Source organism: Mesoplodon densirostris, chromosome 13, assembly GCF_025265405.1.
Source record: "Mesoplodon densirostris isolate mMesDen1 chromosome 13, mMesDen1 primary haplotype, whole genome shotgun sequence".
Classification (NCBI taxonomy): Eukaryota; Metazoa; Chordata; class Mammalia; order Artiodactyla; family Ziphiidae; genus Mesoplodon; species Mesoplodon densirostris.
Window position 1 is genome coordinate 23,236,074 of NC_082673.1, and position 265,106 is coordinate 23,501,179.

Sequence of the window (265,106 nt, forward strand, 5' to 3'; positions counted from 1 at the left end):
ATAGTCACACACAATATTACTCAGCTTAATCACTAGCTTTTTCCCATATTTGGCTCTAAATGGCTTTTGACTCTTTAACAAAAAATTAAATCCTCTCTCAAAGGATAAAATGCCTTCTACTAATGATATTCAAAAGGATACCCTGCCAACTTTGCAAGCACTTCTGAAAGGAAATTGCTTTGAGCAATAGCAACAGAGTTGAAATGAGTATTTTGTCTACCATGGTAACTTGAATTGAAGGATATAACAATCATTAAGATATGTATGCTCTGTTATATTTGCTAAAGAATCTGTCACTTTATTTTTTTCTACTTTTTAAAAATTTTATTGAAGTATAGTTGATTTACAATGTTGTGTTAATTTCTTCTGTACAGCAAAGTGACTCAGTTATACATATATATATTCTTTTTCATATTCTTTTCCATTATGGTTTGTCACAGAATATTGAATAGAGTTCCTTGTGCTATACAGTAGGACCTTGTTGTTTACGTCACTTTATTTTACATTCTCACCTCTTCTATCTAAATATGATGCATGTGCATTTGGAACTTGCCTCACACTTTTTTTTTCTCCAAAAGCTCAAGCTCTTCAAAGAGCTCCATGACCTGACTCTTAAATCAAAGCTTCAGAGCCTTCTGTTTCCTTAATCTGCAGCTGGATTGCTTTGATACTGTGGTCAAAAGGATCAGCTTTCAATGGGGCTCAGTTCACCAGCAAGCTCCAGGGCAGCCCTCTCTCCCCTGCCCTCAGAAGGAACAAGTGAAGGTGGGGGTCATGATGAAAACACTGAATGATATGGAGGAGAGAGCAAGTTCAGGGAAACTAGGCTTTTGTGTCGTGAGGGAAAATAACCTGAAGTTGGGGAACTTAAGCTGTTATATGCACTTAGATTGGTGGAAACTTAACATTTGTCAAGCACTTTCCAAGGAGCTTTCAATTACATTGTCTTGTAAAGTTATTCCACCAGGAAAGAGGAGGTTGGAAATAGGAATCATGGGCACTGTCATTATTGCATCAATGTCTGACTTTACCTAGCACCCTTGTCTGAAAACACCCCATTGGAAAAATTTCAAAAATGAAACCAACAAAAATCTCATTTATTTTCCTAAAAGGCCGGGTCCTATTTCTCACTGGCTGAGCTCCTTGAGGATAGCATCTGTGCCTTCATCACCTTTCCAATTCAGCACAGTGTTGGGCACTTAGTGGCACTCTATAAATGTGAACGAATGAACGATACCCCTTCACCAGGATTTCAGTTCCTCTCATTCCCAAGTCCACTGTCCTCCATTGTGGTCCCCATGTCAGTCCCATTACACTTGATTTTCTCTCATTCTGTAATCTTCATGTGGAAGCCCAAATTTATAGTAAAATTTTGCCCCTGGCCAGAAGAGCTGTTAGCTTTATCACAGATCTGAATTTGAATTTGTAAGGTGGGTTGGGGCTATGAAACGTAAATGGGTGCTATATAAGCCTGGGTCTGAATCAGTTGGAAAGGGACTTGGACTTGGAATGATGCTCTGTTCTCCTTTTGTTGACCATCTCTCAGGTAAAGAATGGTATCACAGCCAAAGGAACCCAACCATTACAGTTGCCCTAATTTTGGAAGTCAAATGGCTTTACAGTAGCCCTTTAGACTTCAGATGGTTCATAAAATTAGGTTAATGCAAAAGAATTCTTCTGGTTAAGAAAAAGAAATCCTTGTGCATGATGACATTTCTTTTCATGGAAAAGAGACAAATGGACCAAAGCATACGTTAAAAGACCCACCTTTGTCTCTCACTGTCTTGGAGCTCCAGGGCTGGTGTGAGATTGAGAAAACTCATTCCACTGTCACCCCAAAACATGCCATATACAGAATGATTGTATGTGGACAGAGACCAAGAAAGATACCCCACCCCCCAACCCCACAGTGAAAGAAGTGTGAATTCTTTATCCTTAGGAAAATACTTTCCCAGCGAGCCCTTGCTCTTCCAGCAGACCACCGTGTAGGCTGGTAGGGTGGAGGTACTCCCTTTGTGGACACCAAAGCCCTAAGAAACTTCTTAACTGTGCCTGAACTTGGCAACCATGCCTATTGAGAATGAGCTCTCTTGTTTTGAGGACTGAGGAATGCAATATGTACAATGTAGCTTTTTTGCCTCAGGAGCTAGTTTATTCCTCATTAATGCCAAGAGAAAGGGTTTATAAGGGCCCTTGACATGTAAATGTCTAATTAGGAACTTTTCAAAGCTGACATCATCTAAAATGCTCAATTTTTTTTAAAGTGAAGAAAAAGGAACAAGAGTTTATCATTATACTGCTAAAGAAGTCCTCCAATAAAATGAGCTCCTTATTTGTATATTCCATTCAAGCTAGGCTAAGCTGCTGCTCTCATCCATTAAGTCAAATGTTCACGTTCTCATTTAGAACAGCTCGGGGGGCATGTGGTATTTATTCACACTCTCCTCATCTTAGCTTGGGTTTCCCTGAAGGAAGAGCTTGACACCAGGGCTTGTGTGCAGATAGGTCATTTGGGAGGTGATCCTAGGAAGGAGGAGAGATCAGGGAAAGTAAGGCAACAAAGGAGGGGAACACACAACTGTGGGAAACAGGGCTTGATTCTTCTCAGGGGCCACCCGAGAAACCCACTTAATGCCTTCCAGAATCGTCCTCTTGAAAGATAGGAAGCAGGTCCATCAGTTCTCATCTCTTTGGTCAAAGATCATCATCAAGAGTGTTAACCTCCTGATCTATGTGTACGCTTGGGTCAAACCAACAGTCATCAGTATCTGTGGTGCCCCAGGGTAGAAAGCAAAAATATGTGATATAACACCTATTGCTGCATAATAGATAAGCCCCAAAGTTAGTGGCTTTAAACCACAAACAATTATTATTTCATAGTTTCTGTGAGTCAGGAATATAGGAGCAGCTGGGTAATTATAGCTCAGTGTCACTCAAGATGTTGACCCAGGCTTTTGTCATCATAAGGCTTAATGAGGGCTGGGGGATCTGCTTCCAAGAAGGCTCACTCTCACAGCTGATGGCAGAAGATCTCAGTTCTTCACTGGCTGTTGGTAGTAGGCTTTACTGACTCATCACGTGGGTCTCTCCAGAGGGCTGCTTGAGTGTCCTTACAGCATGGCAGCTAGCTTCTCCCAGAACGAGAGTTCCAAGAGAGAGAATAAGGCAGAAGCTATTATGTCTTCTATGACCTAGCCAATAGTATCTATGTTATTGGCCACACAGACCAATTCTGATACAATGTGGGGAAGAACTATACAAGACTGAGATACCAGAAGGTGGAGATAATCAAGGGCCAACATATAGGCTGGCCACCACATGTGGTTATGTGCTTAAGGGGCACTGTCAGCACAAAATGTACCAAAACCTACATAGACTTGTTAGCCCAACCCTGGCTGAAATAACACATGAGACCATGAGGATATAAGTCGTGGTGTCCCAGACACCTATTGGAGCCTTCCATCACTCAGACCCAATCATTTCCTTGGTTCCTCAAGTTCAATCCAGGAGAATGTTCAGTTAAACAAAGATCTCAGAATATACTGATGGGCAAAGCTAATCTAGAGTTCTAAAATACAAAAGCAACAGATGATCTGAAAATAGCATGCATCTTGGATTGATTAAACCACTCAGAAAGTTTATTTCTTGGTTTTCTTTCACTCCCAAACTACAGCAGACAGGCTGCAGAAGCCAACACATGTCTGTCTGCCTCTAACAGGGGAGTAGGGCAGATCTGATGCTCTGGTTTTAGGGAACTGGACAAAATACAACCCTAAAGGGAAACAAATTTGTGTTAAACACAAAGGTTAATCGAATGATTCGTTGGAAAAGATTCATTTTGGTTGAAGTCTAGTTAATACTGCAAAAGACTCCTTCAGACTGTCGGGGGTCATAGAGAAGATGATGAACACATGCCCCAAAGTCATAATTTATTGAAGTACATGTGACAAATTTTGCATGAGTGTAGAAAAAAGGATTTCTACCTACAGAGTAGGCTAAAAAAACTGTAGGTTGTAAAGGCAACTAGTTGCCCATCCAACATCCATATTCCCTTTTTTCCTTAATTATAGAACCCAATTTTGATGCCCAAATTAAAAATACTTCCAGTCTTCTCTGGCAACTTGGAGAAGCCACATGACACTAAAAAAATTTTATGTGATGTCTACTGATGAGCACCATCCAAAGTTTTGCTTTCCTGATGTACACGTCACTCCTGTCCCTGCCTGGAAAGTTGAGATAGTGACTGCAGCTGGAGCATAAGCAGCTACCTTGTAGTCATGAGGAAAAGGCCAAGAATCACAGAGACCTTGAGCTACCAAACAGCCAGCCACTAAGAACAAGAAACCTCTCTGTAGCTTTAGCCACTGTTGTTGCCTTTTCTCTTACATAGGGTTGAACTAATGAATACAGCTCACATGAATATTTTTAGATTACCCATAACCAAGTGGTAATTTTACTGCATTAACTGTTAAAATTTTGTGTTTTTTTAATCTTCAAAGAAGCAGTTTCAAGGTTGTCAGGTTTGTAAATCCATCATTGTTGATTTTCTCCTGAAAAAATACTCACCCCATAATGATCCTGACAGTTCCGACCATTGATGTCTCTGTCTCTGCATCTGGCCGAGCTCTCACATGCCCTTGGGTCTTCATATATGTGCTTGCACGCAGTTTCCCCCATCCTTGCTGAGGCTTTTCCTGACTCCTCCAATCTAAACCAAGTCACCCAGCTATGTTCCCTTGCAAACAGAACTTTTTCTTTCTGGAACTTACCAAATTTCTGCTTACATATTTATTTTTGAGAGTATGTGTACAATATCTGTTTCCCCACTGAAGTTAAGCTCCAGGAGGCCAGGACTGTATTGGCTTTGTTCATCCTTGTGCCCCGGTCTCCACAGTAGTACCAAGTGGAATGTGATGGCCACACTGTCTTTCAAGGAAGCCCTGGAAAGTCCAAGTGTCGTGCTGTTGGTCCGAGGATGTAGAAGACTTAGGCACTGTCAGAGATGGTCCCCATACTGGATCCTGCTCATTGAGATGTTTAAGCTTTTCTACTTGTTTCTCATTGTTGAGTATTTCTCACTGAAAGCCTCTGGGGAGTAGGAATGCTCCCAGGAATGGGGACCTCCACCACGCAGTCCAGGAGGGCTTCCATGAAGTCCAGCCAACTGATCAAGTTTCCATAGTGACAGGCCAGGTTCTAATCCCCCTTTGCCTCCCTTTTGGGGAAATACTACTAATTGTCCAAAGTTCGAGACGAGGACCTCTTAATTCTTTCGTGTGTGTGTGTGTGTGTGTGTGTGTGTGTGTGTGTGTGTTTTAAAGAGCTGCATTTTTAAGAGGTAAATACAGACCAGAAAATATCTGTTTATACTCTGGTGGCAGAGCAGGCATCTGGAGAGCATTTAACTATGGTGATACTTAGTTCCCAAGTAACAATTCTGTTTGTTACAACAAGACACATAGTTATTTGGCTTTTCAGAAAGGCGCCATTCTCCTTCTGGGTTCTCTACAAAATGGAAGGCAAGATATCAAGATAAGCTATTTTGAGGATATTAAAACATGTGCAAACCAAAGTGAAAAGACCATGAAAAGCTGGAAAGGAATCCAACAAGTCATAAGAAAATTTGAAAATATACTACCTGCTTGGAGAATATATAAGTGTTTGCTGCTTCTTCTGTTTGTTTCTTTTAAGAACCTACTACCATGGAAATGCCCATAGGTGAGTCCTGCCTACCCGGAAGGCTAGTTAAGCCAGAAAGTCTGAGGCTTGAATGACAGGGAGGCAGGAAGTGGAATAAGAGAGGTGAGGAGATAGAGGTTGGCTGGACACTGAATTTCCAGGCAGAGGCTACACACTGTGGGGCTGAGGGGACTTGCCCTCCAAGTCCATCCATGTTGCTACAAATGGCAAAATTTCATTCATGCAGTATATATATACTGCATCGTCTTTATCCATTCATCTGTTGATGGACACTTAGCCTGCTTCCATATCTTGGCTATTGTACGTAGCTGCTATGAACACTGAGGTGCATGTATCTTTTTGAATTATTTTATTTTGTTTTTCTGGTTTTTCTTGGATATATACACCAGAGTGGAATTGCTGGGTCATATGGTAGTTCTATTTTTAGTTTTTTGAGAAACCTCCTTACTGTTTTTCACAGTAGCTGCACCAATTTACATTCTCACCAACAGCATTCGAGGGTTCCCTTTTCTCCACATCCTTGCCAACATTAGTTATTTGTGTTCTTTTTGATGATGGCCATTCTGACAGGTGTGAGGTGATATCTCATTGTGGTTTTGATTTGCATTTCCCTGATGATTAGCAATGTTGAGCATCTTTTCATGTGTCTGTTGGCCACCTCTATTTCCTCTTTGGAAAAATGTCTATGCAGGTCTTCTGCCCATTTCTTAATTGGCTTGTGAGTATCCAACATATATATAAACAGCTCATACAACTCAACATCAAAACGAATTTTTGTAAAGCCTGATGGGCCAGAATATCCATCCGGAAGTTACGTACTTACAGTTAAAGTCACTTTCAAGTCCACAAAAACAAGGTGCCCTCTCTTTATCTATTCCCTGGGAGATCAGACTCATAGACCTGAACTTGAGGTCAGAAAAATGAGTAGCTTCCAGCATACAGCTTATATTAGTGCCAAAAAACTGTACACAATCGCTTAAAAAATGTTTTTTTATTGTCATTGCTGTTTTGTTTTATTTTAACTACAACTTGGAATGGACACAGAAAAAGAGCAGTTCAACTTATCTGTTCTGAAGTCCTAATAGATAAAGAAACAAATAAATCCCTAGAACTTGCCTGTGAGAGTATATGTAAGAAGACTGTCTGATGTCAGAAGTTTGAGTCTAGCCAGGCCTCTTTCATAGCTCCCACTGCTTGCACTTTCATTTTTCGGTAAATAATAGAAATATTTCACCTGTTACGTCATAGCTTAATCTGTGGGACTTGGGCTAGAAGAAACACAGATGGAACAGATGGAAGTTATACTGTGTAGACCATGCAATTATTCACTCTGTTTGAGTGACATTGTTTTGTGTATAGACACAGAGAAAAGTTTAACAAGCCATTGTTTACTATGAGAATGGGGGCAGAGGAGTGGTTCTCAAATCAAAGAGCAGAGATTATCTCTTTGTGAGGACAAACTTGATTAAGAGGCATCCTTGTCCACTTCTTGTGGTATCGAACAGGGAGCCAAATGCTTAGCTTCAATGGAACCATCTTTCCAGCATCCTTGAGGAAAAAGCTGCCTGTCAACTCTTGGGTAAACAGCATCTATGAGTGATGGAGGGAAAAGTACTCAGAGGCAGGAAAGCAGTGGACATTGAAGGTCTACCAGACCTGCATGCAATTCATGAACGCACCAGAATGCTCCAAGGGAGAATGGAATTCTGGGCCTTCTCCTTTTCTGTCTCCTCAAACTTCCCACAACCTTTAGACTCAAGAAAATCTTCCCTGGTTGCAATGAATATAGTGAATACTCTAATGTTTGTGCCAATGCAGAAGTAAAAAAGCCCAGTTAACATGAAATAATGAGACATCCTTGGGGCTTCCCTGGTGGCGCAGTGGTTGAGAGCCCGCCTGCCAATGCAGGGGACACGAGTTCATGCCCTGGTCCGGGAGGATCCCACATGCCGCTGAGCAACTAAGCCCGTGAGCCAAGGCCGCTGAGCCTGCGCGTCCGGAGCCTGTGCTCCGCAATGGAAGAGGCCACAACAGTGAGATGCCCGCGTACCACACACACACACACACACACACACACACACACACACACACACACTAATAATAATAATAATGAGACATCCTTTCAAGTCACACACACAGTCACCTTCTCTGTCCTTGCCCTGCAGGCCAGCAAAATGCTAAACATGGAGGCATGGGCCCAGCAACCAGATTTTTGCTAGAAAATTACCAGGAGATATGAACCAGACTCATATGGACACCCGAAATCTGTTCATATAGCATCATCTTTCAGAGCTTCTGTTCAAAGCCTATAAAACAAAGTGGTAGCTCAGAAAGCAGGGGGTGGCAGTGGAGGTGAAGAGTAGAGGTGGGGAAGAGCAAAATGGACGGGAATCCAGGAGATTATGTGTACCAGTCTTATTGCTAAAACTGTCTGCTTCCCACCTTGGGGGGCAGAGTTTGCAGAACATCTAAACTTTCTCTGTTGATAGAGGATTTTGTACAGTGATGGCCACTGAATCCACTAAATTACATTAAACAGATATAGATGAATATTTTCTCTGTGCCTGACACTGTGTTGGGCACAGAAGACATGACAATGAGTGAAACCTAATCCCTATCTTGGACATATTAACAGTTTATTAAGAAAGTGTAAATAACTCCCTAAGAGATAAATCTACAAAGTACTAATAGGCTTCAATGTAGAAATAATTAATCCAACCATTCTTCCATCTACTTCTTTACTCAGATACTTCAGGCCTGGGAAATTGTACCAGGACACTCAAAATTGATTTGAAACCTAGTCAGTTATTTTCTTATTTGTCTTCTCTTTTTTTCTAAAATCTTTCATTTCAATGATAGACTGATAACAGTTTTTAGCATCTAAAACAGAGCTGTGGTTCTGGAAAAAATGGATTGAAAGGCTTCAGACAGAAAATAGATATCACAAAATGTATACACATTTCTACAATTCTACAAAATTGCTCTCAACCCTCTTCCAGGCTACTGTAAAACAAGCATCTAAGTTAGAAACAGAAAAGCACACTGACACCAATAAAAGTGACAGCTGACAGCAGAGAAAGGAGGGGGCAAAAATGTTTAAAACAATAGAAGAACTGATGGATTGTCATTGAGAGTCATTTAGTGTATAATCAGAATCTCCCAAAGTTAGATTGAGAGCAGCGTGGGAATTCCTAGAAGAAGCAGGTAAATTGAAAGTAAAGAGTATCAGCTGATAACCAGGGAGGTGATAGGTAACAAGATAAAAAACTTCAGTGAGTGCAATGATTCTGGGCCACTCAGTAGGAACTGGCAACTCTACCCACCTTAATAATCCCTGGGAAATCACATCATTATGAAATTGTTTTCCATAATGGTGGCCCTGAGTCATAAAGGGAAACTTTAAATCCTGTTCAGTATTCTCTATTTTAAAAAGCAGGAAATGTTTTTGGGGGCAGGCGACTGAGTAATCCATTTTAGAGTTTCGTAGGCAAGATTTTGTTGTGTAGACATTTACATTTTCCCTAGCAACTGACATCTCTCTGATTAAGCAAGAGTTTACCATATTTTTGATAAATAAAATTTTTAAAGAATTTTTTTCTAATAAATGTCAACCATGTGAACATACCATTAGAAATGGTTAGTCAGAAAAATAGTAGATTATGTTTTCCATATATCTCTAAATTTTTTTTTTTTTTTTTGCGGTACGCAGGCCTCTCACTGTGTGGCCTCTCCCACTGCGGAGCACAGGCTCCGGACGCACAGGCTCAGCGGCCATGGCTCACGGGCCCAGCCGCTCCGCGGCATGTGGGATCTTCCCAGACTGGGGCATGAACCCATGCCACCAGGGAAGCCCTCTAAAATTATTTTTAAGTACTAAACTTGGCTTATACTGGGGAAAGCATTTTGTGTTGAATGTGTATTGATGGAGAGATGATAGGGAGAAAATTGACAGCAGTAGAAACAGCATAAAGAATATGTGGTGGGGCTCCCCTGGTGGCGCAGTGATTGAGAGTCCGCCTGCCGATGCAGGGGACACGGGTTCGTGCCCTGGTCCGGGAAGATCCCACATGCCGCGGAGCAGCTGGGCCCGTGAGCCATGGCCGCTAAGCCTGCGCGTCCAGAGCCTGTGCTCCACAACGGGAGAGGCCACAACAGTGAGAGGCCCGTGTACCGCAAAAAAAAAAAAAAAGGAATATGTGGTGTCTTGGCACCTTTGCTAATGCTAGTATGAACTCACTGGGTTTCCGAGTTCAAACTCGTACTGCTCACCACATGACAGGCTGATAAATTGAGAGGTGAGTTATTGGGGCAAGGAATAGTGACTTTATTTGGAAAGCCAGCAGACCAAGACAATGGTGGACTAGCGTCCCAAAGAACCATCTTGCCTGGGGCTTGGATGTTAGTTTCTTTTATAGAATGAAGAGGCGGAGGTGAGGAGGTAAAACAAAAAGAGGTGATAAGTTTTTGCAACTATTTCCTCTTTCTGGCCAGACTCTGAAGAGGATGTGTTAATTTCTTCTTTCCCTGCAGCCATTCACAGGTGGGCCTGATCAGGATGTTTCCTCTGAGCTAAACAAAGTTTTTTAGCTTAACACTCAGGCATGGGAGGCAGGGTTCCCAGAGATGGGCCACTGTGTATACTTTAAGCCATAGGCAACATTCCTAGAGTGATTAACTTGCAGTAAAATCAATTGGATACAAAGGTTAAAGTAAAAGAAATGGATCCAATACGGAGTCTTCCCTATTACAACTGCATAGAGATTTTGTGGTGGAAAGTGGAGGCAGGTCACCACCAATGAAGCCATGAGGTTTGGAGAACATTAGGTAATGACCATGCCTCCCTATATCTTTCTGCAACATATGTGAAGATTACAGTGTTTTATCCCAATATGCAAATCCTGTCTAGGCTCCAGGGAAGAGGCATACTTCTGTGGACAGTCCCTGTCTTTCATCGGGAGGAAGATGGCTATGGAATGGGAAATAAACCTGACAAGCAGGCCCTGACACAGGGGAGAGTGGACACCTAAATTTCTTTGGGCCTTGCTTCCCTGGGCCTTGACTTGGAGCTCTCTAGATATGCTTGAGGTGCTGTGTGAAGGAACAATCTGATGAAAGCAGAAGCTGGTCTCTGTCTTGGAACAGGGCATTAGGAACATAAGCCAAAACATACCCTAGGGTCCTATAAGGATGAGCAAGTCTTGTCTAATGAGCTCAAGTTCTTTGTTATAGTTGAGTTCAGAGTCTGTTTCCCTGAATAACCATGGAAACTTTGTAGAGTCTTCCCTAAACATTACAGACTCAAGTGGTCATCAATCCACACTGTAAACAGCCATGACAGATTACTTCCTAAGCTTAGAGAATTATTTAGAAGATAGACACTGCAAAGTTAATTCACTTCACATGAGTAAGACTTTAAATTGTGGTTTACCAGAGGATCCCACTTTATAATCACTTTCCTTCTTGCTCTTTGTGGAAGAGTGTCTTTTCTAGTTCTTGCTCCACACCTGTCAAGGAACATTTAAATTAGAAGATGTGGAGGCTGATTATAGTATCCACTTGGTAGATTTTCCAGGACTTTTTCTGGTCCATTAGTCGTTTCCAGTTCTGTTAACACCTGCACCAAAGGATGAGTGGGAAGGGAGAGGTGTTAACAAAGATAGAAATGGCTAATGGCCCAGAATATTAAAAAAAAAAAAATTACAGGCATGGGATTACCTTAAATTGTAATCTATTTTGTGGTTCTATTTTGGAAATTTACTAGTGCATTGGTCATCACTAAATATATCTAAAAGATAGTTATGCAGCAACATAACTCAGACTACCATTATTTCCCACCAACAGGCTTGCAGCACTTACCCACAATCCTTGTCTCAGCTGGCTGCCTGAGTGGAATTCCCACTGCTTTGGTATGGTTTTGGGAGTTAGGACATCATTTTTATCTACTGGCTTCTGTGGTATTTACTGCATCTAAAAATGAAGGATTCTGCATTTAAATGTTGCCTGGAAAAAAAACACAATATCTTGCTTTCTTTTATTCATTTGAAGTAATTATTGCTATCACAGTCTCATGTGCATTTTTCCCAAACCATAATGATTTGAGACTTATAGAGTATGGTAAAAAAAAAAAAAAAGTTGGATTGTTTTTTCAAGCAGGCAATTTTGTGAAGCAAATGGTAGTAATCTGAGCCACTTTTTGGTTTCTAAAGATTTCATCTGTCCACAGGATGATTTCAGGGTCCCATATAATTTTTTACCTGGAGGCTAAGATCCTATGTTCAAAATCCTGTTTTCCATTTCCCACACATAGAACACAGGTGTGAGAACATAAAATCACACACTTTCATTCATAGAGTTTCCTACATCCTTTGGCTTAGAGCATCTCTGAGTTCTTTGTAATTAGTTTAAAAGAAACATGGGGGGAAGTTACAGTCTTTTCAAATAAACTACAAGTTTCCCTTAGGAATTTATACTAAAATGTGTATTTATTTTTAAAACCAAATGATATGAATATAAGAAATGCAATACTGGGTCAGCCCAATGGTCTAACCAGCCTGTGGTTTCAAAGTCTCTTAGTATTCCATTAATGTTGGCCTCAGAAGTTTTGGGATTCATTTCAAACTCCCTGGTTTCCTTTATTACTCAAATTTGGGTTTACCATTCATAGATTCGTCTAAATGTTTCCTGAACTTACTTATATCTTTAGCTTACATCAATTATAGAAATGAGTTCCCCAGTAGCAAGGGTTCTACATCCTATCCATCATGAGACTATAGCAAGGGTTCTACTACAGGGGAGTGAAGAATTGGGGTGAATAATCCAATCTATCATGGTTGTCCTCTTGGTTACAACTATTCACATCCTACTCACATGAAAAACTTATTCACTCCTATCCGATGACTGCCCCCTCCCCTAAGCCATATCCAATTACAGTATCTGCAAAAAATCCAGGATCTTGTGATCTCTATGAAGTCCAGACCCTGCTACTCTTGACCCAGAGACCTATAAACTAAATAGAAAATTATCTGCCTTCCACATACCTAAGGCAAGCAGCTTCTAAAATGACTCCAATGGTCCCCACCTCTTGGCATTCATGGCCTTGAGTTATCCTCTTCCCTTGAGTAACTTGCTTCTAACCAATAGAATATGGCAACTTTAAGGGGATGTCACTTTTGTGATTAGATCACATAAGATAGTGACTTCCATCTTGCCAGTAGATGGATCTCTTTTTATCTTAATGACTTTGTTGAAGCAAGGTGCCATGTGGAGGAAGCTCTGAGGGTGACCTCCATTCAAAAGCCACCAAAGAGTTAAGGCCTTCCATATAAGAGCCCTCAGAAAACTGAATCCTGCCAACCATGTAAGTGAGCTTGGTAGAGGACCCTTCCCCAGTCAAACCTTCAGATGAGACCCCATCCCTGGCTGACAACTTGAATGAAGGCCTGTGACAGACACAGAATCAGAGGACCCAGTTAAGTTGTGCCTGGGGTCCTGACCCCACAGAAACTGTGACATAATAAATGTGTGCTGTTTTAAACTGCTAAATTTGGGAGTAATTTTTTACTTAGCAATATATAATTACTATAACACCTAAGGTGTAATGGTGGAACATGATGACTGCAATAAATACTCCAATTTGAAAAGGTAAAGAATAGAGGGCACACAGCAATCACTGGACCACAATTTTTTTTTTTTTTTTTTTTAGTACACGGGCCTCTCACTGTTGTTGGCCTCTCCCATTGCAGAGCACATGCTCCGGACGCGCAGGCTCAGCAGCCATGGCTCACGGGCCCAGCCGCTCCGCGGCATGTGGGATCTTCCCGGACCAGGGCACGAACCTGTGTCCCCTGCATCGGCAGGCAGACTCCCAACCACTGCGCCACCAGGGAAGCCCTGGACCACAGCAATTTTTAAATCCTACTAGGTAAATGTTATGGGAAACCCATTTTAAGGTAAGGGGTATTCCACAATTAGACCCCTATTCTGCCTCACAGGGTTGGCTCTCAGGTCCATCTTTCTCCACTGTTCCTGGCTTCTCAAGAGGTTCTTTCTGTTCTGTCATACTCCTTGCCATCTTGTGAAGAGAACATAAGAACATAAGAACATATCAGCTAAGCTATTTTTAAAGACCCCTTCCTGGCTGTAGGAGTTGGGGTTCATGAAATCTTTTTATATCTTGAACAGTTTCAGTCTCTTTTAGTCTAGACTGGAAGCACTTCTGTCAAAAGGTATCTCCCCAAAACTTTTTGAGCTTTCTACTTATTTGATTCCAATAAACTTCATATGCAAAAGGCACACCCACAATTTTTTTTTTTTTCTGAGGTAAGCCTTTATCTCTCTAAACTTAATTACTTCACTTTGGGCACATTCCGGCTTCTGTAACACTTTGCCCTTATGATTTCTGTGAGTTCTTCTGTCTATCTGAAAGAATCTGCTAGACATATTTTAGTCCTTTCAAAAGTCCTTTCAAAATGTTTTAGCTACATTCTAGATTTGGTCTTTACCCTGAGGTCATGTCAACACTGTGGATTTCACTTTTGCTTGAGCAATGTTTTAAGGCCTACACCCTTGGTTTGATAAATTTTTTCCTGAATTCAACTATTTCTTGTAGTACCTTATTAAATGCAGCTTATGCTTGCAATATTCTGCCTCAAAATTTTTTTGCCAAATGTCTCTGTTAATTAGGTATGTTTTCTATCTTCTAAGTTACCTCAAGTGACAGTTTTACCAAATGTCTTGCTACTACTTAACACAGGCTGCTATTTTTCTAGTCCCCCATAACAATTTTCCTGCTGCCTACCACCCAATCCCAGGACCAATGCCACTTCTAGGTACTAATTTCTGTATCAGTTAGCTATTGCTGCTTAACAAACAGCCACAAAAATGTCAGTGGTTTACAACAAGCTTTCACTTCACTCACTGGTCTACAAGTCTGGGATGGCTCTGTTTCAGGCTGTGGGTCCATTAGGCTTGGCTATGCTCTGAAGGTCTATGCCACAGAGAAAGGCCAAACACTAAAGCATGTTTCAGCCTCTGTTCACTGTCACTAAGATCCCACTGGCCAAAGCAAGTCATATGCCCAAGTCCAAAGTCAAGGGGTAGGATAGTATAATTCATCGTCATAAGACCACGCTGAGAGTATGCATTTACAGTATTACTACACTGAAGGGAAGAATTGAAATCACTAATTCAATCTTTCACACTAAGTAAAATTTTATTTGAATAAGGGTTTCTGTGCCCATAAATGTTTTAAATTCCTGGCCTAGATGATTTCTAAAGTCTTTCCTAGTTGTTTGAAACACTATGGAAATAGAAAGAACATTTGCATGGAAAAGGGAAAATCAGCAAATTACAGAAAGAGGCCAGTTCTTTTTGGCAAAGCACTGGGGGTGGTTATGGGTTTCATCAAACACCTGAAAGGAGTGCAAGAAAAGAGTTTGTGAAGATGCTGTACAATGAACCAGCTTATCTTGAATCACCCCATTACTTATTATGGGATAGCATATTTTTCTTGCATGCCGTAAGTTGTTTAGGTCACAGACCCATTCAATTGTAAGTTCAAAAATATATTCTAGCACAACGTTCACAGCAGCATTATTCACAGCAGCCAAAACCTGGAAACAACTCAATGTCCATTGATAGATGAATGGATAAACAAATGTGGTATATACATACAATGAATATTATTCAGCTTTAGAAAGGAATGAAATTCTGATACATGCTGCAACACGGATGAACTTTGAAAACATTTATGCTAAGTGGGATAAACCAGACATGAAAGGATTAATATTGTATGATTTTACTTATTGTACAATACTACCTAGAGTAGTCAAATTTATAGACAGAAAAGTACAATAGAATGATGGTTATGGGGGATGGGGGCAGAGAGAAACAGGGAGTTATTGCTTAATGGATAGAGAGTTTCAGTTTGAGATGATGAAAAAGTTCTGGTGATCAACAGTGGTCATGGTTGCACAACAATGAGCATGTATCAATACTTAAAGCCATTGGATTGCACACTTAAAAATGGTTAAAATGATAATCGTACATTAGGTATATTTTACCACAATTAAAAAAAAGGATTTGCTTCATCAAAAAATATATATACTTTTAAATTTTATATATTTTATATTTTTATAATTTATAATTTAATATATTTTTATATATTCCATTGTATATATGGGCCACATTTTATTTATCCATTCATCTGTCGACAGACACTTAGGTTGCTTCCATGTCCTGGCTATTGTAAATTGTGATGCAATGAGCATTCTGGTATACGACTATTTTTGAATTATGGTTTTCTCAGGTTATATGCCCAGTAGTAGGATTGCTGGGTCATATGGTAATTCTATTTTTCATTTTTTAAGGAACCTCCATACTGTTCTCCATAGTGGCTGTATCAGTTTACATTCCCAACAGTGCATGAGGGTTCCCTTTTCTCCACACCCTCTCCAGCATTTATTGTTTGTAGATTTTTTGATCATGGCCATTCTGACTGGTGTGAGGTGATATCTCATTGCAGTTTTGATTTGCATTTCTCTAATGATTAGTGACGTTGAGCATCCTTTCATGTGTTTGTTGGCAATTTGTATATCTCCTTTGGAGAAATGTCTATTTAGATCTTCTGCCCATTTTTGGATTGGGTTGTTTGTTTTTTTGATATTGAGCTGCATGAGCTGCTTGTATATTTGGGAGATTAATCCTTTGTCAGTTGCTTTGTTTGCAAATATTTTCTCCCATTCTGAGGGCTGTCTTTTTGTCTTGTTTATAGTTTCCTTTGCTGTGCAAAAGCTCTTAAGTTTCATTAGGTCCCATTTGTTTATTTTTGTTTTTATTTCCATCTCTCTAGGAGGTGGGTCAAAAAGGATCTTGCCATAATTTATGTCATAGAGTGTTCTGCCTATGTTTTCCTCTAAGAGTTTGATAGTGTCCGGCCTTACATTTAGGTTTTTAATCCATTTTGAGTTTATTTTTGTGTATGGTGTTAGGGAGTGTTCTAATTTCATTCTTTTATATGTAGCTGTCCAGTTTTCCCAGCACCACTTATTGAAGAGGTTGCCTTTTCTCCATTGTATATTCTTGCCTCCTTTATCGAAGATAAGGTGACCATGGGTTTATCTCTGGGCTTTCTATCCTGTTCCATTGATCTATATTTCTGTTTTTGTGCCAGTACCATACTGTCTTGATTACTGTAGCTTTGTAATATAGTCTGAAGTCCGGGAGCCTGATTCCTCCAGCTCTGTTTTCCTTTCTCAAGATTGCTTTGGCTATTCGGGGTCTTTTGTGTTTCAGTACAAATTGTGAAATTTTTTGTTCTAGTTCTGTGAAAAATGCCAGTGGTAGTTTGATAGGGATTGCATTGAATCTGTAGATTGCTTTGGGTAGTATAGTCATTTTCACAATGTTGAGTCTTCTAATCCAAGAACATGGTATATCTCTCCATCTGTTTGTATCATCTTTAATTTCTTTCATCAGTGTCTTATAGTTTTCTGCATACAGGTCTTTTGTCTCCTTAGGTAGGTGTATTCCTAGGTATTTTATTCTTTTTGTTGCAATGGTAAATGGTAGTGTTTCCTTAATTTCTCTTTCATATTTTTCATTAGTGTATAGGAATACAAGAGATTTCTGTGCATTATTTTTGTATCCTGCTACTTTACCAAATTCATTGATTAGCTCTAGCAGTTTTCTGGTAGCATCTTTAGTATTCTCTATGTATAGTATCATGTCATCTGCAAACAGTGACAGTTTTACTTCTTTTCTGGTTTGGATTCTATTTTTCTTCTCTGATTGCTGTGGCTAAAACTTCCAAAACTATGTTGAATAACAGTGGTGAGAGTGGGCAGCCTTGTCTTGTTCATGACCTTAGTGGAAATGGTTTCAGTTTGTCACCATTGAGAACAATACTGGCTGTGGGTTTGTCATATATGGCCTTTATTATGTTGAGGTAAGTTCCCTCTATGCCTACTTTCTGGAGGGTGTATATTCTAAAGCTAAATATGAATAATTAGGGTAATCTACACCACCGTACCTCTCTACATATGGAAAACTAAAGAGTTGGCCACATTAATTAAATCTTAGGCCAAATAAAAATGAAAATGGGAAGGGCTGAGAGACTTATGACACATCTATATTTCAAATAAAATTATACACCTACAAAGATACGATAAACCTGTCATGACTGATAATTCACTTATTTCAAGTTTATATTCTTGCTCAGAAAACCAAAAGACAAATCAGAACTGTAGTTTTTATACATTGGCTCTTGGATGTTTGGAAACTGTGGTAGGCATAAAAACACACTATTCAGGTCTCCCTCAAAAAGTAAATAAATAGGGCTTCCCTGGTGGCGCAGTGGTTAAGAGTCCGCCTGCCGATGCAGGGGACACGGGTTCATGCCCCGGTCTGGGAGGATCCCACATGCCGCGGAGCGGCTGGGCCCGTGAGCCATGGCCGCTGAGCCTGTGCGTCCGGAGACTGTGCTCCGCAACAGGAGAGGCCAACAACAGTGAGAGGCCCGTGTACTGCAAAAAAAAAAAAAAAAAAAAAGTAAATAAATAAAGGGGGTGGGAGGAACCTTTGGGAGGTGATGGATGTGTCTATGTCTTGATGGTGTGATGGTTTCATGGCTGTAGACTTCTCAAACTCCTTGAATTGTATATATTAAATATGTACAGCTTTTTACATGTCAGTCATACCTCAATGAAGTGGTTTAAAAAAGAGTGAGAGTCTGATTTGTGGAGTGTGCGTCGTAGACAGCCTCTAGCTGCTGTACCTCCAGGATCAACCAAGAGTGTTCATGCTGAGGTGAAACACTGAGAATCTCCGATGATGGAGCTTGGTGGGAGTACCAGAGATGGGCCATTCCTACTTAATACAGGACTCATCTAATGGGTCATGTTTGTTCTGGGGCGCTTGACCTACATAATTTGCGAAGTATGATAATGTGTTTATGATTTGCAAGTTTTTATATTACATCAGGACCTCTCCCATGAATTCCAGATCCACATATCCAACTGACTGCAGAACATCTCCACTTAAATCGTTAATAGGCATCTCAAATTTAACGAGTCCAAAACTGAGCCCTCATAGTCCCCCTCAAACCTGCTCTTCCCTTTCCAATTAAAGGCAATTCAATTCTTCTAGTTGCACAGGCCAAAAACCTTGGAGTCATCCCTCACTGCTCTCTTTATCACACACTCCATATCCAATGTTAGGAAATACCAATGGTCTCTACCTTCAAAATACACCCAGATTGCAATCACTTCTCACCATCTCCACTGCTACTCCACTGGTCCAAGCTACCAGCATCTCTCACCTGGATTTGCTGCAAAGTCTCCTAACATTTTGCTGCTGCTGCCCTTGTTCATCTTGTCTACCCAGCTAGTACGGGATCCAGTGAAATTGTCAGATTGTACCCTTCCTCTGCTGAGAATCCTGCAAAGACCCTCCACCCCAATCAGAGTAAATAAACGCCAAAGTTCATACCAGGACCAACAAGACCTCCCTCACTTCTTCAGGTTCATCTCCTATTCCTCTTATGCTGTTACGATGGCTTCCTCCCAAGCCCCTTAAATGGGACAAGCACAATCTGGCCCTTTGTAGTAGGTGTTCCCTCTGTTAGAATACTCTTTCCTAGGGACTCATGGGACTAGCTCCTTCAATCCTTCAGTTATTATTCAAGTAAATTCCTGGTAACTATATACAGGGATGGATGTTAACTAGACTTACTGTGGTGATCATTTTGCAATATATATAAATATTGAATCATTCTGTTGTATAGCTGAAACTAATATACCATTATATGTCAATTATATTTCAATTTAAAAAAAAGCTCTTTAAAGAGCTTTTTCTAAATACTGTATCAGTGGAAAAATAAAATCTTTTACATCAAAAAAAAAAAGTGAATTCTTCTGAGGATTTCCATTGACAGCACAACCTAAATTTCAGTCTATCACTCTGATACCTCATAACCCCATTCCTTGCTTTATTTTTTTAATTGAGATATAATTGAAATACATTAGTTTCAGGTGTACAGAATGATTTGATATTTGTGTATATTGGGAAATGATCACCACAGTAAATCTAGTTAATATCCATCCCTATACATAGTTTAAAATTTTCTTCCTTGTAATGAGAACTTTTAAGATCTACTCTCTTAGCAACTTTCAAATATACAATACAGTATTATTAACTATAGTCACCATGCTGTACATTACATCCCCATGGCTTATTTATCTTATGGCTGGAAGTTTGTACTTTTTAACCCCTCTCACGCATTTTGCCCCCTCTCCCCACCACCAACCCCTGCCCTGGAACTACCAATCTCTTCTCTGAATCCATGAGCTCTTTTTCTTAGATTCCACATATAAGTGAGATCTTAGGGTATTTATCTTTCTCTGACTTATTTCACATTGCACAATGCCTTCAAGGTCAATCCATGTTGTCAAAAATGGCAAGATTTTCTAGATAGCCAGTGGGAAGCAGCTGCATAGCACAGGGAGATCAGCTTGGTGCTTTGTGACCACCTGGAATGGTGGGATAGGGAGGGTGGGAGGGAGGGAGACACAAGAGGGAGGAGGTATGAGAACATATGTATAACTGATTCACTTTGTTATAAGCAGAAACTAAGACACCATTGTAAAGCAATTATACGCCAATAAAGATGTAAAAAAATGGCAAGATTTCCTTATTTTTTAATGGCTGAATAATATTCCATTGTGTGTGTGTGTGTGTGTGTGTGTGTGTGTGTGTGTATCACAGTTTCCTTAGCCATTAATCCATTGATGGACACTTAGGTTGCTTCCATACCTTGGCTATTGTAAATAATGCTGCAATGAACATGGGGGTGTATATATTTTTGAGTTAATGTTTTCATTTTCTTTGGAAATACCCATAAGTGGAATTGCTGGATCATGTGGTAATTCTAATTGTTTGAGGAACCCCATACTGTTTGCTGTAGTGGCTGCATCAACTGACATTCCTACAAACAGTGCACAAGGGTTCCCTTTTAAAACTCCACAACCTTGCCAACACTTGCTATTTCTTGCCTTTTCATGACAGCCATTCCAACAGGTGTGAGGTGGTATCTCATGGTTTTGACACGTTTCCCTGACTTTGAGCACCTTTTCATGTACCTCTTGGCCATCTGTATGTCCTCTTCGGAAAAATGTCTATTCAGATCCTCTGTCCTTCCTGCTCTATTTCTGTCCTCAGCACACATCCCTGTCTAACATACTATATATCAATATTTTACTTGTTATCAATTTCCCCCAGCCAAAGGTAAGCTCTACTAGGCAAGCAATTTTGTCTAACTTGTTTACTGCTGTTTCTTTAGTACTTAGAACAATGCCCTGTACAAAGAGTGCACTCAAAACATATTTATTGAATGACAGAATTTCTCAGTACAGTTTACACTATTCCAATCAAAGGAAAGAATGGGTATAAAAACAGGGGGAGGAGATACACCTAAAGAAAATTCTGACAAATAAGAGCTATAATTATAGCTTGCATTTACTATGTCTTCTCCGATCATTTATTCATAATTGTCTAATGGCATTCGTGATGAATACCTGGGTTCAACAAAAAAGGAGTGAATACGCTAAGCAAAGTTCTTTTATTTTTCACGACGTTCTTCTTTTGATTTTGAGTCTTTACTCTCCTGGAGTCCTAACAGAATTGCTTCAGCCTCTAGGATAGTTGTATCTGTTGTCGCTCCCAAGAACCTAGATGTAAGTTCAAGATCTAATAGCCGCAGCCGTACTCTGGTTCCTTTCTGGTATTTCCTAAATAGTAAGAAAAAAAATTCCATTAATTCTGAATATCACTAAATGAACAACTCCTTTAAAGTAAAACCCAAATTCTAATTTTAATTTGTGTTGGCTCAAGATAACAAAATTAACACTAGTATATGAGAAATAGTTGTTTTTGACAGAAAAGTAATTTAGTTGTATCAGAATTTTCATCTTAAAGCTGCCTTTAAAGATTTTATAACCTATATAAAAATGTATTCCAAACTGAAATTCAAACAAGTTGGTTCTTGAAACTGACATTTATTTTAATGTCAGTTATTTTTAAAGTCAAAAAGTATCAAGGGGAAAAATGTTTTCAGAAACATTTTGTCTTCTAAAATTAAAATCTTCTTTTAAAGTAAAAGAAATTTTACAAAAACAAAATGGAAAACAGTCTAAGTGCAAAGTACTTAGTATTGGGGATTGATTGAACTGTAACTAAAGTATAATGCTGGCCATAACATGCATGATGGCTCAATTTGGTCAAAAAAATTTTTCAAGTATTTCATAATACCAAATGAAAACTGATACTCATTTGTCTTTCTTCCTTGATCAATTATTTTAAGAGTTTAACATCAACATTACGAAAAGGTACGGGAAAGTGAAAATATGGCTACTGAATGAAAACCACAAATCTTTAAAAATCTAAAAATATATACCTCAAGTACTCTAAGTTAGTCTTAAAATTAAAACAATTTTATATAAACAGAAAATGAAGAAACAGAGTTCTCCAAAAAAGTCACTGGAAAATGATTTTAGTAGACCATATAATGAACAATGTTTGATTAGGTATTCTGGAGGAATTTATTAGTGGTCCATCAAGTAAACATTTAGGCTATTTGGCTTTTTTTTTTAAAGTTATTTTTCTTTCTGGTTACAGAAGGAAATGTCCTTTTGTAAAATCTGGAAAATCATGATGTCAGTCACATTTCCTAGTCCTTCTATATGTATGTTTATATATATGTACATGGGTGTGTGTATCTGACGGCATAGATCTTACTTTCTGTCTCTGTTTAGAAAAATTAAAGAGATATCCTAGAATATTAAGGCATAGCTTTATATTCTTTGAAAAGAGCAGTTATAGAACACATTCCATAGGAATTAACCACTGGGAAAACATGCTAAGTTCACAGACAAGGTAAAGCTGAACACTATTTTCTGCAATACTTGGAGCTGTAACCTGTGTTCTAATGGATTCTTTCATTTGTCCTTACAGCACTACTCCAGTGATTCATTTAATCAGCTTTGATTCACGTCGACCCCCTTCCCATCCCCCACCACCCCCACACCCCACACAACATCCAATTAGTTATCAAGTTTAGTTCATTTTTTAACACAGATATTTCTTGAGCTTGGCCCTTCAGGTCTCATCATGCTTAGCTAAAGCTTGAGGTAGGACCTGGTCTTCCCAGAGCCCACCTTCCTAGTCCACCTCTCACAATGGTTCCACATCTGCTCTGCTTACGTGGAAATGGCCAATGTCCATTCCCACACACTTCTACTGCTCTGCACCTTTGCTTCTGTTGTAGCACTGCTTGGACTTTCCTTCTAAATAAATCCTATTGATTCCTAAGTATCCAGGTCGAATGCATCAAATGCAGCTCCTGAGAGCCTCCACATTCCCCTTATCAGAATGCAGATTCTGTCATTCGAATTCCCAAGGAAGACAGAGGTTTTGCAGTCACAGACTTGGATGCAAATCTGAGCCCTGCTACTTACAAGTTGGGTAACCTTGGGTAACTTGCTTTCTCTGAACCACAATTCCCTCATCTATATAACAGACTTCGACTACTTGGCAGGTTTGCTGGGATGGTTAAATGGGATAATATTATATATTGAAAACGCATAGCCCAGTAAGTGCAAATGTCAGAGCCCTTCACTCACCTGTATTGGTTAACTGTGTAAATCTCTGATTTCTCATTAGGTCGAATACTCCCCAAGATCTGGCAGTGTATTTATCTCTGTATCCTTCCAGTGCCAATGCAGCAGGTACTCAAATGTTTGCCAATAAATTAACAAGATGCTTGCTGGCAAAAGCCACCACACTACCGACTACCTAGGTTTTCCATTCTCTTGGCTTTAGCAGCTGTGTGGCCTGGCTCATTTACTTAACCTCTCTGAAGTTTGCCTGGCAAAGTGCCTGGTGCACAGTAGTTAATAAAGTTAGTTCTCTTCTCCTTCCATTATTCATATCTGGCCTATAAACAACCATGATGAAGCGGAACAGTGACTTTTTATGAAAAAGGTTGAACATTCACAAACACTTGGGACACAATTTCTGGGCACGGTCTCACTGAAGGGGAAGCTCTCAGTGTAGATCGTTCTGTGTCATAAAATGCTAGCAATCTCCTGTTAAAAAATAAAATCAGAAATACCATGAGTGCACAGTATGCTTGGTAGTTTATGGAAAGGAACACTTTTTTTAGGTGTAGTAGCCTTTAATAATATGAAAGTTTTGTCTTCATCTCTAAAAATTATGCAAATTTTAGAAGTTATCCAGTGAGTTGGTAAAGGAGATGAAAAATGAACTGCAGGACTTTACATGTGCTAAATGAATGAAGAATCACCCACATGTATATACCTCGCACTAAACAAAAAAACCGCTAGAAGATTCTCTGACTTCTGCTACCTTGAAGTAGCTGTTTCTACTTTTGTGGTACTTAATTTTCACTGTGCATTATTTCTATGTGTTATCTTCCCTAGCAGACTACAGGTTCGTTATGGGCAGGGCTTTAATCACATCTGCCTCTCTTACAATACTGAGATGTATACATTTCATTTAATGTAGCCTTTTGAACAGTGGTTTTTCACTTTCCAGTACATCAGAAGCACCTGGGGTGCTTATTAAAAATGCAAATGAGGGAAGCAACCCCAGAGAGTGAGCTGGCAAATCTAGGGTGGGACTTGGGAATTTCCCTTTTTAACAAGCTCCCCAGGTGATTTGGATGCAGTCTTCTCTGATCAGCATTTGAGAAAAATCTGGCCTAGAATTACCTTTATTGTATACAAGACACAGCATCCTACACACATACAAAGGGCCAGTAAAATGAGGACCTCTGACAGGACTTTGTGGCCACCATTAACAGCCTTTGAGGGTAACAGATGTTTCCTATAAGTGATGAAAAAGCCAACAGACTTTAGGGTGAGTAATTTAAACAGATCAAAAAAAAAAAAAAAAAGGTCAGGGAATGACAATATATAATGGAGAAAGGCACCTAAGAACAGTCCCTTGAACAAAGCCTACTGACAGCTGGGGTGGGGCTGCCTCCCTCAGACACAGACTGTCCTTTCTGGGAGACCCGGGACATGGAAAGGTTAGCATAGTCCTCACCCAACAGGAATAGCAGCCATACAATTAATGTGGAGCTTATCCGCGCTTTAACTTTGAAACACTTTATTAAAGGGAAGTAAAGAAATAACTAATGTATTTCTGAGAACTCCATTTCTGCCAATGAAATTTGAGGTGAACCTTCAGTATTGTAGTCTTTGACAATCACTTAATACCACTTAGTCTTCCCATTTGGGTTTCCATTGTTCCACATAACAAGATTTAAAATGAAAATGCCAGTAAACTCTTTCCCCAGCTTGTTTATGCAGTTCTTAAATGGCCTATTTATTCAAAGGTTTGGGCCTAAGTATAAATATCCAGAAGAGGCAATGTGGTGGTCAAGACTCTAGACTCTGGAGCCAGATGGCCAGATGTGTGCCCAGCTCTATCCATAAATATGCAACTCTGAGCTGTTACTTCATCTCTCTGTTTCAGCTTCCTCATTTGTAAAATGGAAATAATTATGCCTTCTAGGTTCCTATGAGCGTGAAATGAGTTAACACCTGCCAAGCCCTTATAAATACTCAATAAATGTTAGCTACCATCATCAATCACCACCACCACCACCACCATCACCATCAAAACAAACACAGTGACACCTGATGCTCCAGCCTTGGCGTGATGGGGAGTACAAGGGCGGTCCCAGATATAATTCCAAGTAATTAAACCAATGAAGGATTTCTGTAGAAGGTATGTTTTGGGGGTGGGTTTTCTTTCAATAATTTTCTTTGATTCAAATCTTACTTATTTTAATGGTATAAGCATTCCTCTCCTAAAATGTATTATATAATGTATATAACATGCAATATATATAAATACATTATAAATGTCCTACAAAAAAGAAAACAATTTCTCTTGAAATGAATGGTGAATTTCCTTTGAAGATGTGAGGCAAAATAGCACTGAACAAAAGCAAGTAAAGTTCAGAGAACTGCACATTTAACAGTCCACACTTCCCAGCATTAACTACAATATAACTGAAAACAAGAAAGTAGACTATATTGTCAGTCACAGTGACTTATCTATTCTAGTATTCTTTTTGACAGTGGTTCAAGGAATACTGAGGATTGAGGGGCGGGTAGGGCTGTCTAATTTTACCTAGCTCCTATCACTCTTCCTTAATTCTTGATGGAGTTAAGCCATCAATGAATCTATTTTTAGCACATACTATTTCTTGGAAGGGGAAGATGATCATCTCAATAGGTTCATTATTTTTTCTTCCAAGAAGCATTTTTTAGCTTCCTTTAAAATTTAACATTTCATGCTGGAGAGGGTGTGGAGAAAAGGGAACCCTCTTGCACTGTTGGTGGGAATGTAAGTTGATACAGCCACTATGGAGAACAGTATGGAGGTTCCTTAAAAAACGAAAAATAGAATTACCATATGATCCAGCAATCCCACTACTGGGCATATACCCTGAGAAAACCATAGTTCAAAAAGAATCATGTATCACAATATTCATTGCAGCACTATTTACAATAGCCAGGACATGGAAGCAATCTAAATGCCCATGGACAGACAAATGGATAAAGAAGATGTGGTACATATATACAATGGAATATTACTCAGCCATAAAAAGGAATGAAATTGGGTCATTTGTAGAGACATGGATACATCTAGAGACTGTCATACAGAGTGAAGTAAGTCAGAAAGAGAAAAACAAATATTGTATATTAACACATGTATGTGGAACCTAGAAAAATGGCACAGATGAACCAGTCTGCAGGGCAGAAGTTGAGACACAGATGTAGAGAACTAATGTATGGACACCAAGGGGGGAAAGCCGTGGGGGGGTGGGGGTGGGGGGGTGGTGTGATGAATTGGGCGATTGGGATTGACATGTATACACTGATGTGTATAAAAATGATGACTAATAAGAACCTGCTGTATAAAAAAATAAATAAAATTCAAAAATTAAGAAAAAAAATTTTACCATTTCAATAGTAGACTTAACTTCTAACCTAATCAACCATCCCCTTTCTTTATATACCAGACACTATCTCCTCTATGTCTTCTTTCTATAATGAGGTTTTATTATTTTTAAATTTTAATTAGTTTTTCCTCATTCCTTTGATTACATCAATGGACTCTTCCTTCTCAAAATGCACAAATACCCATAATTTTGCTACAATTTTAAGAGGTTCACAGATTACCTGAAGGTCATCTACGGACCTATAAGATTAAAAAGTTTTGTGCTAGATTTTAAGTCTGTTTATATTTCTTGAGGTAAAAGAAATGGGTTCTCATTCCATCTACACAACAACATGGCCTTGTGATAATTATGTGTGTTGTTTAATTCCCAAAGTGTTTCTTAATGAAACCTAGGACTTCAATGAACAAGCTCACTGGGCCACTGCTCACAGCCACACAGTTGGTAAGTGGTAGACCCAACCTCTATCTACCACGGCCTCATTTTCTAATGGATATAAGACAAAAGTCCATGGCATATGTAAAGAAGGAATTTTTCTTTCATTACCCTGGTCACTTCCTTAAGTTTAAAACTATTAGGAATGAATAAGGACAGATGTTAAAAAGAGAATTAGGTCCACAGAAGCATAATATTTTCACTTTAAAAAATATGGAAAAGGGGGGTAAGGGGGGGGAAGGATAAATTAGGAATTTGGGATTAGCAGATGCAAACTACAGTATGTAAAATAAATAAACAAGGTCCTGCTGTATAGCACAGGGAACTATATTCAATGCCTTGTAATAAACTATAATGGAAAAGAATATGAAAAAGAATATATATACATGTATAACTGGATCACTTTGCTGTATACCAGAAACTAATACAACACTGTAAATTAACTATACTTCAATTAAAAAAAATAAATCAAATAAACATGGAATGAAAAGATAAATCAATAAAATGTATCCAACAAAGGAACAGGCTTGAGACGACTCTTAAGAAGCTGAATGGGTCCCACCATCCTGAATATTTATACCATAAATGTTTGTTTATAGCAAATAATTATACCAAAATGTGTTGGAAATGTTCAGAAGTACTGTATGGCAATGATCAGGTTGACATTTAGTAGGGGTGGATGGGATGGAGACATTCTGTAACACACAGAACTCTTCCATACAACAGAGTTGTCCTGCATCTGTCCTAGACATTGATGTGGGTGAAAAACCTGCTTATAATTATCTAAGCCTAAAACTCTGTCTGCTAAATACAAAGAGTTGGTTTTTTAAAAATAAGAGTTTAAGTATACACTAAATTTCCAAGAATGTGATTACTGTGTAAATTAATGGAAGACTGACTTTGTCCACAATGTTAGCAAGAGTTGCTCACTATTTCAGAAAATCACACTGCCATAACAACACCACCATTTCATTTTTGTGTCTTGCTACATGGGTTAAATGTGCCTTCCTTACAGCTTAAACTTTGGCTTATTGTCTGCATTGGGAGGAGATCCATCCCCTCCACACCTGCTATCTAAAAATATATGATTTATCTTCTCACCTTTCAATGAAATGCATTGATAAAAACTTAACTAAAATGTCAATAATACCAAAACACCGTTGCCCAACATAACTTTCTGTAATGACAGAAACATTCCATATAAGGTGGTCATTGAGCACTTGAAATATGACTAATGTGAGTGAGGAACCAAATTTTTAAATTTTATTTAATTTGAATCAAATTTAAATAGCCATTTAGTGCAGTTATAGACAATTTCAAATTGACAATAAAAATAGTAAGCATATTTGTCCTACCATATATAACACTGGAAGGCTAGTTTTACAAGAAAAATAGAACTCTGAAATAATTTGTTATAATAAATAGCTATTACTAATTAGATTCCAGCAATAATAAACCATCAGATCCATGTTTGCCATTCCTAACTCCTCAATTGTTTCTTTCCTTTCTGTTATTTTTTGTATTTTTCCTCAAATCTGTGTGACACTGTACTAGACACATAGCAACTGAACTGTCTTTTAGATATTTATAGGTTAAAACGAAATTCTCTGTAAAGATAGCTTCTTCCATGTTACAGGTAGAAAATTAAGATACATGGAAGTCACTTGCCAACACCACAAAGCTGTATAAGAGGATTCACAGATTTTTTTCCTCCTCCTCCTTTTCTTTAGTTCTCAGTAACCTCTGACTTCTTAGCAGAACTGTAAACTTAATCCCTTTAGCAGTGATAAGAAGTTACCACTTCATATGGTCTCATGTCTTCTTCCCTTTGAAATAAAATGTAAACCATGCTGCTGCCACCCAACTCATTGTTTTAACTGTTCCCCACTAGGAAAATGGTTACTTTCAGTGGTAACATAATGAATTATCAGAAAAAAGTCTCCATGGCTTAATGCAAGGTTGTCTATTTTTATACCTTTTTTAATTAGAAAAAAACACTTTGGATATTAGTTTTTCAGAAATGCCGTATTTCATATTATAAAACATTGAATACTGTTGTCTTGAAAGCAAATAGGATGTCTCCAGTGAGCATGTTCAAAATGAAAATAGCCTGTGTTTTCACTGCTTGGTGTGTTTCTTTAACTTCAAGTGCTTGCCTCCGACTGATCTTTGTGAACTCCAGCCTAAATGGATTCAATGCCAGCCTTCACCATCACTGCTCTCTTCCACTGTGCATTTTCGCAGACCATATGCTGCAGTAAATGAGCCTGCATGTCTGAGCTGTTTAGGAAAAGGGCAATTAAATCTGGTTTTGCATTTCTGTATTAAGGACATGGTTTAAAGACTTTCCTTTGGAGAGGTTTTTGACATTCTTTCCACAGACATTCTTTAACATCTGTCAGTGTACGCTGGTGACGGTTCTCGTAGACTTAAAATAGAGACAGTCTCTCTGACTAGTTCTTTGATATACATATATTAAATAATACAAAGCCGACAAATACAAGGCTTGGATTGAACCTCAGTATCCAAAGAGAATCTTGTAAGGAATTCTGACTTTGCTAGTCAATTTAGCTGTCTTGCTGTAATCATAGCTCTCAGAGGTTTTAAAAATAGTTCTCTTGAAATCATTAACCATCTATGTTTTCATCCCAGTAAGTTAAAATAGTTTAGAACTTTTTCTGATTTTCTTACAATTCGTTAAAGTTTTAAGACTTTAGAAGTAAAACTTTGTTTTCTGAAGAGAGAAAGCTAAAATGTTTCTAATGGTTCAATTACCACCTATTTGTCTTTTCTAATTCATACAAATGTTCACAGTAATGCTGATCTCTGTGTGAAGCCCGTACTTTGTCCGTGTGTGTGTGTGTGCGTGTGTGTGTGAGGGAGAGCATTTGCATGTGAGCATGAGGGAATATATGTACTTTGTTATTCTTTAAATGAACTGTCTGGGCATCAATTTCCTCAGTTTTGAAAAGCACAATGTTAGAAGAGACTTAAGGTCTTTTGCAGTTCTATGATTTTGTTCTACTTTCATACAATTTTAAGTGTTTGAAAACAGATATAGTATAGAGAGCTATTAAGTGCAAAATTGATTAAATATACATACAAAATGCAAAATTTTAAGACTTTTTATTAGATATATAAAATATTATTATAGTCTAAAATATTCAATTAACAAATGAACTTTTTTTTTTTTTTTTTTTTTTTTTGCGGTTTGTGGGCCTCTCACTGTTGTGGCCTCTCCCGTTGTGGAGCACAGTCTCCGGGCGCGCAGGCTCAACGGCCATGGCTCACAGGCCCAGCTGCTCCGCGGCATGTGGGACCTTCCCAGACCGGGGCATGAGCTCGTGTCCCCTGCATCGGCAGGCGGACTCTCAACCACTGTGCTACCAGGGAAGCCCCAAATGAACTTTTATATGCAGACTCTGTGGTGTATTTCAGACTTGTCTCCCTTTTTCAAAGTACCATCACTGTGTTTCCTTGACAGTGTTTCTAGTCTATTGCTTCTTTCTGTTCAATCTGTAAGATGCCTGTCAAGACTGACTCACCACATACTATCTATACTGTCTTATCAAGCACAGCATCCATGGTTAACAAAATAGAGGTAGAGAGTGCTCATAAAGTTCTGTAGTTCTCCAATAATTCAACTCATTAAAATTTAAAATGTTCATAATACTAGGGCTTCCCTGGTGGCGCAGTGGTTGAGAGTCCGCCTGCCAATGCAGGGGACACGGGTTCGTGCCCCGGTCCGGGAAGATCCCACATGCTGCGGAGCGGCTGGTCCCGTGAGCCATGGCCGCTGAGCCTGCACGTCCGGAGCCTGTGCTCCGCAACGGGAGAGGCCACAACAGTGAGAGGCCCGCGTACCGCAAAAAAAAGAAAAAAAAAAAAAGGTTCTTAATACTAAAATGCATTTCCTCAAATTGCTATCATCATGGATAAGAATTTTAATCTTTTTCTGCAACTCTACTATAAATGTATGATTTTGTTTTTCCCTTAAACCAAATTCTTCTTAACCTTGCCCTGCCAGTTAAGTATTTTGTGCCACAAACAGAAGTTTTGTCTCTTGTTCAAACATTGATTTGTTTTATGAAATGTGAAAATGGAACATTTTTAAATGTCCAATAAATAATTTCACTTTTTAATAATGTGGAATATATATATAATGTAATATATTACATATAGCATCAATAATGATAGTTATAACTTTTTCCTAGAGTTAACAAAATAAGATGTGTTAAGTAATTAGGGAAAGGAAAACCCTATAACCTAATAACTATATCAAGTCCATATTTATTTTTAAAAAAAAACAGGGCTTCCCTGGTGGCACAGTGGTTGAGAACCTGCCTGTTAATGCAGGGGACACGGGTTCGAGCCCTGGTCTGGGAGGATCCCACGTGCCGTGGAGCAACTAGGCCCATGAGCCACAACTACTGAGCCTGAGCGTCTGGAGCCTGTGCTCCGCAACAAGAGAGGCCGCGATAGTGAGAGGCTGTCACTGTGATGAGGAGTGGCCTCTGCTTGCCACAACTAGAGAAAGCCCTCGCCCAGAAACAAAGACCCAATAGAACAAAAATAAATAAATTAATAAACTCCTACCCCCAACATCTTCTTTAAAAAAAACAAAAACAAACAAAAAACCCCAAAATGTTTGCTGCTGGTCAGAATATACATATATAATAAAAAAGAATATACACATATTTATATTTAGAGGGGCCAAAAACTCCAAAGGAAACATAAGGAATAAATGCTTTCAGGCACCTGAGATACGCTGATGACTAACATTAGATCAAAGTTGGAGCCAGAATTACAGCATCTAAGCAAAGGATACATTTTATGGTATACACGTTTTGTTTTATGAGAAAAGAAAATATACACATTTATTGCCAGAGATAAGTTTTGTCAGTGTACAACAGAGGAAGGAATATGGGCTTTAAATAGTTACAGAGGGGTGGAGTCAAGATGGCAGACTAGGAGGATGCAGAATTCGCGTCTCTGCACAACTAGAGCACCTACCAGGCACCAGTGGGGGACCATGGACGCCTAAGGGGACGGGAGGAACCCCTAGCAACTGGGTACGATGTGGGGTGTGGGGGGGGGAGTGGTGGGGAGGAGAAGTGGAGGCTGGATGGGATTGGAGCCCTGAGGGGCGGCTGGGGGAGGGGAAAGGATCCCACGCCCAAAGGGGGAAATTGGGGGACCACTGGGAGGGCAGAGGATCAAAAGGGAGCGTGGCCAGGCTTCTCCCACCCACTTGGGACCCCAGGAGCCTGCTGAGATCCCAGGCCTGACCCTCTGCCCACCGAGGCCCCCTCCAGCCGTGCGGGTCCTGAGGGAGTGGGAGGGAGGGAAGGGGGAGCAAAAGCAAAGGCCGGACCTCCAGGACCGGCACCCCTGAAGGGTGGTTGGAGGAAGGGAGTTCCTACACCCAGCAAGACCCACCCACGGTTAGGGGCCCAGCAGGAACAGGGGAGACCATGGGGGAGACAGTAGGCAGGGGGCAGGGAGGAACAGAAGGGAACACGGCCAGCGCTTTCCCTGTCCACTTAGGCACCGGGGAGCCTGTTGGGCTCCCGGGCCTAACCCCCTGCCCTTGGAGCCTCCCTCCTGCCGTGCAGAGCCCAAGCCCCACCCCTACACCCCAACCCAAGGCCCTACTTCTACACTCGGAGACACCCTCTGAGACACCCTCCAACCGCTCTGGGCCTAAACCCCACCCACACACCCTCACCCAGGGCCTTAGCTCCAAACTCCACACTATGGAGAACTCCACACTATGGAGGCCCCCCTTTGGACGTGCTGCCTCTCCCCTTCCGCACAGGTCCGAAGCAGAGGCCCCGCCCCACGCTCAAACATCAACCCCACCCCCACCTAGGCCCCACCCCACCCTAAACCCCGCCCCTGCCTAAGAGCCAACCCGACCTAAACTCTGACCCCCAGAGCCAAGGCCTTTTTTTTTTTCCTGTTGTGGTTTTGTTTACCTTGTTGCAGTTGTTTCAATTATATTTTTATTTTTCCTAATATCTTTTTTATCTTTCTAATTTTATTTTATTTTTTATTCTTTGTTATTGTACTGCTCCTTTTTTCTTTTTTTTTTGCCACACCACACAGCATGCAGGATCTTGGTTCCCAGGCCAGAGGTTGGGACCGCCGAACTCCTGTGGTGGGACACCAAGTCCAAACCACTGGACTAACAGAGAACCTCAGACCCCAGGGGATATTCATCAGAATGAGGCCCCCCGGAGGTCCTCATCTCACCACCATGACCCGACTCTATCCAACTGCCTGCAAACTCCACTGCTGGATGCCTCAGGCCAAACAACCACTAAGACAGGAATACAGCCCCACCCATCAAAAAAAAAAAAAAAAAAAGACAAAATATATGTTACAGACGAAGAGCAAGGTAAAAACCTACAAGACCAAATAAATGAAGACGAAATAGGCAACCTACATGAAACAGAATTCAGAGTAATGATAATAAAGATGATCCAAAATCTTGGAAACAGAATGGAGAAAATACAAGAAACGTTTAACAAGGATCTAGAAGAACTAAAGAGCAAACAAACAGTGATGAACAACATAGTAACTGAAATTAAAAATACTCAAGAAGGAATCAATAGCAGAATAACTGAGGCAGAAGAATGGATAAGTGAGCTGTAAGATAAAATGGTGGAAGTAACTGCCGGGTAGCAAAATAAAGAAAAAACAATGAAAAGAATTGAGGACAGTCTCAGAGACCTCTGGGACAACATTAAACGCATCAATATTTGAATTATAGGGGACCCAGAAGAAGAAGAGAAAAAGAAAGGGTCTGAGAAAATATTTGAAGATATCACAGTCGAAAAATTCCCTAACATGGGAAAGGAAAGAGTCGATCAAGTCCAGGAAGTGCAGAGAGTCCCTTACAGGATAAACCCAAAGAGAAACATGCCGAGGCACATATTAATTAAGCTATCAAAAATTAAATACAAAGAAAAAATATTAAAAGCAGCAAGGGAAAAGCAACAAATTGCCTACAAGGGAACCTCCATAAGGTTAACAGCTGATCTTTCAGCAGAAACTCTGCAAGCCAGAAGGGAGCAGCAGGACATATTTAAAGTGATGAAAGGGAAAAACCTACACCCAATATTCTCTATCCGGCAAGGATTTCACTCATATTCGATGGAGAAATCAAAAGCTTTACAGGCAGCAAAAGCTAAGAGAATTCAGCACCACCAAACCAGCTTTACAACAAATGCTAAAGGAACTTCTCTAAGTGGGAAACACAAGAGAAGGAAAAGACCTACAAAAACCAAACCAAATCAATTAAGAAAATGGTAATAGGAACATACATGTCAATAATTACCTTGAATGTAAATGGATTAAATGTTCCAACCAAAAGACACAGACTGGCTGAATGGATAAAAAAACAAGACCCTTATATACGCTGTCTACAAGAAACTCACTTCAGCCTAGGGACACATACAGACTGAAAGTGAGGGGATGGAAAAAGATACTCCATGCAAATGGAAACCAAAAGAAAGCTGAAGTAGCAATTCTCATTTCAGATAAAATAGACTTTAAAATAAAGACTATTACAAGAGATAAGGAAGGACACCGCATAATGATCAAGGGATCAATCCAAGAAGAAGACATAACAATTATAAATGTTTATGCACCCAACATAGAAGCACCTCAATATATAAGGCAAATGCTAACAGCCACAAAAGGAGAAATCGACAGTAACACAATAATAGTGGGGGACTTGAACATCCCACTTACACCAATAGACAGATCATCCAGTTAGAAAATAAATAAGGAAACACAAGCTTTAAATGACACAATAGACCAGATAGACTTAATTGATATTTTTAGGACATTCCACCCAAAAGCTGAAGACAACACTTCCTTCTCAAGTGCACATGGAACATTCTCCAGAATAGATGACATCTTGGGTCACAAATCAAGGCTTGGAAAATTTAAGAAAACTGAAATTGTATCAAGCATCTTTTCCAACAACAATGCCATGAGATTAGAAATCAATTACAGGAATAAAACAGTAAAAAACACAAATAAATGGAGGCTAAACAGTGCATTGCTAAATAACCAAGAGATCACTGAAGAAATCAAAGAAGAAATTAAAAAATACCTAGAAACAAATGACAATGAAAACCAGACAATCCAAAATCTATGGGATGCAGCAAAAGCAGTTCTAAAAGGGAAGTTCATAGAAATTCAAGCTTACCTCAAGAAACAAGAAAAATTTCAAATAAACAATCTAAACTTACACCTAAAGCAACTAGAAAAAGAAGAACAAAGAAAACCCAAAGTTAGTACAAGGAAAGAAATCATAAAGATCAGAGCAGAGATAAATGAAATAGAAACGAAGAAAATGAGCAAAGATCAATAAAACTAAAAGTTGGTTCTTTGAGAAGATAAACAAAATTGATAAACCTTTAGCCAGACTCGTCAATAAAAAAAGGAAGAGAACTCAAATCAGTAAAATCAGAAATGAAAAAGGAGAGATTACAACTGACACTGCAGAAATACAAAAGATCATAAGGGACTACTACAAGCAACTATATGCCAATAAAATAGACAACCTGGAAGAAATGGACGAATTCTTGGAAAAGTACAACCTTCCAAGATTGAACCAGGAAGAATTAGAAAATATAAACAAATCAATCACAGGTAATGAAATTGAAACTGTAATTTAAAATCTTCCAACAAACAAAAGTCCAGGACCAGATGCTTTCACAGGCGAATTCTTTCAAACGTTTAGAGAAGAGTTAACACCTATCCTTCTGAAACTCTTCCAAAAAATTGTGGAGGGAGGAACACTCCCAAATTCATTCTACGAGGCCACCATCACCTTGATACCAAAAGACAAAGATATCACAAAAAAGAAAATTATAGACCAATATCACTGATGAACAGAGATGCAAAAACCCTCAACAAAATATTAGCAAACAGAATCCAACAACACATTAAAAGGATCATACACCATGATCAAGTGGGATTTATCCCAGGGATGCAAGTATTCTTCAATAAATGCAAAACAATGTGATACACCATATTAGCAAATTAAAGAATAAAAACCATATGATCATCTCAATAGATGCAGAAAAAGCTTCTGACAAAATTCAACACCCATTTATGATAAAAACTCTCCAGAAAGTGGGCATAGAGGGAACCTACCTCAACATAATGAAAGCCATATACGACAAACCCACAACCAACATCATTCTCAATGGTAAAAAACTGAAAGCATTTCCTCTAAGATCAGGAAAAAGACAAGGATGTCCACTCTCGCCACTATTATTCAACATAGTATTGGAAGTCCTAGCCACAGCAATTAGAGAAGAAAAAGAAAAGGAATACAAATTGGAAAAGAAGAAGTAAAACTGTCACCTTTTGCCAGTGACATGATACTGTAAATAGAAAATCTTAAAAGATGACACCAGAAAACTACTAGAACTAATCAATGAACTTAGTAAGGTTGCAGGATACAAAATTAATGCACAGAAATCTCTTGCATTCCTATATACTAACAACGAAAGATCAGAAAGAGAAATTAAGGAAACAATCCCATTTACCATCTCAATAAAAAGAATGAAATACCTAGGAATAAACCTACCTAAGGAGGCAAAAGACCTGTATTCAGAAAAGTATAAAACACTGATGAAAGAAATCAAAGATAACATAAACAGAAGGAGAGATATACCATGTTCCTGGATTGGAAGAATCAACATTGTGAAAATGACTATGCTACCCAAAGCAATCTACAGATTCAATGCAATCCCTATCAAATTACCAATGGCATTTTTCACAGAACTAGAAGAAGAAATGTTACAATTTGTATGGAAACACAAAAGGCCCCAAATAGTCAAAGTAATCTTAAGAAAGAAAAAGAGAGCTGGAGGAATCAGGCTCCCGGACTTCAGACTATACTACCAAGCTACAGTAATCAAGACAGTACGGTACTGGCACAAAAACAGAAATATAGATCAATGGTACAGGACAGAAAGCCCAGAGATAAACCCACACAAATATGGTTACCTTATCTTTGACAAAGGAGGCAAGAATATACAATGGAGAAAAGGCAGCCTCTTCAATAAGTGGTGCTGGGAAAACTTGACAGCTACATGTAAAAGAATGAAATTAGAACACTCCCTAACACCATACACAAAAGTAAACTCAAAATGGATTAAAAACCTAAATGTGACGCTGGACACTATAAAACTCTTAAGAGGAAAACATAGGCAGAACACTCTTTGACATAAATCACAGCAAGATCCTTTTTGACCCACCTCCTCGAGTAAGGGAAATAAAAACAAAAATAAGCAAATGGGACCTAATGAAACTTAAGAGCTTTTGCACAGCAAAGGAAACCATAAATAAGATGAAAGGACAACCCTCAGAATGGGAGAAAATATTTGCAAACAAAGCAACTGACAGAGGATTAATCTCCAGAATATACAAGCAGCTCATGCAGCTCAATATCAAAAAAACAAAACAACCCAATCCCAAAATGGGCAGAAGACCTAAATAGACGTTTCTCCAAAGAAGATATACAGACTGCCAACAAACACATGAAAGGATGCTCAACGTCACTAATCATTAGAGAAATGCAAATCAAAACTACAATGAGCTATCACCTCACACTGGTCAGAATGGCCATCATCAAAAAATCTACAAACAATAAATGCTGGAGAGAGTGTTGAGAAAAGGGAACCCTCTTGCACTGTTGGTGGGAATGTAAACTGATACAGCCACTATGGAGAACAGTATGGAGGTTCCTTAAAAAACGAAAAATAGAACTACCATATGACCCAGCAATCCCACTACTGGGCATATACCCTGAGAAAACCATACTTTAAAAAGAGTCATGTACCACAATGTTCATTGCAGCACTATTTACAATAGCCAGGACATGAAAGCAACCTAAGTGTCCATCAACATATGAATGGATGAAGGAGATGTGGCACATATATACAATGGAATATTACTCAGCCAAAAAAGGAATGAAATTATTTGTAGTGAAGTAGATGGACCTAGAGTCTGTCGTACAGAGTCAAGTAAGTCAGAAAGAGAAAAACAAATACTGTATGCTAACGCATATATATGGAATCTTAAAAAGTGGTACTGATGAACCTAGTGGCAGGGGAGGAATAAAGATGCAGATTTAGAGAATGGACTTGAAGGCACGTGGGGGAAGGGGAAGCTGGGATGAAGTGAGAGAGTAGCACTGACATATGTACACTGCCGCATGTAAAATCGATGGCTAGTGGAAGCAGCTGCATAGCACAGGGAGATCACCTCGATGCTCTGTGATGACCTAGAGGGATGGGATAGGTAGGGTGGGAGGGAGGCTCAAGAGGGAGGGGATATGGGGATATGTGTATACATATAGCTGATTCTCTTTGTTGTACAGAGGAAACTAACGCAGCATTGTGGAGCATTTATACTCCAATAAAGATGTGAATTAAAAAAAAGTTATAGAAAGGTCTAGATTTGACTGTGACTGAGTACAAGAAACTTACCTTGTATGAACTGTTCATTTATCTGTAAAGCGATACATAACACCTGGCAAGGTTGCTTTGATGCTAACACATTATAAGGTATGGAAAGTGCCTGTCACATATATACGAACTCAATAAATAGTAGCTATTATGAAACTCACTATGTTGATACTTATATAAAGTATAATAGATAACTGAAAGGATAGTAACTTCAAATGTAATTTTATTAAAGATAACTAGAATACTGTTCAAATGGATAAGTCTGACAGCAACCTTCAATATATATAAAAGAAAGAAAAGGAAAACGAAACTCATTGAAGGCATTCTTTAAGTCTGAATTTGGGGCTGAGAGAGGAAGGTAATAAAATCCAGGGGTTACTTTATAAGGACAGACTTGGTGAGTCTGCAGGGAGTCAGAGCTGAGAGGCAAAACACAATCAATTGACTATGGAAACTTTTTACAGTGTTTTCTTTTTTAAAAAATACTGATGCCTGGGGTCCAACCCAGACCTACTCCCTCAAAATCAACAGGGTAGAGCTGGAGATTCATGCATATTTGGGGAAAAACTCCTCAAATGGGTCTTGTTCAAAATGTATTGTTTAAAGTGTTCATAAGTTACATTCTCTGAGTCTCTGTCTCAATCAAACTCCAAATGAATAGTTCACGGCAGTTTGGGGGCCAAGGTGAATCTTGCTCAATTCAAGCTTTAATTTCCCTAACACGTGCATGCAATACAGACGTTATATAGAAGGTCAAAGTTAGAACTGCACATTTTAAATATCAAATATGAGACGAGCAAAGTTGTTTTTCTATTATGAAAACTGAAGAGATTAATATGTATTTCCATCTATACAAAGGGCTGGATCATTTTAGGTTGGCCATATAAGGATTATTGCAGTTAAGGATATATTTTCATGACCAAAAGATTTTCAAAATCACTTCCATGGCACTTGAAAACCTAACACTTGCTGGCTTATACAACAACTGTCAAATTTAGCTGGAAAATTATCTTATGGCAGATGTCATCTCCTGATCCCATCCCTAAAATGTCCTTAATAATGTCCTTCAATGGCAGAAACTGTGTCTCCAGATTCCTTACTCCTGTAGTTTTGCCTACATTAAGAGAACAGAGGACTTCTAAATTCACTGTTACCAACCCATTTTCAGTTTCCTTTTTTCTTTTAATCTTGTTTCTGTCTCTCTGAATTAGTTACTTATTAAATAGGTATTACTGAATTTTCAACAAACACCTGCTCAACTGGGGTAAGGGGGTACCAACAAGAAAGAGAGAAACTATCCTGCTTCCTCCCAACCCATGGAGGCAAAAATGGAGTGAAAACCCATTTTCCATCAATTCCCTCGGTGGGAGGTGGGACTACTTTAGCAGGTCAGTCCTGATTTCTGTGCCCTTTCAATAAGACATGAGACTTTACCAGATGTCTTTTGGAAAGCCAAATACTTAAGAGATTGTTATCTCAGTAGCCTCTGTGGGCTGGCAAGAGTCAGAGAGAGAAAAACCTTTCATAAAAGAATCAAATACATGCCTGCAGATTTCATGTAATCCAGAGTGTTTCAAACAGCCTCCTCTGTAGGACGAGACTCAGTGTCTGGGGTTGGCGGGGCGGGGGGGGGTCGGCGGGGGTCGGCGGTTAGGAAGGGGGTAGTGGAAGCAGGAAATGGAGCACAAAGACTCCTATCACATGCTGACAAGGCTGAAGTCAGGTTGGTTTTAAGAACGACCCTTAGGGCTTGGAATAGAGCTTGCGACTTGGCCCTTCACAGTCCTGGGCTGATATTTGCCCTCTGCACCCCCAAATCTGGGTATATGCATGAAACACTCTGGTTCATGCCCTTTTAAAACTGAGGGCAATGAAGCCTAGAGAAGTTCTGTGAAATTAAAAATAAAACAGAAAACTGACTATATACGTTCAGAGAAGCAAGTCGTTTAAATGCATTTCACGTGATAAGGTGCTTTTATTTTTTTAAATTTATTTTTATTTTTATTTTTGCAGTATGTGGGCCTCTCACTGTTGTGGCCTCTCCCGTTGCGGAGCACAGGCTCCAGACGCGCAGGCTCAGCGGCCATGGCTCACGGACCCAGCCGCTCTGCGGCATGTGGGATCTTCCCGGACCGGGGCACGAACCCGTGTCCCCTGCATCGGCAGGCAGACTCTCAACCACTGCGCCACCAGGGAAGCCCGATAAGGTGCTTTTAGATCGCTGAAAGCTCAATAAGAATCACCAATGCGATTTTGTTCCCCCCAAAGTTACTGTAATTTAGGCTGAATTAGTACAAGTATATATTCCACATTTCCCACATAATAATCCCAATCTCCTTGCACTTTTCTGACCACTCTAGGGAATTGTCACCTGTTTGGAAAGAAGACAGTGAAAGAATCTTGTATTATGCGAATGAAAAATTAAGGGAAGGAGAGCAGTTAACAGGTTGAAAAAAAAGTTGAAAAAGGACCTTATACCTGTCAGAAGAATTTGAAGGGCAAGGATTAGATAATATTATTAAAGAGGTCACAATATTTATTTTGTGCATCTACTTTGTATGCCTCCAAAAAGCAGAAATAAGAAAAAAGGGTTAGAAGTTACAGAATGGCAGATTTAGCAGATTTCAGCTTAATATGAGGAAGAACTTCTAACAGAGTTGGCTGGAAGAGGGACTGGGTGTTTTGTGCATTAATGGAGGAAATCACAGGGAATTTTCGAGAGGACTGTGGCAGTGATGGAGTTGGAATTCAGTAAGGGCTGAATCAGATGACTTCTAAGATTCTTTCCATTTCTAAAATTTTATGATTCTATGACTCAGAATACTCATTAGGTCTTCCACCATTCAGGAAGCATGAAAGCTGGAAAGCAAGTTAAAAAAAAGAGCAGCCAAATGGTCAGATGGTAGGTCAGATATGCAGTAAAAAATTTAAAATCCAGGGCTTCCCTGGTGGCGCAGTGGTTGAGAGTCCGCCTGCCGATGGAGGCGACACGGGTTCGGGCCCCGGTCCGGGAAGATCCCACATGCCACGGAGCAGCTGGGCCCGTGAGCCATGGCCGCTGAGCCTGCGCGTCCGGAGCCTGTGCTCCGCAACAGGAGAGGCCACAACAGTGAGAGGCCCGCGTTCCGATCCCTTTTTAGTTTACCATTCAGCACTTAACTCTCAGACCATGTTGGTGCCTTGACTTATTTCTGGATAGCAATATCCTCTAGGCACGATTAACTTATTCATCTAGCTCAAATCTGAAGCTAAAGATGATGCCTGACACGACTGCTGGCTAGATGACAAACTAAATTTTGTTTCAGATAGAATACACAGTTAATTGACCAGGAAAAACAGATGTTTTACCCCTTCTATTTGTCACTTCCCTAGGTAGGCCATTTCTAAATCACCCTCTGCTTGGATACAAATGAGAAAAGTGACAGAGGTCAAATAGAGCTACCTTTTTCTGTTACTTAACGGTGTTCTCTTTAATAAATCTATGTTAGTGTGATACTTTTGAACTTGCACTCTGTAGCACTGCACTACACTAGAAATAAGAGGCACCTGATAAACATTTGTGGAAGACTAGAGTGAATATACATTCTCATGTGCTACGCAAAACTTCTGCAACTGGAGTTGTACACTGGGAGTCTACATTTGACCACAGTGCATTCCACCACTAGTCATATGTGCACCTTAACTGGGCTCCAATCTCAAGGCCACACTGATTTACTTCAAATCCTGAGCAGCAGCCTACATGTTGACAGAGTGTTACAGAATGCTGCAAGTGCTCCCCGATCGCTGGGTCATTCCTATCAGCACAGGAGTGTGACTGCACAGTGACCAGGGGGCTTCTGCTCAGCCAGTTGGTGATTTTTTTTTGCTTCTGATTTGAGAAAAGAAATTGTTTTGGAGCAGATTGGTATCTCTAGGGTGACTTTATTCTAAATGCTAATAGAGTAAAATATTGTTAAGAGTCAAATATCTTTGGAATAAAATTCTGCAAAAAAAAGAAATATTACACACTCTGGGGTCTCCGAATCAAAATCAAAGCATCTCTTTGTGATTAAAAATTGTAAATAAGAGCTTTTTTTTTTGCTTTTATTTTTATTTAGTAGGAGGTTGTGGCTATTTCCTTGGGATTAGATAATGATACTATTTCAAGGGTTTTACTACTCAGAAACAAGATTCAAAAAATACTAAAATTCCAAAAGAACTGTATTAGGATAGCATTTTGACCAATATTAGCAACTCTGAATAAATTCTTATGCTCTTAAAGTAAAGCAAAACAGGGAAGAATAGTGATTAAATTTTTTCCCTTCACTACTAAAAAGGGATTAAGAAACTCAACTTTGATGAGCATTCATTTCCCCTCTCAAATTCTATTTTATAGAGGTTATCTGTATACAGCTTTCTTTGCCCATGTAAATGGACTTCCTAAATCAGTGCCTACAAAATGTGGGAAAAAAGCTCAAGATCCTAGAGCTTTTAATCTTGCCAGAAAAGGGTGAGTGAATAGCACAATTCTGTTCAAAAAGCATATATCATGTCATATTAATAGCTAAAGAAAGCCATGGTTTATTGTTCAGTGATAGCTAGGACCATGGATAACAAACTGACAGTGTTTAAGAACAATTCTGTTCCCCAATTTACTTGTTTTATGTGAACAACTCTATGACCATTATGTAATCTTGAGCAAGGTTACCTTTATTGTAAAATGGGAATCACCATAGTACCTACCTCCTAGGATTGCTGAGAAGATTGTACAAGAGGATGTATATACAGGACTTAGGAAATGCTCAGTGAAAGTCTAGTCAGGACAGGCCTTGATTTATTAACAAAGAAATTATTCAGGCATATAACGAATTCTGTCACAATCAATGTAGGTCTGGCTGTAAGGCTTACTGGGGCTGGCAAACTGACTTGGCAGGCGGTTGAGTCCTGTTGGGGATGGACAGAAGTTGACAGAAAAGTTTTCAAAGATCTCCTGGTCAAAGAGATTGGGTTTAACTTTCGATGGCTGTCGAGTGCTAATCTACTGGATAAGCAGCTAGACTCTTGACCAAATGTGTTTCTAGACCTAGAGGGCCTTTCTGTTGAGAGTAGGACTCCCGTGACGAAGGATACAGGAACAGAATATGAGCCCTGAGAAAGGTGGGCCCAGCATGAGTGCTTGCCCTGGGTCTGGGGTTCCAACCTGTCAGTTTGTTCGTTGCTTCATTGCTTCATTCATTCATTTATTCAACAAATATTTCTTAAAGGCCCATCTGTGGCAGGCACTGTTCTAGGTGCTGGAGTAACCAATGTACAAGAAAGACAGTGTTCCAGCACTCATAGAGCTTATACTGTGGTAGGGAGGAAAAGACAATAAACAATCAGGTAGGAGGAAATGCTGTGCAGAAAATTTAAATAAGGTGGTATGACAGACAGGGGTGACATTTGACTGGGTGGTGAAGAGAGGCATCTCTGAAGAAGTGGCATTTAAGTGGAGCTCTGAATGACAAAAAAGGAGCCAGCTGTGTAAAGATGGGGGCAGGGCATTTCAGGCAGAGGCACAGCTAGTTCAAAGGCTCAAAGGAACAAGTTGGCATGTTTAAAGAAGCAGGAGAAGGCCAGCGTGGCTGGAGAGCACTGGGTGGCAGGGACACTGGGAGGAGTGAGAGGGCAGAGAGGAAGGAAGGAGGCAGGCCACCCATAGTGCCTCAGACCCCAACAGAAAAGGTTTGGGGTTTATCTTGGAGGAATGCATGGTCAAATTTCTGTTTTGAAGATCACTCTGGCTACTCTCTGGAAAACGAACTGTAGGAAGTGAGGATGGAAAGACTCCGGGTGGGGAGGACTGAAGGGCTAATTAGGAAACTTATCCATGGGCAAAGGTGTTGCAGTGAGATATAGCTGTGCTGGCACACCAAATTCCAGGATCAAAGCAGCTGGATCTAATCCTACCGATAATACTGTGTGTCTTGGTTATAATTCATCCAGGATCACATTAGAGCTGGGCTGAACCTTTTAATATATTGCTTGTATTCTTCTTGTTTTAACAAACAATTTATGCACGTGTAGAACCACCTACTTCCTGTTATAATTGGCAGAGCCTGGCTGTTAACGTCCTCTGGGGTGGCAAACTGCCTTGGAAATAGAGTTGGATCTTTATAAAGACAGACAGCAGTTGACAAAGTTTTCAAAGATGCATGGTGCAATCTGGGGAGGCAAGACTTTAAATTTCCTAAAGCAATGTCTGCTCCTACATTTGTTCGTTTATATAAGTGTATTAGTGTGCTTGGGCTGCTATAACAAAACTGGGTGTCTTAAACATCAGAAATTCATTTTCTCATAGTTCTGGAGGCTAGGGATCTGCAGTCCAAGATGAAGGTTCTGGCTGATTTGGCTTCTGGAAGAGATTCTCTCCCAGCTTGCAGACTGCTGCCCTCTCACTATGTCCTCACACGGCCCCTCCTCAGTGCACACACAGCAAGAGAGTACTCTCATGTCTCTTCTTCCTTTTATAAGGACACCAATCCCAGTGGATTAGGTCCCCACCCTTATGACCTCACTTAACCTTTATTACCTCCTTATATCCCATATAGTCATAATAGGGGTTAGGGCTTCAACATATGAACTTTGAGTGGACACAATTCAGTCCATAACAATGTATTATTATGAATTCCTACTTGTGTGAGTACAAGCAAATGTTAAATTTATTTGAAACACATATTTATTGCCACTATATAACAATGAGATATCCAGGATATGAAGAATAAATCTGTGATCTCAAGGAGTTTAGAGTCTAGCAGGGGAGATAATTACAGTAAAATGTGGAATACTATACTAGAGGTAGTATATGTAAACACAAAGAATTCTATTAGGGAAAAAAATGTCAGGAAACCATAAGGAGAAGAGCTGACAGTTATGTTAAATTTTATAGAATGAGTGGGAATTCACCAGTGAGGTAGACAAGAAAATCCAGAACTACCTCAAAACCCAACCTCTATGAAATAGGTATTCCTTGGACTCCCCCAGCCTGAAGACATGTATCCTTTTACTGAGTTTCAAGAATAACTATTGTTTGCACAGTTCTTTTGGCCGTTAAAGTAGTGCTCTGAGATACCGTTTCTACTATTCTCTTGAACTATTTAAGTCTTCTGTTATCAGTAAGTTTTAATGAGTGCATGCCTATGTTTCTTGAAGGTAAGGAACATAGCTGATGAATCCTTCAATAGTAGTTAATGAAGGTTCTTTGATTTGAGGAGACTAAAGGATGTATAAGAGAGAACTTAGATGTGAGAATTAGGAGGGTTATAATCAGGTTCTAACACCTCATTAACAAAGAGAATACTCCAGGTTAATTTCTCTGGGTCTCACTTTTTTCTTTCGAAAGAGAGAGTTGACTATGTATATACGGTTCTGACAAGCTCTATGAACATACTAGTTCAATCTCCATGAACCTCCATGAACATACTAGTTCAATCTCTCATTCAACAACCCTGTCTAATCAGGGGTTTCTTAAAGGTACCAGTCTTTACTACTTTAAAAAAGATCTCCTTTCCCTTCTTGTTCAGATTTTATACAAGCAATTAAAAGGCCATAAAAATTCATCCAATATTATATTTAACATAAAAGGGGGGAAGGAAGGAACAACAAAAAATTCAATTATCAATCCTTCAAGTTTAAATGTTAACCTTAAAATACAGTTAACATCTAGGGTAATTGTTCTACTTCAAGTAAACTATAAGGAAAATCAGGACAGGTAATAGTGGCAGGCAAATTAAATACTCACCTTTGCTTTCTAGTGATTAGATTTAAACATATGGTTTAACCATTTCACAATACAGTATTTATATTTAAACAAAAACACACTCTAGCTATACACAAAGAGATTGCTAAAATGTAAAACATGTAAATCATGCATCTTCTGTTTTATAACAAAATCTCATCCCAAATGAACGAGTGGGTGGAGAAGAAACAACTCAATTAAAAAGATATTTTCTATAACAATTCTGAAATAGACTAGTTTATTAGTAATTATCAAAAAAAGAAATAGTTACATTTGAAAAGTTGGTTACAGTCCTAACTTTACAGTCACAAACTCTCTTGTCAGATCAAACAAGTGCTTGCAAAAGTAATTCTGATGCCCAAGTATGGGACAGGCTCCATGACCACAAAACTATGCCAGCTCTACCTTTTAAATAGAGTTTGCCGAGATGAGTGTGTTATTAGCCAGGCTTGGCTGAAACAATCCACTGCCCACAAAGCTACTTTAATGTACTGTCTCTATTGAAAATCACAGAGGTCCAACAATACATTACGATACTTTCCCATCACTGCAGCAATTCCCACCACAGGCAACACTTTGTCTCCAACAAAGAAGCCTCACATTCTACGTCTGCACAAACCCCGATCCTGACTAGTACTGTGTGGCTGCCAAGAGGAACATCTGTGTGCTCGACAGTACACAAAACTGGCTCTTTTCTTTTTTCTTTCTCTTACTTTCTGTTTTCTTCTTCTTTTTCATTTCCTAGACAATAAACTATGTGATTGCTGGTAAGGAAATGGTCTTTCATTCCCGTCCTCTTCCCTTTTATTTGTTTGTTTGTTTAAAGTGACAAACAACTACATCTGCCATCTACTATTATTACTTTAAATCCAAATCCTGAAAACACATTAAATCCAAATCCTGATTCCCTATGAGCTTAGACTTGTGATCATCTGAAGAGTATTGACTTTAAAGATGAAGATCCTTAAAGGTACATTAACAAAAAGAAGTTACCCAATTCCGAGAATATTCTAGAACTTTACTTTGAAAAATCCAAATAAAAACTAAAAAATGGTAATATACTCATGAGAATAAAAAACTTGTAAACTATATGTTCCCTGTAGAAAGTTTACAACAAAAGCTATTACTTCCATAAGAATATTACATTTTGGTGTTTCATGCCAAAGAAAGACTTTTCTATTGTTTACCTTCACCTCAAATCAATAGTTGGGCTTAAAGAGGTAAAAGAAATTAAGGTGCACCAAGAGACAAATGCATAAAGAATATGACTAGGAATTGACCAGAGGAAAATTACATATTATAGACCCACAATTTCTATCTGCTCCCTAAACAAAAGGAAAAAAAAAGGCTAAATTTCATTAGTGACCAAATAGATGCAAATTAAACTTAGATACTTTTGCTATCAGTATGGTTAATATTTGAAAACAGACTACACATGTTTGCAAAGGAATGGAATAGCTGGCATTTTAAATTAGTACTACCTTTCTAGAGAGCAATTTGGCAGTATGAGTGTTTATACAAATTGGCCCAGCAATTTCACTTTTTGGATTTTATCCAAAACAAGTGAGAAGAGATGGGCATCCAGATGTTTACTGTAGCTTTATTTAAAATAGAAACAATTTAGGAACAGATAAATATCCAATTATAGAGGCTCTGTTAAATAAATTATGATATAACTCTTCAAGGAGTACTATACAACCAAGAAAAATGAAGTTTAAGAGAATATATAATAAAAAATTTCACTACATAGTTAAGTGAATATAGCAGGTTATAAAATATGATATATAATGGCAATCCACCTTTTAAAAATGTACGCCTGCTTAGGAAAAATAAAAAATGTTAACAAGGGCTTCCCTGGTGGCGCAGTGGCTGAGAGTCCGCCTGCTGATGCAGGGGACGTGGGTTCGTGCCCCGGTCTGGGAAGATCCCACATGCTGCGGAGCAGCTAGGCCCATGAGCCATGGCCGCTGAGCCTGCATGTCCAGTGCCTGTGCTCTGCAACGGGAGAGGCCCACGTACCGCAAAAAAAAAAAAAAAAAAAAAAAAAAAAAAAAAAAAAAAACCCACAAAAAATGTTAACAATAGTATTCTCTCATGGTGGTGTAATAATAAATTTCTCTATTTTATAATAAACATGCCCTTAGTTTTAAACCAGAAAAAAGTCCCTGAATTATTTCTTCTTAGAACTGATGGAAAAATTTATTATCATTAAATAAATAAAGGGTAATTCATTTCTTCTCAAAGATACATTAACATTTTCCCAGGTTTTCAAAAACTGTTCCATTGAAAATCATGTAAAATTTCACATGAAAGCTGTAGCAAGAGACAAACAGGAAGAGGGAATCACTACAATAATTTAAGATTGAGAATGGAAAAATCTCTTAGATTTATCACTTTAAGTAGTAGTTGGCAATCACCCAATTGTAGCTCAAAAAGTTTAATGAAGATAGTTAGAGCTGACACTGATTTCATAGCCTGAAAGACCAGTCCATGTGAAATGTATCTCTAACTTTTAGTAGATTAAAACAATGAAACAACATAAACAAGAAACAACTGTAATTTTATGTGTGTGTGTGTGTACTTTATTGGTAGAAATGGAATAAATGGAAAATAATGAAGTTTTCTATTCTTTAAGTCAAAGATAATACAGAGAGCATTTTTTACCTGTCTTACCTTATACTACAAAACTGGATTAATAAGGAAATCACTTTCCAGTTTTATTCTAAAAGGATGAAAGGTATTCTCTATTACTTTCCATTTAATCTGTTTACTCTCCTCTGACATCTTGCACAGGAGCCAGGAAGCTACAAAGAGAAGACCTATGAATTCTGAAAGCAGACAAAGTGTGGGCTTTATCCTGTGAGTTATATCATTCTTTTTCTGCGATACAGTCTATAAATCAGTTTTAAATTACATAGCTTGTTTGTGATTCTGCTACAGTAACCTATGTACTTCTTTTGAAAAAAATAAAATTATCTGCTTAAAATGGCCACCAAAAAAAAAAGTGTTTGCAAAGCAGCTGTTAAATATAAATGAGAAGGAGCTGTACTCTGTTAATTGACACCAGTTTACTACATGGTATTTAAAAACCATCACTGGAAAAGAAATAAAAAGTGTCCTGCTTTGTGATCTGGATTTCCCCTTACTGTACATAAGCAGGGTTTTCATGTGATATTTTTAAAGTGTTATTATTCTAGAAGCTAACTGATCCATCTGTTCTTTATGTTCACTAGTATATGACCAAATATGTTCATAAATAAAATTAAAGGCAGAACAGTTAACTAGATATGTGAAGACCTGTCAACAAATAATACAACTTTTAAAGGATATACCGATTCCTTCTGGTTTAATTACTGAATAAACATACTGCAGGGGAATGCTTGTCTATCAAGTGAAATGTGAATGCCGTATCACCAAGATGCAGGTGGAGCGTGTGCCACAGAAACAAAGGCCTGTGCTGAACACTGGACTTTATTTTAAATGGAATTTAACTAAGTCTTGCTATTTGCCACGCATTGTACTTCTTGTACTTTACATGTTATTTCATTTATTCTCACACAAACAACTTTAGAGGTAGGTGTTACTATCATCATTTTCCAGGTGAAAAAACTTTCCCAAAGTCACAGAGCTAGTAAACAGTAGAGCTAGGATTCAGACCCTGATCTCTCTGACTCCAGTCTGTGCTCTTTTTACCACGTTATAGGGTCAAGAGAAGTAGATTGATCGAATGCTGAAATTATGGGACACCTTATGGTTGAAGTTTCAGCAGTGACACTACCAGATCAAAGATACCTTACTTGTTGCCAGTGTCTCCCCTCTCCTCAAGACACTGGCAAAGTCTATTTGCTAACACAAGTTAGACCCAAAACAACTGTTTGACATAACAGAATTTATAGATAACTGGACAATTTTTTTTTTTTGCAAATTTGTCAAAAAGCCACAGTAGACTGTCAGGTCATAACCTGATTTCTAGGGAAGCTGAACTAAAAGTTCAGTGATATAAATAGGTTTTCTGTTCAAGGAACTTTGATTTGATCACATAAATAAATGAAAAAGAAACAAAATTAATCTTTATATACATTCACAAATATTAAGTAAGTGAAACCAAACATTTAACATAAAGTCTATGAATGGAGGATTCTCTGCCTGTGGGAAGGGGGAGAGAGGTGGCAGGATGTCTGTGGTGACTACTGCTTCTGTGTACTGTTTCTATAGTCAGGCACCAGCAATCACAGTTTCAGAGATGCTTACTGAAAGATCAGGGCAGAGTTTCTCTACAAATTCCTTAAGACTGGATTCAGCTACCTGGTTTCACGAATGATTTTCATCCTTCCCTTCAAAATGATTTTGCTCACACTGAAAAAAACATCTTTTGTGGTCACACCACATTCTTACACATTTCAAAGCGGGTCAATACTCCTTTGACAAAGTCATTGCTTGCTGAGAGGCATATTGATTCCTAAAGACTCATCATGATGCAGTCATGCAATCAAACATCTTCCATGTCATCAATCAGCCCATTGTTATTTTTTAAATACTTTGCCTGCATGGTGATTTTAAAGCAAAAAGTATAGCTAGTCAGAGTTGCCTATAATACACGTAGTTCCTTGCCTTTTTTAGGTCACTGAGACTATAACTGCATTTTAAATTTTATTGTACAAGCAATGTTGTAATAAGAAATAAAACAAAAAACACAAATAAAAACAAACAAAAAGCCCAGCCTGGTCTCAGTCGTCATTAAGATGACTTGGTACTTGTCTCAATTTCCCACATGGTTTTAGAAGTAAACCACTTCTAATCTCCTCTTGGCTGAGAAACAAAAAAATCTTATTAAGAAATATAGGTTAATGAGGGTTGGTGAAGCTCTTTAAGGGGGTTGGAAGTATACAAACATTCATTTTGAGTTAGCGCTTGAAGTAGTTGGGGGGCGTGTTGAAGGCTGATTTCTGGGCCTCATCCCCAGATACTCTGATTCTTTACATTTGGGGTGAATTTAAGGGATTACATATTGGGCAGAAACGTATTAAGAAGAGACCAGGTTTTTACAGAGGTTTTGTGGCCACTGTTTTTAGAATTCCACATTATTTTCAGGTTCTCTGCTCTGTTCTGAAGAGCTGTCATTATAGGAGTCTTATTCTAGATGAATGATTTTTAAAGTTTCTCTTATAAATTTTGCTCTTGCCAGCAGTCTTGCAGGATGGGGTATATACTATAAATTTGGAAAGAACAACAGGCAAGTGATTAAGAAGCCCTGCCTTTATGTCACAGCAAAAGAAACTATACAGCAGAATCTTTCTTTTTTCACAGTCTCCAAAGGTGGTGTATAGCTTTCCCACAGTATCAGGTTGCTGGTCTAGGTACACACACAACCTAGGTGATAATTCACTCAGATTTAAACTACTTTTTTCAAAGCCAACTTTCCCAAACAATGCATCATCTACATTTTAAATGGTAGGTGAAATTCTACCACCACTCTCAAAAAAAGGGACAAGGAGGTGTATTGTACTGGACAAAAGAAATGGAGAAAAGTACTGACAGTACAAGCAATCTATAGTACCCTTGGGGTAGAAAGAATTGTTGAAAGTTTTCTCACACATGAAGAAAGCAATGAAGCATATAACATTGATTATATTTCATTATTATTTGGACCTAGGTATTGAAATACCTGAAAAGCAGCTATCATTTGTAAATATGTATAATCCCTTTCCCCCCACTAATAGAGAAATCACTGATATAGTCTTATGCTTAAATATAAAATAAAAATGTTAAATCAGATTAGTAGGACATTAGAAAAATGTGTCTTTAGAAGAGGTAAGACATAATCTTTGGCTGTTACTTTATAAATTTAATCATTTGGCAAAATATATGAAAATCCTCAAATATTCCAGCCCCTCCTCAATTCCAGATGTGGTACTATAACATCTTGATCCATTGCTCCCTCTGTTCTTCCAGATCACCAACTGAAGAAAGATGCTCCAAATAGCACAAAGATGTAACTATTATTCTCCACATCCTCTATTATTCTCTGTATATAAAATACTGAGTTTGTACAATCTTTTTTTTTAATTGAAGTATAGTTAATTTACAATGTTGTGTTAGTTTCAGGTGTACAGCAAAGTGATTCAGTTATATATATATATTCAGTTATATATATACTGTTATGCATATATTCAGTTTATATTTTTTTTATTTTTTTTTCTTTTTGCGGTATGTGGGCCTCTCACTGTTGTGGCCTCTCCCGTTGCGGAGCACAGGCTCCGGATGCGCAGGCCCAGCGGCCATGGCTCACGGGCCCAGCCGCTCCGCGGCATATGGGATCCTCCCAGACCGGGGCACGAACCCGTATCCCCTGCATCGGCAGGCGGACTCTTAACCACTGCGCCACCAGGGAGGCCCTATTCAGTTTATATACACACACACACACGTTCTTTTTCAGATTATTGTCCATTATAGGTTCTTACAATATACTGAATTTAGTTCCCTGTGCTACACAGGTGGTCAATCTTAAAGCCAGAGACTTTCAACACTCAGTTCCCCACACTAAACCATTATTGATTAAGAAAGCTATCTGCAGAACAAAACAAACTAAATATAGTATAAAATTTATATTCTTGAAGCTCTCTGAGAAGTCATCCAGTCAAACCTCCTGCTCTTAGCCCTCCTAAATCAACAGGAGCTTGAAATACAGCTCTTCCAAGATTTTAGGCTCAAATTTTTCTTTAAGTCAAACTAGCTAGCATGAACTAATGAGCTGGAAATGAATTTGGAAAGTTTGGTTTTAAATGTTGAAAAGTTAAGTTCACTGTTACTTGCAAAAGAAAGAGAAAACTGTCAACAATTTATTCAGATCTAAAGAGTAGATAGATTTGTATATCTTCCATTGCACCATCCATCCTAAGAATTTATAACGAGTATTGTACAGTAGGGAGAAAGGGATTAAGATGAAAAGTGTTTTTCATATTCATGCTCATGTTAATTACTTTGACCATTGCTATGGAAGAAGGAAAAGCGTAGTCTGTTTATTTAACTTAGTTTAATGTGGTCAGATGGCAAGGAAATATGTTGAAGTTAGTAAGTAAGCTACATCGGCTAAAGCTCCTGGAGGTCTGAGACTCAACTTAGACCCCCTAGTGCACACAGAGTTTCTTACTGAGGGGACAAGATGTCTGAGAATAGTGAACTTAAAATTTCGGGGTAAAAATGAGAACATTTCTGATTTGCTTGAGGATGTTCAGGGACTGTATTTTAATCCTGTAGGGAAGTGGGTAGAGAGACGGTGACAGAGACTGCACTGGCTCTCCCTGGCCAGGCCAGGCTGCACGTCAGGAAGCAACACATTTGGAAGATGGGTAAAAATAAAGTCACAATTTCAAGAGAGCCACAAATTGTCACCAGCAGGAACTACGCTTTGCAGCTATCTCAGGATGGCTCGGGTTCAAGAACTGACTCTGCTCAAAGTGAAGGCATGACATCTCTGGGATTTTGAAGATGAGTCTCAAAATCCCGGAATTATCCCCAAATTTCTGGCTAAATAACCAATTCCAGGCAATACTTGTATCCATCTGGTTCTGTGACACTAGTTTCTTTCATGAAATTTCTGTGAACAAAGCTGAGAGGACCAGTACCAGAAGCCTGGAAGTCAGAGTCGTTACGGGTCAATGTGAATTTATCCAAGAGTTCTCAAGAATCCCAGCGTGTTCACTGACTTCATCAAAATGCATCTCTGGGCAACACTAGGCCACTATTTGTACACTTTAATCACCTGAAGTTAATTAGACTGGTCTTGAGATTGCTTTAAAAATACTAAAAAAATTAATAAATATTTTAAAAGTTTCTAACAAGTTATCAATAACTATGGCTAATGTAAGATAAAATCTCATGTGCTGTCTACAGATAAAAGGAATTTTGAATATGTGGCCTACTTTTGAATAAAACAAACAGTTGTATGTTCCTGTCCTAAATAACTCAGGAAGGGGAGATTCGGGGGGGGAAATAAAAGGCTAGCAGGAAACTCAATGAAAACTACTTCAATATCCTTCCATTAATTATCTATATTTTTAGGAGGAATCAATAGCCCTACTCCATTTGAATTGGCCAAGATCTAAGATTAAAAGACCCACCCCCCCACCCAGCCCCCGCCAATTGTCTTTTTCATACTTCTGTTAAATTTTGTTGTTAATTCCAAGTGCTATTTCCCCAGCTGTGAAGTCAGGCTAGCAGCTGCCTTAGCAAACCATGCCAACCAACGCTACACCAATACATAAAGACAGCTGCCTTGCCTGTCCTTACAGATGAAAGAAGAGTGCTAAAGGCCTAGAAAAATCTCTAGTACTGGCAATGGCTGTGTAGGCAGCTGCCTGCCTGTCATACTGCTGTAGAGTGTGCTGTGCGACAATAGCTACAAGAGAACAAGGAAAGGATGAATACAACTAATTTCTACCAATAACGCATTCTGTTTCCAAATTGTTTTCTTTATGAGATATTACATTGTTTTTGATATTTAAAATTTTAGATTCTTCAGCATTCTATGCACAGAGGCAAATCCTCACTATTACATAAACAGTACTGATTTCTACTTTCATTTCAATAAATTAAGCAATAAAGAGTCTTAAAGATTTGTGTCCAAAAATTTAAGAGTTACAAACAACAACTGATTTTTCTAACATTAACACTGTTATAAAGCTTCAAAATAATCTGAGAATCATCCCAGGGTACAACTGAATTTGAGACTGACAATAATTTGATGGGAACTAACATTTGTAAGAGTGTTTCTGTTTCATTAAAATGGCCCTCTTTGAATACATTTAATATGGATTAAAAGTCTAGATAGAGTTTATAAGCAGAACTGATATTTATATTTCTTTTTTAGAAAACATTTTTACTTTAATAAAAATATTGTACACCATACTTTATCATGATATCTGCAATTTACTTTGAAATATTTAAAATATACTTACATATATTTCAGGGGATGGTCAAATTGTAGTCATAATAAAAATCCATATTCTAAAGGTGGCCCCTGTAAGTGCCTCTATTATCTGTATTTCAGCGGACAACTGACCTTTTGCTAATCACCATACTGAATGTCAGAAAAGGTTTCATTGGTGAATATAGTGGCCCATAACTAGCATGATGAATATTAAAAATGGGCTCCCATTTGTGAAATAAAAAGCATTCAAGAAATATAGGCTGGCTAAAGAGTATTTTAACAACTTGTTCCATCCTTTAACGAAAAAAGCCTAGGAACCAACTGGGCATGGATGCTTTCCTTGCTGGACGATGCCCTCCTTTAAATCAAACACTCCTCTATCAGCCTGAAACGTGGAGGATTCTGTTTGCCTGTTGCTGGTATGAAGGAGACACAATTCCCCTTTAAGTGACCCCTTTACTGCAAGGTGTTGGGCAGAGCCCCTCTGAGTACTGAGAACGGGGATTTCCTCCTGTTCCAAGTACTGCCCTGTGCCTGCTTGTTAATACTTAGTTAACAAATCTCTGTATGTGTGTCTTTATGTGTAGCAGAATTGGGTCTGAGATTTGCTTTCATTATAACTTGATAATGATGTTAAAGGAAGTAGCTAGTCCTTACCTGCTTCAAATTTCTTTGGAGGTTACCATTATCTACAGAAGGAACCCAAGAATAGGGCATGACCACACTTGCTTAGGTCAGTGTGGAACAGTAGTAAGATATGTATACTTAAGATTAATCCTATTTAAAGCTACAATCTTGTCAAATACAAAATTTCAAATCAACTAACTATTACTATCAACAAGGGGTGTTTTTTAATAATATAGTTAGATTGATTGGCATAGGAACATATGACTTTATACAAAACATATAATAAGTTTCGACAAAGCCAGTATGTAATTTTGGAAAGTCCTAGCATCCTGCTCACATGGAAAGCCACTCAGAGATCTGTTATTGTATTAAAGAAAAATATATATACATAACTGTACAGAGAGAACTACTAAAGGGATGTTGGAAAGAAGCCTACCCAAAAGGCAGTGTGTTTATAAATATAAATTTGCTCTCCTAAATCCCTCAGCAAGAGAACTGAGAAGAATAAATTGTCCTAAAACAAACCTAAGTATACACAGGGAACTTAGTATATAATAGAGAAAACATTTTAATCTTGTAAGAAAGAGGAAGGGCCATTCAATAAAATGTATTGGGAAAATTGGTTTACATCTGGAAAAAAAATTACGTATATCTCCATATCAAACCATACACAAAAATAAACTGTATAATAGATACAGGGTTTCCTTTTAGGGTGATGAAAATGTTCTGGAAATAAACAGTGATGATGGTTGCATAACATTGTGAACATACTAAATGCCATCCAATTGTATACTTTTAAATGATTAAAATGGTAAATTTTATGTTAATGTATACTATCACAATAAAAACAATAAGTTACCAATATATTACAGAAACTAAGTCTGAAAAATCAAGCTTTGAATACATTGTACAGAAATAGTGGAAATATCTTTTTGACCTCAGGGTAGAAAAGGCTTTTCCTGATAAGACACACAGAATACAACTATTACAGCTGGATAACAAATTATCCTAAAACAGTGGCTTCGAATAACCACAATCATTTATTCTGCTCAAGAATCTGAAATTTCGGCAGGACTCAGCAGGGATAGCACACCTCTGTTCCACACCATGTCTGCTGGGGTGACTGGGCTGGGACAGTTCCAAGATGGCTCACTCACAGAGATGGCAAGTTAGAACTGACTGCTGGTTGTTGTCCACATGTAACTTTGTACGGGGCTTGGGCTTCCTCACAGGATGGTGGTTGTATTTCAAAAACATCCCACAAGACAGGAATTGCAAGTTATAAGTTTCTTAAGGCCTGGGCCCCAAAACTGGCACAATGTCACCTCTGCTAGTCTATTGTTCAAGGAATCATATAGCCCAGATTCAAGGGGGGGGGGATACAGACCCTCCTTGATGGGAAGAATGTGCAAAGAATTTGTAGGCTGTGTTTTAAGACTGCAAGAGCCATTCCTGAAGGAAAAGATGGGCAGAGTTGACTATACCAAAATTTAAAACGCTTGCATGACAAAAGTCACTGTGAAAAAGGTACAACATAAGACATTTTGAAGAGAGGTAATTTGTAACATATAAAAGAAAGAATATCTAGAATATATAAAAATAACAAATAGAAAAATGGATGAAGAATATGAACAGTCAACCCATAGGAGAGGAAACCTGATTGGCCAATGTATAAAGAAGATGTTCAACGTCACTTTATAGTGATGAGGAAAAAGCAAATAAAAATATATCATCTATTAGACAGTCAAAATAAAATAAAGTTTTTTTAAAAAACCCCAAAGTTTGATGAATATGAGGGAAAATGGGAACCACCATAAACTTTAAATTTAAAATGGAATAATAATATTAGAAAGCAACTTGGCAGTATTTTAATAAAACAGAAAATGTATATACAGTCTTCAATCCAATGATTAAGCTTTCAGATAATATAAGGAAACAAATGCATTTGTCTCTGGAAATGTAGATAAGAAAGCTAATGCTCATAATATTTATAATATTAAAAACTAGAAACCACCTAAAGTTTCAATAGGGAAAAGTATAAACAATAATTGAGGTATATCTATAGAGTACAATCTATATAGCAGATAAAGTGAATGAACTAGATCTCAATGTAGATTCTTGGACAGATATCAAAAATACAGTGTTGAGTCAAAATGTTACAAGATGATATAAAATAAAACATTTTTTAAATAAAATAACATGTTTAAATTAAACACACACACAAAAAGCAATATCATATATTCTTTATGGCTACGTACCCATAGAGTAAAAATATTACAAAGTATATATTATATGTTATATATTCAAGATGATAGTTACCCCTGGAGAGAAAGGTAAATGGTATGGGGGAGTTAAACAAAGTAAATATACCAGAGAAAACGGGCTATTCACCACAGATTTCTGAACCCTCTTCATGCTGTTGCTGGGAGGCCAAGGATTATATTCCCAGCACCTTTACATCGAGGTGGGGTCATGTGACATTTTCTCACCAATGGAAGGAATATGAGCAGAAATGAGGCTGGTCACACAAAGACCAAGGAACTTAATCAGTGGGAATACCTTCCACAGTTTCTCTTTCCTTTTCCATCAGCTTGATCCACATGAGCACTGTGACCTTGGAACATGTGCTGCAGATGGTGGAGCCATAAAATGAAAGGAGTCTGGGTCTTTACATCGCCAGCCATTACCCAGGAACAGTGACATGGCAGTGTTATATGAGTGAGAAATAGTGGTAAGCCATTAGAATTCTGGGGTTTGTTTGGGTTTGTCTCAGTTGGCTTCACCCATCTATACAAGAGGGGGGTTTCAATTTTTTTTAATCTGTTGATTTGTCTCCTTGATTAAAAAGAAATCTGAAGTAAAACAATAACAAGAAGAACCACCACCACCAAAACCAGTGTTTTGTTAATTCTAGGTGGTGGACATTCAGGTAGCTGTTTTATTTCCCATAGTTTTTCAGTTAAAAAGAGGTTTTATTAAGATATACTTAACAAAGTTAACCATTCCTTTACTATTTTACAAGAATGCTGTATTTTTACAGCAGTTTACATTTCCACTGTGGCACGTTCCTAAAAGTTACATTCTCCTCTACTGTGGCTATCCAACTTTTCTCCAGATTTAAATATTGCTTTCATGTCAAGGAGTCAACTCAATGGACATGTGCAGCTCCAGAGCTTTCCTCCCTTACTTCTATGTTACCTGAATAAATATAGTACCCCATTAACTGTCAATATAATGAATGACTTCAACATTTTCAAAATTATATCGAAAGAAACTATACAGTCTAAAAAGGTGGGAGAGAATAAAAGAAAAAGCAAGTCCATATAAGTAATCCTGTGCAAATCAGAAGAAAAATAGCTAACATTTACTGGGCACTTAATATGTGCCCAGTACGATATTCTTAATAAGTCAATATTCTTAATATTAACTTATTAAGTCCTTCAAACAACACTACAAGGCACATACTGTAAAGCCACATTTTACAACGAGAGTGAAAGAGGTTAGTGAGAAATCTTCCTAAAACTACTGAATCTAATTTTTGTTAGGGACCAATCCAAAAAGGTCTAACACAATTTCAAGACCAAATTTTTCTTATCCAAGGTTCTTAAAATAGAAATCTGAAAAGCCTTTTGACCCCAATGCTCCATTTTAAATACCAATTCCACTGCTTACTATTTTCTAAATATTTCATGAGCCCATTCTTTCCCTTACATCCCCAATACCACTGTCCAAAGTTAAATCATTAAGTCAAAGTTAAACCACACCTTGACTATGGCAATAATCTGTTACCTCTCTTCTGGGCTCATCTCACCCTTTCCTCCACCTGAAAAAAAACTTAGGAAATATTATAACAATAGTCATGTTTTGATATATATACTACACTGTGGCATTCTTGGATTACTCTCTTAATATGTGTTTGCTTGAAGTGAGGAAGAAATAGATATTGGAACATAAGCTCTTTCCTACCAATGAAAATACAAACAATCCTCCTAGCCAAAAGAGTCTTACTTTTTTTGACAGAAATCCAATTTAATATTTACTCCAAGGTTCAAAATCTTATAGGAAGAGAACCAATTTGCCAAAATTATAGCTAGCTTTTAAAAATATCATTCACTACATATTAAAATACACCTTCTCTGTTCGAGATATCCTACTTGGGAAACAAATCCCTAGAATGCAACACACCATTATATTTCCAATGACCACTTGCAAATGACAGGATTCATTTTCTTCTTTCTTTGTTCTTACATAATTTCTAAATTTTCCAGTTACTTTTACAGTAAATAAAAAAAATGTATCAGCAAGTCACTAATCATAGATCTACAAAATGATTACTTTCCAATTAAAATTAGAAGCTTTTCTTAAAAGGCATCATTTCAATTTAAAATTTCAGAATGCTCTCTAAGTATTAAAAAATCAGCTTAATAGACAAAAAAGAAAACCTGCAGCTTGGTACTCTTGCACTTTAATAACAAGGAGTGCCAACGTAGCCAATGTATTTAGAAAACAAAAAGAAACAGAAAAACATAAAAATTGGAAGGAGGTGACACATTTTCATTGTTCACAGTGATGGTTATGCTGTGGAAAACCTAAAATAATCAAAGTAATAAGTATTACAAACTATAAACTTAGTAAAGTGACTAGATACAAAATTAACACACAAAAATCAAGCAGTCATCATAGATATAAACAAAAATTAGTATGAAGACATAGTAGATGAAAAGATATCACTAGCAACAACAACAAAAAGATAAAATATCTAGGAATAAATATAAAACATGTACAATATCTCCATGCAAACCAACCAACAAACCCTTTCAAACCTTGATCTATATGTCTCTTCTTATGTCAGTACCATACTGTGTTCATTACTGTAACTTTATAGTAAGTACTGAAATCAGATAAGAAGCAATCAAGATTGTTTTGGCTATTTTAGTTCTTCTGCCTTTTCAAATAAATTTAAAAGTCAACTCATCAATTTCTTCATAAAAGTCTGCTAGGACTTTGATTGAGATTGCATTGAATCGATAGATTAATTTGCAATACTGATGCCTCCATTTATGTAGGTCTTCTTGAATTTCCCGTTGTGATATTTTGTGTTTTGGTGTGGAGGTTTTGCATATCCATCTTTCATTAAATTTATTCCTAGACATTTTTATGCTATTGTAAATAAAGTTTTTAAAATTTCATTTTCTAATTGTTTATTTCTTAGTATACAGAAATACATTGGCTTTTGTATACTGATCTTATATCCTGTAACTTTGCTAAGTTTACTTTTAGTGCTACTAGGTTTTTGCTGATTCCTTTGGGTTTTCCACATATATGACTGTGATTTTTGCAAATAAAGACAGTTTCACTTCTTTCTTTCCAAATTGTATGTCTTAATTACTACTCTGGCTAGGACCTGCAGTATAATGTCGAATAGAAGGGGTGAAAGTGGGGACTTCCCTGGTGGTCCAGTGGTAAAAAAATCTGCCTTCCAGTGCAGGGGACACGGGTTCAATCCCTGGTTGGGGAACTAAGATCCCACATACCGAGGGGTAACTAAGCCCACGCCACAACTACTGAGCCTGCGTGCCTCAACTAGAGAGCCCACGCGCTCTGGAGCCGGCGTGCCATAACTAGAGAGAAGCTCATGCGCTGCAACGAAGAGCCCGCTAGGCAAAATGAAAGATCCCGCATGCCACAAGGAAGAGCCCACATGCCTCAACAAAGACCCGATGGCAGCCAAAAATAAAAATAAATAGATAAATTACATAAATATTAAAAAAATAAAATTACTTAAAAAAAAGTGGTGAAAAGGGGACATCCATGGACGTCTGTGTCTTATTTCTGATCTTAGAAAATATTGAACCTTTCACCATTAAGTTTGATCTTAGTTGTAGGTTTTTCACAGATGCCTGTATTAGGTTGAAGAAGTTCCCTGCTATTCCTAGTTTGCTGAATGTTAATTAATGAATGTGTGTTGAATTTTGTCAAATGCTCTGTGTCTGATAATATTATTCTATTAATATTATAAATTACACTGAGTGAACTTACATTCCCAGAAAATACTCCACTTGAGTCAGGACGTATTACTCCTTTAAAAAAATTACTTTTGGATGGCTAGCCTTTCGTTAAGGATTTTTACATCCCAGTTCATGAGATATTGTCTGTAGTTCTCTTTTCTTGTGACACTTTGGTCTAGTTTTGGTAGCTGGTATTTATTTTGTTACCCTGAGTTGGTAGAGAGTGGGAAATCAAGTAGCATGGATGTGTCTAACAATTATTAGTGGAGTAAAGATAACTGCATCAGTGATACAGCATAAAGTAGTGGTTTGCCTGAACTTCGGAAGCAGACACAGAGCTCTAAAGTTTAACACTGTGAGGGACTGGTGCTGTCACCATGCTTATATTTCAATAAATACTATCTTGAATTGTACCTTCCCAGGTATCTCTTATGACCGAATATTATATGGCATAATTAATATGTATATTATAGTTCTTGGCATAATATACCTACTTGAAGGTTGGTTCATAGTAATTGTTGCTCCCCTCACATGACAGAAAATCATTTTTTGTGACTTTGTTGATGGGAAAATGATTTGCCAATAAACACCAAGTCTCCGGGATGCGAGGGAGGCTGGCTTAACAGAATCACCAGCTAAAAATAAAATACTGGATGTGACCATTGACTAGTCTTTCCGTATTTCATCTTTTAGATCTCACTCCTTCACCCCAAGGGTACAACTAAAAAGGTTTTCATATTTCATACAATACTCATATTACCAATAGGACATTTGCTTATCTAATATTTTGGTGTTGATCTTTATTTTTAGGTAGTTTGGATGAAACAGTAACAAAGCCGCTGGTCTTCAGTGGACCCTCTAGCAGCCTTTCTCAACTGGGGTTCAGCCAGAGACAGAAGCCCTACAGACAATGGTTTGAATGACTATTTTATCAATTCTCCCAGGGATCATAAGAAGTTAATTCTTTTTTATTGGAGTATAACTGCTTTACAATGTTGTGTTAGTTTCTGCTGTATAACAAAGTGAATCAGCTATATGTATAGAAGTTAATTCTTTATATACAATGTGCCTCGGGACTTCAGGGCATAATTCCTCTGTGCATCCTGGCACACAGGCAGCAATCTCCTGGGGTTGCCCTCCATGGTGAATTAGGGTTGTGGGACCATGGGAAGGGAAGATTAATTTCCTTGTCCCTGGCTTGGGCATCACATTATCACTTTGCAGTGAATCCTGCAAATTTTGCAGCCAGCCTAGCAGATCCTGACAAGTCTGAATCAGTCATGGTGGTCTCTCCCCCTGTCAATGATTGCTTTGTATCTTGGCATGTGATGAAATTCCAACCAATAACATACAGACGAATATCTGCAGGGGAACTTCTGGGAAAGTTTTCTTACTCTTAAAAGAGACACAAGGGGACTTCCCCGGTGGCGGAGTGGTTAAGACTCCGCCTGCCAATGCAGGGGACATGGGTTCGAGCCCTGGTCCGGGAGGATCCCACATGCCGCGGAGCAACTAAGCCCTGTGCACCACAACTACTGAGCCTGCACTCTAGAGCCCGCGAGCCACAACTACTGAGCCCGTGAGTCATAACTACTGAAGCCCGCGCGCCTAGAGCCCGTGCTCTGCAACAAGAGAAGCCGCCTCAATGAGAAGCCGAGTAGCCCCCTCCCAAAGCCCGTACACCGCAAAGAAGAGTAGCCCCTGCTCGCCGCAACTAGAGAAAGCCCACACGCAGCAACAAAGACCCAACGCAGCCAATAAATAAACAAAAATTTAAAAAAAAAGGAGACACAAGAAAGAAATACCCCCTTTTCTGCATCTTTAAGTTGTCAATTCTGGATGTGATACCTGGCATTGTCACCACTATTTTGCAACCATAAAGGGATCAACCTGAGTACAAACCTATATGGAGAGGAGGGCTAGTCTAGACTAGAGAATTACAAAGAGGAGGACCCAGGGCACTTATCACAACTAAATTACAACTGTCCTACCTCTGAATTCCTTGTTATTTTAGTTAATAAATTTCCTTAGTGTTTAAGACAGTTAAAGTGGGTCTTTCTGTTAATTGCAGCTGAAGAATTCTAAGTGCTGAAAACGTCTTGGTACATAAGATATTGCACTTTTGGTAGTAATACAGATCTCACAGAACCTACTTTATCAACTTTGGAAAATAAATGCTTATTCCCCTAAGTGAATTTTATGTATTACATTGTCCATATTTTAAATCAAACCATTCAAAAACACCCCCTTTCAAAACTTGCTGGAATATTCTCAGTGGTTTCTAGATCATAGCTAGATAGAAACAATTTTATTCATATAGATTGAGGGGTATCATCATGATGGACTTAACATGGTATATTAGAAAGAAACTAACTTTCTAGTAAGCCTATTTTCTTTCTCTTCCTACCCTGGCCTTCCAAAATTAAGCTCATCATCAATGAGCTGTGTACCAAATAAATAGAGAATAGGAACAAACATATTTCCACTGGAAACAGAAATGTCACTGTATTCTATCTGGCAAGAGAATGACATTAGCTTTTGTGCAGAGGTAGAAATGTTCTTCCTATGAAGCATTCTGGTGCCAAGATCCAAATGGTCTGGAATTTCATCTCCACATAACCATCAGAGAAAGAGCAACAGCAGATGCATCCCTGTCCTCACTAGCTCAGTTCTTCCTACATCCTTGTATCTGGGTCCTCCACATAGGGAAGGGTCCCACACCCTCAACAGAGTTCCTTATTTCCCATGAGCAGTTTCTCTGCTACAGGGAACCAGCTGTTCAATACGATGGATGATTGGGTGTCTCTTGAGAGCTGCCTAGGTCTGCAAAGCAAATGATCTATTCCTGGATAATAATAAAGAGAAGACTGGATAGTAACATTCACAATTGGATACATTTGATAAATTTGTGTTAGGTAAAGCATCCAAGAGCTTTAGGGACAAAAATTTCATCGGATTTGTCGGAAAATGATAACCGATTACAAAAAAAAAAAAAAACACCCAGTTAAAACACATGATTACAGCTTTCTCAGAGATAACTTTTGGTAGTGAGAAAATTAATTAAACATTCCTTGGAAGCCATGGAGCTGAAGTCAGTGCACTGACTAACGGAGCAGCTGTCAGTGCAGAGTGGGTTCCTGTCTTAATCCTGTTCTGACCTCAGACTTGAGCCTGAGAACCTGTCAGAAAGGTGCTCTCACAGTGGAAGACATCAAGCAGCAGCTGCTTGCACTCAGCAGGCTGCAGCCGTTTTCTCTTGCTTTAAAAAAATACAGTGCCACTCTGCTTGCGTATTTCATGACACAAGCAGTATGCATAATTCTCCTGCTGCTGCAGAGGACAGTGAGGTTTCAATTCCATTAGTACACTGCTGTCCAGTGACAAAAATGCATACACTACTGTCACACACAGGAATATGGTCATCTCAACAGGCTAGCAAAAGAAGCCGGACAAAAAAACCACCTACTCTATGATTCCACTTAAGTAAAGGTAAAAAGCAGCCAAATTAATCTCTGGCATTGGATATCAGGATGGGGATGACCTGTGTAAAGGAGAGAGGAGGTAGTGACTGGGTGCGGGCACATGTGAGGCACCGGAGGTACCAGTAGTTTCCTATTTCTTTTTTTCTTTTTTTGGCCACGCCATGCTGGCACGCAGAACCTTAGTTCCCAGACCAGGGATCGAACCCGGGCTCCCTGCAGTGAAAGCACAGAGTCCTAACCACTGGACCGCCAGGGAAGTCCCTAGTAGTTTCCTATTTCTTAAACCGGGTGATGGTTACATGTGTGTTCACTTCGGGATAACGGGGCTGTATACATAGGATCAGTACACTTTTCTTTATGAATGGTATTCTTCAATTAAAGGATTGAAAAAAGAAAAAAAAAAGATTAACTGCCAAACAAGACAAAACTCATAACCAGTCTGACCAAGCAACTTACCAACCCCAAACTAGCTAGCAGTTCTCACCCAGGGTTCCCCACATCGCTTCCTCAGACACAGGCATGGCACATGACACTAGATGTGGCTGGGACCTCAGCTGGGGCTGTCACCCAGAACACCACCTACCTTTGGCCTCTCCATGCGGTCTGGGATCCCTCACAGCACAGCAGCTAAATTCCAAAAGAGAAAGCGAGGTAGAATCGTCTTATGACCTAGTCTCAGAAATCATGTCACTTCCTCAGTCACTTCCACTGCATTCCATTTGTGAAAAGTGAGTACTGTAAGGCAAGCCTATATTCAAAAGGAAGGGAATTAGACTCCACCTCTAGATTGGAGGAGCATCAGAGAATTTGTGGATATGTTTAAAAATCAGCACAGTCTGATGCTGCCCACAAATTACTTACTTTCCCCTCACAAACAAAATACACACATTCCCTCCTCCCAAGATCTCCACAAAGTCTCATTTAGTAAGGTGGCATCAGGCTAAGGCTCAAAGTCCAAGATCTCATGATCTAAATCAAGTCCAGGTGCAAATGAGACACCTTTAGTGTGGTTCCATGGGAACAGATCCTTTATTGCCATTCCTCTTGATATAAAGCCCTATAAACTAAAAAAACAAAGTACACACCTCTATACATAAATACCCAACATACACTGGTGGGACAGGCATAAGATAACTGCTCTAGACCCTCTGTCCTAAAAAGGGGGGAAAAGGAGGCACATAGCAGGTTCTGGCCCATAACAACTCCGAAAGCCAGTCAATCTTGCCAGTTGCTTGATTAAGGCTTAGTCCCACTATCTGGGAATGACTCTCTAGGGCTCTTCTCTGCCCTCTGGGTTCTTGGTTCCATCCTCTGAACTATGTTTCCTTTTTCATAAAAGGTAGCCTGCATTTGCAGTGGAATAGTAGTTTTCAAAGCCTGCTTCCTCCCCTTAGAAATCCAGGAGTCCAAACACCTCTTCATTTTAGACAGTCTTTGTCCCTTTTAGTCACAGCAAACAGCGTCTCCTCCAATACAGTTCTCTTAAAAATTTTGTGAGTTTTCTGAGTAATACTGGATTCACTCCATTAGACCAAAGCGAAGTCACACCCACAAATCTTGTTGAGATAAGCCCTTCTCTAACTTTAAAACTGTTACCAATAATGTTCTTAAGAATATTAGAAGGTCTATTTAATGAGAGAAGATCAGTGAGGCACACCCTTTAGATTTTAAGAGGACCTTTTGTCTATTTGAAAGGGTGTATAAGATACCTCCTTATTAAATCATTCTGAGGTCTGGGTAAAGGGTTTTACAGTGACATCTTTGACTTCATCTTTAGACCATGTTTCCCTGACAGCACCCTTGGATTTCACCTTTGCCCATAAGCCATTTCTTAATTTTAGAATCATCTACTATCTGGAGAGGCAAAGAACAAGAAAATAAATTTATTTTTGAACCCAGCAAGTCCTGGCTGATTTTAGAGTTAGCATCTTGTATTTTAGCTTATCTCTCCTCTCTTCTCCTTTTATTATAAAGGGTAGAAGAAGCCAGGGGGCACCTTTAACCTCTGCCTGGAAAGCTCCTTATCTAGGTCACCTGGTTCATTAGGTACATTTTCAATTTTCCATATTATTGTGATTATGTTGCCAAATTTCCTCCACTTTACAACAAAGATACCCTTTCCCCCAACTTCCAGTAACATCTAATCCCTCACTGACAGTCTCCTTGATGCCCCTTAGGCTCCTGCTAACATGTCAAGGTTCATACAGCTTCCATCCACTGCCTGGTCCCAAAGCCAAAGTCACATTCTTAGGTTATTTTTATATCAGTATTCTACTTTCAGGTACTAGAATCTATGCCAGTCATCTTTTTCTATGTAAGATACCACTCCAAAACTTAGTGGCTTAAAACAAAAACAGTCATATACTTTATAAATCTATGCTTCTAATCAAATTTTGAAACAAAGGTTTTCGTCGAAACATTTGTTCTATGGGTAAAGTTGACTTTCTATGTGTAAAGATGACAATTTTTCAGTACTTCTTAGTTATTACTGGACAGTATTAGAAATGTTTCTGAAAATTAAGAATAGCTAACATTTACTGAGGGTTACTAAACCTTTCAGCCTCTGATTTTCCAAAGGCAAGTGATACAGGACCAAACCTGTTGGAATGGGACTCAGAAGAGTTCTAGGTGTCAGTCCTAGTTTGAACAAAGTTCTCTGGCCCTTGGTCTAGAAAATGAAAGGCTGAACTGAATACTGCGTTTCTGCACTTAAATTGAGTGATTATAAATTAACAAATGTATAACAAATGAACAGTTCTTAAGAACTGTTCTTTTGAGAATTTAGCAAAACCTATCAGGCCCTTGGTACTAGGACCCTTGCCTGCCTTCCTGGCGCAGCTGGCCTCATGTGGCAGCTCCCACCACATGAACTCTGACCTCAGATGAGACCTGGGCCACTTGCAGTTCTTGAATTGTCTGGGCTTGTTTTGTTTTCCCTTTGTCCCCTGGGCCTTGGCATGAGCCATTCATTCGCTCTGCCTAGAAGCCTTCATCTCTCTGGCCCATTGTCTTTTTCCTCCAATTAGACCAAACTCCTATTCTCAAAGAAACTTCCCAAGTGCTTTGAGGTAGACACAGCATTCCCAAAACCCACTCTAGGATGTCGAGTATGATGACACTGTCACACGTTAGGTATGCTTTTGCTTTTGTCTGTCCACCCTCCTAATGGTGAGACTCTGGAGGGTAAAAACTATGCTCTGGTCATCTCTGTGTTTTTAACATGTAGGACCGTACCTGGAATATAGTAGAAAGTCAACAAATATTTGCTGAATGAATGCATTTTAACTCTGCTGATAATGATGTGGTCCAAGAACACAAAAAGTCTTTTAAATGGTCAACTTTCAGGACTGTACAGATTAACTGCTATATTGTCAGTATTATTACAAGCTAGGCTAATGGTTTAGTTCACATACAACTTACATTTACTATGCCAAATGGGGTACTTTGGGAGAGGTTAACTATAAGCACAGGATATTAATAATTTTTTAATCTACAATATTTCCCATTATTACAGCTTTTTAAAACAGCTTTTGAGCTATAATTTACATATCATAAAATTTACCCATTTAAAGTATACAATTCAGTGGTTTTTAGTGTATTCAAAGAGTATATTCAGATTTTTAGTATATTCACGGGTCATATTCATTTAGTGCCACTACGGTCACACCTAATTTTAGAACATTTTTATCACCCCAAAGAGAAACACTGCACTCATTAGCAGAAACTCCCCATTTCCCCCTCTCCTGGCCCCTCGCAATGACAAATCTACCTTCTGTCTCTGTGGACTTGCCTATTCTGGACGTTTCATATAAAGAGAATGACACAATATGTGGTCTTTTGCGACTGGCTTCTTTCACTTAGCATAATGTTTTTAGGGTTCATCCATGCTGCATTACAATGTCTTTATCTTTTGCAATATTTTCAAAACAAGAGCTACAAGAAAAACTTGTTATCATCACTTTTGCAAATCTCCCCCAGATAGCATAATATGAAAAGAGATCCGTGAGTGAAGGAGAAAATGTTGAGATTCAGAGGAACTCAAAGGCTATTTAAAAAATGATTTTTATTGCTAACTAATTTTGATTGGTACACCAACAAGTTGTTAAAGACATTTACAAAAAAAAAAGGGGGGGGGGAGTTCAGAGACTATGCTGATGGGTGTGTATCAACAGAAACTGACGTAGAGAGTGGCAGCTGCCCCGCTGCTCCACTCTGTCCACACAGCTAAAACACTCACAAACGTTGACGTGTGCTCAAAACTACAGACACTGGATTCTGCTGGTACAAAAAGTCAGGGTGAATTTTTCTTAGGTCTTGTAAGAAATGTTTCAAATTTAACCCCCAAGTATACCCAAACTAGTTTTGATCTGCTCAACTCACTTGAATCAAGCAAATTCCACAACTGCAGTTAATAAGGGCTCACTCTAAGCCTTTGTCCAACACTGCCTTAAAGACAGATATGGGGTTACAATCTAGTTTGGAGAGTTAAATAAATAATACAAGCCCATCTATGAACGAGTACCAAAATAAATGTGTGGTATAGACAATGGCAGTAGCCCTTTAACAGCTGGAGCTACACAACAGATTTTAAAATGAAATTCTTTCCTGTTTTCACATGTGAGCTTATAAAATATTAGAGTGTACAGGATTATGTTAACTGCAGCAAAGATTATTGAACTAATGACATTCTATTGTTAATCTGACTTTAATTGTAAAACCAAATCAGCTCCAAAATACTGTTATTAATACACAAAGGCTATAGAACATGAAAAAAAAATAGAATTGTTACTCCCAGGGATGTATTCTACCTATTTTAATTTTAATTTTTTTTAAATTTTATAATTTTTAATTTTTTAGCATGTATCAATACTTTATTTTTATTGCTGAAAAACCTATTTTTAATAATTATAGGAAAATTGGCTTTTCTAAATAAAAAAACAATGCAGCTTTCTCTAAGATATACAAGATTTTGTTATATTTTTGTTATAGTTAGTTTTTTAAAGTTGGGTTTCATCCTGAAAGATGAAACGGTACAATTCTAAATAAATGGGCCAGAAGGAGGTGTCTAATGCAAAGTGGTTTCCCCTAACTGAAATAATTCTGCCCAGAAAACTTTTTTGGCAGAAAGAAATTCAAGCACATTTACAATATGGGTTTTTGGTATAAAGGAAAGATTAGAAGCTTTAGTCCTAAAAGAGTTATGAATCATTCAAATAGCAAATCAATTTATTTTAGCTAAAAAGAGAAGTAGAAAGTATTTAATTACAATCCTCGGTAAAGTGTAGATTTGTACACTTCACAAAACTACGGTATGTTTTTAAAAATAATACACATTGACAATGATATTTTATTTCAAAGGTTCATAATCTTATGATCAATATTAATTTTATCAATAACAACTACAATAAAACTCTAGTACTTTCTTTTCTTGAAAAAACACTGAGGCTAAATAAACATTGACTGATTGAAGCTTCTCAACATTGCCAAATCTCCCCATGGATCATTCCCAAACCTCAAGTCCTGACAACATCCTGTTTTACAGGGAAGACTGCTTTCCACACAGTGCAGCCTCAGAGAGGTGACAGGGCTTTCCTCAGGGGGTTTAAACTAGCCCCTCCTTGCACGGTGCAAAGCACAGTGCAGTGAACCACTACAGTCTGCTGGATCACAGGTACTCTTGCCTCCTTTTTAAAGAGACAAATACAAAAGGAAAGCTGGATGGGAAAATGCCTGGCTGCTTTTGTCCCTTGTCTGGACAGCCTCTCACTTTCCCACAACAGGTAGGCACAAGCACAGACTGCTGCTGAATGCTCCAGACCTTGCCAAGATGCTGAAACCCACTGGTTTCTGCGGTTGTCCCATTTTCTACTGATCCTGGCTCTTTGCCAGAGCTTAATTAAGCCAGTGAAAATGCCTGATGGTTAACCCTCTCTGTACTGCACCCACCTACAATTATTTGCGAAGCACTTTGATATGCTTTCACTCTTCCCAAAGATAAAGATAAGTGCCAGACTGTAGGCAGTGCACAGCAGGGTGCGTGGGTGGGTGCGTGCAGGTAACCACGGTACAGTAATTGCTACCAGTACTTACCGTAAAGAAGAAACTCAATATCTAAGGCTAGGGTTCAGGAAGCCACTCCAAATATAAGTGGAGTTTGGTTTTATTTGTTAGGGTTTGCAGTAAAGTGCAGAAGACTTCTACAGTTTAATCATGTTTAACCTCAGGGAAATAATTTTCCATCAAGAGAAAGAAACAAGTATTCGGATCACAATGTCTGTTGTGAATCCTTTTTACCATATGAACAAAACATTATAGAGCTTTTGAAATTCCCAGAGCCACTGCTGTTCATTAAAAAAAGAAAGCACCCTTTTAAGACTTAGGTGCTTTATCTTTTACCAAATGAAAAAGATCAAACATAAAACCTTATTTGTAAGCAAAGCAATAGTGTCTCTGGGTCTCTTGCTAAGATCAACAGCAATGAGGATGAATGAGGGGAAGCAGTGACAATGGTCAAAATGGGTGAAAGGAAGCTCTCTGTTGAGGCCAGCCTTCCCTGATTGCCATCTTTAGACCCAAGCCCATAACTCTGTTTAACTACTATATCCTGAATAAAAGGTTAATTCTGCTCTAATGAGAAGCAAGTGAAGTCGCATGATGAGAGGAAGACTGAGCATCCTAAATGAGCCCCTACCCACTGATATCAGAGAAGATCTGTATTTGAAGATAATTTAAGAATATCTGAGTTGGATTCAGGAGAAATGCAGGAAATTGACTGGTCAGGCTAATTATTTTCTCTTTTTGACAACAGGGTATCCCACTACACACAACAGATAATTAAGTAATCTTCTCTCACTCTATATTCTGTAGCAAATAGACATCTACAGATGTTCAGCTTCCACCTTCCTGATAACAATGAGGTAATTTTAAAGCGACCGAAGTGACAGGGGTCACTTTTCGGCTATCCAGTACCAAATTCATATTCCCATTTTATCCCAATAGTTTTCCCAATCCTTCTTGTGCTTCAGTTACTTGTACTTATAATTCCCATTACTCTGTAGGAAAATAACAGCAAAAGTTGACTGCTTTCCCTAATACCTATCATGGATACACAGGAATATTCCTATTTGGTGAAGACAGAAAATTTCACACCTATACAACACCACAATACGGTCAAACAAAAGAGTGGCTTAATTAATTGCTGGCCAAGAGCCATGTTCTTTCCAAATCAAGGCTTCTACAAGATGGCATATGGTTTGTTATTTCTTACAAATATGAAAAGCCTTTTGAAGTGATTACACTTGGTATCTGTCAAAATAATTCTATATATGAAACAGTACTAAAATTTTTTAAATTATTACTTGTAAAAAAAATTTCATTGTAAGAATTTGAAAATAGTTTTCAGTTCTGAGAGTTAACATAGTGACCAGCATGCATTTTAGTAAATATTTTAATTTCACATAGTGTTGTTCCATGTAGAATATGCCAACTTTACTTAGGAACATTAACAGGAAATATAATTTTTAAAGTAAAAAGATTACTTCATTTTTGCCCACGTTTTCAAATGCAGAATATATTTAGTATTTGATATTTTATTGTATCATTTATTCTATTAAACTCAATCACAAGGCCATTTTTTTTTCAAACTTGTGTTTGTATTGAGGATGGTTAAAAAAAAAAAAAAAAAAAAGAAGGCATTTAATCTGAGTTCCCTGACTGTAAGAGTTTTCTATTATTCATCATTATATCTCCAGTACCAGGATACAGAGGTCGTGATGAATTTCTATCCTCTGAATAACCACCACAATCTCAAACATCGCACCGCACCCAGCCCTAACACACTCGGAGCCGTGCACAGCAAGGAGGCATGGGTTGAGCCCAGTCCACAGGACTCTGGCTCAAAAGGCAGCATAATCCAAGCGCTTAGGCATCCTGTGTGCTTCCCCCTCAAGGTCCCAACACGATTTGTAACTACCCACTTAGAGACGTACTGCAGCAAAACATTTAGGAGACAGGAAATGTCAAAGCATCGGAAAAACCTCAAAGTTACAAGGTCTTAAAACTGTTTTACTCTGTCTCCTGCCTCAGTTCCGTCCTGACAGACTTCATAATGCTACTAGTAATAGCGTGAATCAGAAAAACTAAGACAGCAGATTTTTATTTTTAAATTGTGACCCAATACCTACCACAGAGTCAATCACCTACTAGGCTTTTTAAAATACTGTAAAATAATGAATTATGGAGGTGAATGAAATACAGGTATAGAGTGCTCTTGTGGTAAATGGATTTTCATGGTTGGTGGGAACATGTTTCTAAACATTTTTTCTTCTACTAATATAAACGTATTTTGTCTCCAAAGGACACTGAGGATGTGATGTACCAGGACTGATTTATTCATAACTTTGGCTCCTTTGAATACTGAAAGAAACTAGAAAAGACAGCAGTTATTAACATAATTAATAGTTATAAAGCCTCAATTCACTCCAATGTACTTGTATTTAGAATTGTACCGACTGGGGAGTGTGGACCTCTTGCAAATACTGTCCTATACCGGGGTATCAGGACAATGAAACACAATGGATAAAACCAGCAGGCAAGCAATCAAGACAAAGTTATCAGAGGTAGACCTTCCAAAGTGACTTAGTATGATGGGATTATATGGGATGGAAACATAAAAATTATCTTTACCTTACACACCTGAAAAACTAAAAGTGAATGGAGATTACTCATTCTGGAGTCATGGGAATGCACTGTGTCATCAAAGGAAAACATATGCAAACAGCTGTGGCAGAGGCTATTTTAAAGCACCCACCTTGCGGCTCTTTTAGTCCTCCTAATCCATTATCTATTTTCAGTTAAAAATCATTAATGTCCAGCATATAGGAACCTAGACACAGACAAAAAACATATTTTTTTCCTATGGGGGTGGTAACCAGATGTCAATAGCTGCAGCTGTGACTATATAATTACCTGTTTGCATTAACGGAGACCACAGTTTAGATTTAATAGGTCAGATGACAATGCAGCAAAATGCATTTAGCCTATGATTACCCCTTTTCAAACATTCTCTCACTCGCAACTTCGACCCTGGGAACATAGCAGGCACAGACTTAGGTCAATAAGAAACACTGGCCAGCACAATAGGCCTTGCCTCAAACAGCGCTGTTGACAGACACCAGCACAAAGGAAATGAATAGAGTCCCCCTCAGTTCTCACACAGAGCGAAGAATGACTCAGTGTACTGCTGCTTTGGTGCTCTGTTTGTACAGTGTATACAGCTTTTGTCCTCAGCCACTGTTCACAGCTCAATGGGGGCTAAAGAGCTGAGGAAGTGAAGGCGGAAGAATGCTCCACACTCTTCCCTGTGGCCAGCAGTTGTCTCCAGAGGCACAGAACAGGTCAAGAGAGAACTGGAAAGTCACCTGCTAAAACTCCTCCTACCCCAGCTTACCCAAATAAAGTGATTTTTGCGTTAAAATACAAAGAAAGCATTAGTTAGAGTGCCTAGAAAAGAGCAGAAAAATCACCATTGGTTTGATATTAATATACTAATTGATTGAATTACTGGTCTTTTTGGAGTTTTGCTTTCTGTCACATTTCTCATAGTTCTTTTTCAAAAGCTTATGTTAGGCGCAAAGAGAAACTGGGACTGGCTCACAGTACGGAACTAAAGTAATGCAGGCCAGGACTCACTAGAGACCACAGGAATGAGGCCAAAGAGCAGGTAAGGAGGCAAGTTCCAGGTAGGGATCCAAGGCATCAGCAAGACTGGCAGTGAGCATTTCTTTGCTTGTATATTAACAGCATACTGTCCCAAGTATATACACATCTATCTTTATGCCTACTTCCCAAGGTAATGGGATTATAACAATAAAGAACCCAACCCAGGGATAAAACAGAATTCTAAGACAATTCACTGGAGACTATGAATAGACAGTACCATAGGCTTAAGATTGGTTTGCTTGATAACTGGCCAAGAAACGTAGCTAAAGTAAGCGACAAGTGCCAAAGATGAATGAAATGTCATTGCCCTGAGCCAAAAGCATCCTGGCAGAAATGCATCTGTGTTTATGTACATGTTTTGGGACAGGACTGTGTTCAAATTCTGGTTCTGCCAATTACTAGCTGTGTGACTTTGTATAATCCCTCCAAATCTAAATTTCTGCACCTGTAAAGTGGGATGTCCCTCCATTTCTCTATCCAAAAAATAATTATTGATATATTAATAGTACCTACACTTCATTGGTTGCTGTGAAGATAAACTACATGTAAAGCACCTAGAACAGGACCTGGTACTATGTAAAAACTCAATAAATACTGCCTATACTAAGCACTAGCCCCTACTGCTATTAGAACCACTACTATAATTCTCTAACTAGTACTAACATCACAAACTCCATTACCACTTCTACAGAGAGAGAACTGCTTTTTCAGGACTCTACGGAAAATTCTTACCAGATGATTGAGATCGCTAATCCTTGAGTCCAGGAGGATATTTCACATACCCAGAGGCTGTCTGTAGTGGTCTCTAGTAAATAAATTCAAGCTTCATGGATGGTATACATGTGACATAGGCTATATATAAGATACACAAGCTTATTAATATTAAAACTTTAAAAAAGGTATATGATTTGAATTTTTCCCAAAATCTACATCAATGTACAGCCTAATAATTATTCCCAAAGCAATTATACTCCAATAAAGATGTTAAAAAAAAAGATAAAGATACCAAAAAAAATTATTCCTAAGAGGGAAAACAATAGCAATTTTAATTAAGTGTTTGATATTCTAGGGTCCAGATACTCTTCTAAGTGACTTATCTAAGGTACTATTATTTTTACAGTGAAGAAATTAAAGGACAGAGCATTAAGTAACTTGCTTAAGATTACACTGTTAAATAAGTAAACCCAGGCAATATGACTTCCCATCTAGTGCTCATAAACACTACACTGTACCGTTTCACTAATATTCCTATGAAAGCAACTGTAGCAACTGGCTAAGTAGTACTATCCTTATTCTTACAGTTAGCAAAGGAAAGAAGTCCTTTCAATAGAAGATTCTGGTACAGAATCAAACCATATACCCACAGTAGCCTCATAAATGATAATATACTATTAATTAAAATATGTTTACGGTATATCCTTTTTAAAGAACAGGCAGTTGCTGACTATTTCTAGTCTAGTAGGAGTCAAAAAGTAAAATGCTTTGTTTAATTGCTTTCATCACCACACAACCATAATTAGTTTCATGCTTATGAATTTAATCTTACATGTCAATTATATCTGCAATGATTCTGAGAATGCAAAGAAGTTAATTAATGAAAAATAACTGCCTTGAGGATAGATGCTTTAAGCATATAAATGATCACAAAAATAAAAAAATGTCCCCCATTTCAATAACTTCCAGAATGCCTCCCCACATTTAAATCTCTCATGGTATTGGTCAATGGAACATCAATACCAAGCAAGAACCATGTCAGAAGTTTAAGGAAAATTTTGCGCTTATTTAAAAATTCATTCCATATGTCTCTGATTTAATTTATTCTTCAAAATCTAAACTTGTATAAACATAGACAAATATTCATGAATGACCTTGATTACAATTAAATTAAAAATAAAGGTAACAGACTTCCATATCCAGCGGTATGTTAGGATAAGTAAACTGACCAAAGCTCCTGCTAAAAAGAAATAAACACAGTGGTTAAAATACCAAAAAATGTTTTCTTTAATTGTATCACTGAGTCAGCAATTTAGAACTGGTTATAGAAAGGCAGAAAAAGAAAAGAGAGCTGGAACTCAAAGACTAAACAGAGCACTGAAGCTGGGTTTTGCAAAACTTGAGCTTCTTTTAACATTTCTACAGACACAAAGGGTCACAACATAATGGGAAAAAAGAAGAAAATTACCTAGAAGATAGGAAAATTCTAAATTTGTATGAAAGAGGTAAAACAGTCTCAAGTTATATACAGTAAAAAGTTAAAGAATTACCAGCAGAAAAGACAAATCCACCATTAAAACTGTTTTGAAAATGGAACATTTACAAAAATTGACCAAATACTGGGCTAAAAAGGAAGTTCTAACAAATTTCAAAAATTTTGTATTTTTCCTCTGGTCACAATACAATTATGCTAGAAATTGATAATAAAACATTCTTACTTGTTTGGAAATTTAAAATACACTTTTATACAACTCATGCCTCAAAGAAGAAATAATGGAACTTAGAAAATAACATGAAAATATATAAATTAGCCAAGTTGTTCAACTGTACTATATAACAACATAATATATACTAATAAAGCACTTTCATTCTTGTAAACTAATTTATTTAACAGCCTGCAGTTTGTCTGGCTTTAGTTTTTTATAATTCATAAGAAGAATACTTGATTAGCACAGTATAATCATGTATGCTAACTATAAAAATGTGACCAATATTTTTTCATTAAAATAAATTATGTTCTTGGTCGAAACAATAAGTACACCCCAATGTTCACTGCAGCACTGTTTACAATAGCCAAGACACTACAGTAGCCAAGACATGGAAGCAACCTAAATGTCCATTGACAGAGGAATGGATAAAGAAGATCTGGTACATATATACAATGGAATATTAGCCGTTAAAAAGAATGAAATAATGCCATTTGCAGCAACATTGATGGACCTACAGATTGTCATACTGAGTGAAGTAAGTCAGACAGAGAAAGAGAAATATCAGATGATATCCCTTATATGCAGAAATATCAGATGATATCCCTTATATGCAGAATCTAAAAAGAAATGATACAAATGAACTTATTTACAAAACAGAAGCGGACTCCCAGACTTGAGAGGAAGAGCTTATGGTTACGGGGTGTGGGGGGAAGGATGGGAGAAGGGAGAGTCAGGGAGTTTGGGATCGACATGTAAACACTGCTATATTTAAAATGGATAACCAACAAGGACTACTGTATAGCACAGGGAACTCTGCTCAATGTTATGTGGCAGCCTGGATGGGAGGGGAGTTTGGGGGAGAATGGGTACATGTATATGTATGGCTGAGTCCCTCTGCTGTGCACCTGAAACTATCACAACTTGTTAATCAGCTATACTCCAATATAAACTAAAAAGTTTAAAAAAAAAAAGTCTGGAAACAATCCAGATGCCCATCAACAGGGCACTGATTAATAAACCATGGTACACTTCCCCACCAAAATAAAATAAAATAATCTATTATGTTAAATAAATACAATTATTTATTATTAATAAATTATTAAAATAAATTATTTATTTATAATTATTTATTTATTATAATTATTTATTTATTATGCTCTATCTTACTTTATATTTATTAGGAAGCTTCCTTGACTAGGCTATCCCAAGGTATTACCTGTTTGAGTTAGTTTGGCATCTTAAAATTTTCCATCTTGAAGATATACATTTATGATTCTTTGAGTCCAATGTAAATGTCCTTAAAAAAAAAACTTTTGACAAATTGCATACATGCACTTAAAGCACCCTTGATTCCTGAACGCTATAGAAAGAATGTTTATGTACCCCCAAAATTCATGTTAAATCCTAATGCACAAGGTGATGGTATTTGGAGATGGGGCCTTTGGGAGGTGATTAGGTCACAAGGATAGATAGAGCCCTCATGAATGGGGTTAGTGACCTTCTAAAAGAGACCCCAGGGACTTCCCTGGTGGCGCAGTGGTTAAGAATCCACCTGCCAATGCAGGTGACATGGGTTCGAGCCCTGGTCCTGGAAGATCCCACATGCTGCGGAGGAACTAAGCCCGTGCCCCACAACTACTGAGCCTGTTCTCTAGAGCCCGCGAGCCACAACTACTGAAGCCCGCATGCCTAGAGATTACGGTCTGCCACGAGAAGCCACCACAATGAGAAGCCGGCGCACCGCAACGAAGAGTAGCCCCCGCTCGCCCCCGCGCTCGCTGCAACTAGAGAAAGCCCACCCACGGCAACAAAGACCCAATGCAACCAAAAAAAATAATTAAATAAAAAAATAAAAAATAAGAGACCCCAAAGAGCTCCCCTGAACCTTCTGCCATGTGAGAACAAAACGTGAAGACGGCTGCTATGAACCAGGAAGCGGATCCTCATCAAACACCAAATCTGCTAGTGCCTAGATTATGTGACTTCCCGGTCTCCAGGGCTGTGAGAAATAAAGTTTTGCTGTTCAAGGCACCTCATGTGTGGTATTTTTGTTATAGCATCCAGAAGAGACTAAGATACTGAATAAAGTCCAATTTACTCTATATTCAAAAACTGGCTATAAAACTTGGCAAGAATCAAAGAATCATTTGAAAAAAGTTAGGAAAAGAACATTAAAAACCAGAACCCTGAATTATAAGTGTTTAGAGATATACTGGATATGTACTTGGATTTAAAAACCTGTGTTGGAACTCACACCACTGTGTTTCCCACTTTAAATGGCTAATTCTGGTAATGTTCAACCCAAATGCATATGCTGAACTGAAAACATGAAGGCCTGATCTGTATTTTGAATCACTGAATACAAGGATGTTGTCTGAAAGCCAAATACTTTCAAAAATGGTGGCCTAGTGTGCCTGATAGCACATCCTGGTAGCATATCTTTTAAAAACCAAGAAAGAGAACAAGAACAAGAACCATTTGATGTGTAGATACTGACTCTTAGCTCCCCCAAACAGAAATTAACTTAAACTAGCTTCAGAAGAAAGAGAAAAAATGAATTCATTATAAGGATATAGGGGTGCCTTCAGAAACCCTGGAGCAGACTTCAAGAAGGGCTGGTCGAGAAACTTTGAGAAGCCATGAGAGACTCAGGCAGTGAACCCTCTCATGATTCTCCCTGTCTTCACTCCACATGTCTGCATAATTCTCTCTTCCTTTGAACCAGCTTTCTGTGTTCTCCAGTCTGCATGGCATAAAATACGGCTACTCTTAGCCCTTGAATTTACAAGTTAAAGCCCCAGATATGTGAAGAGACTAATTACCTTTCCCTTGTTCACAATTCCAAAATCCAGGGGTTAGAACTTGGTTTGATTCCAGCTTGGTATAGGTGCCTACTCTGGTCTAATCAGTTGGAAAAGGCCACACTGCTTCAACATGGCTGCCCACAGACCACTGCTTGGGTGGTCAGGGGTGGCTAAAGGTGCTGTTGTGTTGGTAACTGTAAAAGGCACTCAGCATAAGCAAGAAACAAGCGCTGTGCATGAGCAACATGCTTTCTGATGGAATTTCGTATCGCTCTGTGCCCGGCAGGCAGGTGTCAAGTTGGATAATCAAGGTTGAAGACACTGCCTGAGGACTTGGGTAGGGGGATGGGATACTAATTGGGCTCAGACAAAGAGGTGGAGGGCAGATTTCCTCGAGTAACAGGAGTGTACATCAGAGAGAAGTGTGGCCAGCACTGCCCCAAGAAGCTGACAGGTCATGTTTGAACCTGACCCTCCAGTTTCTCTGCATTGGGCTAGGGGAGAGAGACTTCTGACAGAACTGCTGAGCTCCTTCTCCCTGGAGCCTTTACTAAGTATCTTGAGTTTTTGTTACCTATACTAAACAGTCTGTCTGGCCTCAACTCACATAATTTGATATATACTATTTATATTATGTTGACTGCACAGATATCTAAATAAGTAAAAGTTAGTATAGCAAAATGATCTCGCTCATCTCTCAGGTAAAGCATAACTGTCCACCCATTTGCTCAGCCTATATAAATCCTAGCATAATCCTCTATCTCTTCTCTGTCTCCTTCCTGCTTATTTATCAATTCTTACTCTGAAATATCTTTTTATTCAGTCCCCTCAATTCCATCAACAATACCATAGTTTTAATTCAAAATCTTTATTTATCTATCTATCTATCTATTTATTTATTTATGGCTGCGTTGGGTGTTCGTTGCTGCTTGTGGGCTTCTTCTCTAATTGCGGCGAGCGGGGGCTCCTCTTCGTTGCGGTGCACGGGCTTCTCATTGCAGCAGCTTCTCTTGTTGCGGAGCACAGACTCTATGCACGTAGGCTTCAGTGGTCGCAGCTCACGGGCTCAGTGGTTGTGGCTTGCGGGCTCTAGAGCACAGGCTCAGTAGTTGTAGTGCACAGGCTTAGTTGCTCCGCAGCATGTGGGATCTTCCCGGACCAGAGCTCGAACCCATGTTCCCTGAATTGGCAGGCGGATTCTTAACCACAGTGCCACCAGGGAAGACCCTTAATTCAAGATCTTACTATCTCTTTTCTGAATTTTTAGAATAGCCTCCTAATTGACCCTTCTGCCTCCAAATGTCCAATATATTTTGTACTAGCTTCAATAATTTCCATTTAAAGCAAAATCTTGTCCTTGTCACACCCCTGCTTATAAACCGCTAATAGTTCTTCACAGCAGCAGAGGTCCCACGCATGTCTGTACAGCAGAACCACTTAGATCCCTACCCCTCATCCTAACCTTTCTAAATCAGAATCTCCTAGAATGGGGCTTAGGAATTTGTCTTTTTAACAAACTCCCCTCTTGATTCTCAAGTAACCAGCCCAAACTCAATCTCTGGGTTTGTGTTATGGAAAGTCCAAGACTCTCTGAACAGAATACAAGTCAATCCACAACCTGAGTTCAATCTCTTTCTAGTCTCATCCCCTGCAACTTTCCCTTCCCAGCCTTATTCACAACACACAACCCTTTCATATTACTAGGCATCCATACATTCTGCCTTCTTCTCTTCTCTACTTAAGGACCTTCTACTCATTCTTTAGGAATCAATTCAAATATGATCTCCTTCATGAAGCCTTCCTTGACTGCCTCTGGCATTTATCCATTCTTAATTACAGAGTTTGAGGCAGTCTAGAGGTGGTTAAGAGTATAGGTTCTGCAGTCAGACTCCAAATGTTTGAATCCAGGTTCTGCACATTACTAATGAGTGAGTGACTCAGGGCCTTGGACAAGTTACTCAACCTCTCTGTGCTCAGTTGCCAACACTATAAAATAGGAATAATAATACTGTAAGGTTAATGAGTTAATACATGTAAAGCATTTGCCTGGATCATAGCAAATGGTCATTAAACATTAGCTTCCTGTTTAGAAATTATTCGTATCACTTAGACTATGAACCAGACTTTTATATTAAGTCAATCAATTTAAGAGCTCTCTTTCTTAGTTGTGGTACAAAAAAACAAAAAAAAGAGTGTAATTTATATATAAACTTCAATGTGACTTCATTTACTTCTCAAAAGGTGACTGAGGATGATGCACTAAACCTATTTAAGGGAAAAAAAGGCATTTATATGGGAAGGATTGTCTTTTGAAGTCATTCACCAGGGAAGCAGAAAAAACTTAGAAATCTTAGATACCTATTTGAATTTCAAAAAAGAAAGCAAATATTAAGCCTAGGTTTGGGCCATTATTTTTTAATATATAGAAAGATAACTTAAAAATCTGGACTAAAATCTCACACAGCAAAATTTCCATTATTTATAAAACTAAAAATTTAGCCAAAAATATATTTCAAGAAATCCTATAGGTCTTCAAAACAACTAGAAACAGTACAAAAACTTTTTATGAATCCTGCCTTTTCTCTAATTACTAAAGTCATGTCTGAAATGGAAAAGACAGAGTGAGGGAAAACTTGGCCATCTCCAACAAAAGAAAAATTATGGTTATGCAAGGTGAGAAGTAAATAGGAAAACTAAATTTGTGTTCAGATGCATCCTCTGTAATGTTACTAGATGCATTCTCATTTTGGCTTATTTTGCTTCTGAACTATCAGCTATTAAGAAAGGGTAGAAACAAGATACAGTGATCTGGAAACAGGAGTCAGCTCTTCTTCCACAGAACACATTTCTCCTTGGACCTCTTCATTCATTCAATAAATATTTACCCAGCACCTACTATTATACATGTTTGGACACAGCAGTAAACCAAAGAGCCAGGCATGTGTGATGCCATTCCTATGGCGCTTATCATAGGAAGAGCCTCTACATTTCAACAAATCCAGCGCACCTTATACACCGCCGTGAAGAACATACGGCTCCACCTCCAAATTATCACCATTAGTGACCCCAGAAGATAAAATCTACCTTGCTCCCAGACTTCCAGATCATGGATTTTTAACCTAGGTTCATGGGTCCCTAAAGGTTAATGAATGTGTTGGGGGAATCTGTGAACCCTGTACAATCACATGCAAAATGTGTGTATGTATACATGTGTGTGAACTTTCCTAGACACACAATGTGATTTCACTATATCCTCAAGCAGGCCTATGACCCCCAAAGTATAAACCATCACTGTTCTAGGCACAGGAAAATTCCTACAGTTCTGTCCTACTGAAAAGACTGCTGCCATATACCAACACAGAGAGCAATTGGCAAATTCTCACCTGACATTTGATAGCACAATATTCAACAATTTTATTGACAAGTTACATTTTACTCATCTAAACTCCATCCTCTAATGTTCTGAGTACCAGCAATCTAGTCAGTCTGTTAGACAAAGACTTCTTCCAAAATAACTGTTTACAGAACTTGGGCTCCAGCAACTCTTGCAATATAATTCTTGTGTATAACTGAACCGCAGAAAAATAACTCCTTAATTTGTGGTTAGAATAACCGCTGCAGAACAACCTACGGTGGGTGGCATGAAACTATCACAATTATAAAGTAACCAAGCAAATAATATACTATGTCTATAACAGATAAAATGTTATAAATCCAAAACATACACTGCTATAAATAAAGTCTCTGGTTATTTGCTGAGATTCTCTGACTAACATGGCAGTGACAAGGGCTACTCTTAGCTTGTTTTATAAAGGAGCAACTAAAGCTATTTGACAGTAGACTCTGTGGCACCACATGTATTGTTTGGGCTAAGAAATGAGGTGAACTGCACTGTACAGTAACTTTGGGAAAATGCTGCCTTTAATATAAACAAACAATGGACTTTCCTTTAGAAGCCATGATAAGGGAGAGGAGGGCAGCGGGATTAGTCCTACAAAATCAGCATGCCTGCAATTTGGGAAACCATGAATAAAAGCAGTCAGTGTGTCTAAATGCCTATTTGTTGACAGCTGTAATCAGATCATTTCCCCCCAAATTAAAATCATAGATTTTAGAGTTGGTAAGGCTGTAAAAAGATCTACAAGATGATGGGACTGAAGACCAAAGACCATGCATGACTTGCTCAAGTTCACAAACCAAAACAGAAAGAAACTGAGTGTCCTGACTCCCTTACTCTGCCATTTCTTTTTCAGGAAAGACTATTGTTCTGTGATTGCATTTGCTCGGGATTCCAAATAACTTGATTTGGGGAGAGAGGAGGAGCCTCACCTAGCTTTTTGGCGGGTGACATAAGGCTTTTGGGTCCTTTCCCTGGCAGGGAGAGTTGGCCAAGTGAGTAATACACTATTTTTATAAAAAAAGCATGGCCAGCATGAAAATCTAACTTTAGGTACAATGTGACTCCTTTTAAAAATTGCCCGTTAGGGTAAATCAAAGGGGAACAGGAGGTTAGAAATGCAAATTCTAACGTGTAGCCCCAGAACCACACCTTGAAAACCAGTAGGGCAATGGAATGTTCTGTTGGCCACGTGCCCACTGAAATTTATAAGGAATTCCAGAAGACACTGAGTACGGGCAATTGTCATAAGACAGTATGGTCTTTTGACCTGGGCTCCCAGAGGCCCTTTCAGAGTACTTATGAGGTGAACACTTGTCATAACGCCTCTAAGATATTACTTGGCCTTTTCCACCATTCTCAAGTAAACACTGGATTTTCTAACTACATAACTGAGTGAAAAGAAAGCAGAAGCCTATGAAAATGTAGATTTTTATTATTAAAGAGATCCATGTCAGTTTCTAATGTAATCATGAATTATAATGAAAATGACTATTAAAAAAGTAAAATATAATTCACATACCATATAATTCACCTATTTAAAGTAAGCACTTCAGTGGCTTTAAGTATACTGTACTCACTAAAAAGAGTTGTGCATCCATTATCACAATCAATTCTTAAACATCGTCATCACTCCAAAAAGAAACTCTACAACCCCTAACCATCAACTCCTTAAGCCCCTCCCCTCATCCTCCCATCCCTAGGCAATGACTAATCTACTTTCTACCTCTAAATATATTTGCCTATTCTGGACATTTCATGTACATGTAATTATACAATATGTAGTCTTTTGTGACTGGCTTATTTCACTCAGCATAATGTTTTCAAAGTTCAGGCAAGTTGTATCTTCATTACTTTTTATGGCTGAATAATATTCATACACACACACACACACACACACACACACACATACATACACACATTTTGCTTATCATTTCATCAGTTGGTGGGCATTTGGGTTCTTCCCACCTTTTGGCTATTATGAATAACACTGTTTTGAACATCTGTTTATAAGTTTCTGAGTAGACATATGTTTTCATTTATTCTGGTTATATACCTGGGAGTGGAACTGCTGGGTCATGTGGTTACTCTTTAAGTATTTAAGGAACAACCAAACTATTTTCCAAAGTGGCTACAGCATTTTATATTCCCATCCATCAGAAAGTTCTTGCTTTTAAAAATGATAATAATTAAACAGATCGTGAATACAAACTCCTTATTTTCTGCTAATAGGTAACGGAAGAAAACAACCCAAGTATTGATAAATATGTTTTTTAAAAACCACATACTATTAGCACACGAAATTCAAATGCAGAGTTCACAACACAGAAAGAGAGCTTTAAGATGCTATTTTTAAAAAGGGTTACCATGCAGTAAATATTCCCTGTATCATTTAAACCAAATGAAAATATTATACTTGGGCTATAGATACACGTCCAACACTCTAAAATAGTGGGAAATCTTAAACATGAGTTAAAAAGGACAAATTAAATTTTCTCAAAAACCAAATTAGAATTTATCTAATCAAGTGATAGCTCAAACTTTCAGTAATTAGAAGGAAGGAAAACTATCTTTAAGATGGAAAACTGATGGATATTCACAGGGCAAGGTAAAGATAATATGCTGATTTGGAAAAGAAAATGAAAGCTAGCTTCTACAACCATATAGTAAAGAGGATAAAGAGTTATTGTCCAATGGGTTTGTGGTAAACAATTTGGGAACAACAACTTTATAAACTATGCAGTAAACTGTATATTCTGGATAGGGAGGGGCTTTGCTTCTACATATTGCGTGTGCTTCCTATATAGGAAGGCAAGGCAAGCTAGTATCTATGATTACTAAGTGTGAAGCAGAGCTTAAAAGAAAATTTGGCCAAGCATGACTAACTCCCTTGGGTGCTTCTGCCAAGGAAAAAGTCTACAACATTGGGAATAGCAGCAGGTAGACAAGTGGCCAGGGGAAAGTCTAATTAGGAACAGAAGAGAGAGTGAAGATCCTCAGAAGATCCAGGTGCACAGAAATCTGAGCTTTTATCCCATTCCAGCACCAGCCACTTTGTCTTTTCTTGTCAGCAGTGGTTACAATCTTCCATAATTGCCTTTAACCTCACCATTACAATCTCTGGACAACGATGGCTGACAAAGTAAGAAACATGGTTTACATCACAACCCAGCACCCCTGGAGTTATTTTTCTGCGGTTCAGTTATACACAAGAATTATATTGAAGAGATTACCTTCTACACACACATTAACACAAAACTGAAATAAGTTTCCTAAAAGCTATAATTAGTCTTGCTATATGCAGTGCATTCTAATATCTCCTATTCTATTTTACTAAAGAAAAAAAATGCTGAGAATGACACAATACATTGCGGTTTAGAGTCTACCAAGAACATAGCTCAAAATCTAAGTTAATAATATAAACAGTCAAGACTAAGTTTGCATATGGGCAGGCAATGACAACTATGTCATTGTTGTCACCTGGACAACAGTGATTTCAAGGAAGTAAGAGAGGTTAAAATTCAAATAAATGTGTCTTAAGAACAACAAAAGAAGGTAATATGAGCTCAATGCATATTAGTAATCATTACTATGGGGTGGGGGGGAGTAGGAGTCCTGACTTACTCCAAAATAAATTTTAAACAGTTTTAAAAAAAGACTGAAATATTGTGTTTTCCTGGTGGCACAGTGGTTGAGAGTCCGCCTGCCGATGCAGGGGACACGGGTTCGTGCCCCGCTCCGGGAGGATCCCACATGCCGCGGAGCGGCTGGGCCCGTGAGCCATGGCCGCTGAGCCTGTGCTCTGCAAAGGGATTGGACACAACAGTGAGAGGCCCACGTACCGCAAAAAAAGAAAGAAAAAAGACTGAAATATAAAACTATAAAATACTAGAAGGAAACATATGCCAATATTTCCATGGAGGGCATGGTTTTTCCATGTATGACAACCAAACTAGAAACTATAAAAGAAAAAATACGCAAAATCAATTATATAATAATAGAAAAATGTTGTATGGCAAATGTAACCAATAATATACTGGTAGTAAATAGTTTTAACAGCATGACAAAGGGTATAAATTAATAAAAACATGATAAATCCAAAGACTAATGAGCAATTGGAACAGGCCAATGAAACTGGAATACAACATTCATTTCAGGACTAAATAAATGGCAAGATGTTCACCACTGCTAGTCATCAGAAATGCAAATTAAAACAATGACAGTATTTTTGTCTATTAGACTGGCAAACATGAAAAATAAAATGATAACAACTAGTGTTAGGGACAAATAGTTTCTTTGTGGCAAATGGGAAATATGTATAAATTTTTAAGGAATATACATCCTTTCCAGTCTTCCCATTCCAAAGAATTTATTTCAAGGAAATAATCCAATAATCATATCAAGATTTATGCACAGAATTGTCTCTGAAGTGTTTATAAAAATAGTGAAAACTGGAAACAACATCAACAACATCAAATAAATTACAGTAATGGAATGCTATATATTCCATATATAATGACATATTTAGACACCTAACTATTTGGAGGGAAAACCCAGTTATAAAATAGTACTCAAAAATATGATTTCTTGTTAAGAAATTTTTTTTACATTATGTTTTCACTAGATGATCTTTATTTCTGTTAAGTTATGTGAATTTATTGTATTTTGCAATAAGATTTAATTACTTTTGTAATAAAATGATATTTTTTAAATAAAAAGATGAACAACCTTAATTATACCAAGAGCTCATATACATAGCTCAGGAAGACACTATATTCCCAAAAGATAAGTAAGCTAGGCAAAGAAAGTAACAATTTACAAAAAAGGAAATACTATTAATAAAAAACCTATGAAATGTTCAATCTGTTTGTATAAGCGTGAAAAATATCAATAACCTTTAAGCCTACTTATTCCACTTAATCTTTCTTCAGGAAATAGTCCTAAAAGTCTTACCCTCAAATATGTTCATGGCTGTGCCACTTATAAGAGTTAAAACAGTAGAAACAACCTAAATGTCTAATAAACAGGATTGCTTAAAGAAATTGTGTTATATTTAGTGATATATAAAGCATCCTTCATAATGAAAAAGGCTATGCTACAAAATTGAGAAACTCGTGATTCAAAATTATATATAGAGATTAAAACCATATACAACCAAAACGAAAACCTGTGTCTAGATGAAAAGACTGAAAGGAAATTCACCAAAATGACTGGTGGATCTATGAAGGTTTTCTTTTTGTTTTTCTTTCTTTTGTTTTTAGAGTTTTAGCAGTACTATTTTTTTATTGAGTTATAATTGACATATAACGTTATATTAGTTTCAGATGAACAACATTATGATTCGATATTTGTATATACTGCGAAATGATCACCACAAGAAGTCTAGTGAACATCCATCACCATACATAGTTACAAAATTGGACCTATGAAGTTTTAAAATTTTCCTATTTAGGGAATTTCCCATAGCTTTTTTATGAGACTGCATTACTTTTACAAGTTGAAACAAAAAGAAAAAAATAATAACAGAAATTCCAACATAAGTATAACTTTAGTAATTTGGCTTGATCACTGAAGAATATTAGCTTTGACATTGTGGTGATCAATATATATCAATAGAATAAATAAATGAATTAAAGTTTTAATCTAAAATGAAGAAACCAACAGAATTAATTGGATTTGGTTTGGTCAGTAGAATATTTTTTATAATAAACAAAAGAGTATATAGAAAAGTGGGAAAGAATACTTGCATAAATTGAAATGTATGCATTTTCAGTAACCCATACATTTTTTTTTTTTTTGCTGTACGCGTGCCTCTCACTGCTGTGGCCTCTCCCGTTGCGGAGCACAGGCTCCGGACACACAGGCTCCGCGGCCATGGCTCGCGGGCCCAGCCGCTCCGCGGCATGTGGGATCTTCCGGGATAGGGGCACGAACCCGTGTCCCCTGCATCGGCAGGCGGACTCTCAACCACTGCGCCACCAGGGAAGCCCACCCATACATTTTTAATGTAAAAGAACACAGTATTTGATGATATTTACGATTATAGATGTATAAATACTTTTTTCTACTTTCCTTTTTTAATAATAAAAAATGCAACTCGAAATATTTTGCTTAATTATCCAATTCAAAAAAATGAACCTGAAAAGAGAGAAATGTACACAGAAATGTAGACGGACCACATCACAATGTCATTAGTTAAAAAGACATACTTTGCAATTCAGACTAGAAAGGTCAATACGGGAACAGTTCACTTGTTTATTAGTCAGTGATGGTTTACCATTGACAATGTGGGTGAATTTAGCTTACATGAGGTAAATATTACTTGATAACATCTCTGGTAAAGTGATTTGGTAAAACAGAAATCAAAAGGTATGGCTTAAGTTAAACTATGGCTTATACTTAATAATGTTTCTTGATTATTTTACAAAAGCTTATTGCAACAAAAAGTTGTTCAAATGTAAAAAGTGATACCTAGAGGTATGTTTTATTTGATAAACATGTCATTTAAATATTTTAAAAGAAACAGAACGATCTGTCCTAAGTGAACAGACTGCTGAGGATTCTATCCTCTCAATGCATGGAGCAACAGGTTGGGCTCCAATCCAAACCCTACCGTGTACTAGTTCATTGACTGCAGAAGTTTCCTAACTTCTCTAGGCTTAGTCTGCTTGCCTACAAAATGTGGATAATGTTGCTAGCTCAAAATGTTACTGTATCTTATCCTTTTTTTTCTCTACAAAATTCAATGTAACTTATCTCAAATATTAAAAAGACAAAATAAGAGTAACTTATGGTTATATATTTGAGGGCTGAATAGAGAATTTGGATTATGACCTTCATTTCACCCACTCCTCATCCCACCCTCATCTCTGAAAAAACAAAACAAAAAAATAAATATGCAGTTTCCAAGAATTGTGACATAACTTTATTCCAGAAAATGAAATCAGTGGATAACCACCCCTTAGGAAATGAGCATAGAACAAACTCATTTACCATGAGTTAAAAACATAATAATTAGAACGGAAAGAGGCAAAACCTCACTACCTTAATGATGTATTATGTTTTTTTACTATAGAAAGTTGAAAAATGTTATCAGAAATTCCCTGAAATAAACATATCTTGGTAATCATTTCTAATAGAAAAAGCATTCAGTCACTAATTTTTGGTTTATATTTTTATTTGAAGATAGGGAGGGACACATAGCCTATACCTTCAAAATTCAGCCAGCCTAAAAAGGTAAATAAATTTTTATTCTGAAAAATACAAAATTTCAAGAAGAAAAACTGTGCCTGCATACAGAAGTTGGGAAATGGTTATTCAAAGTGTTTGTGGCGGGGTCTTGATTCTTTGAGAGGTAGAGTTGGAGAAATAGGTTTTGGAGCAAGATACACCTGGGTTAGAATCTCAGCTCTGCCACTGAAGAGTTATTGGATCTTAGGCAAAGCAGCAGGGCCCTCTGGCTAGGTTAATGAGAGGGGAATTACTCCTCCCCTGCAGCCTCCACAATGAAAAGATTAAACGCAGGTTTTCAGAGCTTTCTCTGCAGTTAGGGAGGAGCCATCTTATACAGGTCCGATCAAGGAAAGGTAGGCTGAAGTCTGGAAGAGATTTCTAAAAAAGCTTTTGTTTTACTGATAAAAGGGACAGAAAAGCTGACTGTACCCTCCCCCACTCTCTTCCTCTCTTGAACACAGACATGTAGCCCAGGAGAATCAGCAGCCTTATTGTACCTGTGACGCAAGGAGAAGGCAGCCCTAATGTTGTCAGGCTGCTGAAGCAACCCTGGAAGCTCCAGCAGCCAGGATTCTTATGCAAGAAAAATAAGTCTCTATATGTTTAATCCACAAGTCTTCAAGTTTTCTGCTAAGTGTAACTGACACAAGTCTAAGTGATTTGGAAAGTCACTTAATTCTCTGGGGCTCGCTTTTCTTCCTCTGTAAAGTAGATAGTAAGTAGATAGTAAGATATGTAAGTAAGGTATCGTTATCTGTTTGACACGTAGAAAAGGTAATGTCAGGTGTTCATGATGATGATGATGATGATGATGATGATGACCTTATTTCTCACACAAGCCATTTGCAGTAATCATTTCATTCATCTATTTTGAAGGCAACAAAATTGAGGCTCCATGAAGTTAAGCAACTTGCCCAAGCTCACACAATTAATAAGTAGTACAGCCAGGATTCAAATTCAGGAATTATTATTTCAGGGCCAATGAGCTTAAACCACTATGATGCTTAGAAAAGTGACTCGACATAATAAGAGCTAAAGCTAATAATCGTTGGCTATAATGATTATGATAATGTTAGACAACTATGAAGACAAGAACAAGTACATCCTAATTTTCATTCTGGAAAGTAATAAATTTTCATTAATTCAACATTAATTTTATTTTTCTTCTTAAAATTAGGATGATCTCACTTCTTTACTGAAACAGGAATACTCAATACTCTTCACTGAAGGCAATTTTGTTCCTTTATAACACCAAAGGGCAACTAATAACAGTATACGTCAACCAATAATTGGAATACCTACTGTTAGCTAATTGCTTTTGTGACTCCTGTCTAACAAAATTAAGCAATGGGGCTTCCCTGGTGGCGCAGTGGTAGAGAGTCCGCCTGCCGATGCAGGGGACACGGGTTTGTGCCCAGGTCCAGGATGATCCCACATGCTGCGGAGCGGCTAAGCCCGTGAGCCATGGCCGCTGAGCCTGCCTGTCCGGAGCCTGTGCTCCGCAACGGGAGAGGCCACAACAGTGAGAGGCCCGCGTACCGCAAAAAAAAAAAAAAAGTAAGCAATGAATATTTATGGTGAACTTATAATCTGCAAGGCACTATGCTAGATATTTTAAAATTATTTTTGCCAAAGAAATAGCATATGTTTATTTACTTAAAGTCACTTAAGACCGCTTTAGAGAGAGAATATCCTAACAGTGCTAAAAATTAGGAAGTGGCTGCTGCTGTTAGCAATCATCAACATCATCAGCACCATTACTAACATACACAGATTTTATATCACAAGCTCGCATATACTAAGCATTAGGTACCACGTTTGGAATGTTTTCCTTCAAATGGCAGAATGTTTCGTTTCCTTCAGTGAAATAAATGAAACAACTTTAAAAAATTCATGCTGAAGGTGCAGTATTTGAAAAACAAGCAAAATTCAAAATTAAAGTTTCTAAATAAATTACATTCAGCAAACAGGCTAAAATATTGGTAACTGCAATTAGGAAAAGATATTTAGTTCCTGGAAAAGACTGAGATCTAAAGAGTTGATGTGTAGTCGTTAACTTTCAAAAATAGTTTGGCATATATCTTTCTAGTAAATAGAAAATTAATGTAAAGGCTAAAACTAAATGGATGGTGAATAAAGTAGAAGTTTTGAGGTTAGGTTAACTCAAAAGTGTTAAGTCTCAAATTATGTACTTTCACAGCAATATATTCTTTGGAAGCCAAATAACATATATTCCACACTGAAAGAGGTATAGCTCTCTCCATTATATATCATAACAATAATTGATAACCACATTTTCAAAAAAGTACTGTATATAAAAGAAAATGCTTTCAAGGAAAATACATCAAGGAAAGAATCATTTGCTTTTAATAAATTCAAAAATGACACAGGCAATAGCATAAAATCCACGTGAACATTATAATATGCTCAATCAGTACTAATTAAGCTAATTAATAGCTAATCTGCATTTTTAAAAGGAACACAAAGTATTCTATTTTAGGTCCAAAATTAAGGTTCTGAATTAAAACTTTAGAAGAAATCTAACTGTAGTATACTTATGGAAAAATCTTTTCTTAAAAATTAAAACAAGCTAAAAGCAGAGCATCTTATTTTCAAGTACAGGACTATGTTGAAACTGAATTTACCAAATAAAAGAAGAAGGGGTACATATAAATGAAGACGTAAGTGTCATTTACAGGCTTATAAAGTATTTTTCAATTATTATAATGCTGGGGTTTTTTTAATAGGGGAGCTCCAAAGCACTCCTTTTTGAACAATTCTCTTGGTTAAATTAGCCTAGGTTTAGACTCTTGGATAAAGGAACTTTCACTGTACACACTGACTGATGTAGGATTAGAACCAAGGCGACTTGCCCTCCGGGCCCATGTTCTTCCTGATACTTGCCCCGCTCAACTTCCCTGCACATTCCAAGAACCACTGTATCTCCTTCCTACCATTTTATCCTCAAAAATTTTATAAAGCACTGTTATAGGAGTATAGAAAAACAACAGGGAAATAGAAGGAGAACCAAGAAAAAGAAGGTATATGACAATTTCAGAAAAGGGAACAGCCAACAAAGAGTGCTGAATATTACAGACAGCTTGAGCAAAAACGACTGGGCAGGGGACCAGAAGGTCACTGATGAATTTAAGAGGGTGCTTTCAATTAGTACAATGGTGAGGGCAGAGTCAGGTGGGCTAAACTGAGGAAGAAATGGAAATTTAGAAAATAAGGGCAAGTTGGGGGACAGGGAGGAACAGAATAATAGCTTGAAGGGGTAAAATGTTTCAAACTTTATAGAATCTAGACAAGATGATACAGAGAAAATTTAAGGTAGAGAACAGGAAAGCCAGGGAGTAGTAGGCTGAATCATTTGAAATTTCAGATATTCAACTATTTTTTGCTTTAAAAAACCCAGCAATTTCACACAGATTAAACTAATGTATGAACTTAATAAAGAAGAAGATAAGGTGATCTGCTAAGGAGGTGGAAGACAGGAACAAGAGACCTGACACTGAAAAAGGTAAAGTAATGAAGAATCTACTAGAAATGAATGAAAGAATTTTCAGAACTCTGGTTGAAGTCATATAATATGATCCTATATTGAATACACCTGGCAAGACATGTTACCTCTCCGAAAGGATCCCATCTGCTATTTCTATATTTGCCTTTCACTTTTAGAAACAAAGCTATTCAGCTCCAACAGGATGCTTGAACCTAAACACCACAAGATTTCTTTTTGGGGAAAAAAAAAAATCACACTCACTTAACGTGGCACAAACACAAATCTGCACTGATGCTGTTGCCTTTCTTTTTTGTTTTGTCGTGTGTTTTGCTGATAAAGTCAGAAGATACAGAAACTTAGAGCCCAATATGAAGTTGCTAATTTCAGGTCTACTGTTATTCTACAGTCTAATTTCTCATAAATCCACTTTCATGTGGCCAAACGTCTACAGAATAACCACATGTCTAAAACTGAACTCTGGGCTTCCCTGGTGGCACAGCGGTTAAGAATCTGCCTGCCAATGCAGGGAACACGGGTTCGAGCCCTGGTCCAGGAAGATCCCACATGCTGTGGAGCAACTAAGCCCATGCACCACAACTACTAAGTCTGCACTCTAGAGCCCGTGAGCCACAACTACTGAAGCCCGCGCGCCTAGAGCCTGTGCTCTGCAACAAGAGAAGCCACCGCAATGAGAGGCCTGTGCACTGCAATGAAGAGTAGCCCCCACTCTGCAACTAGAGAAAGCCCACTTGCAGCAACAAAGACCCAACGCAGCCAAAAATTAATTAATTAATTATAATAATTAATTAATTAAAAAACCTGAGCTCCATGTCCTGCCCTATGAACAGCAACTCCACCCAACTTCCCTTTTGCTGTGACCTCCATTTTTCTAGTCACTGGGCTGGAAACCTCAAGCCCCAGTCACCAAAGCCTATCAGTCATTTCTTTAAACAGTCTCTCCAAGCTTTTCTTCCCCATCTCTTCTCACTCTAGGCCAGCCCTTAGTAAACCACTGTCTGGATTACTGTGATAGTCTCAGAACTGGCCTTGCCCATCCATTCCATCTCACACATCACTACCAGTGTCATCGTTCAAAACACCAATCCCCAAATACAACTCCTTTGTCTCTCCACCATCACAATTTTTCAGCTTGAAATTCAGAATTTTTTTATCAGGATCCTTGTCTGTCTAGCAAAGCAAATATTTTATTCCTTAAAACTTCATCCAAGCCATGGGCTCTTGACCCATGGTGGTTTTAAAATATGTACGCGTATTATGTATATACCCCCCTCTAAAAGGTGGGGACTGACTCCTCTCCCATTGAGTATGGGCTAGGCTTAGTGACTTGCTTCTAAAGAACAGAATATGGCACAAGTGACAATGTGTGACTAGGTCATAAAAGACATCACAACGACCTCAAGCTCTCTTTTAGATTATTCACTCAGGGGAAAGCTAACTGCTATGTCATGAGGACACTCAAGCAGCCCATGGAGAAGTCATGTGATGAGGCCTGAGGCCTCCTGGCCACAGCCAGCACTAACATGCCAGGCAAGTGAGGAACCACCCTGGAAGCAAATTCTGCAGTCCCAGTCAAGCCTTCAGATGACTGCAGCCTGGCCAATATCTTAACTGAAGCTCCTAAGAAACCTTGAGCCAGGACTGTCCAGTGAAGACGCCCAAGGATTCCTGACCCACAGCAATTGTGTGAGATAATAAACGTTTATTGTTTTAATCCACTAAGTTTTGGAGTAATATGTTACACAGATGTACATGACTAATACAATCCCCCCAAGCTCATTCTCAATTCTGTGCCATTGCTCATGCCGTCTCCCCCACCACTGTTCTCTCATTATCCATCTCCCAGTGCCCCTCCCGCTATCCTTCAGAATCTAGCCAAAGTTCCATCTCCTTGAGAAGCCCTCTTTTTTGTTCATGAAACCATTTCAACTCTCGCTTCTCCAGTTCTCCTTTGAACACTTCTGTGCTTAACCACACCATTCATTTAGGCATTTACTCGTATATTCCTCTGTGTTGCTGGGCTCTATGCATCTTTCCTCCTAAAGATGCCATACAGTTCTTCTAAACTGCATTCAGCACACTGTAATTAAGATACTCAGTAAATATTTGCTGAGAAAATTAGTAAGTCACACTCACTCTGGAAGTGTATTTGATGAGTATATAAAAAGTAGAGGTTGACAATATGGACTTAGAGCTAACATTCTCACCAGTCTGCTTATTTACTAGCTGCTGACTAGTTTTTAAGTTACTTAAAAATCTCTGTAAGCCTTCGTTTCTTCAGTGCTTTTTAATGAGGATTCTAACAGTATCTACCTTAGATTAATAAAAAGATTTTTAAAAAACAGAGGCAAATCTCTTAGCAAAGTGCCTAGCACAGAGTGTTCAACAAATGTTAGCTATTATTGTTCTTATTACTAACCACAAAGTACATGTTGAAATTCTGGGTCCCTGAAAGTCTCTAGATGTTATCAAGTGGCAATCTAAATTAATACAAAATTCTACAAACTAAAATAGAACTCACAATTTCTATTAAGATAACTTTTAATTTTTCTAAAATCTACTTTTAAGTCAATAGAACTACAGCCTGAATCAATTGTAGGAGTGCAGCCTTGACTTTTTCTCCTCATTGTCCTATTAAGATGTTAACTTCAAAGCTTTTGTGGGAACACTTAATTGCTTGCATTCTCTTAACAAGCAGCCACCATAGTAGTTTCCAGATTCACTTTTAACCTTTACAGTCCTGGGAAGGCATATACGGCACACTTACTAGACATGTAAATTTACACAATCTCTGGGTTAATAAAGCCGTATGTATGTGAATATGCCACATAAAGTAAATCAATTTTGTACATCAATCTAAGTAGAATCCAATAGAAAAAAATCGATCCAAAAGAGCACTGTTATGCCATATATCCGAGTGGGGAGGGTGGGTGGGAAACTTTAATACTATTCATTAAAAAAAATTTTTTATTGAGGTATAATTGACATTTGACATTATATTAGTTTCAAGGGTACAACATAATGATTCAATATTTGTGTATATTACGAAATAATCACCAGAAGTTTAATTAACATCCATCACCATAAATAGCTACAAAAGAAATTTTTTTCTTGTGATGAGAACTTTTTAAGATCTACTCTCTTAGCAACTTTCAAATATACAACACAGTATTATTACTGTAGTAATCATGCTGTACATTTTATCTCCAGGACTTATTTATTTTATAACTGGAAATTTGTACTTTTTGACCCCCTTCACCATTCCACCCACCCCACAACCTCACCTCTGACAACCACCAATCTGCTCTCTGCATCTATGATCCCCCCTTTTTTGGTCTAATGTTATTCAGTCTGAATTACATGTGTTTCATGAACTCATATCATTCTTGAGATAGTTTATAATTTTCTTAAGATTTATAGTATTTATAAGAATATTTATAATATTCTTAAGATTTCTTATTAAAAAGTTAAATACAGCAGATGCTCCTTTATTCTAAAAAAATAATCAGAGATCTGTTAAGGAAAACCTAATAAAATGACTTTCAATCACCAATCTACTTAAAAACATGCATATTTTTAATTGTAAGTCATGTCCTCTGGAATAAAAAGAACTACTTAATTCAAATTCTTATTTTCTTTTTCCCCCTACCAGTACACCTTGAAAACTTTAGTTTTTGAAACATTTAGTATCTATCCCACTCTTTATGTGACCCTATACATCACACAACCTGAAATAGAAACAAAGACTGGGAAATTAGCTTGTTTATTCCACCTTAGTGTCAAATAAAAGTACAAATAGTATTCAGTGCATGTGCTAGTTACCTTAGAACTGCCAATCATGCTTGTTTTGAAACCCTTCGATTTTCAGAGCTGTCAATCATGTGTGTTGAGAGAGATGTTGAGTGTAGAAATAATGCTTTAAGAGAGGCAATATTCATGAAACATTAAGAAATCAATGGACTTTGTAAAACTGAACTTTAGGATTTTATAGAAAGGTATACAATTCTTAAAAAAAATCAAAATTAAAATATAACATAATGAAATAAAAAGATTTAGAGAATAAGACTCTTTAACCAAAAAGATATGCATGGTTTAACCACAGGGATTTTATATTTCAGTGAAAAAGAGGAATGTTCCTTAACTGATACTAATCACAAGTATTATAACCAGGAGTGGGGAAAAGGAGAATCAAACTAATCTAAATCTGGGCATTTTTTAAATTTTTGAAGCAGGCAAAAGTATCAATATAATACATTTCCCTTCTCCACCTCCCCAATACAACTCAATTTACTACCTACTAGTCATTCATGTCTGAAATCAAACACCATCAGAAACTTTTCCCTCTGACTCACAAGCCACCATTACTCAGTTACCAAGACCTGTTTCTTCTGTCTCCTAAATTATTAATAAAAGTCTCCTTTCCTGACCCCTAGACTTAATTCATATTTTTATCATTTCTTTCCAGAAGCTTCCTTACTGGCCTCCCTAACTCCGGTTTCATTCTTCTAATACATACTCCACACCATACCACAGCCAGAATGATCTCATTGAAACACAAGTGTGGTCCATGTTACCTGTTAGAATACTTTAATGTGTCTTTACCACTTTCAGAATAAAGGCCCAATGTTCTAGAATGGTATATAAATCCCTTGAAGATCTGGCTCCTGCCCATCTCCCTACTCTTCCCCCTCACTCCTCCTAAACTTAAGCCAACTAAGCCACTTGAGTTCCCGGAAGAGCCGGGCTCTCTCTCACTGAAAGCTCTGTCAAGTACAGCTCCCTCCCATTTTCTGCACTTTGTATCTCCTACCCACCCTTTACAACTCAGTTCAACTGTTAGCTCCTCTGGGAAACCGTCTCTGACACGAGCTGACTCCATCATCGATGCCCTCTTCTCCGTTCCTGTAGGACACAAGAAATAGAACTCATACGGGGGCCTCCCTGGTGGCGCAGTGGTTAAGAGTCCTCCTGCCGATGCAGGGGATACGGGTTCGTGCCCCGGTCTGGGAGGATCCCATATGCCGCGGAGCGGCTGGGCCCGTGAGCCATGGCCGCTGGGCCTGCGCATCCGGAGCCTGTGCTCCGCAACGGGAGAGGCCACAACAGTGAGAGGCCCGCATACCGCAAAAAGAAAAAAAAAAAAAAAAAAAAAAAAAAGAACTCATACGGTACTATGTGTATCGGTTTACTTCTCTATCCCCTGACTGAATCACTAACTCCCTGAAAGCAGGGATTGTCTTTCATCTGTACATCTCTAGCATAAAACGCAGAGGTGGCACACAAGAGCTGCTCATTAAGGGTTTGCTGACTCAGTGAAAAATCGTACCATGGCCCAGTTTACTTAAAAATAAGATTAATAAAATCAGCAGCTTAGTTCTTGAGACGGGTAAAATGTACGACAGGTACATTCCAAGCCAACCAAACTAATCAATGCTGTAAAGCAATACTTTGCACTTAGCAATATTCTTAAGAAATTTACTCATTTACTTACAAATTCACTGTTAAGAACTGGCACCATCTCAAGTAGTATTTGAGATCCAATAATCCTATCTTATTTTCGATACCATACCTACTGGTGGTGTTAAAGTCTCAACCACAACAACAGCTCTTATCCAAGACACTCAGCACCTTGATTGGTTCAGCAAACACTTTTCTGATACGTGACAATCCTTATCAAGGGCATCAGTGAACAGGCAGTCAACACAGGCAAGACCCTGACCTGGTTACACTTCACTTATCAGGAAGTTGGTTATCTGGTGACACCAAGTCTCCACAGAACCCAACGAGAATTAAGCAGGGGAGTTTAGGAGCAGTCAAAATATATGTTGAAGTTCATGTACTAAAGTGCATACACTTTACTTACATAAGAGGCTGTGAGGTCCTTACTCAAACTCTAGTTGTTCTTATTTTAAGCACAATTTTGGTGACCAATTTCTCAGGCATCAGATATGAGAGGAAAATTAGGAAGTCTAAGAAAGCTAAAAATGCAGACACAGATACAACAGTAGAAAAAGAAAGATGACACCCAAAGGTGAAACACAAAAACTACAGAACTGGAGGGTTATGTAGCTGAGAAACAATAATTCTATATATTTGAGTTGAGATACAATACAGGAATTAATGTTTATAATGATGACCTTGGGTCATCAAAACAAAGATAAAAAACAGGTTAAACAACTTTAGGTCTAACAAGGTTCAAGAAAATAAATGACACATTTTATAAAATGAATCAATTAAAAATTAAGTGTTATATGCACAGTCAACTTTCTACTATTTGTAAAATAGACTTTTTTGAAATATATCATTTCCAAATAACAAGAGGCATTCTGACTCTAAGCTACTAATCATCGTCAGACATTAACCAGTTCCTGTGACTACAGGTCTCACCACAATTATGATTCACATCCATTATGAAACAAAGCCTGGGCCCTCTGGTCATTAGCTTATTGGTGGTAATACTATTCAAATATACTATACCATAGACACCATAACCCAGGATATTAGAACAGGCTACCTACCAGTCTTTAACAGACCTCTATAGAGCTTCACTACCGTACTGTTTTCAGGGTTCCTGGTATAAACCTGGTTCATATGTGAGGCTATTTTAGGACGTTTTTATGACACTTTAGTAGCTATATGTTGTAGGATTTAGAGAGTAGCACAGTACAGTGAAAGAACATTCCTGGGTGATGGATACATACAGGCCTAGGATTGAATCCCTGCCTTGTGAACTATAACTGTACGGCTGTACCACCATATTTATGCTCAGAGACTCATTTTCTTCATTTGGAAAATGGGGAAAATATCTTCTAATTTCTATGCTTCTTGTGCAGAATAAATCAGACGATGTACATAAAGTGCCAACATAAGTTTTTAAAAAATGGCTATTGGGATTATCAGACATAGAAAGGAAATGATCTTAATCCACACTAGGACAAATTTTGTGAAATTGTGTGCTGTATTAATAACACACACACACCAATGTCTAAAGGGAAAAGTGCTTTATACTTTTAAGTCACAGTAGAAGCCCTCTGACTCATAGGTTCGTTCATGGAAAAGTAGGTCAAAGTGAGGACTCATTAAAAAAGTATACACATATACTCTAAAGATATTAACTTAGCAACTAATGCAAATATTCTGACACAGAGCCAGGTTTTCTTGCTAAGTAGAGGCTCACTCACTGGAGCTCTGCACTGATCTCCTTAAATAAACAATACCTAGACTGCAATGTCTGCAATTGCCAGAGTCAGTCACTTTAAAGTAATACAGGGACAGAAAAGACATTTGGAAAGCAATTCCTTCCAGATTTTTATGATTCCCGCCCCCCACCCCGCATCTTTATGGTTTACTTGCTCAAACTAATTCAATAGCAATTTCATTAAAAAAAAACTCTCCTTTATGGAGCCTTTCTAAAACATTAAAATTAGCTTGCATAAGAACAAAAACACTTTCTGTGCTCATATTTTATTAATTTATGCAATAATCAAATAAATTACCTAGCAATAATATAAATGGGTTTTGGAATAAACACAACTAGCTTTTGCTAAACACATACCTCAACTGAAAGTAAAAGTGCCCAGTTATAGTAGAGGACTACTAATTCCTAATTGTCTAAGTGCTGGTATGCGTCAATGGGTTTTATACAAGAGAATCTTGATTAATTTAGCAAGTCAGTTAATTCAATGACAACTGCCAAAGAAATTAATACCAGTGTCACTATGGTTTGTCATAATCTGACTTCTGATTCCAAGTCATAAATTGATATTTAAAAATATATAATGGTTAAAACTTTTGAGGTTGGTACTGTAAGAGTCAGGTCCCATCCACACCTCCAAAATTTCTGAATGTAATTATAATATTTCTGTTTTGCAACTCAAAGTAGATCACAATACTACCTTTCATGCTTAAATACTATAGTTTATATTCTGTTACTATTAATATAACATCTTTCTAGACTTAATTTTTCTTTTACAAGTGTTTTTCAAACTTTTTTTTTGTGATACAAATACTCACCACCACTCCCCCCCAACACCTTAAACAAAACACTCCCAGAACTGTAACATATAAAACAATGAATGCAGAGCTGCTCTGAAATAGGGCCTAACTCCCCTCTCTACTCCCAGGGCAATCTCTGAAGCCCTTCTGCATAACTCTATAGCTTCTTGGGTCAAAGACTGAAAACTTGGTTCTTTTAAACAATAATCAAAAATATTAAAACAGGGCTTCCCTGGTGGCGCAGTGGTTGAGAGTCCGCCTGCTGATGCAGGGGACACAGGTTCGTGCCCCAGTCTGGGAAGATCCCACATGCCGTGGAGCGGCTGGGCCCGTGAGCCATGGCCGCTGAGCCTGCGCGTCCGGAGCCTGTGCCCCTCAACGGGAGAGGCCACAACAGTGAGAGGCCCGCGTACCACAAAAAAAAAAAAAAAAAAAATATATATATATATATATATATATATTAAAACAAAAAAGTTACAGAACTTAATAAAAGGCTATAACTTAGCTAATTAGAATATTCAGTTAACCAAAACAATTTAGGATTCTTATCAGTTGTTTATCAACTTTTTTAAAAAGAAGCAATCTGGTGGCATTTTAGACTTTTAGCAATAGAAGCAGACGTCAGTCAAAGGCCTTCTCTGACTACTGTTATCTTCTACTCGCCAGACATCCTGTCACCATATTACCCCTTCTTACTCATTTAATTATCAATTTCTAAAATTGATTTGTGCACTATTTACTATCTGTTCCTCATTGCCCCAATAGACTAAGTCCCCCGAACTTCATGAGAGCAGAGAGCTAGTCTGTCTTCTTTACCAGCCCTTACAACAGTGCCTGCCAAATTGAAGAGGTCCAGGAAGCGTTTGTTGAATAAACGAATGAATGAATGAATGAACGAACGAACAAATCAACTCCTGCACCAGTATGGCTCCTCCCTTTTCATGATCCTCAACCATGAATATATTGATTTTGTGAGTGCTTTGGAAGTTTAAGTGGGAATTCCTGGTGAGAGTGATTGGCTACTGGGCAGGTAGATGGAAGCAGTGAAGGTAACTATGGCAGATAACCACAGAACAAAGAGATACAGGCATTTAATTCTCCTACGGAAAAAAAAAAAAAGACTCTAATACAGTGACTGCCCCCTAGACTAGAGAATTTATTTGCAAAATTATTATGAGCCACCGCTCTCCCCTGACAAACACTTCTGTTAAATAGACTGCTTCACTGGGAGGAGAGTACATGTGGAGACAGGGGTTTCAACCATATAGTAATTTCTGTTAATAGGATGTGTGCTTATGTGGTATGTGCATAGTTTTCAATGAACAGTTAATTTAATATTTCAATTCATTAAACTGAAATTTAATTAAACTAATTAAAATTAATTTAATTAATGTTGCAACAGATTCCAGTATTTAACCATTTAGAGCTATACTACACATAAAATAAATTCAAATCATATTATAGAACTGATTAGAGAAATATCTAGTCAAAAATACTGATATTTAAAATTCTGTGATCTAGTTAATAAGGCATAAAAATCAAATCAGAAATTTTAGACACCTAAAGCATTCTGAAATTTTATGCTCAAGAATATAACATAAAATGGGGGAAAAAACTTTAGATAAAAGAATATCCACAAAGAAATAAATATCCATGAAAGAAATATCACAAACAAAATTCCATCCACAAATATAAAGGAACATGTATATCACTGGCATTTGCAATTTATAATAAATTTGACTGAGCAGGTGAAATACCCATAACTCAGCAGAGTTATATGTAAAACACATTTTTTTATAAATGATGTTTTTATAAACCGGATGTTCTGGCTGCATGTTAGGTCAGCTTGTAAGAATAAGGATGGCCACTGCAACTGGGTGGCATCCATGGTAGCATGATGTAAAGCTTCTCAATTGTAGGGAAGAGAGGAGAGGATTTCTTTATATAAAACAAAGCAGTACTTCATTTTCAAATTACTGATATATTTTCTATTAATGAAAAATGACCTGCTACAGCTCCTGCTGACAGTATGAAAGGGTTTAGGTTGCCTCTCTTGAAGGATAATTTTAGGACCACATATCTTCACAACTTGCCTGGTGCAAAAACTCTCAATAGAAATTCTTGAGGGATGTCATCATTAGGTCACAAAAACCCTAAATCATCAGGATTTAAAGAATAGTAATAGTAGCATCTGTTTACTATATACCAATCACTGTTCTAAACCTTTACATACATTATCTAATTTAATCCCTTCAATACCCCGTTACACAATATAGATTGCAGTATTAAAATCTAGATGGACAGACACATCTTACTTAGACATTTCTTTAGGTTTTACTATTTTTGACTAAGTTTGTATGTTATTTGATATACCAGGGCAAGTCAAGACCTAGCCATTACCTCTCATGCCACGTAGCACAGAACCCATTTTCTCTTCCAGGTATCACCTGGTTTGCATCATTCACCTTGCTGAGACACTGTTTAGCTTCTGACTACCTGCGGTAGAGGTGTGCTGGAGCCAGACTGCACCAGCTTGTGAAAGCTGACTGTGCACTCATATTTCCAACTCCACATTCGATGACATCACACAGGTAACTTAACATTGGCCGTGGTGGAACTATTCCATACCACAGAAATCGGCAAATCAAGGCCTTTTATTTATTGGAGAGCTGGCTGTTAAGTATCTACTCACATATCACTGATCTGAGAACGTGTATTCAGGTGAGTTTGTCAGGTCCTATTCAGATTCAGGTAGAAGGAGCTCCTGTCTCCTAAATGGGTGAGCCCAGTTATCAAGAAGACCTTTAGGTATCCAGAGCTCTCGGGAAAGAGGCAACCCATTCTTGTAACTGCTCCCTTAGAACTAGAGCAGACTCTTTCCTTACTCATATCTATGGTGTGACTCATTCTTAAACATCACAAACTTCTTCATCACTGTAATTCATCTTATCTAAGATGCCGTTGATTATGAGTCACCATAATTTATGTACTATTAAGAATTTTTAAATTGCCAATTAAATTGCATCAACTATAAGATGCATCCTGTTGTCAGAAATATTAAAATCTAAAAAAAGTGTACATTAAAAATTGGTGGAAAAAATTCATTTCTATCTTGATGACTATTGTTTTCCAATCTCAGAGTCTTAGTTCCACCTCTCTTTTCACTCTTTATATTCTACTCCCAGGTCTCCCACCTTAGTGGTTTTCATAAGGCATATTTATATTCACAATTATCTTTATCTACACAGACTATAAACAGAATGAATTCTGCTCAGGAAAAATTATAATCCAGAGAGCAGATGCAAAAGAGTAAGAAAAGAAAATGATGAAGCATCAGAATTTGCTAAAGTAAGAGAAAGGAACATGAAGAAACAGAAAGCAGAGGTTTCTCTGAGAAGCAGATGGAGACTGTGGAAAAGAAGAGGCAAAAAAGTTACACGTAAAATGGCCTGAGCAGCATGTATTATTCCAAAGCTGGTTTTAATTTTATGGCATGAAATGCCTTATTAATAGGATGGACATTCAAATCTTCCCCAAAACTGATCTCACTGCTTTGAGAAGACATGGATCTGGCCTAACTTGACTAATATGACATGACATGAACTTGGCCTAACTTGACTAACTAGCATGATGAAGAGAAATAAACATATTTTCTGTCTTTTCAAAAAATCACCAATTAAAGTCCAGTAATACTTTTGAGGTATTTCAACTTTTATGCACACACTTAAAGCACTTAGAAATGATTCTACTTACTCTCCATCCACTTCCGGTCTTTTACATACACAGGGAAACTTGCCACCAAAATCTATATAAAGATCATTCTCCACAATATGAAAGATTCGTCCAATGACTAGTTTATCCTTGGCAGGTCCCATCTGTGTAAGAGGAGAATGTCTCAGCATAGACGCGAAGGATTCCCCATCTTTTGGAGAGCCCTAAACATGAAAAGAGATATTTATATGCAAATAGTTCAATGCTAAGGTATAATATGGTAGGTACAGTAATGCCTTACGGGGGAAATTTTTAAAAGTCAATTTGCTGTATATTTACGTTTTGTAGCAATAATAAAAATACTGAAATGGAATTTTGCTTTAAAAAGCCTGGGATGCTCTTCAACTTCCTTTTCCTTCCTTTCCTTCTTGAAGAGGAGCCAGGGAAAAGCAGGCATCTGTGCTTGGTGGGGGATGGCGCAGATGTGGTGGCCCAGGGTGGAATCTGGAATGTGAGCGGGATAAGGAGCCCCCCTTAGACAAAGCCTCAGGCCTGGGGCAAGGAGGGGGTAGGGAGGGGATTGTGCGAGGAGGGCATCCAAGAAGGCAACTGGCTTCAGTCCTAGTACTGACCATCTGCAAAATAAAAAATGCCTTCGAATACTGGTTTAATGAAAGTGACTATGCTTTAATACAAATTTAAGTGAGCATTAAGATAAAAATGATTAAGGGTCCTTTAATTAGCAGTCTGAACACGAGCTCTTGTTATGTAATATTTTCAAATGACTTGACTTTATCATTTTAATGTTGTATTTTAACATTATAATTTTCTTCTTTTTCCTAAAGTAAAATTTTAAAGGAAAGACAGCTTTAATTGTTTTGTGCTACTCACTTTCTAGTTGTTTGACGTACTGAATTTCCTTGAGGTAGGGCTGAACATATGATGCAAGCCGATGACTTTTTTTTTTTAACTTACCAAAATTTTTTCCAAACACATGCTTTTTCAGAAATCCACGAATACAGATCTGTGCCTTCTACTCATCTTTACTTTGTGTGTGGTGTGGTGTGTGAGCACTTCGGTTCAAACTAAGGGAAACTGAGTTTCTGTTTGTGAGAGCTCATCACAGAAGAATATTAACAATCTGATCTGCCTATGTATACCTTGTATCTGGAATGAATTTTACATTTGTTATTTAAGGGAGAATTACTAAGAGTTTGATAATACACTTACTTTAAAAACTACAAAACCATATTTATGACAATGTTAATGCATGGGATACTCCAAGGATTAGAAAATAATCAAATGCCCAGCCAGGAGCTTACGAAGCAGAAGAATACATGTCAAACTAAAACTTTAGCCGCTACTCGACTCTTAGCTGCAGGTGCAGTGCAAGTCCAGTGTTGCCACATCTTCTGATTGTCCAAGAAAAGCCAGAAATCCATGTATTACTGTAAAATTTCCAATTTGAAGTGTTTATACATTGAAAAAAAGTCTTTCATTTTATAAATCAGAGCACATTTTGACCTATGAACCAAAAGTTTATGACCTCTGCTTCAAGAAAAAGAAAGTCAAATCATCTGACAGATGCCAAGTCCCTTAGATGCTGGAGGGAGGGTATGGTGATAGATTTGTTTCAGTGGGTTGAAACCCAATGGGAAGGAATCCTTAGCACATAAGGCTTGATCTAAACCAAAGACAAGTCAGTAGACCTCGATGCCAAATAAAGCTGAAAAGGTAGCCAGGAATATTACACTTTGAGCCATAATACTAGTTTTATGATTCTACACAGTATAATATTTAATTCCTTAAACAAGCACCTTGAAAACAGTTCTTTTGCAGACAGCCAAGCATGAAACACATCTTATAGGCTCAACACAGAAACAGCTATGAATTGTCCTCTTGATGCAAAGAGAGTAATACGAAGTACGCTGTCAGAGACAAGTGCAGCTACTATAACCCTCTGCTGGGAACCACTACACCATCCAGAGCAGCTGGGAAGAGCACTGTTCCAGGCAAGACCAGACAGGTTATCAGCTTGGGGGTCTCATTCTGCTTGCAACCTGGGAAGGTCCTTCTCATTTTTCCCTATAACCTGCTTTCCCATTACTCCACTTCTGTGGTTGATATCTATTCTTCTTCTTCTTCATCTGTTTTTTTGCGGGGGGAACGGGGGGCAGGTAGACTTTCAATTAAAGCCATGATGTCATTAAAACAGCAGAAGATGAGAGGAAGATACAATAGTAGATCTAATACTTGAATACATATTGAAGGTAATTCAGCCATCACTAGGGCCTCTTCCTAAAACAACAATCTACTTTACAACTGTGAAGGGCTGAGATTAGTATGATAGTAAATGGTATTTCCCTGTAGGTTTTAGAAAATAGAGTGTTCTTGACTATTTAATAAGATCTCTCGAGATTTTTAGTAAATGTGTTGTAAAATATTTACTACATTATTAACTTTATAAAATTATGAATAATTATTTTTAAAGGAGATTTTAAAATCAAGTAAAATAGAATGCTATTGCTTTTTGTTCCATTATTTTTGCCTTCACTTTGTTATACTTTACAATGGAAGTCAATGTGTTTCACTGAGTGAAATGATTTTACCACAAGTATGACACCTTGATCAATACCTGAATTTGCTTTTAAATTGTATGCTTGCTATACTTTTTGGAAACTATAACAAATAATTAGATAAAGCCCTCCTTCAAAAAACATGGTCTAGAATCATCTCTGAATTCCTCATTTACTTGTCAAATGGCTTCTAAAAATAATAAATGTAGCACAATCCATGATGATAACCAACACTGTTAGCTCCTCTCATGCTGTTGCAGACCGCAAAGACTCCAGGCACACTGTCACCTTCTGGGTGTATCATAGATCTCAGTGTCTAATCCTGGTTATGGAAAATGTTGCTACAAAGTTCATTCATAAAGTTGTCATAGGTAAAGCAGGTGCCTTAGGGTTGACTGCTTCCTTTAGGAATTGGTCATAAATCTCAGATTTCCTAAGTATTCCTGTTACTCTGCTGTACTGTTTTTTCCCTTTGAAGCCTGAAAGTTGAATAGCACTGCCCAGATAGAACAGGGGAAGGTAATGAATTACAGATATAGGGAATAGTTCCACTTTCATTCATTCGTTCATCAAATATGTGTTGAATACCGAGTGCCTGTCATGTACCCCAGACTCCGTTCTAGCCTTGATATGAAAATATATGAAACAGTTAAACGAACGTGACAAGACATTAGGGTCCAAAAATTGCTGAAAATAATTGCTACCCTCATTCAGGTTGTAAAGAGTCCTATACCAAAGGCTAAGTGGGTTAGACATTATCCTATAAGCAGTGGGAAATCAAAAGAAGTTTCTCATTAATGGGGTGACAGTACTTGTTCTTTGTTTTAAAAAAAAACTTTGGCAGCAGTATGCAAAATGGACCAGAGAAAGGGGGGAAAAATGGAAAGGGGGCAAACTGTTGAGAAGCTCCTCCAGTAACTAGGACAGAGATGATAAAGGGCCTACACTGAAGCAGTGGCCATAGGGAAGAAGGGATACAGAGCTATTTACCAAACAGTACAGCAAAGACTTGATACCCAATTGGCTGTAGAAAGCAAGGGAAAAGGGGAGCCACTGACGAGGTGGGAGAGCAGTGCAGCAGGAGTAAGAGAGTAAGTTAGTTTCACACTTACTAGGTTTCTGATACCCATAAAATTTTAGGGAACACTGTCTATCTGGTAGGTAGTTAAAAATAATAGTGCACTTTTTTTTTTTTTTTTTGCCACACCACACGACTTGTGGGATCTCAGTTCCCCGACCAGGTATTGAACCCAGGCCACGGCAGTGAAAGCACCAAATCCTAACCACTAGACCACCAGGGAACCCCCACGGTGCACATATTCATATACATACTTACATAAATTTACACATATGTTTACAGTAATATTATATAGATACAAATTCCTCAAAAGAAATATATCAAATGCTAACTGTAAAAATTTACATATAGAACTTTTTTCTTTATATTATTTATATTAGAAAATCTAGAACACAAAGAATATGTAGTACTTAAAATTTTTTAATATATAAAGCCTATGTACATATGTATGTATGTATAAAACTATCATGCAGGGACTTACTTGGTGGCACAGTGGTTAAGAATCCACCTGCCAAGGCAGGGGACATGAGTCCGAGCCCTGGTCCGGAAAGATCCCACATGCCGCGGAGCAACTAAGCCCATGTGCCACAACTACTGAGCCTGCACTCTAGAGCCCGCGAGCTACAACTACTGAAGACCGCACACCTAGAGCCCGAGCTCCACAACAAGAGAAGCCACCGCAATGAGAAGCCCACGCACCGCAACGAAGAGTAGCCCCTGCTGGCCACAACTAGAGAAAGCCCACATGTAAAGCTTTACGAGCTTTACAATGGTGTGTTAGTTTCTGCTTTATAACAAAGTGATTCAGCTATACATATACATATATCCCCATATCTCCTCCCTCTTGCATCTCCCTCCCATTCCCCATATCCCACCCCTCTAGGTGGTCACAAAGCACCGAGCTGATCTCCCTGTGCTATGCGGCTGCTTCCCACTAGCTATCCAGTTTACATTTGGTAGTGTATATATGTCCATGCCACTCTCCCACTTCGTTCCCGCTTATCTTCCCCCTCCCCATCTCTCCCCCTCCCCAAGCTTTATAAAGCATCGTAAAGCTTTATACTCCAATAAAGATGTTAAAAAAAGATATCAGAATGAAATAAATGCTTATTACAAAAAACAAGACTCCCTTCTGTTAACTGTGCTGCAACAACTTCAGTTTCCTCAACCCTAACCAGTAAATGTTATGCTCATAACAATGCTCTTTTAGTAAAATTAATGGATTAGTGGCTCAAAATGGCACAGTGAGCACTTACATCTCTCTCCCCCTCCTGAAATTTCATTCAATGAGGGTAAAAGAATGAATGAAAAAATTACAAACCCTCAGTATTAAAGAGAAGAAAATGGAGACAAAAAGTATATAAGAGATTTCAACAACTTTTTAGTGGATTGAAAACAGGTAGAAGGGTGGTAACTAGTGAAGCAGAGTGAAGGAAACTGCAGCTAAAAACACATGCAGTATGAAAATAAGTCAATCTATTCTGAAGAATCCCATAAAGGTGCTGGACTCCATTAGGCCAGGAATTATAGAAAGCTGGAATGAGAAGAGAGCCTGAAAACAAAGGGAATAATTAAAGGAATACAGGCAGGGAAGGCAATTTTCTGTCAAGCACAGAACACCTGGCAAAAAGGCCAAGTGCACAATACCTAATAATAAGGCATTTATTGCCCTGGCAAGATAAATACAATAAACTTTTCTTCTCTTCTCTAAAAAACACAATAATAATTGAATAAATTGTCTAGAGAAATAAGTTAGGAGGGTTGGTTATTCAGCAATAGGTAACTTAGCCCATCAGGAAAGCAAAGAATCGAAATGACAGGTCACAGAGCAATTAGTAAGGCCTGGAGTAGGAGGGCGGGCTCCTAAAGGCTCTGAAGTCAGACCACATGGTTCACATCCTGGCGGTACCACTTACCAGCTCTGTGGTTGGGGCAATGCACTTAGACTCTCTGTGCTGCTGTTTACTCACCTATAAAATGGGGTTAATAATTATACCTAGGGCCTCCCTGGTGGCGCAGTGGTTGGGAGTCCGCCTGCCGATGCAGGGGATACGGGTTCGTGCCCCGGTCTGGGGGATCCCATATGCCGCGGAGCGGCTGGGCCCGTGAGCCATGGCCGCTGGGCCTGTGCGTCCGGAGCCTGTGCTCCGCGGCGGGAGGGGCCACAGCAGTGAGAGGCCCGCATACCGGAAAAAATAAAAATAAAAAAAATAATTATACCTATTTTACAGGGTTGTTGTGAGGATTAAATAAACACATGACTATATGTAAAGCTCTCAAACTGTGCCTCTGACAGGGCAAACACCTCCTAAAATGTAGCTTTAAACAAAAAATTAATCAATTTCTTATAGACCCAGTCACCATCAAGTTTTATGGATAATCCTAGTAGTTTTCAAACAGAACAATTTTGCCTGCCCTCCCTCTCCCCACCCCCCAAGTCCCCCCTCTGCCCCGGGGACATCTGTCAATGCCTGAACACATGTTTGATCCCCATGACTGGGGATGTTACTGGAAGGCACTGGGTAGGGGCCGGGGATGCTGTTAAACACTCTACAATGCACAGGGCAGCTCCCACAGCAAAGAATTATCTGGTCCGAAGTGTCACCAGTGCCCAGACTGAAAAACCCTGCACTCAGCAGACCTAGGAGCACACGGCAGGCCAGGTATAGGAGCGATGTCAGTTGCATTTAGGGAGATCTAGGATAGAAGGCAAGACAAAAGATTAAGGGAGTGAGATCCTAAGAACGGCTGCCAAGTAGTTCCAGACTGAGTATGAAGAAAGGTAGACCCAGAGAAAAAGCTGATAGACTAGTAGATAAAGGTGGGATTCCGGAAATGGAGAAGGTGAAGAGCGTAAAACTGTGGTCCAAGAGGGCTCAGGAGTTTGAGAACTTGAAGATATCGCTCCAAGTGATAATGAATTTGTATACATACAAATTATGGTATATCTGCAAGTAAAAGAAAGTAGAAATGAAGGTCTAAGAATATGATACGTAGGGCTTCCCTGGTGGCGCGGTGGTTGAGAGTCTGCCTGCCGATGCAGGGGACTCGGGTTCGTGCCCCGGTCCGGGAAGATCCCACATGCCGCGGAGTGGCTGGGCCCGTGAGCCATGGCCGCTGAGCCTGCACGTCTGGAGCCTGTGCTCCACAACGAGAGAGGCCACAACAGGGAGAGGCCCGCGTACCACAAAAAAACAAAACAAAACAAACAAACAAAAAGAATATGATACTTAGAATACGATGTGCATCTCTGTTGCCCAAGTGTTAGCAAAGTCATCGATGTACATGCTGAAGTCCATGAAGATGGCAAGTAAGAAGGGGAAAAGAGAAAAGCTGTGAGTCAAATGCTGAAGAAAAAAACTCAAAGAATTGAGAAGATTTCTATCAAGGAACCTTTCCTTAAATATTTCTAACACAACAGTGGTCTGAAATGGTAGAGAAGCAAGAACCAAAATGACTCCTTTTCTTCTCAAACCCATCTGAGAAGTAGTGTTATCAAGAGAAATTGAGGAAGAAAGCAAGAAACACTTGTGAGAAGCTTAAAGGGAGACTGTGCACAGAAAGATTTAGGAGACTTGGGACCAAGGAATACAAACCTAGAGAGCAGGCTGAAGGAAAGAAGGCAAGTAATATGAAAGAACAGTTATCTCCATGATAACCCAGAGAACAAAAGAAGAAACTTCTGGAACTTCTAGTGATTTTTTTTACTTAACCCTTTAAACTGTTGTTTCTTGTGAATGCTTTAAAATGTGTATAATAAATAGTACTGTAGTAGATAAATCTTTTTTTTTTTTTTTTTGGCGGTACGCAGGCCTCTCACTGTTGTGGCCTCTCCCGTTGCGGAGCACAGGCTCCAGACGCGCAGGCTCAGCGGCCATGGCTCACGGGCCTAGCTGCTCCACGGCATGTGGTATCTTCCCGGACCGGGGCACGAACCCGTGTCCCCTGCATCAGCAGGCGGATTCTCAACCACTGCGCCACCAGGGAAGCCCCATAAATCTTTTTAAAGTAAATATTGGGGCTTCCCTGGTGGCACAGTGGTTGAGAATCCACCTGCCGATGCAGGGCACACGGGTTCGAGCCCTGGTCTGGGAAGATTCCCACATGCCGCGGAGCAACTAAGCCCATGCGCCACAGCTACTGAGCCTGCGCTCTAGAGCCCGCGAGCCATAACTACTGAAGCCCGCGTGCCACAACTACTGAAGCCCACGTGCCTAGAGCCCGTGCTCCGCAACAAGAGAAGCCACCGTAACGAGAAGCCCGTGTACCGCAACGAAGAGAAGCCCCCGCTCGCTGCAACTAGAGAAAGCCTGCACACAGCAACGAAGACCCAACAAAGCCAAAAATAAATAAATGAAATAAATAAATATTGGAACATATGTTCAAAAATTTCTTAATGAAGGGGCATTATCAAAAAAGTTTAGAAACCTTTATAATAGAGGTATATCATAGTAGCAGGAGAATAATTATGCCGGATAGGGAGAAATATAGTTACAAGAGGAGGCTGGATAACCAGAATGATTTGCATGATTTTGCTAATTTATATCAAAAGAAACTGAGGATATATGTGGGAATGGATCCTAAGGGTACTGGATCAGGGTGAGAGGAAGACAGTGTTGCCTTGAGCCAAATTTACCAATATAGGCTCACTAAGCAGAGATTCAGATACAATATATTAGCTTAAATGGCTGAGAGTGATAGGCTATACTAGATGAAGCTGAAATACCAGAACTTCCTCAGTATGCCACAAAGAAAGGTATCCAAAGGCTTGAAGTGAATAGAATGCTGGAGTGGATTTACTGTTTATGATCTGTTCACCACTCCTTACTAGGGCCCCCAAGAGGATCTATAAGATACTCACTTTCACCAAGGCTAAGAGAAATACCTGTGTGAAGGGAGCACCAGCATTCCTGAAAGCTGTGTGGTAGTGATTCTCTGTAGGCCAGGACTGACAGTGAGACCTGCTGCCAACAAGAGCTCCCTGAATTCAGTGGAGATAATGTGGCAGGAGTCAAGCCAGCACTTACTAGCCAACAACATGGTGGGCACCGTTATCATAATGCAGCAGAGCCTAACAGCAATCCAACTAATCTGACCTGTAGAGCTCTTTGGTGTTGGCTGGTTGGTTATGGTGTCCTTAGAAATAAAATAGATGGGAAAACTCTAGTTCTAGAGAACAGCAGTCTGACTTGAATACCACATATGAATATCAAAGCCCCTCAACCAATTCCCAAAGTTGAAGCAATTCTCAGACACCAAGCCTTCTGAATGAAGAGGAGGTTTGTGTCCCCTTGAGGAAAGATCCTGCTACAAAAGCAAAAATTTATATCACCCATCTTCCTTCTAGCTTTCCCAAAAGGAGCTGTGGCTATTTGCCAGAATGACTGTTCATTGAGGAAGGAGAAATCATCAGACCTTTCAGGGATTATCTGAACTGATGCTAACTCTTCAAGAACCAACTCAATGCCAGTCAGAACAGGGGCTTATAGAGATCACGTGATAAATGGAGTTTTAGCTCAGCTCTATCCCATGAACCTGCTCTATAGTTCTCTCCCTAGTTCCAGAATGCAAAACTGTAATGGGTACACTCAGCAACCGACAGGATCCCCACACTGGTTTCTTGATCTGTGGAATGAAGGCTATTAAGGTACAGAAGGCCAAGTAAAAGATGAATTTGTTTGGTAGGTAGTTGAATTTCCCCTACCTACCAAACAAGTAAATCAAAGGCAATACCACATTCCTACAGGCACTGCAGCGATTAGTGCCACTATCAAGGACCTGGAAGATGCACGGTGGTGATTCCTACCACACGCCCATTCAACTTGCCCACGAGGCCCTGAAGAAAACAGACAGGTCTTAAAAAATGACAATTTATTATCATAAATTTAATCAAGTGGTAACTCCAATTTCAGCTATTCCAGATGTCATTTCATGGCTGGAGCAAATCAAATATCCTCCAGCACCTGGTATGCAATAATTATCTAACAAATGCTTTCTTTTTCTAGACCTGCTAGTGAAGACTATATACCTCCAGGTTACATTAATTCTCTAGCTCTATGCCACAATCTAGTCTACTAAGACTTTGATTGCCACTCCATTCCACTGGACAGCATGCTGCTCCATTTCATATGCTGATTAGACCTGGAAGCAGAAAGCTGGAACTCCTCCTGACACATGGTAAGACACATATATGCCAGTGGGTAGGAAATAAATCCCACAAAAATACTGGGCCTTAGTGAAATTCCTAGGGAGCCAATGGTCTGGGCTACGTCAACATACCCTTTCTTACCACTAAGAAAGAAGCTCAATGCCTAGTGGGTCTCTTTGAATTTTGTAGGCAACAAATACCTCATTTGGGCATGCTTCTTCAACTCTTTTACCAAGTAACCCAAAAAGCTGCCCGTTTTGAGTGGTGCCCAGAACAATACAAGGCTCTGCAAAAGGTCTAGGCTATCAGGTAAGCTCTTCTACTACTTGAGTTTTACAACCCAGCAGATGTGGCAGTGGCAGTATATACACGTAGAATGAGACTCTGACAGACCTCCCTAGGTGAAGTGTAGTGCAGAGCTAGAGTACCTTTGAACGACAGCAGTAAAGGACTTTGAGCGTACACCTGAATGATCGTTTTGCCTGGAAAGAGAGGTGGCCTAAGGTGGGATCTATATTGATTTGTGTGAAGTGACTAATGATTTTGCTGGATGGTCAGGGATTTAGCAGGAACATGACTAGGAAATAGATAACAAGAAGGTCTGGGAAAGAGATAGGAAGATAGAATGGACACAGAGTGAGAAAATAAATGTGAATCATTTCTTCTGCAGAAAAGAATCTTAATAATCAAGGGATAAGATAACTAGTCATGTGGAGGTCAGTCAACCTCTTTCCCCAGCCACTCCTGCTCACCTTTCCAGTGGGTTCAAGAACAAAGCTGCCATGACAGCAGGGACTGCTTCTGTCTTCGGGGTAGGGGAGGTATCTCACATGTCCCAGACTATTGACCGACTAGGCATTTTACCAGGTGCAGGCCCGAATCCCTACAAACCAGGTTCCACTCAAATGTGATAGTTTCCTTTATTTCCTATGTTATTTAATACCTATAGATAAAAACAAACTTAAGAGTTGTAATCACATTAGAAAAACTAATCAAAAGAGAAAATCTTAATATAACCTTTAAAAGAAAAAACAAAATAAAGCAAAATCCAAACACATTAAAAGAAGGGAGTGAGATGCCTGAGCAAAAATAAGAGTTAAGAAAGATATTCAACTAGTGAAAGCTAATGCTGACTTGAGAAGTCCTAAGAGTCTGATTGCGTATGATCAGAGCATATGACCACCCACAAAACAAAATACATACAGAATATATTCATCTTTTCTTTGTAGGAAATGTATAGTATTATTTATAGGTATATTATAGCTGTTGATAAAAAAACCTATTTTCCCTAGAGATTTATATCTACCTCAATACACTCTTTCATTGTTTTTATATTAGCTGGTCATTTCCTCTAAACCTGCTTTGAAAATGTTAGACTCTACTAGAATGTGGAACTAGACAGTTCAGAAGGTTTTATTTATTAGTTAGAGATAACTCTCCTAAAATTCTCTAATGTAAAAACTAGGGAGCACCATGGTTAAAACCAGAAATATTTTTCATCATTCCTTTACATATTAGTTTTTAAAATATTTGTGTAATCTTTAAAGTTGTCAATATAAAACTAGTGAGAAAACAAAGGGTTAAATAAAGCTGTATAATACTGCTATTTTATGAATTTAGAAGATTTAAAACTTATACTAAAAATAAGAGAATTGAAACAAATCCTTTAATTAAGCTATTTTTTGGATTTTCCCAGTATTCTGAAAGGACAAAATAGCTGATTTAAATATTCTATCTTCTGGAATATTCCAGCATTTTGAAATAAAAAGTGCCGATAAGAAATGTTCATGAAAAAGTAAAAAATAACATTTAAAAATATTTACATAAACTCTAATATATTGCTAAAATGAAACTATAAAGTATAATATCAGTATTCTTCATAAATAAGCTAAAACAATAAAATGTTATTCTCCATCTTAAAAAAATAAAACATTCTGTGTAGCCTCATAAACTCTTGCAAACCACTTTTTCAATGTGCTGAAAAGTAATATGCCCCCCTCTACTGTTAAGAAACAGTAATATTCATAAAGCAGAAAACCAATTCTTTGCTCAACTATTGCCACCCTGTGGCTATAAGGTGGATCTTTCACTATACCATAGCTCCCCATCGGCTTAACAGGTTCTACAAATCTCTATTGTCTAAGTGACTTAAGAGTTGTGTGTGTAAAATAAAAGGGTTAAAGTTTTTAAAATAGTAAAAAAAAAAAAAAAAAAAAAAGAAAGAAAAGAAAAAAGGTATTTGACTTTAAAAATGTATTTAGCAAACATTTACCATGTCCTGTATTCATAAGTATGTGTTATGTTGGTTACAAAAATGAAAAGGACTTGCTCCCATCGTAAAAAAAAAATAAACAAACAAACAAAAAAAACACTTAAAGAGATACATGCAGAAACCAATCTTAAAGCTAATGAATCAAGGAAAAGATAATGGATAAGTGAGCATGGATGAGTAAATGGCCTTTCAGGTCATTTAAACTTGAGATTCCTTTAACTGTCCTTGATTAAATTCCTGCCTGGGGGTGGGGGGAGTCCCTTGTAAGGATAACTTGCTTGGCTCTTACTGAATATCACTTATTTCTGAGGTGCACATATAGATACATGTCTGCACTTTGAGAGTAAGAATTAAACCAATGGGTAGGATGTCAACTTCCATTCCTATGTATATATACATTTTAATCCAATAACACGAGATGTTATTTCTCATTTATAGTTATTCAGACATCAAACTGTGTAAATCTTATTCCAATTCATATCAACAAATATATATTAAATCCCTACTTATGTGTAAGGCATTATGGAAGGAATGAAAAGGGTAAATAAAAAACTACCCCGACCTTCAAGAATTACAATCTAGGAGACGGGATAAAACAAGTTCACAAATGGCTCTAATATAACTTAAGAGTTGTGTGTGTAAAATAAAGGTAGCATAAAACAAAGCCCCAAGACATTCAGAAGGAGTTTCACCTGGTTGGTGAAATGACAAAGGCCTAAAAGAAGAGGTGATTTTTACTATGGAATTTGCAGGCAGGGAAGCTAATTCTAGGAGAAAGAGCAAAGGTAAAGAAATAGTGCTTTGTTTAGGGAACAGCAAACTGTTTACCTTCTAAAAACATTTTTTAAAGCAGAAACCATGTTACAAATTAAATCTTCATAGAACCCCAATATATATAACATTAAGTGTAGTATTTTGTTGGTATAAGTGTATTTTATGAGCTCAAATTGATAGCATTTACTTATTAAGTCAAAAAATGTGAACATGCAGTTATTTTGATAAAAATTACAAACTGGTATCAGAGGTGAGAGATAAACAACTCCAGTTCCCAATTTTTGTATTCTGTTTTGACTGTCCACTACCAAGAAAATCCACTTATAATACCCCACATGTATAAGTGGGTGAGGAAACAGGCACTGTCATGCACTGTAAGTGGAAGTGTGCAGTCTGTATGTATCAAAACTCAAATTGTGTGTACACGTTGACCTAGTATATATCCCATAAATAAGCAAAAAAAATGTAAATGCTCACTGTACCACTGTCTGTATTAAGGGGGAAAATACCCCCCAGAAACAACCTAGAAGCTCATTAGTGAAGGCCTGGTTAAAAAAATAATGCTATATCCGCACCATGGAATACCAAACAAGTATTTTTTCAATGAGATATACAGTGAGACCTCTGTATTCAAGGATGCGGGAGCCACAGAGGGTTACCTGCACCATTTATATAAGGGACTTGAGCATCCAGGGATTTTGGTATGGCAGAGGGTCCTGGCACCAAACCCCCATGGATACCTGGGGACAGCAGTAAGTATACTACACTACACATATATAATGATAAGGAAAAATATTCAAAGTTATACTTAAGTGAGAATAGCAATTTTCAGCAGCAGCAATGAAAATATACTGAGTGCTTATTATCAGGTACTTGTGCTAAGTGTTTAAATAATGAATTCATTTAATCTCATAATAATCCCATGACAGGTTTTCCTTTTATAAAAAAAGGAAAAGAAGATATACGGATATCAAGTAACCTTCCAAGGAAACACAGCCAGTAAATGACAGAAAAATTAGAATTCAAACCAAGTCTGTCTGAATCCAGAGCTTACATTCTTAAACATTAATAATGTAGTTCAAAACTTGTACATTCTAAATATATATATATATATATAATTAGCTTATATTCATATATGCATACATAAAACCTCTAGCAGTATGCATTTATAAAAATACACCTTCCAGCTTTGAGAAAGTGAGGGAAAGAAAAAGGGGGCTTTTATATTTCCCATAGTAACCTTCAGTGCTATTTACATGCTCCTTTTGCAATACTATTTTTATACTTTACAATTTTTTTTCAAAAATCCTGATCACACAATAAAGACGAACTTTATTCATCTTGTAATCTCAGGATACTCTTCAATTACATAGTTCCAGAAACTTCAAAGAGTGAAGTGAAAGATTTTTCACAAAGTTGAATCTTTACATCAATACCTAACAACTACTCATATTCCTCATCATAAATATGTCACAAAAGTACTGAAAACTTCCAATAAACACTAAAATAAAACTAATGTGGTACCTTCAGTTTTCTTATTACTCTGACAATTGTTTTTGCTCAGTTATTACTCTGGAGTAGCACATTTAACTCACATGCTCAAGCCTGTCCTATCCTCACTTATACAACCGTTTGTGAGCAGTCACACAAAGATCTCAATTCAAAGACTGCTCAGATTGTCCTGAAGTTCAAATGTGCACTTTCTGTTCTACTCATTCATTCACGCACTGGGCAAACACTTACGGAGTGCCCACTAAGAGTCAAGCACTGTGCTAGATGCTGGGCAGTTTTCTATAACCCACGACACTACCCATCGGTAAACTGTTTGGTACTGGTTCCCAAGGCGGTGAGTACAGAAATTGATACAATTTATTTTTATACAGTTTAATACTACCAGACATCCAATTTCATGTCCACTGACTCAAAAAATCTGACTTGTATTTACGTCTATTTCTTCCATTTTATTTATCTAGTAATTTTATCGCATTTTACAAAATTATTGCCTCGGACAGATGGATTTAAAAAAGGAAAAGGTCATTTACAGGGAAGGAAAGTGAAGCATTGACAGGTTACATTACTTGCTCAAGTTCATAGTGACAGTAATTCTGATTCACCTCTCCACTGAATTAAGAAATATTTATGAGCCTGGTACGCCAGACACTAAGGTCCACACTGCAGCTACTGGGTAGAAACAAGAGGAGCAAAGGGCCCTGCCTCTCCCAGTGTGAGTCCAACTTTACTCGGAGTCCCAAGAGTCGCCCTAGGCGCGTCACTGGCAACCCTCGCTGCTGGTTTCCCTTCCAGCACTCGCCCGAGGAAGACGCATGCAAAGGAGTGTGGGCAGCGCACGCCCAGCATGTAAATGCTGTACAAAAGTACAACAAACGGAGGAAAAACACCACCACACGCTCTGTTCTAAGTGGCCAGCAGGTGGGACAAGCCACACCGCGGCCCCCCCACTCTACTCCCTACGCCGGGCCCCGTCCCCACCTTGCCGGGCCCACCCTCTACGCCGGGCTCCATCCCGGCTCCCGGCTCCACCCACAACGGCGGGCCCCGCCCGCCAACGCGTCGCTGGCTTAGCGCCCACAACTCACCCTCATCCGTCCGAGCTCCGCCTTCCGCTGCAGCTCTGAGTGCCGCTTCAAAGAGCTCGCGAAGCCGCCTAGGCGCGGCCTAGGCTCCGTGGAATCAGAACTCTCGCTTCCGGAGCCACTTTCAGTGCCTGCGTCTCGACAGGGCCGAAAGAAGACAAGCACTCGCAGAAAATGACTGTCGGCCGTCACGGCACGGGTCCGGCACAGCGCCGCCATGACGGCTCCACAACCTCTGACCTTTGGCTTCTCCGCGAACGTGCGGGTCACGGGGCGGAGCAATGAGAGGTCCGCCCACTTGCGGAGCACTGTGGGGTGGTGGGCGTGGCCTAATCGGTGAAAGGGAGAAGTGTGGTGTGAGAGAGACTTAAGGTAAAATTGGGGGACTAAATCCTTGGTGGCTCAAGTCCCCTACTAGCAGCGACGCGCTAAGTTTTGCATGGAAAGGGTTTTGACTCGGAGCAATTTCGCCCTCGCGGGTGCCCTTTGGGCCTGTACTGCTGTAAATTCTGGTAATGCGACTCTTGCTGGCCCCGCCGCCTGCGTGTCTGCCCCAGATGGCCCCAAGGCTCTCTCTGGTCGCCACCGCTCTTCAGGCCTTTGCTCAAATGCGAGGTTCTCCTTGACTATCTTATTTAGAATTGGAATCCCAGACAATATGCCACGTAGTTTACTTAGTAGTAATTTTGTTTAGCGTCTGCTCTCTCGATTTGTAAACTCTGAGGGCAGGAGTTTTGCTTTTGAATACCTGACAGCGGGCACATGGTAGGGCTCAAACATTTGTGAAATCCCGGATCTAAATTTCGTTACAAAAATATTAACTTGAGACATTTTTGGTCACCTCTTAGCTACAATCCCTTCTAGGGCATTAAGGAATTTCGTAATGCCAAAACATACACCACCAGAGGCCCACCCTCACTTATGCTTTTCTCCCTACCCGCCCCAAGTTAATTGCCAGAATTTGCCCACCTTCAAAACCGAGCCTAACTCCATGCTTGAAGTGTTTATGAATTAAGCTGTCCACCCAACTTCTACCCAGCATTTTTATATTAATGCGTAGTTACCTGGAGGGAGGTAGCAAGCACTTTTCCAGCTAATTTACAAGTACTTGGACGGAAGGAATTTTTATGTATGACCACAGCCCCTATTTTAATAATGCTTTTGACTGAGACTTTTTTTTTTTTTTTTTTGGCTGCGCTGCGCAGCTTGCGGGATCTTAGTTCCCTGAGCAGGGATTGAACCCATGCCCTCAGCAGTGAAAGCGCAGAGTCCTAACCACTGGACCACCAGGGAATTCCCAATAATGCTTTTGACTGTGGATTTTAAAACTCTGATGTTCTCATCAACTGCGTAGACAGCAGACAGAACCCTAGAAGTGCACTAACCTTAGAATGGTGCATGACTGTATGAATCACACACAACTTATTACTAGCCACCTGTTCGGCAGTCCTTAAATTCGGCAGAGAGCTTAAGATAAATTCTACTCCAGGTGAGTTCTCCCTTTTGGTACATAAACCGTTTCTTTCCCTTGACCATTAATGAAGTCTTGCCGAAGATATGTTTGCATTATTTTTTATGGCTTTTGCTACTTCTGTTTCTCTTCAGGAAAAAGTGTGGTAAATTGTAAAGAGTGTTGACCAGTGTTCCTAGTTCTAGTTCGACCTCCAGTCCTGATCGCAGGCAAGCCAATTTAATGTTGCTGATTTGGTTTCCTCACGTAAAAACCAAGTTATTAGCCTCTGTCTTTTTTTTTTTTTTTTTTGCGGTACGCGGGCCTCTCAGTGTTGTGGCCTCTCCCGTTGCGGAGCACGGGCTCCGGACGCTCAGGCTCAGCGGCCATGGCTAACGGGCCCAGCCGCTCGGCGGCATGTGGGATCTTCCCGGACCGGGGCACGAACCCGTGTCCCCTGCATCGGCAGGCGGACTCTCAACCACTGCACCACCAGGGAAGCCCATAGCCTCTGTCTTAAATTTAAGGAAGTGTTTTGTAAACTTAACTAAATCAGCATCTACAGAACAAATGGGATTACTAATATCCCAGCTCTTAAATTCAGTGGATGTATTATCTTCGTGTCCTACCTCAGCCAGATGATAAATTCCTTCAGTACTGTGATAATGCATTTGGGGACAAATCCTGATGTTTTCAATGGATAAGAGTAAGTTTGCATCAACTGACTTCAAGTGTGCCTAGTTCTCTGCCTTTGGTAAAGCATCAGAATCATCAAATGAGAGAGAGGGTAAAGGACTGAGTGAATCTGCACACTGTCCTTGCCTGTGTCAGTGCCAATTGTAAGAATAACCCTAATGGCAGTATTTCAACATCATGGCACTTCTGATCCTGCTGTATTCCTTGAACCACACTTTCCTTCTTGATTTATTAAAAACACAAGCTTCTTTTTTCCCATATAGCTTGCAAATTGTTAGTATGCTTTTTAAAAATATTAGTAATGGCAGATGACAAGTGAATAAAAACATAATTCAGGTTCTGGCTCCATGTCTACTGGCTGTGGTTTCATCTGTCAGATGGTGACAGCACCACATCCTTGAGTGAGGAATTAAAGGAAATGGGTGTGAAATGCCCAACACCTACTAAAAGCTCAATAAATAGTGGCTATTAGTGGCTAGGTGGAGGTGACCAGAAGGTGATTTAGAAGTTCATGCCTCCCAAACATGCATGAAAACCTGGAATAAAGATAGGGCTAGTGAAACACCGGAAAGATATGAGTATTACTGTAAAGACAGTCATTTCAACCATAGAGATGAATACAATCATTAAGGAGATTGTGTAGATGACTGGAGATAGGCAATAGCATTTAAGGAGTTGGAAGAAGAGAATACCAGAGAAGAGTCAAACTGGAAAATGAGAAAAGAATTAATTCTAGACACCAAGGGGAAAACTCGAAAGCACACTGAGATGAAGCGTGTTAAAGTGAAAGTCACCAAGTAGCGTTTTATTTAAGTAAAATCCTGGCAGGTGATAGGCACATGCAGGCCCTGCCCTCTCAGGGCTCACAAACTAAAAGTGAGTTCTTTTGGCTCATTTTGATTTTGGTTCATTTTTATTTCACAATCAGAACGTGGAAATTGAAATCTATGGATTGTAGGTTTACTTAAAAGTGATAATGCTTTATTATTAACTGTAAACCAATATGGCCTCTGTAATTAATCCAATTACAATGGGACAGCCACTAATTAATGGCCAAACGTCTCCCCATTATGGGCAAAAATCTGATTTTTCATCTGGGTCTTAAGAGCTATAAAGAAACACATGCGATCCTGATATAGGGCCTTATGCAGCCTCTCTGGCACAAATACAGCAAATAGTCACTTATAAATGTCTTTTTGTAGTCAGCATGTAGCGTTTTTGTTTGATACACTGAGTCCATACAGCTGGTCCTGGTTCTTTCTATACCCAGGATATGAAGGGTCTGGAGAGAAGTTGTATAATTAATGGATTTACCCCCTTTCCTCAGCAGATAGGTAATACAAAAGAACCCATGCCCAAATTATAGAATTTTTATTGTTTTCAAATACTATACAAAAAAAATAGTAGTATCTCTTCCTTAACAGATCCAGAAGTAGTGAGTCCAAATTCAACATGTTTTTTCTCTATTTCAATATTTTGAGTTACTACTAGGATAATCCAATGGTTTCTCCTCTCTTCCACTGATTACTTTGGCCTCATAGGTGTGAGAATTCTTGCTTTATTTCCCACAAACTCCATAAATTAAGGAGTTCCTTTGTAAGAAGGGGATAATTTCAGGAATTATTTTCTTCTGTCACACTTCTTGAATCCGTAAATATCTGAGATTTCACTCTTGTTGCTATGTTTTTCCAGTGTCAAACACAAAACACAGTAGAATGACCGGGACCCCTTTCTGCTGTTCTTAGTAATTACTGTGTTCTAAATTGCTTAAATATCTGTGAATTCATAATATTAATCTTCCACAAAGACTACTTGGAATAATATTTCTAAGTCGATGTTTATTTTTCTAAATTTATCCTCCCTCTACTGTTTTGTTGCTTTTAAGAGGCAGAGTACTCTGCAATAGATTAAATCATTTCTAAATTAAGTGTAGGTAGATGTCTAGAAAAGTGATTCTCCAGTTTATTCTTTTACAACCATCACCAATACCCACATACACCCATCCCACCTTCCAACCCTATTTCTATCATTTCTCTCATAAAGTAAGGAGACTTGAGGATATTTCACTCAACTAAAGAAACTGCCATCTTCTCCATTTTGCTTTGTTAAAAAGACAACAATAGGGCTGGACATCCAAGAAACAATGTGATGAAAAGAAGATGTGATAAAAACAACTGAAAGACTAATTGGTTGAAAAAATAATTTAACAGCTATGTTGAGTAACCACAATATTTCTATAAAAAGACAAATTTCTACATGTCGACTCCGCTAGGACAATGCTTCAACAACCTTTGCCTTAAAGCCTTTTCAAGTAAGTAATTTATGGTAGTCTGATACCATGAAGCAGTGATTTAAAGCAGATGGTAAAAAACGGCCTTTTTTTTTTTAAAGCATAGATACTGGTTGATTATGTAACACAACAAGCTGTTTCCAGACCACTGGTCTCATAATAAATATTGAGACCTATACTACTGATATACACAATTTATTAAGCTTTTGACATGTAATAAAGCATAGTTTCAGTTGCATCTGAAGTGCTAACAAAAGCTCCAGCAATCAAGAATGGCAGCATGTTATCAATATTTTATAACAATCAACACTTGTAGCTTTTCAGATTTGGATAAGATAATTTATCCCAAAGTAAATCTAGTCATGCTTTTAAAAAATGCTTTAGGTCACTCCAAGCTTGGCAATTAACATTTGGCATAAACAATAATAAAACAATCACAACTTGATAAATAACAAATGCAACATTGTAGCCCATAACCATACACAGCATAAGGAAAAGATGGTGATGAGTAAATAGCCATTAGAATTAATAGAGTACCTTGGCCTCCATGCAGATACTTCCAGAGGCTTTGGTTCATTCAACCCTGACACTCAGTTTTCAAAGCAGGGGGCAACATCTAGAGTATCATTTTGTAATTTCTAACACACTGAAAACAAGTAAGTAGAAAATGATGAGTTGATTTTTATTAATGCATTAAATCCTCAGGAGTTATCACCAACCCCTTAGTATAAAATTTTTTCAAGTTATATTAGTCATATGTGTGCTTCTTACTGTAAATGCTGCTAAATGAATTAAATGAAGACAACAATCTTTCCCCTAATGTGATTGATTTTAGCACTTTTCAGCTACCTAGATCTAAAAATCTTTCAGGCTTTTGAACTGAACGTTTGAGGACAGTGTTCATATTTCAACCTATTGATAATACAATATGCTTGATTCAGAACATTAACTTACAATCTATTCCAAAACTAAAATTTTAATCTGGTGCAAAATAAGTAGCTATAAGTGGCACAATAACCATGACGCATAATGACCATGACACTGAAATGGTTACTGTCACAGATGGTGATAAACAAGGATGTGAGGGCTCCACTCTCAAGTCGCCTAGGATTTTGAATTACTGTCTGTACATACTGTCACTTACAAAACTATAATAAATTGAATATTTAGTCTGGTGTCTTCAAACACCCAAGATATAAGATAACTTATACCAAAACAATATTTATTTGAAAATATTTTTTGTACCTGGTAGTTCTTCCCTTGGAGGTGAAGAACAATTTGCCAAAGCTTTTAATAACCAGGATACAGAAAATTTTAAAGAACAGTCTTACCTAGGAATCAAATACACAGAGATTCAAAGAGGAAAAAAGAAAATTGTATAGAAGACAAAGATCAAACTGGTATCCCAGATCCAGAGCAATTTTGTAAAGTAGGAAAGCAATTATGATAACCCACAGCTTCTTAGATCATTCTAGTGAGGACCTCCAGGTACTATATATGTTTTTATAATGATATTTTCTAAATAAAGGGCCTTAAATGCACATAAAAGGGTGTTTCCCAGGAATAGAGGTTAAGATATTTTTACATTGTTCAACCCACAAACTATTTGGTCAAAGGAATATGTAAAGCTCAACAAAAGCACATCTGGTGGAAATTCATGGCAATGAATGTTGACAAGATGTGCTTGGATTTCGCTTGCAGCATCTGGCAGTGAGTAGCAGAACAAAGGTAGGAATCTCACAGGCTCTCCTGTGTCTGTTCTGGAAGAGGCTCCGTGGTGGTGGAACTAGCGTTTGCAGTCGAATTCAAGACTTCTCCAAAATCACCACCAGCAGGCTTGGTTCCTCCTACTTTAGACTTTTAACATAAAAGTTCAAAAAGGAAGAGACATTAGGAAACATAAACTTCGCTGACTCTGCATAAAGTAACTCAAATTTTACTTTGAAGAACAAATAAATCAGGAGCCTAAGAGCTCAGTGATTATTTGTACAGAATTTAGTACCGTTGTAATGTTCCACGCAGTTTCCCAGAAAAACTTATGCAGTTTCTGTGCTGAAATATTCAAATTGGTAAATTCTACCCCTCCACTTGTTTCCCCTATCTGCTTATTGTTCTTCATGGGGAAGGTTGTCTGACGAATTTTTTAAGGCCTATTATGCTAAAGTATCTACTGAACTCTTTATATTTGGATAACACTTTGTGAAATATTATTGAGTAAAACAAAGGAAAGAAATATATGTATGTCTCCCAGTTACAGCATAAACTTTCTAACCTTTTGCTGCTTAAAGAGTGGTACATGGACCTAGAGACTCAACATCACCCGGGAGCTTGTTAGACATTTGGAACCTCAGACTGGCCTCCCCATCTCCGTCTGCAGAATTGAAATCCAGGCTTTAACAAGATCTCCAGGTGCTTCCTATACACATTATAGATTGTGAAGCACTACTCCAAGTTATCTGGCCTGAAAATTTGTCAATAGACATTTGTTTGAATGAATATATCTGCCCCGCATTTGTATACTATTGTATGCTTTTCAAAACCCTTACACATCCTTAATGACACTGATGAATCTATGCTTCCTGCCCACCGTCACCCCCTCTCCTGCCCCCATTACATCTCATGACTGACCAACAGGACAGCTGACTAACATTAAGAAACCAGTCAATGATCAAGGATGTAATTCACAGTGGGCTTGCATCTGACCTTGCTCTTAGCTCAGTCTTGACTGGGCACAGATTCATTAACAATCGGAATCTAGTTGAAATTTTCTCTCTCATTTCTTCTTGGCCTCCCATCCAAAATCTTTGAATTGCATGAAAAATGTGCATGACTTGTATCCACTGTAAATTTATTAAAACATTCCTTAATTACAAGAAAATGTTAAGACCTCTTGCAATTCACAAGTCTAAAGCAACTCCTCCCCGCAACTGGTCCCTTCTCTATTCTAAGACCATGAATGTCAGTAGTAACTCCCAGTCAGACTCCTGGAGTTATCCTTGGTCCTTCCCTGTCTTGTTCCACATCCAATCGATCACTAACTTTTTCTCTGTCACTTGTAAAGTCTAAACATCTCTCGACTCTGGCACTAGCTCAACTCACCACACCAACATCTTTGGCCTGGATTACAATGCCTCCCTCCCACCTTGTCTCCTTCTCCAGTCTCTCCCCCCTTAGCTCTGCAGGGCAGACATATTTCTGAAATGCACAGAAGAATGTGCAACTCGGGTTGTTTAAAATCTTTTAGTGGCTTCCCACACTTTCTTTAACATGGCCCACCCATCTCTCTAGCTACATCTCCTGCTCAATACCCCACAGCACAGCAAAGTTCCTGGTGTTCCTCAAAGGGGCCCCAAAGCTTCAAACATTCCCCTCAACCTAAAGGTTTGGTTTTCATTTACATTACTGCATCCTCTGAGAAGCCCGCTCTGACCTTCCCTCCTGCCAAGCATGACAGAAATTCCCACTACTGAGCCTCACTGCAGCCTTGACTTCCACTGTCATAGCACCTTACCCTGTGTTTATTTTCATTGGCCATTTAATTGTCTAAACATCTTCAGAAAGGGTCTGTGTCCCTATTGCTCACCATGGTATTTCCAGTGCCCAATACTCATCTCCCGGCACATGGCAAATGCTTAATAATCACAGTTAATGACTTGATCCAAAATCTAAATGTAAATACATGTAGACCCGATGTTTAACTGAATATCAATGTAAGTTAGAAAAACTGCATCCCAAGCACACAGTTATATTTTACAGCTTCCTTGGTGATATTTGTCTAATACACTATACTATTAAAAAATACATTTTTATTTGAATGGTGCCTAGTCGTATTTAAAAAACTGATTTCACTACAATTTAGAGAGTCTGAATATACTCAGGAGGAAAGTACACAGTAAATGACCTGGAAGTTTCTCCTCTTCTTCAGTGTCAAAAGAACTGAGACTTTCCTGGTTTTCCAGCTAGTCATTTAAAAAACTAATGCTCAGGGTAGATTTCAAGGAGAGGCTATGATATTCCTAAAACATTGAGAACTGAATTAGAGTAAAACCTTCTTGCAATGTACAGTTTGTTTTCAAACACCTGACTAGGCATTAATAAGGATAAAGCAGGCCTCTGGTACTGACCTAAAAGAATGACTATGATGTATTTTTTGCTCATCAAACATGTATTAAGTAGCTGTGATATGCCAAGGACTACTCTAGGCCCTGGAGAAGCATCAGTGAGCAAAAAGAACAGGGGCCTGCGTTTGTGGGTTCATTAGAGCATGCGTGCTGGGGGGTTGAACGAACAAGCTGTAGGACTGTTTGTACAGTGTGATTCCTTTTTGAAAAACATTCATACATTTATGTAGAAACAGAAAAGGTGGGTAGTAGCGTTTGTATGCGCAAGAAAAAAGGATTCAGGTCATGATACAGTGTTTGGTTTTCTTTCTGTAAGCATACCCTGATTCTGTAATTTTAAAAAGATATATTTAAAAGCAAGTGACTCAATTACAATTCTAAAAGACAAAATATGAATATTTTAAAGCTGATTTATATAAAACATTTTAAGATATTAGTTTTAACCCTTAGAAAATATCCACAGTAACTACCAGAATTTGTTTAGGAAGAAATGACCATATGGGCTTTGCACTTCTCTGTAGAGAAGTCTGGGCAGTGGATGGGAACAAAACAACATTTTTGGTCACTTGTGATCCTTGATGATTTTATAGTTTTGAATATAATCTTGAAGATAATACAATTTACAAATTAATAAAGCTGATTATTATGGGAAAATGTCCACCGTCACCAATATCAAAGCAATCAAAAAAATAAAACAATGAATTATCAATGATGATCACCACTGCATCATCATAATAATAAAAATGTCCAATAATTAAGGATTGAACAAACAATATCCATTATAAAGCTATGTAAGCAGCCACTGAACATAATATTGAAGAAGAATAATGATACAGAAACATGTTTATGATTTATGGTTAATTCTTTTTTTTAATTTTTAAATTTAATTTTATTTATTTTTTTATACAGCAGGTTCTTGGTTAATTCTTTTTTAAAGTGTAACAGCACAGTCCTACAACAGCACTGTCTGTGGGTCGTAGGACCACTTTTTTGTGTTTTATTTTTTGTACTTTTCTATATTTTTAATCTTCCACAATAAGATTTATATTAAATTTTGTCCAATTACAAAAGTATTTGAATAATGCAAAAAGCAGCACAAACTTCTAAAGTACTACTGTTCTTTAAAATTATACATTTCTTTTCAGCACTTATGCTGGCCATGCTACAATACACACTCAAAAAAATTGATTAAAAGAGTATATATCATCTTAAATATCCATAAATAATGTAAAGAAAGTTATTGAAGTTCTTTAACTATTTTTAGAAGGAAATACTAATTTGAATAATTTACCCACACCAAAGAAAGTTAAGGCACCAAACAAGATAACACAAAAGACCCTGTTCATTTCTCTACTTGCCTTTAAGTTTTCAACCTTTTCCTCAAACGATTTGAATGTTGGGGAGTTTCTATGGAGAGAAAAGAAAAATAGTAAATTACAAACACTGAACAAAAAAGCCAACAATTTTGAAAACATTATTAAGCTGACTGTATTCCTCTTCGCCATTATTCTCAATCAGCAAAAGAACGCATATACCATATGTGACACCTGTTCCATAGGTGTGCAGGCATACGTACAAACGTTTTATTATGTGAGATTATCGATTTTGTTCTAAGATTTCTACAACGATGTTTTCAATTCCTTGAACAGAGCCCGTCTTAGACATATAGATAGAGTCAAGTACATGTGTGAAGAGACAGAACAAAGTCAGGTACAACGCTGAGTCTGTCACTTTCCCAACCAACTTGTCACGGTATAAGAAAATGCCACTGTTGGATCAGTCTGATTCTGGTTAAGGTGCTACACTCTAGAACTCATGTTTAAATTCACGTTGCCTGGCAAGATTTCTACATGAACCCACATCACCTAAGCAGGACAAGCAAACCATAGGAGGTTCCTCACCAGGGATGCTGGTTCCCAGGAGCAGCATAACAGGGAAAGGAGAGACCAAAAGGAAGGGAGGAGTACAGAAATGTGGCTTTGGCCACTTCACAAAGCTGCCCCAACTGACAGAAGTTCTCTGAGCCCACGGGAAGCCTCTCCTGTGACTTCACATTCATCCATTTGAATTAAGGAGGATCACAGCACCTGTGTCGCTCCCACCTGGGTTTCCAAAGCTTTTATACTATCCACCTGACCTCCAGTATCCTTCCTACTACCATGATGAAAAAGGAGAAGAAGGGAACAAGGGGTTTCCTCCTTCCCATCGTGGGGATGGGCAATCGGTCCCAAAGTGTGGTCCCCAGACCAGCTGTATCAGTAGCTCTTCGGAAGTTGTTAGCAAAGCAAATTCTCAGCCACCCCAGGCCTACAGAATCAGAAATTCAATGTGGGCCTGCTAGGCAGCAGCTTTTAATAAGCCTTCCAGGTAGCTCTGAGGTACACTAAAGTTTAAGCCAAGCATGTATTGTTAAAAATCCTCTGCCTCTATAGAGAGGTTAGGTGAGGTCATAGAATGTGCCACTTGCAAGTGCTTACTGATGAAAGAGGACACTAGAATCAGATCACAGTTGGCTCCAAATGTCACAGTGGGATAAGGGAAGTAGAAATGGGGAGGATGAAAGAAAAGAGGGGCTTCCCTGGTGGCTCAGTGGTTAAGAATCCACCTGCCAATGCAGGGGACACAGGTTCAAGCCCTGGTCTGGGAAGATCCCACATGCCGCAGAGCAACTAAGCCCGTGCACTGCAACTACTGAGCCTGCGCTCTAGAGCCCATGAGCCACAACTACTGAGCCCGCGTGCCTAGAGCCCATGCTCTGCAACAAGGGATGCCACCGTAATGAGAAGCCCGTGCACCACAATGAAGAGTGGTCCCCGCTCGCCGCAACTAGAGAAAGCCTACGCACACCAACGAAGACCCAACGTGCTCAAAAATAAAATTTTAAAAATTGATTAATTAAAAAAAGAAAGAAAAGGGGATTGTAACTAAAGCTAATGCAGACGGAGGAGGTGGGACGCCTACATCCATGAAAACAGAAGGTTGATTAGATGAGCACTGTTCACTTTTTTTTAATTAAACAGATTCCACATATGAAACAATTTAACAGGTTTACAACACAAAGAAGAAATAATTCCTTTTTCTAATCGCAAACATTTAATGGATTTCTTACACCAACCTAACATTGTTAGGAAGAGCAACTGAAAACTGGTGACAGTTTTCACAGCTTGTTTAGAGTAGAATTCTAGCTCCTACTTCAGAACAGTTCAAGTTAAACATCTAGATAAAAAAAAATAAGAAAACATCAGGCCAACTATATTTTGTAAAAATATACTTTACCTCATAGCAGGCATGCTAATTGAGTGTTGAATGGACCGTATACTAAGAGGCAGCATTAAAAAGAGATAGAAATGGAGTTAGTAAAGTGGTGATTAGACATTATAAAAAGCAAACAAAACTTAGTTTTCTAGGAGCTTGTTCTTCTGGCACCATGAAGAATTACCTGCTTTTTGAGGTGGAGGGGATCAAAATTATTTCAACATAATTTACTTTTATTCATGAGCCAATTTAATTCTAGCAGTTAATAGAGCTAATGATCAACTTTGCATTCTTATAGCACTTTGAAAATTGTCGAGTGCTTTCACCAGTATCTGTAATGAATCTAGCATCAAGGCTCAAAAGTTAATAATTTACAGGTCACAGCACAATCGTGAATGGAACTTGGGTCTTTAAGACTCCTAATCCAATGTTCACCACCTCCCCTCAAAAAATGAAGCACACACACACACACACACACACACACACACACACACAAGCAAGACCACTGAAGGGCTCCTGCAGTCGTTTTTCTCCCACATACTTGTTATCAGAACAGGAAGGTTTCAAAGTCACTATTTGACAACTTCAAGTGACTTTAAAATTACGTATCACTTCTTAGTGTTAGTCGTATCCAGTTTTCTAGTAAGAGACACCTGTACTTCATCTCAAACTGAATGTCCTTATAGGCCATTCAAATAACATTTGACCCCCTGTTTTACCAGGACCAGCTTTTTATTCAAGGGCAAAGCAGTTCACTGACCATTTGGGTTCAAGGTTATCTACCTCCAGCCATCTCCCATAGAGAACACCTCACAAGATGAAAGTACCTCAATTCTTGGGCCCACTAAGTCACTGTATGTACCCTGCTGATACTGTTAACATGCTTATTAGCATTTTGATCACTGACACAGCATTTTGGGGTAAGCTGGACAGTCCAAGGTTTCAATTCTCAATTATATTTAAATACTGTGTGTGTTTATGATTTAGTTTTCTCCAAGATTCCGTTGTTACAAATGACAATGTGTTTCAATGTAGCTCCTCAAATCTAGTTCTGCATTAGTATGGAGTATGATCTTGATATGAATCAAAAGAAGCTGACAGCTCGTACAGTCAAATAATCAGTAAAATATTTGGACATCTTCGTACTTAATGTTGTACACAATACAGGAAAAGATCCACTGTAGCTCAGCATTCTCTCTTCCTATCACAATGGTAGATACCTTGGATATAAGACTATATTCTGGGAGGATTTGCTAATTCTTTTCCTGCTTGATTTACTGCAGTGTGCTGGATCCATATTTTAAAGACAGAGATTAATAAAAATCACCTTTCTTAGTTTACAATACCAGAACTCCAAAAGCTACCTGCCCTTCCTTGGACCCTTCTGAAAAAGCTGCCTCTGTAAGTCACATTCCCAAAGCCACCTTCCACCATCACCAATATAATAACTGGATCAGTAGAGTTCCACCCACCAGAGCTAACCTCCTGGTAATTTACAAATTGTTTAGACCAAATTAAAAAAAAATTAAGTTGAGATAATTAAGATTCCTACCCTGGGATTTTGTAATTATAAGCTGCTGGTCAGTTAGTGGTAGGTACTTGAACCAGAAAGTCATGTAGTGTTCGACGTTGAGGAAGACATTGGGGGGGACCAGGTACAAGCTTCAAGAATGCAGAGGAGAGGCTTCCCTGGTGGCGCAGTGGTTGAGAGTCCGCCTGCCAGTGCAGGGGACACGGGTTCGTGCCCTGGTCCGGGAAGATCCCACATACCGCGGAGCGGCTGGGCCCGTGAGCCATGGCCACTAAGCCTGCGCGTCCGGAGCCTGTGCTCCACAACGGGAGAGGCCACAACAGTGAGGGGCCCACATACGCAAAAAAAAAAAAAAAAAAAGAAAGAAAAGAAAAAAGAATCCAGAGGAAACCAATTCCCAAAGAAAGAATTGCATATAAGCACAGAGAGAGGCAGAGGAAATGAAGGAGAGATGACCATTCAGGGAAGAGGGCTCAGGTGGTAGAGGAATGGCTTTCTTGGTTTTTTGGGGTTCTAGAAGCTACCTTGATTTCTAACAGCTTTTCAATGAGCAGGACTAGTCTGGGTGGGGCCTGAGCTTGCTTCCTTTCCTCTCCTTGGATTCCAAAAGAACTTTCATTCTATGCAACACATTCCCTTTTTAGGTGAGCGAAGTCACATAGTTTTCTATTGTTCCTAACCAAAAGACTTTGCTAGAACATTTTGGCAGAAATTACCAAATTCTGGCAAAAGAAGGTGCTTAATGGCTGAACATATGATAAATTATTTGTCCAAAGGACTCACACATTGAATTCAACAGTATCAACAAAATGAGAAAATGGGTGGATAAAGCAAGTATAAATCTCAGAAATGCACAGTTAATTCTAGTCACTGACTCTCCCTAAGATCTCCCTAAGATCTGTAAAAGATCATTTCCTCCAATGGCCAATTTGTGGATACTGTGCCCCTTTAAACAGCCTACAAACTAGTTAAAAGGGACTAGGGCAAACGCAGAGTGAAAAGAATGATCATAGAAGTGAATTGTAGATGCATCAAGTTGACTATCAATCCCACATCCAGCGAACAAAATTAATTCCGGATTATCCTACATAAGAAACAAGCCTGAGGTCATAAAAGTTGAAAAACTGGATTGTAAAAGAAACGAAGTTACATGGAATTATCAGAGGATGGCGAATTAACACAAGAAGGCAGTGGAGAGCTTATGCATGACTCATCAAGGGATCTTCCCTGGATTAGGTAGGAGAAGGACGGTTGATGGAGCATCAGTGCAAGGGGATATCAGGAGAATGAGGGAAACTGACAAACAGGGTAAACAGTCAGGAGAAGACACTCAATAATGTTGGAAATACAGACAATTTTAAAAAATATTTTGTTTTTACAGTATTATCATAGGAAAGGACTACCAATACACTTCCAAGAAAACCAAGATAGAAATGATAATTTGGGACCTTTAAGTTAATAAGTACCTAGAAGGTGCCAATGATGTTTATAATATGACTTAAAGAATGTTAAAAATGAACACTTTGAGAATTCTAAGAAACAGTGCAGCATCTCTTGTAAAGGACTTTAGGGTCTTTACAGGATCATGACAAAATCATCCTTGCTGGTGTTGTGTTTCAATTAGCAGTTAAGGCAGAGAAAGAATTTAAATATTTTAGTACCATGAAGGATACATCCACTAAATACGTTTAAGTGGGAATGTATAGGAAAAAGCAAGGAAATGATTACAATAAGGTGTTTATTTTGTGATAAATTGCTGAGTTGAATTTCTGTATGTTTTACATTTCAAAACAAGAAAAGATTAAAAATACACCCACTGAACAGAGAATGAAATCAGTTAAATTAATACAAAGTTGAGGTGTTCCCACTTTTGAGGTAGCCATTACAGCAGGAAGAACAAGGAGTACATATCAATTTCAAGTCCACCCAGTTATCTGAACTTCTCTACAATCCCTATTTAAATGAAATTCCACTTTGTTGGTGGCTAGTCTGTAATCTAACAATGGAGCAGCTGTCCTTGCATTTCTAGCTTCTCTACGGAACGTTACACGAGCTTCAACTTGCCTCAACTTACACATCATCTCCAACATCACTGAAGTTTAAATACAATACAGAAAACTTCAAAAGCACAAAGCCACGTTGCTGCTGGACCAGAACTGTCTCTAACAGATATATTGTGAGGATTTGTTATCATCTATGAAGTTTAAACATAATATGGAAAACTTCAAAAGCACAAAGCCATGTTGCTACTGGACCAGAATTGGCTCTAATAGATATATCGTGAGGATGAGTTAGCATTTATAAAGCAAACTTTATGAAAACTTTTTCCAGCTTGATTTTGGCTCTCAAAGAAGGTAACCTATAATCAAAGTAGGAATGTAAATCTGGGTTCCTCAAAACACTGAGAAAAAAAATCAAAAAGGGCAACCTGATTCTCACTCAGAAAACACAAAGTACTTTGCAATCTAATATTTACTCTTACTTTGGAAAAGTTATTCTTTTATAAAGCTGAATTGATTTTTTAAAGTTTCCTTGTTTCTTACATAGGTGTTTGATCTTTTCATACCTAATAATAATAAAGGGGGAGGGGTAGGGGGAAAAGAAGAAGGAAGGAAGTAGTAAACAGAAGATAGAGAAAGAAGAGTTAATGGTCAACATGTCTGAAAGCTTATCTATGTATTACTATTCCCTTTTGCCCTCAAAATAATCTCTTGATCATAGGTGATGAACCAAAGGAACTTCTGGACAGTGCCTGTAGGGCCTAAGTCTTAAACTATCATTGCTCTGGGGAGGCAGAACAGTGCAGAAGGTAGTGCAGGCTCCTGAACCCGGGTGTGCCTGGGTTCAAGTCCTGGCCTTTAGCCACGTCGCTATATGACTTTGAGAAAGTCACTTAACCTCTCTGTGTCTCAGTTTTCCTCATCTGTAAAATCAGAAAAATAATAGCACCTGCTATACATAGTCATGCCTGAAACACAGTTCACCATTATTATTGTTACGGATGGCTTTAACTGAAACACACATTAATATTTATTTCATTTTATATTATTTTCTTTAAAGCTTTCAAATTTCACCCAGCTATTATTTTGGTTGGTAACTTGAACCCTGGAGTCTAGAACAGTGCCTGGCACAAAGCTGCCATTCAATAAATACTTTTGAATGAAAGAATGAATAAATAATTGCAGTAACTAAAATTAGGAAATATGGGCATAAAAGGTAGAAAAGTTCATTAAAGCTTTTCAAATTCAAATCAAAAGGTACTCTATTACAACAAGAGAAAAGAGGTCATTTCTTTTCCTATTAAGTGGTAGAAATTTTTTTTTTTAAAAAAGAAATTTTCAGCAAAATGGAATTATCTGGAATGACTTTAATGAGTCCAAAACCAACAACAACAACAAAATATCTAGAGGTTTACGTGAAGCAACACATGTCAAAAGGAGAAATTTCCTTTGACGATAAAGGCAAAGTTAATTACATTTCCTCCTAAATATATCAGAAATATTTGACTAATGAGGCTACTGAAATTAGAGCATGCTATTAATAACATGAAAATTGATGTTTACACTGACAACAAGTGAAATGAGAAGGCTCTTTTAAAGTTTCTCTCAAAAAAGTAAAGGCATGAGTCAACATTTGCCATGTATGTGTAGAAAACAAGCCAACAGAAGAGGAGTGACTATGACCACACCACTTGGGGAAAAGCTGTCTGTCCCCAAAGGGCCACCTTTGGCCTCCCTGCCGCTGACACCTAATTGTCAGGGCGTCAAAAATAGACATCTCTATCTCTGTCTCTGTCTCTCCCTCTCCCTCCTTTTCTCTCCCCCTCTCTCTCCCCTTCGCCCCTACCCTCCCTTCCTCTTCCTCTTCCTTACTCACCCACCCAAGGCATACAGCAAACATCTATATCCCAAGTGCTAACTTATTAATTGATAATGTAGTACAATTAAAACTGTTGCTGACTCTATTCAAGTCAGCAAAATATCCGCAATGCCATCAGAGAGCGAAATCATTGCCACAAGTCTGCTGGGTTAGCATGGACTTAGAACAAAGGGTAGTTAACAAGATTACCCAACTAATTCAAGCACTTGCCAAAAGGGGCCCCCTGCATCCATCTCCATGGGAGGCAAGGCCTTGCTGCTGGGATGGAAATGCTCAAATCTGCTGCCCAAGCTCCTCTCCTTGCACAGCTCTTGGGGGCACGTGGCCAGTGTTTGCCTCTGTGACTCACTCATCTAAAAGATATGGGTTTTCCTTATGTTTTCTATTGTATATGTTTTTATATACTTCTATTATATGTTTCCATATATTTTCTATTACATATGAACCCATTAAATCAGATTACAATCAGGACATCTTGATCTAGAAATGATTTTTTTTTTTTTTTTTTTTTTTTTGCGGTACGCGTGCCTCTCACTGTTGTGGTCCCTCCCGTTGCGGAGCACAGGCTCCGGACGCGCAGGCTCAGCGGCCATGGCTCACGGGCCCAGCCACTCCGCGGCATGTGGGATCTTCCCGGACCGGGGCACGAACCTGTGTCCCCTGCATCGGCAGGCAGACTCTCAACCACTGCACCACCAGGGAAGCCCAGGCCATTTTCAATTGAACACCAAAGATACAGAATCAATTCCTATCACTATTTCTTAGGTTGTTTAGCACCATTTTAAACTTTAAATAGTTCAACACTTAGGGACTTCCCTGGTGGTGCAGTGGATAAGACTCCATGCTCCCAATGCAAAGGACCCAGGTTCAATCCCTGGTCAGGGAACTAGATCCCACATGCATGCCGCAACTAAGAGTTCACATGCCACAACTGAGGAGCCTGTGTGCCGCAACTAAGGATCTGGAGAGCCACAACTAAGGAGCCTGTGAGCTACAACTAAGGAGCCCACCTGCCGCAACTAAGACCCAATACAACCAAATAAATAAATAAATATTTAAAAAAATAGTTCAACACTTAGAGTTTGTTTATCCCCATGATTTACTCTGACTTTCAGGGCTAAATGTCATTAAGAGAGAGCCTCAGCTATAAGTACCTATGTGATTACTTAAGAAGGCACAATGCTAGGCCACAGCAAGTGACTGCTTGAGAAGACAATTCACATTAATAGGAACAGAGATGGAGACTAGTATATTATCCTTCCTGCTTACACTCAAAAGACCTTCCTCCACCTTAGTTTTCTCTGACTACTAATTGGATAATCAGAGAGTCTGTATGGGAGAGAGAGGAGAGGTTTGCTCAATATCACAAAGATTCCTTCTATAAGGCATGGTTTGGGCTGACATCTTTTTAATGTACGTTCTTTTTTGGCCTAATATACTTTATTTTTCCTTTTGCAACCATGAAATGTTCTTGCGTGCATAATTATAGAATACAACCAGTGTAAAGAGATAATAAAATAGTATAAACACTATAAGCTAATAAAACAAGTACTAAAAAGTGCTGAGTCATGGTATATTTTACCTTAGGCATATTTTACTGCAATAGAAAAATTTCAGAGTAACCTGTACAGGACAGAAGACTAACATTGTGAGACAGTACATATGCTGTCTATTACAACTGCATAATGGGACCCAGGTGAAGGAAGATTCCAACATCCTGACAAAGGCACCAAAGAAATTAAAGCATCAAAAAACAAACAAACAAAGTCAGACATTAAAAGGGAGGAATTCTGCATGCCATGGTAAAGCTGCTTCTTTTTACCAAAAAAAAAAAAAAAAAAAGGAAAATGTCAAAATCATTTCCATATCCCTTTGAACCACAGTGTCAAATTATTCTTCTTTTAATGTATCCATTACCCATGGTATACAAGAAACCCTCCCTTGAAAACAGGAATGCACCAGAGAAAAGATATTCCAAAAGGCAAGAAAATTACGTAGTGGACAAACACAACCATCCAATGTGGCATCATAATCTAAGTAAACGAGAGCTAGGCTGCAGCGATGGTTCAAACTCTCCTTACCTAAAGGAATGTGAAAAGGCTTGCAATCTGCAAGAAGCCAGAGTAAGCATTAAAAAAGAAAGGAAGTTCTGGTAAATCTAAAACAATTAAATAACCTACTTTTTAAAAGTTGTGTAAGGTTTTAACTGAATTCTAAAGGGCTACACAATCGAGTCAGCACAGAAAGAAAAGAGAGCACCTAAGAGAAGGATATATAACTGTCAAAAGGGTTTAAGAGAGCTGTGTTTACTACATTGTGTTGAAAATGATAATAGTCCAAATACAATGAGCAAGTCATTTGGTTTTTTTTTGGTACAAAGTATAATACCAATTAGCCAAACTTATTCAACCAACAAAATTCTGGTTGTAAAATCTACTTTCCCCACAAATGGAAAACATAAAGTCATGCAATCTGAAGGAATTTTTTTTTAAACACAAATCTTTCATGCCAACAGAAGCACAGACGATTTAATCCACATTTGTCATTTTCAGCACTATTTTAATCCACATGGTGGGTGGCGCAAGGCATGGGTGGACGCAAAAGCACTGTGAAGTGGTTTTACCAAAATGGCCAGGAAAATTCTGCAGACGCAGTGAAAATATAAATACAAAATAAAAAGCAACAGCTCAAAACAAGATTTGGGTCTCGGCAGGAACATAAATGGTACAAAGCAATGCACAAACGAGCACGTTGTAAGCACGCTATGGGATGAAGATGTACCTCCGGGAAGTGAAGGCAGGACTCGGTGCTCCCGGACTCATCCCCATCAGACACCAGGCTCCGCCCACAACCACAGGTTTGCAAACACATACTTACCCGGTGTGATCAAGAACGACTAAAAGGACAAAATTCACAACCAGAATTTTTCAACAACCTTAAATGTATTCATAAGATGATCAGTTTGAAGGCTATGGCTAAAAGAATTTAGGGAAGCATTTCAGGTCCTGGTTTGAAGGAATGCCCTCCCTCACTCAAACAGAGAGGAATTCAGCATCAGCCAGAACCAGGCAGGAAACAAATGCAACCATGATAACAGATTTTAATTTGCCTCAGCTTAATTAAGCCAGGAAAAATGAGGACGTACTTTACATCTTCCAGCTTTTTGGTGATGACTGATCCAACAGATGAAAAAGCAGCTGAAGCCTTCTGTCCAGCCTGAGATAAGGTTTCAGAGGTCTTCTTGTACCTATATTAATTTATAAAAGAACAAAGCAAAGAAAGTAAGCTAACCTTTCCAGTATCCGTTATTTAGAATTCAGTGACGACTACCTCTTGAGAACTCTCAAAAAAAAAATTTAGAACATCTAAAATTCTTCACGGCCACCAGGTCAGCATCATCACATCATCTTTTACTTAACCATCATTTCAGTTACAACCTTCTGCAGTGCTCTAGGACAGCCAGAAAGATAGAGGCCTATAAAGGCAGGGCCAAAGAAATCCGGGTAAGGGCTAAAAATAGTCATGGAGCCAAGATCAAAATGAGCCATAGTTTGAATGAAATTATATCTCTTTATTTTTTCCCTTTTCCACTTAAGCTAAATAAAACAAAAATGAAATCAGATTCCTCACATGTCTTTCACAACTTTATCTCCTAAAAAGGGGCCAGAAGCAAGGTAGGACCCATGGGTACTTTTTTATTATCCAAATCAATTTTGGGGGGCATAAAGATTTTTTTTTTCAATTTTGCATATCTGTTGAGCTACCAAATAAGGACCAGTGTATTCTCAACGGGGTACGTAAAAGGTACAATACTTCAAATGACTTGAGTGGGATATCTGCTATAGCACAAAGGTATAATTTACCATCTCCCTCCTCCCATCTACACAGGGATTAGTGAAGGGAAAAACTAAAACAAAAACGAGAGAATATGGTACTTGCACAAAAGAGGTTAAGATCCCCACATTGTAGAAAGGAATGCTCAGGCATTTTTACTTACCTCGTCAAGATCGAATACTAAAAACAAAAAAACAACCCAGTTTATGATGATACAAAGAATGGTGTCCTGCATGTCTCCCACTGCCTACTTATATGGGCAGAAAGTGGAGGTGGTCACCCTCGTGCTGTCATGCCAGGATGCAGTCAGCCTCACTGTTGCTGGTCACCAGCACAGCAGATGGGACTGAACAGAGAACACAGTTCGGAGGCTGTCACTACAAGCCTGCTCCTCGTGTCAGGAAACAAAACTGCATCATGACAATGTCGGATCAAAACAGTGTGACCAAAAAGACCAAAAGATTGAGGGGTGGTCCTCTGCCACCAGCATACATCAGAGATGGTGACCTGAGAATCTTATGGTATGTATAGAACAGGGTAAAAAAAAAAAAAAAGACTGGCTCTGTACTGGGCCAGACCTGAGTTCAAATCCTGCCTCCATACTTTGAGAGGTTTGTGACCTCAAAACTTATCTGCTCCTGTTTCCTTATCTAGGGCTATATCACTACCCACTCGACTGGGTTATTCTGAGGATTAAGCGACTCGTGTATGTATCTGGTAAGTCGATATGTAACATTTTTAGAGCTTAGATTTTATTTCTTCAACTCACGTATGAGGCTGGTTTTCTTTCTGTTCCCTAGAACAGTCTGAAAGACTGAAGTTAGAGAAGGGTCAGATACACTTGAGAATGGGGGGACGGGGGGTGGAGCGGGCAGTGCCCTGCACAGTACAGAGAAAAGCTGCAGAAACACCCTCAGTGCCTTTCGATCCAGTCCCCAGACAAAAAGGGCAAAGTGTCCTTTACAGTTTCTAGAACAATGTAGAATCAAGGGAACGTACGCAGATGTGGCTGTCACATCTTGCCACCCTTTGGCAATGTTCTGTTTTAGTTCCTGGAGCGAATTGATCCCTAGTTTCCGCTTGATCTCTGTTAGGTGCTTCTCTTTTGCTGCTAACACTTGGGACAGAGTCTGGATTTCTTCTTCTACCTGTGAGGAACAGGGTTGGGGTAGGTATACAGTCATTCAAAGAGTTAAGATGGTTAGCACAAAACTATACTCAAAATTCTAGTCATTTTAAAACATTTTTGATTCATTTATCTGCCTCTTTAAAAACAACATATGATATGTTGTTACGTAAACCAGTTACATGTTGATCTCTCCTGTAAAGCCGCTTTCCTCTCTTCTCTATATTTCCATTTTGAGTCGTCCCCAGTTACCTCACAGAGGCTGAGGGCTCAAACTTCCACACTGATAATATTCAAAGTATTCTAACAGCCACTCTCCCGACTGCTGGGTCTGCATTTCCAGCTGAACACTGCTGCTTGAATGCCCATAAAAACTCACATTTCTGTATTAAGTCAAACTAATCTCCATCCCCACCAACATACACACAACCATGCCAAATCAAAATCCAACTTTCTTGCATATTTCATATGAGTTTATACTCTAGTATAAACCGGAGCTCACACTGTCAGCCTCCGTACCTGCCAAAGTCACAAGCATAAATAAATCACACTGTCTCCCCCAGAGAGTCCTGCAGAGGTGTGGACCCGCTGATGCTGACTGACCAGCCTCAGCTTGGTGGTTAGAAATGGGCTCCCAACCCAAGGTCAGCCAACCCTCAAGAGGCCACCAGCCAGTCTCATTCAGGAACATAGTTTAAGGGCTTCCCTGGTGGCGCAGTGGTTAAGAATCCACCTGCCAATGCAGGGGACACAGGTTCGAGCCCTGGTCCAGGAAGATCCCACATGCCACGGAGCAACTAAACCCGTGTGCCACAACTACTGAGCCTGTGCTCTAGAGCCCACGAGCCACAACTACTGAAGCCCACACGCCTAGAGCCCGTGCTCCGCAACGAAGAGTAGCCCCTGCTCAACGGAACCAGAGAAAGCCTGCGTGCAGCATCGAAGACCCAATGCAGCCATAAATAAATAAATAAATAAATTTATATATATATTAAAAAAAGAATGTAGTTTGAGAAACTATGATCACACTGAGAGTAGAAGCTTGGATAAAGAAGCCCTGAAGTACAGGTGGGGCTCAGTGAGATTTTGAGATGTTACAGAAGCTTAAATATACTTGAGGAGGCTAAAACTATAAACAGAAGCTATGAAGAAAAAAAAAAAGACAGAGTAGAGGAAAAGCCTAAGCCAGGAAAACAGAGGGAAAGGGCAGACCCACAGAGAGAAACAGACACCTGGTGGAAAAGACTTTTGTCCCAGGAAGTTGAAAAACTGGGTCCCTAAAGTACAGTTGGCCTTCTGTATCCATGGGTTCCACATCCACAGATGCAACTAACTGCAGACTGAAAATATTCGGAAAAAAAAAGTTCCAAAAAAACAAAACCTGAACTTGCCATGTGCCAGCAGCTATCTACATATCATTTACATCATACTTACATAGCATTTACATTGCATTAGGTATTATAAGTAATCGAGAGATGATTTAAAGCATATGGAAGGATGTGCATAGGTTTTATGCAACTACTACACCATTTTATATAAGGGACTTGAGCATCTGTGGATTTTGATATCCACAGGGGTCCTGGGATGAACCCCCTGCAGATAATGAGGGACGACCATACATTCATTAATATTCAGGACCCTTAGAAGAATGCTTCTCTTGGCTTGTGGCAAAGCCATATTCTTAGTCTTGACCTACACAATACTTCTATGAGCTCAAAGACAACATGGCCTGTAAAAACAACAGAGTATTGTTAAGCGAACTGACAGTACTCAACAAAAGGAAAGAAGGATAAATCAAATGTGATGTGGCTGCAGCTGCCAAACGGAAAAAAAAAAAAAAGAATAACATACTCTCAGATGGCCTTAATTAGAATACAGGCCCATAACAAAAATAATCCTCTGTGCTTATGAGACAGGACCACACATATTGTACCCTTTTGGGAAGTCACAGTTTGAGAAGTATATTGACAACGTAGAATATGAGAAGAAAAGGGCAACCGTGATGAATAAGGTTCAAAATCAAGTAAATCAAATGACTTGCCCTAAGTCATCAAACTAATAATGTAGGAACCAGAATTTTAACTCAGGTTTTCTGAGTCTACTTCTCAGTTTACTGGCTAATTCTCATTGCACATGGTTAGCTTTCTAATATTTCTCTTTACCTGAACTCCAAATTTCAGATACTTCAAAGACCAGACTTAAAGGTTAAGTTTTCTACCCCTTGACCCATCCCTGAAGTATTCACTTGCCCTAATGAAAGTTAGAAAGAAAGACCACTGTAAATCTTTCTGAACAGTACATGACCCAGTACATTCCCTGCTTTTTTGTTGTTGATTGTGCTGCTAACATACCTACCTAGCTCAAGGTCAGAACACCATAGCAACAATTCCTTAATTATGGAATAATGAGTGGAAAAGTTACTACAAAGCTATGGTAATTAAGATCATGTTGTAGAACTAAGAGTCCAGAAATACACCTGCACATTTATGGTCAACTGATTTTCAACAAAGGTATTAGGATAAGTCAGTGGAAAAGAGTAGTTTTTTTTCCACAAATGGTGCTGGGACAACTGAATTTCCATATGCAAAAGAATGAGGTTGGATCCCTAAGTCAGACCATACATAAATATTAAGATAGATCAGAAATCTAAATGAAAAAGCTAAAGAGGGGCTTCCCTGGTGGCACAGTGGTTGAGAGTGCTTGCCAATGCAAGGGACACGGGTTCGTGCCCCAGTCCGGGAAGATCCTACATGCCACGGAGAGGCTGGGCCCGTGAGCCATGGCCGCTGAGCCTGCGTGTCCGGAGCCTGTGCTCCGCAACGGAGAGGCCACAACAGTGAGAGGCCCACGTATCGCAAAAAAAAAAAAAACACAAAAACACCTAAGCAATAAAACTACTAGAAGAAAACACAGAGGTAAATCTTAATAACCTTGGATTAGGCAACATCTCTTAGATATGATACCTCAAGCACAAGCAACCAAAGAAAAAATAGATAAATTGACATCCTCAAAATTTAAAACTGATGTGTTTCAAAGGACAGCATCATGAAAGTAAAAAGACAACTAACAGAATGGGGAAAATACTTGCAAATTATATATCTGATAAGGGTCTAGTATGCAAAATACATAAAGAGCACTTACAACTCAATAATAGAAAGGCAAATAATCCAATTAAAATGGACAATGGATTTAAATAGACATTCTGCCAAAGAAGATATATAAATGACCAATAATCATATGAAAAGATGGCCAATACCATTCATTAGTAATTAGAGAAGTGCAAATGAGATACTACTTCACCCCCACTAGGATGGCTATAATCAAAAAGACAAACAATAACAAGTGCTGACAAGGATGTAGAGAAATTGGAACTCTCATACACTGCTGGTGGGAATGTAAAATTGTGCAGTTTGGCAGCAAAACAGTTGGACAGTTCCTCAAAAATTTAAACATGGAGTTATCATATGACCCGGAAATTCCATTCTTAGGTATATAACAAGAGAACTGAAAACATATGTTCAAACAAAAACCTGTACATGAATGTTCACAGTAGCATTATTCATAATAGCCAAAAAGTAGAAACAATCTAAATATCCAACAACTGATGAATGAATAAACAAAATGTGGTATATACCTATACAACAGAATATTATTCAGCCATAAAAAGGAATGAAGCACTGATATGACTGCAACGTGGATGAACCTTGGCAGCATTATACTAAGTGAAAGAAGCCTGTCACAAAAGACCACATGTTGTTTGATTCCATTTATAGGAAATGCCCAGAATAGACAAATCTATAGAAATAGAAAGTAGATTAGTGGTTACCAGGGACTGGGGAGAGGGAGGATTGGGAGTGAACGCTAATGGGAACAGGGTTCCTTTTTGGGGTGATGAAAATGCTCTGGAATTAAGTAGTAGTGATAGTTGTATAACCTTGTGAATATATATAAATCAAGGAACTGTACACTTTAAAAGGATGAATGTGACGGTATGTAAATTATATCTCAAAAAGGAGTAAAAAAAACTAATGTTGTTTATCTCCATTTTATTTAATTTCTACAACTATTTCAAGCAGTGACTCTATAATGTAAAAAAACTGAACATTACCATTTTCTTTAAATGTAAATAATTTTATTATATCTTATTATCATTATTATGATATCATGATTATTATAATAATACTGTGATATCACAATGTCATATATGATATGAGGTAAAGTAATAGTATATCTGCCATATCTCATGGAGTTTTCAGAAAAATAGAATAAACTTCTGATAAAACGTGAATACTATACAAATAAAAGGATAAATGCACATGCATCAGAGTTCATGAAGACCTGGACACAAGACTCAGTGCTGCAGTGCATTACCTTATGACCTTAATCTCTATAATCTTGGATTAGGCAATGGTTTCTGACATGTGACAACTAAAGCACAAGTCACCAAAGGAAAAACAGATAAATTCAACTTCATCAAAATTAGAAACTTCTGTGTGTCAAAGGGTGAACAGAAAGTGAAAAGGAAAACACACAGAATGGGGGAAAACGTTTACATATCATATGTCTGATAACTTCATTTGTTAAATAACATTACATAACCTACTGGGAGAGTTAGACCTATATTAAGTGCTATTACTGTAAGTTAATATTACTGATAATGACATAATTATACTGAGAACAGGCAAGGATTTGGAAAAACTACTCTCTCACATACTATGAGAAATCTTCTGGATAGCATTTTGGCCTTGTTGGTGTACATGGGTATGACTCTGTGACCTTAAAACCCAGTAGACCCAGGGATTCTACTTCTAGGAATTTATTCTAAAGAACTAATTAAAGAGGTGCCTAAAGGATTATATGTAAGTACTTCCATCAAAATACTGTTCATAATAGCAAAAAAGGGAAACAACTAAATGTTTATAAATAATATGTCCATTAACTAAAAATGAGCTTGAAGCAATTAAAAAATGGGCTATGCAGCAATTTAAAATGATGTTTTAGAAGATTATTTACTGGCACAAAATGTTTTTTTGAAATTCAGTTAAGTGAAGAAAAGTTACAGATGTGTATTCTGATGCCTTCATAAAATACTGAAGTACGTTATAGCAATATATACATAGCAAAAAGTCTGGAAATCTGGAAACAGATAATCTAAATCTTTTACACTGTAGGTAATTTTAATTTTCTTTGATTTTTTTTGTTTCTGCACTAAACATAAATAACTTGTGGAAAAAGTATTTTTGTTTTCTCTTTTCAAAATAAGAATATTAGGCATGTACCACATAGTCAATATTTTTAATTCTTACTCTCCTCATAGGGCTTATCACCAATCTGCCTTGCCCATCCTATCCCCACCTAGTTTATAAAATCTGATGTAAAAAAGTGGATTGAACAAACAGATAAGTGAAAAGGAAACAGGAAAATTGAACAACACTATAAACGAACTAGAGCTAACAGACATAAATAGAACACCTCACCCCAAAACAGTAGAATACACCTTCTTCTCAAATGTACATGGAACACTCTCCAGGACAGAGCATACATTAGGCAACAGAACAAGTCTCAATAAATTTAAAATCATACCAAATATCTTTATCAACCATAATGGAATGAAACTAGAAATCAAAAACAAAATGAAAATTGGAAAATTCATAAATTTATCAGAATTAAACAGCACACTCTTAAACCACCAATGAGTCAAAGAAGAAATCACAAAGGAAATTACAAAATACCTTGAGACAAATGAAAACAAACACACAGCATATTAAAACTTATGAGAAGTAGTAGGAGTAGTGCTCAGAGGGAAATTTATAGCTGCAAATGCCTACATTAATAAAGAGGATCTCAAATCAATAACCTAACTCTACACCCTTACAGATCTAGAAAAAGAAGTGTAAACTAAACCCAATCTAACAAAAGGAAGAGAATAATAAAAATTAAATATAAGCAAAATAGAGAATAGAAAAACAATAGCAAAAAATCAATGACGTCAAAGGCTGCTCCTTGAAAAGATCAACAAAATTGACAAAACTTTAGCTAGACTGACAGAGGAAAAAAAAAGGAGAAGATGCAAGTAACTAAAATCAGAAATAAAAGTGGTGACACTACTACCAACCTTATAGAAATAAAAAGGATTATAAGAAAATATTATGAACAATTGTATGCCAACAGACTAGATAACCTAAATGAAATGGATGCAATCCTAGAAATTCACAAATGGTCAAAACTGACCCAAGAAGAAACAGACAATCTAAACAGATCTATAACATGTAAAGCAATTGCACGAATAATCAAAAATCTTCCAACAGGGCTTCCCTGGTGGCACAGTGGTTGAGAGTCTGCCTGCCGATGCAGGGGACACGGGTTCGTGCCCCGGTCCAGGAAGATCCCACGTGCCGCGGAGCGGCTGGGCCCGTGAGCCATGGCCGCTGAGCCTGCACGTCCGGAGCCTGTGCTCCACAACGGGAGAGGCCACAACAGTGAGAGGCCCACATACCACACACACACACACACACACAAATCTTCCAACAAAGAAAGGTCCAAGACCAGAAGGCTTCACTGGTGAATTCTACCAAACAAAGAAGAAATAAGGCCAATTCTTCTCAAATTCTTCTCAAATTCTTCCACAAAGTAGAAGAGAATGGAAAACTTCCTAACTCATTCCAAGAGGCCAGCCATTACTATGATACAAAAGCCAGACAAAGATATCACAAGAAAACTTCAAGTCAATCTCTCCCATGAATATAGATGCAAAAATACTCAGCAAAATACTAGCAAACCAAATCCAGAAGCATATTAAAAGGATTATACACTATGACCTAGAATACATACACCTAGGATAAAGTGGGATTTATCCTAGGAATGCAAGGATGATTCAACATATTGAAATCAATCAATGTAATATACCATATTAATTGAATTAAGATGAATACATGTTCATCTTAATAAGGTGCAGAAAAGCATTTGACAAAACCCAACACCCTTTCATGAAAAAAACACTGAACAAACTAGGAAGAGAAGGGAACTTCCTCAACATGAATAAGTGCATTTATAAAAAAACGAAAGCTATCACCATACTGAATGGGGAAATACTGAAAGCATTTCCCCCAAGATTAGGAACAAGACAGGGATGCCCACTGTCACTGCTGCTATTCAACGTAGCACTGAGGTTTCAGCCAGATCAATAGGGAAGAAAAATAAATAAAGGCATCTAAAATGGAAAGGAAGAGTGAAACGACCTTTAACTGCAGATAACATTATCTTCTATATAGAAAATTCTTAAATAATCCACAAAAAATCTATTAGAGCTAATAAGCAAATTCAGCAAATTGCAGTATACAAGATTAACATGGAAACTTCAGCTGTATTTCTATACAGTAGCAATGAAAAATCTGAAAAGTAAATTAAGAAAATTCCATTTATAATCACATCAAAAAGAATAAAATACTTCAGAATAAGGGTAACTAAGGAATTACAAGATTTGTACACTGAAAACTATAAAACATTGCTAAAAGGAATTAAAGAAGACCTAAACAAATGAAAAAAACACTCCACATTCATGGAGTGTAAGAGTTAATATTGTTAAGGTGGCAATACTCCCCCAAATCAATCCTCAGATTCAATAAAAGCCCTATCAAAATCCCAACGGCATTTTTTGTGGGTAGAAAAGTAGATACTAAATTCATATAGAATTGCAAGAGACCTTAAATAACAATTCTGAAAAAGAAGAAAAAGGTGAAAAAGTCACACTTCTCGATTTCAAAACTTACTACAGAGCTATAGTAATCGAAAGAGTGTGGTACACTCAGAAGGACAGACATATAGATGAATATATCAGAACTGAGAGTCCAGAAAGAAACCTTTACATCTATGTGAAATGATTTTTGACAAGAATGACAAGAGCATTCACTGAGGATAATCTCTCAACAAATGGTGCTAACAAAACTAAAGTCACATGTGAAAGAATGAAGTTGAACCCTACCACAAACCATACACAAAAATTAACTCAAAATGGATCACAGGCTTATATATAAGAGAGAAGTTTTAGAAGAAAACATAGTGTAAATCTTCATGATTTGAGTTTTGGAAATGGATTCTTATATGTAATGCCAAACGGACAAGCAACTAGAGGAAAAATAAACTGGACTTCATCAGACTTTAAAACCTTTGTGCATTACAACACTATGAAGAGGGCTTCTGGTGGCGCAGTGGTTGAGAGTCCGCCTGCCGATGCAGGGGACACGTGTTCGTGCCCTGGTCCGGGAAGATCCCACATGCCGCGGAGTGACTAGGCCCGTGAGCCATGGCCGCTGAGCCTGCGCGTCCGGAGCCTGTGCTCCACAACGGGAGAGGCCACAACAGTGAGAGGCCCGCGTACCGAAAAAAAAAAAAAAAAAACCACTATGAAGAGGGACCTCCCTGGTGGTCCAGTGGCTAAGACTCTGTGCCCCCAATGCAGGGGGCCCAGGTTTGATTCCTGGTCAAGGAACTAGATCCCACATGCTGCAACTAAGAGTTTGCATGATGCAACTAAAGATCCCACATGCCGCAACTAAGACCCAGCGCAGCCAAATAAATAAATATATATATATATATATTTTAAAAAAAGACACTATGAAGAAAGTAAAAGGACAATGTATGGAATGGGAGAAAATGTTTGCAAATTACATTTCTGATCAGGGTCTAGTATCCAGGGTACAGAAAGAGCTCTTACATCTCAACAACAAAAAGACAAATAATGTTTTAAGAACATGGCAGAGGTTTGAATAGACATTTCTCCAAAGAAGGCATATAAACGACTAATAAGCACATGAAAAGATGCTCAATATCATTCGTCATTAGTGAAATACAAATCAAAACCACAATGAGATACCACTTTACACTAAGATGGCTATAGTCAAAAAGACAGAAAATAAAAAACGTTGGCAAGGATGTACAGAAGTTGCTGATGGAGATGTGGAACGGTGTCCTCCCTGCTGTGAAAACAGTCTGGCAGGTCTGAAAAAAAAGTTACACATGGAATTACCATGTGATGAGCAATTCTACTTCTGGGTATATCCCAAAGGAATTAGAAATAGGTATTCGAACAAGTAGTTTTCCACAAATGTTCCTTAGCTCAGTATCTACAATAGTCAAAAGGTGGAAACCACCCAAATGTCCATCAACAGATGAACGGTTAAACAAAATACAGAAGATAAATACAATGGAATATTATTCAGCCACAAAAAAGCAGTGAAGTACCAATACAAGCTCAACAAGGATGAACCTCAGAAACATTATACTAAATGATAAAAGCCAGATACCAAAAGTCACACGATATGTGATTCCATTTAAATGAAATATCCAGAATAGGTAAATCCATAGAGAGAGAAAGCAGATTAATTGTCACCAGGGGCTAAGGAAGGGAAAACTGGGGATGCCAGCTTAGTGAATATGAGATCTCCTTTGGATGTGCTAAAAATGTTTGGAGCTAGATAGAGATGATAATTGCACAGCATTGTGAATATGCTGAATGCCACTGAACTGTACACTTTACAATGGTTGATTTTAAGAAAAAAAAAAGAAGAGAGGGAGGGAGAGAGGAAGGTATGGAAAGAAGGTTCGAAGTACCTCTATCCACAACACTGCCAAGGGGAGAAAAACGTCAGTGAAGCAGCTGAAGAGCCAAGCGCATCGGGGTTAGTGAGGTCACTTAGAAGATATTCACTAGTAGCCCTCATCCATTTCCCACTTCACACCCTACTTCTCAGATCCACTTTACCTGTACATACCTTCCCTCATATAAAAACCAACTGATCTCACACTTCCTCGTCTCCTCTCCCCCCACTCAAGATCTCTAGGAGAGTAAACACATGTTGCTTTCTCTGCCCTGAAACTGAGTCTACGATATTACCATGTGCTTTAGAAAAACAAATGACAATATATTAAGTGCAAAACATGAAGTTCCAGAAGGATTGCGCCTTTACCTTTGCAAGTTCTCTTCTTAGCTCTTCTCTCTCCTCCTCTGATAGGGTCTCAGTGGCACTGATAGTGGCAGCAACATCTTCTCCTTCCTCGGGTACTGGGTCTGTCCTCAGTAGACCTTGTTGGAGATTAAAAAAAAAATAAGTCTGTAAGGTATGAAAGTTAAGTAAAATTCTCCTTTGGGCTCCTCCACTGCCCCAGCCAGAATAAAGCCAATTAGGTTAGAGCCACACCTCATTTTTCTGCACCTTCAAATGATGTGGCTCTCCCAGGAACGAACCAAAAAAAAAAAAGTCTGACCTAACCACTAAAAACCACCAAATGACACCCTACCAAAATATGAATTTAAAAAATACAGCACGCTCTCTGCTTCTGTTCATTTCTCCAGTCACAATATACTTACTGCAAAGCAGAAGAGTTAAGAGGCCAAGGATGGGATCTTCCCAAGACCTTAAATGCTTAACTAGTCAATCAGCATGACTAATAATTCATAGAAACCAAAGGAAGGAGACTGTAAATGTCTTTAGCTTCCTCTACTAATCAGATTCAACTCTTAATAGTCTCAATGAAGAAGTTTCTAAAGAAATTTTATTCCATTTCTTTCCCCTAGTTAGTGGAAGTAGGAGACACCTTCTTGTAGCTTTTTAAAAATATGTATCTCATCCAGATACCCTTTTAAAAGTCCTAAATTATATACTCAGAGAAATGACCAACACCCACATAATATTTCTACCAAAACACTATTTATGACCAATCCTGCCACACCCGTTGCCCTGGAATAGAGCCAATGTCTATTCATCCATCAGGAAGAACTCGGTATTTTCAGAGAGTAGCCAGGAAGGCACCTGCCTCTCGGCAAGTCTCCCCTCTCTTCTGCCCAACCAACCAAGTACAAGACTAAGAGCGTGGGCAGTGAGGCCCCTGAACCTTGGGTGACAAATTTAAGAGGGCACTAAGAAATTATTTTAATATTTGATTGTAATATTTTTTAAAAATCAAAGTTAATTCAAAGAATCCATGGTGAACAAAGTACCAAATTTTTAAATAGACAGGCTCAGTATGGCTGATTTTTCCTTTTGCCTCAGGCTCCAAAGGTGGCTTTTCATAGCACTGTTACTGATCTCGTCTTTATTTAAAACGTTAGTATGTTGTTCATCATGGATTCCTTCCACTTTAATCTTCTTAAAACACTGCATTAACATAATACGCATCTTGATTGCAGGGCTTTTCGATGCCCCCTTAAATGCTACACCTGAGGCGAGGGCTCGCTTGCCTTACCCTGGTCACAGTCCTGCCATCCATTCCCATGCCCCAGCTGTGGGCATTCACAGTTTCCTCTGGCAACAGCTTTTTTGCACAGGGAACCAGGAAAAGGTCTCCTCTTCCTGCTCTTTGCCTCTTTCTGCCAGTGAGCATTCCAGGGATCACACTGTTCCCCACCAGCCCTCACATCCACTTCTGGGAAGGGCTGGTTCCACCACAGTGGCAATGTGGCATCCGCCCAAAGCAGGATGCCGGGTGGTAGATGACAGACTTAAGAGGCAGGCAGAGAGGAAGACCGACAGAGAACAAGCACGCTGTTCCGACAAGCAGCCAGCGCCATGGCAAGCCCAGGAGAAATATACGTATGTACATTGTGTGAAAGGTACAAAGACACTTGCACGTGATCCATTGTATATTAACTGCATAAGAGTAGTTGATAATTACAATAACAATAATTAGTAGCATAACAGTGCCTACCTGAAAGGTGTTTACAGAATTGTTAAAGGCATAAAAGTAATACAAATAAAACGATTCAGAAACCACAAACTAGAGTGGCAAATAGGATCTGCTTCAAGTCCTCTCATGAAAAGACAATACGTGACAGGTACAATCAGTGGATGGAAAGGCTCAATGAATAGCTGCTTCTGCGGGTTCCCTCTAAAATATCTTCAAGCAGATTGCCCGAGTACTGATAGAAATCTCATCATGTCACTCTCCAGCTTAAAATGGTTCCTTTAGTAGCTCCTTGTTGTTTTCAAAGCAACTTCAACCCCGTAGTTGAGCACACAAGCCTCACTGGCCCCATCCCCTGCTATCTGGCACTGGAACCTCTTACTCCAGCTTGAGTCATATCAAACTGCGGACATGGTGCTGTGCTATGTACAGCCAGAAACCACTGAGGAGGGTCCTTGTGCGCTTGCAAATGTATGCCCTATACCGGATTATTCGACAAAGGAGCGTGAGACTGAGGATGGAATACAAGCATACAGGCAGCAATCATAGGAGGCAAGAGAATAAGAACCACCACAGAGTTCATTACAAACATTATTTTATTTTTAATGTTTTGCTCAGACCCTCTCAAGTTCTCCAACTAGGACAGGACCCAACAACACGCAAGGAAACTCAGGTGCTGGGACTTCCCTGGTGGTCCATGGTTAAGAATCCGCCTTCCAATGCAGGGGATGCGGGTTTGATCCCCGGTCAGGGAACTAAGATCCCACATGCCGCAGGGCAACCAAGCCTGCGCGCTCTAGAACCTGCGCACTGCAATGGAGAGCCTGGGTGCCGCAACCAAGACCCGATGCAGCCAAATAAATAAATAAATAAACAAACAAAAAAAAACTCAGGTGCTAAACCATGCCTTAAATAGCAAAGCCTCTTTCACGCTTTTTAATAAACACTGTTTTGCAAATCTACTTATGGGGGAAGATGCAATATCTGATTACTAATAATGCTTTACGTGTAACTGCCCAATTCCAGAAAGAATCTAAGAGGATTCTGATATTAATCAAGAATTTAGTTGAGCTACCAGGGAAAATAAGAATCTCAGAAAAGGGCGTTCTGGGGTTGTCCACAGTTAGCTTCGGGACCTCCAAGATGACCTTGGGATTTTATACTCAGAGTCTAAGAAAGCTAGTAATTACACGTTCTGCTTTTTTCATATTAGCCTGTAGGTGGCAGCAAATTATCAATATTAAAATTTAAAGGCGCGGTTTGTTTTAGGATCATCGACTAGGGAAAAAAAATTGGAAAATTAAGGACATGAAGGAAGAACAGAAACATAGATATCGAAATCACCTGCAAAACCTAACAGTCATGACTTAGGAAAATTATTAATAACCATAGCCGCCACCACAAAGTGCATTCTATTTATATCCAAATCTGAGCTAAGTGGTCCCAATACATTACATCATTTACTTGCAACACTTCTGTGAGACAAGGATCACCATCACCATTTACAGATGAGGAAACTGAAGCTTACAGAGGTTAAGCAACTTGCCCATGGTAACATACCTGAATACATGGTGGAGTTAGGACTCTGAACCTGAATATTTTTATTTGAAAGTAAAACTTCAAATCATTCATTGTACAAAGCACAAATAAAGACAAGAGTAGGGGGCTGAAGGTCAGACTTGGGAGATACCTAGAGGCAATAATAAATAAGACTCTGTAAAAAATGGTAGAGTAGATCAAAAGCAGTCTTAATCATTTCCAACCATATAGTTTCCTCAAACCTTGTTATGTGTTTCTAGGTATTACCCCCCCTTTTTTTTTTTTTTTTTTTGCGGTACGCGGGCCTCTCACTGTTGTGGCCTTTCCCGTTGCGGAGCACAGGCTCCGGATGCGCAGGCTCGGCGGCCATGGCTCACGGACCCAGCCGCTCCGCGGCACATGGGATCTTCCCGGACCGGGGCATGAACCCATGTCCCCTGCAATGGCAGGCGGACTCTCAACCACTGCGCCACCAGGGAAGCCCTATCCCATATCTTATATGTTCAGTAAGAGTAGAATATTTATTGCAGAGGTAGAATCTGGCATGCTGGAAAAAAGATATTAATTTCTCATTCATAACATGAAAGTTGGGACATGGAAATGTATATCAGTATAGATTACTGATAACTAATGAGAACCTATTGTGTAGCACAGGGAACTCTATCTACTCAGTGCTCTGTGGTGACCTAAATGGGAAGGAAATCCAAAAAAGAGGGGATATATATATATACGTATAGCTGATTCACTTTGCTGTACAGTAGAAATCAACACAACATTGTAAAGCAACTACATTCGAATAAAAAGTTTTTAAAATATAGATTACTAAAAACTATAAATAATTCAAAAATTCTTATTTGATCATTAATTTTAATGCTCCTCCTCAGAGTCTGACAGAAATCTATTTTTAAAAGACAGAGAAGAGGGAGAAAATATGACATATTTATTGAGATCTACTATACCAGCCACCGTGAGGGGAGACACATTTATATATTATCTAAAAAAAAGGAAAAAAAGCAAGAATCTTACAACCAGAACCCAATGAGTGAAGCAGTATTTGCAGTATTTATTTCCATTAGGAAACTGAGGTTCTCTGAGATCAGTAATGTGCCCAGAGTCACAGAAATTAAAATGCAGGTCTTTCTGACTCTAAACTCTTCCTCCTTCATGTACACTTTTCATAGAGAAATTCCAAAGAGCAGGGGGAACAAACAGCAGGTCAGAAGGGAAGCTGGAAGCAGAGGGCTTTTCATTCCCTGCAAGTGTGAGAACACGCGGTGTGCCTGGCTTGAAAGTCACAGATACCATTATCGAGCCCAAGTGTCTGCAAATCAGTGATAATTCATTCCATCAGGTTACTAACATTTTAGCCACTTGCTTAATTCTTCTTCTAGTTGTGCAAAGAGATTGCCAGCCTGTCTTCAGTTGCATGCATGGGATCACCCTGAAGAGTTTCATCTGGGGAGGAGAGCCTGGAGCCCACGGACGGGAGAACTGTTGGTTGCCCAGGTGGGAGACCTACTGCCAAGGGAGTGATGGGGATGAACCAGGAGAACGGTGCCCCTTCAGTCCTGAGACACAATTTTTTCTTCTACATTTTACATCTTGGAACTGGAGATCATTGTACAGCCAGCCAGCTAGGCAGTCCTTGTGGCATCGCTGTTTGTCACCTGTAACTGTGCCTCAAAATGTGCAAAAATGGGTGTCAGTGGCTTAGAAAAATCACAGACCTCTCTTTTAAGAAAGGCTGTATCACAGGCGTTTTGTGAGAGCAAGATAAATAAAACAGACATGGATTATTTCTAACTGAAAGGGAATTCAGATAAGTCAGGCGATGCACGTGAAGATGTTTCAGGAAAACTTGAACTGAGCTGACTTTAAAAAGTATTCAGGGCTTCCCTGGTGGCGCAGTGGTTGGGGGTCCACCTGCCGATGCAGGGGACACGGGTTCGTGCCCCGGTCCGGGAGGATCCCACATGCCGCAGAGCGGCTGGGCCCGTGAGCCATGGCCGCTGAGCCTGCGCGTCCGGAGCCTGTGCTCCGCAACGGGAGAGGCCACGGCAGTGAGAGGCCCGTGTACGGCAAAAAAAAAAAAAAAAAAAAAGTATGCAGAGGAGTGTTATGATTAATGTATATGTCTGAATAAATCTGAGAAAATAAGCATAAAATTTTAAGTGACAATTTTACTTAAAATTTGTTTTCACTTAAGCTAATTTTAAGTGAAAACAAAGCATTGTTTTTTACTTTAACTTGCAGCAATTTTTTCCCTGAATGAAATGTAAAATAATGGTACATCTTAAAATCTGTGGTGTCTTTGATGTGATGAAACATGATACTTTGGACGTCAGAGAATTTGTTAGTACTTTGAGGAAAATGAAGTTCTTAGTGTTTTGCTTCAGTGGAAACATGTCTGAGGAGTGAGAACGGTGGGAAAGAACGAGGAAGAATGGGGAAAAGACTTCAGTCTTGAACAGTCTCCAGTTCCAGAAAACAAGGTCCTGACGTCACACCCTTATCTTTTCACCTCAGGACTCACAGCGCCCAAAATAAAGCAAACATTCATAAATATTTCATTTGAACTGACTTATTCACTAAAGATTTGTTCCAACTAAGTTTCTCTTTTCTCTGCTCTCCTCCCATCCCACGCATAGCCATGCATTTGCTACATAGTCCCAAAAATTTCAACCCGGGAAGGAAGTAAAGCTTTTTTGATACATATTTAGAACCTACAATTAAAACTAAGCCACAGGGCTTCCCTGGTGGCGCAGTGGTTGAGAGTCCGCCTGCCGATGCAGGGGACACGGGTTCTTGCCCCGGTCCGGGAGGATCCCACATGCCGTGGAGCGGCTGGGCCCGTGAGCCATGGCCGCTGAGCCTGCGCGTCCGGAGCCTGTGCTCTTCAACGGGAGAGACCACAACAGTGAGAGGCCCGTGTACCACAAAAAAAAAAAAACTAAGCCACGGTTGAGAGTTTGGTGGGTACGTCCCTGCTCAGGTGCGGTGGGTGCAGCCCCTATAGCGGAGCCCTAAACAGTTCTCTCTTCCCTTCAGTTCTTCGGCTTTCACCTTTTTTTTTTTTTTTCTCCCAATCAAGGCCAACTATTTCCCTTCAAGACTTTCTATGATTATCAACTAAAAAACTTTTAACCATTTTCATACACTTTTAGATCTGAAAAGGATTTTGGATCATTTAAACCCAAACACTTCACTGCGTAAAGACAGGAAACACAAGGCAGAGATTTTTAAAACTAGATGCTGTTGTGGGTTGACTTGCGTCTCCCCCCACCCCCGAAAAAAGACACCTTCTACTTCCAACTCCCAGGACCCATACATGTGTCTTTATTTGGAAACCGGGTTGTTGCAGATGTAATCAAGATGATATCATACTGGATTTAGGTGGGCTCTGATCCAGGGGCTGATGTCCTTATAAGTAAAAGGAAGTCTGAACACTGGGACCCGGAGAGAACATCATGTAAAGATCCAGAGCACACAGAGACAGAGGGAGCACGCTGTGTGATGCTGGAGGGCAGAGACTGGCGAGATGCAGCTGCCAGCCAAGGCAAGCCAGGGGTTACCAGCGGGAAGCTAGGAAGAGGCAAGGAAGTATGTCCCTGCGGGTGTCAGAGGGAGCATGGCCCCGCTGTCACCCTGATTTTGGACTTCCAGCCTCCAGAACCGTAAAGATAATAAATTTCTGTTGCTTTAAGCCGCTCGGTCTGGAGCACTTTGTTATGGTAGCCCCAGGGAACTGAGCCCCAGGAAACTGAGCCCCAAACCCCGTTGCCTGTTTAAAAAATAGAAAGGCAGGCAGGGGTTTCCCTGGTGGCGCAGTGGCTGAGAGTCCGCCTGCCGATGCAGGGGACACGGCTCCGTGCCCCGGTCCGGGAGGATCCCACATGCCGTGGAGCGGCTGGACCCGTGAGCCGTGGCCGCTGAGCCTGCGCGTCCAGAGCCTGTGCTCCGCAACGGGAGAGGCCGCAACAGTGAGAGGACCACGTACCGCAAAATAAATAAATAAATAAAAAGGCAATAATCCCACCTAGTTCTCTGGGTTTTTATAAGAATATTTTAAAGGACCATGAAATCAAGGGTGGGCACATACTCAGTGTCCGATAAGGATTTGCTGTTGCACCTTCCCGGGTCCTACAAGTCATCCTGGCGATTTCCTCTCTCCTCCTCCACGAGGCTCACTTGCTCACTTCCCATCACTCTCCAGCCCCTCTCTCAGCATCTGCCCCTCCTCTGCCCCTTCAACTAAGGACAGTCCTCCGTCACGATCTCATTTGACATCTCTAGGTAGCGCAGACCGAATCTCACTCTGAAGTCTCCGGTCCTGATACCTCCCACTGCCCTCCCTGCGTTTTTTCCTATCTCTCTGAGATGTGCCTCCGTCTCCCTCTCCCAAGGAGCCCACTTCACCCTCCACCACCAATCCCACTACTCCTGCCTTAGTCCAGGCTCTTCCCATGTTTTGCTTAGATTCTTGCCCCCAAAGCTCCTTGATGGTCTCGGTCCCCTCCAATCCATTCACCGCCCTGCCACCAGAGGGATCTTTCTAAAACATGACTCTGTCCACCACGGCACTCCTTGCCATACGTCCCTGTATGGCTGTCCACCTCCTAGTAAAGCTCACTGCTCTTTTTTTTTTTGGCTGTGTTGGGTCTTCGTTTTTGTGCCCGGGCTTTCTCTAGTTGCGGCAAGCAGGGGCCACTCTTCATCGCGGTACGCAGGCCTCTCACTGTTGTGGCCTCTCCCGTTGCGGAGCACAGGCTCCAGACGCGCAGGCTCAGTAGCTGTGGCTCACGGGCCTAGCTGCTCCGCGGCATGTGGGATCTTCCCAGACCAGGGCTCGAACCTGTGTGCCCTGCATCGGCAGGCGGACTCCCAACCACTGCGAGACCAGGCCCACCACCCCCCCGCCCCTTTTTTTTTTTTTTTTTTTTTTGCGGTACGCAGGCCTCTCACCGTTGCGGCCTCTCCCGTTGCGGAGCACAGGCTCCAGACGCCCAGGCTCAGCGGCCATGGCTCACGGGCCCAGCCGCTCCGTGGCACGTGGGATCTTCCCAGACCAGGGCTCGAACCCGTGTCCCCTGCATTAGCAGGCAGATTCTCAACCACTGTGCCACCTGGGAAGCCCAGCTCACTGCTCTTGACAGTCTGGAGCCCACCTATTCTATCTCCTGCTACTGTCCTCACGCCCACCCCCACCCCCGTGCGCTCACTGCATCTTCCAAACTGCAGTTCCTCTGCAAACATGTTATTTGACGGGTTTATGTTTTTTTTTTTAAGGAACGTATTGAAAAGTAAGTTAAGATAAGCTGCCTCCCCTACTTATTTTTCCCATCTGATTTTTTTTTATTATGGTAAAATATATAACATACCATTTGCCATCTTAACCATTTTTAAGCATGAAGGTCAGTGGCATTAATTACATTCACGATGTCGTACAAACACCTTCACCCTCTCTTTCCACATCATGCTCTCCTTCTTTCTGTCTTTGCACATGTTATTTTCTCTTCCTGAAACCCTCTCCTTATTTCCAAGTCCGATTCATTTCAATAAACCAGTAGGAAAAGTCTCCTGCTCTTGGAGGAAATTCTCCGGACCTGGTGACCCGGGCTGCTCTGGACCTAATACCCCTCCGTATACTGCCTACTGTACTTAGAACACAGCCGGCTGGGCAGTATTTGACCTTAGCACTGCGCTCCAAACACGTAGCTTCGGCCCCGCACAGCATCTGGCTCAGAGTGTCTGGCACACAGGAGATACTCAGCAATACTCTCTGAATAAATGAATTGTAAGAAGGCACCCCGTGGAGTCAGAGGGAGAGATAGGAACCCCGTCTCCCATCCTGGTCTACCTTGCCCCTCTTTTTATTTTATGTATTTCACTCTCACTTCACTGCTTTCACCTAAAAAGGTTTACCTATTTAAAACAGACCTAAAATGTCACTTTTCTGAAGCAATACAACTCTGTCTCATACATAATCTAATAGATTGTTACCATTTGGAGCAGGGCACCTACCTTCATGTTACAGAGAAGGTGTGTACACAGCTCCGTGTTTGAATAGGTGGGGCGCTCATGGTATCAGAGCAGGAAGAATATAACATCAGCCACCTCCAAGAACATTCAGTTAGGAGGGAAGAAGGTGCCACAAGAGAAGTGTAAGGTACCGGCTATTGAAGTCTGAACGTTAACACTGTCTACCCAAGAGAGAATTTGTAAGAGGATAATCAAGGCCTAGAAGCTTCTCTGGAAAGTAAAACTGTATACACCTCTCTTATACAGTCTTCAAAGAGGCAACGATGGCTTTAAGACAAGAGGAGGAATAAGAAACTTCAGTCTCTGGGGTTGTTTTCTTTAAGCACATCCAAGAAGAAATATGCAGCCCCTTTTTTTAACCTACAGATACCAAATATATATATATATATATATATATATATATATATATATATATATATATATATATATATTTAAAACATATAATTCAAAATATCTTTAGTGGTCATATCCACAAAGATCACAAGATAAAAAATGTTCCCCTTAAAAGTCTGTGCTTGGGCTTTCCTGGTGGCGCAGTGGTTGAGAGTCCACCTGCCGATGCAGGGGACATGGGTTCGTGCCCTGGTCCGAGAAGATCCCACATGCCGCAGAGCGGCTAGGCCCGTGAGCCATGGCCGCTGAGCCTGAGCATCCGGAGCCTGTGCTCCGCAATGGGAGAGGCCACAGCAGTGAGAGGCCTGTGTACTGCAAAAAAAAAAACAAACAAACAAACAAAAAAGTCTGTGCTTGGGGCTCCAACTTTCTGTGCCTTATTCTTTGTTTCCTGATGTAACAAAATCCAGAAGAGGGGGAGGAATACTTGAAGGTCCTCACACCAAAGTGGTTATCCTTAAGAGACCCGAAAAGCAAAGGATCCACTTAAGACGAGGCTTCCCAACTGTGACATGGTGGACATGTAGAGCAGGGCAGTTCTTGGCAGGGGGTATCCTATGCAGCGTTCCATGGGGCATCCCAGGCATCCACCCACTCAGTGTTTGTAGCATCCCCTCCTGCACCCAGTGGTAGCAACCAAATCGTCTTGAAACCTCTTCCAGATGTGGCCAAATTCCCAGAGGGGGGCAAAAGTGCCCCACTGACTTCGTGCAAGGGATCCTCTGACACCTGCTATTTGCCTTTGATTATTTTCAGAAGAAAGAGATTCAGGAGCACGGGCCGTGAAACCTTGATACTCCTTAAGGCTGCGATTTTCCCATATTTGCTCATGGTGAGAACAGTAAAACCTTAGGAGAGAAAAATGAGTGGAGTAATTGTCATGGAGACAGCAAGCAACAAGAAAGCTGAGGAAACTCGAGTCACTCCACCGGGGGGATGACCCAGGAACCCAGGAGATGAACTGGGCAGTGACTGGGTCATCAAAGAGGAAATTCCTGCAAGCCGGAGAGGGGAGGCAGACAGCACCGACGTAAAAGGGGTAAGAGAGCTCTCTGGCCAGACGGGCCACCGTGCTCCTGGGACTCAACTCTGCAAACAGGGCCCGAAACAGCAGTCAACTTCCTGCCCAAGAAAAAAGGTCACCCTCTCCGAACTTCACTTCCCAGGAAGAGTGGAGGAGGAAGAAAAGACAGCAAAGGGAGAACATATTCGTATTTTCAAATGTTTCATACACCTCTCCAGATTTTTTTGGGGGGTCTGCAATATATTGTAAAGATGCATAACTAATTATGGTTAATGTAGAAACAGAATTTTAAAGTCCTAATGAACACAGGTGTGTAAGAAACATAACGAAGAACACATTCTTCGTTACTGAGGAAAGAATTTATCTCAAGGCTTTATTTCCCAACACACTTGCTGGAGTTCCAAGAGTTAGAACCAATCCCACAGCATGCAGTTTTCACCATACCAAGAATCTTTAAAATTTGTAGCCAGAATCATATTGATAAAACAGGTTAACCTCTCTCCAGATATTCTTAAACGGACCCTTGAATCTCTTTCATCTTAAAAAAAAAAAAAAGAGGAAAAAAAAACTTTAGCCAATTATTTCAGAGCCATCTGTCCACACAGCCCCAGTCAAGTGTAAAACTGGCAAAACTGGGGCACTCCATGAAAGGGGGTGAAAGGTCAGCCATGGAGGAATTTGAGGATCCCCAACAGGGAAGTCAATCCATCCTCAAATTTCCTCTGTAGGAATAAGAAGGTTCTACATCTCTTCCATTCTGCTCAGATTTTTATTTTGTAAACCATATATTTGCTATTTAAGACCTTGACAATCCTGGAAAACTTTCCAGAAGTGATGACTCCTTCCCTAAAAAGAAGAGAGAATGGCACAGAGTAGAAATCAAGAGGGGTATAAAAGAGAATGAAAAGGGCTCACAGCTAAAGAATTTCAGCTCGAGTTTTTCCCGTGTTTTTACAGTTTCAAATACGACAGCACGAAACTAAAATGTCAGAGTTTTAAATGGCTCCTGTTTCCTGAAACCACTAGAAATAACCAAAGGTTTTTTTTTATAAACTAGGGCTGCATCTTTCTGTACGTTAGAAAATCCTTAAGAGAAAGAGTGAGTCTACATAAATAACATTTGGGAAGTTTTCCTTGTAGATGTTCACAGGATGGAAGAGAAAAATGCAGCCAAGGAAACCAGCTGTGAGGCCACTCTGCTGACCGCATGGCAACATGGAAAGTTCAGGTCCCAGCGGCACATGAGGAATCAACAAACTACCCCACTTAAGACCCTTGACCAAAGGAAAGGTTAGGCCTTAAATGATTAACCTGTTGTATGATATCCGTTACCAGACAGGTGGAGATTTCCTGTGATCAAAAAACAAACAGGGCTTCCCTGGTGGCACAGTGGTTGAGAGTCCGCCTGCCGATGCAGGGGACACGGGTTCGTGCCCCGGTCCGGGAAGATCCCACATGCCGTGGAGCGGCTGGGCCCGTGAGCCATGGCCGCTGAGCCTGCGCGTCCGGAGCCTGTGCTCCGCAACGGGAGAAACCACAACAGTGAGAGGCCCGCGTACCGCAAAAAAAAAAAAAAAAAAAAACCAAAGGAAAAAAAAAAACCCACTGGTTTGAGAACTGAGGGTGAGTATGAGTCCCGACTTAGGCTAAACTTTGTGATTCGGGGACTTCTCAACACCTCTCTTGGCCTCCATGTTCACATCTGTAAAATGAACTGCAGTGTGATTTACTCTTTGCCAGTTTCATTTCATTCATTCATTCATTCATCCACTCATTCATTCAACCAACAATATTTGTTGAACCACAGCTGTCAAGCACTGTTCCAGGTGCTGGGGGAAAAGCAGTGAACAAAAGACTGACACCCCTAATGGAGCTCTGTATTCCAGAATCTGAAATCAGTGTTTTTCAAACTATGCACCGTGAAATCCATTTAGCAGTACCAAATGAGCATTTTTAAGAGAAGAAATGGAATAATATAAAATATCAGAGTACATCACACATAGTAAGGATAAGTTCTGTTTCACAGGATTCTGCTTCTGCTATTGACATTTGTATCTATGAGAGTTGTGGATCAAGAAGTACAAGGCATTTCTGAACGTGGGCTGGCTGTACCAAGAGAGTTTTAAAGTCCCTGATAAAAGACCTCTTTTTGTTCCAGGCACTGGCCCTCATCCTGTCCTTCACTCAGATTGCTTCTGAGGAACATTCTGCCCACAGATTAAACCTTGTTACCTTCTTGTTTGCCCCATGATGGCATTTTGGATAAATATCAAAGAATATGTTTTTCAGATCAGTGTTCCCAGCCTTTCTGAGTAGGATTCCTTTTAACATCAGTCCTTTTTGTGCACTACTTGTCTGCTGATTAGGAAAATGCATAGTGGTCAATAGCCACATGAGCTTTTAAATGGATTTATAATGTAGGTATCCATCCTAAGCACTCCTATCTAGAAATACAAAGCCTGCACACACACAGAAGACAGTACTCTTTCCATCTACGCCTCACACTTGATGTTCAAACAGATTTGCAGGCTTCTTGCACCCCGAGTAGTCCTGGGCACAGAGACTGGAGATCCCCACTTTGATTTGCTTATTTTACAGTCACCATGTTCTTACTAGGTGACTGCTTATGGTGGTTTCTGTTTGTTTTACTGCTCTCTCCACTGTTCCTTTTTTTAAAAATTATCACAAACTAATAAATCTCATGAGCACTGGTGGGTACATGAGTTTGTTTTCAGTTTTTGTTGTTCACTTGCTTTTTTTTTTTTTTTTAAATCATTCTGTGTCTAATCCATGAGCCCACTCTTACAGACTGCTAGTAGGAATTGGGGAGGTAATTGTTCAAAATTTGCTTAGAGACACACTCAACACTACCCACTGTTTCTGTTTTAACAGAAAACATCCAAAGGCAGCAGTGACTACAGCTGGGAAAAGTAAAAGGAGGTGGAACAGAGACATAAAAAGACTGAGAGATACCTCAAACAAGCGGCAGAATCCTCCTGGGAATCTTGAAGGCTTGCACACTGATCACCAAGATCTACCTGAGGTCAGGTCACTACAGTCCCAGTTCCCACGGGACTTTACTCTGTCACTGAGCTCTAACTTCCTACTGTGTGTTGCTCTTGAAGCATTTCCTACACACAGGACTGAGAGGTGAGGATGGAGGAGGTCATCCTTTGGGGTCAGGTACCCAGCTCCTGCCTGCCAGTCCCCAACTCCTGGAGATCAGCTCTACCCTGTTACTGTCAACATTTTTCCATTCCTGGAAATCCAAATGACACCCCCATAGGTGGCCACGGATTGTGACCAATGGTGAGAGGCATGCTGCTTTAGCATGCGCCCTAAAATACTTACAACTAGATTTCGTGTTGTGGCCTTTACCTTCTTTTTTCTAAATTACCCACTTTTTAAGCTTGAGAAGAGCGAAATGTGACCTACTCTTCATTAGTAAGGGAAACATTAACTTCTAGGAAAATCTGCTTACTTCTCTGGCAAGTCACAGAGGTCGTTTAACCGTCTCCAAGCGTTAGCTGTAAAATGAGGGGATTGGCCTGGACGTGGCTGAGGCTGCTTCCAGCTTTGTGCTGCCGGTACCGATAAACTAAGCCCTTCCTTGATGGTGGCTCTGGGCCTGCAGAGCAGTCTCATAGCAGCACATGGGAAGCAATGACTGCTTCCAAAGGTAGAGCAGCTTTGAGTTTTTCTCTTAAAATCTCTCACCTGGATATTTCTGCATGTTGCTCACAGTATTCCAGAACAAAATCCAGGCCCTCCCTTAGCAGAACCTTGAATTTAGTCAGTGCTTCAGATGCTGAAGCCTCATTTTCGCAAAGACAAAATTGGGGGGAGGGGGGATCTTCATAAATTACATAGGTGACCAGAAGCATTCGGATTCCCCCATTTTTGTTATTTATCAGCTCAATGAACTCAAGGTGATCAGAAGACCTCTAATGCCCATACAAATAGTTCTACCTTTAAAATCTACTCAGTATTCTGTAATATCCTGTATGGGAAAAGAATCCGAAAAAGAATAGATATATGTATATGTATAACTGAATCACTCTGCTATACACCTGAAACTAACACAACATTGTAAATCAACTACACTCCAATACAAAATTTAAAAATAAATAAAATAAAATCTAAGTTCCCATTTATTTATATATATTTAAATATATAACATATATTCTAAATATTTAATGAGCCATCTAGCTCTCTGCTTGGAATCTGTAGCAGCTTTACGAACTAGTGGCAACAGAGTAATATCCCGGTACCTTTTTACACTAAGAATTTTAAGGCCCGGCAAATCCCAAGTTGTGTACAGGTTTCATTACAGCAAACTTAACTTTAGAAAACTAGTAGTTACCACACTTCTGAAGAGTAGGTGATCCTGGTGGGGATGTATTTCCACTAGGAGACAAGTAGAGATAGTTTCTGTTCACTCCTGTGTTAAAATCAAACGGGGACTGGTAGTCCTCGTAAAAATCCATCTCTCTACTGTCCATTCCAGATGAATGCAGAACGCATAGTTCGATCACCGCCTGCTAGTCCTCGGTTGAGCGCTGCTCTGCCCGTATTCCCTTGAATCACTGCACTGGGCAACCTCGCGAAAAAAATCAAGCCCAGGTTTCTGAGAGCTTGGCTTCCTGGCCCAGGTGCAGCCGTCACGCCCTTGGGACAAGAGGGCTGTTTAATAAATGACTTCTCCCCAGCAACCTGAGGAAAGGCTCTAGTCACCACCTGCTGTTCATTTCAGCCAACAACCAACAACCTGGACAGGAAACGGAGCTTTCTGGAGCTTTCTTCAGTAAACAAAGGAGGACCTGGTGCCGCAACATGGCCCCAATGTACAAACAGTTCAAGCAAATGTCAGACACTGGCAGAGTGTCAAGAAACTACAATTTATTATATTTTTAAATCACTCACTCAGCTGACCACAACTACACCAGGGCAGACTTAATCTTCTAGGACAAGGAAGGATTACCAGCCGGTAATCTCCCGCAAATGCCATCTGGGGGTTACTTTTTTTCCACCCTGGATTAGAGTGGAGTCCTGAGAGCCAAGCTTCCTGGTTAAGCGGCCAGCTTTCTGTGTGTGGCTTGGTAGAGAAATAAAGCTCCATTTCCAAGATGACTTTATCTAAAGCAACGTCTGGCTTTAGTGTAACAAAAACGTCAGTCTGACTTGTCTTCCTCTCCTTTCTTTTCCTTCCCTTCCCTTGCCTCTTCTGCAAAGATGGTGTTTCCATTTCAAGAGAAGAAAAGCCCTGCAGGTGAAGCGCCCAGGTCCTCCTGCTCCTTCCTTGTTAACCAAGGTCAGGCCTGCAGGGGTGGCAATAGCCTGGGTGCAAACACGCCCTGCACAGCAACCGTCCTGGTTGGCTTATAAAACAAAACTTCTAAGTCACCAGATCCAATTCCCAGCCTCTTTACAGACCCTTTCTGAGCTAACCCTGGCCTTTGCCAGAGTGACAGCATTTACGGTTCCTGCTGCTTTCACCCACGTGGCTCAGCTCATATTAAAGAGGTGAAAATAAAAGCAACCCCTCCCGTAGGCGGGAGACGGTCTGTTACTGCATTAACAACAAAAAAGGCAGTGTTCTACCTTTTCAAATCCACATGATAAAATGGGAACTCAATATCCTGTCCCTGGATTGGAAGCAAATATGAAACAAAATATTTTAAGCAATCTGTGGCTAGTGTATAAAATATGTATGCACCAAGACAGTCTATATTCATCTTAAGAGTTATCTTCTATTTTTTTTTCTGTTAGTCTCATGTTGTACTCTATTTTTGGCAAGTCTATCTAAGTTTTTAAAAAGTTTACTTGTAATAACAACAAAAAAAATCAATCTGTGTTTTTCTCCTAAGAGATACCAAAATGTGGGTAACTATAAATGCTGTTTATTCTATATTTAGAAATAGAATAAATGGTTTTCTTTTTTATTATTGGAAAAAATGAGTTGGCTGGTTTCCTGAAATCCATAGTATCTCTTACCGAGATAGGGCAGGCATCACAGTTACGTTCTTGGACTAGATGTGGTTAATGGGGCCCCTGACCCTTTCAACACTCTACATGTGGTCACCAAATCACTGGTGGAAAAAAACACTTCTCCATTCTCATGCTTCCTCCTTGAGCCACAAGTGTTAGAAAGTGTTACAGGCTGATTGTCTGTGTCTCTTCACAATGCATATGTTGAATCCCTAACCCCCAATATGATGGTATTAGGAGATGATTAGACTTAGGTGAGGCCAAGAGGATTGGGCCCCTGATGGGATTAGTGTCTTCCCAAGAAAAGAAGGAGAGCTACCTCGAGCTCTCTCTCCACCACATGAGGACGCAAGACGACAGCCATCTGCCAACAGGAAAAGGGCTCTCACCAGGATCAAATCAACCAACCTGGAACTTCCCAGCCTCCAGAACTGTGAGAAACAAATGTCTGTTGTTATAAGCCTCCCAATTCTGTGGTAACTTATTACAGCAGCCGGAACTAAGATAAAAGATATTAGCACTGACACAGGTAAAAGAGCAAGCCGCAGCCACCTCCAAGCTCCTCAGAACCCTCAAAATTCCCATGCCCTTGATCTTTGGTGCGGACCCCCATGCTACACCCTCTGCCTGAAAGGCCGCCTTTTTTCTGCCTGCTAAGCTCATGCGTCTTTCAAGACTCAGGCAGAAACGCCATCTCTTCTCGGAAGCCCTGCCTTCTCCAGCTCTCCCTTCCGCCAGCAGCACGCAGGATGTGACGTGTCCACCTGCCAGTCCCTCTGGGCCTGGACAGCCTCCCCTCCAGGGCAGGGGCTGCATTCTGGACTGCTATTCTCGCTCTGATCCATGTGGAGTGAAGAGAGGAAATAACAGCTTATGCAGACACTGCATGCCTTATTTATAAACATGAGGATTCAGAATTTAAATGATGTCTCAAATTTTTACTCTACTTGCTTAGGTATAATCTTAGGACCGTCATGTAAAATCTGACTCTTTGAACCAGCTGTAGTTCTCCAGTCAGATCGCAGTCAATACATTCTAGCACATGAGGAAAATAAGAACAGCGAACCAGAGGTGGGAAAAGCATGGGATATGTTAATGGAATGGCAAAAAAATTCAGTAGGCTCAAGATTCACATACTAAGTAGAAGGGAGCTGTAAGATATAAAAAAAATGGAAGTGTAGCTTACGGACAGACCATTAAAGACCCTGAGTGACAAACTTGTATACTTAATATAATGTGCAAAAAAAGCCACAGAAAGTGTTTGAGCCAGGGGGAAACAGGATAAAATGTTTTATAAAGATGACTCTGGAAACAGTGTATAGGATGCACTGTAGACAGAAAGAGGCTAAAAGAGGGGGGACTCACCGGGAGGATCCCACATGCCGCGGAGCAGCTGGGCCCGTGGGCCACAACTGCTGGAGCTCGTGCGCCTAGAGCCTGTGCTCTGCGGCAGGAGAGGCCACCACGATGAGAATCCCATGTGCAGCAACGGAGACCCAATGCAGCCAAAAATTAATTAATTAATTATTAAAAAAAAAAAAAAAGAGTGGGGGACTCAGAGTCTACTGCCACAGTCCAGGCAAGAGGAATCACCTCCACGGATTCCTCCTCTATCCTGAAGCACCACCAAGAGCTCTTCATCCAACGTGTACACATAATATGCCTTTTTCACCCTTTCCCTCTTTTTGTTCGTCACCGGCCACACAGACTTGGACCTACCTGAAGCGTTCCAGTACAGACCAGCGCCCCACAGTGTGGCAGACATCTCCTGTTTGTCTCTTTAGCACCCTCTTTTCCTTGAAGAATACCGCTTCACCTTCTCCACAGGGTTCCCAGGGGGGGAGTCTTCCATGGTTCCCGCCTCTGCCCCTGGGCACAGGCGTGGGCTAGCGCTTCAGATCTGGCCCATGCAGACACCCCATCCCTGTGCTCACAGGGACTAGTCTAAGGGTAGACATTTGACCCCAAAAGCACCAACTACGGGCCTTCCCTGACGTGTACTCAATGAGTAATGGGAGAAAGTGACTCTTCCCATAACCTGAACTGTTGGATGTCCAGCTAGGGGGAGTTGAGAGCTCTTTCTGTCCCCATGCCAACAGGCAAGAGAACCAGTGCAGAAACAAGGACGGGACAGAGGGAGAATCGGTGACAGCAAACGGACGGAGCAAGAGCATCTGAGTCCCTAGATCCAGCTGCCCTGGGGTGCCCAGTTATTAAACAGATAAATTTCGATTCTGCTTCACTTACGGCTGGAGTTGGAGTCTATCAGTTCAATAGAAAGAATCCTACAATACCTACTTTCCAACCATCTCACCACGTTTCAGCCAAACCTGATTTTCCTATTGCTTGAATACATCCTAAACTTGGCCTACGCAATTTTCTCGAACTTGTCTCTTTTCCCTATATTTTTACCTGTCAAATTCCTATCCACTTATCAAGTTCAACTTAATAAGTCACATATGAATGGTATGTATACAAGGAATATCCACTTTAGTGCTATATAAAATGGAAAAAATAAACAATACAAATGCTTCCTAAAAGTGGATTATTTAAATGCTAAATAGAACATTCATGTAATAGAAAATTATGCAGACATGAACATGATGACGTAGAAATGTATATATTTACAGGGAAAGATATTCTTGATATCAGTAAACAAAGCAGGTTCCAAAACTGTTTACACTGCATGATCCATAATTGTGTGATAATTGGAGAGACCAATCAGCCAAAAGAGAAAGTGGGCAGAGGAGAAATCCCAGAAAAGTGTACATGCACTGCAGTGCCAGCAGAGGGCACCCATGGGCAGCTCAGAAGTTAATATTCCAGCCAGTAAAGTACACACCACAGAGCAATAACCCACTGGATGACTCCTGTTAGTGCAAATGGAAACGGAGTTAAGTACTAAGGACTACAAAGAATATTAAGTTTCTTCCTGCCCATTAACACACCATTCAAATATGTCTAGGCAGGGTCTCCCTAATTTTGAAAGAGTTCAAGAGATAGTCTATGGAAAAGTTATATAACACACAAAAATTGACTTGGAGGGAGCTTGAAGGGCACACAGACAGGTGATGCAATTGCCCAACAGGAGTGCCAGGCCACAGATATCAGATCCTGTGGACGTGTCATAATGACACAGCAGCCAGCTGGCCAAATACAGGACAATTTGATCACCAACATAATTAAGGATAGCAGTGGATTATAAACCATTAAAAATAGGAGTCCAGGGCTTCCCTGGTGGCACAGTGGTTGAGAGTCTGCCTGCCGATGCAGGGGACATGGGTTTGTGCCCCGGTCCGGGAAGGTCCCACATGCCGTGGAGCGGCTGGGCCCGTGAGCCATGGCCGCTGAGCCTGCACGTCCGGAGCCTGTGCTCCGCAACGGGAGAGGCCACAACAGTGAGAGGCCCGCATACGGCAAAAAAAAAAAAAAAAAAAAGGAGTCCAAGAGTCCATATCCGATGGTTAATTGCATGTGTCAATTTGACTGGATCACGAGGTACCCAGATATTTGATTAAACATTATTGTAGTTGCATCCGTGAAGGTGTTTGTGGACAAGATTAACACTTTAATTGGTAAACTGAGTAAAGCAGATTGCCCTCCCCAAAGTGGATGTGCTTCATCCGATCTGTTGAAGGCTTGAACAGAAGAGTCACTCTCTCTGCCTGACTGTCTTCGAGCTGAGATATCAGTCTTCTGTGTGTGGACTTGGACTTGTAATGAAATTTACACCGTCATCTTTCCCCATTCTCAGGCCTTCAGACTCAAACTAGAAGTAGAGAAGTGCCCCCCTTATTAGTAAAGAATACATTTCAAGACCCCCAATGGGGGCAGAAACCATGGGAAATTTTCCTATACATACATACCTATGATAAAGTTTAATTTATAAATTAGGTACAGGAAGAGATTAACGATAATTAATAATAGAATGATTATAAAAATATACTAATAAAAGTTATGTGAATGTGGTCTCTCTTTCTCAAAATACCTTATTATACAAATCTAATGCCTTTTCCACCTTAACTAAGGACTTATCATGCACTGTGGCTGTTAACTTTCGCAGTCTGAGATGCAACAGCAAAACCAGCACGAATTTCTTTTTCCTTCTTCACAATTTCACAAATACAAGATTCATTCTTACCGTAGATCTTGTCATCCTCAGCATACAATATTTTTCTTTCCTTAATGAGTCGAGAACTTTCATCCTTTCACTTAAAGGAAGCACTTAAAGGCTTCTCTTTGGCATATCCAAATTGCCAGCATCACTACTCTTGTGCTTTGGGGCCTTTATTAAGTAAAACAAGGGTTACTTGAACACAAGCTCTGTGATACCATGACAGTCAATCTGATAACTGAGATGGCTACCAAGTGACTAGCGGGCAGGATGCACTGAACAAAAGACTGATTCACATCAAAGGCGGGGAGGAGTAAGACAGCACGAGTTTTTACCACACTACTCAGACCGGTGAACAGTTTAAAACGTATGAATTGTTTATTTCTGGAATTTTTCATTTAACATTTTATAATTGCAGGTAACTGAAACCACAGAAAGTGAAACCACAGATAAGGGGGAATTATTGTATTATCATCAACCTGCCTGGGTTTCCAGCTTGTGACTGCTTGGGACTTCTCTGCCTTCATAATTGTGAGGCAATTCTTTACAATAAATCTCTTATATATAGATATGGATGCAGATCTATAGATATAGATATAGGTATCCTATTGGTCTATTTCTCTGAAGAACCCAGACGAACATGCCATACAAACAATAAGTAGATCAATAAGGAGGAAGAAGGAAGTCTCTTACAGAAAAACACTGCATCAACCGTCACCATAAAGACTCAGGCAAGAATCAGGAAGAAAGTTTTATAAGTGGGATATATACATGGTCTTTTGGGGCCTCCCCACAGATTAATTAGGTGTTGGAATGGAAAATACAGTAACAACACGGGGGAGAAGCTGAACACTACCTTTCCTGGATGATCAACATTGCTATCACTCGAGAGGCAGGAGAACATGAATCTTCAAATGTGCTACCCTGAATACTTATGAGGTATTCACCCTAAGAATGCAGAACCTGAATCCGATTATGAGGAAACATCAGACAAATCCAAAATGAGAAAGGTTCTTTTTTTTTTTTAAAGAGGAAGAGGCTGCATTGTTCAAAAATGTGGATGTCATAAAAAGCTGTGAAAATGATCCACATTCAAGGAGGTTAAAAAGACATAACAACTAGAAATGATACCTAATCCTAGATTGGGTCCTGAACCAAAGAGAAAAAAGAACTTCTATAAAGGACATTATTGGGTCAGTTTAAAAAACTGGAATACATTGGCAGATGAGATAAAAGTATTGTATCAATATTGAATTTACTGAAGTTACAAATGTACTGTGGTTATGTAAGAGAATATCCCTCTCCTTAGAAAGTACAAATGGAAGGATTTGGGGGCAAAGTGCTATGATGTACGCAACTTTCTCTCTAATGGTTCAGAAAATAAAATACTATGCACGTGAGAATGATAAAGCAGATGGGGTACAATGTGAGAAGTGGGTGAATGATCTGGGTAGAGTATGGAGCTGTTGTCTTAGTATTCTTATTCTTTTTTTTTTTTTTTTTTTCTCTGCGGCACACGGGCCTCCCACTGCTGTGGCCTCTCCCGCCGCGGAGCACAGGCTCCGGATGCGCAGGCTCAGCAGCCATGGCTCACGGGCCCAGCCGCTCCACGGCATGTGGGATCTTCCCGGACCGGGGCACAAACCTGCGTCCCCTGCATCAGCAGGCGGACTCACAACCACTGCACCACCAGGGAAGCCCAGTATTCTTATTCTTGCAAACTTCCTGTAAGTTTGAAAAGGTTTCTTTAAAACTGACTGAGAAGAGCTCCTCTTTATGGGGTTAAGTAGGCTTGAAGCAGCTGGAGCAGCAAGGAGCGGGCCCTCTCTCCCAGCCACAATGGGGCGAAGTGTCACAAAGGGATAGACATACAGACCCCTTCTGGTTCCTGGCCACTGCTGAGACCTGAAAGGATTCTCTCCACCTTGCCCTGAAGAAGCAGCTGATTGACCCTCCGTGGGAAAAGGAGTCTCACCATCACATCTTTGCTGGTCACATCCTTCCTGAGGAAAACAAGCAGGACCCTCTTCCATGATCAGGATGCAACAGTACCAGAGGCCGAGAGGTTAAGAAACACCACCGTCATTTCGTGCCCCACCCCAGTGCCACGTAAGGAAACCTTGACTCAAAACCAAAACAAAATAACACAGAAAACAAACTCATGGTTACCAAAGGAGATGGTCAGGGGAGATAAATGAGGAGTTTGGGATTAACATATACACACTACTATCTATAAAATAGGTAAACAACAAGGACCTACTGTATAGCACAGGGAACTATACTTAATATCTTATAATAACCTAAAATGAAGAAGAATCTGAAAAAGAATATATGTACATGTATAACTAAATCACTTTGCTGTACACCTGAAACCACACAACATTGTAAATTAACAACACCTCAATTTAAAAAAAAGTACCATGAACCAAGCACACAAAAAGGTACTTAGTTTCAAATATGAAATCCAATTTAAAATCACAAGGGTAGAGGCTCCATTATTTACACAATGTCTCGATTAATCCTCGAATAACCCCTGTGAGGTAAGCGCTATGACTGTCCCCATTTTTCAGATGGAAACAAAGCAGAGACAGGGTCTGTAAACATCCACGCCCATGTAAAGCTGGGATTTGAAACCAGGTTCTCTGTCTCCAAGGCCTGTCTCCTTTCTGCACCAGGAGAAAGCTGGACTGCAGTTAAGAAGCAGGTGAGGAACCAGAACCTCACATACCAATCACCTGAGGATCTAATTACAGTGCAGTATCTGCATCACTAACGAGCACCAGACGAGGGGAGGCTGCTGGCAGGGGAGGCTGCTGGCAGGGGACCACACGGAGTAACAAAGTGATGGAGGACCTTGAACAGCAGGCTGAGGAGCACGAACGTGATTTTCATAACAACGAAATAACAATTACTTGTTAGCATTTACGTCATCCTTATGGCAACACGGGGTTGCTAAAGTTATCTCCAGTTTCCAGATTAGTAAGGGTAAGGAACTGAAGGACAGACCCCAAAAGTCTCATAGCAGGAATCCTCACACTGCATCTAAGCAAGGGGGAGCTGTGTCAAGCTATTAGAAATGGGAGGGAGGTGGTCAGAGCTGTGTTTTGGAACAGGGGTCCCCAACCACCGGGCCATGGACTAGTACCGGTCTGTGGCCTGTTAGGAACTGGGCCACACAGCAGGAGGTGAGAGGTGGGCGAGCACGCAAAGCTTCATCTGCCGCTCCCCATCGCTCACATTTCCTCCTGAACCATCTCCCCCATCACTAGCATTACCGCCTGAACCCTCCCTGCCCCCAACCCTGTCCGTGGAAAAACTGTGTTCTATGAAACCAGTCCCTGGTGCCAAAAAGGTTGGGGACCACTGTTTTAGAAAGATCGTTCCTGCCTCCATATGAACATGGATCACAGAGGGGAGATAGGAGATCAGGGAAACCATCAGCAGCACCAAGGCTGTTATGGACTGAACTGTGTCCCCCAGAAAATTCATATGTTGAAGCCCTAATCCCCAGTGTGACTGTATTTTGGATACAGGGCTTTAAGGAGGTAATTAAGGTTAAATAAGGTCATAGAGTGGGGCCCTAATCCAATAGGAATGGTGTCCTTATAAGAAAAGACAAGACACCAGGGAAGCACATGCACAGAGGAAAGGCCCTGTGAGGCCTTTGAGAAGGTGGCTGTCCACAAGCCCAGGAGAGAGTCCTCACCAGAAACCAACCCTGTTGGCACCTTGATTTTGGACTTCTAGCCTCTAGAACTGTAAGAAAATAAACTTCTGTTGTTTAAGCCACCCAATGGCAGCCAGAGCAAACTAATACAAAGAGTGTGCTCCAGGGAGCAATAGTGGAGAGAGAAAGGCAAAGACATATTGCAAGACACCACAGAGGGAGCTTAAACAGACCCTGGAGCCCAACTGGATGACTGGGGTGTGGGGGAAATAAAGACCAAGCTCTAACTGTGATTCCCCAGCAGGAGCTGTGGAAGTCTGTGATGGCATCAATGAAGATAAAAGGAGGGAAGAGGAGTGGTGGAAGGAGGGAGAGAGGAGACTTTGAAGGACCAGAAAGTGGATTCCATTTGGGCAGGTTGGGTTTAAAATGCTCAGAAAATTTTGAATGTAAATGGCCAGCCAGTGGTTAGAAATTAAACTCTGGGGCTCAGGAAAAGGTTAGGGCCAAAGATATCAATGTGGGAAACCCCAAGACTGTCAAGGAAAAGCCCAAAGAGAAGACAGGTCCTATGAAAGGAAGAAAGAAAAAAGGCAGTGAACACCTGCAAGTAGGAAGCAGGCCAAGAAGCCTGCAAAGAGCAAGAACTGCCCTTTGATGATGATGATGATGGTGCTGGTGCTGATGCTGATGGTGATTATGGTAGTGGTGATGGTGGTGACGATGGTGATGATGGTGGTGGTGGTGGTGGTTGTGATGGTGATGATGGTGGTGGTGGTGATGGTGATGATGGTGGTGGCAGTGGTGGTGGTGGTAGTGATGGTGATGATGGTGATGATGGTGGTCGTGGTGGCAGTGGTGATGATGGTGGTGATGGTGATGATCATGGTGATGGTGATGATGATGATGATGGTGGTGGTGGTTGTGATGGTGATGATGGTGGTGGTGGTGGTGGCGATGATGGTGGTGGCGGTGGTGATGGTGGTAGTGATGGTGATGGTGGTGGTGGTGGTGGTGGTGATGATGGTGATGGTGGTGGTGGTGGTGGTGGTGGTTGTGATGGTGATGATGGTGGTGGTGGTGGTTGTGATGGTGATGATGGTGGTGGTGGTGGTTGTGATGGTGATGATGGTGGTGGTGGTGATGGTGATGATGGTGGTGGCAGTGGTGGTGGTGGTAGTGATGGTGATGATGGTGATGATGGTGGTCGTGGTGGCAGTGGTGATGATGGTGGTGATGGTGATGATCATGGTGATGGTGATGATCATGGTGATGGTGATGGTGGTTGTGATGGTGATGATGGTGGTGGTGGTGGTGGCGATGATGGTGGTGGCGGTGGTGATGGTGGTAGTGATGGTGATGGTGGTGGTGGTGGTGGTGGTGATGATGGTGATGATGGTGGTGGTGGTGGTGGTGGTTGTGATGGTGATGATGGTGGTGGTGGTGGTAGTGATGGTGATGATGGTGGTGGTTGTGATGGTGATGATGGTGGTGGTGGTGGTGGCGATGATGGTGGTGGCGGTGGTGATGGTGGTAGTGATGGTGATGGTGGTGGTGGTGGTGGTGGTGATGATGGTGATAGTGGTGGTGGTAGTGGTGGCAGTGGCGATGATGGTGGTGATGGTGATGGTGATGGTGATGGTGATGGTGGTGGTGGTGGTGGTGATGAAGACAATGACAATAATGATAACTCACCCCTAAGGAACCCTTACTATGTACTAGACATTCTCCTATGCTCGTTACACCAACCCTGTGGGGTAGGTTTTTTCACTACCCCCATTTTATAGATGAGAAAACTGAAGCACCCAAAAGTTAAATAACTTGCCCCAGACACATAACTAGCAAGTGGTGAAGCTAGGATTCAAACTCGGGCAGTCTGGCTCAAGTGCTCTCAAGAGGCAAAAAACATGGATGAAAACTTCAGTGACCAATACCACAGGAATAGTGGGAGGAGAGAAAGTGGACAGGACCAAATGCTACAGAGATTTAAAAACAAGCCACTGGACTCAGTGTCCTGGTGATCTTGCATAGAAATTTTAGTCAGAGCCATGGTAGAAGACAGATAAAGGGGAGCGGAGGCCAGGGGAGGGACAAGAGGCTAGAAGTGAGTGAACAGGAGGTGGGGTTGGTTGGTCTGTATGTTCCTTTGTAGTGTATGCGATGGATGAGATAAAGAAGGCAGTTCAGGACAACATCCCTGGCTCAGGAGGAGGCTTCAATTCCTACACTGCATAATCCTGACTTTCTTTTGAAAGTATGTCAGCCCTCAGATTAGAAATTCTACGTTAGAATTGTAGGAAATACTCCCTATGGGAATGCCATTACTTTCTCCCTTTATTTTCTAACCCAAGGGGAAAAAGTCTATTGTGGCACTGTGTTCTAAGAAAAAACTTTCCCCCTTAGAACCCCCTTCTCCAGAAAAATGCACAAACTAGTGAATATATTCAAATTATTCAGACCTAAATGCAAATCTTTAAGTGATAAATGAGTTCCAACCAACTCTGTTACTTGTCCTATTGACTTGCAAAGAAATTCCACTTGGCAGGAGCTTTGAACATTTTGGGTGGAGTGTGTTTCTGCCCTCTCAAAATAACTGAAATTGAGCTCCTGTCCAATAAACAGGCCAGAGGCTTTTTTTTTCTTTCCTTTAAGAAATGTTTTTGGAGATATTAAAGAGCAAGAGGCTTAAGAAAAATCTCAAACAAGCTAACCTTACACCTAAAGCAATTAGAGACAGAAGAACAAAAAGACCCCCAAAGTTAGCAGAAGTAAAGAAATCATAAAGATCAGAGCAGAGATAAATGAAAATAAATGAAGGAAACAATAGCAAATATCAATAAAACTAAAAGGTGGTTCTTTGAGAAGATAAACAAAATTGATACCACTAGCCAGACTCATCAAGAAAAAAAGGGAGAAGACTCAAATCAACAGAATTAGAAATGAAAAAAGGAGAAGTAACAACACTGCAGACATACGAAGAATCATGAGAGATTACTACAAGCAACTATATGCCAATAAAATGGACAACCTGGAAGAAATGGACAAATTCTTAGAAAAGCACAACCTTCCGAGACTGAACCAGGAAGAAACAAAGTATAAACAGACCAAGCACAAGCACTGAAACTGAAACTGTGCTTAAAAATCTTCCAACAAACAAAAGCCCAGGACCAGATGGCTTCACAGGCAAATTCTTTCAAACATTTAGAGAAGAGCTAACACCTATCCTTCTCAAACTTTCCCAAAATATACAGAAGGAGGAACATTCCCAAACTCATTCTACAAGGCCACCATCACCCTGACACCAAAACCAGACAAAGATGTCATAAAAAAAGAAAACCACAGACCAGTATCACTGATGAACACAGATGCAAAAATCCTCAACAAAATACTAGCAAACAGAATCCATCAGCACATTAAAAGGATCATACACCATGATCAAGTGGGGTTTATCCCAGGAATGCAAGGATTCTTCAATATATGCAAATCAATCAATGTGCTACACTATATTAATAAACTGAAGAAGAAAAACCATATGATCATCTCAATAGATGCAGAAAAAGCTTTTGACAAAATTCAATACCCATTTATGATAAAAACTCTCCAGAAAGTGGGCATAGAGGGATCCTACCTCAACATAATAAAGGCCATATATGACAAACCCACAGCAAACATACTCAATGGTGAAAAACTGGAAGCATTTCCTCTAAGATAAGGAACAAGACAAGGATGTCCACTCTCACCACTATTATTCAACATAGTTTTGGAAGTCCTAGCCATAGCAATCAGAGAAGAAAAGGAAATAAAAGGAATACAACTTGGAAAAGAAGAAGTAAAACTGTCACTGTTTGCAGATGACATGATACTATACATAGAGAATCCTAAAGATGCCACCAGAAAACTACTAGGGTTAATCAATGAGTTTGGTAAAGTTTTAGAATACAAATTAATGCACAGAAATCTCTTGCGTTCCTATACACTAATGATGAAAACTCTGAAAGAGACATTAAGGAAACACTCCCATTTACCACTGCAATAAAAAGAATAAAATACCTAGGAATAAACCTACCTAGGGAGACAAAAGACCCGTATGCAGAAAACTATAAGACACTGATAAAAGAAATGAAAGATGATACAAACAGATGGAGAGATATACCATGTTCTTGGATTGGAAGAATCAATATTGTGAAAGTGACTATACTACCCAAAGCAATCTACAGATTCAATGCAATCCCTATCAAATTACCAATGGCATTTTTTACAGAACTAGAACAAAAAAATCTTAAAATTCGTATGGAGACACAAAAGACCCCGAATAGTCAAAGCCGTCTTGAGGGAAGAAAACGGAGCTGGAGGAATCAAAACTCCCTGACTTCAGACTATACTACTAAGCTACGGTAATCAAGACAATATGGTACTGGCACAAGAACAGAAATATAGATCAATGGAACAGGATAGAAAGCCCAGATAATCCCATGCACCTATGGTCAACTAATCTATGACAAAGGAGGCAAGGATATACAATGGAGAAAAGACAATCTCTTCAATAAGTGGTGCTGGGAAAACTGGACAGCTACATGTAAAAGAATGAAATTAGAACACTCCCTAACACCATACACAAAAGTAAACTCAAAATGGATTAAAGACCTAAATGTAAGGCCAGACACTATAAAACTCTTAAGAGGAAAACATAGGAAGAACACTCTTTGACATAAATCACAGCAAGATCCTTTTTGACTCACCTCCTAGAGAAATGGAAATAAAAAAACAAATGGAACCTAATGAAATTTCAAAGCTTTTGCAACAGCAAAGGAAACCATAAACAAGATTACCTACCTTACTACCCTCAGAATGGGAGAAAATATCTGCAAATGAATCAACTGACAAAGGATTAATCTCAAAAATATATAAACAGCTCATGAAGCTCAATAGCAAAAAAACAAACAACCCACTCCAAAAATGGGCAGAAGATCTAAATAGACATTTCTCCAAAGAAGATATACAGACTGCCAACAAACACATGAAAGAATGCTCAACATCATTAATCATTAGAGAAATGCAAATCAAAACTACAATGAGGTATCATCTCACACCAGTCAGAATGGCCATCATTAAAAAATCTACAAACAATAATTGCTGGAGAGGGTGTGGAGAAAAGGGAACCCTCTTGCACTATTGGTGAGAATGTAAATTGATACAGTCACTATGGAGAACAGTATGGAGGTTCCTTAAAAAACTAAAAATAGAACTACCATACGACCCAGCAATCCCACTAGTGGGCATATACCCTGAGAAAACCACAATTCAAAAAGAGTCTTGTACCACAATATTCACTGCAGCACTATTACAATAGCCAGGACATGGAAGTAACCTAAGTGTCCATCGACAGATGAATAGATAAAGAAGATGTGACTGTATATACAATGGAATATTACTCAGCCATAAAAAGAAAATGAAATTGAGTTATTTGTAGTGAGGTGGATGGACCTAGAATGTGTCATACAGAGTGAAGATAGAAAGAGAAAAACAAATACCGTTTGCTAACAAATATATATGGAATCTAAAAAAAAAAATTCGTTCTGATGAACCTAGGGGCAGGACAGGAATATAGACACAGATGTAGAGAATGGACTTGAGGACACGGGGAGGGGGAAGGGTAAGCTGGGACGAAGTGAGAGAGTGGCATGGACATATATACACTACCAAATGTAAAACAGATAGCTAGTGGAAAGCAGCTGCATAGCACAGGGAGATCAGCTCAGTGCTTTGTGACCACCTAGAGGGGTGGGATGGGGACGGTGGGAGGGAGACGCAAGAGGGACGGTACATGGGGATATATGTATACATATAGCTGATTCACTTCATTATACAGCGGAAACTAACACAGCATTGTAAAGCAATTATACTCCAATAAAGATGTTAAAAAAATTAATAAAGATACAGAGGATATTAAAAAAAAAAAGAGCAAGAGGCTTCATTCCCTCCCCTCAGCCTACCTCCAAACACTTTTTGGTTGAGCTTTCAACTGGGAGAGCCAGAACCTGTCGAGAAATCTCAAGAATGTCTGAATTCTCTATCTCCAGGGAGCCAGGGACTGGATTCTAAAATTGTGCAAAAAGGTCTCTTTCAGTGAGATCATCTCTTATCCATTCGGGACATGTTCTTGCCACTACTGTCCTTGGACTGAAGAGGTTTCATTAGCACAGCAGGAAGTCATAGAATAGCTCGATATTCGCCATGTGCTCAGATAGTTAACTACAATGCACAAATTTTTCATTTTATAAATAGAGTTTGAGTTCAAGTGTTATGAACCCTCCTCACATTGATGAGTGGTTTCAGTAATTGCAGGCTCAGGCTGAAGTTTTCCAACCAGTGCTTCTCCAACTTTTACATTCATCAAACCACCTGTGACTGAGATAAACTACAGATTCTGTCCTAACAGATCTGGGATGGGGCCTGAGATTCTGCCTTCTGGACAAACTCCAAGGTGAGGCCTGATGCTTGCTTTAGATAACAGCTGCTAAGCTGCCTTAGGATGAAAGCTTAAGCAAAATCTAATGCTTGTCATTTTACATGGCCTTAGCACTTATGAAATATCTATCTTGGAAAATAAGAGACAGATTTTGTAGCCAAAGGGTGTTTGTTTCTTCAGTGATTGTTTTTGTCCCGTTTGTTTCTTCCCTAGCAGTTCACAAAGCAAGCAAGTTTAGACAGGGGACAAAATCGGCTATGTCACAACAGGTGTACACTTGCCTGGCCTTTTCAATGTGATAATTACTTAGAGTTTGGAATTACAGTCATATGAAGAGTCTGGAGCAGTTGCTCAGTAATAAGAGAATGGCAGCAGGCTGTCCCGTCTAAGGGTATTAATGGTGTATTTAAGAGCACAGTGGTCTCTATGGAGAGATTACTGGAAGATAAAGAGGTTTCGCCCAAGCTGAATGTTTCCAAGTTGTTGACTGAGCTTAAAGAGGGCTCTGCAGGGGGCATAAACACACCCGCCTGTCAGAGCTCTGAAAGGAACAAATGAACTGGAGGACCAAATTTTAATTTGGAAAAACGTTCACAGTGCTTACACAGCAATGCTCAGCAACTAGAGGCTCATAGGAAACACGTCTCCTGAAGGGAATGAGAGCTGCTGGACAACAGTAGGCACCTATTTAAAATCAATATTTGGCCATGAACTTCAATCAGCAGCAAGCTCAGGCCGACCAAACATGCTCAAAATACGCTACCGCCAAGTCACACATATAGGGCAGCCAAGCTTGCTTTTCAACTATAATTAGTTAATAAAGTATATCTAGTGGATTGATCACTAAAAAAATACGCAACACAGACATCACCCATTTCTTCCTAAATTTTATTAAGAAATAGAGTCTCATGCTAAAATCTATAGCATTTCTATCTAAAAACCCACTACTCTGGATAAGAAATGCCATATCCAGATACAAATTTCATGTACTTTTCTTTTTAAAGGCAACAGGAGAATACCAATGTCACAAGTGAAGAGGAGTCCATTATCCTGAAACTAAATCAAGGGCTACAAGGCTTCAAAATAGCCTCTTTCCTCTGACAAAAGACAGGGGACCTGACAAGTTTTAAATATCTGACTTAATAACAGCCACATTTATTATTATTAAGGCTTCTTACTGACTTTTCTCAGTTTGAGAAGCCATCATTATCAAACAGGTATTTGTTGAAACAACACATATTTTTCTTTATTCCAATAAGCTCTCTCAGAAGTAAAATGATAGGATAATTCAAGATACAATGGGAACAGGACATGAGGTGAAAAGTGCTTTCCTAAAAAGCACCCAGAACTCTGAAATCATGCAAGTATTGTCCTGTTGTCCCTGAAAGATCAAAATAAAGAGCTACTGTATGATTTAATCATTTACTCAATATGGCTAAGACTGCTAACTAATCACAGAACAAATTTCCTCTTATTGCTATGCACACAGCTAGATTCCATTTCCCAGCCTCCCTTGTACTTACATGTGGCTACGTGACTAAGGTCTGGCCACATGAAAATGTTATCTATGTAACATGAGGGACATATAAAGACTGTTGAGAGCCACTGAGATGTTGAGGCCTTTTATGCAGCAAAATTTAGAGGAAGCTGAATGACAAAAATATTTTGCTAAACATAGCTTCAAGTGGATTTATTTATTTATTTATTTGTCTGTGTTGGGTCTTCGTTGCTGCGCACAGTCTTTCTCTAGTCGCAGTGAGTGGGGGCTACTCTTCGTTGCAGTGCGCGGGCTCACTGTAATGGCTTCTCTTGTTGTGGAGCACGGGCTCTAGGCGGGCGGGCTTCAGTAGTTGCAGCACTTGGGCTCAGTAGCTGTGACTCACGAGCTCTAGAGCGCAGGCTCAGTAGTTGTGGCGCACAGGCTTAGTTGCTCCGTGGCATGTGGGATCTTCCCAGACCAGGGCTCGAACCCATGTCCCCTGCATTGGCAGGCGGATTCTTAACCACTGTGCCAGCAGGGAAGCCCCTCAGGTGGATTTTTAAAATTCCTCTTTCATTTTTTTGTCCTCCAGTTTTATTGAGATATAACTGACATACAGCACTATATAGGTTTAAGGTGTACAGCATGATTTGATTTACAGACATCATGAAACGATTATCACAACTTTGGGGAAAATCCATCATCTCATACAGATATGAAATTAAAGAAATAAAAAAAATATTTTTCCTTGTGATGAGAACTCAGGATTTACTCTCTTAACAAGCTTCATATATGACATACAGCAGTGTTAATTATATTTATCACGTTAAACATTACATCCTAGTAATTATCTTATAACTGGAAGTCTGTACCTTTTGACTGCCTTCATCCAATTCCCCCTTCCCCACCCCCTGCCTCTGAAAACCACAAATCTGATCCCTTTTTCTATGAGTTTGTTTGTTTTTGAAGCGTAATTGACCTACAACACTATGTTTGTTTCTGTTACATAACCTGGTGATTCCGTATTTTTATACATTTCAAAATGATCATCATGATAAGTCCAGTTATGATCTATCACCATACAGAGATATTACATAGTTATTGACTATATTCCCCACACTGCACATTTTCATACCTGTGACTCATTTATTTTGCAACTGAAAGTTTGTACCTCTTAATCTCCCTCACTCTTTTCTTTTCTTTTCTCCTTCCCTCTGGCAACCACCTGTTTGTTCTCTCTCTATATAACTCTGTTTCTGTTCTGTTCTATTTGTTCATTTGCCTTGTTTTTTAGTTTCCACATATAAGTGATATCATACAGTATTTTTCTTTCTCTCTCTGACTTATTTCACTTAGCATAATACCCTCTAGGTCCACCTATGTTTTTGCAAATGGCAAGATTTCATTCTTTTTTCATGGCTGAGTAATAAGACACACGCGCACGCGTTCACACACCACCCCACATCTTCTTTATCCATTCATCTATTGATGGGCACTTAGGCTGCTTCCACATCTTGGCTATTGTAAATAAAGCCGCAATGAACATAGTGGTTCGTGTACCTTTTCTAATTAGTGTTTTTGTTTTCTTCAGATAAACACCCAGGAGTGGAACTGCTGGATCATATGGCCGTTCTACTGTTAATCTTTTGAGGAATCTCCATCACTCTGCATCTTTTGATTGGAGCATTTAGTCCATTTACATTTAAAGTAATTATTGATAGGTATGTAGTCAGAGCCATTTTGTTCATTGTTTTGCGGTTGTTTTTGTAGTTCTTTTTTGTTCCTTTCTTCTTTTTTGCTCTCTTCCTTTGGATTTGATGACTATCTTTAGTGTTATGTGTGGATTCCTCTCTCTTTTGCGTGCGCATATCTACTATAGATTTTTAGTTTGTGGTTACCATGAGGTTTATATATAGCAATATATAGAGAGAGCAATATATATGTGACTATTTTAAGTTGCTGATCTCAAGTTGAAACACATTTTAACAACCCTACATTTTTATTCCTCACTCCAACCTTTACTGTTTTGGCAACGTATTTTACATCATTTTGTTTTGTGTATCTCTTAACTACTTATCGTGGATATAGACGATTTTACTCCTCTTGTCTTTCAATCTTTCTACTAGCTTCGTGTGTGGATTATTTCCCACCTTCACTGTATGTTTGCCTTTACCAATGAGATTTCTTCTTTCATAATTTTCATGTTTCTGCTTGTGGCCTTTTCTTTTCTGCTTAGAGAAATCCCTTTAACATTTCTTGTAAAACAGGTTTGGTGGTGCTGAACTCTCTTATCTCTTGCTTGTCTGTAAAACTTTTGATCTCTCCACCAAATATGAATGAAAGCCTTGCCATGTAGTATATTCTTGGCTGTAGGTTTTTCACTTTCATCACTTTAAATATACTGCGCCACTCCTTCTGGCCTGCCGCAGCTTGGTTAGGCTGTCACAGTAGGGAGGTCACTGTCAACAAGTGTACAGTCACCGGGGAACAAGAGGGTATCACCAGGCCAATAACCTATTTCAGGTCCTGCAATCATACTCCTAGTTGTTTACCCAAAGGAGCTGAAAACTTATATCTATGCAGAAACCTGCACACAGATGTTTATAGCAGCCTTGTTCATAATTGTAAGCAACCAAGATATCCATCAATAGGTGAGTGGATAAAGTGTAGTGCATCTAGACAATGGAATATTATTCTGCAATAAAAAGAAATGAGCTATTGAGCCATGAAAAGATATTGAGCAACCTTAAATGTACATTGCTTAGTGAAAGAATCCAGTCTGACAAGGTTATATACCGTATGATTCCAATTGTATCACATTCTGGAAAAGTCAAAACTAGGGCGAGGGCTTCCCTGGTGGCGCAGTGATTGAGGGTCTGCCTGCTAATGCAGGGGACATGGGTTCGAGCCCTGGTCTGGGAGGATCCCACATGCCGCGGAGCAACTAGGCCCGTGAGCCACAACTACTGAGCCTTCGTGACTGAAGCCTGTGCTCCGCAACGGGAGAGGCCGCGGCGGTGAGAGGCCCGCACACCGCGATGAAGAGTGGCCCCCGCTCGCCACAACTAGAGAAAGCCCTCGCACAGAAACGAAGACCCAACACAGCCAAAAATAAATAAACAAAACCAGGGCGATAGTAAAAGTGGTTGCCAAGGGTTCAGCAGGTGGGAGGGATAAAGAGACAGAGCACAGGGGCTTCCCTGGTGGCGCAGTGGTTGAGAGTCCGCCTGCCAATGCAGGGGATGCGGGTTCGTGCCCTGGTCCGGGAAGATCCCCCATGCCGCAGAGCGACTGGGCCCGTGAGCCATGGCCGCTGAGCCTGCGCGTCCGGAGCCTGTGCTCCGCAACGGGAGAGGCCACAACAGTGAGAGGCCCACGTACCGCAAAAAAATTTAAAAATTAAAAATTAAAAAAATATAAAAATTAAAAAGAGAGCACAGAAGATTTTCAGGGCAGTGAAACTATTCTGCACGATACTGTCCTGGTGGATACATGACGTTATGCATTTGTCAAAACCCAGCGAACAGTATGACATAAAGAGTGAGCCCTAGTATAAACTATGGACTTTGGTTAATAATAATGTGTCAATATTGGTTAATTAATTACAACATATGTTCCACACAAATGCAAGGTGTTAATAATAGGAGAAAGGGGAAGGGGAGGAGGAGGAAATAGGGGAACTCTCTGTACTATCTGCTCAATTTTGGTAAACCTACAACTGTTCTAAAAAATACTTTACTAATTAAACCAACAAACAACATACTTCACCTACTCTGCCACTCTGCCTACGGGAAAGCACCCAGGGCACTGAAACTCATCTGCTTGGGCTACTGTCAAGGCTTCATAAGTATCTGAAGGAACACTACAGAAAGCATGTTTAGAGCAGGTCTGAGTTCCTGATAAAAGAAATGATGACTTAATTATCAAGCTCCATTATTAATGCAAACTAGACATTCATCTGAGCAGCTCTAGTTAAATTCCTCCCATGTATTTTTAAGAAAACAATTGTAGCGGTCTGAGTACCTGCTTCCTAGCTAAAGATGTTGAAAATTTATGGAAGAACATCATCATCTTCAAAGAATCTTCCACCACAAGTGAGGGTGGCTCACAGAACTGGGTAGTGGGCTAATATCTCTCTAGAAGTACCCAGAAACAGATATCTATCTATTCAACATAGAAGTAGGACACCAAGTTCAAGACCTACATTTATCCTTAAAGTCTTTTATTCTTGGCAAAATTCAGTTAAATCTTTTCTGTGGATTTCTAAGAAGACATACATGACCCCAGCATTTCATTAAAGAGTGTTCTAAATATCTAACTGGCATGTTGATCAAAACAGAGAGCAATTCCAAATTTAGATTCTCCATAAGAGGATTTGATTTAGAAAGACAAACCTCTAAAGAAATCTGGCCTCCAAATTTTGAGAACTGGAAATCCAAGGGTGATAACTGCAGCGGGGGAGAATGACACCCAGGAAAAGCTCCCAAAGACCAGAAATCATGGGGATATTTGTCTTAATAGGAAGATTATTGCTTTAAATAAGCTGATCCAAGCCCTAATGATTTTTCTGTCACATTGTCTTACTTTTAAATAAAAACAGAAACGCTAACCAAAGTGACTTTTCTTTTTAGAGTTGGCTCTGCTGCTTAAGAAGAAGCAGAGGGGGCTTCCCTGGTGGCACAGAGGTTGAGAGTCCACCTGCCGATGCAGGGGACACAGGTTCATGCCCCGGTCTGGGAAGATCCCACATGCTGCAGAGCAGCTGGGCCCATGAGCCATGGCCGCTGAGCCTGCGCGTCCGGAGCCTGTGCTCCGCAACGGGAGAGGCCACAACAGTGAGAGGCCTGCGTACAGCAAAAAAAAAAAAAAAAAAAAAAAGAACAAGCACAGGGAGAGAAGCAGGAAGACTCCGGGGTGTCCTCAGCACTTCCATCTAAACACCCATACAGTTTTTACAACAGAAACTAGAATCTTTATCACTGAGAAACTACCTGGATCAAGGTCCGTTCTGGCTGCTGGTGAAGGCCGGCTCATCACATGGATGAGTAAAAGATCCCAGACAAGGATGAGTCAGTCCACTGCCCTCAGCCACCTGGCCAGCTGATGTTCACTGAGCACTCTCCTGGGTGCTACAGTGATAGACTTGCTAGTAAACAGCACCGGGGACCCAGTCAATAACATACTTAGTGAGGACAAAGGGAGCGGAGCAGAGATGATCTAGATAACAAATAAGCCTAACAAAGGAGTAAATTAGGCAACCAGTGAAATACGCAACTGGGAATAGTGCGGATGACACGGAGGGGCACCAGGATGTCGAGATGAAGGGGTAAGAACTCAGAAGTTCATACTAAAATTGCAAATGTACTAGTTATCTGAGGCTGCCTAACAAATTACCCCAAATTCAGCAGCTTAGAACATCAACCATTCATTAGCTCATGGTTTCTGAAGGCCAGGTATCAGGAAGCAGTTCAGCTGGGTAGTTCTAACTCAGGGATTCTCATGATGTCGCAGGCAAGGTACCAACTGGGGCCGCAACATCCAAAGGCTTGACTGGGGTGGAGGGTTGAGCTCTCTCACACAGCAGTTAGCAGGAGGCTTTAGTTCCTCCCCACGTGGGCCTCTCCAAAGAGCTGCTCACAACAGGGCAGCGAACTCCCCCAGAGCAAGAGATCGAGAGAGACAGACAGACAGACAGACAGAAGCCAGTCCTTTAGAACCTCATCTCAGAAGTGACATCACATATCATCATTTCTGCCATATTCTACACCTGGTACCTTGTTGCAGGAGGTGACTATACAAAGGTGTGAATACCAGGATCACGGGAAATATCTGAGGATAAAAAGTATCCATTTGCAAGATTAAAAGGCTGAGCAACTAGAAGCTGATTTCATGGAAGAAGCAAGTGGTCTGGAGTTGGGCAGAGCCGGAGATCCATGACAATTCCACAGCTCACTGGCTGTCTCACCTTTGGCAAGTTTCTTCACCAGCATAAGCCTCAATTTTCTCATCTGTAAAACTGGGTTAATATCTACCTACCCTTTTAGGGTTGCTGCCAACAGCCTAGAACAGGCTTAGCATATGCACCCAGTAAACAACGGCATGTGTTACTAAAAAATACACTCTTATATGGAAAATTGACATTAACTGACCCATATTCTAACAAAAGTCACCAAGCATTATTACTATAGCTTTGCAATTATTAACAATACAGCACATGGGCAAATGAGTCATTCAGGGTATCTATTAAAAATGAAGATTAATGGCCTCACCTTCAGACATTATGATTCTGTAAAAACAAAAACGATTGTGTCTGAAATTAAAGGATTACGATATGAAAAGCAGTGTTCTAAATGCTTCACATGAATTGACATCTGACTCTTGAACAAAGCGGGGGTTAAGGGCGCAGGACCCCACACACTCAAAAATCTGCCTCAAAAGCAAAGGAAATGAAAATGACTCACCCAAGGCAGGAAGCTGAAACAGTTTAAATAGAATCAGGACTCAAGCCTAGTTCTTTTGATTCCATCTATTGTGATGTCTAACTGAACACAGAATTCTTCCTCCCACCTAGTTAATTTAAAGATCTGTAAAATGAAAATACAGGTACTATATTTACTGAAAAATCCACATATAAGTGGACCTGCACAGTTCCAACCTGTGTTGCTCAACAGTCAACTGTATTTAATTCTCACAATGCTATGAAATAGATATTATCCTTACCATGAGCAATATTCCCACTGTACAGATGAGAAAACTGAGGTACAGAAACATTAAATATCTTGCCTAAGACCGCCCAGACAAGTAAGTCAGATTCAGAATTTGAACCCAAATAGACTATCTCAAGCTTGTGTTCTTATTTTATTTATTTTATTTTTATTATTTTATTTTATTTTATTTTATTTTTGCGGTATGCGGGCCTCTCACTGCTGTGGCCTCTCCCGCTGCGGAGCACAGGCTCCGGACGCACAGGCCCAGCGGCCATGGCTCATGGGCCCAGCCGCTCCGCGGCATGTGGGATCCTCCCAGACCGGGGCACGAACCCGCGTCCCCTGCATCGGCAGGCGGACTCTCAACCACTGCGCCACCAGGGAAGCCCAAGCTTGTGTTCTTAACCATTATCCCCTCTACCTTTCAAGATCAGGTCATAGGCAGGGCCCAGGCATGTTTATTTTTAACTGGTATTCCAAGTGGTTCTGGTATGAGTAGTCAATAAATACACTTAAAGAAACTCTGAACTCCTGGCAATAAAGAATAACGCTAGTTTCAAAATTGTATCTCTCCTAAATTTAAAAAAACAAAGGAGATTTTCAGGCTAGTTAACTGATGGACTTCTTTGCTAAGGCAAAAAGATATACCAAGTGGAAAAGAAATTCCACCTCCAAACTGATGCATCAAATCAGTTCACACAAGTCATCTTCCTGCCTCCAGACTCTTCGGTCCTTCTCCCCATTCAGCGCCATAGGACCTGGCTTCCTGAACTCTTCTCCCTAATGTACTACCAGGTTCTATCATCTGCTGCCTGCTCGCTGAAGCGTACCTTGACCACCTATTTAAAATCACAACTACGCTCTTTCCTAACCCACATACACACATAACAAGTCCCCTTATCCTGCTCTATTTAATTTGTCAATAATATATATTATCTAACATACTACATAATATACTTATTATGCATACTGATTAATGACTCTCTCCCCCACTAGAACGTAAGTTATACAAGAGCAATATTTTTCTTCTTTTTTGGTTTATTTTGCACATTGTGCAATGCCTGACATGAATAAATATTTGTTGAATGAATGTACAAACAAATGTCACTGCCCAACCCTAAACCTTTCAATAGCTCCCCACTGCTTATCAAATGAAGTCTCAAAGATTCTGGACACTAACTGACCTCTCCCCATCTTTAACCTCCCTAACTCAGACTCAGAAACCAAGGAAGTCAGCACTTCCTCTGCTTCCTGCTGACTTTGTTCAGATATCCCCTCTCCGGGGAATGCCTTGTCCTCTACCACACCTCCATCTATAACCTCACACCTGTTGTCAAAGAGACTCCATTTTCCAAGGCCTCTGAAATGGTGTCTTTTTTCAAAGACTTGCCTGAATTCAGATGCATAACAGGGTCCACTCCAAAGGCTTGGTTTTGCCAAGTGCCCAGTTTCCTCTACTCCCCTATAGGATGAATCATGTCTGAGTCACATCTTCTCCACTGATGTGAGTTCATAGAGGGCACTCATAGCATCTGGGGTTAGGGGTGCACCTGCTTCCTACAGAACAAGTGACTGGCTTGCTACACATTTCACAAGCCAAGTCAAGCAAGGTGCCTGTCACTTATCATGTTCCCTCTGGTTTTTCAAAATTCCCATCACATGCACCTTTTCAAGCTTTCAAACTTTTTTAAGCACAGAGCCTGCCCTAGTTTCTCTCACTGGACCCCATATTTGAAGCCATAGCTGGTTGGTTAGGGAGCCTGCCCCAAGTGCAAAGAGACGCCCATCTGCAGACGGAAGACAAGCCTGACAGAAAATCTCCACCCATCTGGGGTGCCTTACGATGAACAGTGTGACCAGACCAACCAGTCTGATCTTTTCTCTGAACGGGAGGCTAAAATGGAGACAACAAGAGAGTCAGTCATGAGAACAGAAACCACAATGGCGTAAAGAAAGATGACAATAAGCGGAGCAATGAGAGCACAGAAGCCAGCAAGCAGAGGAGGAAGATCAAGTCATTTAAGCAGCAGAGAAGGGGGAGGGACCATAACGGTGGAACACAGTCTCTAAGGAGACGGTTTCTGGATTTTCTATTCATCTAACCTGCAGAGAACAGACTACAGACTAACTCCTGGACTACTGCTATGTTCCAAAGACACAACCTGATTATGTGGCTGATCCTATTCTTCCTATTCTCTATGAATGTTTACAGTAAAACACATCAACTGAGGTAAACCAAGCATATTGGTTTCTTCAAGCCTAAAAGAGCCTAATTACATGGGAGGCAGCAATGAACAGTGGTTATGAAAATGAACTTGATACCAAGCCAGAACCAGAAAGGAGAAGGTAGAAAAGTCTGACCACATAAAAATGTCAAACTTCTATAGGGCAAAAATGTCCAACAAAGGTAAAAGAAACTACTAAGGGGGGAAAAACACTTAGAAGACATATGTCAAAGTCTAATTTCCTTAATATAACAAAAGCCTCATTAATAACCCAACAAAAAAGTGCAAAGGATATAAAGTTCATTATAGATAAATAAATGTAAATAGCCAATATATGACAAAAACCTTTAACCTCATTAATAAGTATAAATCAAAATAAGATAAAAATGTTCATAAATCATAGGGGCAAATATGAAAAAGTAAGATTATTCTCAGTGCTGGAAAGACTGAAAAGAAACTCATGCAGACTGGTGAAAATTCTATGAATTTGTTAATATCTACTAATATTAAATATGACATCCCTTTGACCTAGCAAATTCAACTAAGAACACTCAGACACATAGCATCACCAAAAATACACCAAAATATATAAAAGGATAGTAATTGAGGCATTATTTATAAATATTAATCGTCATAAATAGGTTATTTATAAAATAGTATGTGGTTGTTAAAAAATTAGTTAGGACTTTATGGAAATTTTTCTAAAATATAAAGCTTTAAAAAAGCAAGGCAGAAATAAAATGAAGAATGAAAGAAGGTCATTATTACCAACCATGGAAATACGAATAAAAAGGATTATAAAGAAATACTATGAACAACTGTATTCCAATAAATTAAATAATTTAGATGAAATGGACAAATACTGGGTTTCCCTGGTGGTGCAGCAGTTAATCTGCCTGCCAATGCAGGGGACACAGGTTCAAGCCCTGGTCCAGGAAGATCCCACATGCCACGGAGCAACTAAGCCCGTGCACCACAACTACTGAAGCCCACATGCCTAGAGCCCATACTCCACAACAAGAGAAGCCACCACAATGAGAAGCCTGTGCACTGCAATGAAGAGTAGCATCCACTGGCCACAACTAGAGAAAACCGACGCATAGCAACAAAGACCCAATGCAGCCAAAAATAAAATAAATTTAAAAAAAACAAAGAAAGAAATGGACAAATACCTAGAAAAACATAAAATCCTGAAACTGAAGCAAGAATAAATAGAAAGTGTGAGAAGAACTCTTAAAAATTATAGGGATTGAATTAGTAATCAAAATACTACTACTATAAGGAAAAGCCTAGGCCCAAATGGCTTCATTGATGAATTCTACCAAATATCAAAAAGTTGATAATAACAAGTGTTGGTGAAGATACAGAATCTTTATACACTGCTAGTCAGAATGTAAGACAGTGTAGTCACTGTAGAAGGCAGACTAGCAGTTCCTCAAAAGGTTAAACACAGAGTTATCAGGTGACTCAGCAATTGCCCTCATATATACCCACAGAAATTAAAACATACATTCACACAACTGTACATGAGTATTCAAAATAGCCAAAAAGTGGAAATAGCCCAAATGCTCATTAACTGATGCATGGATAAATAAAATGTGCTATATCCACACAATGGAATGCTTTTGACAATAAAGAAATTAAGTAATGATACATGCTATACCATGGCTGAATCTTGAAAACATCAGGCTAAGAGAAAGAAGCCACAAAAGAAGTCACAAAAGACCATATATGTATGAATCCATGGATATGAAATGTCCAGAATAGGTAAATATATAGAGACAGAAAGCAGATTAGTGCTGCCTAGGGCTGAAGGCAGGGGGTGGGGGAAGGTGAAGAGTAACTGTTAACGGGTAAGGGGTATCTTTCGTGTTGCTGTTCTAAAACCGATTGTGATAAAAACTGCACAAGTATATGAATATACTAAAAACCACTGAATTATACACTACATGGGTGAATTGTATGATATGAGAATTTTATCTCAATAAACCCATTACTTTTTTCTAAATTTTTATTTTCAGTACATTAAATTGACTCATAAAAACATTCTAAAAATGCACAATTTTTCCTTTTTAACAAAGTATAATAAAACATAAAAACCAAAAAAACAGAATACTTGCCATTTACAATTCAAAATCAAATTAGCAGAATATTAAATATTTATGAAACTATATCTTTAAAAAATATTTATAAAGTTACATGCAATTTTGTAGAATTGACATAAAAGAATGGCTCAAAAATGGGAGAATTTTCCTTCATTCCAAAAGAAAATATGTCCAGTAGAAACTGTTATGATTCTTGAGTACACGAGGTCTTCAGTTTCAGTACCAAAGTCTGTCTTTGAGCATCTAAGAACTTTACGCATGTGAGGGGCTTCTTAATACTGGGATGACCTGGCAGGTGCGCCCCTCCCTCCAATAACAGTGTAGTAACATTGACCTTTGGCCTCAACCAGCACAGTAAGTAGTTTGCGAGTGTTGATTAAAGATAACTCACTTTGGTTCAGAACCTTGGGACTTTTCAGTAATTGAGCCTCTTCAGAACCCATGGCTTCAATAAAGCCATCACTTTTTAAAAAGCAAGGTAAAGAATAAAATATAGTATGTATAATATGATCCCATTTGTACACATTTTTACCCACGGGTGAATGTACTGGAACATGAATAAACGTTTTCTGGGAAAAAAAAAGTGAAAAAATTTAACCGTAATTAACAATGGGAAGGGAGATGTGGTGAATGGATTAAAGAAAGGAATTTCAATTTTCACTTTATCCCTTGCTGTTCACGTAAAATTTATCTTACACCATGTAAAAGAAAATGTAGCCTTTTTTAAAAAATTTCTTTTTGGCTGCACTGGGTCTTAGTTGCAGGGTGCGGGCTCTTCATTGAGGCACGTGGGCTTCTCTCTAGTTGTGGGGCACAGGCTCCAGAGCGCGAGGGCTCTGTAGTTGAGGCACGCAAGCTCTCTGGTTGAGACGCACAGGCTCAATAGTTGTGCCGCATGGGTTTAGTTGCCTCGTGGCATGTGGGACCTTAATTCCCCGATCAGGGATCGAACCCACATCCCCTGCATTGAAAGGCAGATTGTTAACCACTGGACCACCAGGAAAGTCCCAAAAACTTTTTTAAAATTTAAAAAATAGGAGCTTTTATGGTAATTAAAACCACACAGTACTTCATAGATATAGAGAACAAACCAGTGGTTACCAGTGGGGAGAGGGAGGGTGAGAGGGGCACATTAGAGGAATGGGATTAAGAGTTATGAACTATGAACTACTAGGTATAAAACAGATAAGAAACAAGTGTATATACTGTACAGCACAGGGAATTATAGCTGTTATCGTATGATAACTTTTAATGGCATGTAATCTGTAAAAATACTGAATTACTATGCTGTACACCTGAAACTAATATAATATTGTAAATCATGTATAGTTCAAAAAAGAAGTTTATAAACCCACACAGTACTGGCACAAGAATAAACAGATCTTTGTATACAAAGGAATTTAATATATGACAAAGGTCAGTATCAGTGGAGAAAAGATAAACCATTCCTTAACGCAGGCCAGAAATTCCAGATGGAATAAAAAGCTATTTAAACCATGAAAAAATATACTCAGTAAAAACGTTAGAAAAACTACAGGAATAAAGACACAGACCTACTTGAGAACGGACTTGAGGATATGGGGAGGGGGAAGGGTAAGCTGTGACAAAGCGAGAGAAAGGCATGGACATATATACACTACCAAACGTAACATAGATAGCTAGTGGGAAGCAGCTGCATAGCACAGGGAGATCAGCTCGGTGCTTTGTGACTGACGGGAGGGGTGGGATAGGGAGGATGGGAGGGAGGGAGATGCAAGAGGGAAGCGATATGGGAACAGATGTATATGTATAACTGATTCACTTTGTTATAAAGCAGAAACTAATACAGCATTGTGAAGCAATTATACTCCAATAAAAAAAAGAAAATTACAGACCAATATCCATGATGAATATATATGCAAAAATCCTCAACAAAACACCAGCAAACAGAATCCAACAACACATTAAAAGGATCATACACCGGACTTCCCTGGTGGCACAGTGGTTGAGAGTCCGCCTGTCGACGCAGGGGACACAGGTTCATGCCCTGGTCCGAGAAGATCCCACATGCCGCGGAGCGGCTAGGCCCGTGAGCCATGGCCGCTGAGCCTGTGCGTCACGAGCCTGTGATCCGCAGCAGGAGAGGCCACAACAGTGAGAGGCCCGTGTACCGAAAAAAAAAAAAAAGGATCATACACCATGATCAAGTGGGATTTATCCCAGGTATGCAAGGATTCTTCAATATACGCAAATCAATGTGATACACCATATAAACAAACTGAAGAAGAAAAACCATATGATCATCTCAATAGATGCAGAAAAAGCTTTTGACAAAATTCAACACCCATTTCTGATAAAAACTCTCCAGAAAGTGGGCATAGAGGGATCCTACCTCAACATAATGAAGGCCATATACGACAAACCCACAGCAAACATCATTCTCAATAGTGAAAAACTGAAAGCATTTCCTCTAAGATAAGGAACAAGACAAGGATGTCCACTCTCACCACTATTATTCAACATAGTTTTGGAAGTCCTAGCCATGGCAATCAGAGAAGAAAAAGAAATAAAAAGAATACAGGGGCTTCCCTGGTGGCGCAGTGGTTGAGAGTCTGCCTGCCGATGCAGGGGACACGGGTTTGTGCCCCGGTCTGGGAAGATCCCACATGCCGTGGAGCGGCTGGGCCCGTGAGCCATGGCTGCTGAGCCTACGCATCCGGAGCCTGTGCTCCACAACAGGAGAGGCCACAACAGTGAGAGGCGTGCATACCACAAAAAAAAAAAAAAAAAAGAATACAAATTGGAAAAGAAGAAGTAAAACTGTCACTGTTTGCAGATGACATGATACTATACATAGAGAATCCTAAAGATGCCACCAGAAAACTACTAGGGCTAATCAATGAATTTGGTAAAGTTGCAGGATACAAAATTAATGCACAGAAATCTCTTGCATTCCTATATAATAATGGTGAAAAATCTGAAAGAGACATTAAGGAAACACTCCCATTTACCATTGCAACAAAAAGAATAAAATACCTAGGAATACACCTACCTAGGGAGACAAAAGACCTGTATGCAGAAAACTATAAGACACTGATGAAAGAAATTAAAGATGATACAAACAGATGGAGAGATATACCATGTTCTTGGAGTGGAAGAATCAATATTGTGAAAATGATTATACTACCCAAAGCAATCTACAGATTCAATGCAATCCCTATCAAATTACCAATGGCATTTTTTACAGAACTAGAACCAAAAACCTTAAAATTTGTCTGGAGACACAAAAGACCCCGAATAGCCAAAGCAGTCTTGAGGGAAAAAAACGGAGCTGGAGGAATCAGACTCCCTGACTTCAGACTATACCACAAAGCTACAGTAGTCAAGACAATATGCTACTGGCACAAAAACGGAAACATAGATCAATGGAACAAGATAGAAAGCCCAGAGATAAACCCACACACCTATGGTCAACTAATCTATGACAAAGGAGGCAGGGATATACAATGGAGAAAGACAGTCTCTTCAATAAGTGGTGCTGGGAAAACTGGACAGCTACATGTAAAAGAATGAAATTAGAACACGCCCTAACACCATACACAAAAATAACTCAAAATGGATTAGAGACATAAATGTAAGACCGGACACTATAAAACTCTTAGAGGAAAACATAGGCAGAACACGCTTTGACATAAATCACAGCAAGATATTTTTTGATCCACCTCCTAGAGTAATGGAAATAAAAACAAAATAAACAAATGGGACCTAATGAAACTTCAAAGCTTTTGCACAGCAAAGGAAACCATAAACAAGACGAAAAGACAACCCTCAGAATGGGAGAAAATATTTGCAAATGAAGCAACAGACAAAGGATTAATCTCCAAAATATATAAACAGCTCATGCAGCTCAATATTAAAAAAACAAACATCCAATCCAAAAATGGGCAGAACACCTAAATAGACATCTCTCCAAAGAAGACATACAGATGGCCAAGAAGCACATGAAAAGCTGCTCAACATCACTAAATATAGAGAAATGCAAATCAAAACTACAATGAGGTATCACCTCACACCAGTTAGAATGGGCATCATCAGAAAATCTACAAACAACAAATGCTGGAGAGGATGTGGAGAAAAGGGAACCCTCTTGCACTGTTGGTGGGAATGTAAATTGGTACAGCCACTATGGAGAACAGTACGGAGGTTCCTTAAAAAACTAAAAATAGAATTACTATATGACCCAGCAATCTCACTACTGGGCATATACCCAGAGAAAACCATAATTGAAAAAGACACATGCACCCCAATGTTCATTGCAGCACTCTTTACAATAGCCAGGTCATGGAAGCAACCTGAATGTCCATCGACAGACAAATGGATAAAGAAGATGTGGTACATATATACAATGGAATATTACTCAGCCATAAAAAGGAATGAAATTGGGTCATTTGTTGAGACGTGGATGGATCTAGAGACTGTCATACAGAGTGAAGTATGTCAGAAAGAGAAAAACAAATATCGTATATTAACGCATATATGTGGATCCTAGAAAAATGGTACAGATGAACTGGTTTGCAGGGCAGTAACTGAGATACAGATGTAGAGAACAAATGTATGGACACCAAGGGGGGGAAAGCGGTGGGGGGAGTGGGGGTGGCCATGTGATGAATTGGGCAATTGGAATTGACATGTATACACTGATGTGTATAAAATTGATGACTAATAAGAACCTGCTGTATCAAAAAAATTTTTAAATAAGTAAATAATACAAAAAATCTGCATTAAAATAAACATTCAAATTGATTTTTGTTGGTTTTCTCTTCCTCTACCCACACAAATTTGTGAATATACCCAGCCAGGTACAAGATTATTACCAAGATGACTAAAATCAACACTCTACCATGTTCCACTAAGAAAAGATAATCAATTTAAAACTAAGGGTTATTTCAGGTGAACAAGGCAAAACTGCCACCCTTTCATGGCCCCAGAAATGACAAGATGTGACAGGAGCCCCAAATGCACAAGAAGTGACAGAACCCTTCTCTTCTTTGTGCAGCATAAGAGGCCACATTATTCAATTCAGTTAAAAGATTATGATCACACAGACTGGGGATTTTGACTGGAGGTTTGTATAAGGATCTCTCAGGAGGTCTTAGGTTTACTCTTACTTAATGCAGTCATCAATCCTCATGAACACCACACTGCAAAACTAACAAATACACTGTATAAAAGTAGCCACGCCCGAACAGATCAGCCAAAGGAATCCTCTGAGACCTCAGGAGCCACGGAAAATGTAATACAATTATCTCCCCCCAGAACTCTGTACATTTGTTACGAAGAGTTCCTACTAGCATTTCATTCTCAGTACAAATGCCTAAAATTAATTCCAAAACAAATCAAGCCAAGACTTCACCAGGTTGTCTTGAAGACACTAAACCTGCATTGGCTGATCACTCTGTCTTCTTGAATTCACACAGGCAGCCAGGATTATAGGCAGGGCTTCAGTCTGACTCTTTCCTTTTCTTTTTTCATTTGGAAGATTTTTATTGATTTCCAACTGAGTGCCTAGAGCTATGGATAATAAGTCTTTTTCAATTATTAGTAATTAGAATTAATAATAAATAATGTTTATCATTATTTCTACTTTACAAATTTCCCTTGCACTTTCAATACACTATCTCACTTAACACTTCAAAAAAAAAATCCCTGGGCAATTATGTTTTATCACCATTACCATTTTATAGATGAGAAAGCTGAAAATCAAATCAATTATTTAATTTGGCTATAATCTCGTGAGAACTAGGAATCAGGTCTCACATCATGACTATGGCTTTCTCTATTACAACCCCTTGCATCTCAAAACAACACAAAAATCAGATTCAACCAAGAATGCACAGAGGGAAAAAGGCAATGAACTGGAAGCAGCATTTGGGCTGAATGAATGGCAACAAAAAAGGACATGACAGTTCTAAGGACAATAAGTAAGTTGGTTGATTAGAAAGTAAGGTTTGGGGAACCTTCAGTGCCAGGCTGAGAATTCTGACTTGTGCCTATAGGCCAGTGAAGAGCAGGCCAGGAACGAGCATGGCAAGCACAGTGGTCAGGGGCACCATTAAGGTCCTTTGGGCAGGAAGGTACCAGCTGAGACTCAAGAAAGACAATGAGAGTGGGAATGGTAATGGAAAGTAGAGAGGTAACAGTTCAGATCTGCATCTTAGATGAGTCCCTCTGGTGATAAGGGAGAAGCCCAGAGGCAGGGAGACCAGTTAGGAGACCTGCAGTATCCAAGTGAGGATGAGGTCCTGAGCTAGGGAGGGGTCTGGCAGTTTGTGATAGAGAAAAAGATTAATGCTGAGAAATATTTAGGACATACAATTTACAGCCCTTATAAGATGATGGTATATAAAAGAAAGAAGAATGACTCTCTGACTTCTAACACAGAAGACTGGGTAGATGGTGCTGCCACCAGCTAAGAAAAAGAACATGGGAGGTTAAACAGATTTAGAGAAAAATTAATGCCATTTTGGTCAAGTTCATGGGTTATCCAAATAGATATGTTGCCTGGGCAGTTGGAAATAAGGTTATAATACTGATGTAATAACCAAGGAAATAGGTTTACATTAGCATACAATGGTAGCTGAAAATGTGAGAATGTATAAGCTCTCTGAAAGAGAATGTGCAAGGGGGCAGGGAAACGTATCTTTAAGAAATGGACAGAGAATCTAGAGTCTTTAAGTCCTGGTCAAGGAGGTAGGAGGAGCTCTGGGAAAGGTCAACACCTAGAAAGAATAGAAAATAGAGTTTCAAGAAAAGGAATAGGCAGCAAAAAAAAAACAAAAAACAAATAAATGGTTATGAAGAACACAGGGGCACGACAGGAATAAAGACACAGATGTAGAGAATGGACTTGAGGACACGGGGTGGGGGAGGGTAAGCTGGGACAAAGTGAGAGAGTGGCATGGACATATATACACTACCAAATGTAAAACAGATAGCTAGTGGGAAGCAGCCGTATAGCACAGGGAGATCAGCTCGGTGCTTTGTGACCACCTAGAGGGGTGGGATAGGGAGGGTGGGAGGGAGATGCAAGAGGGAGGGGATACGTGGATATGTGTATATGTATAGCTGATTCACTTTGTTATAAAGCAGAAACTAACACTCCACTGTAAAGCAATTATACTCCAATAAAGATGTTAAAAAAAAAAAGGAATGGGCAGTGGTGTCTAATGCAACAGAAACAGCCAGCAAAATAAGGAAGGAAAAATCAGTAGCAAGCAGGTGGTGCCTGATGATGTTGGCAACAGCACTTCAGGTAAATGATGAAAAGAAGTCTCATTCCATGAGCTGAACAAGACCGAAAGATGCAGAAGTGAAGACTAAGAGAGGGACTTCCCTGCTGGCGCAGTGGATAAGACTCCGAGCTCCCAATGCAGAGGGACAGGGTTCGATCCCTGGTCAGGGAACTAGATCCCACATGCATGCCATGACTAAGAGTTCACATGCCACAACTAAGGAGCTGGTGAGCCAACAACTAAGGAGCCCGCCTGCCACAACTAAGACCCAGTGCAATCAAATAAATAAATAAATAAATAAATAAATAAATAGACTATGACAGCTGCCCTCTCTTTGGCAGAACTTTGCAGGAGAAACGGAGGTAAAACATTAGACAATACTAGAGAGGGACCTATGGGCAAGGAAGGCGTATGGGCAAGTTTCACATACTGGAACAATGGTTCTCAACCTGGGCCAGACATCAGTCCTTGTTAAAAGGTCCCCTGGTGATTCTAACATGCAACTGAGTCAAGAACCTCTGGACTCAGCGATATTAGTTTATCAAAAATGGAAGAGTGAAGATTCAAAACAGGGAGAGACTGAGTACGGAGGAACAGAGAGCCTCGGGTAGAGATGAAGATGCAAACCTAGTGCAGCTGGAAGGGAGACATGATATGGGTATTTCTTTTTCCAAGCAGTGATTAATAAGCAGGCCAAAAGTTCTGAGAGATTTGAAGTCAACATTTTTCAAAATTAATCTGTCCTTTTGATTAAAAAAAAAAGATTTCTGCATTTCACCTAATCTCAGATGCCACTGACTATGGTATGTATCCCAATTTTAGAATCAATAAAATACAGTACTTTAAAAACTGTTTATTTCTGTGATGTCATCCCAATTTTAGTTTAAGGTCCTAAAGACTGCTGAAATGGTTACAAGTTTAAATATGAAATATGACAATACAGCAAATTTTAAAGGTAATCTACTAAACATCATCCATCTTGCAATAGGGAAGAACAAATCTGACTCCATACTGGATACATTTCTTTTACTCTAACCTTTGTATTCTATTGCTTTTGCTACAAGGTAATCAGGAAAGGGATGTTGCCTATAACTTCAAGTATACATAATGGCCCGTCCCTGTCTCTGGGAACTCTGCCTCCCATGCCTGAGTGTTAAGCTAAAATACCTTTGTTCAGCTCACAGGAAACATCCTGACCAGGCCCACCTGTGAATGGCTATAAGAAGGAAGAAATTAACACATCCTCTCTGGAGTCTGGCTGGAACCAGGAAATATTTGCAACAACTTATCACTTTTTTACTTTATGTCCTCACCTCCCCCCTCTTTGTTCTATTAAAAAAACAAACAAACAAAAAACACTAGCATCCAAACATGGGCAAGATGGTTCTTTGGGACACTAGTCCATCATCTTCTTGGTCTGCTGGCTTTCCAAATAAAGTCACTATTCCTTGCCCCAGCACCTTACCTCTTGATTTATTGGCCTGTTGTGCAGTGAGCAGTAGGAATTTGGACTTGTAACAATCTCTAAGGTGATACAGCAAAGTGTCTACATAAAACCACTGATGGCAGTAGGCTCTATTAGTTTAGTTAAGAAATCCCATCCCACTGAATTCCCTGGCAGTTCGGTGGTTAGGATTCCGCGCTTTCACTGCTGGGGCCTGGGTTCGATCCCTGGTCGGGGAACTAGGATCCCACAAGCCACACAGCATGGCCAAAAAAAAAGAAAGAAATCCCATCCCAGAATCACCACCCCGGTCCATGTGAGTATATCAGAAGGAAATGAGCACTCTTCATTGGCTGTCCTGAATAGTCACACCAAGGAGTATGTATTCACTCTAGGAAATAAAGCCATACATAACTGTGAAGACCACACTGAGTAAACAAAGAGCCAGTATCAATATGGTGACACAAGCATAGATAAGCTGAGTTCTGCACAGTTCTGATAAAATCCAATGCTCACACTCATATTTATAGAATCAAAATTTTCCTACATGTTTGATGTTTGCTTTATTAAACAATTGTATTCTGTTTATTTAGACAATTCTGATATTGCTTCCATTTTGCTCTGATTTCTGAATGCCTGAGTACAAATCTGTATCCATGCACGAGAATATAAATTTTATATTATTTTGAGAAAGGGGAAAATGTGCTATCCAAAATGCCAGAATTCATTATTATTTCAGGTTTTGTTCTTCTCTTCCAAAGGGAGAGGGTTTTTCTTTAATTTGTTTTTGTTTTTATTTTGAAACCTTTTGAGATGCTTTTTGCAAACATTCTCTGTTCTTCCCAAATGGATTTTAAATAGTCATTATTTCTCTCTGACTAAAAAAATGAAACAATATTTCTGAAAACAAAAGTTTAAATGTTTGCTTTTAAATTCTTCAGAATAGTTTCATTCAAGATAGCACATTAAAAGAAATTTTAAATAAAAGAAATTCACAAGTAGAAACCATTGTCAACTAATTGATTCACCAGCCAACTGTAAATTTAAAGAATCTTTTGATACAACTTGAAACATTTTAATACCCTCCAGCTTTTAATTTCAACTTGATGGCTTGAATGTTTTTGATAGATTACATTCTTCCTGCTTTTTGCACTTTCACTTTGTCTACGTATCTTTTGATAATTTGATAATCATTTTATAAAGGCATGAATATAACTGTAAAATGAAATTGACTGAATGACAAAAATATTGACAGAATATTCACATCTTCACAAAATCTAATTACTTGTAAACTCAGAAGATGCGTATGACAGCATGGGTACAGAGCTCATGTGGTTCTTTTTTCTCTAATTAGGCAAGTAAAATTCTCTACTCACAAAAAATGGAGCAATGCTAGGGCTGGACACACATTTTATTCAAATCAATTTCAATTTGCTGCAAATAAATTCTTCCAAGCCTATATACATTTATTAAAGAAAGTGTCATCAATAACTAAAGATAATTATTTGATTTCATTAGGATAGCTAGCTGCAGAAGCAAAGAAATGACAGTTGAGTCAACAATTCTTAGGAACAACATGGCAGCCATTAGGAAAAATATGTATCATAAAGCTTGATTCCCTACCTCAATAATTCCTTACACTCAAAAATATTCCAGGATTTCCCTGGTGGCACAGTGGTTAAGAATCTGCCTGCCGGGCTTCCTTGGTGGCACAGTGGTTGAGAGTCCGCCTGCCGATGCAGGAGACACGGGTTCGTGCCCCAGTCCAGGAAGATCCCACATGCCGTGGAATGGCTGGGCCTGTGAGCCATGGCCACTGGGCCTGCGCATCCGGAGCCTGTGCTCCTCAACGCGAGAGGTCGCAACAGTGAGAGGCCCGCGTACCGCAAAAAAAAAAAAAAAAAAGGAGAGGAGGGCCGAGAAGAAAGCTTTGTGTTGAGAGGATGAGAAAGGATCAGCAAAGGTGACTCACTGAGATGTCCAAAATGCCTCACCTACTAGCGGGGAAGCACGTGGCCCAATTGGCCCAGTGATGCCACTCTGCTTGACTGTTACATTTCCCTTTGGTATTACTAAACTATTATTCTGAGGACAAGAAGTCTACTTTGTTCATTGCAGTATACATAATTTGCAGGAAAATATCTAGCAAAACAGATGCCCTCAAATACTATCTGGTACACTAAGGAATACAGATGCCCTCTTAAGTGCTAATCTGATATTCCCTAATATCCAGGTCGAATCCTCTTCCTCTGTCTTCAAAAGATCTGTATTGTCTCCTAAACCCTCTACTCCTACGACCCCTGGGCCAGACTCCAACTGAATTATAACCCAGAGTGATAGTCAGCACCGTCAATAAGGTGGCTTTGTAACAAGAGTCGTTGGGCTGATGCTAAACAGTTCATTTCTTCCACCCCCCCTCAACAGTGTTGAGATTTGGCCACATGCAGTCTTCTTTGGGATAGGGTACCCTGCAGTGATCCCTATGAGAGGACTTAACTCTAAAAGACAATGTACTCAGTGGCCAGTCACAGCCATACATCTCCTTACAGCTACTCTAGGTAGCAATCACCTATACCAAACGGCGTAAGACAAGTTGGCTCGTTTTCCCAGCCAATATCCAATATATTTTACCTCAGTGAACTACCCTATCCTAGACTCCTCACCCTGCCTGTCGCTAGGAAGAGCTCTAGTACAGCTCGGATGAAGAGGAAGCCTGATTATAACATTTATGCCCTTGACTGAAATTGAGAACCTCTAACTCCTAAGGCATTGACTTTTCAACATTTCTGGTGCTTACATCACAAACACATACACACGCAATTTACAATTAAAACAATTTTCAGAAAACAATGCTTACCATTATAACACGCAAGGCATTATTATGTTCTACATTTTAACAATAACAACAAAAACAGCTGGTCAGAATCCACACCCAAGAATGGGTCCCAACACACAGTGTGAAAAATATATCCTATGACATATTCCTGAACACTCAGCAACTCCCGGAATCCTCTGAGTTAGAGAGAAAGAAAAAAAGGAAAAGTTGAAATAATAAATTTCACTCAGCCCCAATCACATGTAAGTTTTTAGTTCCACTTGCCCACATTCATAAACTACACAGTAATGCTTGGGCTTCCACCTAATCAAGGACAACCTCAGGCAGTTTTATTCAAATGCAGATAATTACCCAAGCCCTAAAATTCTTCTTCCAGTCCTACAGCTAGTGACTGGAAAATCCACACACAACCCTCATTAAAACTCCCTTATCACTCTTACCAAGTCTGGCTCAAAGGCAAATTTTCAATCTTGTCAAAAATTTTTAAAGGAAGTAGGAAGGCAGCGAAATAAAACATCAGCAAAAAAAACTAAATTTGCTTGGACAGAGGACAGTAAACACATTTTCGTACTTCCACAAAATGGACCACTGGCTGCAATTAAGAAGAGTACAATCAATCTATAGAGACAGAAAGTAGATTAGGGGTTGCCTGGGGGTGGGAATGCAGAGGGAGTGCAAATAGGCACAGGGCAGATGGAAAGGTTCTAAACTTGGGTTGTGGTGATAGTTACACAACCCTAGTTTACTAAAAGTCATTGAATTGTACACTTAAGATGTGAATTTTAAGGTAAACTATATATTATTATTTATTACAAGTTATACCACAATAAAGCTGTTTTTTAAAAAAAAAATCCATGCATGTTAGATAAGGAAAACCATTCAAAAAAAATACATGTTAGTTAAAATAAAGTATAGACTAATGTGTATGACATGTTCCCATTTGGCTTTTTTAAATGGTTATACACATTGCCTGCATGGACATTTCTGGAAGGATATCCAAGGATCTTGATCAAGACAGTCAGTCATCTCTGGGAAATGGGGAGAGGGTGAAAGAGTTTGACTTTGACTGTATATCCCTTTGTACTGCTTGAAATCTTCCTTGAGCAAGTTGGTGAGAAGCCCTCAGAAGCAGGACTCTCACAGGAGTCCTGAGTGAATTATGATGTTAGTTAATATTGTCCTTTGAGGGGCTTTCCTGATGGCGCAGTGGTTGAGAGTCCGCCTGCCGATGCAGGGGACGCGCGTTCGTGCCCCGGTCCGGGAAGATCCCACATGCCGCGGAGCGGCTGGGCCTGTGAGCCATGGCCGCTGAGCCTGCGCATCCGGAGCCTGTGCTCCGCAACGGGAGAGGCCACAACATTGAGAGGCCCGCGTGCCTCAAAAAAAAAAAAAAAATTGTCCTTTGAGGGAGGGGCTTGTTTCATCCTGCAGAATTTAAATACTTCTCAGTAGAACATTGCGTTAAACAGGAGACTGTCTTTGACAATAAGATACCAAAAGTAACAAAATCTTTTCTCAATCCTTACTGCATAAAACCCAACAGGACGAGAATCTAAATACAGCTTGAAGAGGAAAATGTGGTTTCCTAAGATTTAGTCATCAGCCTCCAGTCCTGCTGGAGCAGAACTCAGAGTGGTTTACGCTTTGCAATCGTCAATCTAAAAAGGCATCCGATACCTTCTATATAAGTACAGGACTATATACATCGAGGGAACTGCAAATATATTCCTCATCAAGATTGATCAAAAATAAGAATACAGAAATGGAAAAACTAAAAATGAACCCAGAAAGGCCACTGAACAGCACAGTCTCAAAGCTTACAACCAGATCTTAGCTGCTGCCTGGATCGAGTCCCAGGTTCTGCCTTCTGGCCTCACCTCGTTTCTTGGCTTTTGTTCGCCTGGGGACCTGATCGGGCTCTTCACCTGGCTGCTCAAGAACACTCTGAAAATTAAGAACCTGTGGCTCACCACATCTCCCTTTCCCCAACTTCCCAGAAGGCAGCCATCTTCTGGCCTTTAGCCCACTCTATCATCACACGGCTTCCTGAAGGCCAAGGTAACCAGAATCTGGACCATAAAATACCAGCATTCCCAACTTTGAAACCCAAGACTCACATGTGACCTGCACCCAAGACCATTTGTGGCCCCTCCCACCCAGAGCCTCACCTGCTTGTGGTGTGTTTTCCTCCTCCCACGCCACCCTGAGGAATATCCACCATCCCTACCACCTCTTGCCACAAAACGCTCCCCCTCCACAAAGCCTGCTTCTGCACCACACCAGCCCCTCCCCAGGAGCTCCCTGCCCTCCCACCCCCCAGCGCCGCACGGCCCCGTTGTGTCACCCCCAGCACTGCGGCCCCTGCTTCCGCACTCACCTATCTGTGCTTACTCGGATTATTTCAAATACAGTATTCAACCCTGAGTCACCTGTTCGCACTGAACAGCTGCAACGTCCAAGACACCGGTGGTGATGGGATTTTTGTAGATAACATCTAGGACAGCATTTTGTTTTGTTTTGTTTTTTAATGGCAGCTTTACTGAGACATAATTCACATAACCAAAAAATCCACCCTTTAAAAGGGTACAATTCAGTAGTTTTTAGTCTACAAAGAGTTGTGAAACTATCACCACAATCTAATTTTAGAACATTCCATCAGCCCGAAAAGAAACCCTGTACTCATGTGCATCTAGGAGAGTGCTTTTATGAAAAAATTTTTTTTTCAGTTTCAGACTTGCAAACTTTAGAACATTTAAAATTATAAAACACTCATGCTATCAAAAAACTGTACAGTATGTGATCTAGATTAAGATGGCTAATAATTACCCCTATTGGGCATATGTAACTTAAAGCGCAGAGGTAAAGGTTTCCCTTGGGGGGAAAACTTCAGTACAACTATTAAAATAACAAGCAGTAATAGAGAGCAGTTTGTATTTGGATAGTGCCTCATGGCTTTTTTTCTATCCTCCCAAGCATCCAGATAGATATATAGTGCATGTACAAGTGGGGAGCCTGAAGTGCAGGGGTGCACACTTGACCCACACAGTCACCAGGCAGGTCCCCCAGGCCAGCTCTTCTCTCAGTCTTTTTCCTGGACCCATACTTTCTCCACTATTCTGCCCCAGGAAGAGGTACACGGCCAGCGCAATGAGCAGGCTCTGTGCCACCATTAAGCAATTCCAATTTTATATCTGCCTGGAAAAAGGAAAGAAAGGAAGCCTATTTATACTCTCAACACAACAAAACATGCCTTTGTTTTATGCTAAGGCCCTGGAGATTCTGTCAGCACTGGTCCAGCAGTGGCACACACACACTGGTCCGAAAGCTTCTGCAAATGCTTTTTCCTTGTTGAGTGCTGAGAATGTGAGCCCCCTCCAAAGCCCACGTCCTGGGTTATCCTGAGGTTACCCCAAAAGTAGGAGTGGAGCTAGCCTGACAAGGAGAAGTACCAGTGCCTTGCCCAAACGGTGGGCCAGATGGGTTAGACGCTTTTAATTAAAATGAGGTAGGGCTTCCCTGGTGGTGCAGTGGTTGAGAGTCCGCCTGCCGATGCAGGGGACACGGGTTCGTGCCCCGGTCCGGGAGGATCCCACATGCCACAGAGTGGCTGGGCCTGTGAGCCATGGCCGCTGAGCCTGCACGTCCTGAGCCTGTGCTCCGCAACGGGAGAGGCCACAACCATGAGAGGCCCGCGTACCGAAAAAAAAAAAAAAAAAAATGAGGTAAAATTACTTAAAATTCTAATTGTCTCCAGAATCACAGCATCTCTTACTCACCAAATGCTTAATATAACCTGAACCACTGGTAACACCTGGGCTCCGGCTGGTTAACAACAGAAAACAGATTTTCGCTTTTTCCAGGAACATTAACTCTTTTTCAGACACAAGGTAGTATTTAGTGGGTTTACTCATTAGTCACTAAGCCTTTAATGTCCTGAAAGAGATTAACGCATCTCTGGAAAGTAATCCGTTGTAAGTAACAATGGTTATGGCTTCCCCACGGCTACAGAAAACACCCACAGTGTAGGACACCTAAACACTGCCGCCCACTTAGATACACACCACACACACAGACACACACACACACCCCTCCTGCACTTACTCTATTTTTATCTGAATTGGTTACATATGGTAACAGATTCTACACAATCCCACATAAATAAAATGTTTAGCTGCACTGCCTTCTAGGAAATTAAACACTCCCACCATCCTCCATTCCTACACTACTCAAAAATAGAAAAAAGGTGGAGGGGTCAACACTATCACACCACCTAGTGAGGCCACCTCAAATTTAACCTTAAAATCCGGTATTTGTTCTCAATTCTGTCATCCTGGCAGGAAGAATAAACCAAGAGAGGCATTTACAGGGATGACACACGTATGGCTGTGTGGGTAGAGGACCATGGCAGTCCACGGCACTGTAAGGCATGGATGAACCACACCACCTCAATGCGAGCAACATCTGGACCATTTCCTTCAAACACAAACCCCACCTGCTCTACAAATCTGACTCAGCTCCCCAGCTGGCAGTAACCTCTGAACTCTCACATTTGTGATCTGTACCTCTGTATGCACGTGGCTTTCCACCTGGGATCACAGTTATGTATAAAATGTAACTCCCCACAAGACTAAGCTGTCTGAAGGTTAATTCCACATCCCATTCATACCCATCGGAGCTCACACAGCATCGATATCCATTTCACCTCCCAGGCATCACTCCCTAGCCCCTGGGTTCCAGCGACAGAGGCTCTGCACCTGTTCCACACACATTACTCCCCAGGCCATCTCTGCCGCGAGCCGCAAGATGGTTTACAAGATGGCGGCCAAGGATGGCTGGCAGTCATGCCCTGTGTCGTCCCCTCCCACATGGTACCAGGGATGGTCTGTGTGAACTACGGAACGCAGCTCCTGGGTTCTCTCTAGGATCACTTGCCCTCAGGGAAACAACGTCACTGGCAGCCTTATGGAGAGGCCCCTGGAGTGAGGAACTGACACCTCCTGCCAAAGACTTGTGAATGTGGGATATTATCAAGGTTGACCCTCTTGAATAATTATGGCTTATTTTCTATTAGGACGAACTTATTTCCAAAGTATGAATCAATCCTTCGTACTTCTTCTGCACTGCTGATTTAAACACAGAATATTTTCACTTTTCTTCTCATTCAAACCCAAAATCAAGCTTTGAGATGACTGCAGCCCCAGCCAACAATTTGTTGTTTTTTTTTTTTTTTTTTTTTGCAGCATGCGGGCCTCTCACTGTTGTGGCCTCTCCCGTTGCGGAGCACAGGCTCCGGACGCGCAGGCTCAGCGGCCATGGCTCACGGGCCCAGCCGCTCTGCGTCATGTGGGATCTTCCCGGACCGGGGCACGAACCCGTGTCCCCTGCATCGGCAGGCGGACTCTCAACCACTGCGCCACCAGGGAAGCCCCCCAGCCAACAATCTTACTGTCACCTCATGGGAGGCCCTGAGCCAGACCGTGTATCTAGCCAGTCTCAGACTCCTGACCTTCAGAAACTGTGTGAGAGAACACATGTTTGGGGTTTTTTTTTTTTAAGCTGCTAAGTTTTGGGATAATGTCAGGCAGCAATAAATACTAAGGGAATCTCCATACCACCTTTATCTGGAATGTTCTTTCCTAGGCCCAACTACCCAAATTCTCAAAGTTGGGATCCAATGACGGTGGTTTATCTTTTACAAAAAATGCTCAGGACTGTCCCCTCACCAGAATTACTTACTCTTTCTCTCAATTCAAATTGCATGGGTCACTGTTTAACGCTGAGGTTACTCTCTCATATGTTGCAGTTAAGGCTCACAAGCCCACATCCCGTAAGCTCTCTGAGACACAGATCAGGTCAGGGATTCTCACCCATCCCACACCTGTGTACAGAAAAAACTAGGAAGTAATTCTACCAGACTTTAGTTACTGTTGGGCTGGTTCCCAGTAATAAAGACTTGATCATCCATGCAGAAGCCTGCTCTAGCAGGGAACACAATGTGAAAAATGGGGAGAGTCAGAGAAGGAGGCAGGAAAAGCACAATCAGATCGGTCCTGGGCTGAAGTCAACCTTTCCTTCCCTTCCCTACCCTTATACTTTCCCTGGTAACTCCATCAGAGGAGAGGAAGGCAGGATGAATAAATGGTAGAAACATCGAGTCTGCTCCTTCACAGGGCAAGTCAGGTAGAGCAGGTAGTCTGGAAGGCCACAGAACACCCCACTCCGAGTCAGCTGCACTGGCTTCCAGCAGCTGATGGTTGCAGCCACACAGCAGTGAACTTGGGAATCAGGCCCATCTGGGTTTGCATCTTGATCTCGCAATTAGGAACCATAAGACCTAGGAAGAAAGCATCCAGTTCTCGGACCTTCAGATCTCCCACCTATAAATTATTACAAATTACTAAGGCAACTATAGAAAAGACCAAATGAGATCAACCTACAAGTTTATGTGAAACACCTGGAAGAGTAGGGAATCACCTCATCCACTTCCCTTCCCCTCACTGAAGCCAGACTTCAGGAGAAGCTGTGCCCCAAATCGGAGGGTCTAAGGTCTAACATGAGGACCCAAAGTCAAGTCATCTCTACTGCCCTTGTTGCTACAAATCCCAAAAGAGGCTCTAGGGTTGGGGAGACAACCCCCAAATTCACCTATATACCTACATACAGCCCCAATTAAAAAGTTTCGTTCCGGGCTTCCCTGGTGGTGCAGTGGTTGAGGGTCTGCTTGCCAATGCAGGGGACACGGGTTCAAGCCCTGGTCGGGAAGATCCCACATGCCATGGAGCAACTAAGCCCATGCGCTACAACTGCTGAGCCTGCGCTCTAGATCCCCTGGGCCACAAATACTGAGCCCGTGTGCTACAACTACTGAAGCCCGTGCGCCTGGAGCCTGTGCTTCGCAGCAAAGAGAAGCCACCGCGATGAGAGGCCTGCGCACTGCAATGAAGAGTAGCCCCCGCTCGCCGCAACTAGAGAAAGCCCGCGTGCAGCAATGAAGCCAAAAATAAATAAATTAATTTAATTAAATTAAAAAAAAAAAATTTGGTTCCTTCCAAACACACATTTTCTCTTTGACCAGAACTCATTAAAACTTAGCAGGGCTTCCATGGTGGCGCAGTGGTTGAGAGTCCGCCTGCCGATGCAGGGGACACGGGTTCGTGCCCCGATCCCGGAGGATCCCACATGCCGCGGAGCGGCTGGGCCCGCGAGCCATGGCCGCGGAGCCTGTGTGTCCGGAGCCTGTGCTCCGCAACGGGAGAGGCCACAGCAGTGAGAGGCCCGCGTACAGCAAAAAAAAAAAAAAAAAAAAAAAAAAAAAAACTTAGCAAAAGGCCACCCATAAGTATATTCTAGGCTAATTCCATGTAGTATCACCCCAAAGAACTTATTGTACCTAATTTATATGTTGGCACTCCCCCACCTGACTATACCTTCCTTAGGTGCCAGAGCCATGGATTCATTTTGTGTGTGTGTGTGTGTGTGTGCGTGTGTGTGTGTACATACGTGTGTTTTAAGCTTCATAATTAGCACAATGTCCACCACTTGAAAAGCAACTAATTTGACCAATCAACTAGAAATTATTATTTCTAGAACTTACAGGTATCACATAACCCTACCCTGGGGACTAAGAAAGTAGAAACATTAAAAAACCTGCTAAGGATTAGATAGTTCAATTTTCAACATAAAGTATGTCTATTAAGATTCTAGAACATTACACTGTATTAAGCACCAAAGCAGGCAAAAAGAAGCAAAACACTTTTCAAAAAAAATGTTATTTATGGTCTCATAACATTCATGAATTATAAAGATTACATTTTTAAACAATCGCAAAACCCACAATTAACAGTTCATTTGTTGGTTAATCTACAAGGTGAAATCCATGTAAAAGATTCCAAAATTTTAATTATACCTGACAAATTTTGTAATCAGCTTTAAAAAAACGTTCAAGGTATCGTCAGAAGCAAACCAGGACAGTCATGCTTCTTCAAGTGAAAGTAATCCTTGTCAGGCAAGTGTATATTGTAATATTTTGTTCTTTCATCTACTATGAAGAATCTCATGATAATATTTCAAACAACTAGCAAGTAAATTCCATCTTAATTTTACCAACATACAAAACCAGGATTTTGCAACAGGAAGCCTGACTAAAATAATACAATACTTTTTAAAAAATACTGAACAGTAAAAAATGGTAGACATTTTACAATGTGGGAAACCATAAGGAAATTGATCAACACTCCTCACAATCAACAGGGCTCTTCAAGCTGACTGAGGTTAAATGACCTTTCACTCCTGCTCCCTTCCTGAAAGGCCCGAGTGTCTTGTCACACAGCTGACACTAGCACCCACCTCTCCATAGCAACTGCAGCAAGCCCTTCAGCACCAGCAAGGGCATCAGATGTCCGCCCCCACCCCTTACGTTAAATACTTATTAGGTTTCAGAATAGCGGCCTTCTTGGGGAAGTTCATGGGATGCACACATGACTCAGAGCCCACCACTATTCCTTCAAAAACAATCTTTTTTTTTTTTTTTTGGCCATACCACGCAGCTTGCAGGATCTTAGTTCCCTGACCAGGGATTGACCCCAGGCCCTCAGCGGTGAAAGCACAGAGTCCTAACCACTGGACCACCAGGCAATTCCCCCAAAACACTCTATCAGATTCACTGGAATAAATCCAGAAAGGGAGTGTCCACAACTGGTTCCTTTGGGTCAGGCAGGCACCGGCCTATCCATTTCACATGGTATTCAGTGCCTATTTCTTTAAATAGTATTCAGTGCCCATTTTAATCAAACCTAAGGGTTTTCCCATTTTTTAGGTCATCTCTATCCCCTCAAGTACCTCATCCAATAATGTGTAACAGAAAAAAATTTAATGAAGCACTGTATCTAAAATCTAATAAGCCTCTTAGATCTTGGCTGTTTGGAAAGAATTAACATTGTAATGAGTTACTCTGTTGGTTAGTTTTTAATTTGTTTCCCCACACCCCATGCGGTTCAAAATGCACAACTGTCTCAAGCCCAGCTGAAGTACTTCTGGAAGAGGCTGCCCTGTATTTGGGAAGCCCTCGTGTTAAAATCAGCACAAATCCTGTTGTCACCCATTAGGGTATCTTCACATCCCAAAGCAGAAACGTAAAAGTAGGTAACCGATACTTAGGTTTCCTTAATGACAAAGAAGGATTTTCCTTGCATGAAAAGCAGATTCTCCCAAGAAGCTCAAAGATACGATAGTGATCTTGTTTAAGCCCAGCCTGGGGCCAGAAGTGAGCAACATGAGTAAGGATTTTGATGGCAAGTGATCTTGGGCAAGCGTGGCAGCTGTCTCCATAAAAGTTTGAACACATCTTCACGGGAAAGCACTCTGTGTGCTATAGAAGAAGCCAGACTATCAGGGAGCTGCTGAAATGTAAGAACTCCTTCCTCTGCTTCTTTCTCTCCGGGACCTCGCTCAGCGCCTGGCATACAGGGCCATCCCACCCGCAGCAGTCCATGGCAGCACCGTGGACAGTCTGACAAACCAGCAAAGCCTAATACAGACATCAAATCTTTGAAAAGACCAGTTTCCTTTACATACTGTAACTCCAGACTAAATCAACATTTTCACTTGTCTGAGACAAAGGAGAAAACAGAAATCATTTTCTCGAAATTGAACTTGAAAGTCATAACCTTTATTCGGCGGTATTCTTTCTGATTTTGGAGGGTGTAGACGGATGTTAAAAAATCTCATATTTTAATTTTAGAAATGGTGGCTTTTTGTTGGTTGGTTTTAATGACTTGGCAAAACAAGGATTTGAGGACCCAGTGTGAGCTTCCCAGCCCCAATTTTAATTTCACCTATGTATGAAATCCTAAGTATTAGGAATGGTAGTGCTGAGATGTAACACTCACTTACCCTGCACTTACCTATGACTGCAGCCCCTAACACCTGCCGACTCACCTAGCACATATCCCTGCCCAGGACAGAACAGAAAAGGAGGAATAACTGGTGTTGAAGGTGGAGGGCATGAGGAATGTTCCATTTGGTTATAAATATAGAGAGTCTGACGCGGGGCAAGAATATCCAAGATTGGAGAAGTCTAACAATGACTTCACATAAAAAGATACATTTGGACCTAAACCCTCTAGAAACTATCTGAGCCATTGTTACTGAGGGCATTTCTTATCCATCAAGGGTATTAAGGGGGAAAAGAAACAGTTGAATATCACTGTTTTAGGAAGTCTGCAAAAAGTGAAAAAAAGACTGGCCAGCAGCCCGAAGGTCATTTCAGGTTGAACTTGTAAAGAGCCCAGTCAGCACATTTTTACAATTTTCCTAGCAACTTGGCTTAGCCCCAGATTAGGAGGAGACTAAAACAAATTACCCAGGGCTGGGCATTAATATGGTGAACATCACAGAGAGTCAGGGAGACACCAGGATCTATTAGAACAAAAATGAAATAGACATATACATGCTCAGCAATTCCACTTCTTCATGTTACCCTAGACAAACCTGCTTACATAAAACAGGAATAAAGGAAAAAAAGATGCTCAGGGCTTCCCTGGTGGCGCAGTGGTTGAGAGTCCGCCTGCCGATGCAGGGGACACGGGGTTCGTGCCCTGGTCCGGGAAGATCCCACATGCCGCGGAGCGGCTGGGCCCGTGAGCCATGGCCGCTGAGCCTGCGCGTCCGGAGCCTGTGCTCCGCAACGGGAGAGGCCACAACAGTGAGAGGCCCGCGTACCGCAAAAAAAAAAAAAAAAAAGACGCTCAGTGCAGCATTCGTTTATAATAGTTTTTTTAAAATACTGTAATGAACCAAAATACCCATTAACAAGTCAAACTAAGGCATATTTACACTCTGGAACACTAATACAGAAGCACGTATGGTATGATAGCATTTGCTTTTTGAAAAGGCGAGCACACGCACACACGTGCGCGCACACACACAGACAAATCAATTCTTTGAGTGTCCACAAAGTGTGGTCCCTGAATCTGGAAACTTGCTCAAAATGCAAATTCTCAGGCCTCCCCTTCAAGAAGGACTGAATCAGTGATCTGGGTCCAGCAATACATGTTTGTGCAAGCCCTCTGATGCAAGCAAAAGCCAGAGGGCTGCTGTCCACACGGGTCTATCTACACATCCCCAAGAAAGGGACTGACAGGACTCACAGCAACTGAGGTCTCTGAGCAATCACCTTTATCTATATTCTCCCCCACAACTCTTTTTTTTTGTTTGTTTTTTTGCGGTACGCAGGCCTCTCACTGTTGTGGCCCCTCCCGTTGCGGATCACAGGCTCCAGACGCGCAGGCTCAGCAGCCATGGCTCACGGGCCCAGCCGCTCTGCAGCATGTGGGATTTTCCCGGACCGGGGCACGAACCCGTGTCCCCTGCATCGGCAGGCGGACCCTCAACCACGGCGCCACCAGGGAAGCCCCCCAACTCTTTTTGTTAAACAAGGAGATTGTATTCATGCATTGCTCCATAAGTTAAAAGTAACTTTTTTCAGATACTACAGGTGGAGATTGGGGAAGAGTTAACTATGCAGCTGCGGTGGAGGAAAAGCTGCTGGAACGGGAGAGCAGAAGTTCCCTAAGACCTGCTGAAACGGGAGGTCACAAACAGGAAGACCAAGCCCAGTAGGAATTTTACTCCAGAACTCTCCACAGAGTTCAGCTGGTCCTACTGGTGTGCCTGTGGAGAGAGTGCAGGACAGTCAACTCTAGGAGGAAGGACAGCTAGCTACCAAAGAAGAAAAGAGAACAATGCAGACATTGTTTTGGACAAGCTAGACTTTTATAAAGTCTTTTGTTGTCCTGTTTTGTCGATTCTTCAGCATTACACACTGCAGTTGCCAATGCTACGTGCACCCCAGCTGTCATCCTTACACCTGCTGGGGCTGTTTTGCAGGTGACAAGAAAGGGAGCTTTGAAACCTAAGTCACAAATCCTAGGGCACACATCTAGCCACTATGCCTCTAACCTTGACCATCCTCCTTCAAGGTAGTGGGACCTGGAAACACATATGCACACAAAGACATACACAAACATTGTACTTTATTTTTTGACTTTGACCATCAGAAGAAAATCAACCATTACTGCTAATATTTATAAAGATAAACACACAAGGGTAGTTAGGAATCCTTTTTAAAATAAGGTTTACAGAAATATATATATATATATATATATTTTTTTTTTTTTTTTTTTTTTTTGCGGTACGCGGGCCTCTCACTGTTGTGGCCTCTCCCGTTGCGGAGCACTGGCTCCAGACGTGCAGGCTCAGCAGCCATGGCTCACGGGCCCAGCCAGTCCGCGGCATGTGGGATCTTCCTGGACCGGGGCACGAACCCGTGTCCCCTGCATCAGCAGGCGGACTCTCAACCACTGCACCACCAGGGAAGCCCAGAAATCTATATATTTAAAAATAGTATTAGCTATACGTAATCTTCAGTTGAGAGATGGCCATAAGAGGTGACCTATTAATATCCATGCTATTACAAGTCATGCTCTAACCCAGGGATAAAAATGAATGGTATTTTATAAAGATTTATGAATTTTCCACTTCTAAATTTTTTTAAAAGTGAGATCTTAGCTGATTTGATATCAAAAGTGCATGGTGTCACCCTTGACACGTACAACAATTTTAACAGCCAACACCTAAAACAGCCTAGATATTCTTACTTAACTTCGCCACAAAAGATCAAGTAAAAGTTTCGTTCTATATAACAAGTGCGCTTCAAATTTCACTGAAGAGAAAAAGCTGGATAAAAGTACACTCTCGCTCTGGGGTTTTGGGAACATCAGCTACTCCAGTTTAAAGCTTTATTCTCTCGCATACTGCGAGGTCATCACAACCCACTTCTTCTTTGACACAAGCAAAACCCCATGCTCGAAGTGATTGCAGAACTACAAAGAAACAGCTGTATGCCATTCAATTTTCTGGGCCATGTTTCTCCATGGTACAGAGAAAAATAATTTCTTTTTTTAGCCTAAAAGGAAGCACAGTTCTCCTTCTCATCTCCCACCATTTGGCCAATTTTTTTTTTCTTCCTTTAACAAGGCCAAATTTTTAGCTATATCCATGTAAGAAGCTTGGGTTCTTTACCCAGAGAAGATGAAGCAAAGAGTGTTGTGATAACCTCATATAATAGAACTATCCGATTAAAGAAAAAGAGATTTGCCACATCAAGAGTATTAAAGACACAGACACAGAGAACAGACCTGTGGTTGCCAAGGGGGAGGTGAGGTGGGGGAGGGAAGGATTGGGAGTTTGGGGTTAGCACATGCAAACTATTATATATAGAATGGATAAACAACAGGTCCTACTGTATAGCACAGAGAACTACAGTCAGTATCCTGTGATAAACCATAATGGAAAAGAAAGTACCTATCCATATATGTATAACTGAATCATTTTGCTGTACACCAGAAACTATCACAACATTGTAAATCAACTATACTTCAACAAAATAAAATAAAAAAGAGTATTAAACAAAAACATACTTTACCTCTAAAGAGAACAGACTTAGGGACTTCCCTGGTGGCACAGTGGTTAAGAATCTGCCTGCCAATGCAGGGGACACGAGTTTGAGCCCTGGTCCAGGAAGATCCCACATGCCACTGAGCAACTAAGCCCGTGCACCACAACTACTGAGCCTGCGCTCTAGAGCCCGTGAGCCACAACTACTGAGCCCACGTGCTGCAACTACCGAGGCCCATGTGCCTAGAGCCCGTCCTCTGCAACAAGAGAAGCCACCACAACGAAAAGCCCGTGCACCGCAACGAACAGTAGCCCCCGCTCACTGCAACTAGAGAAAGCCTGCACGCAGCATCGAAGACCCAACACAGCCAAAAATAAATAAAATTTAAAAAAGAATTAAAGAGAACAGACTTAAAACTTGAGAAAAAGAGTATGAAAAGAGTAAGGTGTAAGCTATATTACAAGATCATTTTGCAATATGTCTATTGTAATATATCTGTGCCTAAATGAGTTAGGAAGCAAGTTAAGGTAAGAAGCAAGACACAGGATATAACTGCCTTTAGGTCAATATTTGTCAGAGAAGGCCTAAGCATTTACTGATAAGCAGCTTTCAGTATAAACAAGAGCCTGGCACCTCTCTGTTTGTTCAATAAAAGAACACTGCCACTCTGGGAAGCTGTGCCTTCCTGGGGTGGGCGGGCTTGAAAGGCACCTTCTAGAACAGACATTTCTCAATGCCCAGTAACAGCTGGAGAAAGGAGGAAGGCTAGCCCTGCCTCTACCTCCCTGCCACAGCCCTCCGACCTCGGGAGCACACCAATCCTGAACATCTTTTTCCTCCCCCATCCCGTCTCCATCCTCATCCCCAGCCCCTGCACCCAGAGGTAGAGAGCTGATCCCGAGATGAGGGGCCAGCCATATCCTCAGGGGAGGCTGGAGGAGCCAGGTCCGCCCACCACAGTAAATGACAGAAGCGCGTGGGCAGAAATGAGCCGTCTGAGCTCGGATGCATGACCCAAGACAGCTGCAGTTCCCAGAGGAGGTCCCCACGCTGCTGTGAAAACACCCGTCCTCCTCGGCACCCACCCCCATCGAAATGCCCCCTGCGTGGAACACTCAAAACTGTGCCCGGCAAAGCCAGCTTTAAAGCAGATCTCTTATGTGAAAAAAGTCAGGCACAAGCAAGGCTCGGGTTCCCTTTGAACCGAGGAAAACTGACCTCCTGAAGGCCTGCCAAAGAAGCAGCCTGTGTTTCAAGTAAACGCTTATGATTAAGAGCCTGAACCCTGACTCGACAGGGTGTGTGCAGGGCAGCGGGGAGGAGGGCAGAGGGAACAAGCATGACTGAATAAAGAAAATAAGGCCTGCACCTTGGTTTGTACTTTCATTAGAACGTGTTTATGTTTCCATTAGTCTATCTGTCCTTTAATTAACGTGTATATTCAAAGACAGAATGATGCTTACGCACGAACAAATAAACGTGGCAGGGGAGTGCTTAAGATTACGGGGATCACTAGTTTCTTTATTAAAAGGAATGTGTTATTACAGTCTATAATTATGTAATATCTTGGAAGAAGAAATGTTTTATTGCCTTGCTTTTCTACATGCTTCTCCACTAAAATTATGTTTAACCTATGCCCCCCAAAATGATAAAGAATTACTGCAAAGCATATAAAAATACTGAATATGTTAAGTGCAGCTGCTTTAACGACACAATGCCCAGTAACTGAAGGAAGTTAACGATGGCCATAGTTGCTTCCGAAAAGCAAAAAAAAAAAAAGCCTCCTGTCCACAACAGCCATCTCGAGACTGAATTTGATTTGCAGTCCCAAGGATTTTGCCATACTGGCATCAAAACATTTCACTCGGGCTTCCCTGGTGGCGCAGTGGTTGAGAATCCACCTGCCAATGCAGGGGACATGGGTTTGAGCCCTGGTCCGGGAAGATCCCATGTGCCGTGGAGCAACTAAGCCCGTGCGCCATAACTACTGAACCTGCGCTCTAGAGCCCGCGAGCCACAACTACTGAAGCCCACGTGCCACAACTACTGAAGCCCGAGTGCCTAGAGCCCGTGCTCCACAAGAGAAGCCACCGCAATGAGAAGCCCGGGCACCACAATGAAGAGTAGCCCCTGCTCACCGCAACCAGAGAAAGCCCGTGCGCAGCAACGAAGAACCAACACAGCCAAAAATAAAATAAATAAGTAAAAATAAATTCATTAAAAAAAAGAAAAAGAATCTGCCTGCCAATGCAGGGGACACGGGTTCAAGACCTGGTCCAGGAAGATCCCACATGCCATGTAGCAACTAAGCCCATGCGCCACAACTACCGAGCTCTGCACTGTAAAGCCCGTGAGCCACAACTACTGAGCCCATGTGCCACAACTAATGAAGCCCATGCACCTAGAGCCCATGCTCCGCAACAAGAGAAGCCACTGCAACGAGAAGCCCGGGCACCACAACGAAGAGTAGCCCCTGCTCACCGCAACTAGAGAAAGCCCGCGTGTAGCAACGAAGACCCAACGCGGCCAAAAATAAATTAAATAAATAAATAAATAAATAAATACAATTGAAAAGCAAAAGGGTGGCTGGGCAGACAGGCATCTTGGTCAGGAGAAGGAGAGTCAGCAGGGGGGATTCCTGATGCTCTCCCCAGGCAAGTGCCTGTGACAGCACCAGGAGCCCAGGTGGAAGGGGCCACCCATCCAGCAGCCTCTCCCTCAGCTCAGGAAGCTGGAGCATCTGTTGGTTGCCAAAGTGTCCAGAGTCCGAGGTGGAAGTGACAGTACGACGAAGGTCCACATCCTGGGATGGCACCTGATTAGAACTGCAACTAACCACTTCCCTCAATTCCTTTATTTTTTTAAATTTATTTTATTGAAGTATAGTTGATTTACAATGTTGTGTTATTTTCTGCTATACAGCAAAGTTATTCAGTTATACATATATATATACATTCTTTTTCATATTCTTTTCCGTTATGGTTAATCACAGGATATTGAATACAGTTCCCTGTGCTTATACAACAGGACCTTGTTGTTTATCTATCCTATATATAATAGTTTGCATCTGCTAATCCCAAACTCCTAATTTATCCCTCCCTCACCCCCTTTCCTCTTTGGTAACCATAAGTTTGTCCTCTATGTCTGTGAGTCTGTTTCTGTTTCATGGATAAGTTCATTTGTGTCATATTCTAGATTTCACATATAAGTGATAATCACATGATTTTTGTCTTCCTCTTACTTCACTTAGTATGATAATCTCTAGGTCCATCCATGTTGCTGTAAAGGGCATTATTTCATTCTTTTTTATGGCTGAGTAATATTCCATTGTGCATATATACCACATCTTCTTTACCCATTCATCTGTCAATGGACATTTAGGTTGTTTCCATGTCTTGGCTATTGTGAAGAGTACTGCTATGAACACAGGGGTGCTAATAAGTTTTAAAAATGATATGGTCTCCAAGTGTTTCTACCTTTGCCCAGAATTCACACAGAGAAACCCAAATAGTTCAACCATTACAGTATAATTTTTGAAAATTCCCAATTAAAACTTGAAATATTTTTTTCTAAGCTTTGAATCATTATACACACACCAAAAAAGGGGGGGGGAGGGAGAGAGAGAGAGACCTAAATTAGCTTCACAATAGCAATGAAATTAATCAATAATAAATGAATAAACTAGGAAATCTCTTTTCAGGGGGGTATTTTATTCCTAAAGGAAAAAAATTAATACTAATAGGAAACACAAAACATATTGAATAAATCCATGAAATCCCTTAAGTAAAAAAAGCAAAACAAAAAGAACAAAAGCAACAAAACTCCTGAGTTCCATTTTATGTCCCCAAATGGGGAAAGATTAAAAAGGGAAAGAAGAAAGTGGAAATTAGGTGGAGTAAAAAGACGGGAAAAGAGAGAAAGGCTAAGGGAAGGAGAAAGGAGAAGCAAAGATGGACAACAGAAAACTGAAAGAAACAACCGTGCACACACCCAAACTGAGGGGAGTGGACACACTGAAACGGGATCTGAGGTTTATGCATCACTTTTGGATTTCAGGGAATTACCAAAGCGACCTAGTGCACTTCTTCCTTTGTTTTTTATATTGAATGAAAGATGCTTTAAATTCTATAGTGTTTTACAACTTTCAAAAGCTTCACACATGATTTCATATAATCCCATAATAACCTTTTTTTCCCTTATCCTTACATTGCCTTTCTTCTATTCCCTCTCCCCAGTGGTAACCACTAGTTTGTTCTCTATATCTGTGTGTCAGATTCTTTTTTGCTTTACTCACTAGTTTGTTCTATTTTTTAGATTCCACATATAATTGATATCATACATATATCTTTCTCTGTCTGCCTTATTTCACTTAGCATAATGCCCTCCAAGTCCATCCACGTTGCTACAAATGGCAAATTTTCATTCTTTTTTATGGCTGAGTAGCATTCCATTGTATATATGTACCACATCTTCTTTATCCATTCATCGGCTGATGGACACTTAGGTTGCTTCCATACCTTGCCAATTGTAAGAAATGATGCCATGAACACTGGGGACCTAGTAGTATACTTTGAAGAGTTGGTTGTTTCATCAGAGGTCACTGCCTTTCAAATTTAACAGCTACAGTTGCCATTGTGAAGAGAATAATCAGACTAGGACAATGTCATCAGACCTTCATGGGTAGTGACCACAGCCCCAGTCAGAGGCCACCTGCAGGGCAGCAAGGCTCCCAGGACTGGAGTCTCTTCTCAGGGCTAAAAAGAGGAAGGAAGTTTGGGAAGAGATTGTAATTCTGGGAAAAATAAAAGCCCCTAAACCAAGAGAAAGCTGTCATGTTATCTTTACTGTTAGTCAAAATCTTCATTGAATTTCTGAAGCAGTGAACAGTAGCCACCCACTGAAAAACCACCAGGAGAACCGAATGAAAGGTCAACCGTGACCCAAGGAGAACAGCTGGCTGACTTTCCAGTGGGGGTAATGCCTCTCTGGAGGGACAATCATTTCTCAAGAGGCTATCTGACAAATTCAGACGCTGCATAAATCAGCTCCGCAGCCGAGACATTCCACGATGAAAAGGGGGCGCTCACAACTTCAGGTTTGCCCTGAGAAATCACTGGTTTAAAAAAAAATCACAGCTTTACTATGATTTGGCTATAATGTCACCTCGAGGCTAAATTGCTTCTGTGGCTCTCATACCACCCAGAGAATGTATAATGCTTTCGTTTTGCACGTATTTAATAAATACCTATTCTCCACAAGGCTCTTACACATTAAAGTGAATTACTGCTTACAGACTCCAGCGCCTTGAAGGTCAAACTCTAGGACAGGACTATTAAAATACATTTCGCATTAAAAGCATCTTAACTAAAACCAGTGACATATACAGGAATAGCAAATCCAGTTATTCTCCCTTGCCTCGCTTTCTTCTCTCATTTTACAAACATGCACAGAGGTCAAACGAGCATCCTCTCTGCGCATGAAAACAAAAACCAACACTCAGTGCAGGCAAGCAAATCACCGATGTAATCCAAATTTCCCTTTAAAACACCACCTTGCTTCTTGAAAGAGCAGTCTCTCAATTTGTGGGTTTTGGGTTTTTTTTTTTAACCACATTTGACCCTTCTCACAGGCCCCAAATCCATGGGCTCTGACCTCTCCCTTCTCCTCAACCCCCTCCCCACCCTTGGAGCTTGAATCTCTCAGCCTTATCCATGACTGGTCCTCATCACCAAAGCCAATATCTACCGTCCCCCCTCGATCTACTTGGCCTCTCCAGGGCCTCTGAACGTTAAACTCCCTATTCCTGTACCTTCCTCTCCCTGCCCTGAAATCTTCAGATTCCATGTTCTGTTCTACTTTTGTTCCTGGGCCGTCTCAGCAACTTAATAGCTTCAAATATCACACATGCTAATATGTAAGTAATACGCTAATAGTTAATAGCTTCAAATGATCACGTCTCCCAAACCTTGCTCTAGTGCCCAGTTCCTTCTTTTTTTAAAATTTTTGTTATTAAAGTGCAGTTGATTTACCATGTTGTGGCAATCTCAGCTGTACAGCAAAGTGACTCAGTTATACACACAGAGACATTCTTTTTTTGTATTCTTTTCCGTTATGGTTTATCACAGGATATTGAATATAGTTCCCTGTGCTGTACAGTCCTTTCTAAACGTAATAGTTTGCATCTACCAAACTCCCAGTCCATCCCTCTTCTTCCCTCCCTCCCCCTTGGCAACCACAAGTCTGTTCTCTATGTCCATGATTGTTTCTGTCTCATAGATAGGTTCATTTGTGCCATATTTTAGATTCCACATATAAGTGATACATATGGTATTTGTCTTTCTCTGTCTGACTTACTTCACTTAGTATGAAAATCTCTAGTTGTATCCATGTTGCTGCAAATGGCACTATTTCATTCTTTTTTATGGCTGAGTAGTATCCCATTGTATATATGTACCACATCTTCTTTATCCATTCCTCTGTCAGTGGACATTTAGGTTGTCCCAGATCCTTCTCTTCAAGATCCATAGTTCACCCATGAACCCATCCACACCAACATCCCACAAGGACCTGGTGGTGGTTTTAAAACTTGTGCACACATGTGTCGTGCGCACACTCTTCCCACCAAAAATGGAGTCTAATTCTCTTCTCCTTGAATCTCAGCCAGTCTTTGTGACGCATTTCTAACAGAATGAGGAGGAAGTGATGCCACGTGACTTCAAGGCTAGGTCACACAAAGCCACACAGCCTCTGCCTTCCTCTCTCTTAGGACCCACAGGTTGGGGGCCCTGGGGTAACACATAAGAAGCCCAGGCATACTGTATGCAGCTGTATGCTGCTGGGTCAAGAACATGGTCTCCAGCTAAAACCAGTACTCAACACAGGCAAGCAAATCACCATCCTCAAACAGGTCATGCTGTTTTCACCAGAGACCATGGGGATTGAGTCAGGTGCCCGAGGAGCCCCAGCTGCTGGCATCTCCCCAGTACAGCCACCTTCGTGTCAGTGAGTGAGCCTTCGGATGAGCCCAGCCTCATGCTACAAGCCTCCCAGCTGAGCTGAGTGGAGCAGAGACAAGTTGTCCCCACCAAGCCCTGCCCAAATTACAGATCTGTGACCATACAAAAAATGCTACGGTTCGGGGCTTCCCTGGTGGCGCAGTGGTTAAGAATCCGCCTGCCAGTGCAGGGGACACGGGTTTGAGCCCTGGTCTGGGAAGATCCCACATGCCGCGGAGCAACTAAGCCCGTGCGCCACAGCTACTGAGCCTGCGCTCTAGAGCCCGTGCTCCACAACAAGAGAAGCCACCTCAGTGAGAAGCCCACACACCGCAACGAAGAGTTCTTCCCACTCCCGCAACTAGAGAAAGCCCGAGCAGCAACGAAGACCAACGCAGCCAAAAATAAATAAATAAATAAAGCAAATGAAAAAAATATATTTTTTAAAAAATGCTATGGTGGGCTTCCCTGGTGGCGCAGTGGTTGAGAGTCCGCCTGCCGATGCAGGGGACACGGGTTCGTGCCCCTATCCCGGAAGATCCCACATGCCGCGGAGCGGCTGGGCCCACGAGCCATGGCCGCGGAGCCTGTGTGTCCGGAGCCTGTGCTCCGCAACGGGAGAGGCCACAGCAGTGAGAGGCCCGCGTACAGCAAAAAAAAAAAAAAAAAAAAAAATGCTATGGTTTTAAACCACTAGGTTTTGGGGTGATCTGTTATGCAGCTTTGGATAAACAGAACAGACCTCAGAGGTAACACACTCCAAACGGAATTCCCTTCCTTCTGCCTGCCTCTGCTCTCTTTCCTGTTCCATGTGATCTGAAAGCCCCTGTCTGCTCTTTTTTATCCTCAGATCCTCTCCCTTCACCTCTGACTTGTTCTACCCAAAGATCCCTCGGGAATACAGCACCACCACCTCTAGCATGGAACACAGGGATACCCCTGCCTGCTTTGCTAGTACCTTCTATGCAGCTGGCAAAATGCTATTCTAAAACTAAACTCCCACCCACCTACCACCTGCCTATCGGAACAGAGTCCTGATTCCTGACCCCAGTGCACAAGAGTGCACACACACCCCTAGTGACCACCTAGAACTCCAGCCACAAGGAATTTCTGAGGATCAGCAGCACCTTTTTGACCTTTCACGCCTCTGCACCTCTGCACATGCTGATCCTCCTTCCCAAATTCCCTTCCTCACCCTTCCTTCTCTCACCTACTTAGCCTTCAAGTCCAAGTTCAAAGGTCACCTGCTATGAGACTCCTCTCCTGATGACCAGCCAGAGTTGCTCACTTTGTCCTCAGCCTGTCATGCAGCCCTTACAACCTCCACTTGACTAGAGTGACCAAGTTCTTTGTGTATTTCTCTAGCCTGGCCTGTGAGCCTGAGGGCAGGCATCATATCATAATTGTCTATAAATAAATGAAATGTTTAATTTGAATGGGGAACCACTGAATTAGCATTTTACAGAAATGCTAACATTCCATTTCAGAATCAGTGTCTATTGAACCCCAGTGCTAGTCACAGACTTCTACTCAATTTTCGCAAATAGTTGAGGTATTATCAGCCTCAAAGAGGTTGAGTGACTGATCCAATGTCTCATCACCAAAAAGTGATGGAGCCAAATTTTGAACCCAGACGTAACCTCACGTCCAGGATTCTTTGCCCTGAACATTTACAATTAGTTCTGGTGCACAAGGACAGACACATGGCCATAGTCTGGTGTAGATACAAGTCCTAGTGCTCCCTTCCCATGGTAGCTACCATAGCATGGCACCCTTTTGAACACCTCTGAAAGGAAAAGGGACATGATGTAGAACTTTTAGGTAGTATAATATGTTGCATAAGGACATGAACTACATGGCCAAATATTTCAGACTTAAAACCCAGCTCTGTCTGCATCAAGCTATGTGCCCTTGGAGAAGTTATTACTTCATTCTTTTTTTTAAAAAATACATTTATTTATTTATTTATGGCTGTATTGGGTCTTTGTTGCTGCAGGCTGGCTTTCTCTAATTGCATTGAGCGGGGACTACTCTTCGCTGCGGTGCGCGGGCTTCTCACTGTTGTGGCTTCTCTTGTTGCAGAGCACGGGCTCTAGGCACGCGGGCTTCAGTAGTTGTGGCTCGTGGGCTCAGTAGTTGTGGATCGCGGGTTCTAGAGAGCAGGCTCAGTAGTTATGGCGCACGGGCTTAGGTGCTCCGCGGCATGTAGGATCTTCCTGGACCAGGGCTCGAGCCTGTGTCCCCTGCATTGGCAGGCCAATTCTTAACCACTGCACCACCAGGGAAGTCCCATTACTTAATTCTTTCACATTTTGTTTCTTCAGTTGTAAAGCAAGGATATTATGAGTGTGGCTCACAGGTTTGTTATAAAATTTTTCAAAATGAAAAAGAAAAAGCATTTAGAACAGACCTGGTATATAGGAAACACCCAGCAGATGTTGTTGTTGCCGGCATTAGTGGTAGTAGTGGTATTACTAGATGTGAGCCAGTAAAACCCCAGTTGGAAAACTTAGGTCATTATAATGCAGGGCCTCAAGTGGTGTCCCTTCAGATTCCAATTTTGTTTTCATTAGTTGGAAGGAAACATTTCTAAAAAGTACTTAGTGTCCCCAGCCCTTTAAACTGTTTGCAAATGTAGTTTAAAGTGTTCTTGGCCACTAGGTTACTCTCTTAGAGACAACAGGTGTGCGACCAAGTTTTTGTAAAACTCTCCACATCTAATAGAGTAAGAATGGGGAAGTCATGGTCACTCAGCTTCTGTTTCCTCATGTGTGAAATGAAAATGATACCCGTTCTACCACCCTGCAGCACTGAAAGATGGAAATGAAATCATATGAAGAAAAATTAGAAAGAGTTCTGCAAAAACCAGATGGAATCATCGTCATCATCATCACCATTCTGATTACTAATAAAGTGATATACTGGAAGTGATACACTCAGTATATACCAAAATGGAAAGTTGGTCATCACTTTGCTAAAATGCCCCAGCCAGCCAAAGTGTTTGCATTTTTCCCTCTTTACATAATTTTTCTTCTGTTTAACTAGTAGCAAACCCTTTCCACCACTGTCAGCAACCCCGTTACCCTTCTCAACTGCATTCAAAGAAAACTTCTAAAATGTATTGACATCACCCTTGCCTCCTAAGTTCAGGATACATTAGCATCAAATAACTACCCTCAATAAAATAGTATAGAAAATATATTTATGAAAGTATTTACCGAGCACTACGTCCAACATCCTTTGGAGAACAAAAATTTAATCAGCACTGTCTCCTCCTCTATCTGTAAATGTATACACACGCACTCTTACATATATACTTGGGAAGTAAAGTACCAATTAGGCTTCTATTTACAGACCAGATTTTCAGTGATTATATATAAAACTATAAGCACATTTGGAACATGTATTCTTGTCTCCCTGCCAAACAATTAACTTCCCTTAATTCTTAACCTTTTCTATCTAATCCCATCTGGTTTTATATAGGTTAGAAATCTTTCTAATGAATGTATGTGCAATAGGACAAATATTTATGGAGTGCCTACTACACACACATTGAACTGAGAGCTGGGAATATGAACGTAAGAACATTATCCTCCTGACACTTCATTTCTAGCCAAGTACAGATCCTAGTGGGGTGGATAAACTACTATCTTTATTCCTACAGCCCTACTGATTGCACCATAAGCTCCTTTTCCACACCACAATGCCTCCAACAAAGCTCAAAATACAATGGGTGAAGTTTAATCCTGTTAATTCTCAATCTGAAACTTTATAAGGTCATGTCTTACATCATTTTTAAACTGACATTTACATTTGCATAGCTGTAACATGAAACGCATTCACCATGCCTATAAGCCAAGGCATGTAAATTACTAGTCTCGCCTAAAACCACTACTTTTAGTATTGATTACAAAAGCGTCAGAAGACACAAAGACACAGAGAAGGAAGTACTGAAAGCAACTCAGAGCCACGCAACTTACTCTATAAACCGTCACCGAGAAAATATCTGCTCTTAATAATGTCTTTTCTTAGTAAAAATAACATAAAAGATTCAACATAACCAAAATAAGAATAGAAAAAAAATAAATACTTGCCACAAAACACAAAGGTTTAATATGAACAGGGGAGCGGGGTAAGGGTAAAAGAAGGCACTAAAATCCCAATTTTAAAATGAAGGAGCAAACAATCTCAAAAGGGGAACACAAATGGCTAATATCATCTACAGCCTTTCTAGCAAGTGGAAGAATTTTAAACGAAAAGAGATGGCATTTTTTTACCTATAAGCTTTATAATTCTTTTTTTTTTAAGGGCAATGACATCTTGCAGAAAAGGAAACAACCAAGAGTGAAAAGGCAATTTACAGAATGGGAGAAAAACATCTGCAAACCATATATCTCATGAGGGCCAAGTATCCAGAATACATAAACAACTCCTACAACTTGACAAAAATATTAATAATAATAATAATAATCCAAACATAAAATGGGCAAAGGACTTGAATAGACATTTCTCCAAAGAAGACATACAAATGGCCAACAAGCACATGAAAAGATGCTCAACATCACTAGTCATCAGGAAAATGCAAATCATAACCACAATGAGATATTATCTCAGACCAATTAGATAGGCCACTATCAAAACGAGAAAATAAAAAGTGTAGCTGAGGATGTGGAAAAATTAGAACCCATGCAGGCCCCCTCTCTCTTCAGTTTTTTGGCCCCTACAACCTTCCCTCTTCCCTTTAAAATAACTGTTGGTAGGAATGTAAAATGGTACAGCCATTCAGCCACTATGGAAAACAGTATAGAAGTTTGCAAAAAGAAAAAAAAAACCTAGAAATAGAACTACCATATATACCAGTAATTTTATTTCTGGGTATTGAAGGGGTTCAGAACAAGTCTCCCTCAAATATACCACTTTGGCATGTGGACTATTTTGAGCTGCAGTCATTCAAGACCCAGCAGATTCAGGAAAAACTTTTACCTCTCCCTTACCTGCCTAAAAGAATTTAGATAGAGGGTCTAGTCCAGGAAGGGAACTATGACAAGAGATAATTACAAAGAGTACAGGTGAGGTGTGGTGAGCTGGGGGTAGCTCAACTGGGCCTAGAGATCAAAGCCCTCCCTGGATCCCACTGTCCTGCGTGGCATGGCAAACATTTGTTTACCAAACCTTTGCTCTTCCCATCTTCCTGTGAATTGTCTTCCTTCTCTTTGAAGACCCAGAACCCTATCCCCTTCTCCATAACTCAGAATGTCATATAAGTCTCAATTCCCTGAATGCCTGTGGGTCTCATATTCTTGTAAAACTCCTGTACATATGTAACTAAATTTGTTTTTCACCTGTTAATCTGTCCTATGTTAATTTGATTATTAGACCAGCCAAAGAACCAAGAAGGGTAGGGGAAATAAATTTTCCTTTCCTACAGTATATACCCAAAAGAATGGAAAACAGGACTCAGAGAGTATTTGCACACCCATGCTCACAAAAGCCAAGAGGTGGAAGCAACCTCTGAATGCCCACTGAAAAATGAATAAAGAAAATAAAGTATGATAAAGAAAATGGGGCATACATATATACTGGAAAATTATACAGCCTCTAAAAAGATAGAAATCCCACAATATGCAACAACATGGATGAATCTTGAAGACACTACGCTAAGTGAAATAAATCAGTCACAAAAAGACAAATACTGCATGATTCCACTTTAATGATGTAGGTGAAGTAATCAAACTCATAGAAACAGAAAAGAAAATGGTGGTTACCAGGTGCTGTGGGGAGAGAGAAATGTGTGTTGCTCAATGGGTCCCTGGTTTCAGTCATCAAAATGAAAAAGTTCTAGAGATTTCTTATACAATAAGGTATATATAGTTAACAATACTTTCCTGTACACTTAAATATAGCTAAGATAATATATTTTATGTCATGCATTTTTTACTACAATAAAAAAAGCAGTAACAATTATGTTTTCCAGAAAGCGATTTAGCAACAGGCATGAAAGATCTAAACATACTCAAATCCTTTGTCCTGTCTCAGGAAGTTTATCTTAAAACAACTTCTCTTTAAAGTATTATAATAGCTAAAATGAAAAGCAATCTATATTCCAGCAAAGAAACAGTTAAATAAATATCAAATGCTGAAAGGGTACAGTCATCAAAAAATGTAGTTTGGAGATACTTTTTTAAATGACGTTAAAATTCTGATTATCTAATAGTATCCAAAATACAACACAAAACTATACATATATTATGTATAGTATGACTATGGTGAACATATACTGAGACGTTCAATAAAGAAAAAAACAAGGTCTAATAAAAGAAAGAGAAAGGGAAAACGGGGGGAGAGAGGGAGAGCAACGGAGGAGGGAAGAAAGCTATACCAAATGGATTTCTGTTGAATGTGCATCCAGACAAGTTGATTCTAATGTTCATTTGGAAATAAAATCTGGCAAGAATAGCTAGGGAAAGCTCTAGCAATAAGAAGAAAAACAGAGTGAACAGGAGAGACTAGCCCTTCCAGGCATTTTTACATATTATGAAGCTACAATAATTTAAACAGTTTAGTTGCTGGGAGTGAACAGACAGATCAAGAGGAAAGAAAATAATACAGGACTTGAGTATTGACAACAGTAGTATTTCAAATTAGTAAAGGAAAGATCCATTAGTCAGTGAATGGTATTGGACAACTGAGTAGCCAGCTGAGGGGCTGGCAGGCGGTTGAGATTCATAACTCACATTTTTTAATCAAAATAATCTCCAGATGGATGAAAGATTTACATGTAAAAAATAAAAACATAAACTCAAAGTGAGAATAGCATTTCTAGGAATGATTCAAGAGCTAGAAGCTCTAAATGAAAACCGCCATCAATTAGTATTTCTGCTTGGAAAAAAATCACCAGAAAGTCAAAAAAGGAATGACAAACTAGGAAAAAATATATTAGCAATTCATGTCATGGACAGAGGGCTACATTCTATAAGTCAAGAAGAAAAAGATAAAAGAAAAATTGGCAAAGTATATGATCAGACATGTCACAGAAAATGCAATATAGATCTCAAACATATCAAAAGAAGTACAACCGCCTTCATATTAAGTAAGATATATAATAAAAACATATACTGAGAAACTCCTTTTCCCCTACCAGATAAGCAAAGATGAAAAAGTGTGACAACACCCTGGGTGCATGATGGAGGGAAGCAGATGCTCACACATTGCTGGTGGGATATAACTGGCACCACTTCTATGGAGCGGAATTTAGCACATCAAAATTGAACAGTCACATTCTTCTAAGAATTCTTCCTACAGACATACTGGCACATTTATCAAATAACTTGCATACAGATTTATTTGCTGCAGCTTTGCTTTCATAGCAAAATATTAGGGGAAACCTAAATGTCCATCAATAGGGGACAAGTCAAACATCACCTGTTATGGTACATAACATGGTACATCTACAAATAGACATCTACAAATAGCCCTGCAAATGAAACAGCTCTATGTAACATTATGTTCAATGATCTCTAAAATATACATTGTATTTAAGTGAAAGAAGTTAGATGCTAAATAATTTGTGTGCTACAGCTTATATAATACACACACATACATATATAGTATTTAAATACGTGTGTGTACACCTATATAAGTAGAACCTCTCTGGATGGATGGAGAAGAAACTGTTAATAATGGTGACATCATTACGCAAGGGAAACAGCCTCGGAGACAGGAGTGGAAGGGAGATTTACATTTTGCAACGTTTTAGTCATTCTGAATGCTGTATCATGTGCATTAATTACCTCGTCACACTAGTCAAAATGATGCTGGAGAAGGGTATTGTAAAAATATACTGAATTTAAAAAGGGAGGGGAGGCAAGATATAAGATGAAATAGTCAATAGGAGATTATTTTGTGATTTGTTTAAAAGGATAGATATATGGATGGATATAAACCAATACATTAACAGTGATTTTCCAGACTAGGATTATAGGTAATTTTATGTTCTTTTTCTCCATCTGTATTTTCTGACTTTACTAAAATGAACAATTACTCTCGGTTACGAAGAAGTATTATTAATTCAAACATTTTTTTAACTTCCACGAAACATTAAATCCCTTGATCCCTTGGACACTTTTCTAATAAAAACACACTGCTAAGATTATGGTTTCTGGACAGCCGATACCCACCCAGTTTAAATAAAACTTGGGAGAGTCTCAGAAGAGAGATTTTTACAACAGTCAACAATTAAAACGGAAATAATTAACCCCACAAGGAAAATAAAATAATGTGAGCCTCCAACAAAAGGACCAGCAGCACAGAAGTTCAGGAGATTCGGGTGTTCCTTTTTGTTTGGAAGCGTGATTGTATTTGTTTTTATTGTGTACATAGATTATGCGGTTTTGAGATCTTTCTGAAGGATCACAACCCCTCTTACCGCTCAGCTTTTCCCTAGGGACTAGGCAGGCTGCTGCATAAAAATAAATGCAGGAAGTGAATGGAAGCTAACAAAGACATTAGCACCATATGGAAAGTGAGACTTGCCCAAAGACACCAAGAACCTGGGTGGGACACACCCACCGATTTGTGAGCAGACCCTCAAAACTGTTATCCATTCATCCCTATGTGTGTGTTACCTGTAAATAAGCGACACCTTACCTTTCTGTTATTTCTAAGGCATAATTACCACGCTGAAATTATAGTAACCTATTATTGTGTCATGGTTTTCTTGCAGCTTTCTCCTCCTCCAGTTGTTTCGGCCCCAGCAGCCTTCCCTCACCCCCTTAAAATATAAAGCTTTGGTGGTGGTAGTGTTTTAATTCAAACACAGATAAAATGCTTAGCGGCTAGGTGACTGTCACTTCAATATAATGGTGCTAAACGACAAGTTATTACTAACATAGGAGAGTACTCGAGTACAATTATCTATTCAGCCCCATAAAAGGCAGTCAGGAGATTTTTTCCACAATGTATTCTCTAGCTAGCCGGCCGCACTGCACTTTCAAAGTGGGAAATGGCACACGCGTTAAGTGTGCTTTGCTGGGCTGAACGCGTAGTAACTCCTGAGAGGCACTATGTGGTTTACGGTACATGTTAAATCATTTGATGTTGACTGCTCTCAATATAAGTAGAGTATTGTATACAAAGTCTGGGTATAGTAGAGGAGAGGAAAAACAGAATCTCAGGCTGATACTAAAAAGCATTCAGAATACACGGTTGAAAACAAAGGTAAACTGCTCATTTTAAAACTTTATAGCTCTGCTAAAAATCAGTAGCAAAGGATAGATTTTGACAACTTCATAAGAAGGAAGGGATAAGGCGACAATTCAACAGAGACATGTACTTAAGACAAGAGGCAGGGTATTTAATTTTGCATCTAGAGGTTTTTTTTTTTTAAGGGACAAACACAACAAACTCCACACATACCAAAAAAGTAAATTAAACAAATTCTAAAATGTTCTGATTTGGTTTTAGATACTTTGAAAAAAATCACAAATTCAAGTGACAATCACAGGGGGTTTTATAAACCTTCTTTCAGCCAACATGCTTTGCTGGTGAACCTGCAGGTTTACAAATGCAGGCTCTTCCTTCTCAGTCTCAGCCAAGAGTCTATGGAATCGCTGAAGACTGAGTCATCCCCTCTACTAGTTCAAAGACCTGACGGGTAAACTTACCCTCTACGCCCAATGCAGCTTTATCAGCAACTTTCTCCACCCAACCAGACTTCTGCTTCTTTAAAACACAGAGGAAAAAAAGTACAGGAGGAAGTGGGAAGCAAATGACCAACTTAGAGGGACATCGGAGGTTACAGGAACCTGAAGGTACCTGCTCTTGGGCACGTTTCCCTTTCATCTGAGGCAGTCAACACACATTTCTGAACACCTACTATGTGCTGTGGGAACATAAAGATGAAAAGGCAAAGGAGACAGGCAGAAGGAAGCAAAAGACAGCAAAGCTGTGAGGTGAGTCAGCTGACCTTGCCCAGGCGGGTGGCTCGTCTTTCGTTTAGAGCCAAGTCTCCAGACTCTCCACTTTAAGAGGATGGATTTCCCTAGCCGTCCAAGAATGACAATTAAAAGCAAGGACTGACATGACTAACAAATATCCTGACCAAAGAAAACATCTGAAAATTAGAGACGGAAAAGACTCCTCTTATAAACCAAGAAATTTATTAAATATGTCTTAGACACACACACACACAGAAAAAAAAACTAGTCTTACAAAAACCACACAAAGGGGCTTCCCTTGTGGTGCAGTGGTTAAGAATCCACCTGCCAATGCAGGGGACACGGGTTCGAGCCCTGGTCCGAGAAGATCCCACATGCCGCGGAGCAACTAAGCCAGTGCGCCACAGCTACTGAGCCTGCGCTCTAGAGCCCGCGAGCCCCAACTACTGAGCCTGTGTGCCACAACTACGGAAGCCTGCGCACCTACAGCCTGTGCTGTGTGACAAGACAAGCCACTGCAATGAGAAGCCTCTGCACCACAACAAAGAGTAGCCCCCGCTCACCCCAACTAGAGAAAGCCCACGCACAGCAACAAAGACACAACTCAGCCAAAAATAAATAGATAAATAAATTTATTTTTTTAAAAAACAAAACACACAAACTGCATCAGCAAACTAGACTATTACAGAAGTACTAATGGTTGTGACTCTTACCAGCCAAACTAGAATACAAAATCTAAAAAAATTTAGTCACTCCATTCACCTGAGTCAAACACAGCTTTGTCCACTTTGACAAGTACCATATACAGTTACGTATTCTAAAAACATCATTATGTTAAATATGACAATGTAAGACATACAAACGTTCACATGTTTGACACCCTCACTGCCCCCATTAAAATCCAGATAAAAAAATGCTGGCTTATTTGGTGGCCCCTAGGACTCCTCCTAACAATACATATAAGAACTGCGAGGGGCTTTTTGACTCAAACATTTAAATACCTACCATGTGCAAATCACCAGGCTACCCAACCGTGGACAAAGATGAAGTATATGCTTCTAACCTCAAGATGTATAAAATCTAGACAATATGTGTGCAAGTGTATATATAGTGTATTACATATACACTATATATTAACATATTGTATAGCTAGTGGGAAGCAGTTGCAATCAGCTCAGTGCTTTGTGACCACCGAGAGGGGTGGGATAGGGAGGGTGGGAGGGAGATGCAAGAGAGAGGGGATATGGGGATATATGTATGCATATGGCTGATTCACTTTGTTGTGCAGCGGAAACTAGCACAACATTGTGAAGCAATTATACTCCAATAAAGACGTTAAAAAAGAAGAGAAAAGAACTGACACTAAAAAATATATATTGTATAAAATGTTTATAATATACACACTCAGATGTCAAGTGTGAGCTTAATTTGAGGGGAGGGGAGAAAGGAAGGGTTGGAAGGCTCCAAAGATTCTATCTTACAACTTATCAGAAGTAAAACACAAAATAGTATATATGGAATATGGTTTTATTTCAACAAAAACTCACATGCATGAAAGTAAATACTGGAGGGTAAAAAAAATTAATGAAAACTGTTGTATTAGAACTCAAAATAGGAATAATTCCTATCCCCCACTTCCTAAAATTTACCTTAATATCGTTACTCTTTTTTTTTTTTTTTAGCGTCTACATATCTTTTTAAAAGCGTGCCACGAATCTGTGTTACGGTTAGTGGGTTATTATCAGCAAAGATCTCTAGGATGTGGCAACGTTTAAATCCGAAAGCCTTGCCCGACTACTGCCGCATCTCTCTTAAACAATGACTCAACTGGAGGCAATTTCACGTAATACACTATATTCAAAAACAAGTGCATCCAAAGCTAGAGTAATCAGATTAGGGATTTTGTGTTGGGGGGTTTCACCCTGATGGGTAAAAGAGAACCCTTGCTATGAAAAACTCCCCGCCTCCAAATAAACCCGTAGACACTACTCCACAATTGGGGGATGTTAAATGTTTGCATCCAAAGCCATCGCCAGGGGCTCAAACGCCACCCAAAATCCTAACCACGTTAAGGAGAAGAGGGCAGAAAGTCTTCACATGCTGGTGGGGAGGACTTCACGTTCCCATCTTGCGGGGCGGAACAACCCACTGTCCTCAGTCCCTCAGTTTACACCGGTCACAAGAGCGAGCTGAACAGGACTCCCGGGGTACTGTTTTCCACCAAAGCGCATCTCGATCTGCAGCCCCGGCTCGGTAAGCCTGGCGCCAGCCCTCCGCCGCCTCCCAGAACCTTCTCTCTCTTTTTCTTTCTGCTCCGTCTCTAACACACACGCGCGGCCCTATCCGCCCTCTCCGGCCGCCAGCGCCGCTCCCTGCAGCAGGGCCCCACCAGGACGCCGGATCCGGATCGGGGGATGCAACTCGCGGCGCACGCACCGAAGGCTCTGCACCTGCTCCGGCGCCAGGCCGCGCGCCGCGCCGGACCCCGACTCGGACCCCAGCGCCGCGCCGGACCCTGCGCCCATCCCGGGGGCGCCGTGCCGGTGGCGTCCGCGCCCTCACCTTGCTCGCCGCGATCCATGTCTCCCGCCCGCCGGCAGCGAGTCCCCGCTCGGCCCGCCCGCCGCGCTCCTCCCGTCCTCCGCCGGCGGCTCCCGGGAAGTCCCCTCCCCCCGGAGGCGTAGAGCGCGGTGGCACCGCCCGCGCGCGGTGGGGAGCGCTTCGCCGGGGCGTCACCCAATCACCTGACCCCGCCGGCTGGTGCGCTCCGCCGCGTCGGCGCTGGAGGGAGGACGGACGGACGGACCGACGGACGGAAGGGCGGGCGGGGAGGGCCGGCTGACCTCAGGCAGGAACTCGCCCCGGGGGAAGAGGGGGAGGGCGAAGGCTCGGCGTCACCGTGGGGATCGCTTGGGGACCGCGATGGCGTTTACGTCCCACCCTCAAGTTATTTATCATATCAGAAGTTTCCTCGGGGGCCCTGACGATTCCCTTTCTTTGCCTCCGCGAGCACCTGCTCTTCTGTACTTACTGAGTGGCAAAAACAGGAAGGTTCTTTGAACATGCCAGTGGCTGTTTTTCCCTTATATTCTTCATGTTCTCCTGCTGCCGGAATAATAGCCTATGCTATCTGCCAGACTAGGTCCGAAGCAAGCCAAGAGGCGAAAATTGCAAAGAATCTCTCGAAAAACCATGTGGTCCTGTCTTTTAACAGAGAGGGCAGGGTTTTAGGTGGCAAATTAGGAAGATTTTCATGTAATAAAATCTGACTGTTTTGAGTGCAGGATTAAGGACAACACGCTGAGATGAATTAAGTGAAATGTGGGAAATGAATTAAGTTAACCAAAGGGTAGAATTATCAACAGGGATCTTTTGAAAATATAATTGGAGGCTTCATGTCCATTGATCAACGGACAGTTTGAAGTTCCTGTATTAACACTTCTCGTTACACTCTATTTCCAAAGTGTTCTGCAGTTTCTCATCTTCCGTGAAGTCACTTTGATTACCACATAGTTCTAAGGTGGTAACCCAGTTTCCTAAGCTGTCTGCGGCTACGAATAAGGCAAGCTTCTTTTTGTGCTACGTGGAGACTCTGGCTTGGCCTTCAGCCCGCAGCGTAGCCTACTACTTCACACACGCTAGGCTTTTGTTAGTATGTTTTTGAATTAGCAGTAGTTACCTGAAGCAACTCCATGTTTTCTGTCCATTGCGCTGTAAGTAAGTGTATCTCTTTCCCACCTGCATTGCCAGCGTCTTCTCGTGAGGTTTGTTCTGTTTATCTCAATCCACTGAGACCTCTCCTCTTTGATTGCCCCTACTCCCACTGCACTTGGCTTCTCTCCTGTGGCACTCACCCCTGGGACTCATCTCCCAGGCCAGCCTGCTACAGCTATAGGTTTGTCTGTTTCACAGCCCTGCTAGGTCATAACCTAGCAGCTTATGAGCTTCAGGAGGTCAAGGATCATTTGAGTCGTGGTTTCATTGCTTTAATTATGCCATGCATTTAGTCAACATTGTAAGTTTAGCTTTCAGGTTTAAATTTAAAAAGAGGTACATTGTATCTACTAATAATCCAGTGTTTGTAACAAAGAGGTGCAATGATAGCTTTTTTTTCTTTTAAATGGCCTTTTAAATGTACCAGTAAGGTAAATGTTGGCATTGGCAGGAAGTTCTATACGGTGGTCAAGAATTTTTGACTAGCTGCTGCTCAGATAAATGGCTGGAAAGACAATCTCTCAACATATGGACTAACTTGTGGACAAAAAAATAGCACTTGAAAATAGCGTTGGTTCAAAATATGATTTATTCTATTCGTATCTATTTAACTTGCTATATAGTGATGAACCTGACTGTTATGTATGTTGGGAGAGAAAAATGACTTGTGTTTTGAAGAATTTATATGCTTGTTCGCATCTGCGGCTAATAGCATACAGATGCTAATAGCACACCCCATACCCAGCTTTACCATTTTTCTTCCTAAGAGAACCCTAATATTATTTGGGATAGCGGTGTGTCCAGCTGAAACATGGCCACTTTAACCTCCCTTGCAGCTGGAGGTGGCACTCTGGCACATTAATGACCAATGAGATATGAGCAAGAAACCTCCAAGAAATCATTCAGAAAGAAAGACTTGGCTGGACCTAGAGATGATCATACTAAGTGAAGTAAGTCAGCCAGAGAAAGACAAATATTATATGATATCACTTATATGTGGAACCTAAAAAATAATACAAATGAACATATTTACAAAACAGAAACAGACTCACAGATGTAGAAAACAAACTTATGGTTACCAAAGGGGAAAGGGGGGAAGGGATAAATTAGGAGTATGGGATTAACAGATACACACTACTATATATACAATAGATAAACAACAAGGATTTACTGTATAGCACAGGGGACCATATATCTTGTAATATCTTGTAATAACCTATAACAGAAAAGAATCTGAAAAAGAATAGATATATATGTATGTATAGCTGAATCACTTTGCTGTACAACTGAAATTAACACAATATTGTAAATCAACTATACTTCAATTTTAAAAAAAGAAAGACTTGGAAACATTATTTTTTTCTTCAGCTTCCCCCTTCCAGCCTAGAAGGACAGCAGCCATCTTGAAACATGAGGAAGAAAACCACAGCCAAGTTTGGCAGAGTAGAAAGGCAGAAAGAGCCTGGGTCTTCAGTGGCATCATGGAGCTGCTTCTTATGGGAGAAAAAATAAACGCCTGACTTTTTTAAACCACTAGAGTTGGCTTCCTGTTACACTGAGCCAAAAAAGTCCTAACTAATACAACATGCCATTTAAAAATTCCCTTCCTGGCATGTACCAGCATAGGTGGATTCATGCAACCCTGAACCTTAGACAAATATTAACTTAATTTTCTCTACAAGGCTAAATAAGCACTGTTTATATTATAAACAACCTAGCATGTAATAGTTCCACAAAAGCCTACTTTTCTCTTGTGTCTTCCTTCTACTTAATTTTTTTTCTTGACAAATAGAATCTGTACTTACAATTCATGCTGTGTTACATCTAAAATGAATAGAGCTTATGTTTTAGCACACCGAGGAATCTCTGGAGAATGGCTAGCACTTAAACTGAGCACCGGGGTGCATTTAACCGAAGCATCCTTTAAAAGGCTCAGTACAGGAGAGAGACACTAGCTTTACTTTGCAGGGTTGTTGTTGTTAATAGTGACATGGATTTTTTTTTTCTTTTTTAGTTTCTTTTTTCAAATACCCATTCATTGGTGAAATGTCTACAAGAAAATGTACCAAGGGAACTCCCTGGCAGTCCGGTGGTTAGGACTTGGCGCTTTTACTGCTGTGGCCCGGGGTTCATCCCTGGGTGGATAACTAAGATCCCACAAGCTGCATGGCATGGCCAAAAAAAAAAAAAAAAAAAAAGAAAAGAAAGTGTAGCAAAAAGCAGATGAATTGAAGCAAATGAAAATATTAAAGAGGTTAGAAACAGAAGCCATACATTATAAGTGGAAACTATAACTCTGCCCTCATTGTACCCATTCCCCATCTGATAGCCAGCAGAAAGCACACAAAATGGATATGGCCAGATGCTCTTTGCAGGCCCACCCCACACATTTGTGGGACCCAGGGTAAGGGTACAAACAAAGGCCCTGGCCCTTTCCTCTGGCTTGGTCTTTTTACCTAGGACTCTGTCCTACAGTCATGCTGGCCTGGCATGCTCCTGTGCCCAGGCACCTCAGCCAGAAATCCCATCTCGATCCACCCTTTCCCATCAGCCACCCCTTGGTTACACCTGTAGTTGTAGACTAGGATTGCAGACACCCAGGGCATGGTGTATAAGAGGGTGCAGGAATGGATGGGTATGTCCATTTGGTGCCAAGGATTCCTTACCCTGAGAAAAGCACCGGTGGGTGATCTCTAAAGCCCAGGGCCCCGTACAGGGGTCCCCAGTAGCCTGGGTCTAGGATCGCCAGATAAGATACAGGACACCAACTTCAATCTGAATTTCAGATAAACAACAAATAATTCTTTAGTATAAGTTTATCCCCTGCAATATTTGTGACACACTTATACTAAAAAAAAAGTGATTCATTGTTTATCTGAAATTCTTAATGGGGTCCTGTGTTTTTTTTTTTGTTTTTTTTTTTTTTTGCGGTACGCGGGTCTCTCACTTTTGTGGCCTCTCCCGTCGCAGAGCACAGGCTCCGGACGCACAGGCTCAGCGGCCATGGCTCACGGGCCCAGCCGCTCCGCGGCATGCGGGATCCTCCCAGACCGGGACACGAACCCGTGTCCCCTGCATCGGCAGGCGGACTCTCAACCACTGCGCCACCAGGGAAGCCCGGGTCCTGTGTTTTTATTTGCTAGCTCTGTCAACCCAAACTGTTTCTAAGGGCAGCCCTGGCTCACTGATCAGTCAAGCCACTGAAGGCCTATGATACCACAATTTTGAAAAAGTGATCATATTCCAGCAGAAAGACAGACTCTTGATAGTTGAGCTATGGAAGTAAATGAGGTACATATACTAGGTGAAAGTTAGGAAAGCCAAGAAATCAAGGACAAGTTTTGGAGAAATATTGATTTAATAACAGGTAATTAACACTTAAGTGCTTTAGAAAATATTACAGCCATCTTGTATTCTCTCAGCTATGTAAAAAACTGACTGTGAATATCATATAAACAACTTTAAAATGCATAAAAATGGATATTGGCAGGAAAGAGTACTTAATACTAATGGAAGTTAGACATGTAAATCCCTAAATGTTAACAGGAAGAGATCTCAAGTTATTGATTTTGGCTATGTTAAGAAAAGCCATAGACCACTTAACGTTCCTTGTATTTTTGTAGCCACTTTGAGTTCTGTGTGTTTATCAAATTACATCATAGGAGCTGGGTGGGGAGGGGAGTGCAGGGAGAGCCGCGGTCCCTTTTCTCCTGGAGCCTCAAACATCACTGTTCTCAGTATTTTCATGTATCCTTAAAACTACCGTCAGATATAAATTGCACTAATTATGTATAGATTCAATAATTAAGTGATTAACAGTATTTGTACATTTTTAAACTAGCATTCGACTCAATGACATGCACGTCATTTCCTCCCTGCAGAGATATTTAGTTTTCCAGAGCACCAATGTTCCTCTTCTAGAAATGGTGCAGGCTAGAATGGCAAGTGCCCAGGGTCACGGCTTGAGGAGCCACTGCCCCAAAAGGCAACTCTGCAAGGCCAGATACAACTCAGAAAACCTGAGTGGATTTAGTTGAACAGTCGCTTAAAAGTTGACTTAAGGGACTTCCCTGGTGGCGCAGTGGTTGAGAATCCGCCTGTCAATGCAGGGGACGTGGGCTTGAGCCCTGGTCCGGGAAGATTCCCACATACCACGGAGCAACTAAGCCCGTGCGCCACAACTGCTGAGCCTGCACTCTAGAGCCTGCGAGCCACAACTACTGAGCCTGTGAGCCACAACTACTGAAGCCTGTGCACCTAGAGCCTGTGCTCCGCAACAAGAGAAGTCACCGCAACAAAGAGTAGCCCCCGCTCACCGCAACTAGAGAAAGCCCGCATGCAGCAAGAGACGCAACACAGCCAAGAATACATTAATTAATTACTTTTTTTTAAAAGTTGACTTAAGTGAGCTTTGAGATCATTTAAAAACCATCACAATCCTGGGCTTCTCATTTAAGCTTCTCTGGCTCACTGTCCTCTAAAATTAGGAGACATATGTTGGGATAAGACTGGCATATCACACACATTAATTCATTTTTAAAATTTATTTTATTGAGATATAATTCACATACTATAAAATTCACCCTTTTAAAGTATACAGTTCAGTAGTCTGAGTGAACATTCATTCATTCTTACTTCCTCCCAATGCTACTAAAATTATTGAAAAGGGGAAAACCCATGAGGACAAAGAGAATGCAAGAGGCTGCATAATCATAACTGACCTGGCAGATCTGAGACAGCTTACTGCTAAGCTGGCAGTGGGGAAAGCCAAGAAGAACCTAATTTATAATGCAGAACATCTAAAAACCTCAGGACTTAACACCAGGTATCTGCGGATGCAGAGAGAAAGTGAGGCTCAAAACAGGAGGATTGGTTGAAAGGCTACTTAAGGAGTTAGGTTGTAATTCCCTCCCCAGCTCTGCTCAAAAGACTGAGGTGATTTCTCTGGAGAAGGAAGCTGGCCAATCCCTTGACTAGAGCACAGTAAGTACATTTGAGGGTGATTTCCTACCACAAGCAGAGAAGTTCATTAGCCATTCACATCATGAATGCTGAGATCCCCAACTTCCCTTGGTTCTCAGAATGCAGACAGCCAGTCCTATGAAAGTTGGAATACCCTGAAAGTAGGAGATACAAAGATCCACCTCTCAGGAATTGGACCAAACCAAGAGAAAACAACCCCTAAAATGGTGATCTTGGGGCTTCCCTGGTAGCGCAGTGGTAGAGAATCTGCCTGCTAATGCAGGGGACACGGGTTTGAGCCCTGGTCTAGGAGGATCCCACATGCCGTGGAGCAACTAGGCCCGTGAGCCACAACTACTGAGCCTACGCGTCTGGAGCCTGTGCTCCGCAACAAGAGAGGCCGCGATAGTAAGAGGCCCGCGCACTGCGATGAAGAGTGCCCCCCGCTCGCCACAACTAGAGAAAGCCCTCGCACAGAAACGAAGACCCAACACAGCCAAAAATAAATAAATAAATTAATTAATTCCTACCCCCAACATCTAAAAAAAAAAAAATGGTGATCTTGTGTAAGCCACAGCACCTTACCCTCAAGCCCATGGTCCACGAGTCTTGCCCAGGCACCAGGGAGACCAGTCAGCTGCTTAAGGTCCATGACAGGCAGCCATGAACCAACAGAGTGTTCCACAATGGAAGACAGAGACCAAAATAAAAACAACAGAAAGGCAACTTACAGGAAACAAACTATACAGGGAGAAGAAAACAGATTTTTCTGCTACAACTTTTGATATAATAACTATCATTATTATATTCAGAGAGAAGTAAAGATATCCCAAACATGAAACAAGTATTTGCTATACAAAAAAAGGAACAATCAGAGAATAAAAAGTTCTCGGAAGTTAAATATATTATAGTAGACATTAAGATACTATAATATAGTGGTAGGCAAATAAGGATCCCTAAAGATGTCTACATCCTAAGCCCGGAAGCCTATGGCAAAATGGACTTTACAGATATGAGTAAGGTTAGAGATCTTGAAATGGGGAGATCACCCTGGATTATCAAGTGGGCCCAATCTAGTTAAATGTGCCCTTGAAAGCTGAGAACTTTTCTGGCCAGAGGCTGAGAGATGCCACAGTAGAAGGAGAGGAGAGATTCGATGCATGAGAGGGACACCACTCACTGTTGCTGGATTTGAAGATGAAGGAAGGGGACCACAAGCCAAGCAATGTGGGTGCCGCTGGAAGCTGGAAGAGCCCCTAGCTGACAGCCATCAAGAAAATGCAGGGCTTCCCTGGTGGCGCAGTGGTTGAGAGTCTGCCTGCCGATGCAGGGGACACGGGTTCGGGCCCCGGTCCGGGAAGATCCCACATGCCGCGGAGCGGCTGGGCCCGTGAGCCATGGCCGCTGAGCCTGCGCGTCTGGAGCCTGTGCTCTGCAACGGGAGAGACCACAACAGTGAGAGGCCCGCGTACCGCAAAAAAAAAAAAAAAAGAAAAAGAAAGAAAGAAAGAAAATGCAGACTGCAGCCCTACAATCGTATGAAACTGAATTCTGCCAACAACCTGAATAGGCAAAGAAAGATTCTTCCCAAGAGTCTCTGGAAAGGAACGTAGCCCTTCAGACTCTTTGACTCTAATCCGTAAGATTCACGTTAGACTTCTAACCCTCAGAACTGTAAGATTTGTGTTTTTTAAGTCCCTTTATGGAGTAGAAAGTCAAGTAAATTTCCTAGAAAGTAGAACAAAACAGAAGGACCTGACAAATAGAGGAGAAAATAGAAGAAAATTAGAAGGCTAATCCCAGAGATCCAATATCCAAAAAAAAGAGCTCGAGAGAGATGGAGAAAACAGACAGAAGAAAATCACCAATGAAATAACTCCCCAAATAGAAGAACATGATTTCCAGATTGAAAGGGATCATAAGGGCTGAGAGCATACCATGTATTTATGAAATTCAGAACACTGAAGATAAAGATCCAGAGATGAAAAACAAAAGGTCGCTTTCCAAGTACAAGGGTAAAAATGACTTTTAACTCTTTTTAAAAATTTATTTATTTTACTGTGTTGGGTCTTCGTTTCTGTGCGAGGGCTTTCTCTAACTGTGGCAAGCGGGGGCCACTCTTCATCGCGGTGCGCAGGCCTTTCACTATCACGGCCTCTCTCGTTGTGGAGCACAGGCTCCAGACGCGCAGGCTCAGTAGTTGTGGCTCACGGGCCTAGTTGCTCCACGGCATGTGGGATCCTCCCAGACCAGGGCTCGAACCCGTGTCCCCTGCATTAGCAGGCAGATTCTCAAACACTGCACCACCAGAGAAGCCCAACTTTTAACTTTTGAACCAGACTAGAGGACAATGGAGCTCTAGCCTTAATTTACTAAAGTGATTTCCCCCTTATTTTCTCCTTGTATTGAGGGGACAGAATGGGAGTGAATGGGAAAGGAAGTTAAGAACAGGTGACAGTGAGGTGTGAATAGAAGGCATAATTCCTCATCCATCATAGTGGAAAGTTGGTGGATAATGCCAAAAACGGAACAAGTACCCACATCTGCATGTTATTTAAAGATAGGAAAGTTTTTCAAAAAATGATTTTAAAGTGATTGCCTTCAGGGAGGCACATACAAAGGGTGCAGGAGGGGACTTCTGGAGTTTTTTGCAACAACTCTTGTTTTCCACTGTAAAATATGTGCATGTATAAATTTAATAAAAACTAAAACCTGGGAAGTAAAAATAAACCAGAGAAAACAAAAATCAGTGACTAAAATGATAAGTTTAATAAGTAAAGTGGCGTGAACACATTTAGTAGTCCAAAGTTTGTTTAAAGAGAGCTGCTTTTGTATTTCCCTTGAATTGTATTAGACTTAAAATAGCCAGTGAAACGTCTGTACTTGTTCTGTGCAGAGAGCTCTCTCAAGCCCTTCACATTTCCAGCAGGATATAAGGGCCCTAATGACTCTATTTCCAATCTCCCTTTCAGCTCTAAAGATCTGTGGTGCCTAAGGAGATGGACAAAATATATTGTGGGAGATCCAAATATATTGCAAGGCAGATTGCAATCACATTTTTGGAAAAGTGTATTTGAGTATTGGATTGTATGCATATCAAGATACCTAGGAAGATATTGACCAAGCATTAATAACGGTTATTTTTATATGGTAAGCTCAAATTGTTTGTATTATCCTTTGTTGGTTCTTGTTATATTTTTAACACTAAACTTGTGAAAAGCAACAAAGGTATTTTTGTTAAGGAAAAAAATCTAAGGAGTCAACGACCAAAATATTTTGTATTAACTCTTTCTATCCCACAGGAGTCTTAGAACTTGCAATCTTAGAAATACTAATCTTTGAACACCCAACTTCCCAGCACTTTTTTAGTCACTTTGTTTTTACCTTTAGCAATCGCTATTTGCACAAAGCCAAGTTCTTTGGAATCATCTGGTATTTCTGCCTGCTCTCTTTTCCCCAAGATCAACTTTTTAGAATGAAGAGGAACAAAAACTACAGTATCAGGTCAAGAGTTATCCATGTTGTTTAATAGATACAGAGTTTCAGTTTGGGATGAAGTTCTGGAGATGGATTGTGGAGATGGTTACACAACAGTGTTAATGGTTAAAATGGTAAATTTTATGTACTGTATATTTTTCCACAATTAAAGAATTATCCAATACTTGCCCTTTATTCACGTCTAATCAATCACTATAAATAATAGTTGACTATTTAGGAGGGACAGAAAAAATGTGGAATAAGTTTGAGAAAGATGCTAAGTACTGTAAAATTTCTTAACCAATCCATGTTTTCTGAAGGCAGTCCTTGATGTGAGCTTCAAAGTTTCTATCGTAAAATAAGTTTTTGGTTGTTCTTCCATTAGGGAAGTTAAGAGACGTTTGATTCTGAAGAGGGGAATGGGAAAAGGAGAGTAATATGGTTCCTTTATGCAAAATGTTTTGGTCATTGTTACAGATTCCCCAAGAAATAGATTGTGAGATAGAGATTTGTGTGCAGGAAGCTTATTGGTGAGTCCTCTGGGGATCTAACCTGTGGGGCAGAGAAGCAAGCAAGATAAGGCTGAGAAGACTGAACTTTGAGACTGTCACAACAAAGGCCTCATCCCATCCCTCTGGGAGCTCTGGAGCTGGGATGCTCCTTCAGAATTGTCCCAAATTGAAACAAGGAGCCCTGCCTTAATACCCCTATGTTGACCCATCCTAGGAAGTGGGTTGCCCTCAGGAAATAATCTTGGGCAAGGTGGCTTTCTCCTGCTGAGGGCAATTCTCCCAGAGAAACTAAGCTGAAAGCCATCAGCTGCTTACACTGCCAGTCCTGAAGGGAGGGTCTGGGTAGTACCGCTCAGCATCCTTTCAATCATATTCTACATCTCTATTGGGCATCTCTACCCACTTTATAAATTAGTAATATAAATCAGAACAGAAGTAAGAAGTGTCAAACAAAGAAATAAGAACTAAACTTACCTTCTAATGACATGGGAATTTAAGAAAATTGTCCCACTGCCCAAGTGATAGGTGCTTGACCGGAACCTTCTCCTTCCTCAAAGGGCCAAAATGTACTCCTGATGACCTTATAATGATGTATTATGACATTATCAGTAAAATCTTTTCAAAAAGCTCCAGAGAAAGCTTCACTCATGGTGCATTTTGAGCCCAGTTCTCATACTCAAGAGAAAGAAAGAAAGAAACAAAGAAAGAAAGAAAGGGAGGGAGGAAGGAAGGGAGGAAGGAAGAAGGAAGGGAAGAGGGAAGGAAGGAAGAAGGGACAAAGGAAGGAAAGGAGAAGGGGAGGAAAGAAAAGAATAGAAAAGAAAAAAAGGAAGAATTATAAGCCGTTTCGTGAACTCAGTCCTGAAGCCCAAGATACACAGTAGGAAAAGCGCCCTTCCTCCACAAACATTCCAAAATTAAAATGATGGATCGCTAAAGAGAATCTCTCTTTCCCTCACTTATCTTCTCTCTTGCTTCCTCCCCAGGGAAAATGCCAAAGAAGCATGAGACTTCTAAAGTAAACCATTAGATGCAGATGTGAAATTACTTACCAGAGAGCTACTACTTCTGACACAGGAAAGAAAAATAGTCAATCTCCACTAATAAACCACCTGAGGGTTCCCATTAGTTAAGGGGTTTATGGAATCCCACTTGCTGGCTTATGAATGAACTGTCTGAAAAGTATTTCCTATGGTTCTCAACATGTTTTAAGTTTTTTTTTTTTTTTTTTTTTTTTTTGCAGTACGCGGGTCTCTCACTGCTGTGGCCTCTCCCGTTGCGGAGCACAGGCTCCGGACCTGCAGGCTCAGCGGCCATGGCTCACGGGCCCAGTCACTCCGCGACATGTGGGATCCTCCCAGACTGGGGCACGAACCCGTGTCTCCTGCATCGGCAGGCAGACTCTCAACTACTGCACCACCAGGGAAGCCCTGTTTTAAGTTTTAAACTCTGCATTGAAAAACAAATTGAGCTATTTTCTCCAATTCCTTTTTCATTATATTCAATTCTGAAATTTTAATGGGTCCAAAAATCAATGTGTGGTCACATACTAATACTCTTATTTTCCCAACAATATTGAGGTGAGAGAATGACATCTTGCAAATGAGGACACTGAGACACAAAGATGTTAAGAAACTTACTCAAAATCTCATACCTCCTAAATGTCAGAGCTATAACTCCCTAGAGATCTCCCTTTGGGTTTAGAGAACTTTCCACGACACCATGACAGCAAAACAGCTCTGAGGATGAATTAATGCACTGACACAGCTTCATTCAGGGAAGAAACACACACACACACACACACACACACACACACACACAAGTGAACATTTCCTATTTGACCCACCAGCCTGGTGCCATCCCAGTGGAGAGGACTAGGATCAAAAAAAAATTATAGAATAATCACGTGACTCGGGGCTAGAAACTACTTCAAGTGAACATCTGGTTTGGTCCTTTGCCTTCAGGGAAATAAAACCTTATCATTATGTCCATCTTAGTTGAGTTACAGAGGGGGTGAGTACACACCCCAGATGTATAGTTATTAATGCAGGGACAGACAGAACCCAGGTTTTCTCTACTTCCCCAGGTGAACTAGACCTGCAGGTTGAATCCTCATAACCACTTTGTGGATAGGCAACAGTCAGACTATTTTAAACTGACATTGGTCATGTTTGGGGCAGCCAGTCTCTCAAGAGCTGGAGTGGACATCTGTCTACACAATATAATTTAAGGCGTCTCTGATTACTACTGAGAGACTGAATATACAGACAGACAATGGCCAGACCAGATATGACAATAGAACTCTCACCCACAGCCTGCAGAAAGCAGGCCAGGAAGCCAAACCACAACCTCTGCAGTGATAAACCCAGAACAGTCAGGATTTGGTCACTGACTGCCAGCCTTCCTCTTTTGGGCCCACCTTTTCAACTCAGGGTCAACCAGAGAAAACCAAATATGTTCCCCAAACCAATGACATAAGATTCTCACTGCTAGTCGGCCTACCTGCAGCTTCCTCATGTCAAAAACCTCCAGTCAGAACATAGCTGGAGGGCCTCCGTGGTGGCGCAAGTGGTTGAGAGTCCACCTGCCGATGCAGGGGATACGGGTTCGTGCCCCGGTCTGGGAGGATCCCATATGCCGCGGAGCGGCTGGGCCCGTGAGCCATGGCCGCTGAGCCTGCGCGTCCGGAGCCTGCGCGTCCGGAGCCTGTGCTCCGCAACGGGGGAGGCCACAGCAGTGAGAGGCCCGCATACCGCAAAAAAAAAAAAAAAAAAAAGAACATAGCTGAAGCCTCCCCTTTTTTTTCACTACAGTCATCCCACAGTATCCACGGCAGGGGTTGGGGGGAGGTTTGGTTCCAGGACCAAGACCCCAAATCCAAGGATGCTCAAGTCCCTTGTATAAAATAGCATAGTATTTGCATATAACCTATACAATCATCTAGTTTAATTCATCTCTAGATTACTTATAATACCTAATACAATATAAATATTATGCAGATAGTTGCCAGTGCACAGCAAATTCAAGTTTTGACTTTGGAACTTTCTGTAATTTTTTTTCAAATATTTTTGACCCCCAGTTGGTTGAATCTGTGGATGTAGAACCCACGGATATGGAAGGCTGACCGTATAAATCTTCCCACTCTCCTGTCTGCCACAACTAGAGAAAGCCTGTGTGCAACAACGAAGACCCAATGCAGCCAAAAATAAAATATAAATTAATTAATTAATTTAAAAAATAAAAATAAAAAAAAGCTGACTGGTCTGACCCAGAAAGGGATCTAGAGGATTCCTCTTTCCACAGTAAATCTGAGAGTCAAAAAATGGTCCCAAAAGTAGGGCAAATCCCCCTAATAGCCAAACCTGAAATACTTCTTATTAAATCAATTGGATCATAACTCAAACATGCAAACAAACAAAAAGAGATAAAATTATAGGTGATTCGGGGATAATCTAGAAAATAACTTTCAGTAACATTTGTAAATTTAAGATTACATAACAGTGGCATGAGTGATGTAGACAAACCCTTAGAGTTTTTTGGGTTTTTTTTTTTCTTTTTTTTTTTTTTTGCGGTACGCGGGCCTCTCACTGTTGTGACCTCACTCGTTGCAGAGCACAGGCTCCGGATGCGCAGGCTCAGCGGCCATGGCTCACGGGCCTAGCCACTCCGTGGCATGTGGGATCCTCCCGGACCGGGGCACGAACCCGTGTCCCCTGCATCGGCAGGCAGGCTCTCAACCACTGCGCCACCAGGGAAGCCCACTCTTAGAGTTTTAACTCAACTTCACAAGAACCATTATCACCCATTGCTTATTAGAGCTGCATCTCTGACCTGGTTGTAAAGGCTTATCCCCCTTAGTTTAGGGCAGTAGCTGCCAGGCAAAACTGTTAGTGCTTCTGCTGAAATAGTTCTAGGTCCCCTTCTTGGCCTTGTATTTCCTCATGCAATCCAGACATTACTACCTAATGAGAAGATACAACGCTTTCACCCAGCCAGTTAACCCACTCTTTCCCTCTCACATCACTATTCACCATTGCAACACCCTGATTCCAGCCACTCCCTGACTCTACCAAAAGAAAGGGAACCCCATGGTTGACTTACCTCCGTTAGGGAACTCTCCTTACCTTACTCAAATGTATTAGAAACTCCTGTTGAGAACCCTGACCTAATATTTCTTGTAAACAGATTATACCTCAGAATCAAAACTGGAGGGCAAGCAGGATATTTACCTACTAATTTAAGCTTTTCTTTAGAAGATAGTCCTCAACCTGAGGTAAAATCAGCCCTGATGACAGAAAGTTTACACTTAGTAGAGTTTGCCAACTATCCAAAGACCAAAAAGTCAACGTATACACAGAGAACAGGTATGTTTTTGGAATAGGACATTTTTTGACATGCTATGGAAACAAAGGGAGCTTCTCACCTCTGCTGGAAACTCCATCCAACATGGACAACAACTTAAGGAACTTTTAGATGCCCTCCTACTTCTTGGAGAGGTGGCTCCCACAAAGGTTGAGGCCAAGCAAGAAGACAAAATATGGAAGCTGAAGAAATGTTCTAGCAGCACTTCCAAACAAAAAGACCTAACCAGGGCTTCCCTGGTGGTGCAGTGGTTGAGAGTCCGCCTGCCGATGCAGGGGACACGGAATCGTGCCCCGGTCCAGGAAGATCCCAGATGCCGCGGAGTGGCTGGGCCCGTGGGCCATGGCCGCTGAGCCTGTGCGTCCGGAGCCTGTGCTCCGCAACGGGAGAGGCCACAACAGTGAGAGGCCCGCGTACCACACACACACACACACACACACACACACACACAAAAAAAGACCTAACTAAGGTTATGATCCTAGCTATACCCCCTAAAGATAAACCTCTGGAAAGATTCAATGAGTCCATTACAAAATATCAGTCTGTAGTCCCTGGTTTTGAAAAGGAAGGATGGGGAAAATCTGGCTGTGCTCTTCACATAGATAATCTCTGATGCTCCCAAGAGTGCTGCTTTGTGGCACCAGATGATTTCAAAGGGATATTAGCTAAATTTCTCCATGAAACTACTCATTATGGTGCAGAAAATTTGGTTACCAGCTTAAACCAACATTCCTGGGGATTTCTCAGGATATATGCCCAGTAGTGGGATTGCTGGGTCGTATGGTAGTTCTATTTTTAGTTTTTTAAGGAACCTCCATAGAAAACCATAATTCAAAAAGAGTCATGTAGTTTCATGCCTGTCTTGGTGCAGCTTGTGAAGAAGGGAAATGTGAATTTCCCAAAGCAGAAGGATCCGGTAATGTTTTCAGACTGCCGGCTACAGAGCCTCATCACGGTGAACTACTTTTTGGCCACTTGCTGGAAAAAAAAAAAAAAAAAAAAAGAGTCATGTACCACAATATTCATTGCAGCTCTATTTACAATAGCCAGGGCATGGAAGCAACCTAAGTGTCCATCGACAGGTGAATGAATAAAGAAGATGTGGCACATATATACAATGGAACATTACTCAGCCATAAAAAGAAACGAAATTGAGTTATTTGTAATGAGGTGGATGAACCTAGAGATTGTCATACAGAGTGAAGTAAGTCAGAAAGAGAAAATCAAGTACCACATGCTAACACATATATATGGAATCTAAAAAAAAAAAAAAAGAAGGTTTTGAAAAACCTAGGGTCAGGACAGAAATAAAGATGCAGACATAGAGAATGGTCTTGAGGACACAGGGAGGGGTAAGGGTAAGAGTGGGATGAAGTGAGAGAGTGGCATGGACATATATACACTACCAAACGTAAAATAGATAGCTAGTGGGAAGCAGCCACATAGCACAGGGAGATCAGCTCTGTGCTTTGTGACCACCTAGAGGGGTGGGATAGGGAGGGTGGGAGGGAGACGCAAGAGGGAGGGGATATGGGGATATATGTATATGTATGGCTGGTTCACTTTTTTGTACAGCAGAAACTTAACACAACATTGTAAAGCAATTATACTCCAAAAATATGTTTAAAAAATTACTGAAGAAACTTTTAAAAGACAGCTGGTGTTATTGTCAGGTGTGTGGTTTGTCAACAACTAATCCTGAGGAAACTGTAAGGGTGGGGGATAGCCAGGATCTGATGACTCACAGGCCCTTTGAATATATTTAGGTGGATTTTTTTTCCTGCATTTATTTCATTCTCCCCAAGGGATTTGAACTTGTTTTAGTTATTGAACGTCTATTTTCGAGAGGAGTTGAAGTATTTCCTTGCTGAAAAGCTACAGTTCTTAGAGTTGCTAAAGAGCTACTTGACTGTGTGTTTACAACCTGGGGTACACCAAGTTTTATATCACATAACCGAGTCTCACACTTTAGGGGAACTATTATAAAAGAACAGTGTGAGGCATTACCCCTTACCCAAAAATGACATGCCCTTTACCACCCACAGTCTTATGGAAAAGTTGAAAGCAAAATTTTCAGAAACCCTTGAGCTACCTTGGCCAAAAGTGTTCCCACTAGCCTGAGGGCCCATGCAATTACAGATTTCGCTTCTACCACCAGCTCGGCCTTGCTGCAAGCAGATATGGCAAAACATTGCAACAGACTCATGTACTATGTTAAGTCCTATTACCAACGGATTAAGATCACCTTCCCACATCTTCTGAAACAGCCTCTTCTTCATCCTCAACCAAGAGATCTGTTTATTGGGAGGAACATCAGAGTAAACTGCTCCTAAACCTCATCGGAAGAAATCTTATCAGGTACTGTTAGCAGTCAATAGAGCAGTCCAGAACTCCACACTAAAAAAGCAATCCAGAATTTCACACACAATCAGCAAGTTACCCAATAGGGAAACTCAAAATGGGGACTGTCAGGGATCCACCGAAAGCAGTAGATCTTGTGGAAGTAGGCAGCTGAACCAAGACTTCTGGAACAAGCTGATAACCTCAGAGAGTGGACAGCTTCCATCCAAGATGTTAAGCCAAGATCCCTGTCTAATTCCTGTTTTTTTTTTTTTTTTTTTCTTTTTGTGGTATGTGGGCCTCTCACTGTTGTGGCCTCTCCCGTTGCGGAGCACAGGCTCCGGATGCGCAGGCCCAGCGGCCATGGCTCACGGGCCCAGCCGCTCCGCGGCATATGGGATCCTCCCAGACCGGGGCACGAACCCGTATCCCCTGCATCGGCAGGCGGACTCTCAACCACTGCGCCACCAGGGAGGCCCTCCTGTTTTGTTTTTTATCTGTTTGTTTATAACCATTCTTCTTCTTCTTTTCTACAGACCTCTGGCTGTCATCTACCCATAAAGGCCCTTTTTTTCTTTTATTTCCTCTTTATTATAATTGTTAGGTCAGAGGGCAGACAGCAGAAGTAAGAAGAACTACAGTCCTGCAGCCTGTGGAACAAAAACTACATTCACAGAAAAATAGACAAGATGAAAAGACAGAGGGCTATATACCAGATGAAGGAACAAGATAAAACCCCAGAAAAACAACTAAATGAAGTGGAGATAGGCAACCTTCCAGAAAAAGAATTCAGAGTGATGATAGTGAAGATGATCCAGGACCTCGGAAAAAGAATGAAGCAAAGATTGAGAAGAGGCAAGAAATGTTTAACAAAGATCTGGAAGAATTAAAGAACAAACAAACAGAGATGAACAATACAATAACTGAAATGAAAACTACACTAGAAGGAATCAATAGCAGAATAACTGAGGCAGAAGAACAGATAAGTGACCTGGAAGACAGAATGGTGGAATTCACTGCTGCAGAACAGAATAAAGAAAAAACAATGAAAAGAAATGAAGACAGCCTAAGAGACCTCTGAGACAACATTAAATGCAACAACATTCGCATTATAGGGGTCTCAGAAGGAGAAGAGAGAGAGAAAGGACCCGAGAAAATATTTGAAGAGATTATAGTCGAAAACTGCCCTAACATGGGAAAGGAAATAGCGACCCAAGTCCAGGAAGCGTAGAGAGTCCCATACAGGATAAACCCAAGTAGCAACACGATGAGACACATAGTAATCAAAATGGCAAAAATTAAAGACAAAGAAAGATTATTGAAAGCAGCAAGGGATAAACAACAAATAACATACAAGGGAACTCCCATAGGTTAACAGCTGATTTCTCAGCAGAAACTCTACAAGCCAGAAGGGAGGGGCATGATATACTTAAAGTGATGAAAGGGAAGAACCTACAACCAAGATTACTCTACCCAGCAAGGATCTCATTCAGAGTCAATGGAGAAATCAAAAGCTTTACAGACAAGCAAAAGCTAAGAGAATTCAGCACCACCAAACAAGCTCTACAACAAATGCTAAAGGAACTTCTCTAAGTGGCAAACACTAGAGAAGAAAAGGACCTAGAAAAACAAACCCAAAACAATTAAGTAAATGGTAATAGGAACATCCATATCGATAATTACCTTAAACGTGAATGGATTAAATGCTCCAACCAAAAGACACAGGCTTGCTGAATGGATGCAAAAACAAGACCCATCTATATGCTGTCTACAAGAGACCCACTTCAGACCTAGGGACACATATAGACTGAAAGTGAGATTTTTACAAAAAGCTTAAAACTTCAAAAAAAATTGTTAGGTCAGAACACACTCATTCTAATGCCATTCTTAGATTATTCTGAACAGGAGCCACTGGCCTGAATCTTACTGACTCCTGAATAAGCCATCCATCACTGAACCCCTATGATAAAAAACCTCTGGACAATTCTAGTCTCATGAGATAAAACCACAGGGAATTACAGCCGATGGCATCTCCACTTGCACCTACATGGTAAAAGAGGTTTAAACAAGTCAACCTGTGACTTTGTTAGGTCCCTTTCACCCAAAACAAGTAAACAAACAAACCCACAAAAAAAAAACAATTATTACAATCTATCAATCAGACCCTCTAAATTTGAATTCTACAAACTTCATGTAATAGGGAAGAATCTTTTGTATTCTACTACAAGTTAATCACTAAAGGAATGTTGCCTCTAAGCTTAAATTATACATAATGGGCCATCTCTGGAAACCCTGCTTTCCAGGTAATGAGCATTAAGCTAAAATACCTTTGTTTAGCTCACAGGAAACACCCTGACCAGGCCCACCTGTGAATAACTGCAGGAAGGACGAAATGAACACATCCCCTCTGGAGGCTGATGGGAACCAGGAAGTGTTCGACTTTACTCCCTCCCCTTTTAGTATAAAAGGACCCTGAATTCTAACTCGGCCAAGACAGTTCTTTGGGGCACAAGTCCACCCTCGTCTCAGTTTGCCAGCTTTCCGAATAAAGTCACTATTCCTTGCCCCAACACCTCATCTCTCTATTATTGGCCTGAAGTACGAGCTTAGACTCGGTAACTTTCATAGAGCAATAAACCAAATCTTTGCTGCCTGGAAGAGACTAACAGAAATCCAAATTCCAATCTTGTGAGCAATTCTTTTTTCCTAAATCTCCATGTGCCAATCCCAGATACTATTTCCTCTGTGGGAAAGATGCCTCATCTTGTTTGTCTCAGAGTAGCACCTCATGCACTTCACAGGTAATGTTCCAAGGCTTGTCTGGAGCAGAGACCGTAATCCTACTAATCACCAAAGCTGGAAAGTCTAACTCAGACCTGAACTCAAAACATGGCACACTTGATTACTGAGGCACTATATCTTGAGGAATTACTGACTCACTGCTTATATAAACAATCAGAACAATATTTACAACAGTAGGAATCATACAAATAAAAAAGACTGTAGGAAGCATATCACTAACTCTGGCAGAAGTTATTAACAAGACAACTCTTTGGTACAAGTAGAAACAGACAATAGTGTAGCTCTGGATTCCCTGTTGGCTAGTCATGGGAGAATTTGTATCCTTGCTAGTACTTCTTGCTGTGCTTAGATCAATGAAGCAGGAGAGATAAACAAGCTATGTACCTTATGAAAAAATAAAGCTACTTGGCTTCTTAAGCTTGGTCCTCAAGGTCACTGGGTTTGTTCTCTGGTCCTGGGTTGGGCAATTGGGGTTCCTGGTTTTGAAGCATCTTACAGGTAGTATTAATTGTTCTTGTTTTTGTCAGAGTGGTCATGATGCTGGTGCACTGTATTCTCACTCTAGAGTTTTCATTGTGTCTGCTTAGTCATTGTGTTTCCAGATGATCACCATGATGAAAAAACAAAAAGTCAAGAAGATCTCTAAATACATGTGGCTATGGAAACAAGTAGACAATCCCCAAGAGGTAAAAATCTGAAACTCAAGCATTCCCTGAGTTGGTCAACTTCTCAGAAGTGACAGAATGACCAAAAGAGGGGCCTGAGAGACTAACTATAGAAATGGATAATAGTCAGATCATATATGGATAATAGTCAGATCATATATGACAATAGAACTCTGAGTCACAGCCAGTTCAGGAAGCCAAATCGCAACCTCTGCAGTAAACAGCCCTGAACAGTCAGGACTTGGTCACTGACTGCCAGCTTCTCTATTTTTCATCTCTGCTTCCAACTCAGGACCAACCAGAGAAAGCCAAATATGCTGACCATATCACTCATGTGATTAAAATCCTTCACTTGTGACCACACATGACTTTCAAGGTTTAAACCATACTTCTTAGCATATTCTTGTAAGTTTCTACTATATTCATCAGCACTCTTTTGACTGCAAATGATAGAAACCCAACTCAAGGTAGCTTAAGTAAAAAAGAGAATTACTGGCTCACATAACTGGAAATAACAGGAGTGAAGTAGAATTCAGGCATAATTGGGTTTAGACTAAGCTAATGGGATTCAGGCATGGAAAAGAAGCTGAAGTGATCTTCTGGGTGGGACCCTTTGGGCCATTCAAAATATTGTTGTTGTGCTTTTCACTGATGATATGTAACTGGGATTGATGTTTCTTATGCCTACACCATGAATGATCATAAAGTTCAGAGAGGATTATCTTCATGGAGAAGATCCAGAAGTGCAAGTTCCCTTGGAGCTTCACAACCCTAATAACAACTTTGAGCTTTAAGTCACTTTGACTGATGTTTCTGCCAGTTGGAGCCTTTGACAAAGGAAGGTAGCCTCTGTGTGGAGTCAACCTTTGAGCTTTTGGAATTGTCACCTCCGAAAAGTAGCAGCTAGAAGCAAATACTGGGCTCTTATAGAAACTGAATTCCTGACCTAGCTAGGCCTTGTGACTCTTCTTCCTGATATTCCCATTTTGAAGGACTACCAACATGAACTCAAGGACTAACAATATAGAAAGGACCCAAGAAGCCTCACTGGTCAAACGCAAATGGTGTATTCTAGAATGCAGCCAGCCTGGCCTCAGAGGTACCTTGACTGTACATGAAAAACTGGCAGCTATCCCTTTGGGTATACATGACCTAGATCATAAAGATAATGACCACTTGTTTGAGTACATTGCCCATCGAGTTCCCCTACATTAGAGAGGTGGGCCAGAGTAGGAGACATACTGGGTCTCGGTCAGCTTTGTAAAAATGTGCTTGTAATGGGGGAGGCTGTATACGTGTGAGGGTAGGAGGCACGTGGGAAATCTCTATACATTTCTCTCAATTTTGCTGCAAACTTAAAACTGCTCTTAAAAAAATGTTCTAAAAGAAATATTCAACAGGGCTTCCCTGGTGGCATGGTGGTTAAGAATTCGCCTGCCAATGCAGGGGACATGGGTTCGAGCCCTGGTCCGGGAAGATCCCACATGCTGCGGAGCAACGAATCCCATGTGCCATAACTACTGAACCCGTGCTCTAGAGCCCACAAGCCACAGCTGCTGAGCCCACGTGCCACAACTACTGAAGCTCTCGCACCTTAGAGCCTGTGCTCTGCAACAACAGAAGCCACCGCAATGAGAAGCCCGCTCATCGCAATGAAGAGTAGCCCCTGCTTGCCGCAGCTAGAGAAAGCCCGCGTGCAGCAATGAAGACCCAACGCAGACAAAAATAAATAAATTAAATAAATAAATTTTTTTAAAAAAGAAATATTTCCTAAAAAAAAAGTTCTTATCCCTCTTGCAACCTGACCCTCTTGGACGAAAGGTCTAGATGCAGAGGATGATTGGAAAAAAAAGGTGAATTTATTGCAGTAGAGGGAACACCTTAAGATCCAAAAGGCATGGGAGAAGGAGAGGATAGGACATTAATGGTCTTCCTCTTTTATTTAGCTATTTATTTATTTATTTTTGGCCGTGCCGTGCAGCATGTGGGATCTTAGTTCCCTGACCAGGTATCGGACCGTGCTCTCTTCAGTGAAAGCGCAGAGTCTTAACCACTGGCCGCCAGGGAAGTCCCAGTCTTTATCTTTTAGAACTGCACTTGGAGCTACCTCACAAAACCGCTCCAAAACTATTGCAAGTGCCTTAAATTTAATTGACTGTTGGAGGGGAGGGATAGATTAGGAGTTTGGGGTTAACAGATACTCACTATCATATATAAAATAGATAAACAACAAGGATCTGCTGTATAGCATAGGGAACTATATTCATTATCTTATAACTTATGATGGAAAAGAATCTGAAAAAGCATAGATAACTGAATCACTTTGCTGTGCACCTGAAACTAACACAACATTGTAAATCAGCTGTACCTCAGTTAAAAAAAATTTAATTGACTGTTGAGTCTAACATTCTCCATCTCTATTTGATCACCATTCCCTTCAATGCTGTCCAGAAGTCTATTGGAAATAGCAGGGAATGGCCTTTGCTTCTGTACCTCCCAGGCAAGAAACAACTGTCAACTCCACTGGACGTCTTCTCCCCTCCCACTCTATAGTCATCACTCCATCACTCAGTGGGGCAGATGAATGCCACTTGGCTGGTTGTATGGATAGATTAGACAGGCTGGACTGACTGCCCTTACGCCATCCCTCCAAAATATAAGGTCTAGACTCAATTATTCAAACTGACCTGGGAACCCCAAAACCCACCCACCAGTCAGGAGGCTACACTGGATGCACTGTCAGACTGTGTTCTCTGACGGGTGTCAGTCCCACTTGGGGGCCTCAACAACTATAAAGAACACTTTCTTTCTGGGGGCACCATGTGTACTTCCTGTGTGGAAACTGGGCATTAACTTGCCTCTCTCCCCAAAACATGTTGCCTTAACACATTAGAGGTGGCCATAAGGACCTTCAAGTATTTAAGAAAACATCACAAGTAGATCATGCAGCCCTTAGACAAGAACAGAGATCTCTCCCAAATGAGGCTTTGCTACT

General features: G+C 40.2%; 2 protein-coding genes across 6 annotated transcripts; both read right to left on the bottom strand.

Annotated features, from left to right (window-relative positions):
- Window positions 1-21,069: 21,069 nt before the first annotated feature.
- On the bottom strand, window positions 21,070-121,976 carry MRPS28 (mitochondrial ribosomal protein S28). Of its 2 annotated transcripts, XM_060116116.1 has the most exons (4): window positions 121,733-121,976; window positions 106,330-106,511; window positions 66,065-66,108; window positions 59,780-59,825 (listed from the first exon to the last, which is right to left on the bottom strand). In XM_060116116.1, exons 1-4 carry the CDS (start codon window positions 121,946-121,948, stop codon window positions 59,794-59,796), a joined length of 474 nt encoding a protein of 157 aa, XP_059972099.1. In that variant the 5' UTR covers window positions 121,949-121,976; the 3' UTR covers window positions 59,780-59,793. The 2 variants fall into 2 exon arrangements, with proteins under 2 accessions (XP_059972098.1, XP_059972099.1); XM_060116115.1 differs by lacking the exons at window positions 59,780-59,825; window positions 66,065-66,108 and adding an exon at window positions 21,070-21,482.
- Window positions 121,977-125,291: 3,315 nt separating this feature from the next.
- Window positions 125,292-242,010, bottom strand: TPD52 (tumor protein D52). Of its 4 annotated transcripts, XM_060116111.1 has the most exons (8): window positions 168,949-169,087; window positions 153,877-153,992; window positions 143,785-143,933; window positions 142,097-142,198; window positions 141,033-141,059; window positions 133,563-133,604; window positions 131,645-131,693; window positions 125,292-128,022 (listed from the first exon to the last, which is right to left on the bottom strand). In XM_060116111.1, exons 1-8 carry the CDS (start codon window positions 169,085-169,087, stop codon window positions 127,903-127,905), a joined length of 744 nt encoding a protein of 247 aa, XP_059972094.1. In that variant the 3' UTR covers window positions 125,292-127,902. The 4 variants fall into 4 exon arrangements, with proteins under 4 accessions (XP_059972094.1, XP_059972095.1, XP_059972097.1 ...); XM_060116112.1 differs by lacking the exon at window positions 141,033-141,059; XM_060116114.1 differs by lacking the exons at window positions 133,563-133,604; window positions 141,033-141,059; window positions 168,949-169,087 and adding an exon at window positions 241,840-242,010.
- Window positions 242,011-265,106: the final 23,096 nt, after the last annotated feature.

Excerpts from the sequence above, each read along its gene's own strand:
- MRPS28 (XM_060116115.1), bottom strand. The coding sequence starts at position 121,948 with ATGGCGGCGCTGTGCCGGACCCGTGCCGTGACGGCCGACAGTCATTTT. Across the intron at positions 106,512-121,732 it reads CGGAGCTCGGACGGATGAGG|GGCTCTCCAAAAGATGGGGA; the intron begins GTGAGTTGTGGG and ends TTTCATGTTTAG. Across the intron at positions 21,483-106,329 it reads AGACCGGAAGTGGATGGAGA|GAAATACCAGAAAGGAACCA; the intron begins GTAAGTAGAATC and ends CTTACTATTTAG.
- TPD52 (XM_060116111.1), bottom strand. The coding sequence starts at position 169,087 with ATGGACAGTAGAGAGATGGATTTTTACGAGGACTACCAGTCCCCGTTT. Across the intron at positions 141,060-142,096 it reads AAAAAGCTGGAAGATGTAAA|ATTGCAAGCCTTTTCACATT; the intron begins GTACGTCCTCAT and ends GGCTTCTTGCAG. Across the intron at positions 131,694-133,562 it reads ATTAGCATGCCTGCTATGAG|AAACTCCCCAACATTCAAAT; the intron begins GTAAAGTATATT and ends TTCTCTCCATAG.